The 257,809-nt window shown below is 48.5% G+C and overlaps 3 protein-coding genes, 2 long non-coding RNA genes and 2 pseudogenes across 5 annotated transcripts; 4 read left to right on the forward strand and 3 right to left on the reverse strand.

Annotated features, from left to right (window-relative positions):
- Positions 1-5,044: 5,044 nt before the first annotated feature.
- On the reverse strand, positions 5,045-13,810 carry LOC137142560 (uncharacterized). Its single transcript, XR_010916962.1, has 4 exons — positions 13,407-13,810; positions 12,303-12,424; positions 10,510-10,632; positions 5,045-5,274 (listed from the first exon to the last, which is right to left on the reverse strand). It is a non-coding gene; the product is annotated as an uncharacterized lncRNA (long non-coding RNA).
- A 107-nt stretch (positions 13,811-13,917) lies between these two features.
- Positions 13,918-209,776, forward strand: LOC137142568 (uncharacterized). The gene is given in 15 exon segments (XM_067531974.1): positions 13,918-14,044; positions 15,084-15,196; positions 26,311-26,385; positions 34,504-36,500; positions 64,843-65,350; positions 78,324-79,923; positions 182,076-182,607; positions 182,609-183,776; positions 188,540-188,914; positions 190,584-190,736; positions 192,669-192,785; positions 193,087-194,872; positions 201,958-202,253; positions 207,094-207,207; positions 207,537-209,776. Coding segments are annotated over 14 exon segments (10,305 nt in total). The 5' UTR covers positions 13,918-14,044; positions 15,084-15,162; the 3' UTR covers positions 209,087-209,776.
- On the forward strand, positions 58,233-64,324 carry LOC137142549 (KRAB domain-containing protein 4-like). Its single transcript, XM_067531965.1, has 5 exons — positions 58,233-58,537; positions 60,105-60,187; positions 61,050-61,176; positions 63,980-64,093; positions 64,207-64,324. Exons 2-5 carry the CDS (start codon positions 60,122-60,124, stop codon positions 64,278-64,280), a joined length of 381 nt encoding a protein of 126 aa, XP_067388066.1. The 5' UTR covers positions 58,233-58,537; positions 60,105-60,121; the 3' UTR covers positions 64,281-64,324.
- On the reverse strand, positions 87,529-116,018 carry LOC137142528 (zinc finger protein 850-like; annotated as a pseudogene).
- On the forward strand, positions 112,748-121,508 carry LOC137142561 (uncharacterized). Its single transcript, XR_010916963.1, has 3 exons — positions 112,748-112,855; positions 118,473-118,585; positions 121,379-121,508. It is a non-coding gene; the product is annotated as an uncharacterized lncRNA (long non-coding RNA).
- LOC137142554 (zinc finger protein 850-like) lies at positions 121,264-154,710 on the reverse strand. Its single transcript, XM_067531967.1, has 6 exons — positions 154,621-154,710; positions 152,729-152,930; positions 149,578-149,694; positions 148,010-149,256; positions 124,600-124,603; positions 121,264-124,553 (listed from the first exon to the last, which is right to left on the reverse strand). Exons 2-6 carry the CDS (start codon positions 152,865-152,867, stop codon positions 122,767-122,769), a joined length of 3,294 nt encoding a protein of 1,097 aa, XP_067388068.1. The 5' UTR covers positions 152,868-152,930; positions 154,621-154,710; the 3' UTR covers positions 121,264-122,766.
- Positions 209,777-223,171: 13,395 nt separating the features above from the next.
- On the forward strand, positions 223,172-234,005 carry LOC137142557 (zinc finger protein RFP-like; annotated as a pseudogene).
- Positions 234,006-257,809: the final 23,804 nt, after the last annotated feature.

A 257,809-nucleotide genomic window follows, 5' to 3' on the forward strand; every position in this document is an offset into this window, starting at 1 on the left:
CACAATATCTGGTGTCTTTCTTAAAGCCCCTATTCTTGGAGGCCTCATAATCACAGGAGAACCTCAGCTTTTATTTTTGTAAAGAAATGGAAGGCCTGGTGTACACCCAGTCCATGACCTGGGTAACTATGTCAGTCAGGGGGGTGATTTTATAGTGATATAGTTAAATCAACACAATCTCTGGTGAGGACACAGTTGTATCAGTACAGCCGTACCCTGTGCCAGTATGGATTGTTCCCCTTCCTTTACAGAAATATGCTACACTGGTATAAACATCTTTATAGCTAGGCAACTGCACCCAGACGAGGGAGGGCTGTACCACCGTTGCCTATCCCAGGTGTGACGTGACAGCCTGTCTCCCTCGCTCCCCCTCATGGCGAGACCTGACATTGCGGCACTCAGCCTCAGTTCCCCTCTCCTCAGGCTCTTGACAGGGACTTCACAAACTCAGCAAGACCCTCGTTCGGGCTCCTTTATTAAGACACACACCAGCCTTTCAAGGCCAAAGCTAAAGTCCTCAGAGCCCAGACCTGGCGACGGCCGACAGATTGGAAATTTTACATTGAGGCTCTTCTGCCTCCACCTAGGGTCCTCTCCCCTGCTGACCAATGGTCACACCGTGCCCTTACTAAAGAGAAGAAAACATGGATTCATCCCTCTTCCTGGGCACCCCTCCTGCATGCTCTTCGCTCTATTCTGGGGCGCTGCATTACATTCCAACCAGATACTATTTATTAAACAGCAAGAAACAGTTAAGAAAAATAAGGGAAAAAATGGGAAAGATTAACAGAAACAACCAGCCCCATAGCACATCAGTTAGGGCAGTGAACTGGGAAACCAGGGGTCCCTGGTTTAAATCCCACTGGGGCCCCTGAGAGGGGCCCACCTAGTGGGCATAGGGACACCACAACCGATGTCTCTGGAATGTCAGGGACGCTCACTGTCTGTTCCTCGCACATCCCAGGCTGTGGCTGCACTGTGGTGATACTGCAGGTTGGACGCTGCTCTGGTGGTAACCTCAGGTGCTAGTGGCAGGACCCTTTCCCCAGTGTTGGCCCCTCATGGGGGTCATGATCCCCCTTCCCAGTCTGCTGTGGGAGACCTCATGCCTGGTGATGTCTCCCTCCACTGGGCCCTTTGTCCAGGGTCCACCAGCTACTCAACTCTGTTGTTACTATTGGCAATCCGCTCCCCAGCTCTGGGCCAGCATCAAACAGCTGTAACTTGGCCCTGGGTCTCCATCAACAGGGCTGGTCTGCGTTGCCCTGGCTCCGGCCTGCTCCAGCTCTTCTATCCCCTTAACTCTGCCCTGCTCTGGGCTCAGCCAGCTCCAGCTCACATAGAGGATGGGCCCCAGGTTTCCTCATTGGCCTGCCTGCCCTGTCAATCAGGCTGACCTGGTGTGCTGCCCTCTCCCCATTGGCTCCAGGGTCTGTCAGTCTCATCAGCCCGCCCACTTTCTTTTGGTACCGGGAGAGGGCCAACCAAAAAACCCCACTAAGTTTCAGTGAGGGGCCAACCGTGTCCTGTCCATTTTCATCATCTGCTACCAGAATCTCTCCAGATACAGCCTGGGTTGGTGGAGGGAGCCCAGCGTGTCTGGACTGAGTGCTGCTATAGGGTCCCAAAATTAGCATGCTCCAGATTATACATTTGGCTGAAAAGAATGACTCAGGCCTTAGTTGGTCTCCTCTTAGTGGCTCTAGAAGGCCTTAGAAGGAAACCAGGATTTTATCCTCCATAAACCAGGAGTTGGGCTGCTGTTCCCAGGACTCCATAAATAGGACGGTGCCTATGGGGGTGATGCAAATTGTAGGTGCCTAGGAACCAGCCCTGATATCATGGGGCTGCTATCACTGCTTGGCCATGTCTGCGGGCTGGGCTGACAATGGGCAAAATTTCTACCTCTTTCTGTCCCAGAATTTTAGAACCATTTCCACAGGCTTTGGTCACCTTCTTACCAGACCCACTGGATTTAAAGGCCTCCATTCTCAAAAGTGACTATAGACAATGGGTACCCAATGTTCTGAGCTGGTGAAATCTTGTTGTGGGTTGGGTTAAAACCCCACTGAGATTGGTAGGTGTAAACTCACCCTTCAATTAATGGAACAGTAAACATAAGCCCTGCCTAAGACATGAGGTGTGTGTGAACCCATGGTTGCTTATAGTTTTGTGTGTGTGTGTGTGAGAGAGAGAGCATGCACTGAAAGTGAGGACACAGAAAAGAACACCCGCTCACTGTGGCTTGTCTACACTTAAAACTCTGCTGCTGTAGGACTTCAGCGGATGTACTCCAGTTCCGCAAGAGGCTGTAGCTAGGTTGAGGGAGAATTCTCCCATCAACCTAGCACTGTCCACACCGGGGTTAGGTCCATTTCACTGCGTCGCTCAGCGGTGTGGATTTTTCACATGCCTGAGCAATGTAATTATATCAACCTAATTTCCTTGTGTAGACCTGGCCTGAGAGAGCGGGAGGCAAAGGTAAAAAGCAAGAAAGCCTAAACGTAGCCACTGAGCACAGTTTAACCATGGAAAAAAGATAGAGGTAAAGCTTTTGGATCTTTTAGCTAAAGAGGATAAGGGCTGGAAGCTAAGAAACTGCTCCATTTGTTCTTGGTTCCTTTTGCATTCAGAGAGACAGGAATTTGTACATTCTTTGTAAATAAATAAAACTGCATCTGTGAAATATCAAACCTCATCAGTTTCCATTTCCAACTGGAACATCCCCAGGGACTGAACCATGACAAGCCGCTCAGATCGAAAGGGGCCACAGCCAAGATGAGACACTTTAAAAAGACAGGATTTGCAGAAAGTGTTGCCACCTGCCCTCTGTAAATCAACCCCGTTTAGGGAGATATTTACAAAAGCACCTAAGGGGTTTAGAAGCACCAGTCTAATTGAAATCAATGGGATTGATGCTCCTAAATCTCCAAGCGTCTCTCCTGCTGTGCAACAAAAACTGAGGCATCATTTTTTCTTTTTTTTTTTGCAAATGAAACTATTCAATTTCAAAAAAAAGTATTTTTTGTCATTTGCAAAAATCCAACCAATATAATGAAGCTGACCAATCAAAAAAAATGCAATCAGGGGAAAATTACTGCTCACCCCCCAATGGAAAATAAAATCTGAAAAACAATTTTAAAAAGTAAATGAAAACTGAAAACGCTTAATGCTAAATGAAAATGTTTCTATCGAAATTTTTCAGAAATATGAGTCATTTTGAAAATGTCAAAATACTTCTGAGAAAATTTCTGTTTTTCAAAAATGGACAGATATCACTGGAAGAAAATTGGAAAGAAACATTTCTATTGGTCCTAGTTATGATTCACTTTTCCGGAAACAGAAGAATCTCTAATGTGAAGGGACATTGCTTTTTCATTCAATGTTCTTGAGCTTTCTTGGACCAGTAACTAAAGATCCAATCTCTGTTCCCTGAGAAGCACTGTCTTTGAAAATGGCTTTACCATGAGCTCCCAGTGTGGTGCTGTGGCTAAAAGGGCTAATACAATCTTTGAATGTATGAACAGGAATAGCAAGGAGGTGTAGGGATGTGATATTATCTGACATGAAGCATTAGTGAGATGACTGCTGGGATGCTGTGTCCAGTTCTGGTGTCCACAGTTTGAAAGGGAGGTTGAATGGTCACAGAAGAGTAGAGCAGAGCTACAAAAATGATTCAAGGCCTGGAAAACAGGCCTTACACAGGACGCCAACGGAGCACCATCTGTTTTGCTTATTAAAGAGAAGGTTAAGAGATACAGCTATCATGGTCTATGCCTTCTCAAGGCAAATTGAAATCCAGTGGCTGGAAGCTGAAGTTGGCAAAGTTCAAACTAAAAATGAGATGTGCAGTTTTAACCATGGAGGGAATTAACCACTGGAATCATACCTTGATCTGCAGGTAGACATGCCTTCAAAGACCTGTTCTACAAGTTATGGACTGGATGCAAGAATCACAGGGTGTGATGCAGGTGAAACTACAGGATCAGAACAATCCCCTTCTGGCCTTCAAATCTATGGATATATAAATTAGATCCTCTTTCAGACCCTGATTCAGCAAGATATTTGGCACACCTTTAACTTAATATATGTGAGCAGTCTCTGTGGAGTCTATGGGCTCCCTCCTGCTGAATTAGGGACTTTACTTGAGTTAAGCTGCCCTCTAGTGTCCATGTTTCATGGAGAATGTTGGGCATGCCGAAGCAAGAATGAATTTATCTAACCTGTGAATATTGGGAGTAATTCAGACATCAACATGGCATCGCTGTGCAGCCATGCATGCTGACTGCTACCGTTAACAATACCTGAAAATCACCCTGTTTGCTGAAACAAACCCCATAGGACTTTGATTAATGTTTAGAAATGAGCTGCCTTTACACTGAAATAAGAGCATCCACACAAGGGTTTGCACAGGTTTAACTAAATCAGTTTAAAGGCCCATCTTTAATTAAACTGGTTTAGACCAGCCCTTAGTGTATGTATAAAGTGACTGAGGACTTGTCTACACAAGAGAGCTGCACCAGTGTAAATTAAGGTGGGAATTTAAATTGACTTTGATAAATCATTTGAAACCCTGGCATGGGAGCTCTTATTTTGAAATAAGACTCTCTTATTCTGCTAACTCACCAAGCACAGTGGGGAAATCGGGCTCCTTGTATACATTTGTGTCAGATTCTCCACTGGTGTAAACTGGAACAGTTCCATTGAGTAGCTATGCCAATTACTCCCATTGAAGAGCTCACCCTAACTATTAATATGCATTGTCTGAGCAACTTAAAGACATTCAGTTCTTCTTACAGAGCCCCTGAGAGCCAGGGAAGTATTATTCCCATTGTGCAAGTGGGGAACTTGGGACCAAAGGAGTCAAAGACACACCCAGGGAATCTGTAGCAAAACCAGGATTGAAACCCAGATCTCCTTCGCGTTAAGCCAGCAGTTTAACCACAATGCTGCTGGTCTGTCCTGCAAGGTGCTGTCAGAAGAATTGGAATAATCCCTTCTTCAGAAGAGAAATAACTGAACAGACCCAGGATATTTTCCTCCTAGACTATTTTATTCACAATACACGCACAGTTCCAGCTCCCCTTGACCAGAAATGGATCCAACAGCAAGGACAGCAGTGAAGCGTATATAGAATGAACACCAGTCTCAGGACTCTGGCTAACCAGCTCAGGGTTCAAGCTCCCAAACTAAACTGCTTCTCTGCCTAGACTCCACAGAGTGCTTCTCGCTGTCAGGCTGGGAATCCACGGCTTACAGGACATCTGAAGTGGACTGGAAAACAAAAACGGGGTCTGTGCCTTTTTTTGTTCCCTGGTGACGTAGAGCAAAGGCTGGAAAGTTATTATTTTTGTAACTAACATTCTCTTTTTTGCTGCTCGTTTTTTACCTCTGAAATGTCCAGGCTCTTCTCTGGCTAGGCTGGATGACTTGTTGGGGCCTTAGAAAGATCAACTGTGAGTCTTCATTGCAACATTTTTGAGCTGACCTGCCTAAAGCTGGGCTCCTAAATCCACATTTAGGCTTCTAAAAATTACATAATAAATATATTAAATAATATAATTATTTAGGTGCCTAACTATGGACATAGGAACCCACCGTTAGGTAGCCAAGTTTGAAAAGCTTGCCCATAACCTTTAACATCAATGTGCTTTTCTCACAGGCATTCAATGGACACTAGAATTAAACAGGTATTAATAAAAAAAAAGAAGAAAGGATTTTTAAAAGGCTGATTCAAAAATCCCTTCTTTCAATTGATCCATTTCCACTTTCTTGAGATATCATCACTTCACTAGGCACTGTAGAATCTTCCAGGGTAAACAAGACCAGAATTTCTAACATAAAAAACAAGCATAAAGGAAAGCAAAATAGAGCAAAATTCCTTTGCACCCAGGTCACCTTTAATGCCAGCCCACAGCCTTTTTAAGCTCGGGCCATCACTCAGCAGCACGTTGCTCCGAACCAGCCAGGTGACCAACGTCCAGTCCAAGCCAATGCCCAGCTACGGTCACCCACTCTGGGGCTTCCCAGTCGGCCACACATGAAGGGGCTGCTGTCGCTGTGAGGGACGTAGGTTTTGTTGCCCAATATTTCCCACTATTGTGAATGCCAGTTCAGCTCCACCTGTGGCAGCGGCAGCGTGAGGGTTACTTTAGGCAGGATTCCAGGAATAAACCAGCATTTGAAGCACTGTGTTGACATGCACAGAATGAGCTTACACAGAACAGTGCTTAACACACTGGTAGGCACCAGCACTCTGTCTACATTAAGGCTCCCACTTCTCACACCAATGGAAAAGCAGGACCAGTGGTAGCAGCAGTGGGAAATGGTCCTTGTCTACACACGGTTTTTGTACCAGATTAGCTACATGGGACAGGGCTTTGATTTTCCATCAGAATAGTTCAGGGGGTACAACCTCCAGTGTGGAGCAGTCATATTGATATAAAGATGACTTATGCTGGTACAGCTTGTTTCCTTTCCTTTATGGGAACAGCGATGGCGAGATAGGGTACCTTTGTACCAGTATGACTCAGATGAACTTCCTCAACGGCTTTATGTCAGGTGTTAGGGCAAGATCAGCAATGAGGATATTTGTAGCCAAACCCTGCAACTGCTTCCATCAGCATTGGTTCAGTTTTAGTCACCTTCTTGGTAGTGCTGTATTATTAAGATGGAACACCAATGCGTGGTTACCAAGGAATGCTGCTACACCACCAGTGATTATGCAGTCAAAAACTTTGATAAGGTCACCAGTGACAGACATAGACTGACCAGCCAACCAGACTGCCATGAAGACCTAGCTACAGATAGATCTGTTGTTCAATCTGCAGGGAGGTTACATCTCTTTGGGATTTGCTTTGATCAGTGGTTCTCAACCTGGGGTACGCGTACCCCTGGGGGTAGGCAAAGGTCTTCTGGGGGGTACATCAACTCATCTAGGTATTGGCCTAGTTTTATAACAGTCAGTTGCAAAGTCAGTACAAACTAAAATTTCATACAATGACTTGTTTATATTGCTCTAAATGCTATACACTGAAATGTATGTACAATATTTATATTCCAATCGGTTTATTTTATAATTATATGGTAAAAATGAGAAAGTTACGCCATTTTTCAGTAATCGTGGGCTGACGCTTGTTTGTATTTTTATGTCTGATTTTGTAAGCAAGTAGATTTTCAGTGAGGTGAAACTGGGGGTACTCAAGACAAATCAGCCTCCAGAAAGGGGTACAGTAGTCTAGAAAGGTTGAGAACCCCTAGCTTTGATGATGCTATGGCTGTGTTCATACCAAAGGGGGTGAGCACTGCACTGCTTTAACTATACCCGTAGAGTTAAAGCAAGTCAATTTTGGTGTGTAGACAAGGCCCAAACCTACTGTAGAAAAAGGGCTAAACTATCACCCAGCATAAATGAGCAGAACTCTGTTGATGTCAATTGACACCAACAAAGAATCTGACCTCTGTTAACAACAGATTTCCTTGTAGGTAAATACATCCCAGATCCTTCCAACAAGTGTAGCTGATGAAGCTCAGGACTTTCTGAGCCCCAGCGCGGATAGCTTATTTCAGAAGTAATTAGCTTCCTACCTTTACAGAAACTCACCCCCTCCATATCCCCAACACAGGGGAGAGCAGGTCCTTGTCCCTCATACTCTGAATTAGGATCAGGACCAGAAGGGCTTGTGTCTCTGCCTCTAAGGGGGATTTTCACACACACAGGAAGTCACTTGGTGAGCTGGGAAAGGCCTTTGCTGAGCTGTTTGCCCCAGTCATCTTCTGCAGCTGGGAATCCCACCAGCTAATCGCATGCTGTGCTAAGATTTTCTCCATGCTCTGTCTGTCATTCCTGCTGCAGTCATCAGCCTTACCCACCAAGTTCTCTCCTCCCACACTGCCCTTCCCAGGCTCTCTCCATACTGAGTCCTACCCTACATTTCCCCTCCTGGCTAGGATGGCCTGGGGGCATTCCGTGTGGATCTCATGCAGGGTTTCTTTTCCTCCTGGGTCCTGATCAGGAGGCAGGGGATAGGACATGGAGTCACAGAGGAAAGAAAATAAACATGGCCCGTCCTCAGCCTGGAGTCCCCCTAGAAGTGCTGTGCCCAGTCCACAGACATGCCAGTCCTCTCTCTCACTCCCACCGTAGCCACCCTAATACCCAAACCCTTTATTTCCTCACCACCTCCCTCCCGCCCTGGTTCTGATCACCCATGTGCCCCAGCCTCCAGGTGCTCAGTGTCTGATCCACCTCGCATGCTTGTAACTGCACTGACTCCTGTGCAGTTACTTGTCATTTACACGGGGCTGAGGGAGAGGGGAATCAGCCCGTGACTCCAGTGGGGTTACTCCTGATTTACACTGGGGTGAAGGGAAGGGGAATCAGCCCCTGTGACTCCAGTGGGGTTACTCCTGATTTACACTGCGGTGAGTGAGGGAGAGGGGAATCAGCCCCTGTGACTCCAGTGGGGTTACTCCTGATTTACACTGGGGTGAAGGGAAGGGGAATCAGCCCCCTGTGACTCTGATTTACACTGCGGTGAGTGGGGTGACTCCACTTCTGATTTACACTGGGGTGAAGGGAAGGGGAATCAGCTCCTGACACTCCAGTGGGGTTACTCCTGATTTACACTGCGGTGAGTGAGAGGGGAATCAGCCCTCAATCCCACACCATTTAACGATCTCCTGCTCTGATTTCCACCCCACTTAGTCCCCTAGCACTGTCACTGTCCTGCTCTACCTCCTGTCTGTCTGTCTATCTATCCTACCTACCTAATCTACCATATCTACCTACATCCTCGGGGCCTGATCCGGACCCCGTCGATGCTGAGTCCTCCGGGGGGGCTCCCGATTGGGACCTTACACTGCACCCATCCCAGGTGACCTCCCAGATGACAACAGGGTTGCCCGCTGCTCTCCTAGATGCCTCGGCTATGCCCACAGCCAGGTCCCCGCGAGGTAAGCCCCATTAATGCCTTGGTTGGTATGCATGGGGTTCGCTCCGGAGCGCCTCCCATGCCCAGAGAGGGGCGGCCAGGTCCCGGTGAGCTAAACCTCCAGTGTGGGGGGGGTTCCTCTCCCAGACAAGGTGGTGGGGGGGAGTTGATCTCTAGTAGGACGTGATCTCCTCCTGCAGCTCCTCCAGTGGCTTCTCCTCGGCATGGCCCCTTAGGTGGCGGTACAGGTGGGAGCTGACGCTGAAGCGCCGGCCGCACTGGGGGCAAGGAAAGGGACGCTCTCCGGTGTGGGTGCGCCGGTGCTTAGCCAGGGCCGAGCTGTCGGCGAAGGTCTTGCCGCAGTCGGGGCAGACGTGGCAGGGGGCTTCGCCGGCGTGGGCCCGCTGGTGCTTGTGGAAGTGCAGGGTGCTGTTGAAGCTCTTGCCGCAGTCGGCGCAGACGTGGGGCTGGCCGCCGGCGTGGGTGCGCTGGTGCCGGTAGAGGTGCGAGGTGCGGCCGAAGCACTTGCCGCAGTCTCCGCACTGGTAGGGGCGCTCCCCGGTGTGGATGCGCTGGTGCCGCTCCCAGTGGGAGCTCCAGGAGAAGCTCTTGCCGCAGTCGCCGCACCGGTAGGGCTTCTCGCCGCCGGAAGCGGCCGTGGCGCCGTGGAGGCTGCGCCGGTGCCGGGCGTACTGCGCCCTCGCCCTGAAGCTCTTGCCGCACTCCTCGCAGCGGAAGGGGCCGTCCCCCAGATGCAGGCGCTGGTGCTTGACCAGGGCCAGCCCGTCGCCGAAGCCCTTGCCGCACAGGGTGCACTTGTAGGGGCGCTGGCCGGTGTGGGTGCGCTGGTGCCGGTCGAAGTGCAGGGTGCTGTTGAAGCTGCGCCCGCAGTAGGTGCAGATGTAGGAGCGGCTGCCGGCGTGGGTGCGCTGGTGCCGGTAGAGGTGGGAGCTGCGGCTGAAGCATTTGCCGCACTCGGGGCACTGGTAGGGCTTCTCGCCGGTGTGGATGCGCTGGTGCCGGTCGAAGTGGGAGCTCCAGGAGAAGCTCTTCCCGCAGTGGGCGCACTGGAAGGGCAGCCGCCCCGTGTGCAGCCGCTGGTGGGTCACCAGCTCCGTGTTGCGCCGGAAGCTCTTGCCGCAGTCGTTGCACTTGTAGGGCAGCCCTCGGGGGCGGGGGGGCGGGGCGCCGGCCGCTGGCGGCGGCGGCGGCGGGGGGGAGCCCTTGGGGCGCTCGGCGGCGTGGGTCCGCTGGTGGCGGTAGAGGTTGGAGCTGACGTTGAAGCTCTTCCCGCAGTGCAGGCAGCGGAAGGGCTTCTCGCCCGTGTGGGTCCGCTGGTGCTTGTTGAAGTGCGAGCTGCAGCTGAAGGTCTTGCTGCACTCGCCACACTTGTAGCTCTTCTGCAGCACGATGATGCTCTTGAAGTTCTGGAAGCCGGGGCCGGCCGACTTGCCCCCGCCCCGCCGCCCCACCCGCCTCCCCGGGGAGTCGATCTGCTGCATCACCGTCCAGTGCAGGCTCTTGCAGGCCTGGCTCTGGTCATCCAGGCCTCTGGCCCCGGCCCCCTCATGCCTACCCAGCAACTCCGTGTCCAGTTCCACAATCTCAGGACCTTCCTCCTCAGGATTCTCCTCCTCGTTCTCGTTCGCTATCCTGTCACCGGCTGGGGCAGAGAGGGAATCCAGACAGGAGTCATGCCCTGCACCAGGGAGATGGGGGAAGAGGGGAACAAACCCAAATAACTGCTGGGCACACTGAAAAACCAGAAGCCAAATCCTCCCTGTCCCAACCCAAACCCTTTCCTAGAGCAGAGAGAGGAGGGGACCCTCTCTGTCCCAACAACCCATCTGCATTCAGGGAGAAGCGAACTGGTGTCAGGCTGGACAGATGGGAAACCTGGCATGACCTCGGCCAGGAGGATACACCTGCTAGAGACGATCCTGGGGGAGCTGAAGGGAAATCCCAGCTGTGTCCTTCACTCACTGTGTCACGCTAGCTGGATTGGGGGGGGGGGGGGGTATTTATTATATTATTTAACATCAGTATGTCAAAATCATAATATTTCATAGGAGATATATGGCATATGTCAGCCACTGTTATAAAGGCTATAATGTGCTAAGTAAGATGATGATGTTTATGTTCATGTGTTATATGTGTAATGGAAGTTATGGATATGGTTGATATATCTGTATTTCAAATTGTGCTGTGTCTGGGCGACACCCCAGACGGGATGTCTGCGGCACTAGCGTGCTTAATGGCCCATTAAGAAATTCACAGGTAGAACGGGCCCAGGGGGAGAAGCCAGGAATATACCTGACGAGTCACCAGTCACTCATGTGACCCTGGACTCCATCTTATTCCTGTAAATTTCCACAAGCAGCATGGCAAAGGACATAAAAGGCAGCTGCACCACATCCATTTGGTCTTCAGTTGTCTTCTGTCTCCAGCCTATCTCTGGATCAACTCATCTACAACTGAACTGAAGCTGTGAAACAAAGGACTGAGACCCATCCAGGTACTGGATGTATACCAGAGGGACTATACAAGCCTGCAAATTCCACAATTCTTCTGGAAACCTTATATATATGGACTTTCAAATCATTTGTATATATCTGATTGATTTAATCCTTTAACTTTTCTCTTATAGTTTGTTTCTTTCTTTTTATAATAAACCTTTAGTTTTATTTACTAAAGGATTGGCTGGCAGCGTGGTATTTTGGGTAAGATCTAAACTTCTATTGATCTGGTGATGTGGCTGACCCCTTGGGGTCAGGAGAAACCTTTTTGGTAAAGAGCACAGAATTTTAAATAACTGGTCTCTTTACTGGATCTAGTGGCTGATTGGGAGCCAGAGACTGAAATGCAATAAAGGGGGCTGTGTACATTTTTATTTTGGCTTCTTGATAACCAGTGTGGGGGAATCAGAAGCACTGTTTGTGGCTGGTTGGGGAGTCTGACGTCAGTGTCACCCACCAGTGTTGGGAGAATCTGCTCTCCTTTTACAGCCTGCCCTGACCTTGGCATTTTCAGGTGGCTATCCTAGGCGTGGACTGACCATTTCCAAGTTGATTTAACTCTTTCCTCACCTCGCAGGTTCTCCTTTTCATCGAGCCCTGGGACGCATGGTTCTTCCCCTTGTTCCCCCAGGGAGACGTCAGTCAATACAGGGGCTGGATAGGCATTTGCCCTGTCTCCTCACCGTCACTCTAGCCTGGACCGTTATTTGTGGAAGCCTGGCCCTTTCCTCTGTCCCTTTCACTGCAAAACCATCCTCCTTCCCACTGTCCTGGGCTGAGTATTGTGGAAGGATTCCTGATCACAAGTTGACTGGGAGCTGCCAAGACCTCGCAGCTTCCATGGGATACTTACTCGGAGTCACCCGGGAATTGTAGTTCTCCTGCATGCCACCCCTGTAAAAAGTTTTCTCCTCAGGATCCACAGCAGCCCACTGATCCATGATGAGATACACAGCCCTCAACGGCCACCAGCCCCTGAAACAACAAGCATCCCTCTATCAGTTCCACGATACCACCGGGGCCTGGTGCCTGTGAACCAGTTTCCTGTACATGACAGGCTGCGCCTTTCACCCTGACCAAACCCCACTGAAACACAGGCCCATCAGCAAAAGTCTTTGCAGATGCTGCCTGGTGGAAATTTGCAAATATTTGAAGGTTTCTAAAAAGGTTTAAAACTTTGGCAACCTTTAACAGAGTGAGAGTTTAGGTGTCTATTAAACATTGTGAGCCAGATCCCCACCGGGTGTAAATCGAGTGTAGTTTACGTCAAGGGCATTAAACTGATTTACACCTGCTGAGGATGTAACCCCCGTCTCTCTCTAGAGTCAGGGTCGGGGCAAAGGTAGGGAGAGCTCAGGTATGCACTTTAATGGCAGCTGGCTGGAAAAGGTGAGAGGGTTTGCTAAAGCAAGCACCTGCAATCTCTGCTGCAGGAAGGGGAAGGTGCAGGGGTCGGGGCACATGTGGCTTCAGATTCAAAAGGCTGGCGTTTCCAACGGAGCAGAAGACACACAGGTGCCTAATTCTCCTTGAAAGTCCATGGGAGTCAGGTGCCAACCTCCCTGAAGCCTTCAGAAATCCCTTTAAACTGAGTGCGGGGTTGGTTTTTTTTTTTTTTAGCCCAAAGCCTCAGTAGGAAAGCCCGAGCACGCAGGCAGGAACTTTGCCACCGGTGCCCGATGTTACCCCAGGAACCGCCCCCGCTGGGGGCAAATTTCTGCTCATGCCAGTGGGCGTGGCCAAACTTTTTGGGGCTAACTGCTCCTGTCCTCCCCTTCCCCCGCCGGATCGGCTACCGCAGGTGCTGAGGGCAGCAGCAGCAGCTGCGGGACCCGCAGACCCCCCGGAGCAGGGATCGGGGCGAGGAGGGGCCGGGGGTGCAGAGTCACTTTCCTGCCCGGCCCCAGGACGTCTCCCCCCCCCGCAGGGTCTCTCTCTCTCCCCTCCCCCCCATTACCTGCAGTCTCCGCCTGGGGAGCTGGGGTGGGCGGATCGGGGCCGCCCTCGGCCGCCAGCCCACAGACTTCCAACAAGGAGAAAGTGCTCGGCGCGGCAGATCGCTCCGGCGGGGCACGGCTCACAATGGAGGCGGCTGGCTTCCCCGCCGCTCCGGTGCCCGGAGCCCGCGGCTGGCGATCGCTCTGTTCTGCATTATCCCCCCTTCCTGTCTTCCCCTCCCACCCGGCCCCAGCAAGCACCTAGCTCCAGCCAGCCCCTCGCCGCTGCTCCAGCCCCTTCCTGTGTCTCTCCATACCCAACCCGGCCTGCAACAAGCCGAGCCCGGCCCGGCGCTAGGGCTCTTTTTCTCCCGGCTGGCAGCGAGCTGGGGGTGCCCCGGACTCCGCCGAGCTCGGCTCCTCCTGAACCGGAAGCGCCAGGTAATTGAGAGCGAAGTCGGGGAAAGTGCTGGGCAGGGGATGGGCCGGGGAGTGACTCGGATCCGGGCTGCTTTCTCCCCCCCCCGCCCCGGCGCCCCCCGGCTGCTGCCTTCCCGGACACACCCAGCCTCCCCCTGCCCCGAGCGCCTGCCCCGGCCGCGCGAACACACCCACCCATGCAACAATAACCCGGGGCGCCCCCGCCGGAGGCAGAGCGGTAAGGAGAAGAGGGGAGAGACCCGAAAGGGACGATACGCGGGGAGGGAGGATCCCGGCTCCCAGCCTTGCCCGGCTCCTGCCACTGCAGCCCCCGGGGGCAGATTGACTGTCCCGGGACCAGCGGAGAGAGGAAAAGCCGGTTCCTGGCCCCTGCCTGGTCCCCGCGCTGCTGGGGGGGACGTGCTGCCCTGGGCGGGGGGATCCCTAGGGCTGCCAGCCCTCCAGATTTGCCCTGGAGCCTCCAGCAATGAAAGATTCCTCTTTAAGGAGAGATTGTGTCAGGTGAGCAAAACCTCCGACCCAAATTGGCAGCCCGAGGAATTCCCCCGAAGGGGCACCTTGGATTCTGCTCGTTTTTCTACCATTTGGTTCCGAAACTGGGTTGGGAGAGGAGCTGGATCTGCTCTGGGTTAAAATGACTGAGCATTTTCCTAGGGTCGCAGAGTTTAGAGTGTCTGTCTCCTCTGATGGAGGCCCCCGGGGTGTGAAACTGACGAAAGCCCTTCCCAAACCTCCCCAGTTGCCCTTCTCCCTGTGAAAGGCTGAAGAACAACCTCCACTTTTTTGCTCCAGCTCATCCCCTCCGCCCAGGGGGTTGTGAAGGGCAGGTTGGGCCCATCGCTATGAAGTTGCCACGCAAAACTTCTCAGTCCTGCCAGCGCCCAAACATGGTCCCTACGGGTACCAGGAGAAAGGAGGCCGGGAGAAGTGGAAGTGCAGGGAGCTTACGATGAGCCGGGCTGTGCGCTCCATCAGAAAAAAGAGTCTGTCCTAGTGCTGTGTCCCTGCTGCCAGTGGTTGACTACGTTAACAGAGCCAGAGTAGCTGGGCACGGGGAGATGAGGCTCTGGTTCCTCACCCAAAATGAGGGGTTGGGTTGGCGGGGAGTCTAGAAAGAATCATATGGAAATTTATAAGGGAGAGACATTGAGGAGAGAAAGCAGAGGGACCAGCTTAGAGCTCCTATGGCTGAGCTGGTGGGATTGTGGCTGGGGCAGCAATTTCTGAGCGGGCAGGGGGGTCTCTTGCTGTTTCAGGGACCGGTGACCGTTGAGGAGGCAGCTGTGTGTTCCACCGAGGGCCAGTGAGTGAGCTAATCTGGATCCCAGGGACGAGATGCAGGAGAACTACGAGAATGTGATCTCACTAGGTAAGGATCCCTGCACCGTCTGGTGTTAGCAGCGCAGAGGGGTGGTCTCTAAAGTGCCTGGGTCAGGTTCTCCCCTCATCTGTAGCCTTCAGGGGGATCAGGCCCATAATCCCTAGAAACCATGTGAGGGAATCTGCCCCGCCACGCTTCCCAGATTCAAAAACATACTGGTGGTGCTAATATATGGACTGATCACTGGGTAAGGTTCTCTGGCCCATGTTAAGCAGAATGTCAGATTAGATGGTCATAATGGTCCTTTCTGATCTTTAAATCTATGAATCTCCTCCTTTCCAGGACTCTGTGCGGCAGGACAGGTGTAGCTACTTGTCCATGTTCACACAGACACACACACTGTCACTGTGCCTTCCCTTTCCAGGACTGGTTCCATCCTTTACAGTAAGATGCAACCCAGAGAGGGGTAACAACAGACAGAGTGCGGAGGAGGGCTGCACTAAATAAAGATTCTGAGTGCCATTTAGCTTTCATTGCCTTTGCATCCTTTTAGTGCCAGATTAATTTGTGTTCTTATTCTGGGAGGATCATACAACGTTTTGCTTTAGCTGGTTAGAGAGTTCACACAATGTCCTGGTTTACTAGTATAAGCCCTCGCTCCCTTTAAGCAACAAGACCACCACTGTTAGGAAGAAATGGTTAAGGTTGAAGGTGTATCTCAGATGAGCTTCCCTGATTCCCAGAAAGTGGATTTTAATTAATTTCCACAGGCTAATTCTTCTGCCTCCAGAAGGAGCTCAGAAGAGTGAAGGTCAGATCCTATTTAGATTGGAAATTCATCAGGGCATGGACTATATCTTACTCTGTGTCTGTACAGCGCCTAGCACGGTGGGGTTCTGATCTCGGGTGAGATCCATAGGTGCTACTGCAATGCACTTAATAATAATTAATGAAGTTAGCAAACTCATCCTGCCAGTTGCTAGAAATCAGCTGGAGCTACACCCCTTTACATTAGCTGAGGATGTGGTCTTGTTACAGCTGGCAGCCACTTCACTTCTGACATATGTTTCATCATCATTAGTATCACCCCTGCTACTTGCATCTCTCTAGCCAGCCTTAACTTGAACCACTTTTCATTTGCACAAACAAACGTAAATTAAAGAGCATATTAGTAATGATTGTAATATCCCATCTCCTCACCAAGGAATTTGATAACTCTTTCCTAATGATGCTTTTTGTTCACCAGTCTTCCACTTGCTTTAGTGTTGATTTATCTCTTGCTATGTTTCTTTATATTATTTTATTTTCATTTGATTTAGAATCATAAATGGTGCCCAGGCACTGGCTCTGAACCCCTTGGGAATGATTTAATGTTACAAACCCAAAACTGTAATTTTGCCAAGCGGCAGTTCATAATCACCCCATATGTCCTTCTACCGCTCTTCAAAGCCCAGGAGAAACAAATGCAGCAAGCCTTGAAATTTGGCAAATCTGGGCTATTTTGGCGTTTGTATGTGTATAATTAATGTGTGAAAGTAAAGTCGCCATACAGCCTGCATGTACAGAGACCATCTTGTTTTTCCTTGAAGTCCCTGTGTGCTGGGAACTACTTTTGGAACTCTAGAAATGTGCCCAATTTTAATTTCATCAGATGAAATATTTGGGTTCATATATACAGTATCTACAAAGTATTTGTTCCAGATGTGTTGCTCTAGTGGATAGAACTTGATCTGTGTTTGCCTGGCTGGCGGAACCAGGTTTCAGGTGATGAATGGTGTTTGGAGTGAGGAGAAAAGATGAATGAGCATAGATGGTCTCAGAGCTGTTCTTTTGCTCCGAGTAAATGCTAATGACACCTGATAGTAACTCAGTGTCTACATAAGTTTGAGAGCAATCCTTTACTCCTGCATGGCTGTTGAGTTGGATGCAGTCAGTAGCAAAATCAGCCCTTTTTTTTTTTTTAAGTGCTGTTTTTTGCAATTCCTATTTTGTGACTCTAAAAAATGTCACCATAAAAGTGCGCTGGTTTTTGATTTTTTGAAAATATAATCACCTTATGCAGGAGGTATAGAAAAAGTTGTAAGGTAAAAAAACAGAGAAACTTAAGACTAACAATTACTAATAAAGAAATATAATGTAAAGTAAACATTAACGCCTTGGTCCTCCAAAGACTTATGCATGTGCTTAACTTCATTCACTGTGGATTGGATCCTCAACTTGTATAAATTGTCATAGCTCAGTTGAAGTCTATGGAGATTCAGCAGTTTACTCCAGCTGAGGGTCCCATTGAAGGCAGTAGGGATTTTACCACTCGTTTCCATGGGAGCGGAGTTCGCTCTTTTGAAAATCAAACCTAGTGTATTTTTTTTTTTTTTAAAAAAAGGGGGAGAGATTTGTAAGGAAAAAGTCAAATGCAAATGGAAAATCCTTTTTTGACTCAATGCTGGGAAACACATTCTTAAAGCTAAGGCTCCAAATGAACAGATGTCCACATGTATATTTCATTATGTCTCTGTTTAACTTGAAGCCACCTACATCTACTGACTAGCAGGAAGGTATCACATTGCTCTATTCGAGTAACCCGTAATGAATGACATCCGCAAACAAATGTCCTGTATGCTGGAATGCCAACACCACAGGCGTTTTTGTAAAAATGAGGAAATACCCGTCAATGTTACTGATATATCTGTACGCAAAGATATAGTCACAGTATACAACTGATATGTCCATAATACTATCAGGGGACTACATATATACATCAGTTCATTATGGCCCTGATTAACCAGTGCATTTAAGCACATGCTGCTTTCATAGATTTCATAGCTTATGAAAGCCAGAGGGGATCATGTAGTCTGGCCTCCTGTATAACTATAAATATGTGAGTAATCCCATGCTTATGCAGCAAATCACATAAGCACATGCTTAATTTTAAGCATGTGAATAATTTCAATGGCCTAGATTCACAAATGTGCTTAGGTGCCTAAACCCCAGATTTAGGCTACACCGAGATTCACAAACCTTCAGTGCCCTAGGTACTTATGTTTCTGTCTCTGAGCATGTGCACCATTGCTACCCTCTACATGCCCAGGTGCTAGTCTGTTGCCTTAGCCCCAGAGAGATCCACAAACCAGGGGAAGATAGGTGTTCCACTGCCTAAATCCTGTGCAGGGCCTGATCTGGTCTGAGCCCACTGACTGCATCAGGGTCCTCTAGATGAGTTTACACAGAAGTAGGGAGGAGGTGGGAGAGGAGGAGTTAGGCACCTAATCTGTTTAGGCACTTTTGAAAATCCCGCTAGATGCCTATCTGCATCTTTAGGCACCTAAATATCTTTAAAAATCTGGCCCAAAGTGACTTCTTATGGATGGTGACATGACCTCATAGTTTCTACTAGCTGTGTTCCAGGAGCATTTTGCATCTTTCATATTGCCTGGAAGTCTGCCTTCAGTAGTACAAATTGCATCCTGATAATCGGACCTTTCGTAAGACTTTCATGACGCTGTCGTATAATGTCTCGCAGATGATTTTGATCCTCGCGGAAGGCCATTCCTTCAGTGATGAGTATGCATCTGCCTATGGAAATTCACCTCTCTGCACAAGGCCACTTAAGTGGTGCTTAGGTTTTATGCTGCTGATGGCTGGATTTCTGAAAGGGCCCAATTATTATTTATATTAAGGTAGCGCCCAGAGATCCCAGTCGGAATCAGAGCCCCATCGTGTTGGGTGCTGTACAGACAGAGAAAATTCCAGACCTGAAGGGCATACAGTCAAAAGACACAAGCAGACAAAGGGGACAGGGATACAACATAAAAGTGAATGAGCCCGGCAAAGAATTTGCACCATTTAATTAGTATTTCAATCAGAGCTGTGTGAATAACTGACTTTTTGGTTCACTATCAGTTCCAAAAAAATCAAAACCAATTTTGTTTTTGGTCCAATACAATGTTTTGTTTGACCTGAAATGAAATGGCTTGTTTAGATTTTGAGCATTTTTAAAAATGTTTTTAAGTTTTCTAAAAATTTAAAGGAAATTTCTAAAAGAAAAGTAATTCTGAGTAGAAAAATGGAAATGGTTTGATTTTCCCCCCTTCCCCCTGATTTTTCTTTCCTGATTGAAAGAACGTGGGGTATTTGACGTGAATTCGTGAAATGTTTCAGTCGACCCAAACATGCGTTTTTCACTGAAAAAATGTTTTGGGCAAAAAATTGCATCGAACTCTAACCTCAGTGGCATTTACATGCCAAACATCCTTTGGCTATTTTGAAAAATCCCAGGCTACTTTAAACACCCAAGTTTGAATTCTTTGGACATTGTACTTAACAGTGTGTAAATCGAAGCAGGCACATATGCTGAATATACCTTTTTATCCTCCTTCTCCAGCCCGTGACCTTACTAACATGTTGTCTCCTGTGTGTTGTGTCTATCCTTGGATTGTAAGATCCTCAGGGCCTGGGTTTGTCCCCTACTTGTTTATAAAGTTCCTATCACAGTGTGGGCCTTGAAGACATCATAATAACAAAGTCTAATACAAGAAGCAATAACTTGATCTGACTTGTTAGAGAATTGGCCAAATGAACATGACAGCCGATCTCAGTTGGAGCAGCATGATTCATATGGGATGTTTTCTTCCCTTTCCCTCAGCCCACACAAAATCATTCACCGTTGACAGAAACTGATTAGATGGGCGGGAAGGGGGGCTGGATACAAGAATCATTGGGTGAAATTCTGGCCTGTGTTGTACAGGAGGTCAGACTAGATGGTCATAATGGTCTCTTCTGGCTTTGACATCTCTGAATCAATGAAGAAGCAAAGCAGCTGGAGAAGTGTACCGGCACTATGGATGAGCATGGTATAAAGACAAAGAAAGAGAGGGAAAAGTGTGTATGGGAAAGGACAGATGGATCAAGGGAGAGCTGGCATGGCAGCAGGAGACTGTTCCAGTGGTTATGGCATTCATGTAAGTCTTGGGTTCAATTCCCTGCTTTGCCCCAGACTTCCTATGTGACAACCACATCACTTAGCCTCTCTAGGCCTCGTCTCCGCCCTCTGAAACACAGGAGTGCTTCCCAGGAGTGTGATGTGACTAAAGATTGTGAGGAACCCAGGTACTCTGATGCCATAAGTACCTTATAGCTTTGGGCTGGATGGCTAGAGGCTGTGTATGACTCTGCCTTCCCTTTAGACCCCCCCACCCCCATCCAGGCTGTGTGAGACTCTTGTCACTTTCCCCCTACGTCCAGGCTGTGACCATGTCAGTCTTTCTTTCTCTCCATGCCCATAACCCCTTCCTCTCTGCCCCTCATCAGACACAAAGCCCCTCTCTCTTATTCCCATTGAGGGCAGAGGATGGGTGAGGAGTGCGCTAGGCCCTGTCTCCATGGTTACAGTGCAGGAGGGATGCTCCAAACCATGGAGAGGTCTTGCCATGCAGTGGGGCAGAAGGGAGATGGAAACCAATCCATGGGGGAATTCTGGGCATCAGCCAGAGATGGTGGGGAGCTATGGTGGCAGCCAGAGAGAACAGGGAATGAGGATGCAGGGAAGTTGAGGAGGAGGAGGAGGAGGGAGGGAGGAAGGCAGAGATGTAGGTACTGTGGGGAGAGAGTGAATCTTTGGAAGGGGCTGTTTATGTAAAGGAGATGATGCATATTTATCAATTATGCAAATATGTTATTACCTCGTTTGTGGCTCACCGAGTAGGAGGGTCTATGCAGACAGCCCCTCCGCCGACATCGAAGGAGCTAGGCCAGGGCGGAACATGGGCTCTTCGTTTTCAAGCCAGGTTTGTCACCGTGGGTCCAGACAGCGTCGGAAAAAACTAGGAACCGGCTCTGAGGAGCAGCATGAAATAGGGTCATTTTCTTCAAGTATAAAGACACCCCACAGTATCAGATTGTTACTAGTGTTAGCTGTGAGCGTTATGTTGGCCCATTAAGGCCCCAGGGCTACGCTGTGCCAGGCGCTGCCCAGACCCGTAGTGACTGAGATCAGGGCCCCGTCATGCCAGGCACTGTCCACACACACGGTGACAGCGTTTGGGGACCCATTGTGCCAACCTCTGCACAGACACACGGTGGTAGGCAATTCCTGCCCTAGGAAGCTCACAGTCTAAACAGATAAGACAGACAACGGGTGTGGGGAGGAAGAGAGGCCCACAGAGGGAAAGTGACTTGTCCTAGGTCACACAACAGGCCAGTGGCAGAGCTACAAACAGAACCTATGTTTCCTGATCCTCAGCTGCCTGCTGGGCCGTGATAGCTATTTAATGGCTGAGTTTGCCCAGTGGGAATGTACCATGTGGACTAACTGCACAAGATATCCATCAAACAGGTAAAGGGCACAGGCCGTTCTGGTTCCATGGCGGTGGGCGAAGCTGTCAGTGGAGATACTGTTTATCAATAAGGAAGAGATGCACAGGGGTGAGGATGACCAGTGGAGCCCATACGGCATACATAGGACTAAGTATTTCCACTTTGCCTGATCCAGGGACTTCTCAGCATCAGCAATCATGTTGTACACGGCCCTTTAAGTGTCAGGACAGAATAAGGAAAATCAGTATTTCCCCCAGCCCGGCTTGCTGAATATGTTCCAGGGACAGCCCCTGCTGAGCAATACGAATCAGGGAGTCAATAATTTTATCGTATCAGGAAGCCAACTTCTTGGCGTCTATTAAAAAATCAGAGCTAAGCAAAGAGATGGACCAGAAGTGCCCCAAGCAATGCATCAACTGCGTTGAGGTTGTACTGGGGCGTTGCCACAAGACAGCACTGAGGCCAGAAGTTTATAAAAAGGACTGGATACTGCTGTAGATAACGAAAGGATCCAGAGTTACAACAGTGAGTGAAAATGACCAAGAGTTTTGGAAGGGATCTAAATCTTTGTGCTTCAGAGTATAAGCCGATCCCATCTCCAGGAGTAGGAAGACACAACTCTTGGGGGCAGCTTACCTGGTAGCTGCCCAGTTTCTTGCACCTTCCTTTGAAGCATATGATACTGGCCACTAAACTCCTGCCTCTCTCTCTTTCTCAAATCTCTGCATATTTATATCTTTTTAAAATCATTTGCTTTTTCTTAACTCCCCGGCCTCTTTGTATTTTTAGGTATTTACTTTAAATCTCTGCCTAGCTGCATTAGGGGTTTTTCTATATATATTTTAAATCATGGCCTATATGGATTGAATATTTGTCATAATTTTGTATTTGTTTCGTTCTGCTGTTCTTTTCTGGAGAATCTGAGCTGCTGTTTGCATTCCAGAATTGTTTAGGGTCACTTTCCATCTCCTAGATGCACAATGAGCAGCACCTCAAGCCCCAGGCCTACCCGGCTTTTGTACTGATAGAACTACGTTGTTGTTATAGGTTATTAATAATCATCATCATGTTTCTTGTGGTAGGGCCTAAGGGCCAGCCAATAATGGGGCCCCTGGTGCTAGGTGCTGTACAAACAGAGAATTTGATAGATCCCTGCCCTGATGGGCAGACAATCAAAATAGACGAGACGGATATGGAAAGGGCAGGGGCAGAACACAGCAGCAGAAGAGTGAGCAGTGGGATGGCAGCAAATGACATGTTAGTGTTGGGGGGGGGGGTCGGATTTTTAGGGGGGATCAGCTAAATGGAAAGAAAAGGGAAGGGAGAGGGACATGGAAGGGAAGGGGGATGAAGGGGAAAGGGGGGGGGCAGGACAGGTGTGGAATGAAGCAGGTTAAGAGACAGTGAGGATGGCGGGGGGTTGGAGCAAACAGTCTCTCAACACAAGGCAGAGGAAGTTCAATCAAAGCTGCAGTAAGTTCTCTAAATGTCCAAAGGTCGCTGCTGTGACTGGTGTCTCCGGCTGGCTCCTCTCCACAGTTTTCCCTAAAGGTCACATGACAGGGGAAAGGGAGGCACCATCTGGGTCCTACTGCCCCCGAAGTATGTGTGTATGTGGTGGGGGGGTCTCCTCTGCACAGTTCTGGGTCCAGGGGGGTTCTGGGCCTTGTTTTATCCCCTTCCCCGATAGCACCTCTGCTTTGGCTACTTCAGTCAGGGGCATTATTACTGATATAGTTATACCAGCACAACCCCTCGTGTGTACACAGTTATGTGGCTCTAAAGGTGCTTTATACCAATATAAATTATTCCCCTTCCTGTACATGAATAAACTATACCAGCATAAAGCCCTGTATGCCCATAATACTGCGTCCGTGCTAGTTGGGGTTGTACTGCTTTAACTGCACCGGTAAAGTTACAGGGGTGCAACTTTCTAGCACAGACAAGACCTTACGTTTACTTGCTCCACCAGAAGTCACCCGCTCAGGGTAGGAACTGTTGGGTGAGAGTCCATGGCCTGTGTTATGCAGGAGGTCAGCTGAGATCCTTAAAGCCTCCAGATGGGTATGTCTAGGCGACAGCAGCACAGCTACGGTGCTGCAGCTGTGCCGACGTAATGTAGATGCTTCCCGCATTGACGGAAGGGGGTTCTCCCGTCGATGTGTAGCTAATCCATCTCCCCAGCAGACACGAGGCAGTAGCTAGGTTGACCCAGCTGCATCTGCGCTGAGCGTTAAGTTGACCTAATGACGTCGCACAGGGTGCAAAAAACTTTTCACAGCCCTGAGCAATGTTGATCTAATTTTCAGGTGTAGACCAGGCCTATGTGCTTAATTTTTCTCATGCGTGTAGTGCAGTGGTTCCCAACCCATGACCCGGGGGCCAAAAGTGGCCTGCAGGTCTTTCAAAGTGGCCCGCTGCTCCCCTCCCGCTGGCTGCAGAAGGGAACCGCTGCCTAAGGACCTAGGCAGAACACGTTGCCACGAGGCTGCAAGACCGGTGCAAGTTCCTTGCTGCAGCCAAGGGGATGGGAGATCAGCTCCCCTCCTCCTGGCTGTAGCAGGGAGCACACCAAAGCACTCCTCCTAGGTTCCTGAGCGCTGGAGTCCCTGCTGGAGCCAGAGGGAGGGGAGCACTGATCTCCCGTCCCCTGGCTGCAGAAGGGAGCCGCTGCCTAGGGACCTAGGTGGAGCGCATGGGGCTACAGGATGTGCACAGTTTCCCTGCTGCAGCCAGGGGGACAGAAGATCAGTGAGGACTCCTTCCATCTGGCTGCAGTGGGGGCCGGGGGGCTGTGGCATAGACTTATGGCCCTCCATGGTTGTAAAAATGATATCTGTGGTCCTCAAGCCAAAAAGGTTGAGAACCATTGGTGTAGTGAGTAAAGTTAAACACATGCACAGGTGTGGGCCTAATAGGGGACGCTTCGCTAGCAGGCTCAGTGGATTAGATGATGCCCTGTGCAAAGGAGTGACAGACCCTCTCACTGCCTCGTGGGCTCAGAGGAGTACACGGGGCTACTTGTCCGTTTATTCCCTCTCTTGAGGAGGTGATGGGCGTAGCCTGGGCTCTGCCACCTGGCTACTTGCTGAGCCAGCATGGGGTGGGGCGGGGTAGTAGCTGTTTGCAGCTCTAGGCTAACTGTAAATTTCTCCCCCCTCCAGGAGCAAGCAGGGGAGGAACTGTGACTCAGAAGGGCGTGTCTTAGGGCTTGTCTACACTTACCTCGGAAATTTGGCAGCAGTCGACCAGAGTTACGCAAACTATGCCAAAAACTTGCGTAACTCCCGTCGACTTCTCTGCTTCTGTTCTGCGCGCCGTCTTCACTGCCCTGCGCCGATGGGAACCACATTCCCGCCGACGCAGCGCTACGCCACTTGAGAAGGTGGTCTTAATACATCGATTTCTGGATCGACTGAGCGGGTCTTCACCTTTTAAAATCCTGCCTCTAGCAAGAAGGACACTTTCTGGTGCTTAGCTGGGTGTCAGCTCCCTGATTCCACGCGCCAGTTAGCCAGCCAGACAATCTCCTCCGGACTCTGCCAGCCCTTATTTTGCCTTGCAGGATAACAGTAGGTTAACCCCTGTCCTCGAGTCCCTTTGTAGCATCCCCCTGCAGTGTCCAGTCCCTTATCCACTGACCACTCCCAGAAATACCAGGTCGACTGTCCCCAAAAGACCAGTTTGAATGATTCAACTCTGGATCAGATCCTTGGATAACACCCTGTACTGAGATATATTTATAATGAAAACAACAGAACGTTTATGATCAAACCCAAAGATTCAAGAGATGGTGAGTCAGTATAATGGAAACAGAAGAGTTACATATCAAACAACATCAGTATGCATTTTCTAGAGACTAAACTTAACGGGCTATCCTTCTGTTTAGAGCAGTCTTCTCTCACCCAAAGTCTTTTGCAGGGTTTCCAACCCAGTCGAACCCCCTGTAGTTCATTTTCTGATGTATTGTCTCCTGTTGACTTTGTATGAAAACAGGACTTCCACTGCGTTGGCTTACAATGCTTAATTCACACATGCACAAGAGAGACGGGGTGAATATATGTCCTTGATCTGGCAGAAACCTGTTTGTCGACCCTGCCTTGATACAGACTTTCGCAACATATTTTCTTTACACATCCGTAAGTCTGTATATAGAGACTGTACGTACATTTAACAACTATATTAATGACCAGAGCGATCCTGGCTTTCATTTGAGATCCTACAAGGCATTGTTTGGTGCACCAGAATGTTCAGATCAGGATCAGGATATTAGAGTCATAGAACAGTAGGGTTTGACGGGACCACAAAGATCATCAGGTCTAAGCCCCTGCCAAGATGCAGGATATTCCCTTTACCTCTGGGCATTGAGGAACTCTAAGGATCATGGGGTTTGGGCTCCCAACACTCAGGGTTTCTTGGAAAATCCCAGCCAAGATGAGTGAAAGTGGCACTGCCTGGCCCTTTGTGGAGCTGTGGTTCTGATTTGCCAACTTCTATCTGAGCTCCAATAGTTGCACTGGCTTGAAAGTTGGTTTTGCTGAGGAATGCTGGGTACGTTTTTGTAGCGCTCACAGCCAGAAGTGGCCATTAGAAATAGATCATCCAGCCTGACCTCCCGCATTACATAGGCCATTGTGTTTCGCCCAGTTACCCGTCTCTTGAGACACTGACTGTTGTTAAAACCAAAGCATTTGGGTTTCCGGGAGGCTACACTGTTATGCCACAGGCAGAGACCAGGAGAGACTGAGGTGTTTTGTTGATACTGGGGGCCGTGGGTGGGGCTGCTTTCCAAATGGCACCTGCCTACGCTGCAGCACATCTAACCTGTGTCCAATCCGTGTTTTGCTTAGCGGAGGAGATAGCGATCAGCTGGCCCCGGATAACCGCTTTTGCCGAGTCGCACAGGAGGAGAGGATTGGTCTCCGGTAAGTCGCTATGGGTGAGGCAGTCGGAGATCGCAGCGCTTTGCTCTCCATTTTCTCTCTCCCCACCCCTGAGGCTGAGGCCCTAACTACTCGGGGGCAAGCTGGGGGGCTGGGGTGCACTGCGGGTGAAACGTCCCACTCCGCCGAGGGCCAGCAGCATAAGGAGTGGGATGGGGGAAACGGGTGGACTAGCAGGAGCTCAGATCACAGCTCACTGTGTCCCATTTCTGTCGCGCTAGTCTCACTCCCCGATCCTGCAATCAGGTGGACAGTGGCGTGGGCAAAAGGGTCCAGCAGCATGGATCAGGAGGCAGGATTGGGGCCTAAATGAGGCCTGCTGAGAGCAGAGCATGTGTCGAAAATGCAAACCGCAAAGAACAAGGAAAGGCAGAAGAAAATTGTTTTGAAGTGAATCTTTAACCACACACAGACTAATATGTAAAGGTGGCTAGGCAGTTCTTTTTCCTTTGGAATTCACCTGTAATTGTCTGCAAATTTAGGGCTAGGATTCCCCAGCGGGCTCTGACTGCTTTGTGCTCTTCTGGTGACACCAATCAGCCAGAAACCCAGGTTAGTTGGCTGGTTAATCCAGGTTATGGCTGCATTGCATTGAGCAGAAGCCAGTGGGTACTGGTGAATTTGCCCCTTAATGTTCCAGATACAACCTCTTCAGAGGCAGCCCACTGACATTAATGCAACACTAGATTAGGGCTCTACTTCTTCCTCAATAGCTTTGTTCCTTGTGTGCATCAGTCAGAGCTTCTGACTTCACATAAATAAGTTCCTACGGCTGTTTATCCCTGCCTGAATTCCACTGCGGGATTGAGGCCTTTTACATTCTTTATCCCCCTCGCCCTCCTGAGACATAGCTCACATACCAGCTCACGTATGATGAACAGCATTGTGAATTACATTCTGATTGCGGGAGCTTTATCGCTGGTGAGGTGTGAGGCAATAGAAAAACCAGCCTGGTTTTCAGATGGCAGGATCACTTTTACCCAGCTAGTAGTAGGGAAAAAATACATAATTTGACTAGCAGCAGCAGCAGCATGGTCTAGTGGTTAGGGTACTCGGACGAATTCAGTTCAGTCAAGGCTCTGCCATGGACCTTCTGGGTCATGTTGGGCAAATCTTTTCCCTCTCTGGCTATCTTTCCCCTCACCCCCTTTGTCTTATTCATTGAACCGCTGAGCTCAGTGGGCCAACTCTCCTACTATGTGTATGTGCAGCACCCAGCACCATGGGGCCCTGAACTCATTTTTATTAATCGTAGCTCAGCAATTTTCGTCTGAGAAATCACTGACACCATGAACATGAACCCTCTCAGGTCTGCTTTCGTGGATCACTGTAATGGTGTTGCGTTAAGCCCTTGAAAGTCAGAAATTGCCCATGCAGCCTTGTGCAAACACGCTGCAATCCGGTCTTTAACCACCCGCTCACATGCTATTTCTCATAGAATACAGTCAAACATACCATTTTTCTGACCTCCTTCCATATTTTTGGGTGAGTCGGATATTTTGATTGTCTTTCCTTTTTAATGGATGAGATTGTCACGTATGTGCTAGGCAGGCCGAGTCATTCTGCCACATCACCTGTGTGCTAAATAAAGTGTTTTTCTTTTGAGATAAGTGTGCTTCCATTCAACTGACACATTCTGTCTGAAATTCTCTCTTGTAATTTTTAATTCACTGAACCGCTGTGTGTCTTCCTTACCCAAAATCCTCAGAGGTGCACAGAACTGGAATAGCTCTTAAAATAAGCTTGCATATTAACATGGCTTGGCTGGTGTGCTTCAGCATCACCAACAGTCTGCAGTTTCTGATGCACCTGAACAAACTCCCTCACTGGAAAAGTATGTCTGCAAAGGATGGCGTTGATGTGCCAATACCCCAGCTGGTGCACCTCACTGTAACTCCGCCGAAGCCAAACTTTAATCTGAAGTCAGTGGCACTGCGCCAATTCACACCAGCTGAGGAGCTGGCTGAATGTTGTTTTGCAAGATGCTCTCGCCTCATGTTTTCAGCTAGGTTCTGATTTGCTTTTTCACAAGCATTCACATCTTTTTCCTCGGGGTCTTTGCCTTTCTCTATCATCGCTGCAATGAAATGCGTTAACCCCTCTGCTCAGACCACCTCCTGCTGCAGAGGAGACTCCACATTCCTTGTCCGTGTTCTGAGTCCCGTGTGATTACAGGAGGCAGTTCTGCCTCTGAATTCTTCTTCTAACTCTCACGTTGCCTTTGCGCTGACTTTGTTAACCCTTTGGCTATGCCTGTGTTTTAGGGTGCTTTACCAGTGTAGGAAATATTGCCGTGCTATATTTGCAAAGTGCTCCTTGTGTGGACGGGACTATATGGGCAAAGATGTGCTCTGTCCACCCTTCATGAGCGAAAACAAGCGATGTCAGTAAAACTGCGCTTTTGCCTGTGGAGCTGTGTCCGCGCCACAGACTTCTCCAGCACAGCTCTGCTGGTCGGGGATCACACTTCTTCACGCCCCTGACCATGATAGCCAGGCCAGCGGAAGTCTGTAGTATAGACATAGTCTCTGTTAGGATGCAGTGCAGGACAGTGTAGGGCTCCATTTACAGGATCTCATCCACGGCAGAGCAACGCGCCGTTCTCCTTTTATGGCTCCATCTAGCTTTCTAAGGCCTGCACTATTTCTGTGTGGCTTAGACTATAACTGCCCCAGTTAAAAACCGTTCATATCCCATCATTGCCTAGACATCCCATCCCATATCAGATCCCCAGTGTGCTGGGCACTGCACAGACGTAGTTCACCATCAGCTGGGTTTGCAAGCACCCTGTGATGTGCTGAGTTTCTGCTTTCGCCACACGGCAAATGCCTGCTGGTAACCATGGCAGCTGCAGCCTGTCGTCACTGCCAGAGGCCGCCGCTGGTTCTCTTTCTATATCTGGTTCATCATGCCGCTTTATTGCAGTGCAGATGAGACACCCTGGCAGAGCCTCTGGGGCTGTGCTGGCTTTTTTGCTCCTTTCCCTCCCCACCCACATGTCCATGTGCAGAGGAACTCCGCTTAGATACCTCTGGAGGGTGGCATGGCTGTGGTGTGCTCTTCCTCTGCACAGGGATGGGTTTCGCCTCGTATGGAAAAAATCCATCAGCCACAGGCCTCAAATGGGACACAATTCTGCTAGCTCTTCCCTGAAGCTGAGCATCAGTGTTGTTCTAGCTATATGGGTTCCAGGATGTTAGTTAGACAAGGTGGGTGAGGTGATATCTTTTACTGGACCAACTTCTGTTGGTGAAAGGGACAAACTTTTGGGCTACACAGAGCCCCTCTTCAGGTCCGTGTAAGCTCAAAAGCTTGTCTCTTTCACCAACAGAAGTTGGTCCAATACTAGTGTGATGTTCCCCCTTCAATCCGGACTGGTGGGTAGCTGTGTCACCCCAATTCCTCACTCCTGGGCCCCAACTTACCCCGCTTTACTGTGTGAACCACCCACTCCTGGGTCAGCCCACACCCAGCCTCCTGCAAGTAATCGGTCCCTGACCTGGTGAAGGAGCGCTTTTGGCCAGCCACTCATGGGATAGACCCCCAGCAAACACCCCCAGCAAACACCCCCAGTCCCAGATGCAACCCCGGGAACTGCCGTCTTGCAGGGTTCAGTGCTGCACACTGCATCCTGCAAGCTCATTTACATTTGTCTGTCCGTTTATCAAGGACATTGATACGCACCAGCTCTGTCACCTCTAAGTGAGGTCTCTGCACACACTCAATCCACATGCACTGTTTTAGATGAAACAAACAAACAAATTTATTGACTACAGCAAGATTTTAAGTGAATCTAAGTCAGATTAATATAAATCAGAAGATTAATAATGCGTCAAGGAGTTAGTCACAATCAAACTAAAGAGAACTCGCCTCTAAACTAAGATTCACATTTCAGGCTGTATTCAGCTTACCACGCAGGCTGGTTGAGACTCCCCCCCACTGTGGGTAGATTCTCAGTCTTTGGTGTTGTTTAGAAGATGGATTCTTCCACAGATACTTAGGGCAGTCCATTGTGCCAGTATGCATGCCTCTGCTGGGCATGGAAACACAGCTTTGTGTTCATCCGCATCTATTCAAGCCGTGTGAGACACGCATTTGGGGATATGATACAGCAGAGTTTCCTATCTGTACATATGTGTGACATTGCAGGAAACATGCGACCACTACAATAATGTTCAGTACGTCATGAGCGATCCAAAAACACCTTCCATGGCATGCTTTGCATCAGACAATACACAGTTACCCTGTAAGGGTGAACATGAATGATACACAAATCACACCAGAAGGGTGTACATGGGGTACAGCGTGTCACAACTAGATATTCCTCACCCACCTTGTCTCTCCATTATGATAACAAACATGCCTGAATCTGCTGTGAAATTAGAGCCTGTTAGTGGTACATTTAAACTAACTTCTAGGCTGCTAGTTCTCCATGCCTGGTGGAAAATGGGAACACAATCAGCTTTACCAAGTGAGAAGAGAGTCTCGGTGTGCCAGGTGCTGTACGCACACCCAGAGCATGTCCACATTCCAGTCGGAGATGCAACTGCAGCTCAGGTTTAAATCTAGCTTTAATCCAGTTTTATCTAGCTTTAATCTAGTTAGGCCCGGCTGAAAATAATAGTGATGCCAGATCAGCGCAGACCCCAGTGTACATTAGCAATGCCAGTGCATATCCGGAGCTCCAGGCAGGCTTGCAAAACCCACGCTTCACGGTTATTTTTAGCCATGCTGGTGAGATTAACAGTAGCAAGGGTATGTCCACCTGAGCTGCTGTCGCTCCTTGGACTGCAGTGGAGACGTTCCGTAGTGAGAGACGCTTACCGGTGGTTCCCAACCTTCTTGGCTCGAGGGCCACAAATGCCGTTTTTACAACCCTGAAGGGCCACCCATCTATCAGCTCATAAACAATGTATCGACGCGCACACCATTAAGGACTGCAGATCACTACGTATTGAAAGGAAACGTTTTGATGCTACTGTGCACATTTTTACATTCACTGTTTTGCACCTACAGATCACTCACAGACTGTCACACGCTCGCAGACAAAGCACCAGTGTAGATGAGTGACTTTCACCAAACACTGAAGCCCGTGGCCTGGCAGCTGAGTCACGGTGGGTGACTTAGCAAGCCAGACCTGAAGGCAATGATTTTTTGAGTCCTGCCCCTCCTCAAGCATGGTGGGTCCTGTCTGCTTTGCTAGCCTCTCCCCTCCCAGCCAGACAGCAGCCTTCTCGCTGATCTCCCTTCCCCCTGGCTGCAGCAGGGAAACCACACGTGTCCTGTAGCCCCGGGCGCACCACCTGGGTCCCTAGGCAGTGGCTCCCTTCTGCACCCAGGGGAACAGGCAATCAGTGCTCCCCTCCCCCTGGCTCCAGCAGGGACCCCAGTGCCTATGGACCCAGATGTAGTGCTTTGCCGTGCTCCCTGCTACCGCTATGGGGAGGGGAGATGATCTCCCATCCTCTTGGCTTCAGCAAGGAGCCTGCACTGGTCTTGTAGCCCCGTGACAATGTGCTCCGCCTGGGTCCTTAGGCAGCGACTCCCTTCTGCAGCCAGCGGGAGGGGAGCGTTGGGCCACTTTTGAGTTGGGAACCACTGGTCTAACTAGACAAAGGGTAGGAGGGAAAAGAGAGGTGCAGAGATTCACTGCCAGGTCTCAGAGCTAGGAGTAGGGCCAAGGAGCCCTGCCTCCCTGTCTTGTGCCTTTTTCACCAGATTGTGCTGCCTTTCTAGAATGGATGGTTTCTGTGTCACCCGTCGGAGGCTCAGTCCTGCTCTCATTAACGTCACAGGGAGTTTTTTTGCTGTTGGCTTTGGTGAGAGTGAGCACGGTTGATGGGGCTCGAGTGCTTAAAGTGCATTCATGTTTGGAAGATCAAGCTCTGTATCTGTGTGCCAGAATCCTACCCTCTATTGCCTGGTTTAAGCTTAGAAAGGAAATAAAGGTATTTCTCTAGGTAGCAGGGTTCTTCCTTTATGCCTACAAGTCTCTTTGTAGAACCTCTGGAGCTGGGGTCGTAATCCTGGTTCAGCTGGGCTGTGTTTAACTGTGGAAAAGAGGATAGTCTCTTCCTAGGAAAGATTGCAACCACGGTTCCATTGCTAAGGCTGATTTTGATCCTTCTCGTCAATCAACATTTCTTGTGCTTTCATACGGTTTGGGTTAATTCTCCTTTGCAAGTGGTGCGTTCCTGAAATATTTTCTGTCAGGAAAAAAAAACCTAAAAATGGCTCCTTTGGAAAATTTTGGGAGGTAGCTAAGAATTGTTTGTGCCCAGCAAAATCACACTGCTCCACCAGAACTAGCCAGAAAAGAGCAAAAAGGGGGAGAATTTCAGCAAATTGGAAGTTATTCCTCATCCCATTCTGTTCCACAATAGTTACGTATTTCATTTTCACGATTTCCTTTGGAATTTCCTACATATAGTACAAGGTGCTTGCAAACTTAGCAATGGAGGAACTCCTGCCTCTGTGAAATAAACCTTAATTTAGTTCCACTCTATAACATCACCTGAACTAAACCGATCATTCTGGGATTTCATACACGTGATCTTATGCCCAAATAGAAAAATCTCTGGACAGTCTGAGACTGGGGCAATCCGATTTGGAAAATGAAGTGATCTCAGGGCTTTAACATTTTTCTACCTTTGATTTATCTCATCCTATATGAGCAGCAATCACTGGGTGAAATCCTCCGGCCTGTATTACAGGAGTTTAGATTAGATTATCGTAACGGTCCCTGCTGCTGTTAAGACCTATGAATCCAAAATCACTGGGCATTGAAACTGCAGATGTGCTTTAATCAGTGCATTTGCTGAGGCGTGGGGCCGCTGCCTAGTTAGGTTGGTAGGAATTTGGAGATGGAAGAATTCAGGGCTAGATTCGGATACGCTTACGTTGAACATGAGCGTTCTCAGTGAAATTGTTATTGAATTGGTGCAGGGGTAATTGGGTGGAATCCTCTGGGTTTATACAGGAGGTCAGACTAGATGTTTTAATGGGCCCTTCTGGCCTTAAGATCTATGAATCTATACTCAAACAAACAATATACGTTTAATATGGCTAAATGCAAATGTAGACATTGAGGAACAAAGAACATAGGCCATACTTACGGGATGGGGGACTCTATCCTGGGAAGCAGTGACCTTGAAAAAGATTCAGGGACCACGGTGGATAATCAGCTGAACATGAGCTCCCAGCGCAAAGCTGTGGCCAAAAGAGCTAATGCGATCCTGGGATGCCTAAAGGGGGATCTCGAGGAGGAGCAGAGAAGTCATTTTTTCCTCTGTATTTGGCACGGGTGCGACCGCTGTTGTGTACAGTTCTGGTGCCCACAATTCAAGAAGGATGTTGATAAATTGGAGAGGGTTCAGAGACAAGGCACAAGAATGATTGCATGATCAGAAAACCTGCCTCGTAGTGATAAACTCCAGGAGTTCCATCTATTTAACTTCACAAAAAGAAGGTTAAGGGGTGACTTGATTATGGGAAACATATTTAATAATGGGCTCTTCAGTCTAGCAGAGAAAAGTACAACACAGTCCAGTGTCCGAGAAATAAAGCGAGACAAATTCAGACTGGAAATAAGGCATGCATATTTAACAATGGGAGAAATTAACCGTTGGAAGAATTTCCCAAGTCTTGTGGCGGATTCTCCATCACCGACAAGTTTTCAATGTTTTGACCTGCGCTAGGAATTATCTTGGGGAAGTTTCGTGGCCTGTATTACACACAAGGTCAGACTAGATGATCACCTTCTGGCCTGTGACTTTCGGATTTAAATGGCCATTCTGGCCTTAACATCTATGAAGTCAGTGGGGACTGTTTGTAGCGTAAGCTGCCACTCAGGAAGGCTGTAAGAATCTGGCCCCTGCTTCTCAAAAGCTGCAGCAATGAATGTTACTGGTCCCGTGGCTGTGATGGGGGTGGCTAGGAGAAGGGAAGCAGCGGGTGGGAGCTGGCGGGGAGAGAGGCTCCCAGGGGAGAGAAGGGGAGGGGGCCTGGGGAGCAGGCTGGCAGAGCCAGCGCCCGATTTTTCCGTCGTGTTGATGGGTATTTGAACATGTGACAGATCCTCTCCAATTCCCTTCTCCCAAGTTTCCTTTCCCAGACCCAGGGAGTTACTGGATTCTCTCGTTGTTCCAGCAGATGATGGGATGGTGAGTGAGAATGAGGAGGAGGATGTTCAGCAGGGAGGTCTTGAGAAGGTGGAAGCCCAGGGGACGTTGCCGGGCAAGTCCAAGGGGAGCGCTCCCCAGAGCGCTGACGCGGGGAAGGCAGGCGAGGGCCCGCAGAAGGCAGAAGGGCAGCCGAAGAAGCCCTCGGGCAAGAGGCAGGGCAAATCTGCTCACCGCGGCTTCAAGAAGTTCCACCAGCGGAGCCTGCTGGGGCACAGCCGGTGCCACGACTGCGGCAAGAGCCTGGGCTTCAACTCGGGCTTCAACAAGCGCCCGCGGCTGCGCAGCGCGGAGAAGCCCCACAAGTGCAACGAGTGTGGCAAGTGCTTCCGGCTCAGCTCCACCCTCATCACCCACCAGCGCCGCCACGCCAGCGAGAAGCCCTACAAGTGCGCCGACTGCGGCAAGACCTTCAGCGTGGGCTCGGCCTTCATCCAGCACCAGCGCGTCCACACCGGCGGCGTCAAGCCCTGCCAGTGCAACGTCTGCGGGAAGAGCTTCAGCGCCAGCGCCGGCCTGGTCAAGCACCAGAAGCTGCACCTGGAAGAGAAGCCCTACAAGTGTGACGAGTGCGGCAAGGGCTTCAACTGGAACTCGCACCTGGAGCGCCACCGGCGCATCCACACCGGCGAGAAGCCCTACACCTGCCCCGAGTGCGGGAAGAGCTTCAGCTGGAGCTCCCACCTGGACCGGCACCGCCGCACCCACCTGGGCGGGGAGAAGGCCTGTAAGTGCACGGACTGCGGTCGCTGCATTGGCCCCAACGGCGCCAAGCCCCAGCGCGGAGGGGGCGGAGCCGCCGCCGCCGCCGCCGGCGCCGAGAAGCCCTACCAGTGCCCCGAGTGCGGCAAGGGCTTCAACAAGAGTGCCACGCTGGCCAAGCACCAGCGGTCCCACGCCGGCGACAAGCCCTACAAGTGCGAGGAATGCGGCAAGAGCTTCGGGCTGAACGCCTCCCTGCTGCAGCACCAGCGGAGCCACGCGGCCGGCAAGCCCTACCAGTGCGGCGACTGCGGCAAGAGCTTCGCCTGGAGCTCCCACCTGGACCGGCACCAGCGCATCCACATGGGCGAGAAGCCCTACCGGTGCGGGGACTGCGGCAAGAGCTTCTCGCAGAGCTCCCACCTGGAGCGGCACCAGCGGGTGCACGCCGGCTCGGAGCAGCCCTGCCAGTGCACCGATTGCGGGAAGAGCTTCCTGGCCAGCGCCAAGCGGCGCCGGGTGCTGAGCGGGGAGCGTCCCTGCAAGTGCACCGACTGCGGGAAGAGCTTCCTGTGGGGCTCCCGGGCCAGGCCGGCCCCCGCGGCGGAGAGGACCCACAAGTGCACTGAGTGCGGGAAGAGCTTCACCTACCGGGCAGAGAACGTCAAGCACCAGGGCACCCAGACGGGCGAGAAGCCGTACACCTGCCCCGAGTGCGGCAAGAGCTTTGGGCAGAACTCGGCGCTGGTGAAGCACCGGCGCATGCACACCGGCGAGAAGCCCTACAAATGCGCCGAGTGCGGGAAGAGCTTCAGCGTCCGCTCCAACCTCATCAAGCACCAGCGCACCCACCTGGGCGAGAAGCCCTACAAGTGCCCCGACTGCGGCAAGGGCTTCATCCAGAAGTCGGACCTGACCAAACACCGGCGCATGCACACCGGGGAGAAGCCCTACAAGTGCAACGTCTGCGGGAAGTGCTTCAGCGTCAGCTCCAACCTCATCAAGCACCAGCGCATCCACCTGGGCGAGAAGCCCTACCAGTGCTCCGAGTGCGGCAAGAGCTTCATCCAGCGCTCGGAGCTCACCATCCACCAGCGCGTCCACACCGGCGAGAAGCCCTACAAGTGCCCCGAGTGCGGGAAGTGCTTCAGCCGCAGCTCCCACCTCAACCGGCACCAGCGCACCCACGCCGGCGACAAGCCCTCGCTGCTCTCCGCCGCCAAGGCCCCCGCCGCTGCTGCCGGCAACCCCCTCCAGGCCTCCTCCGCCTTCTCCTCCGCCTCCTTCTCCTCCCCGCTGGGCGCCTCCTCCACCCCCATCCCCACCCTGCCCTCCTTCCCCTCCTCCCCCTCGCCCATCTCCATCCCCTCCCTCTCCAGCAACCCACTGGATCTGCCCTGGGCCCTGTCCTTCCCGTCCCGCGCCTTTCCCCACCCTTCTTTCCCCGCCCCTGCTCCGTCCGGGGCCCCGGCCTCATCACTGATAAACTAACTGCCCCTCACAGCCTCTCTGTTCCCCCTCGCACCCCCTAATTCTCGCCTGTCTCCTTCTTCACTTCCACCATATCTCTGCCCTGCATTTTGCCACCCCTCTCACTCCCCCTGCCCCCAGGGTGGTGCAGTTGGCTTCCTACTCTCCTGGTCTTTCCTCCTCCTCCTCTATTCTTTCTCCTCCTCTGAAATTCACACCATCCGCCTCTTATCTGCCCTCTCCTTCTCCTTCGGGCACCTGGCTCCTTCTACCTCCCCGCCCTTCTCTGATCCTCCAGTCCCAGTTCTGGTGACCCTCCGATACGACGGCTTCTTGCTTCCTCTCCCCAGCATCCTCATCTGACTTGCAGCACTGGGTCAGTTTCCTTGACTCTCTCCTGACCTGCTTCTCGTTGCACCTAGTTCCCTTTCTGGCCTCTCTTGGGCTCTGAGTTCTTATTCCCCAGTGACCAAGTCACCTCTTTCCATACAGCCCCCTTCCTGCGCACAGCCTTCCTCCCATGATCTTCTGTCTGTGCCTTCCCTGAAGTTCTCAGCCCCTTCCTCATCTCACTACAAATTTACACTGAGAAGTGTGTTGTTCGTCATTTACAGTCCATTAGCCATGGAATTCCTGGAGGTGACTGCATGGTCTTCATTTCCACTCGCCCGACACCTCCATCCTTTCTTGTCTGTATCACTATGCCCTGGCTTATGCTTCTATTCCAGCTCCCATGCTGCCGTGGGTCTCTGGAGAATATCCCATGATGATGCATATTTATTAGAACTGCAAGTTAATACTCATTTTGCTGTACCTGGCCTAACTGCCCATCACCCATCCCTTGATTTAGGTACCATCGAGTGCCTACTGTTTCTCCCTGATGATAGCCAAGAGCTAGATAAAAAACAGAGAAAGTGATTTGTGAATATGTTCATATTCAGATGGGCTAAGTTCTGTTTTGCTCCCCTTTGTGGGTTCATATTATTCTATGTAGTTGTTGTTCACAAGTAGAGCTGGTCAATTTTTTTTAAAGAAAATATTTTTTGTCCAAACATCCTTTTTCAAAAACGATCATTTTTGCAAAATCATTTGGGTTTTTGTTTTTTTTTTTCAAATTTTTTCCATTTTATTTTTTACAGAAATGTTGCAAATATTTTAGCCTCTTGTTCTTTGGTGTGGGTTTTTTTTTCACTTTTTCATGTCATTTTTTTGGTTTCCGTTTTGCTCGGATTCCATTGCCAATTTTGATGGGTGGGCTTTGTAAAATGCTAGTAATTCTTCAAAATCAAAACAAATCTTTCATCATCAATTTTTTTTCATTTCAGACTCAAAAATTCCATTTTCTAAAATTATGATTTTCAAAAATGAAGACTAATCTATAAAAATAAGTTCTGAAAATTTAGAAAAAAAATTAAAACCATTTTTTTTTAAAAAAAAAGGAACAAAAATACTTTTGAAATGTTCGCAATTAATAAAAAAAAGTTTCAGCCAGTTTTGTTCAGGAGTAATTGGAGTGCTGCAACTTATTTGTGAAAATGTTCACAAATCTAGAAATTTTCCACACATTTTCATATTCATGTGTGTTAGTTCAAAAATATGCACTGGAAAGTGTGATATCCCTGTTTATAAAATTTTCAGTCATTCAATCAGGAGGCAGAAACGATACCACGTGACTTAGGTGACCAATTGCACAACAGATGCATGCACACGCAGAAGTAATGGATAGTCAAATTATACCACTGTCAAAATACCCATAGAATATAAATTGTTCACGTAGGCTATTCTGCTGATATTTACAAATCCTTGGGCCAAGTGTTCAGCTGGTATAAATCAGCTAGGCTTCATTGAGATCAATAATGGAGCTGTATCAGTTTATGCCAACTAAAGAACTGGCTGTATAAATCTATTGGTAGGAAACAGGATTGGCTTGTGAATGACCCACTCACGGGAGGGAGGGAGGAAAGCTAAAATCAAAATAAATATTATTCACAATGGAAAATTCTACCATCTCTTTTGAAAGCCTCTTGACCAGTCTCTGCTTTCTGTCTTCATCAATAACCAATCCTGCCTTCTCTTCTCTGTCCAGAACTTTGCTAAAATACTTCAGACAAGGAAAGAAATCAGTGCCATTTGGTATAAGTTATCTGCCCCTTGACTCCCTGTCCTCCACCCAGGCTCCCCAACTCTCTTCTGAACCCCAGTTCCATTTGCTTTTCCTGACCTGCCCCTCTCTTGCTTTCCCTTTCTCTAGCTCTCTCTCGGGTCTGGTCTGTACTAAAATGTTAGCTTGACCTAGCTACATCGCTCAGGGGTGTGAAAAAATCCACACTCCGGAGAGACGTAGTTTAGCTGACCAACCCCCGTGCTACGGTGATGGAAGAATTCTTCTATTGGCTTAGCAGCCAACTCTCGGGGAGGCGGATTACCACCGCAGATCAGAGAGCCCTTTCTGTCAGCAGAAGCAGCGTCTACACTGAAATGCTGCAGCTGTGTTGCTTTAGGGTTTCAAATGTAGAGAAGCCCTCTGTGTTCCCTCCTTCAGCTTCCCAGAGTTCACTCCAACACCGCAGGATCCCAGCTCCCTGACTTCCCTCCCGCTCCATCCTGTCTGCCTATTTTCTCTTTTTTTCCCCTCTGTTTTCCACTGTCCTCCTGGTTGCCCAGAGTCACCCCTCTCGGAATTATTGCAGACTCCTCTCTCTCCATTCCCTCCTACCCCATCCTGGCTGTCCCCAGATCCCGACAGCTCTTCCTCTTACGGCACCTCCCTTTCTTTCCCTCTGCTTCCTGGTCCATGCTCTGGCCATGTCTCAGCTTGACCACTGCACCCTGCTGCTCTCCAGCCTCCCTGCTTTCCTGCTCACATCTCTTCAGTCCACACAGACCATCCTCCTCGCTCTCTGCTCCAACTAGACCGCCCCCTCCCAGAACCCCAGCCCTGCTTCTTCCTGCAGCAGTAGGGGACCCGATCCCGTAGTCGGGCCCATTTCAGCATTGATTTCGTTGGGACTCAAGCACATATTCAAGTGCTTTGCTGAGCTCCCCTCCAAGGCTGCATGAGGCTGCTCCAGCCTGCACCTCTGATCTTATCTCCTCCTATGCCCCACTCCCTCCCACCCTCCCTCTGCCTAACCGTGCCAAGTGTGACCTCCGGCTATTGGGCCAGGGCCCCAGCTATACAAATCTGCATCCACGTGGCAAACAGCAGGTTACACTGGCTGAGACCGTGTCCCATTATCTCCATTGTGTCCCTTATGGGAAGGTGTAATAGGGAGGGAAAAGAGGGGGGTATTGGATAAAAGTTAAACAAGAAAGTAGGAAAGGGTTAAAGCCCACATCCTGCAAACACATATGCACCCGCTTAACTGATACAGTCCCACTGAAATCAGAAGAGCGACTCACAGTGCATACAGCTAAGCATGTGCGTCAGTGTTTGCAGTAGCAGGGCCTAAATGAATAAACCCAATAATAGTAATTTAAAAAAAAAAAGTGCTGAAGAGTTAAAAGACATTTCTGGAAAACCAGTGGGAAAGGAAAGGGTTAAACACAATTGTGAAAAATGCTAAAGAGGTCGAGAAAATTAAAAAGAAAAAGAAAACAAAAGGGTTAAAAGCCAAATTTTTTAAGAGAAAAAAACCTAAAAAATAGAAACCAAGAAAGATTAAAACATTTTAAAAAGAAAATAGGGAAGAGCTGAAATATATACATGATTGTAAATGATTACAAATTAAAAGAAATTAGGAAAGGGTGAACTATTAAAGGCAAGGAATTGCAAAGGGTTTACAAATTAGAAGTAAATGAGAGGTTTAAAATAGAAATACAAACCAGAATTGGATCATATTAATCATTCAGTTTGGAATGTTTAAGAGTATAAGAAAATAGATTTAAACATGAAAAAGAAACTGTAAACGGTTAAAAAGTTATATGAAAATAGGAAAAGACTTGTTGGGTTTAGTGCACAGGTGCTGGTGCCGTTGGTGGCCTGTGATATATATATATAGGAGGTCAGACTAGATATCTGGTCACCCCTTCTGGCCTTAAACTCTTCGATTACATACAAGAAGAGGAAAGTGAAAGACAACATGTATTAAAAGAAATAGAAACACAGCAACAGTTAAAGATAAAACCAGAGAAAGCGATAAAAATAATTTTTAAAGCTAATAGAGAATAATTTAGACAATGGTTCAAATCATATGAAAGCAACAGAAACAATAGACAATGTGGAACGGAGGGAAGGAGAAAATAAATAAGAGGAATCAGGCAAAAAGCTGATGATCCAAAAGGCAACCAGGCAGCAGGGTCTATGGCAGCTGCAGATGCTGAGATAGCCCAAACTCTGATTCACGTGGGGTGCAATTCCCCTCCCCGATATGAAGAACCCCCTGTGTGGGGTCACTGAGCAAAGCAGCCTTGCCTGAGGCATGCGGGTCGTAACGTGATGCTCCTGGATGAGACGTCAGCAACTGAAATCCTGGACCTCTGGATCTGAAAGCAGGAGCCTTGCTCTCTGAGCTAAAAGAATTGGCTTTGATAGCTAGGCAGAAGATCTGTAGCAGGCTCTTACATGTCTGTGTGGTCGGTCACTAGAGAGGGAGAGAAAACCACGCTGAACAAGCACGTGTCCCTGAGCTCTTTGTGAGAAAGCGCCCTGGGACTAGGGCAGAGGGGCTGCCTGCCACTCTAATGTAAGTTGGAGGAGCAGCCCCCAGGGACCTGAGTAACAGCCAGGGGCGGGGGTGGGTGGAGCCTGGATATTCAGGCAAAGAATGGTCCCTTTCCTGCCCATGGTCACCGCGTGGGACTGGGCGTGAGTAGAGTTGCTTGCACGTGAGTGTTTGCAGGATCAGGCTGAGACGGCTGACTGCCTTTCTTTGTGCAGATATGGGTGTTAAATATTAGGAATGACCCCACCAGGTGTCCCTGGGGCTGGTTCCCTTCTCTCTCTCCCTGGTGTGAATCAAGGGTAACCCCACTGGAATTACACTGATGTTAAATTGATGCAACAGAGTTGAGGAACAAGCCCAGTGACTCCAGCTACTCACTTGTGTAATTGGTGTTGGCAGAATAAGCCCCTAGGAACTTGATACGCAGGCAGCTGCTCTCACACATCTTTATTTGCCTTCAGAGCCACTGTGGGAGTCGTAAAGTTCTGGGGCCAGATCCTCATCTGTTGGAAACTGGCAGAGCTTCATTGACTTAACTGGAGCCATGCCAATTACACCAGCTGAGGAACTGGCGGAAGTAACAGTTTGCAGCCTCCTATAAGTTCTGGGGGGAAGAGACCTGGCCCCCTAGCACAGTTTCAGGGCGTGTTGGGCCAGATCCAGTGATACCACTGCGATGGGCGCTAGAAAAAAGCCCTACAGCTTCACGGGTGCTTGGCAGCTCCTCCTGGATTTGAGCCAACGTTTAGTCATGATGCTGAGAATGAAGGTGCCTGGAACACCTCCCCGTGCTGGTGGAGCAGGGTCCCACCCTCTCTCCTCCTTCAGATCCCTATTCAGGACTTGTTCCTTCTGCAAAGTCCAGCTGTTTTAGTCTGCCACCCGCAAAAGCTTGACTTATTTACTTATTAATAGCAAACACCGCCCTGCTCTGTGATGCTCCAGCTACTAGTCAACCAGGGAGAAATTTGGCCCAGGGCCCAGAGCATGCCAGACGTCAAAGCACCACTGGTTCTTGGACCTCTGGTGCTCTGGGCTGAGCGCCAAATTTCCCGCTTTCTCTGCTTCGCATGTCTGAGCTGCTGTCTTCTCTTTGTCTCTTAGGTTGTAAGCTCTGTAGAGCAGGGACCGTGTCTTTTTCTGTGTTCTGTAGAGCACGAGCCCATTCTAGCCACTCGACAGATAACAAACTGAGCCTGTAAGTGCCCTGGTAGTGGTGGTGGAGGGGAAGCTTATGGTCCACCAGAGACTCCACACAGGAGGGAAAACCATTATAAATGCCCGGCTGTGGCCGGAGCTCAGATCCCATCAGAGTACCTGCTCTGAAGAGACACCCGTATAAGTGACCTGACTGAGGGGGAAAAGCTTTGGTGAGATCTCACTCCTTGTTATGCACCAGAGACTCCACTCTGGAGAGAGACCCTGGAGATGCCCCGGTGTGGGCTGCTTCCTGTGCATATCAGAGGCATGAGCATCCCGCTGCCTGTCTCTGGATTCGGGGGCAGCAGCGGGTGACCCCAAGCTGAGCAGTGGTCCTCTGGCTCCACCTGGCCTAGCAAACCCCAGGTGGGTGAGAGAGAGAGAACAAGCCGCCCATGGCTTCCTGCCCTGGCTGAAGATTCGCTCTCCATGCCCTGTGATCCATGCTGTCTCCACTGCTGGGGCCAACAGAAGAGGAATGGAGAGCCCCTGCCCTCTGAAGACGTCTCCCTCATCTTGGAGCCTGGGAACAGGCACATCACGCCTTCCCAGGAGACCTGAGACCCAATGGCCTCCTGTCTTTCAACACGTCCGTTGCCTGGATCCGCTTCTGGAGCGGTGGTGAGGAGGGGGAGGGTGGCTGGTGTCCTCATGACCCCTTTTCTCCCAAATGCTTCCAAGACACCTGGTGGGTCGCCGCCTGGCGTTCTCCACTGAGCTAAAGGGAATCCCCTCTTCCCATGAGAGTGTTTGAGGATGGGGGAGTTGAGAGCCAGAGTGGGAGGGAACTGTGTGGCGGGGAGAAATGGGATCGGTGATGCGGGGATGGGCACTAGAGAGGGAGGGTGCACAGGTTGTGGAGGATCAAATGTTGGGAGGTTATAGGATGAGGGGGATGGGATAGGGTTGGAGAGATGCAGCCCCTACATCATTCTCCCACTCTGCGCCCATCCCTGCCTCCCTCCACTTCCCCACTCTTCCCCTGCTCAGACTGGAGTTCGGGAGTTTCCCTTTAGCAGGGACTCAGAAAGGATAAAGGGAGAAACTCTGAAATCAGAGGTTCATGGGACCTGCTGGGCCCAACCCATCCAGCAGGGGAAATGTGGGGAGTGACGGGAGAGAGCATGGGGAGGAAGGAGGAGATATAGGTGGGTAACACCCATGAGGGTGGGATGAGAGAAAGAGCAGCTCTATTCATGGTAAAAGCCTTAGTGCAGCATGTGGTTAACCTGTGGAACCCACAGCTGCAGGAGATTACTGGGGCAAACAGGTTAGCAAAGGCATCTCCCAGCTCCAGAGTGCAGGCTGGGATGCTGCATTGTAATAACTCCATGACAGGGCGCTCAGTGCCTCCTCCAAGAGGGACCTGCCTTGAGCCTGAACATCCAGTGAAAGGGCTGAGTGTATGACCGTCTCCTGGAGGGACAGAGACACAAATGTATCTGGTCCTGCTCCTAAACCAGGTGGTGATCCCACCTCTCCCAGGCAAAGGGAGCTGGATTATTCAAGATGGAAGCTGGGGAAACAACTCCCCTAGTCATGCCTGAACCCTGCCTGACCCACATCAGTGAGACCAGAGGGAGAAGATCTTGACATTCAGCTGGGCATCTTCCACCCCATCTGCCACAGAGTCCTGGGTGGGGATGACAGAGACTTAACCAGAGACTCTTTCTTTGTGCTGCACTCATCCCCAGAGGGGATAGAAACCTCAGCTGGGATCAGAGATGCTGGAACCTGCCCCCCTGCCTGTGAAAGTGGCAGCCAGCTGACGAGAGATTCATGCTACAATATTAGATGGTAATTACTTAACTACAGTTTAACTGAGATTTATATATTTTCTAGTATCTGCTCGTTTGCTTTTGTAACTGGCTCCCACTGTCTCACTGTACTTTCTGATCAGCTTGGAAAATGTTTTACTGCTTGTGACCAGCCCATTTGTTTTTTTGAAACGCAATGTACCGGATTGAACTTTTTGTGCATTTTGAGCTATGATGGCTCCATTTTTTTATTTTATTTTATTTCATTCTCTTTCTTTCAATGAGTAGTAATAAATTAGAACCTAGTTATCCCGACAGCCTAGCATCTTGAGTCCTTTCGCGGGAAAACAGCAAGATAAACAGACCTTGGCCGCAGCGCCTCGGAGGCTTCCCGAAAGTCCCTTGAAGATGATCATTCCATTTGAGTTCGGGGAGAAGAGACGTTAATGGCTGGGATTTAGGAGCCTGGGATTTAGGCACTGAAATCCCAGCCAAAATTGGGAACGCTCAGTACTGCTAACTGAGCTTGAAGAGTTCGAAAACCAGCAGTTGGGCTTCAAAAAAATCAAAATGTTTTTACAAAATAATAAATCCTATCACTCTTTTGTTTGTGTTACGGTAGTGCCTGGGAGCCCTAGTTTTGGACCAGGACCCCTTTTGCCAGGTATCGTACACATTTATTGCCATTTATTAGGTATATTGTGGTAGCTCCTATAAGCCCCAATCATGGACTGGGGCCATATTGTACAAATCTTGGATTCTTTCTCTTTGTAGCCTGGTTTCTGAGCTTTTTGGGTGCACTGGGTTCACAGTTCAAGCTTTTCTCTGCAACCATGAGGGCTAGAAACTTGGGGGAGGGGGGGAGGTTAAATGAAAGCTGAAATTCTCACATAATCATGTGATGATCATGTGATTCCAGCCGATGAAAATCTCCAAATATCACAAGACTCCTAAAATCACAGGAGTTGCCAGCCCTATAAATAGGTCTTGTCCTGTTTTAAATAGGTTCTATTCACCCATCCCCTTCCACCAATAGAAGATGGGCTCCTAAACAGTTTGTCCAGTCCCATTATTCATGTCTCCAAGTGATGCAACTTGCACCACTTTTGCTTAGTGTGGACTCCATCACCTAAGCAATTGCATGGTCAGGAAGACGTGGTTTTTTTATTGATAGTCTGAGACATGCTGCAACAAATACGCCAACATGCGAACCGAGACAGATAGACTAGATAGAAATGTGTCAGTGATAGAAATGGGGCAGCAACAGGATCATGGGAATTTATATTGTTATCAATTATTATATGAAGATCTGAGACACTTGCAGAGTGTTATCAAAGGGGTCCTGGATCATCGAACCCTAGCGGTAAGGCTGCTGAGCCCTGGAAAACAGAGGGGGGGGTTGGTGAAACGCTGGAGCATTATTATATTTTCAGGAATTTGCTGTGGTGGGGACTTGAGTAAAAGTATGTTGAAGATCTTATTCAGCTGACGGCTCTGGAGTGCAGCAGCCCTCCCCAGCGGCTCGTGGCCTGAAGCCTCCCGAGAAGCTGGATTTTGCAGACAAGCCCCCAGCCCAGGAGCGGACCGGGCAGGAGCTGGAGTTTGAGCTCTGTGCAGGACAAGAACAACTCTGCCAATGTTCTAGGCCCTGTGCTCCAACGTGTGATGAAATGGGGATCGGACCAAAGTCCATCCTTAGGAAGGGGGGAGGGGAATGGGACAGAAGATCCGTTACGTGACGGCCTCAGGAACACTGGGGCTGAAATGTACTGCCAGCATTTCCACAGGGGGCTCCTTCAAAACCTGCCTGCCTTAGCCAGCGACATTCCTGGAGTAAAATGTTCCACCGGACTATTACCCCCTGTCCTGCAAAAATACCTTCTCAGTCCCATACCATTCCCAAATCCACCACTATTCCTTCAATCCCCACTGCATCCCTGACTATGTCCCATGCTTCTCCCCATGAAACTCCTTTTGGTGGCTTACCCATTTGGCAGGGTCCTCACAGCAGTGACAGCTGCTTGCCCTGTGGCCTCTGGAGTGGGGGGGGGGGGTGGGAAAGGGGTCGTCTCTGGTGGCTGTCTCCGGACCACCGATGGTCTCCCATACCTGGCTGTGGTGGGTGGGTGAGTAGGGGAAGGGGTCTCCACTGGATACATTTAGGGCTCCAGGTCCTCCATCCAGAGCTAAGTCTCCATGCTGGGCCCAGGCAGGAAATCCCCCGAACCCCCTGCTGCAGAATTAGAGCCCAGGCATATATTCCTCTAAAACTTTGCAGTCTGTTTGCCTCTGTTATGTTTTCAATGCCCCTTTCAGGGCAACAGACTTATTCTCCCTTACGGAGTCCAAAGACCAAAGTTTTGATAAGGGGCACCTCTCACCATCACTCCCAGTTCATCAGTGAATTGCTGGCAACATGCAGTTTGGGAAATCTGGCGGGGCCGCAAGGGATCAAAATCTGCATGAGCGGATGCTCAGAAGGAGATCATCCCTAGATGTCAGTCAGGCAGCAATGGCTTTACACCCAGGGTGAAAACCCGGGGAGGTTCAACCCCTGCAACGCTGCATGTTGTGAGACAGCAGCTCTGCACTGACTGCAGTGCCCCATTGGAAACTGCATCTAAAGAAAAAAGAGCTCTTGGCCGTGCAGTAGAGGGGTTCCACCAACGTCCTGATGGCCATCCTGGAGTTGTGAATTCAGACCACAAGCCATTAGAGACAGTGACAGCTACGATCCTCCCTAGCATCCCACAGAGACTGCACCCTAGCCCTACCAGGAAGAGATCAGATCCTTGCCAAGATGATTACTAGCGACAGAGGCTATGCCGAGCTGCTCATATGTGCTAGGCACTGGTGAGCCAGTGCAAAGTAAGCAGAAAGTGGAGTCAATTCACATGATTCAGTGTCTCCCAGTTGCAACAGCAAAGCTGCAGGAAATCAAAGAGGCTAAAGAACAAGACGTGATTATATGCAGGCGAGAAGATGGGCCTAGAAAGATGGTCCATTATCGGGATGGCCAGGAGCACATTTCCCATTTAAAAGGAGATGGATGCAGAATGGCACCGTATTTCGAGGACAGGTAGCCTCTTTCACAAAGCAACAATGCAAAGGATGCATGCTTTGCGCTTGGGCAAAGACAGCTGTCTGTGCTGGGCTTTGCAGTTTAGTGCACGCTGAATGAGAAAGAGAGCATGGGCTTGTAGATAAGGCACTTAGCTAGAACTCAGGAGATTAGGATCAGTTCCCTACTCTACCACAGTGTCCTTGTGTGACTCAGACAAGTCACTTAGGGCTTGGTTTCAGTGGGTCTACTTCTTCGCTCAAAAGTTTAAGCACGCCTCTGAGGGCTTTCTGAACTGAAGCCGTAGGATCAGCAACCTCACAGGCCTATGCCCTGAGGCTGAGATTTTTCATAAGTGAGGTTTTCTCCGCTCTTCACAGCTGCCTCCGCTTCCCCATTGCTCTGCAGGGCTGGCTGGGAGGAGGTGAGGTGGTCACATAATCCCCTGGCAGAGTTCTCAACTTTGTGTTCTTCAAAAATAAACTGAGATCAGTTGTCAGTGAATAGTGTCCATAAGGCTGTATTTCATTAAATGTGTTTTTAACTTGCAAATTGCAGCTCTGACTCTCAGATGGGGTGTAGGTCAACTGGGGGAGGGTCACAAAAGACAATTGGGGAGTGGGGAAGTTGGTGGAGCCTAAATCTAGCTCCCCCACTTCCTGTACCCCCTTACCCTTCGAGGTCAGGTATGCTCCATCTACTTCATAAAAGACAGCAGTTGTGCAATCATCTATCCAGGGGATGTGGTGGATTCTCCATCACTTACACCAGTGGTCCAATCAGCGCACAACTGCGGCCCATGTGATGTCTTCAAGGCCATACAGGTAGTCTATAGTATGGCTGCGGCCTAGCTAACACAGAGAGCTGCATATGCGGCCCACAGTGGTAAATAGGTTGAGAACCTAGAGTCTTTAAGTCAAGACTGGCTGTCCCTTTCTAATAGATACACTCTAACTCAACCAGACATCATGGGCTTGATGCAGAAACATCTGGGGGAGATTTTGTGGCCTGTGTTATGGCCTTAAATTCTGAGAGTCACTGTAGTACCTGAGCGTCTCCCAAATATTCATGGAGTTTATGCTCACAGCATCCCTGTCAGGCAGGGCATCATTGTCTTCATTTCACACAGACCCAGAGAGAGTACAGTCAAGACTTTCAAAAGGGATCTAGCGAACAGGAGCAGTTATCAGGGGCGTTTGGTGAGGGAGTTCTCCAGGTGCAGGAGGAGCAACTAAGTGACCTTTGGGCTGAGTTTGTCGTCTGTTACTTTGGTTGTTGTGTGTTTACGTGCTAGCCGTGTGCTTGCTCGATTGTGGTGTGTAGTGAGGCCTGTTTGGAAGGTCGTGTGCTGAGCTAAGCAGCCTGGTGAGACTAGAATGAGAATTTACTCCTGGCGATCTAGTGTGAGATCCCTAATCCCTTTGGGATCCCTTGACAAGGGGGCAGGGTTAACTCAGGGAGAAAGCGGTTTAAAAAGCCAGCTGCTAAATCACAAGAGGAGCTAGCAAGTGGGAATTTTGTGAGGGATATTAGAGAGGAAGTGGGAGAGGCGGGTACACCTAAGAAACTTACTCTAAACTTAGACCAATAACACCCCTCCTCAACAAACCAAAACCAAACCAAAAAAACCTGCAAGAATAGAAATGAGGCAGGCAGAAGCCCAGCAGCTGAGTGGGGACTAGCTAGTTTATTGCACTAAATTCAGCATGTACAGTCACCTGCCTTGTGAGCAGGTGGCGTGTGTGCATTCAGTGCAAACAACTCACAGCCCTCAGAGACAGACGGGCTCATGAGGCCAGGTTGAACTGGAGGAGCTGAGGGGAACAGATAAGTACATAGAAGAGAATTTCAGGGACACAGTACAGCGGTCCCACCCCCAGTCTGAGAGCCTCTGTGCTGCTAAGAAGGATGAAGATCTGGGAAGGAGAACATCAAACTGGAGCCCAGGGAAACAATCCCATTGTTGGGTCCCTCCTTCCAGATGATGTCAGGGTATTCTCTTGCACTGAAGATACCCCTCCAGGGGAGGGGACCCCAGTTATTAGGAAGAGATAGGTAAGAATAATGGGGGATTTGGTTATTAGAAATATAAGATAGCTGGGTTTGTGATGACCAGGAGAACTGCATGGTGAATTGCCTGCCGGGTGCAAAGGTTGCAGACCTCTTGAGACATCTAGCAGTGCAGGGGAGGAGCCGGTGGTCGTGGTACATGTAGGTGCCAGTGACATAGGGAAGGATCGGGGAGAGGTCCTGGAAGCCAAATGTAGGCTGCTAGGTAAGAGATTAAAGTCCAGGAGCTCCATGGTAGCTTTCTCAGAAACGCCTCCAGTTCTATGAGCAGGGCCAGTTTGACAGCAGAACTGCAGAGTCTCAATGCAAGGATGAGACAATGGTATTGAGAAGAGGGGTTTAGGTTTATTAGGAACTGGGGAACCTTTTGGGAAAGGAGGAGCCTATACAGGAAGTGTGGGCTTCACCTAAACTAAACGGAACCAGATTGCTGGTGCAGGTGGTGGTCTCATTGACCCTTCCAGTCAAGGGTAGGGCCCAGGCAGAGACAAACAAATACTGGAGGTGAATACGTGGCCACATGGATGATGTTGCCAGGAGGGCTTCGGCTTCCTCAACCAGAGGTGGTTGTTCCGAGAAGAAGGACTGCTGAGCAGTGACGGGTTCTCCTTTCAAGGAAGGAGAAGAGTATCTTCAGATACAGACTGGCTAACCTAGCTTTCAACTGGGTTTGAGGGGCACAGGAGACAAAAGCCTACAGGTAAGTCCAGAACATGGGAGCCTGAGTTGAGGGTTAGAATCTGGGGGGAACATGGGCACAAAGGAGAGACAGGGAGGCAATACAGAGGAGAAAACTAATGAACATGTTAGATGTCTGCATACTAATGCAAGAGGTCTGGTGAATGAAGAGGAAGAGCTAGAAATATTAGTGAATAATCACGACGACGACATAACTGGCATCACTTGGTGGGATAATTCACGTGACTGGAATATTGATATAGAAGGGCACAGCATGTTCAGGAAGGACAGGCAGGGATAAAAGGGAGGAGGTGTTGTGTTGTATATCACAGTGAGGTCCAGCTAGAAGTGGGAGATAGACCTGCTGAAAGTCTCTGGGTAAGGATAAAGAGTAAAAAACAAGGGTCAATCATGTTAGGGGTCTACTATAGATCACATAACCAGGAAGAAGAGATGGATGAGGCTTTTTTTAAACTAGCAAAATCATCTAAAGCACTTGGTGGTGATGGGAGACTTCAGCTACCCAGACATCTGTTGGGAAAATAATGCAGCCGAGCGCAAATTATCCAACAAGTTCTTGGAATGCATTGGAGACAACTTTTTACTACAGAGGGTGGAGAAAGTAACTAAGGGAGAAGCTGTTCTAGATTTGATTCTGACTAATAGGGAGGAAATGATTGAGAATTTGAAGGAGGGAGGCAGCTTACGTTTAAGTGATTGTGAAATGACAGACTTCATGATTCTAATGAATGGTGGGAGGGGAAACTGCAGAATAAAGAGAAGGGACTTCAAGACTTTAGCAAACACAGAGAATTGGCAGGTAAGATCCCATGGGAAGCAAGTCTAAGGGAAAAGAGACTTCAGGAGAGTTGGTAGATTTTAAAAGAATCATTATTACGGTCACAAGAGCAAACAATCCCAATGGGTAGGACAGATAGGAAGTATGGTAAAAGACCACCCTGGCTTACGCAGTAGATCTTCAGTGACCTGAAACTCAAAAAAAAAAAAAAAAAAAAAGTTCTACAAAAAGTGGAAACCAAGTCAAATTATGAAAGATGAATATATAAAAAAACAATACAGAAGAATGTAGGGAGAAAATTAGAAAGACCAAGGCACAAAACAATTAAACTAGCTAGGGACATAAGGGTAACAAGAAAACATTTCACAATTACATTAGAAGCAAGAGGAAGACCAATGACAGAGGGAAAGACAAAGACAGAAAATGCAGCATTGGCCAAAGCGTTAAATGCCATTTTTGTTTCAGTTTTCACCAAAAAGGTTAGCAGTGATTGGACAACTAACATAGCGAACATCCGTATAAATGGGATAGAATCTGAGGCTAAAATAGAGAAAGAACAAAAATTACTTAGACAAGTTAGATGTCCTCATGTCAGCATGGCCTGGCTAAATATGTGCTAGAATACTTAAGGAACAGCTGAAGAGATCTCTGAGCCATTAGCAATTCTCTTTGAGAACTCATGCAGGATGGAAGAGACCCGAAAGGACTGGAAAAGGGCAAATATAGTACCTATCTATAAAAAGAGGAATAAGAACAACCCTGGGAATTATAGGTAAGCTTAACTTCGATACCTGGAAAGATAATCGAGCAAAGAATCAATTTGTAAGCATCTAGAAGAAAATAAGGTGATAAGTAACAGTCAACAGGGATTTGTCAAGAATAAATCATGTCAAACCAACCCAATATCCTTCTTTGACAGTGTAACAAGCCTTGTGGATGGGGGGAAGCCGTAGATGTGATTTATCTCAACTTTGTAAAACTTTTGATTCTATCTCACATGACCTTCTCATAAGCAAACTAAATGAACCTACTATAGGGTGGGTGGGTGCACAACTGGTTGGAAAACTGTACTCAATGAGTAGTTATCAATGGTTCACTGTCAAGCTGGAAAAGCAGATTGAGTGGGATCTTGCAGAGATCAGTCCTGGGTCCAGTTCTGTTCAATATCTTCATAAATTATTTGAAAATGGCATAGAGAGTATACTTATAAAGTTTATGGATGATACCAAGCTGGGAGGGGTAGCCAGTGTTTTGAAGGACAGGATTAGAATTCAAAATGATGTTGACAAATTGGAGAAATGGTCTGAAATAAATAGGATGAAATTAAATAAACACAAATGCAAAGTACTCTGCTTAGGAAGGAATAATCAATTGCACAAAATGGGAAGTGACTGCCTAGGAAGGAGTATTGCAGAAAAGGATCTGGGGGTTAGAGTTAATCACAAACTAAATATGAGTCACGATGTAATACTGTTACAAAAAGCATCATTCTGGGAGGTATTAGCAGCAGTGTGGTAAGCAAGACACAAGACGTAATTCTTCCACTCTACTCAGTACTGATAAGGCCTCAACTGGAGTACTGTGTCCAGTTCTGGGCACCACACTTTGGGAAAGATGTGGACAAATTGGAGAAAGTCCAGAGGAGAGCAATAAAAATGATTTAAGGTCCAGGAAACATGACCTATGAGGAAAGATCGAAAAAACTGGGTTTGTTTAGTCTGGATCAGAGAAGACCAGGGGCGCAGAACATGATAACTGTCTTCAAATATGTGAAAGGTTACTATAAAGAGGAGGATGGTAAATTATTCTCCTATCCTATTATTATCTATCCAATAAAGGACAGGGCGAGAAGCAATGGGCTTAAATTGAAGCAAGGGAAATTTAGGTTTGATATTAGGAAGAACTCCCGAACTGTCAGGGTAAATAAGCACCGGAGCAAATTACCTACATAAGTTGTGGAATCTCCATCACTGGAAGTTTTTAAGAACAGGTTAGGCAAACACCAGTCAGGGATGGTTTAAATAATACTGAGTCCTACCTCAGTGCAGGGGGCTGGACCAGCTGACCTATTGAAGTGCTTTCCAGTTTCTACATTTCTATGCAAAAATTGAAAAAAGTCATAGAGGAGTTTTTAAAATACGGACCTTCGGGAAAGCCAACAGGTGTGGAGGAACACACGGTTCAGACAGAGACACCATTTAGGGGGATATTCTATATCCTAGTAGAGAGGAGAAGACAGAAATTGACAAAGTAAAGGTAGGAACTGAAGAGAAACAGTCAAATGAAAAAGAGTCCCATTCAGTCACATCACATGATGGCAGACAATTAAATATTGACAAATTTTATAAGTGCTTCTATACAAATGCAAAAAGACTAATATGCTAAGATGGGTCAACTTGAGTGCCTAGTATTAGAGGTTATTGAAATAATACGCATCAAGAATCTTAATGGAATTATGATAATCAATGGGGTATGGTAATACCAAGATACAGAATATATAGGAAAGACAGAGTAGGTTGAGCTGGTGGGGCAGTGGTACAATATGTGAAAGAAAGTTTGGAGTCACATATAGTAAAAATCTTAAATGAATCAAACTGTGCCATAGAATCTCTATGGGTAGGAATTCCAGGCTTCAGTAATAAAGAGTATAGCAGTATAAATATAATACTGACCACCAGACTAGGATGGTGATGGTGACTGTGAAATATTCAGGGAGATAGAGAGGCTACAAGAACGGAAACCCCAATAATAATGGGGGATTTCAACTATCCCCATATTGACTGGGTATATGTCGCCTCAGGACAGGATGCAGAGGTAGAATTTCTGGACACCATTCATGACTGCTTCTCGGAACAGCTAGTCCTGGAATCCACAAGGCAATTCTTGATTTAGTCCTACGTGGAGTACAGTATCTGGTCCAAGAGCTGAATATCACTGAATCACTTGATAAGAGCAACCATAAGGTAATTAAATTTAATATCCTTAAAGGGATGGGAAATACCAAAGAAACCCACCACAGTAGCATTTAATTTAAAAAAGTGAACTACACAATAATTAGGAAGCTAGTTAAGTGGAAATTAAAAGGAACAGTCACAACAGTGAAATGCCTGCAAACGACATGGAAATTATGTAAAAAGACCATAGCTGGAGCTCAAACTAAAAGAAAGCAACAAATAAAAATAAAGAAATACATACATAAAACCAGTAAGAGGACCAAAAAAATGCCATCATGGCTAAACAGCGGAGTAAAGGAAGCTGTTAGAGGCAAAACGGCATCCTTTAAAAATTGAAAATCAAATCCTGCTGAGGAAAAGAGAAAGGAGCATAAACTCTGGGAAGTGAAGTACAATTAGACAGGCTGAAAATGAATGTGAAGAGCAACTAGCAAAAGACACAAAAACTAAATGCAAACGCTTTTTTAAGAAGCATGAAATCCGCCAGACAATCAGCAGGACCACTGGATGACCAAGGTTCTAAAGGAGCACTCAAGGAAGACAAGGCTGTTGCAGAGAAAAAGCTGAATGAATTCTTTGCATCCGTCTTCACTGCAGAGGATGTGAGGGAGAGTGCCACATCTGAGCCATTCTTTTTAGGTGACAAATCTGAGAAACTGTGTTAACTACTGATGCTGAACAATCTTTTCTCCCTCGTATTTAGCTGTGACACTCTGAGTACATTTCCTAGAGCTGAAAAAGAGCTCTGTGTAAGCCTGAAAGCTTCTCTCTCACAACCAGAGGTTGGTCTAATAAAATGTATTACCTCATCCACCTTGTCTCGCTAATATCCTGGGACCAACAGGGCTACAACAACACTGCACACATCTTAGAGTCTCAGCCATGGCTCCTCTGGTGGAATTTGGATCTACAAACTAAAACAAAGACTAACAAAGTGCTACAGAACTCTGGTTGTTTTTGCTGTATGCAGACTAACACGGCTACCCCTCGGGAACTGATCTACAAATTGTTTGCAATGTATCATCACCATCTAGTGGACACTGTAAGAGAAGCCGTTCTGAAATTTCAGCTGGAGATTAGTACCTGCTCACCAAACTGTTTGGCTGGTGAGACCTGAAATCTGGTTGGATGCCAAGTCTCAGTCACTTGGAATTTGGGCAGCTGCACCATCTCCATCCTGCCTTCATTCCTGCTCTGGATCAACTACTCTGCATCCGAAGCTGTGAAGCAAAGGACTGAGACCCATCCAGGTACTGGATGTACAGCAGAGGAACTGTACAAGCCTGCAAACTTCACAGTTTTGCTGAGAATCTGATTTATATGGACTTTGAAGTCATTTTTATGTATCTGATTACTTTGACCACTTAACATCTCTCTTCTTATTTGTTTCTTTCCTTTATAATAAACCTTTAGTTCAGTTATTGAAAGATTGACTGGCAGGGTGGTATTTTGGTTAAGATCCAAACTTATATTGGTCTGGTAATGTGGCCAACCCTTTGGGGATTAGTAGAACATTTTTGGTAAAGGGAAGAGAATTTTAATAACTTGTCTCTTTACTGGTCCCAGTTGCTGATTGGGAGCCAGAGACTGAGATGCAGTAAAGGGAGCTGTGTATTTCTTATAGCTTCTTGATATCCAGTGTGGGAAATCAGGAGCACTGTTCATGACTGATCAGGGGACCTCACTTCAGTGTTACCCACCAGTTCTGGGTGAATCTGCTCTCCTTTTGCAGCCTGCCCTGCCCTTGGCATTTTCAGGTGGGCTACCCTGGGCACAGACAGGTCACATACTCCTATTGGACACAGAATGGGATGAGATGGCCCAGTTATTTCAGTTTAAATGGGACTTGTGGGGTGAGGTCAAGGATGAACTGGTCTGAGTCAAAACTCCAATCCAAGGGGTCTGGATGTTTTCGTAGATCTGGTTATCTATGCTGACAATCTTCTGCATGAGTGACAGGAAGAAAGAAAAGTTGTGTCACAACCGTGTCCCTTGCTATCAGATTCTGCACCACCAGTTAAGCCCAAGCAGATAGACCTGACCCTCCGGCAACTCGCTCCTGAAGAGAGAGATTTCCAACAATGCCTTACTACTGTGGGGAGCGGGGCCATACTATCTCTAGTTGCCCCATGAGGATGGCAGGAAAATGAGCCATCCCAGACTCAGTGAAAGGGGCTAGGCTTGGGGTCCTGACAGAGTGTCCTTCTGGAACCTGAAATGAGGTCCTGACTGGAATGCACACTGGCTCTCATCACCGTACCTGCAAGCACCAGCTAAGTTATGAATCTTGGGGCATCCCCAACTTCTTCCTCATTGCACTCATTGACTGGGGTATAGCAGACAACTTTATCAACACTGAAGCAGCTTGTTGGAGGTCCAGTGCAATTTGAGTTGCCTGACCACGGTCCTACAGGCCTCGCGTAGCGTTAGTTGCTTGCTTGGCTGTTCTGACCCCTGTAGCTTGACATCTTCCAGTTGGCAGAAATAAATAGCACTACTACGTAACCTTGCAGATGTCTCAGTTTCTGCACACCCCAGCACATAACAAGACAAAATACACAACATGTATGCTTCCAGCTGCATATAGATAACGGTGATGGGAACAAGTTATCCTTGAACGTCTGGGGGGTACACTTTTTCATTGCCAAGGGGCATATTTTTACACCGCCCCGCCTATCACCAGATGTTTTAACGACCCCAATTATCATGGTAAAAATAAAATGTGGTCAAGAGTAAAAAAAAGAGTAAAAAAAAAAAAAAGGTAATTAGCATATATAATAATAAGTACAAAGGTAATTAGATAAAAGCTGTTTCTAAAAGAATATAAAAAGTTACCACTTAGACAAAGGGGCGTGCTCCATCAACACCTTACTCCCAAAAGATGCTGCTGGTCAAACCAAAAAATCCACTAACTCCCTGACGGGGCCCCTAAAAAAAGTCGTTCCTGTATACAGCCTTCTAAGTAACTGCTTAGCTCTCCAAGCGTAGTAAGTATAATATATTGTAGTTAATTTTAGGCTCTGTATTCAGCTAGTATATCTATAAAAAACCTTGCACATTAAACCTTATTAATCTGCAAATCGGGCGTACCGTGTCTCACTGGTATCCACACTAATCACTAAGCGTCCAGTGTGAACACAGCTCAGCCACTATAGATTCGTTTGTGGCTCAAGCCTGTTCCCGACTGGCAGAGACAACCAAGAGAACCCTCTTATCCACCGGGCCAGTGGCCTCGGAAATTGTTCCTCTTGAGATTAGTATCCAAGGGTATCAAGAGACCCTTCGGTTCTGTACCCATCCATTCCCCACACTTCCCTGTGGTGCTGGGTATCTCATGGCTGTCCTCCATAACTCCCTTCTCTGCTGGCATGAACTAAGAGATGAATTTTTCCAGGAATTCTGCCGACAGCATTTCTTGACTCCAAGAAATGGATGCTGTGCACTAGTTCCTCAGTGGTGACATGCCGGCATAGCTGGCCAAACAGAGCTATCCACTGACCCTGGTCCTCGACTTTCATCAGATCCAGTGACTACAAAGATGTCTTTGAGAACAAACAACACAGACACCTGCCCAATCACGTTACAGCCACAGGCAAACATTCCGTTCAAGCCTAAATATGCGATGTCTCAGCCTGAAATAGCTGTGCTGCGCACCTATCTTCTGGTGTCCTCATGCGTAGGGTGGCTTATGCACCACTCCAAGGAGCCCCACAATAAACCCGTCAGACTCCTGCAACCCCTTGAGACTTCACCTGGCTCTTGGACAGTCACTGCCTTAGATTTTGCTGTAGAACTACTTGAGTCCAATGGGCTCACAGAAGATGGATGTTCTGCTGGCTTCCAAATGAATTAAATATGAATGTCCCTTTGTAAAATGGGAAAGATGTTGTATGATGTTCCTTGAAACTCAGCCTGCTTGGTTATGCCTAGACTTGAAAGAATGAGATTTTTCTTGATAAATGTCAATAAACTTCAATTTCACTGTACAGTCGCAAACCAACGACACACAACATTTTCCATTGTGAATCATTTCACTTTACAGGTAGGCAAAGTAAGTAAAATGCTGCTTGGGAACTTATGAGAATTTGATTTAAGGCCATTTACTTGGTATATTTTGACACGTGAGGTTGCAAAGTTGTGTTTATACACATTTAATTTTTTGCATCACAACATCTGTCGTCCTTCAAAACCTATTGGCTGCCCCGCCAGTGACGTCCCACAACTCTGACCATTTAAATAGATAAAAATTAGCAATGAAAAGCAGTGTGAGCCGTTCAGATGATAAGAGAAACAAGAAGTGAGCTCTCTCAGGCCTCGTTATATTGATCACTGCTAATGTAAGGGGAGGGGACTTTCTCTCGCTACTGAGCATGCCGGGGTTGGGCTTCCTGGGTTAGAGTTAGAGCCTGCAGCTGATGCATCTATAGTGAGCCGGAAGGCGGCTCGGATCGGATCAGCTGCTGCCCCCCACCGGATCTGTCACTAGCGAGAGAGACCTGCATTAACCCCTCTGTGCCCAGCCCGGGCGGGGCTTTCTGCGGCGTCTGGAACCAGCCCCTGGGGCAGCCCCGACCCCAGCTCCCGAGCCGGAGGCTGCAGGTGAGGGGAGCCCCGGGGAACGTGCCGGGGCCGGGCAGGAAAGTGACTCTGCCCCCACGGCCCCTCCTCGCCCCAGCTCTGCTCCCGGGGCTCTGCGGGTCCCGGAGCTGCTGCCCCCCCGGACACAGCCGGGCTCTGCTGCCCTTAGCGCCTGCAGGGGCCGAGCCAGCCCCGGGAAGGGGCCAGGGAGCGAGTCTCCCGGCCGGAGGGGAGGAGGAGGCAGGGGGAGGCTGGCAGGGGCGATGAGCGGGGAGGGAGGTTCCCGGCTCCCAGCCCTGCCCAGCCCCAGTCACTGCAGCCCCGGGCAGATTGACTGTCCGGGCCCAGGTGAGGAGCGGAGGGAGGAGAAGCCGGTTCCTGCCCCTGCCTGGTCCCGGCGCTGCTGGGAACGTGCTGCCCTGGGGGGAGATGTCAGGAGGAATCTTCCCATGTGAATTGGTAGCTACAGTGGAAAAGGGTGTTGGGAACAGGCAGGGCCCCAAGCATAATTTTTCCTGCCCAGTACAAACTGTAACACGGCCCCTCCCAACCACCATCCCTCATCCCAGACATACAATCTCATGAGCCATGAAAATTTGTTTCCCCATGAATGGGGGTTGCAGGTTGGGACAAGCCTCCCAGGGCCTCTGGGCCCCTGTAAAGTGTACCCCACCCCCCCATGTGGGGACTCTGGGAACAGGACACAGTCTGCTGTGGTAACAGCCTGGGAAAATCCCAGACAGCTGTTTGAAAAAAAAAAACCCCAAACCATGTGATATAAACAAACCAGGCTAAAAGTTCTCCCAGGGTTGGGGTAAACTAGGAGCATTTCAGCAAATGGCTGTCGTGATGTTGCTGATGGTGTATGACAGTAACACCTGGCGGTCCTGAGAGCAGGGCCTCATTTGGCTACGTGTTTGCTGAACACATGGTAAGAGGCGCTGACGTGTTTATAATCTAATGCACAAGACAGACAAAGAGTGGGAGGGGAAATGGAGAAGGAAAGGGATTTATGCAAGGTTACAGGGTGCTGAGGAGCAAAGCAGAGAAAAGAACCTAGTGATTCCTAGTCACTCAAAGTGTTTGTCTACATGGGGACACTCCGGAAATTCAATCCAAATGAACTAAAAGTCATGAATTTAAAACAGATTAAGTAAATGACACTAAACCTCTGTCTGGACACTTGCATTTAGATTAAAGTGGCCTTAATTCAGTTTAGTTTAATTCACTTTGGGCAATTTAAATTGTAAATAAAGATGTCCATATGGGATTTAATGCATTTTAAATAATCTGCTTTAAATTCACACCCTGAGTTAATTCAGATTATTTTTCCCGAATTTCTGTGTGTAGACAAAGCCTAATTGTACAGTCTTATGTGTGAAGGCTGTATTTTTGTTCCCTTTCTTTAATTTGTCTCCTTCAGTAACCACTAAGGAGCATGGTTTAGGGCTTATCTGCTGTAATAAAGTGAGCAAGTGTTTTCTCAGCCATGCAGAGTCTCTAAAGCATATGCAAGGAGAGAGTTTCGGGGAAGTAAAGCCCTTTCTGAAAACCCCTCCCCCTCCAATCGCCCTTCTCACCCTGACAGGCTGCAGAATAACATCCATGCTTTGCTCCACATCACCTCATCCTGCCAGGGGAAGGGAAATGGCTACGGTGGAGCTGCAACAGGTAGGAGATTTTCAGGCATTCCTCTGATAGATGGAGGGGATACTAAACACACAGGTGTGATTGGGTCAAAAACTGCTAGGCCCGTTTAATATGGGTTTGATTTTAAGAATAGGTCCATTGGGATGGGAAGGAAATTTCCCCATCTGTGGGACAGGAGCTTACGCACAAAATGCCCTGGAGCCACTGCCCAAGAAGCAGCATCTTGGTCTCTGTGCAGGGCAGGGGCTGCTGTGCTGGTTTCCAGCCATGGGTGAGTTTCTGGCTGAACCTCTCTGCTGTGGTGAGATCTAAAGGTGGGCTCTGTAGCTCACAGGGGGAAGGAGGCGAGCTGGTTGGAATTTTCCCATCAAAATACATAGTTCAGTCAAAAAAGACGTTTTTTTTTTTAATGAGAAAATGCTGATTTCAACTTTTTTTCCCTCTTGGGAAAATCAACATGAAAAATTCCAAATAGCAATTTTTCTGAGCTTTTAATCCCCCCCCCCCCCTTTGGCTGTTTCAATGCTTGGCCCCAATGAAAAGAAATGTTTGAATTATTGGCATCTCCTGCAGGATGGAAGTTCTGTTTTGTGAGGCACTCTAGCAGGGAGGTGAGAGGATGGGACGCAAGGAGCAGTATTGCTCTGGTGACAGTTTCATGGCCTCCTTCCTGCTAAAGGTTACTTACAGGAAAGAGCAGCGGGTCTGTGAACGGGAGAATGTGGTCTGTGATAACTGGCACCACTGGTTTGGAGGTGGAACTACAATTGTCGTTGTAGGGCACAACGTGAGGGAGACTGGGGCAGAGGGGACAATCTGGGGCCCCTGTGACTGCACGGTTGGGGTTATCACTGGAGCAGAGTACTAACCGCTGTTGTTGCAGGGGGTGGTGATCTTCAAAGAAGTGACTGTGTATTTCTCCACGGAGGAGTGGGCCCTGCTGGACGCAGGGCAGAAAGCCCTCTACAGGGACGTCCTGCAGGAGAATTACGAGACTCTGATCTCACTGGGTGAGGAGCCAGTTCTCTAGATCGTGGCTAGTCGGATTAGACAAGTGTAAGAAAGATACAGACTTGCTGGGGATGTGCCAGTCTGGGTGCTGTGAGCACACTTTTCAGCCGACTCATTGGTGTGCTGGTGTAACCCCTTGGAAAACCAGTGCTACAGCTCCGCCTCTATGCCCATGCCCCAGAGGAGATCAGTCTGCCATGCCCCCAGATAAAGACGCTTAGCTCGTGCTTTTAGCTCCGGAGATCACCCTTTCAATCCCTGCTGCGTCAGCCAAGACGGTGGCTGTGAAACTAGCACCAGCAGGCAAGGTCCCTGGAATATGTCACGGGCACAACCATGGCTATTCATTTGTGGGAACAGGTTCTGGGGCTGCTTCCTCCCTGCTGCTGGTACAAAACCGGGAAGGACGGACACATCCTTGAACCACCTCCTGAGGCAGGGCTGGGAGGAGCCACACTCTGTACTTGCTGTTTGCATGGGCACCAAAAAACACCTCTTCACTCAGCCAACACAATAACCCTGTTCCACTATGATTCACCCGGGATGGGACCGCACGCTGTGTCTGGGGTTTCATACCCAGGCTTCGTTGGTCCTTACACACACAATCACTATACTGCTCCATCCTCAGAGATGTAGCTGTGTGTGCTTAGCAAGGGGAAGCGGTTGAACATGTCTGCTGTCGCGGAATCATTAAGTCCTGTGTTGCATGGAGATCTCTGAAATCTTACAAAGGGCCCACCCCACCTCCCAAGAGACATTCTATTGTCCCCAAAGGCCTCTGCAAACATTTTCCCAGCCATTCCCAAGAAAAGTCACCTCTGCTCCAGGAAGGTTACCTGGTAGCCATGCCTTCACTCTGATCCTTCTCCCAGATCTCTGACACCCAGAGCTGCGAGTCACCCTGTTACCACCTGTCTCCAGCACAAAGGAGTCTTGCCTGTACTAGCTGGGTGTTAGCTCCCTCGTGCAACCGGACTCTCTGTCACTCAAGCACTCTGCTCTGGGCTATGCCAGCCCTGCCTTTGCCCTGCAGGTTGACAACAGATTCACCCCAGCCCCAGAGTCCCTTCAACGTGTCCAGGCCCTGCTCACTAGATACCCATAGAAATGCCAAAGAAACACTGTACTCCGGATTACCTGTTAAACCTTAGCTCGTAGCTCCTGTATCGCACACAACACTTGGGTTCAGTGATTGTAAAACAAAAGGAAACGTGTTTAACAAAGAACAGAGTCAGCTAGAAACAAGTGGGAGTGATGGACGCAAATGGTTACATATAAAACAGAATCCTAAAATGCAAACTAGGGACTACACTTCTCAGTAGCTACCTTTCCTAGCGAATGAAGAAGATTCTCACTCCACAGTTCAGTCCTTTCCAGTGGATGCTAGCCCCAAGATGCTCTGACCCAATCTTTCATGAAGCAATCTCCTCAGTAAATGGATACAGAACGGCTATCTCCACCCTGTGATACAGTGAACCAATTTGTGTCTTTACTCCCAGACAGGGTGATCCCCTTCCTGTCATATTGTTCCTTTTGTTATACTTATAAAAGAAAGACTTGCAAAATCTTGTTCAGGGGACAAGGCAATACGCTGCGTTTATTATAAATACAGAAAATCTTAAAAAGCTATTGCATTCATTCATTCACACCCACTCACGCCCAAGAGTTCTGCAGCTGACAAAATATAGTTACCAGTCTATGCATCGCTCGAGCCAGCGTAATGGCCAACTAGGCTAATCCTGATTGGGGGAGGCGTTCTCTCTCGGTCACAATCTGATGCTCCTTGATGATTGCAGAACAAAACCCAAAGTTTCCATGTTCTCACCCCATCTTTTATAGTCGCTGACTGTCATATAAGTCTATGGGCCTCCAGGTTCAGTATGGTTGTTAATCACCAGCTAATTGCAAGCATGACTAGTCTCTTATTTCTGTACTTTGTTCGTTCCTAGGGTGGATCCTGCTGTACTTTAGGGTCATTTATCTGCACTTTAGGGTCGTTGATATGCATTCTTCGGCCTTCAGGGTCAGGATGACAGCTGGTGTCTTCACTCCTCTTTCTGTTGTCAGAGCAGTTTTAGGCTGGTGTCTTTTTACTCCCTGCACATACATTCCTCACTCACACACAGAGAAGTCATCAAGATGTTTTTGGTTCAATAGTACAAGTTTCAGGAAAGAGCTTTCTTCAAGCAACTGACAAGATGGAGTTCACTTATGCCAAACAATACAGACATTTATTACTAAACAGTACTATACCATTATCATAACAGTAAAGGAAAAATCGATATCTACCTCTCTTTCACTTCTATAATAAACCAAGCAGTCTACATCTGATTCATTTGCACAGCTCGTGGGGATGGCTCATACTTTTCAATTACCACGTGATTTTGATGTTTATAGTTTTTCCGTTGATTTTTCCGGGTTGGTGCAAAGGTAGACAATTGTGCTTTGCATTTCATCGCAAGCTGTCCAGGGATGGGCACAACTCTATCCCGCTTGAATGGGGGCATCACAGAGATTTATTATTGCCTTTTGTGTAACTCCATCACCATATGGGCATAATTTTCAATATATTTACTTTATTCCCTTAAATATTACATCTTGCATTGGTTATGGGTATCAATGATACAAGTTTTCAGTAGAAACCTCACAGGCTACCCTTTATGGATACATACCCTTACAGCAGTGTATCAGGTGCAGGGAGTTTCTCAGTTCCGAGGCAGAAGTTGCTTGTAAAAAACCGTGAATCTTTTGCCAGTTGGCACCAATGTGGACAAACTCGCCCTATTTTTTTTTCCTGGGTAGGTTTTGTGATGCCTACGCCTGATGTGATCTCAGAGCTGGAAGAAGGGGTGGTATCGTGGGTCCTAGGACTCCAGGGCTCTGAAAAAAGGGGCATCCCGACTGGCACCTGCAAAGGTGAGGAATCAGATACACCAACTCAGAAACCATTGGGGGGGGGGGGGGACAAAACCACTGGGATTCCCACCAAGGCCTTGGAAGCTCCCCCAGTTCTGTCTCATGTCACCCAGGACACGACTGTTCCCCAGCCCGTGCATATCCTCTTGGCAGATGTCACTCATGGCTTCCCACCCACCTCGACTGACATGTGGCACAAGCTCCCTCCCCATGAGTGTTTGGATGGGATGTCCCCTCCTCTTTGTCCCCTGGGAAAGGCTTTGGGGGATTCAGCTCCTGGTTTTCGATCTCTCCAGCAGTTATTTGGGTTTGTTTTCCACATTCCCATTCCCCTTTTGGAGGTTCCCTTTCCCCTGGCACAGGGAATGACTCCATTCTGGATTCTCTCTATCCCAGCAGGTGATGGGATGGTGAGAGAGAACAAGGAAGAGAATTCTCAGCAGGAAGGTCCTGAGCGAGTGGAATCTCAGGGCATGGTATCAGCAAGATCTGAAGGGGATGTTTCCCAGAAGCCTGAGTGGGGAGAAGCCTGTCAGTCACAACGCAGACCAGAATGGCAGCAGAGAAACCCCTCCGGGGAGAGAACGGGGAAATCCAGTCACCGTGGGGGAAGTCTCAAAGACATCCTGATCCATCAAGCAACCCACTGGGGAGAGGGATCAGAGACAGGTGGTGACTTGGGGGAAAGCTACAATAACATCTCACCCCTTATTAGAGAGCAGAGAATCTGCACTGCAGGAAAATCCAAGAAATGTACTGACTGTGGAAAAAGTTTTGCTTATAAATCAGAACTTGAGAGACACAATAGGATTCACACTGGAGATAAACCCTATAAATGCCTCAGCTGTGGGAAAAGCTTCAGTCTGAGCTCCACCCTTATAAAACATCAGAAAACTCACACGGGAGAGAGACCCTATAAGTGTCCCAACTGCGAGAAAAGTTTCCGTCAGAGCTCACATCTTACTAGGCATGAGGGAACCCACCGGGAAGAAAAGCCCTTTAAATGCCCTGACTGTGCAAAGCATTTCAGTTGCAGTGCAAACCTTCTTACCCATCAGAGAATCCACTCAGGAGAGAAACCCTACAGGTGTCGGCACTGTGGGAAAAGCTTCACACAGAGCTCATACCTTCTTGGTCATCAGAGAATCCACACAGGAGAGAAACCCTATGTGTGTCGTCACTGTGGGAAAAGCTTCACACACCGCTCAAACCTTTGTACCCATCAGAAAATCCACACAGGAGAGCAACTTTGCAAATGTAGACTGCAGGAAAAGCTTCAGTGTGAACTCAAAAATGATCGGCCAGTAAAAGCTGGGAGGGAGGCTGTTGGTGAGAGAAACGGTCTTTAACAAAGATTGTATCTTGCTAGATTGAGTTTTAGTCTTTTAGATGTTTTTTCACTTTTATTTGCTTGTAACTGTTTCCAGCTTTATCCCTTTTACTTGTGTAACCCCTTTGGGGTTTAGAGAGCATAGAATCATAGAATATTAGGGTTGGAAGGGATCTCAGGAGGTCATCTAGTCCAACCCCCAGCTCAAAGCAGGACCAACCCCACCTAAATCATCCCAGCCAGGGCTATGTCAAGCCGGGCCTTTAAAGCCTCTACGGATGGAGATTCCACCACCTCCCTAGGTAACCCATTCCAGTGCTTCACCACCCTCCTAGTGAAACAGTTTTTCCTAATATCTAACCTAGACTTCTCCCACTTCAACTTGAGACCATTGCTCCTTGTTCTGTCATCTGCCACCACCGAGAACAGCCTAGCTCCATCCTCTTTGGAATCTCCTTTCAGGTAGTTAAAGGCTGCTTTCAAATCCCCCCTCACTCTTCTCTTCTGCAGACTAAATAAGCCCAGTTCCCTCAGCCTCTCCTCATAAGTCCTGTGCTCCAGCCCCTTAACCATTTTTGTTGCCTTCTGCTCTCTCCAATTTGTTCACATCCTTTCTGTAGTCTGACACAATACTACAGAGACTAAATAAGGGGAATAATCACTTTCCACGATCTGCTGGCAATGCTCCTACTAATGCAGTCCAATATGTTATTAGCCTCTTGGCAACAAAGGCACACCTCATAAGCTTCTTGTCCTCTGTAACCCCCAGGTCCTTTTCTGCAGAACTGCTGCTTAGCCAGTTGGTTCCTAATCTGTAGCCGTGCATGGGATTTTTCTGTCCTAAGTGCAGGACTCTGCATTTGTCCTTGATGAACCTCATCAGATTTCTTTTGGCCCAATCATCTGATTTTTCTAGGTCACTCTGTATCCTATCCCTGCCCTCCAACATATCTACCGCTCCCCCCAGTTTAGTGTCATTGAACTTGCTGAGGATGCAATCCACCCCATCCTCCAGATCATTAGTGAAGATATTGAATAAAACCGGCCCCAGGACTGACCCCTGGGGTACTCTACTTGATACTGGCTGCCAACTAGACATGGAGCCATTGATCACTACCCATTGAGCCTGATGATCTTATAGTCCATTCTTCCAACCCCTTTAACTTGCTGATAAGAATACTGTTTTTCCATATCAAAAGGGATATATCACGTCCACCACCTTCCCTACATCCACAGAGCCAGTCATCTCATCATAGAAATCAATCAAGTTGGTCAGACATGACTTGCACTTGGTGAATCCAGGCTGACTGTTCCTGATCACCTTCCTCTCCTCCAAGTGTTTCAAAATAGATTCTCTGAGGACCTGCTCCATGATTTTTCCGGGGACTAAGATGAGGCTGATCAGTCTGTAGTTCCCTGGATCCTCCTCCTTCCCTATTTTAAAGATGGGCACTATATTTGTCTTTTTCCAATTGTCCAGGACCTCCTCCAATCGCCACGAGTTTTCAAAAATAATGGCCAATGGCTCTGCAATCACATCAGCCAACCCCCTCAGCACCCTTGGATTCACTGCATCCGGCCCTTGGACTTGTGCATGTCCAGCCTTTCTAAATAGTCCTGAACCTGTTCTTTCAGCATTGAGGGTGGCTCACCTCCTCCCCATTCTGTGCTGCCCAGTGCAGAAGTCTGGGGGCTGACCTTGTCTGTGAAGACAGAGGCCAAAAAAGCATTGAGTACTTCACCCTTTTCCACATCCTCTCTCACTAGGTTGCCTCCCCCATTCTGTAAGGGCCCCACACTTTCCCTGACCTTCTTGTTTCTAACATACCTGTAGAAACCCTTCTTGTTACCCTTCATGTCCCTTGCTAGCTGCAACTCCAATTGTGCTTTGGCCTTCCTGATTTCACCCCTGCATGTTCAAGCAGTATTTTTATACTCCTCCCTCGTCATCTGTCCAAGATTCCACTTCTTGTAAGCCTCCTTTCTGTCTGAAGCAAAGCCCCTTAAAATCTTTGCCCTGAGTGGGGAAGTGCTGATTGTTCCAGGAAGAGGGACTGCTGTTTTTCAGAAGGGGAGAGGGATAGAACCACATGAGTGTGTGTCTGGAGCTCCAGGCAGAAGGGCTACAGCCAGAAGCCCTGAGAACCTGTCTGAAGCCTGGGAGGGACAGAATGGCCGACCAGGGGACCCCCAGGACAGGAGCCAGGAGGGGCACCGTGTCAGGGGGGAATCAGCCGAGAAGACAAACAGGAGCCGAATCCAGTATCACCGTCGCCCAAAGCTCTATGGGCCTGTGAATACTGGGGTGTGTGACCTTGCTCTGGGAATAAGGGGGGAGGCAGTAGATAGCTAAGTGGGGAGGGTGTCGCTCTGTGTGGGTTTGCAGAGGAGGGCACCGGAGGGGTTTGTTGAGGAAAGTTCACTGGCACTGAAGACGACCAGGAGCACCCATGACTCCCCACTGGACTGGACCTTTGCCCAGGACCCCTGAATTCTGTGTGCAGATGCATTGCTCGGTGGTTGCCCTTTCAGTCTGTGGTACCACAGGGCCTGGTGTTAAATGTAACCTGGTTTTACTGCTCCCCCATCTTTCCCCTTGTTGTTTTCCTCCATTCATCCCTCTGTAAATAAATATTTCCGTTTCCACTATTCATTGTACACTTCTGGGGGGTTTGGAACAGGTGCTCCTGGGGCGGAAGGGACTTTCTCTGCTGCGTTCCTGAGTGTGCCGTTTCCTGGCCAGAGCGGCCTGCAGAGCAGCCTCCATCTTGGCCACGAGGGTACTAAAGTTACACCTGGTGCCCCTTAATCCACATTCTTTTGTCAATAAGTTTGTTTTGCTTTCATTCGAAATCATCAGCGCTGTGTAAAGTGTGCGCGTCTAGAAAGCTGACAGGTTCTCTGCCTTTACCTCCAACCTGCCTCTTTCTTTCTTTCTCAGGGTTCAGTGAGGGGAACTGGTCCCTGCCATGAGATGGTTTTGGGGTGAATTCGGGGCTGGCAGGGTAGGCAGGTCAGTCTGCAAGGAGGAACCAGGTTGGCCAAAGCCAGGGTGCAGCTTGGGGGCTGCTGACAGGCTGTGGGGCGTCAAAGTGCTGGACCAAAGCTGCACAGCCGCGATACACCCAGGCGTATAAGGCAAAGAGTGACCGAGTCCCTTACTGCCTTGGTGAACCCCAAAATGTCACACTTGGCAGCCCACTATCTGTCCTCAAAAACATCTCCATTTCCCATGAATGAGATCCTAAACGCTCACGCTGGGAAAATTGGGAGGAGCTCATTTCAGGATTTGATGGTCAGTAAAGGTGGACTCCTTATAAGACCAAGGCAGAAGCACATGGCAAGGCTTAAGGACCCGTGCTGAGAATGCTCACACAGACCTAGACGTATATGTGGTGCCAAACACCCAGCCCCCAAGAATCACACAATATCATCAATATCATCATACTTAGCAAATTATAACCTTTCTAATGGTACCTGACATGGCCTATCTCATATGAATTATTGTCATTTTGAAACATTGATTTTAAATAGTATCAGAAATGGGCCCCCTAATCCAGACAGCGTCACAGCTACCAGACCTGTAATGGTAGAGAAGCAACTCCAGCTTGGCTAAGGACTGGTACCTATCTGCCCAATGGGTGGATGTTCTGCTGGCATCCACACTAATTAAATATGAATGCATTTGTAAAATGGGAGAGATACTGTATCATGTTCCTTGTAGCCATGCCTGTGTGGTTATACTTAGGCTTGAAAGAATTAGATTTTTATCAATAAATGTTGCTGTAAAGCATGAAGGATTCTTTCTCCAAGAATCAGACAGCACAGACAATACTGGAAAGGTTTATTCACGATACCGGGAAGTCTGATAAATCAGCTTCAACTTCATGGTGTTACAGTGGTCAATTATATACCCTTCCTTATCGATTACATATTACATTTTAAATTCTTTATCTATTCACTTACAAATACAGACATTGTCCCATCCAGAGAGAACATCAATGATAATGGTCGTTACATATATGCAGAGACACTTTTAATCACTTTACTTACATCAGGGATGCTAGGGCTACACTTGGGGTGAGGGTAGGGTGGAGGAAGAAGTTGGGGGGGCAGACAGGTAGGTGGCAGACAGACAGAAATTCTAAAATCAAATGTGCTGTTCTCATTGGAATTAGAATCACTAAGAAGACATCTGGCTTCCTGAGTCATCGGATGTTTCCACTAGCCATCGTCCTTGAGGATCAGGTATGCTCGTTAGCCATTTACATGAGTTTCGATGTACAACTTGTTAGCTGAAAACAATCTCAAGCCTTACATTGCTAAATATTAATTTCACTGTACTGACACAAACTGATGGGAAAATATTTTCATCAATAATCATCTAAATTTACATATAGGCAAAGTAAGAAAAATGCTGCTTGAGAACTGAGTTTGAGTTAAGGCTCTTTACTTTGCGTATTTTGACATGTGATATTACAAAGTTGTGTTTTAATGTGTATAAAAATTTAAATTTTTGAATTTCACCACCTATTGTCATTAAGTAATAATTGTCTGAGCTTGCCATAATTTCCCACAACTCTGAAACTTTAAAAAGATAAAAATAAAAAAGATGTTTAACAATAGAAATCAATATTATCCATTAAAATTATTTAAAAAAAATAAAAATTGAGTTCTGCCAGATCTAGTTATATTGGTTACTGATAAAAAAACAGGGAAGTGGCTTTCTCGCTCTATTCAGCATACCTGGGGTTGAGCTTCCTGGGTCAGACACTGCAGCTGATGCATCTAAGCCTGGCCTACACTAGAGAGCTTTTGGTCAACAAAACATTAGGTGGTGCACATACTGCAATCACACACACACCCCGTTGACAAAATTGCCCTGTTTTTTCGACAAAATAAAACCACTTTGATGAGAGGTGTAGAGCTTTTTTCACCCAACGTAATTTGACAAAGTGTCAATTTAGACACCGCGGTTGGTTATGTCATGGTAAACGGCCTCTGGAAGTGTCCCACAATGCCCATCCTTACCGCTTCGGAGAGGTGCTGAGACACAACAGGGGCATGTGGCTGATAGAAGCAGATAGACACACGGTGCCTAAATCGATGCATACCATTAACTCTTTGAGCCCTCGAGTCCCCCAAATGCCTACTCTAATTACCCACAAACCTGCCAGAAAGATATCTGCCTGGTGTAAAGCTTATGAAGTTTCAGGGGGTTGCTTTACTTTTGCTGAGTGCAGGGTTAGGTACGTGGCTTATGGTGGAAGGCTGAAGCTTCAGCTACAGCTGCGGAGAGACCAGCATTGCTCTGAATACACATTTGTCAGCCTGATGCCTTCCTGGGCCGCATTTCTGTCTCCATTGGGGAGCCTGGGGAAGGACGTTTGGTTAGCGACGGCCACCAGAGGGCTCTGGTTATTGCTAAGCGACAGAGGCTGCTGCCTCTATTGCTTTTTCTGTCCAAAAAGGATCAGAGGCTGAACTTCCTGGGTCACGGATGCTCCTGTCCTGCATCCATTGGGCTACCAGACTTAGCAGCAGCTGCTCCCCACGGGGGTCTGTGCCAGGGAGAAGCCCCCTCCGAGCCCAGCCCGGGGGACTTTCTCCGACGCCTGGAACCAGCCCCTGGGGCAGCCCCGGCTCTGCCGACCCCAGCTCCCGAGCCGGAGGCTGCAGGTGAGGGGAGCCCCGGGGAACGTGCCGGGGCCGGGCAGGAAAGTGACTCTGCCCCCACGGCCCCTCCTCGCCCCATCTCTGCTCCCGGGGCTCTGCGGGTCCCGGAGCTGCTGCCCCCCGGACACAGCCGGGCTCTGCTGCCCGTAGCGCCGGCAGGGGCCGAGCCAGCCCCGGGAAGGGGCCAGGGAGCGAGTCTCCCGGCCGGAGGGGAGGAGGGGGGAGGAGGAGGCAGGGGGAGGCTGGCAGGGGCGATGAGCGGGGAGGGAGGTTCCCGGCTCCCAGCCCTGCCCAGCCCCAGTCACTGCAGCCCCGGGGCAGATTGACTGTCCGGGCCCAGGTGAGGAGCGGAGCGAGGAGAAGCCGGTTCCTGCCCCTGCCTGGTCCCCGCGCTGCTGGGAACGAGCTGCCCTGAAGCTGCTTATGACTTGCTATTGCCTCAAATTCCCCCTATGTAGACTGGGGTTTCTGGAGCAGGACCGCCGGTGTTATCCAAATAACGAATATCACAGGATCTTTTTCAGGGGAGAAGGCAACAAGCCTGGTTTATTGTGAATACAGAAATTTGGTAAATAGTATCAATAATGCAAATACCAGGGAAACAGGATCAACACTGTAACAATATCAATATTGTGCTTTACAAATACAGAGACTTTTGTTAATAAACTATACTTCATTGACACGTTTTAATTGGTACTTTCATTCACACTCACACACACTGACCGGCATACACAGACAGGGAGACAGACAAACATACATGGGGTCTCACAAATGTTATAGTTACCAGCCTCTTGGTCTTGTGGTAGTCGCTGGCCAGGTGATTGTAGCATGAGGGTGAGGAGCAAGGTTCTGCCGATGCGCATTGGTACTCCTGGATGGTGTGGTGATGTAGACCTGAACCTCCAGCCTTCATTTTTGTATCCCATTTTATAGGGAAAAGATCCCATGTAAGTCTATGGTTTTTGCTCTGTCATGCGGCATTTGCATTTGGTGTGATCCTTAATCACCCACATTGTTTCAAGCCTGATCAGATTTTGTTCTTTGAAGTGGGCTGACTCCAAAGTGATCAGGGTGGACTCCTCTTTGGCCAGTTGAGTGGGAAAAGTTATTATCTTCGCTCCTTTCTTCTTCCCTCAAATGTTTGAGGTGAGGCTGGTGTTTTCTTCATCGTGTTTTGACATCCCATACTCAGACCAATTGTTCAATCACTCCCCTGTCTACACCCACCTCAATTGCTCAGCCATTCACACTCCAATCATTCAGGGCCAACTCCTAGCTGAAGAATTCACATATTATTTTTAAAGCAAACATTATTTCATTTTTGCCATGTCTTTCACAATGAGGTAGGTATATGACATTTCACAGTGTGGCTTCTTATACTTAAAATAGAGTGTTTCCAAATATATTGAAGGTGGGGAAAATTAACAGATAAAATGGTCAGTGGAGTGGTTTTACAATCTTAAACCAAATAGAATTATAGAAAGTACAGACAGACTTGAATTATTCTGCAGTAAATGGATATTTTAAAAAGGCTGAAGTGAACATTTCAAAGGGTAGAACAATAAAAATCAGTTGAGGTTTTAGCTTTTGATTAAAGTTACAATGTGTCAGGCTGAAGTGCCTCTTGGTAGAAAGAGGGGTGGGGGGGATGGCGGGAGGGGGTATTTGTGGCTCTGTTCTTTCATGTATTTTCTGAAAACAAGATTGGGCCAACACCAGCACAGACTGGTGGGGTCACATTGTCTTGCAGACATGGGAAGACCAGGAGTGGCTCCTGAAGAAGCAGACGTTCCTGGAGCTGTGTGATCAGCTTGCCCCAATCCTCCGGAGTCAGGAAACATGCACGAGGGAGGCTGTGCTGATCCAGAAGCAGGTTGCTGTTGTCATTGGGATGGAAACTGGCTACTCCTGGCTGCTGCAGGTCCCTGGCTAACCAGTTTGGTGTTGGTAAGTCAACTGTGGGAATTGTGGGGGTGGAGGTGTGTGAGGCAGTCAGGACTGTGACTTACCCAAAGGTGGTGGGCATAGACAGTGTCTGCAATAACTGTCGATTTTGAGAGAATGGGCTTTCCAAATTGCACTGGGGCCATCAACGGGCCATCGTTTGCCCTCACCAAAGAGAACATGAATACATAAACTGAAAAGGGGCCCACTCCATCCTTACACAGGCCCTTGTCGACCACAGAGACCTACTGATGGACAGTAATGTTGGCTTCACTGGCAAAGGGCAGGGTGCAGGGTTTTCCGCAGATCGGGACTTTTCCTACATGGACAGGCTGGGACGCTATTCCCCCCAATAACGTTGTTAATGGAGTAACTGTCCCCACTGTTATTCTAGGGGACCCCATGTACCCCCTTCTGCCCTGGCTTATAAAATCGACCCTGATCTCAGAGGGCCTGACCAAAGAATGTTTAATTACACCTTCAGTTTACTACCTATGGGTTTACAATCCTTTTAGGTAGCCCGCTTTCTGGAGGATATAACTGTGGAGATTCCTGAACGGCAAAAGGATCTTCTGTTCAAAGATACTAGGAGCAAGTCAGCCGTGCTTGCCAAAGAGCTTTTCAGGCTTATAGTGACTGACTAGCACACGTACGAATGGAGGGGGCTAGCAACCTTCAGAGGAGGCCCAAGAAAGTATGCCCTGCTACAAAATGTGACCACCCATGTGGAGTTCCTGTACCAGGAAAAGTTTGCAATCATCAGGATCCGGGATTGGTTGAAAATTCCTGGGGAAATCAGTAGGATGCTGTGTTTGCCTCCAGATGTATTGTGGCCTCCCTGAACACTCCTTGAAATAATGCAGTGACCCCAGGTCAGCTTGGGCTCCTGATACAGGCCCTGATCAGACTTCTGGAACAGAGGGCAACCAAGCCTGCCCTCCCCGGAACATTTATGGACTCACAGGCGGCACTCATAGATTCCGTACAACCTCCTTGTGTATTTCACCCGTGGACTACATACTCCCCTTTCCCTCCCGGTACAGTCTAGAGTAATCAGTCAGGCGGCTCAGGACAGTCTGGTATGGGCAAGCTGTATGGTGCAGCATACTAACAGGGAGGGCAAGGTAAGATTTTTAATTTTAACAGCCCAGCACATCTTTGTAACAATGTGTGCACACCTAGTACAAATTTCACCGCAGCTGCTTGTTTAACTTTTCTTTTCCCTTCTCAGTCTCCTTTTTAATTTCACTGGGTGGTAGTGGTGCATTCTGCCATTAGCAGAGACACGCTGCTGCCCCCTGCTTGTAATAATAATTTCATGGGGTCATAAGCTGGAAATCCCTCCTATCTCTGTATTAATAACAACAAACACGGAGGCAGAAACGTAACAAGTTCAGGGGGCTGCTTCTACCGCTTCTTCCGGTTCCACTGCAGGCTGCTCCCCAGGGCATCCTCAGACAGCTCCTCTGAGTAAGGACCCAGGATGTGCTGCAGCTGTTCCGGCAGCAAAGCATCTTCAGGGACCAGCATGAGCATCAGAGACACTTCCCGAGCTGGATGCAGAGGTTGCTGGCTCTCTTGTGGCGCTGCCTGTGACTCAGGAGTTCTAAGGGTGCCGTCTCCACCCAGCAGACTGAGTCCGCAGTGGTGCATGATCGTGCTTGCCACAGTTCCCAGCACCAGCTTGAATTACTTGTAGAAGAGGCAGCTAGACAGAAGCGTGGTTGTTGTCCATGACTCCCAATAGCCAGTCTCGAGCCACTTGATTCATTCTCTGCATTGATCAGTGGGCCAGTCCGTCTCCAACACTGCAAGCTTCTATGATATTTCCTGGTACACGAGATCATTTCTGGTACTCTTGCTGAAGTCAAACATCTTACTTGCCTCACGCCAGAGAGTAGCCAGGATCTGGCTCTGTTCCTGTGACCAGCGAGCAGTGCGCTTGATGTAGGACTTGGCATAGGATATCTTCTTACCCGTCATAGCTAATGCAGGAGATGGTGAACTGTGTTTATGGAATAAAATGGAAGGGTTAAATGCTGAGCAGCTGTATGTGAACCAACAGAGGTTGCTTCTGGTTCCTGAGAGTTGAGTGGGTCATCTTGGGCTAGAAGGGCTGAGAAATGCTGGCCCATGAGATTGCAGGGTAGGATTGGTTGACTCTCTGGATACGAGTCCTAGGACCCAGGCCTGAGCTGTGTCCAGACTACAACATGATTGAGCATGGATCTGAGTCCCAGTGGGACTTTGGCTCGGACCCAATCCCCCTGGTGGGTCTTAGGACCAGGTCCTGAGAACTTACTGACCCAAATCAGAAAGATTTGTGTGTAGACAGGAGGAGGGGTTGAATCTGTTTGCGTTTATATACCTAAAGTGGCTCCTTTGATGCTGCTCTTTTCCTGCATTTGGCCCTGTTACTGGGGAGTGCTGGAAAATGTTTTGATGGGTTTAGTCTTGTTGGGAGAAGCCGGATCTGCTCTATAATAAAGTGACCAAGCATTTTCCCAGCATGGCAGAGTCTACAGCATTTGTCTGCAGGGAAAGAGCCTTGAGGGAATTGGAGTGTGAAATGGACTAAAGACCCTTCTGGAACCTCCTCCATCACCCTTCCCACCCTGCCAGGCTGCAGAATAGCATCCATGTTTCACCCCAGATGGTCCCATCATCCAAGGGGACGGGGAAAGGAAATGGCTTCAGTGGAGCCAGTTCAGGTAGGGGATTGTCAGGTAGTTGTTGGGGCGGATGAAGGAATGGTATGTTCATAGGGGGAGACAGTAGTAAAGACGTGTTGTGAATTACTTAAAATGGGGCCTGTTCTTTTTAGGAGCAAACTGTTTGGGATGGGGTGGGAATTCCCTGATCTCTGCATCCAGAAGTTTCATGCCCATCTCCCCTGCATGGATAGGCAAGGGCCTCTGGGAATAGTTTCCAGTTCCAGGGGGATGAAAATACAGAGCCTAAAAATACAGCGATGGGTGTATCAGAAATAGCTAGATAGGACAACTGTCTGAGTAACTCCAGGGATGTTCTCACAAACTCCAGGCCTGGACAAGGCTCCCCAACTCCCAAGATAGACCAGGCCAGAGAAACAGAAGTGTCAAGACCTGAGGACAAAGTTGGGTTCATTTGTTATTGTAAAGAGCATAAGGCGCAGGTGCAGTTTCCTGAATCAGTGTTGAATCAGCAATTTGTTTATTATTGTTTCGGTTGATGGGCGCAGAAAACTTGCCTTTGAGACAAATTAAATTAATGCCACTCAAAGCCAGCACCCATCAAGTGCCCATCCTCCATAAAGACCAGCCCCTTCCTCAAAACCAGATAAACACCTCAACCCTGCAGTCTCCTCTGAATAGACCAGTGCTGTTTTGGACCCTGGTAAGATGAGGAGTGGATTCCAAAGTATGCGGGAAATCCAGCTGCCATGTTTTTTGGCATGGAAGGACATGGGTCCAAAGGACAGGTACTGGAATGGAGGCTTCCCAGCGCATCTTTTTCTGTCACTACCATAAAAGAAGGAAAGTTTCTATTTATGGAATGCAGAAAGTCTGTTTGCAAAGTCTGTTCTTCCCAAATCCCCAAATTGCTGCTTATTGCTCAAGGAGCTGTCACCTTTCTGGATATTTGGTGACGTTATTTCCTTTGCTGTAGGTCTAGGCAGTGATTGAGTCATGTCTGGAAATGTCCGAACCAAAGGGTCTCTATTATTGCTGAGTGGGTAATGATGCAGTAGCTTAGTGACGCTGTGAAACTCGTAGTTGGTGTGCCAGCAGCTGCAGGTTTGAAGAGGTGAATTTTCTCTGGAGAGGAAATGTGATCTAGGGAACTAGCCTGAGACTCTTGAGATCCAGTTTCAATTTCCTGCTCTGCTACAGACTCTATTTGTGGTCCTGGGCAAAGTGTATCTTCAGCCTCAGTTGACCACCTGTACAATGAGAATATTATTTTTTTTATTTGCATTATGGCAGTGCCTAGGAGCTGCCGTCGTGGAGCAGGTGCCACTGTGCTAGGTGCTGTACAAACGGAACAAAAAGACAGAGCTAAATAAAAATAATAGATCTTCTCTACCTCACATGGGTGCTGTGAGGATAAATAGATTACAGATTGTGTGGTCCTGAGATGCTACAGTGATGTTGGCTAGGGAAGAGACTAAAATGCCTAGAAAATAGTGATTAATATCAGATTATCTATTCTTTGCAGTTGTTTTTCCTCGAAGTGAAATGCCTGCAAACTGATAGCAGGATCCTCAGCTGGATTCAGAAGGAGTCCAGGTTTCCTTCTTTCATCTTGGTCTGCAGGTCATTCAAATTGTGAATCTTACAGCTGCATTTACCCTAAACTCCTTTTATAACTCAGCCGTGCAGCTAATGTGAGAGGCCCCATTCACCAAGAAAGAAGCTGGGTGTAAAATCCTGGCCCGTTATTTGTTAGAAGACACAAAGAATGTGTAACAAACCCTGATTTTGCATGTTTTCCTTCCCTCTGCAGGATTTCTGATTCACAGTCTGTGCTCTCCTGGGTAGAACAAGGGGAGAAGATGTGAGTCCTGGATCTCCAGGGATTTTAGGGGAAGGAGATCCTCGGAGGCACATGCACCGGTGAGGAATTAAGTCAAGCAAATCAGAAGCCCTCAGATGTGTGAATTAAAAATCTAGGATTCCCTAGTTCTGCCTGATCTCACCCAGGTCAGTCAGGATTCAGGAGTGTTTCCTGCAGGAGACAGTATCCTTCTGGCAGTTGGCACTCATGGCTTCCCACCCATCCACATCAGTAAGTTCCCTCCCTTCTCCTATCCTTTCTCTGGGAGTTCAGATAGGCTGAATGGCTCTTCTCTCTCCTCTGGGGTGGGTTTGGAGGATTTGACTCCTGATTTTTAACCCTCACAATTTTTTCACTCTCTTTGCAGTTCCCGGTCCAGAGACTCCTTTTCTCCTTGGCAGAGGCAATGACTCGTGTCTGGATTCTCTGCATTTATTGCAGCTGCTGGGGGGATGGCGAATGAGGATGTGGAGGACGGATCCCAGCAGGACATCCCTAAGGAGCTGGGGCTGCAGAGGCCTGGTCAGCGAGAAGCTTGTGTGACTGACAGCAGCTCAGAAAGGCAGCAGAGAAACTGCTCAGGGAAGAGAAAGGTTCAGCCCCCTCCTTGTGACAGAGACTACAAGGGTGAGAATGCGCCCCAGAGCCACTCCGCTGGAGAGAAAAAACACTTGGATACAGAGTGTGGGGAAGGCTCTGGCCTGCACGCAGGCCTCGGACAATGTCAGATAACTCAGCGGGGAGACAAACCCCATAAATGTGCTGAGTGTGGGAAAAGCTTTCGGGTGAGCTCAAACCTTATTACACATCAGAGAATCCACACAGGAGAAAAACCCTATAACTGCCCCGACTGCGGGAAAAGCTTCAGCGTGAGCTCAAACCTCACAACCCATCAGAGAACCCACACTGGAGAGAAACCCTATACGTGCCCCCACTGTGCTAAAAGGTTCAGCCAGAGCTCAGACCTCACTAAACACCGGCGAATCCACACGGGGGAGAGACCCTACAGATGTGATGCGTGCGGGAAAAGCTTCAGTCGGAGCACGCGGCTCCTGACGCACCAGAGAGTCCACACGGGAGTGAAACCATATACGTGCCCCGAGTGCGGGAAAAGCTTCCGCGTGAGCTCCCACCTCACGAAGCACCGACGAACCCACACGGGAGAGCGGCCTTATCCGTGCTCTGAGTGCGGGAAGTGCTTCAGCCAGAGCTCGGACCTCGCTGCCCATCGGAGAACCCACACGGGGCAAAGACCCTACAGATGCCCCGACTGCGGGAAAAGCTTCCGCCAGAGCTCGCACCTCGTGAGACACCAGAGAACCCACACGGGCGAGAGACCCTTCAAATGCACTGAGTGCGGGAAAAGCTTCAGCGTGAGCTCAGAGCTGCTCGCCCATCAGCGAACCCACACAGGCGAGAGGCCCTTCACCTGCCCCAGCTGCGGGGAGAGTTTTGGCCGGAGCTCCACCCTGGTTCTGCACCAGAGAATCCACAGCCAGGAAAAGCCTTACAAATGCCCCGACTGTGGTAAAGGCTTCGGCCGTAGGTCACTCCTCATCCTGCACCAGCGGATCCACCTGGGAGACAGACCCTACAGCTGTGCAGACTGCGGGGAGAGATTCATTGACAGCTCCAACTTTGTGAAGCACCAGAAAGCCCACGCGGGAGAGAAACCCTACAAATGCCCTGAGTGCAGGAAAGGCTTTGTGCGGAGCTCGGATCTCATTAAACATCAGAGGATCCACGCCGGGCACAAACCTTTCACGTGCCCTGAGTGTGGGAAGAGTTTCAGCGAGAGTTCCAACCTGCACAGGCACCGGAGGGCCCACATGGGTGATCGGCCCTACAAGTGCGCTGGCTGTGGGAAAAGCTTCGGCCAGAGCTCGGACCTCATCAAACACCAGCGCACGCACGTGGGTGACCGGCCCTACAAATGCACCGACTGTGGGAAAAGCTTCAGGCAGAGCTCGGACCTGGGCAAACACCAGCGGATCCACAATGGAGAGAAGCCCTACAAATGCCTGGACTGCGGGAAAAGCTTCAGCGTGAGCTCAAGTCTCGTCTCACACCAGAGGATCCACATCCCAGCAAAGCCCTACGTGTGCCCTGAGTGCGGGCAAAGCTTCAGCGTGAGATCCACGCTGGCTGCACACCAGAGGATCCACAGCGGAGAAAAGCCCTTTAAGTGCTCAGACTGTGGGAAAGGCTTTGGCCGCAGCTCCAACCTCGTTAGGCACCAGCGGATCCATACCGGAGAGAGACCCTACCGGTGCTGGGACTGTGGGAAAAGCTTCACTCAGAGCTCGACCCTTAATAGACACCGGAAAGTCCACACAGGAGAGCGGCCTCTCCAACCTGCTGCAGCGGAGTGACAGACAGAGAGAGAAAAGGATATCTTGCTCAGCTGGCCTGAGGGTTATTGGCACTCGGTGTCTGGCCATATACCCCTCGTGGCAAGAGACAGCAGTGCCCCTGCGCTGGGGTGACTGCGAATGATGATTTTATTACCCGTATAAATGGCTAGCCTTTTCCTGAATCCTAATACATTCCTCCCCTCAGTACTTCCGTGGGTCTTTTCATGGATGCCTGAGTTCCCCCATGCCAACCGAGGCCTTGTCTACACAGGAAAGTTATACTGGTACAAGCTAAGGTGTGAATTTAACACCCCCAACAGTGGCGGACCGATGGGGGTTGGTTGGAGGGGGCCATGGCTTGCAGGCACCGTCTTGGGGGGGGCCCGGTGCCAGCCAGGCCCTTCAGATGAGGGGTTTAATGCAGCAGGTAATGAGAGACGTGTAGGGGGTGGGGGGGGGGGAGCAGGAGGCTCTGAGGGGCAGCTGGACGGACCCCAGGGGCAGGTGGGGGGTAAGGGTTGTGGGCGACCAGGAGGAGGAACTCCCTGTTGCTACCCTCTGGTTGGCGGGTGAGGCCGCCCTGGCTGGTAGGGGGAGCCTCCAGCACCAGATCTGATTGGGATGTGGGGCTGGAGAGGCTGGCACCACCGTGTGGTGGGTAAGTGTGAGGGGGGTGGTGGCAGAGCCCAGCCAGAGCTGGGGGGAGCCACCACCATGAGCACCAGAAAGTCCCCGGGGCGTAGGAGGAAAATGGCGTGTCCCCCCCACAGGTACAGACCCACCTCCACAGGGCAGCTGGGGGATGGTGCCATCTGGTGGGAGCCAGGGATCCCTCCTGCCCTGTGTGGGCAGTGCATGAGGCCTGGGGTGGGGGGGGGGGGAGGTTCATATGCAAGCATTGGGCCCCGGGCGTCGGAGACCCACAGTACACCACTGCACCCCCCCCTCCCCTAGCCTCACCTGGACACTCTTATTCCAGTATAAGAGTGGCCTTTTTCCAGTTTAGTTTATATCATTTGGTAACAGGAATTAAGCTGAACTGAAAATGGCACTTTTATGCTGGTATAAGAGGTGAAACATTCCCACACAGAGACGTGCTGGGGGGTCTCTGGTACTTTGTGGGGCTCCTGTGTTCAAGCCAGCCGTAGAAATGCTCGGATGTCTTCTCAGTGATCCCACGCAGTTCTTCACCTTCGTTCAAATCTTAACCCCTCCCGGGCTGCTTTCCCATAGGCCAGCCTCAGCCAGTGGTGGAAATGACTCCGACACGGCTGAGTCAACCACTGTACAGCAGCATCAACTGCTTTCTGTGGTGGAAATGGACCTGGGGACTGTTCAGTGGTATATGTTTGTTTGAGGTTTTTTTGGCTGGAAAGTGAGCGGAAAGGGGCTGTTGAGACAAAACATCCACAACACACTGCAGAAAAGACGCTAGATTCTGCTGTCAGTGATGCTGACTGACCCCACCAGGCTCAACGGAGTCACGCTGGATAAACAGTGGGGTAGGGGAGAAGGGAATCTGGCTACATGTGAGACATCTACAAAGTGGGAGAATAAAAAACCCCGCGGCTGAGAGTTTCAGAGCCTGAGTCTATAGCCTCAGGCTTGCAGGGCTCACGCCATGAAGCTAAAAATAGCCGCGTAGATGTTCTGGCTTGGGCTGGACCTCAAGGTCCGAAACACACCCTGAGCCCCAGCCTCAGAGCCCCCGACTCTGAGACTCGCTGCCATGGGGATTTTTTTGCTGTGTAGACGAACCCAGGGTATTTAATGGTTTATTGGAGAGAGTCCAGCGGAGGGCAACAAAAATGATTAGGGGGCTGGAGCACAGGACTTATGAGGAGAGGCTGAGGGAACTGTGCTTGTTTAATCTGCAAAAGAGAAGAATGAGGGGGGATTTGATAGTGGCCTTTAACTACCTGACAGGGGGTTCCAGGGAGGATGGGGCTAGGCTGTTCTCTGTGGTGGCAGATGACAGAACAAGGAGCAACGGTCTCAAGTTGCAGTTGGGGAGGTCTAGGTTGGACATTAGGAAAAAGTTTTTCACTAGGAGGGTGGTGAAGCACTGGAATGGGTTACCTAGGGAGGTGGTGGAATCTTAGAGGTTTTTAAGCTGAGGCTTGACAAAGCCCTGGCTGGGATGATATAGCTGAGGTTAGTCCTGCTTTGAGCAGGGGGTTGGACTAGATGACCTCCTGAGGTCCCTTCCAACTCTAATATTCTATGATTCTATGATTATCTTTTCCTCCTCCTCCTACCCTTTGCTAAGGACTATGTTATTACAGTGGGAGGATGTGTACTCCACAAGTGTGTGTTTCCCCATTGGTTCCCATAAGGATTCATATATTAATGGTGTTGTTTTCTGGGCAGATTCAGTGAGCCGGGAAATGCGGCAGCATTTTACCAGGGGAATTATTATTTTTTTCAATGGCAAATTAAAATCTATTGCTGTGCTGGATGTTTCCCCCCAATCAAGCTACTGGGGGAGACATCAGCACAGAAGCTGGAAAGGTATTTGCCGTAATCCCCGATATCCGCTAGTTCATCTCACTGCTGCTCTGACTCGTGTCGTTTTGTTAAATGTCCTTTTTCCTTTGAGTGCATTTGTCAGATGCTCTGTTTGGCTGCCGGTTTTGTTCACTAGTAACGTAGAGGGAAAGCCTGGAGACCTAAGTCCTCAGCTGCTACATAGCAGCATACAGCTGTGCTGATTTATACCAGCTGAGATTCTGACCCAAAGAAAGTACAGCCGGGATATTTTAAAGGATAAAACAATATAAAAAAGTTCTATGACGTCTCATCCAGTCCACGTCCAAGGTACCAATGCAGCATTGTTCTCTGCTGCACAGTTATAAGACGAGATGTTCTCCATGTATCATGGATCCCAGGGTCCGATCTATGCCCCAGCCGTTAACTAATCCCTTGGGAGTGACCCTGTTAGAGTGCCAGGCCCCAAGGAACCCACACAGTTCCACTGGGGCAGGCCCATGGCCTCCAAGTCTCTGAGACGGGGGCTGTCTCGCTCCATGGTGTCCTGCAGCAAGACCAGCAGAGCCAGTCTCCTGTGGGAGGCTTGTACCACACTCCTCCAGCATGCAATGCTCCCTGTAAGTATCTGCAGCGACACCAGGAAGCCTTTTCAAAACAAGTTAACAATGTATTAGTCACCTGGTTTGTTGCCCTTAACCTCCGCTTCTCTATGCTAATCTAAGGTCAGGGCGCTTCACAGCAAAGCTGCTGTAAAACCATCTCTGTCCCTGTGTCTCTGGTTCCAGGTGTGTGTGTGTCTCTGTGAGCTCAGCTCTTAACACAGCCACCTGACACCTTTTCCCTCGAAAGCTTGTCTCTTTCACCAACAGAAGTCGTCCAATAAAAAGATATTACCTCACCCACCTTGTGTCTCTACTGCCCTTTCCTCTTCAGCTGGTTGTGGGGGAAGAGGGGCTTTGTTCCATTTCCCTGCAGAGAGGTGGGGGAGATCTCCTTCCTCTTGGCTGTTGGTTGCTGGGTGTGAATGTCCCGGCCACTGGGTTTTTCCATTGTCTCTTTGGAATTCACGTGCTGACTTTATTTAGTTTGTTAATGATTCTGGTTTCCAGCCAGGCTGCTGAGTTAATAACTCATCCCTTCATGTTACACTCAGGGCTTGTTTGCACTTTGTAGCAGTGGCTCTAGTGCTTCAGTGAAGATGCTACTTATGTGGACTGGAGGGGTTCTCCCTCAGTAGAAGCACTGCCAGCAAATGGAGGGAAGTGATTATTCCCCTCTATTAGACGCTGGTGAGGCCGCATTTGGAGTATTGTGTCCAGTTTTGGGCCCCCCACTGCAGAAAGGATGTGGACAAATTGGAAAGAGTCCAGCGGAGGGCAACAAAAATGATGAGGGGGCTGGAGCACAGGACTTGTGAGGAGAGGCTGAGGGAACTAGGCTTGTTTAGTCTGCAGAAGAGAAGAATGAGGGGGGATTTGTTAGCAGCCTTTAACTACCTGAAAGGGGGTTCCAGGGAGGATGGAGCTAGGCTGTTCTCTGTGGTGGCAGATGACAGAACAAGGAGCAATGGTCTCAAGTTGCAGTGGGGGAGGTCTAGGTTGGACATCAGGAAATCCTTTTTCACTAGGAGGGTGGTGAAGCACTGGAATGGGTTACCTAGGGAGGTGGTGGAATCTCCATCCTTAGAGATATTTAAGGCCCAGTTTGACAAAGCCCTGGCTGGGATGGTTTAGTTGGGGTTGGTCCTGCTTTGAACAGGGGGTGGGACCAGATGACCTCCTGAGGTCCCTTCCAACCCTCATCATCTAGGATTGTATGATCAGCGTAGCTGCTCCTCCTCCTCGAGAGGCAATAGCTAGGTCTATGGCTACCTCTACAGTTGAAGCACTAAAGCGCTTTTTTGCACTAATGCAGCTGCGCCGCTGTAGCGCTTCTGGTGAAGACACTCTAAGCCGATGGGAGAGAGCTCTCCATCAGCTTAATCACTCTACCTCCTATGAGGTGGTAGCTCTGTCAGCAGGAGAAGCTCTACCGCTGACAGCGCTGTCTGCACCAGTTCTTAGGTCAGTATAATGTAGTCGCCGAGGGGTGTGGATTATGCCCTAGACATACAGGGGGTGGGTGCTATGAAAGTTAGTAAACGACACCTGAACGGGAGCGGAGAAGTTGCTTAAAAAGCCAAAGGCCAACATAGAACCACAGAAGTGTAGGACTGGAAGGGACCTCGAGAAGTCATCTAGTCCAGTCCTCTGCATTGGACACAGGACTACGTAATAAATGGCTCATTCCTGACAGGAGTTTGTCTAACCTGTTCTTTAAAATTTCCAATGACGGAGATTCCACAACCTCTATAGGGAATTTGTTCCAGTGCTTAGCTACCCCTGAAAACATTTTCAAACTTAGGGCAGATCTACACTACTGCTTATGTCGATGTAACTTATGTCACTTAGGGAATGTGGAGAAAAGCACCCCCCCTGCTATTTCCCACCCTGGATATACCCCACCCTGCTATTTCCCACCCTGGATATATCCCACCCTGCTGAGTCCTGAAAGGACTTGGCCAAGCAGATGGAGATGGTGCAGTGAATGACCAGCATGTGAGGACACCACACCAGACAGACAGATGGTGCCTACATCAAGGCGAAGGAGAGCCCAGTGTCAGTGGTCAGCACAATAGTGTGGGACTTGGGAGAGCTTTAAATGCAGCGAGTCACTCAGAGACTGTGGTAATGGGGCCATAGAAGTAATGTAGCTAGATACAGCTCCAACCATGGGTGAGAGGCCCTGATTGGCACCAGATGGAACCACAATGTCTGCCTGGACTTTGGCCCTGGGAAGGTCCTGGAGTTTCAACACCCTCCTAGTGAAAAGCCTTTTCCTAATATCCAACCTAGACCTCCCCCACTGCAACTTGAGACCGTTGCTCCTTGTTCTGTCATTTACTACCATTGAGAACAGCCTAGCTCCATCCTCCCTGGAACCCCCTTTCAGGTAGTTAAAGGCTGCTATCAAATCCCCCCTCACTCTTCTCTTTTGCAGACTAAACAACCTAGATCCCTCAGCCTCTCCCCATAAGTCCTGGGCTAGGAAAGTACTGGTTTATTTTTAAATGAAAGCTGAAATTCTCATGTAAACACAAGAGTCCTGGAGCTGGGGCCTTAAAAGCAAACACCAAATACTGTGAGTATTGTAATAAAATCATGACACTTGGCAACAGTACAGTACAGTGATGAAAGCCCTGGGATAGACGCAGGTTTCATTTGCTATGCTTCTGGGAGGTTATAAACTTTTTAGCTCCCCAGTTATGCAGAGAGTATTTTTGAATCCATAAGCCTAGATTCTGTAATGTTAAAAAGGTGATAAAATAAAATACTCTTCAGACCTTTTTCTCAGAATCAAAAACAAAAATGTTCACAAAACCAAGAATATATTTATTTTTCCTTTGTAGGTTATCTTTGAAAATTCTGGATACAGTGACCTGTCTAAAAATTTTGAAAGGCTTTGTTTTAATTTTTCATTTCAAAATAGTGTTTCATTTTAAAATGTGGCCAATTTAAACACACACATAGACACACACCTGGGTAAAAACACTTGAAAATTGCCAAATGGAAACAAAGAACTTGAAAAAAAAGTTTCAACTTGACTCAGAACTAAATGAAAAATCAAACCAAACCAAACAAAGATTTCTAGTAGGCCAAAATGTTTTGGAAGATTTGAAACAAAAAGTGTTCTTACAAATATACACAGTCCAAGTCTTTTTAAACCTGCCATGTCTGATGGAGCAAACACACCTCTGTCCTTGGGGAGATCAAATCATTGTTGTGGAGTTTGAGGGGAGCACAAGGCTTATCTCCAGAGGGGAGCAGAAATGAGATTTGATTTTAAAATGAAGAGGTGATGGCCTATTATTACTCACCCCTGCTTTTCACCTCTTCCTGTTATGTCCTTATCTGCAGACAGAGAACCATGGTCTGGTCTACACTACAAAGTTAGGTCGACATAACCCCTCTTCCCTCCATCTCATTATGATTCACTCCTTCCCTTCATTGCAATGCCACCTCCAGAGAGACAAAGGGGAACCCCAAACTGTGACCATTTCATGGTTCCCCTGAAACTGCTCTTTCCTGGGCATTTAAAACAAGGGATCTGATTCTCAAAGACTGTGAGACCTCACGATCCCAGGACAGAGTCCCTTTTCTGCCGGTTCCCAGCATTTATCTCTCAATCACCCTGGAGGCTGTGGCTCAGGACTTGATATCAGCTGAGCCTGGGCCTGCTCTACAGAGCTAGTTCCAGACACCAGGGAAAGTTCCTCACTCAGGTAGGCACAGAGCGGGGTTTAAATAAAGGTCTGTCCCTAGCCCAGACCCCACTTGGGGAGCAGTGGATCCAACTTCTGGATGTTGTTGTTGCTGCTATTGTCTGCATGTGACCCAGGAAGCACAGCCAGTGGTACACTGAGTGGAGGAAACGGGCACCCCTCTCCCGCATTAGCAATTACCAGAGCCCGCTGGTGCTTGGAGCTAATTAACCCCCCTCCCTACTCCACTGTATTCAGATACAGAGTTGAATGATGGACAAACTGGGTAAAAAAAATATTGGTTACTTTCAGACTGAAACTGACTTTTTTTCTTGCAAAAACAAAACAAAACCAAAAAAAACCCAAAACACATTGAAATAAAATATCGATTCAAAACATTTTGACATTGCTGACATTTTTGTTTGGTTGGTTTTCAGCTGAACTATTACCCAAATCAACTTGAATTCTTAGGTCTTTTCAATGCCTCCAAAATGCATTTTTGGTGAATTTACTATTCACAGCAAAAATAAATAAATAAATAATTCACCAACTACCCAGAAAGTGGGAACGCCACTTTTTGAAAACTTATTTGCACATCAAACATAAAGAGGTACAGGCATCTCCTAAACCTGAGGTGTGACCAACTCCCAGATGGAATTTCTGTGGGCAGCAGAACGAAGAGACGTCAGCTTGGAATTGCTGAAGGCCAAATTCTGAGATCAAAGGACCTTTGCTGAGACGAGAACTCAAAATTTACATCCGCAATAGGCCACGTCAGACTTGAATGGCATCTCCCCACCCCCATGCTTAGTAGTTTTTAAATCGCATATCAGGGCCGGGGACATGCTCTGGGGCAATGAGAGATGGGAAACAGTCTCCCCAGGGGAAAGACAGGGAAGCCGTTTGGGTTTTAACAGGGACAGTCAGTTGAAGGATTTGGAACTCGTGTGTAGTCACAACTGAGAGAGTGAGGATGGTGTTTGAAGTCATAGTTCCCACACCCAGCAACACTAATACAAGCCAGTTGCCCCACAGCCCTCTTATTCCTCACACACAATATCCACAGAGGTGCATAAGCACATTTTAAATCTTCTCTTTGCAGTCATAAGGCCTTTTTGTCTTTAAAAAAATGGAAGATTATTTATTTGTATTGCCCTACGACCCCTGCGTTTAGGTTCTAGAGCACAATTCAACAGCAAGGGGTGGGAATGGGGTGGAGTCTGCTGCGAACGCCACAGTCACAAAATCACAGACAACCCGTGGAACATGCCCGCTTTGCTGAGGGAGACAGACGGGATGAGACCAAATGGAGATTTTCCATTTCTAACTTCAATTATTCTATTATACTCGAATTCAAATTAAGTAATCTGGGAATCTATAATCCAGGAACTGCAATTTCACTGTGGATACCCTGTTAGTACTGCAAACTCATACAAACAGCAGACTCATTTCATGACTGAATCGCTTGTTGTGTAGTTTCACTGAATCCAGATAGGTTAGTCTCCACCTAAATTAAAATAATACATTTACAGTTGCCTAAAGTGCATGTGATACTCAGATTCTAAAAGCATCAGGGTTAATTATCAAACTGGGGCAGGCACAAGGAATTCAGCCGCGGAGTCGGCTCGCTCATAGCATTTTGTAATAGGTATATGTATCAAAAAGCAGATTGTCAGCGCTGTTTAGTGAACTGCATCAAGAATGAAATTAAAAGTGCAATAGCAATGTTGTCATGGTTCTGGGAGGGTGACTATATAAGAAAGCATAACCCTGATGTAACTACAGTCACTATATCATACATTGTTACCGACAGACTTTCCCACAAGCCCCAATCTCAACCATTTTCACTTGTGTTGTAAGACTCAGTTTGGGAAACTCAGCTGCCCTTTATTCCTCCACATTTAAAGTAAGAAAACCACAAAGAAATCATCACCCCAACTCTGTCGCCAGAGTCCAGTCCAGAGCATTGCAAATCCAAACAAATCAATTGCTGCTCAGAATGTATCAGTTTTCTTAACCAGAATAATGTTTGGAATCAGTCAGAAATTGCAGAAAACAAAATAAAGATGGTTCTAGGGAAAAAAGAAAAGGGAAAAAAAAAGATGAATGTAGGAGCTTAACAGAAAATATTCCATTTGCTGAAAGTAATCATCAAATCCAGTTAATTCACTATAATAATCAGCCTGATCACTATGAGGGACTCTTCCGTTCAGAGAAGTTGAGTCAGTTACCAGTTATAATACTTCCCCTTGTTGCCTAGGACTGGTAGTCAGACTTCAGAAGTTAGAAAGACATCTACAGGTTTGGGATTTTTGCATTCATCACCCCCTGCGGATTTGAGGAACACATGAAAACACATGCCTGGACTGATACAAAGGACTATGAACATTCAGCGAATTCATGTGCCTGGCCTATATCAGTATAATGGTCTCTGAAGATGTGTCTGTGTTCGTCATATCTGTCACAATCCCCAGACAACCATCAGCACTGGTTCCCATCCACCCTCCTTGCTCCTACCTCCTGACCCCAGATGTACGCTGGACCCAAAGAAGCCCAGATTCTCAAAAGCTAATTAGGCTCCTAACTTCTATTGATTTCAGTAGAAATTAGGAGCCCCAATACCTTTGAGGAACAGGGCCCAAATGCCACCAACATTAATGAGAAACGGCCAGTGTATTATTCACTATGGGCAAACTGGATCCAGGCTTTTTTGTACAGAGTTTTCCTCCGGTGTGAGTTCTCTGGTGTCGAACAAGGTTTGAGCTCCGTGTCATGCTCTTCCCACAATGGCAGCACTGATAGAGTTTCTCTCCTGTGTGGGTTCTCTGGTGGGCAATCAGGTTGGAGCTCCGACTGAATCCTTTCCCGCACTCGGGGCATTTATAGGGCTTCTCTCCCGTGTGGATTCTCTGATGTGTAATAAGGTCGGAGCTCTGACAGAAGCTTTTCCCACAGTCCAGACACGTATAGGGTTTCTCTCCCTTGTGGAACCTCTGATGTCTAATGAGGTGTGACATCTGACTGAAGCTTTTCTCGCAGTCGGGGCACTGGTAAGGAGTCTCTCCGGTGTGGGATCGGTGATGTGCAATAAGGTGTGAAATCCTACTGAGGCTTTTCCCACATTCAGAGCATTTGTAGGTCTTCTCCCCTGTGTGGGTTCTCTGATGAGTAATAAGGTCAGAGCTCTGACAGAAGCTCTTCCCACAGTCTAGACACTTATAGGGCTTCTCTCCAGTGTGAAACCTTTGATGTCGAATGAGGTGTGACATCTGACTGAAGCTTTTCTCGCAGTCTGGGCATTCATAAGGTGTCTCTCCGCTGTGTGCAGTAAGGTGTGAAACTCTCCTGAGGCTTTTCCCAGAGTCAGGACACTTATATGGTTTCTGTCCCGTGTGGGATTTCAGATGATTAATAAGCTGTGAGTTGCGACGGAAATTTTTCTCACAGTCAGGGCATTTATAGGGCTTCTCACCAGTGTGGATCCTCTCATGCGTAGTAAGGTGTGATCTCTGACTAAAACTTTTCCCACAGTCCAGACATTTATAAGGTTTCTCTCCGGTATGGATCCTCTCATGTGCAGTAAGGTGTGATCTCCAGTTAAAGCCTTTCCCACATTCAGCGCACTTGTAGGATCTCTCCCCCATGTGGTCACTCGACTGAATTGTGGTTTCATTAAGAACATTGAAACCTCTCTCCTGGTCAGTGGATTTTTCCTCTCTCCCCCCTTCGTGGTTTCCCTGCTCCCTCTCTGGTGCGTGCTCACTGTGACAGGATTTCCCCTGGGAAACATTCCCTTTGGCTCTTTCCAAAAATGTCCCTTTTGGGTCCATTTGCTCAGGACCATTCTGAGGTGCACCTGGAAAATAACAGGATAATAAGTAGTAGCCGACATGGATTTATCAAAGCCAAATCATGCCAAAACAACCTAATTTCCTTCTTGGACAGGGTTACTGATCTAGAGAATAGGGGGAAACAGGAGACTTGATACACCTTGACACAGTTCCACATGATATTTTCAGAAGCAAACTAAGGAAAGGTGGTCTAGATGAAATTACTATATGGTGGCCGCATAACTGATTGAAAGACCATATTCAAAGAGTAGTTATCAATGGTTCGCTGTCTAACTGGGAGGGTGTATCTAGTGGGGTCCCAACAGGGTCTGTCTGGGTCCGGTACTATTCAACATTTTCATTAATGACTTGGATAACAGATGGAGAGTAGCACGCTTATAACAGTTAGGGATGACACCAAGCTGGATGGGGGTTGCATGCACTTTGGAGGACAGGGCTAGAATTCAAAACGACCTAACTGAATTGGTCTGAAATTAACTAGATGAAATTTAATAAAGACAAGGGTGAAAAAAATCAAATGCACAAAATGGGGAATAACCAAGGAGGCAGCAGCACTGCTGATAAGGATCTGGGGGTTATAGAAGATCACCAATTTAACATGACCCAACAAAGTGATGCAGTTGCAAAAAAGGCTAAAATCGTTTTGGGGTCTATTAACAGCAATGTCTTAAGATAGACACCTGAAGTAATTATGTTACTTTATTCAGCACGGATGTGGCCTCAGCTGGAGCATTATTTCCAGTTATTAGGTGCCCCGCTTTAAGAAAGATGGCCTGGATGGAAAAAAGTAGATAATCTTTGAATCGCAGTAATTTTCTAGGCGCCCAGTGAAGTGCTCTGACACTGAACATCACAGTGCCTGACTTCGGCACCTAAGCTCCTAACCAATGAATGGGGAGAGATGGGCGCCTTAAACTGCAATTCACAAAACCCAGCATGGTAGGCAGGGAGCCGGTTAAGCTAGCCAATGGGAGATGCCGACCAGAGGGGTGCGTGCTAAGCCTCAGCCCTCTCACAGAGATATTGCTGGGAGGTGCCTGTCTGTGCTAGCGATTCACAGCCAGGAACCCTCTTTGGAGTTGAGCGCCTGTGACATTTTTGCAGGAGGACAGATGGGGGGTGGGGAGCGGAGGAGCGCCTCATAACTTTCAGCCCAGCAGTTAGAGCGCTCACCCAGGCTTTGGGAGACCCATAGGATCCAAATTATGTGAATTTGCCTGGGGGGATGATCTGGTAGGCGGGCTCTGAACACAACTACTGGAGCGGGACCTGTATGTAATTTAGGCAGCTAAATGCCTGTCTTCCCCTGGTTTCTGAATCACCCGGGGGCTTCGCAGGAGATAAGCATCTGGACTCTTAGAGGGAGGCAGCAGTGTGCACGCCCAGAGGAAGAAACATAGGTGCCTAGGGAAAACTGACTGCCAAATTTACACCCTGAGTTTGGTTCACGGCAGTGGACACTAAGACAAGGATGTAGGTGCCTAACTCCTGTGTTGTATCCAGGCAGACATGGGCAAATTGGAGATGGTCCAGAAGAGAGCGAGAAAAATGATAAAAGGTTTTAAAAACCCTGAGCTGTGAGGAAAGGTTAAAGAGAACTTGGGATGTTTAATGTTGAGTAAAGACTTTGGGAGGGGGCCTCTTCAGACATGTTAAGGGCTGTTATAAAGAGGACTGTGATCAATTGTTCTCCCTGTCCAATGAGGGCAGGACAAGAAGTCATTGGCTTAATCTGCAGCAAGGGTGATTAGCTTTTAGGGGAAACGCGCTAACTATAAGGAATAGCTTTCCAAGGGAGGCTGTGGAATCCCCATCACTGGAGGTTTTTAAGGACAGTTTAGACAAACACCTGTCAGAGATGGCGTAGGTATACTTGGTCCTGCCTCAGTGCAAGGGGCTGGATTGGAGGATTTCTTGAGGTCCCTTCCAGCCCTGTTTTTCTATGAATTCTCATTCTCCTTCTCACTCACCGTCCCACCTCCTGCTGGGATAGAGAGAATCCAGACAGGAGTCATTCCCTGTGCTGGGGGAAAGGGAATGCAGAAAGGCAAAGGGGGTAACAAACCCAAATGACTACAGGGGAGATAAAAAAAATAAACCAGGTGCTGGTTCCACCTCCTGCCAATCCCCCCAAAACCGTCCCCAGAGAAGAGGGAACACATTCTGGCTTCACCACATCCCATCCAAACATTCAGGGGAACAGGAGTTACTACCAGGTGTCCACCAGGTGTGCTGGGAAGCCATGAATGACAACTGCCCTAAGGATACTTCACCTCCTGGGCCCAATCCTAACCGAGATGGGATGAGGCAGAACCGGGGGAGCTCTCAGGCCCTTTGTGGGAATCCCAGCATTTTTTTTCCCCACCAATCTTTTCTGGCTCAGTTTATCTCATTCCATACCTGTGCAGTTGTGTTTCAGGATCATTCTTTCCTCAGAGCCCGGGAGATCTGGGGCCTTCAGCTCTTCCTTTTGTTCCATCTGAGAGATCACATTAGGTTTGGGAACTGGAAATGCTGGGAAAGAAAGCAGATGAAATCGGCATTTGTAGGATCTTCATTACAGTCAGCGTTCCATGACTATTAACTCAGCCCATTTTAACACAGTAAAATCTCCAGGGCCAGCTCTCCACGTGCTCAGAGCTGCAGGTCATTCTTCTAATGGAAGAACGTAACCATCCACATCTCTTCTGGAGACAAATCCTGCCACACATTCATTGTCAACATGTTTTCCCTGTCCATTTTAACACCCAGAAGGGGGATGAATTTGGATTCAGAGTCAGGCATTGTGGAGTCTGCTAAGAGGGAGGAAGGACTCGCCCACCTACACAGTCAAAGGGGCTAAAGGGAGAGATTTTACAAAGCTACAATGGGAAAAAAAAGTGTCCTCGAGGGAAGACAGGCCCATTAATAAATTACAAGGAAAGGACAATTCATAAATGGCCAAAACACTGACCAGCTTTATGAAGTCCATCTGCAACAAGGGAAATATAGAAGAGGAGTTTGAACAGTGAACAGTTAGTGAGGAAGGAAGGAAAGACCTGGAGAAATCTCCGAGGGAAGTCCCTGGCAGTGCAACGGGGATACTGTCTCCCCAGCAGATGAGGTGGGAGCCCCATCACTAGAGACATTTGCAACTACAACCAGGCAGAGCACTGGGAAATGCACCAGGAACAAATCCTGTCTTGGCTGAAGGAGATGGATGAACCCAAACAGTATCAGACTTTTCTATTCCTAACCCATCATCCCATGGGAGGCAGTGTAGTGGAGACAGCCTCCGACACTCACATTCTGGTGATGTTCTCCCTGATATCTAATGTAACAGGGAGAAACCCTGCACAGAAACCAACCAGGTGCTTCACAGCCCCCACAGTGTTTAATATTCTAGGGTGCAGCAGACCTTACCCAGCGAGGTCACATTCCCATAATTCTCCTATGTGATGTCCCTGTGGAGGGCTCTCTGACCCGTGTCCAGCAGAGCCCCGTGTCTCTCAATGAAATACACAGCCATTTCTTCAAAGGTCACTAGATCCCGGAGAATCCCCCACTGAGGAACTGCTTCCCCAGTGACAATCCCGTTAGCTCAGATACAGGCAGAGCCAGAAAAATCCTCCTTGCCCACTGGCTGAGGTTCAAGGAGGGATAGATTAATAGAAATTACAATCCCTCCAGCCTTCTCCTAGCTGAGATAGGAACTGGCTTTTCTCCTCTCTGTCCCTCGACTTGTTCACAGGAAAGTTAACCTGTCCTGGGATGCTGCAGGAAATGGATTGGGACAAGGTTTGGGAACCTGAAACCTCCCTTCCCCTCAATTTGCCGGCTGCCCTTTTCAGCCCCTCTCTTGTTTTCTTTTTCCTTCTTCTCTTCAGTCTGGTTCAGAAGGGAGCAGTTTGACATATGCAACAGTTAATGCTCCTTATGTCCAATAAATGAATTTAGAATGAAACCTCTACCTATAAAAGTGATAAGAATCTCATTTATCATTGTTTAGTAACCATTCTGTCTCATTTAGACCATGTCAGCAATTCCAGTTATAGTCCACCTGCAGATAGTTCTAAACCCTGATACACGAACAAAGGATTTTTTATCCAGAATCTGTTTGGGAAGGACATTCTAGCGACAAGTAGCCTGTTCTCTAGGCTTATGTTCATTGCTGAATCATCCCAGAGATGCTGAATTCCTCTTGAAGGAAAAAGAAATATTTTAAAAAATAGTTTCAAACACCAGTTAAAATTGCCAGGTGTGATGCTGTATATAAAAAAGACGATCACTTGTATCATTGAGGCTACTACCACTGTTATACAAGTGCAACAAACCTTGTACATCTTTGTTGAGGGGAGAAACTGGCCCCACATCCAGAAACACCCCTTCCTTATAGCATTGTGTTTTCCTCTTTGCTTGAATTGCACCAGTTTCCCCATGTTTTGGAGTAAAATTTAGTCCTGGGTGTTTACCGCAGATTGGGGTATGGCAGATACAGGGTGAGTTTAAACTTCACAGTGATTTAACTTTCCTCCTCCACGTTTAAGAATCAAATGGTTTCTCCTGTTATGTAAGTGAAAATTGATGTGTTTGCTGATTGAGGTGACTTGCTCCATAGTTAATAAAAATCAAAGACAGGATCCTCCCCCTACTTGAGGAATAGTGTCTCCCAGGTGCTAAAGGGGCATTTTGGGTTAAACCCTCCCCCGTGATCAATAGTCCCCTCACGTATGGAAATCAGCACTTTCCCCCTTTACGACAATAATATTGGACATTATTTGCTGACTATCATTTATTAAGTGGCCAGTGTAGGATTCAGGACTTTCTCAGCTTTTCATGACCTTGCTGGGATTTTGTAAATGGTGGGATTAGTCAGGAAAATGTTGTCACTTGGTGTGACCAGGAGATATAAAGAGGGAAATGATTTGAGTCTCAAGTGGGAAGGAACAAGTTGATAATTTGGTAGTTTATCCCTACACACCCACTACTTTCCAGACGATGACTTTGGGCAACAGTTTCTCTGCAAAACCAGGAGAATCAGGTGCAGTTCAAAAGGGCGTGGAGGGACAATCCAAAACCTGAAGGGATTTTATCTCAATTTGAGAGAAAAAGGGAAAGTCAAGATAAAATTAGCCAGCAGGTTCTGTGGCTGTTGCAGGATGGAGGTAGGTGATCGGCAGCTAACGGTTGGGGGGAGCAGAGGTAAAGACTCAGGGCAATGGATGGTTTCCCACCAAAACAAGAGCAATTTGCTTCAAATTAAAGAGGGTTGGAGCCCCCAGATCCGAGTGTGCTTCGATACTAATATCAGTATTTGACAATGAAACAGAATGTGGCAAACTCTGAAGAGACTTGGTATTAATATTTGATACACAGCACGAAAGGGTGAAATCTGAGGGGATTTTACATCAATTTCAATAGTCAAAAATTAGAGAGAGAAAGGGGGAAATCCAAGGGATATGATCAATGGTTGGTAACTGAAGGCAAGGACAATAGCTGTGCGGATTTTCTGTTGATATGCAAGAATTAAACGCAAATGGCAAAATCTGAAGAGAAAATTAAGGGTTTTTCTAATTGATTTTGGATAATTGGAGGGAAAGAGATTGTAGCGGGGTGGCCGTAGTGGAATGGTCACTCGGCAGGCACCCTGCCCCTTTTAGCCCCCATCTTATGGGCTTCTTAAGAACTTCCCACAGGCTTTTATGTGCATAACACCATCCTCCTGCCTGGGGCTGGTTTAACAACAAAAAACAGCTCTTAACGATACGTAGGGTCCCAAAATTAAATCCAGCACCACACAAAAAGTCTGTGCTTAGCTCTCATGTTTTCTCCCATAGCCAGCACTCTACTTCTATGCCAGTCTGTTCTCACAGCCCAACCTCTGCTCTTCCTAGCTAGATCTCAGCTGTTAGGGTGTAAGTACATCACTGGGTCCCAGCCGGCGCAGAAGCCTCCTCTGCCCCAGCTGGGATTGGGTGGTAGTCGCCCACCTCCCAGGCTGACAGCCAGGTGCCAGAAAACGTGTCAATTTCCTGGCTGTAGCTGAGCCGTGAAATTGACAACTATGACAGCCCCAGATTTCACCAGTTACCCTCTTTTCCTGTCATTCTCTCACCCCTTCCTCCTCTCAAATCTATGGCACAAAATCTGGCGCGGCGCTTTATATTCCCCAGCATTGGCATGCCGCTCAAAGCCTCCTAGCTTTGGCCAACATCATCTCTAGCCCAGGTACATACTTGAGTTGTGCACCCCCGATGTAAAGGTGGTAACCCTACCCACACTAGATCTGACAACTGTCATATCATGGCCTTATATACTCAGCCCTTCTTCCAACATATGCCTCACATTAGTCAGTAAATATAAAATCCTGTGGAAAATTGAGTGTTGGGGTACTTATTAAAATTTTCAGAAGTTAGGGGGTTCTTGCTACTTAAAAAGTTGAGAAACACTGTGCTGACATATGCAGGCTATATCTGCCTCTTCCTACACTGACTGAAAAGCTTCCCACTCCTCAGTGTATTTGCTTGTACCAGGGACTTGATATTTTTTCTGGTCTCTTATTCTGTACTGGAGGTTACAGGGGAGCAGTTTTAACAATTGTTGGAGAGTACTAGACTGAATAGTAAGAAAAAGCAGGTTTGTAATTGATGGCATGTGGATCAATTAAAACTTAAGGTAGTATAAGGTTTCAAAGGGCTATTTAGGTGTGTTAAGTTCCATATCCCTCATTTTTTCTGGAGAATTGATTGGGTGACTCTCATGCATTTTGAGTGCTTTGTGAGATACTCACTGTAGAGAGGGGTGTTGTACTTTTACAAACAGATCTGTTCTTCCAAGTGTTGTATCTAAATGGGCATTAGTAAACAACCCAAACCAACAAAACAGTCTGAATAAAATGACCTTCACTCCCAGGCAAGCACTGAAAAACCAACTCTATGAGTCTCACCCTAAAAATTATGGGATTGGCTTAAAAACTGAATTTTTTTATATATGTATTTATTTATTACTTTCTGTTTTTTTGAGGAGTTATGGTTCACATACTCAGGGTCCCCACACCTCCAGCCAAACACAAAAGCTAGATATATATTGTTTTCTTTTTATATGAGATTCTCACTTAATCACAGGACTCCAGGAGTTGGAGTCTTTAGGAAAACACCAACTATTGCAAGACTTGCAATAAAAGTATGAGGGTTGGCACCACTAGACAGTGAGGAAAACCCTGGGATAGAATCAGGTTTCATTTGCTGTGATTTTTTAAAGTTATAAGTTTCATCTATTCAGAGAGTCTTTTAGAATAAATAAGATCAGAGTTTCTAATGTTAAAAAGAAAGGAAAGGAAATAAAATAGTCTTCAGACCTTTCTCATCATAAAGCAGCAAAAATGTTCATAAAGCCAATTTATTTAATAGATCATCTTTGAAAATTCTGGATATGCTCAATCACTGACTTATCTAAAGTAATTCTCAGCGGCCATCAGAATTCGTCTGAAAGCAGCAGAATTTGGCCGATGGTAAGTGTTTGATGAAGTTCTAATCACAGCTTCTGTCACTATTTAATTCAACCAATACATGAAACACTGCTGGGAAGGGAAACATGCTAACAAGACAATCTGAAATGTATCCCTTTTTGGATGAAATCTGACAGGACTTTTCTCACTAGCTGAACATAATTTTTTTAAGATGCCATTACGTTATGGGAGTGTTAAAACAGATTATTATTTTAAAGAAAGTTTTGGAAACCAAGGATCCCCCCCCCCCCCTCACTGTGCCTAGAGTCCTCCATAAGGAGTTCAGCTTGCTAAGATTAACAAAGACTCTGAGGGCACCGATCCCCAAAGAACCCATTTCAGGAGGTTACACAATAGAAAGGAGGGGGGAGGTTGGGTGAAAGAGTTCTTACAAATATACACAGACTAAGTCCTTTTAAACCTGCCATGCTCCATGGAGCAAAACTCGGTGACAGATGGCAAGTAGCAGAGGGGGGGTAGTAGGCACCTATATAGGAAAAAGCTCCAAATATCGGGACTGGCCCTATAAAATCGGGACATCTGGTCACCCTAGATCTAATCATCACTGCAGATTATCTCCCGGGGGAGGGAGAACAGTAATGAGTTTAGATTTTTAAATGAAGAAATAACACACACACACATCTCTTCCCTGTATTTCCCTAGCTGTGCAGAGATGGTTAAATCGACCACCTTTTGCGCTACTCCCCTCATTTCTCGTAAGACTGGAAGGGACCTCGAGAGGTCATCTAGTCCGGTCCCCTGCACTCATGGCAGGAGTAAGTATTAGCTAGATCATCCCTGACAGGTGTTTGTCTAACAGGCTCTTAACAGATCCCACAACCTCCCTAGGCAATTTATTCCACTGCTGAACCAGGCCTGCCCACCATGGTCACTCTATCCCCCCAGAGACAAAAGGGGAACCCCTACTGCCATCATGCCCGGTCACCCTGAAACTTCTCCCCTCTCCCCAGCTGCCTGTCACTCCCTGAACCCTCCGGGCCGGGGGTTGTTAGCTCTTGGAGCCAATCTTGGCCCCCAGCGGATGGCGAAGGCGGTGACTTCATCGCTGTGAGCTCAGCTCAGCCCTGCACATGCACCAACAAGAGGCGGCGAGATCTGAGGCTCTGCCCCGGGGCCGTGGGGGCAGAGTCACTTTCCTGCCCGGCCCCGGCACGTTCCCCGGGTCTCTCCCCTCACCTGCAGCCTCCGGCTGGGGAGCTGGGGTCGGCAGAGCCCGGGGCTGGTTCCAGGCGCCGCAGACGGTCCCCCCCCTGGGCTGGGCACAGCGGGGGCTTTAAGGAAGGTCTGTCCCCGGCCCGGATCCCATGGGGAGCGGCAGCAGCTCGAGTCCTGTGGCCGAGCTGCCTGCACCGTGCATGACACAGGAAGCTTTACCCATGCACCGAGCAGACAGAGAGCGAGCCAGCAGCGCCCTTCCCTTAGCAATACTCAGCCCCCTGGTGGCAGGAACTAGCCCGTCCGCGCAGCTACCCAGACACTGGAAAACACCTCCCCTGAAACCTTGTCTGGGCACCAGAGGGCAACAGGTTGCAGGCCCCCCCGAAACCGGACCTGCGACCTACTTCCAGTTGGAATGTCTATGGGGCAGCAGAATGGGGAGAGAGGCTTCGGCTGGGAAACAGGAAAGCCCAGAGCCTGAGATCAAGGGATTTTCTGCCTAGCGGGAAACTGAGGCTACAGCATCACCCGGCTTCCCTGGACACTGCTATGTTAAATCCTTGGAAAGTACTTGTATTCAGAGAGAAATCTGCAGGGAACACAGAGATGCAAACCCATGAGAAGTCTTTATTGAACTACACTAAAACAGCCAGGACGGGCCGAGCTATCCCCTAATAGCCTAACTCTATTGCTATGGCAACAACTAAACTCTGAGGGGTTTTTTTTCCCCCTCCCACCACCCCAGGGTCCTAGCAGATTTTAATCACACATCAGGGAAGGGGAAATGTTCAGCAATGAGATCCGGGGAACGGTCTCCCCAGGGAAAAGGTCGGGAAGCAATTAGGGTTTTAGCATGGACAGTCAGCTGATGGTTTTGGAACTTGTGGGGAGTTCCTAGGGGTTTGATTTTGCAAGGGGGAGGAGAATGACAGCTGTTTAAAGTCATAGTTCCCTAACCGAGCAACACTGACAGGAACCAGTTGCCCCACTGACTTTTCTTTATTCCCCAGGCACAATATCCGCAGACCTGGGTAAGCCCATTTTAAACGTTCTCTTTGCAGCCATAAGGGATGGACACTTCCTTTATTATTTTTTTTAACAGTAGTTTGGGTTCTGGACCACAGTTCTGCTGCAAGGGGTGAGATCGGGATGGATTCTGCTGCTGAGTCCATAGCCTCCAGCCTGCAGCCAACCCATGGCACTGATAAAATGGAATAAACCTACTTTTCTGAGGGAGACAGACAGGATGGAACTGAATGGAGATTTTCCATCTCTAACATCAAATATTCCTAGGTTGGATATTAGGAACAACTTTTACCCTAGGAGGGTGGTGAAGCACTGGAATGGGTTACCTAGGAAGGTGGTGGAATCTTCATTTTTAGAGGTTTTTAAGGTGTGGCTTGACTGGCTGGGATGGTTTAGTTGGGGTTCCTGCTTTGAGCAGGGGGTTGGAATAGATGACCTCCAGAGGTCCCTTCCAACCCTAATTTTCTATGATTCTATGTCCACAACCTCCCTCTCAGCTCCTTCTCACCACCCTTGGAGGGAGTTGGAGCTCCCTCTATCTTTGCTAATGGCAGGCCAGCTTTTTAATCTTAATTCTGTAAATAGTTCTATAGCAGTGTTAGTTCAATTAGTTCTTAGCATTAGTATAGTTTAGTTATAGACTTTAGTGTAAGTCCTGGGGATTCTTTATGAAAAATTTCCCAGGTTTCAAACACGTGCAGGACTTGGTTTTCTGTCACAGGACAAGAGATGTTTGATCTGCCTAGGGGACTGGTATGTGGGATTTGTACCTCCTTCCCATTGGAACAAAAAAACAGAGAGACAACCGTTAAAAAGTCCACTTAATGAAGGAGGCCAAGCATCCATTGCATCCAGTGTTGGATCAGAGTATGGATCAGAGTATGAACCAACGGATGCTGAATCCAGGAGTAGTGGGCCCCCTGCTTGCCCAAGACCTCGCTTAGAGATTTTTAAGGCCTGGCTTGACAAAGCCCTGGCTGGGATGATTTAGTTGAGGTTGGTCCTGCTTCAAGCAGGGGGTTGGGCTAGATAACGTCCTGAGGTCCCTTCCAACCCTAATCTTCTAGGATTCTATGATGAGACTCTAAACACAAGTTGGGTAAGCAACATCATTCTTCCCCCTCTCCCCCGGCCTCCCCTAAAGCTATGTCTTCACTGACGGTGGTGAATTTGCCACCGTCAGATCAATTTCTCTGGATCGACTGAGCGGTCAGTGAAGACCCGCTCAGTCGATCCAGAGATCGACGAATTAAGACCACCTTCTCAAGTGGCGCAGTGCAGTGAAGACGGTGCACAGAACAGAAGCAGAGAAGTCGATGGGAGTTACGCACGTTTTTTGTGTAGCTTGCGTAACTCCGGTCGACTGCCGCCGAATCTCGGAGGTAAGTATAGACAGGGCCTAAGTGCTCAAATTAATTTCTTTAATTAAAACACTCTCAGGAATAAATCAGAAGTCAAAACTTATAAGACGAAGAATATTCATGGACAGTGACAGGAGAGTGCATGCACTGAAGTGAGGATGCTCTAGGATTCTCGAGAAGTAATATCAAATCCCATCAAAACATCGGAAACTTATCTCAGCTTCCTGCTTTGCTCTGTCCCAGGAAATTCTTTAATTGTCTGCTTAAATAAAGCAGTTCTATGTCCTCCTGAGATGGCCACTCCAGTCTTGCCTGACTGTCTGAGATCTGTGGGAAATGGCAATGGTTTTATTCATTTTGCCAAACCCCTTGGCAGGACAAGGCCCTCTCACGTGTGGATTCTCTGGTGCCGAATAAAGGCTGAGTTGTCACTGAAGCTTTTTCCACACTCAGGGCACTTATATGGTTTCTCTCCCGTATGGATTCTGTGATGTTTAATAAAGGTTGATCGATCAGTGAAGCTTTTCTCACAGTCAGTGCATTTATAGGGTCGCTCTCCTGTATGGATTCTTTGGTGAATAATGAGGTCTGAGCTCCGACCAAAGCTTTTCATGCAGTCGGGGCAATTGTAGGGCCTCTCTCCCGTGTGGATTCTCCTGTGTTTAGTAAGGGTTGAGCTATCGCAGAAGCTTTTCCTGCATTCAGGGCATTTATAGGGCTTCTGTCCTGTGTGGGTTCTCTGGTGTTTAATAAGGTGTGAGCTGTCACTGAAGCTTTTCCCACAGTCAATACAATTGTAGGGTTTCTCGCCCGTGTGGATTCTCTGATGTTGCATGAGGTGTGAGCTCTGAATGAAGCTTTTCCCACAGTCCGTACATTTATACCGTTTCTCTCCTGTGTGGAGTCTCCAATGTTTAGTAAAGGATGAGCTTGACCTGTAGATTTTTCCGCAGACCTGGCATTTATGAGGTTTTGCTGCCATATGGCTTCTCTGCTGAATTGTGGTATCAATGAATTCCTTGAAATCTCCACTAATAGGAGTGGATTCACATTTCACTTTCCTTGGCTGGTTTCTCTGCTGTCTGTCTGGCCTACTGTGACTCTCACAGGCGTCTCCCCTCCCAGATCTCTGGGAAATGTTCCCTTTCAAAATTCTCTGTGGTTCCACTTGCTCAGGACCTGCCTGCTGTGGATTCTCCTCCTCGTTCTCAGTCACCACCCCACCACCTGCTGGGACAGAGAGAGAATCCAGACAGAAGTCATTCCCTGTGGGGAGGGGAATGGGAACCTCAGAAAGGGGGATGAGAAAGAGAGGACCAAACCCAAATAACTGCTGGAGTTATTGAAAAATTAGGAGCTGAATCCCCCAAATCCTTCCCCAGAGGACAGAGAAAAGGAGGCTAGTTCTGCCTCTGGGTGCCATCCAAACACCCAGGGGGAAAGAGCAACAGACAGGTGTCGCTCAAGGTGGACCAATGGGAAGCAATGAATGACATCTGCCAAGAGGCTATGACACCTGCTGGGGACCATATTGTCTTGGGCAAGATGACTTAGAAGCAGGGGAACTCAGAAGCCCTCTGCAGGAATCCCAGCTCTTCCTTTCACTCATCAATGGTTTCTTAGTCTGTTTCACAAGATCCTTACCTGTGTGGGTGCCTCTCTGGCTGTCTCTTTCCTCAGAGCCCTGAAGAGCTGCGACCCACACTTGCTCCATCAGAAAGATCACATCAGATTTGGGAATGAAAAATCCTGTGCTGGGGGGAAAAGATCTCACTATTGTACTCGGAATACTTGCTACAAAAATATTCCATCTTTTTAAACCCACACCATTTTTAAATCACAGTTTCTGGACACTCTCCTACTGGGGAAACTGAACTATTAACATCTCGGTTGGGAAAATAATACAGCCAACTATTCATCATTAAAGAGTTATACACAGTGATAAACTATCATACTAAATAGATCCAGAGGGGTAGCCGTGTTAGTCTGTATACAGCAAAGACAACAAGAGTTCTGTGGCACTTTAAAGACTAACAAATTTAATATTTGAAGACATTAGCTTTCGAGAGACTTAGCTCTCTTCTTCAGATGCAGTAATACAGAAAATAGGAAACACAGAGGTATCTTATATGTTTTCAGGTGCATTGAGAACAATGGGGGAGGTGGAGTCGGGGGGAGGTGGAGTCCGGTACTTAAGACCTAATGACGACCATTGAGTAGGAGGTGAGAATGGGTGAGCAAAGTAATTTACCTTCCGTAGTGAGATAGCCATTCCAAGTCTCTGTTTAAACCCAGTTTGAATGTGTCAAATTGAATGGAAGACTTTTTTTGAAGCACAAAATATACTAAAAGAAGCTGAATGTTACCTTTGACGTGGCTAAAGTCTTCACTAACAAATAATCAAATTACTAAAATTAGCTAAATAAATAATAGTGGCAACAATCGTGCAAAGAGGTCAGAGTGGGTCATTAATTATATACCTAGCTTTTAGCACCCTTTTCATCAGTAGATCTCAAAGGACTTTACAAAAGAAGTCAGTATCATTATACCCATTTTGTGGGGGAAACTGAGGCACAGAGAGGGGAAATGATTTACCTATGGGCACTCAGCAAGCCAGTACCAGAGCCAGGAATAGAACCCAGGTGTCCTGAGTCTCAGTCTAATGCCCCATAGGAGGGGAAGAGAGGTGTTATGTTATCTACAAGTAGGTTAAGAAGGATTAGATTTTTGTCGCTAAATGTCGAGTTCGCCCCACACACAAACTGATGAAAAAATATTTCCATCGATAATCAAAATATGCAGATAGGAAAACTAAGGAAAAACACTGCTTGAGAACTTTTAGAGTTTGATTTACAGACATTTACTTTGTCTATTTTGAAATGTGATGCTGACTATTTTTATTTTAACAGTTGTGCTTTAACTTTTTGAATTTCAGTGCCTACTGTCGTTAAATAATTGTCTGATTCCCCCTATTGCCTGACCCCCCTAAATTCCTGTAACTGTGACAATTTAAATCAATAAAATTAAACATAGATACTATCTGTCCAAACTATTAAAAAATAAAAATGGAATTCTGCCTAGCCTATTTACAAGTCAGTGTGAAAGTGCTTATATAAGGACACAGGGTCCAAAGCCTTTTAGAGTTGATGTGTCTGATGAAACAAGCACATCCCTAGCAGCACTTTAATACTGGGGAGACTTACTCCTCACTCTGGAATCTGAGGGAGCCCCATGGCTTGTCTCTGTGGTTTTGGGGGGTTGGTAATGGGGTCAGATTTTTAAATGATGAATTAACCCCCCTTCCTAACTGTGCAGAGATTAAGGTGACCAGATAGCAAGTGTGAAAAAAATCAGGACAGGGGATGGTGGGTAATAGGCACCTATACAAGAAAAAGCCCCAAATATCAGGACTGTCCTAATAAAATCGGGACATCTGGTCACCCTAACAGAGATGGTTAAATCTGCCACATCTCCCGCTGCCTCTCCCCTCCCCCATTCTTCTCCATCTCTTATTTTTCTCCTTCGCCTGACACCCCACTCCCAGAGAGACAAAGGGGACCCGCACTGAGGCCTGATCATGCTTCTCCTGAATGCTCCTTTCCCCCAGTCTGTGCAGCCCACCACGGTTTCCCCCTGAGCAGTTCCCAGCAGAAAGCAATGCAGCTCAGCTCAGCTCAGCTCCCTCCCTAGATGCATTTTCTAAGGGCTGCAAGCTGGGTGACCAGATGTCCCGATTTTATAGGGACAGTCCCAATATTTGGGGCTTTTTCTTATATAGGCACCTATTACCCCCCACTCTCGCTGTCTGGTCACCCTACCTGCAAGATCTGAGGTTCCCGGGGCCGTTCATGCAGAGTCTCTTTCCTCCCTGTCCCCAGCACTTTCTCAATTGTCTCTTAATTACCAGACGTGCCCAGCAGAGGTATCAATGTCGGCCTGGCGGATGCATCACACCAGCTCGGGCAGAGTCCCGGGTTACCTTCAATAACTGCTTCCCTTTCCTGTTAGTGAGAGCAGCGGGCTCTGGTGATCTGGGAATGCTCTGCTGAAGCCTCCGCCCTCGCTCTGCCAGTACTACCCTCACAGGCTGCTTCCCGCTGCAAACAAGGGCTAAAGTGGTTCTCAAACTTTTTGTATTGGTGACCCCTTTCACATAGCAAACCTCTGTGTGCAAGCCCCTCGCCCACATGGATGCCTGCCCCTAACCCCTGCACCCTCTCCTGCGCTCCCCTGGGGAAACAGACCTGCAGGCAGGAGGGGCTGGTATTGCTGGTTGCTCCCACCTGGAAGCTGCATGCACCCCTAGGTAGCTGTGAGGGGGGGAGTGAGGAGCAACGTCAGGGCGCCCTGCATCCAGGTCACTTTCCCCAATTGGGCTGTATAAGAGGAGGGCAGAGGGCAGCAGCTCCTAATGCTCGCCTCACAGCACTGCCCAGGTGGGGAAAGTGACCTGGGTGCAGGGAACCCTGGTATTGCTTCTCACTTTCCACCCCAATAATCGCTAAGGGAGGCACCGAGAAACATTAGGGGGGGGAAGCAGTATCTGTGTATCACCGCTCGCCCCCGAGAGGCTCACAGCCCCATGCCTGGCTAGGGTTGGGACTCACTGCTTGCAATCCCCCACATAGGCATGTGAGGGTCGTGACCCCCAGTTTGCGAACCAATGAGCTAAAGGGAGCAGAGGGCAGATTATAGGGTTGCCAAGCCTCTAGGATTCTCCTGGAGTCCCCAGCAATTAAAGATGAATCTGTCCTGTGACAAAACCTCCAGGAATCCAACCGGTCACTCTACAGACAGGAGGGGCAGGGAGGGTTGGTGGCATTTGTGCAGCCGGGGGCAAAATGCGTCCAGAGGAGTGTGAAATGGGGGGAGGCGGGGGAAGGAGAGGGGCAGATGGGCTTAACTGGAGACAGAGTGCAGGAGGCAGAGTTCAGACAGTGGGAGATGCGCTGCCAGAGACCAGCAGAGGGTGAAACCCAGCATAGAGAGGAGCAGAGGGGGTCAAAGTCAGGCCCACCAACGGGGGACGAGGGGGGAATTGCCCAGGGGCCCAGTGATTTAAAAGGGCCCAGGCCATAGGTGGCAGGTGAAGCTTCCCCATGGAGAGGCTAGCTCCCCACCCCACCTCTTCCACCCATGGCCCCACCCACACTCCACCCCTGCTCCGCCCCAGGCCCCACCCAACCCAGCCGCTCCCCCCGCACCGCGTCTCTCCTCCCCCCTCACCACATCCGTCCTCTCCCCTGGGGGACAGGGGTCAGGGCCTGAGTGTGGGTGGGGCTGCAGGTGGAAGAGGCGCGGGGCAGGGAGCTGGCCTCCAGAGAGGAAGCTTCACCTGCCGCCCATGGTCGTAAACCTCAGCCATCCCTTTCTAAGGAGGCCACTGACTGTTCTGCCCTGGGGCCCGGGTCTGGTGTAGGTGGAGGTGGTGGATGGTCCATCTCAGCCCTGTCCCCGTGCCCCCAGAGCTGTGGTGTAAAGCAATGTAACCTAGACAAGGCAGCGTTTCTCTATGTGTGACGATGTCTTTGTTGGCAAAGGCGATCTGATTCAGTGAAATATTTGACACACAGACACCATCCTAAATTTGTTCAGATGCTTTTGGAGTTTAAAATTCCTTGCCAGTTTGCACAGGTGTAACATGTCTGAACCTGGCCTCATAACAGCTCACAAATGGGTCTTATACTGCTATTCTGACTGCTTGAATCGCACACCATTTCCTGCAATCCACAGTGAATGTAGTTTCACTCCATGTATTTATTTACTCTTATTTTCCTTGTCACACCACCACTTACCTTGGCTAGCATTGTGCCAGCTATGTATGGTTTTAATAGTAAATAATCACAGAACACAATAACTGAGGCTAGTAGCTAAGCAATAACATTTCATAATGTTTTCTAGGATAACATTTCCTATGTTTCTATTATAATATTTTTAATTTACTATTTTGATTTCAAAATATTTATTTTTGCAACAGCAAGGTTTTATTTCTTTGCTACCACATGACCTCAAGGCTGCCATCCGAAACTTCTTCCATTTCTTTTGATCCACCAATTATCAAACTTTCTCAATTATTACTTTGCCCTCCTCTCCAGTGCATTAGGATTTGTCTACACTAGAAAGTTTTACCAGTTATACAGGTGTACTTACACCAGTATAACTCCCCATGTGGGCCCTCTTATGACAGTATAAGGGTGGCTTTCTTTGGATTTGTTTAATCCCCTTTTAAAGTGATATAAAGTAAACCAAAGAAAGGCACTCTTATATTAGAATAATACACAGCAAATTATATTGGCATAAAGTACTTTGGTTTCAACTCACAGTTCAGCTTATTCCAGTATAACTTTCCTTCATAGACTAGTCTGTAGGAGCTTTTTCATGTCACCACCTGTGTGTAGAATTTACTTCCCAAATATTCACCAAGGACACCATATGATCTTGTTTGAAATTCCTCCCAAAGACAAATTTCTACTGGAATTTTTACTACACACATACATACACCTACAATATACCTACACACACACAACACTGATATCAATGGGAATGCCTGCACTATAAAGCAGGTTTCCCAGACCTTGAATCATTATTGTAGCTCTTTTCTGTACAACATCTTTTGGAAGTGTGAACAGAACTGGATGCAATATTCTTGGACTGGTTTCACCAATGCCATATACACCTGCTCCTTACTCCTATTCACCATTCCCTTTATACATTCAAGGATCACATTAGACCTTTTGGCCACAGCATCACATGGTGATCTCATGTTGAGTTGCTTGACCATGACCTTTTCAGAGACTCCAGCATACAGCCCCCATTCTAGATGCATGTCCTGTGTTCTCTGGGCCAGATTTGGGATTTTCAAAAGCACCTAAGATTGTGAAATCAGAGTTAGGTAAATAACCTGCTTAGGTACTTTTGAAAACCATAGAAATGTACAGCTGGATGGGACATCAAGAGGCCATCTTGTCCATCCCCCATGCTGAGGCAGGACCAAGTAAACCTAGACCATCCCTGACAGATGTTTGTCTAACCTGTTTTTGAAAACCTCCCATGATAGGGATTCCACAACCTCTTTTAGAAGCTCTTCCAGAACTTAACTACCCTTTCTAACTAAAAGTTTTTCCTAATATCTAACCTAAATTTCCTGTGTATCAGATTAAGCCAGTGGCTTCTTGTCCTGCTTTCAATGGATATGAGGAACAATTGATCACCATCCTCTGTACAACACCCTTTAACATATTTGAAGATTATCAGGCACCCCCCTCAGTTTTCTGCTCTCAAGACTAAACACTGAATTTTTTAACTTTGCCTCATAGGTCACATTTTTCTAAACCTTTTATGTTTCGTTTCTGTTTTCTGAACTCGCTCTAATTTGTTCAGGTTTCTTACAGTGCTACAACCAGAACTGGATAGAGTGATGTGGCCTCAGCAGTACCAAGTAGGGTGGGACGATCGTCTCCCATGTCTTACCTACGACACTTCTGTTTAATACACCCCAGAGTGGTATTAGCCTTTTTTGCAACTGCGTCACACTGTTGGCTCATATTCAATTTTTGATCCGCTATCCCACCCAGACCCTTTTTAGCAGTACTCCCACCATCTTAGCCAGTTATTCCTCATTTTGTATTTGTGCATTTGATTGTTTTTCTTAAGTGTAGAACTTTGCATTTGTCTTTATTGAATTTCATCTTGTTGATTTCAGACCAATTCTCTAATTTGTCAAGGTCATTTTGAATTCTAATCCTGTCCTCCAAAGTGCTAGCAACCCCTCCCAGTTTTGCACCACCTGCAAATTTTACACGACTAATCTCCACCCCATTATCCAAGTCGTTAAATTCCACTAGGCACCCGTCTGCATCTTTAGGCACCTGAATAGATATTTGAAAATCTGGCCCTTTGTTCCTATACGTATGACCTTGTATTTGACTGTATTAAAAGACATTTCGGTTTGACTGAACCCAGTCTAGGAAGCAACCCAGATCACTCAGCAGGACTACTGTAACCTCATCATTATTCAGCGCTCCTCCAGCCTTTCTGTCATCCACAGATTGTATAATGTTGTATTTGCTTCCAGATCATTGATAAAAATATTATATAGCATCAGGCCCAGTACCAACCTCTGTGGAACTCCACTAGAAATACCCCCATCTGATGATGATTCCCCATTAACTACCAGATTTCAAAAAGTAATTGTCAGCCAGTTCTCCATCTAATGTATGGGTTTTTTAGTGTTGAATTTTAGCTAGAATGTCATATGTTGCTAAGTGAAACACCTTACAAAAGTCAAAGTATATTACATCTGCACCGATACCTATCAAACATACCTGTAATCACATCAAAGGATGAAATAGATTTGTCTGACAAGACCGATTTTCTTCCCCGACCATAAAAATCTGTGTATAAATATGGAACTGAGAATTTCTCATTGCCCGTTTTCTGGTAAACTTTAGGGATGGTTTCTTTGTCCTTGGCATAAACTGAATTGTATCCAATATGCATTTTTTTTTAATCTTATCCCAGTTTCTCCACTTCTGAAGCAAGATTACTCTATCCTGGTAGAACTCATTCAGGAATAATGTACAAGGTTTTTGTGGATACAGCCCTATTTTGGATTAACTACTCTGCGTCTGGAAGTTCTCCCACACTGCATTGCTTCACACCCGGACTTGCCTGACTGTTTGCCTGTGTGCCCTCTGCAGCTCTAAGGTCATCTTGACTAGACGTCACCTCCCACTTTGAATGAGGGGATGCAGGCAGAAGCGATTCCAGCTCATGACACACACATGGCGTCACATCCAGGGACTACCCCACTTCTGAATTATTCAAAGTCTCAGCTGGTCCGTGTTTTGCCCCCCTTACTTCTCTCTGCTGGGCCAGCAGTGGGGCCAGCAGCTGTAGAGACAGCAGCAGAAGAAGGTGCCATCACCCTATGGGGCAGTCAAGCCGGAGAGGAGGAGTGGTTAGGTACCCCCCTGGTGCCTCTTCATAGATGGGGGGGGGGGTCCCCGACCACAGCAGGTCCCACTTCCCGGGCTTGGGGCTTCACTGGCAGATCCCAGGCTCTGACACCCAACTCTGGAGAAGTCCCTTCATCCTGGCAGGAAGCGACAGGCGCTACCCAGAGTCCTGGTCAGCTGTTTGCCAGTGATTAGCTCAAGCCTGCAGTGTTGCCTCCTGCCCACTTTTCCTGTAGCAATGGGCTGGGGAGAGAGACGGGAAAGGGGGCTGGAGGAATCAGAGACCAGGGAAGTCAGGGACCTGGAGAGCCAGGGGAGTGAGGGGGTTGGACACTGAAGGAGACTGGGGGAGGAGGTTGAAGACTGGGTTTGGGGGAGCTAAGGGGATAGGGGAGTTGGAGAATAGGGGAAAGCCAGGGGATTGGGGTTGGGGGAGCCAAGGTAAGAAGGAAGCTAGAGACCAAGAGAGCTAGAGGCAAGGATACCAAGGACTGGGGGAAACTACAAGGGGAAAAGAGGGCAGAGAATGGTAGCTCTCATCACAGGGGATGGGGCAGGGGCGGGGGGAAGGATTGAGCCCTGTCCCTGCTAGGTGCCTCTGCATTGGGGAGAGGGTTGCAGAGCGTAGAAGGGGGGACAGATGGGGAGCAGGACTAAGGCAGGCAGAGGGGGTGTTAGATGCAGGGGGAGGCAGGAGTGGAGCAGAGGAGTGAGGGGGTGGGTGGACGGAGGAAGTCTGTGGTGGGGCAGGTAGGCAAGTTAGAGGCGCAGGGGCAGTGGCAAAAGGCAGAGGCAGGTATAAGGGGTGGTGGCAGGTAGAAGGGAGGCTGTGGTGAGTGCAGAAGAGGGAGTTATGAATGGAGGAGGGGCGGAAGGTGGAGGGTTAGGGGTGGGGGAGGAGGCAGGGCAGAAGGGGGGGATAAAGGCAGAGGGGAGAAGTAGTCTTTGGGCAGCAGTACAGAGGATACCAGCAGATTCCTAGGTCCACTCTGCCTCCAGGACCATCCACATTCATCAAAGGCCCCTCCCTTCCCTCTCCCACTCCCTATAATTCAAGGCCTGGTCGCATCCCTCCCCCTGTGCCTCTCCGTGGTCTCACCTGTTGCCCCCTTGGGAGTGGAGCACGTCCAGTCCATATGAACAATGCCAGGATCTCTGAGTGATCGGCAGAGCACACGCCGGAGAAGGGTCACCCGCAGACAATGGCCCATGTCACACCAAAGCAAAGGAGCGGTGGCAGCGCTACAAGCACACAGGACTTTGTAGTGGATACTTGTATCAGAAAGGACAACTGCAGACTCATGACAGTAGAAGCATGTAAGTCTGCTGGTAACAATCAGTAATGCTGTCATCTAGTTAAATATTCTAGAACCATGAATTCACAGTGAGTACAGGGAATAAAAAGCAGAACTCCAGACTCTCTCCCCAGAGGCCCATTTTCACATTTTTGACCTCTCTCCAAATAAAGGTCTCTGAGAGTTTGAGAAACTGGGATCTACTTTACTCCTCTTCATTCAAAGCAAGAAAGTCACAGATAAGCCATCATTCCAACTCAATGCCCAGAGCCCAGATAGCACTTCATTTCTAACCTACCTGAGGTCCCCATCATTGCTCCTGAATGTATCAACTAATTAAAACACTATCAAGAATAAATCAGAAGTCACAGCACATAAGATAAAGATGTGTGTATCAGCAAACTTCAATGCAGGGACCGATCAGAGGGCATTCAGAGCTTCTCGAGAAGAAATAATCAAATTCCATCACAACCTGGGAATCTTATCTCAGCCTCTTGCTCTGCCTGACTCTGTTCTAGGGACTTGATTTTGTTATCTACTTTAATTGTTCTTGCATATCCTCATTAGATGGCCATTCCTGCCTTATATGATCCTCTGATATTTGTAGAAATCAGCAATATTGTCGTTCACGTCACCCATCCCTTGTGTAACAGAAAGGTGTGGCCTTCCTCAGATTGACAGTGAGGGAGGGCCATCAATCCTCTGGTGGGCAGAACCAGGAAGTCCATGCCCGCCAGACTGGAAGTAAAGGGGCAGGACAGGAACCAGAAGTATAAAAGGCAGGCCCTGCACCTCAGTTGGGCTGGAGGTGCTGAGGGAGACAGACACTTCCTGCCTGCTGTTGGAAACTTCTGCTGTCCCAGGAATGAGCCCAAGCTACCAGTACTGCCAGATATGCCCCATGCCAAGGAGTTGCTGGGGTCACTACTGGCTGTGTATCCTGGCGAGATGGAGGACAAGACAACCCTGGGACTCAGGTACACCTTGGGGGAGGGCTGGGAAGTAGTGCAGGGATAGCTGACCACAGTCTGGCTGTGCTTGTCCCTGAGCACTCGTTGGCATGTTTCGGCTGGAGCCCCGCCGACCCAGTGGTGGGACACTTCACCACTTCCAGAGCTCTGGGCTGTGACCAGGTGGAGTAGGGTGAGGACAGGTCCCCCACCACCCCAGGGGTGGCTGGCTCACATCCTACCTGTGAGCCCCTAGACTGTGTTGGTGCTCACCTCCTGCCTGAGAGCTCCTAGACTGGACTGGAGATCCCCCTACCTGGGGCTTGGAGCCCTAGACTGCTTACTGTCCCATCCTTCCCGAGGGCCGGGACCTTCAAAACATGCACGGCTTCGAACCTTGGATTTAAGCCTCAGATACTGCTACTCTTCCCCTTGATTTAAGCTGTTACTCCAGGGGCATCATGGCAGAGAGGTGTGGCCTCCCACCTACCCCTGCTTGCCTACACTAGTCAGGACACTTCTAGGGTTGCTCTTCTGTGTGGATTCTTTGATGCCTAATAAGGGATGAGCTGTCACGAAAACTATTCCCACAGTCCAGGCATTTAAAGGGTCTCTCTCCTGTGTGGATTGTCTGATGTCTATTAAGATGCGAGGCACGACCGAAGCTTTTCCCGCATTCAGTGCATTTGTAGGGCTTCTCTCCTGTGTGGATCCTTTGATGTGTAATAAGGTTTGAGCTGTCATTGAAGCTTTTACCGCAGTCGGGGCATTTATATGGTTTCTCTCCCTTATGGGTTTTTTTATGTGAAATAAGGTGGGAGCTCAGACTAAAGCTTTTCCCACACTCATTGCACTTGTAGGGTCTCTCTCCTGTGTGGATTCTCTGGTGTTTAGTGAGGTCTGAGCTCTGGCTAAAGATTTTCTTGCAGTCAGGACACTTATAGGGCTTCTCTCCAGTGTGCATTTTCTGATGTGTAATAAGGACTGAGTTGTAACTGAAGCTTTTCCCACATTCGGGGCATTTATAGGGCCGCTCTCCTGTGTGGGTTCGCTGGTGTATAATAAGATTGAACTGCTGATTGAAGCTTTTTCCACACTCAGAGCATCTGTAAGGTTTCTCCTTCGTGTGCGTTCTCTGATGTGAAATAAGGTGTGAGCTGCGGCTGAAGCTCTTCTCGCAGTCTTGACACTTATAGGGTTTTTCTCCTGTGTGGATTCTCTGGTGAGTAATAAGGGCTGATCTCCAAAGGAAGATTCTCCCACAATCACTGCATAAGTTCAGCTTCTCTCCAGAAGTGATTTTCTGTAGAACAGTCTCTTTGAACCCTCTGCTCCTGTGAGTGGATTTACGCTGTATCTCTCCTGCTTGGTTTCCCAGCTGCCTCTCTGGCCTGCGCTGAGTGTGACGGGCTTTCCCCTGCTCAGTGCTTTGGGCATCTTTCCCGGTAGCTCTGCCTGAAAACATCACCTGTGGTTCCAGTCGCTCAGAACCTTCCTGCTGAGGATTTTCCTTCTTTTTCTCACTCACCGTCTCATCACCTGCTGGAATAGAAAGAGAATCCGCACAGGAATCATTCGCTGTGCTGAGAGGAAAAAAGGGAAAGGCAAAGGGAGGAAAAAACAAAATAACTACTGGGGACATAAAAGAAATCGGGAGGTAAATTTCCCCACTCCAAACACTGCTCCAAAGGAGGGAGAGGATGGGACCAATTCTGCCTCCTATGCCATCTGCATATAGCCGAGGATTGGTGACAACTCATGGGTGATGTCTGCCAAGGGGATATAACAACATTGTTTGAGTCAGTTTCACCAATTCTTTGCCTGTGTGGGTGTCTCTTGAGATCTTGCTTTCCTTGTAGCCCTAGAGACTGGTAACCTACGGCTCCTACCTTTGTTCCAGCTGGATGATCATGTCAGGTTTGAAAAATGGAAATATTGCAAAGGGGGGAAAGGGGGGTCAAGGAAACAAGCATTGATTTTGTTAATTAAGCTCAATGCTGTTACTACTTCCAAACCCAGAACCGGAGTAGCCTACCCAGAAAGGCTCCTTCCTCTTCCCAACCCCAGCCTCCAGGGACTGAGCTATAAATTGTACAAGATCCCATGATGCAGTGGTCTGGAGCCAGGGTTCATCCACTCTGCTTAGGGAATGGTCCTAACTTATTCCCCTGGGAAGAAGAGCAGAGTTGCTCCACTCTCTACGTATCTGAGATACAACTAAGTCTCCATCAGTGCCAATTAGAATCATAGAATATTAGAGTTGGAAGGGACCTCAGGAGGTATCTAGTCCAACCCCCTGCTCAAAGCAGGACTAACCTCAGCTTACTAGAGCTCAGACAGGGAGTTCAAGATAGAAGCAGAAATTGAGCACAGGACTCACTCAGCCCAGTGCAGTGCCTGAATCACAAGACCAGCCTTCCCCACTTTTTTCCCTACTATATTAATACACCCCAAAGAATTCCTTCAGTCCATACATTATTTCATAACCCCTCATTCAACCCCAGAACCCAGCCCCTCTCAGTGTGAGGAGCCCTTTCACAGAGCTAAACCCCAGCCAGGAAAGGACACCAGAAACTTCCTTCCAAGAATTCAGCATGGATGCAGAAGAGGTAGCCCTGGAGGATCTAACGGCAACCAGTCCCAGACCTGTGGCTCTGGTCAGTGCCCTTCGTGCCCAGTGGAAGAGAGTTGAAAACAGCTGGGGACCTCCTGCTAACACAGCTGGCAGAACTGACCACAGACAAGGTGAAGAACATCTGAAAATCTGGCCCCTGGAGACTTAGACAGAGCTGAGTCATGAGACATTTGTCCATCTCTGAGACAGAAGAGAGGTAGAGACCCCAGAGGATGGAACCTGCATTGGGAAGTGGTTTTTTTGGGGGAAGAGAATGCTGAGCTTTTCCCATGTCAAAGCCTTTGTCATCAGGAAAAGTAGCACCCTTATTTATACACTGTCCTATGGGGACAGGTTGCACACAAGATCTGGGGACTATAGGGGCTGATCCCCCTGATATGAGGGATGAATGAAGAACCCTGCACAGAAGCTGACCCAGCTGCTTCAGAGATGCCCCCCACCCCCAGCTTGTAATGCCTGAGAGGATGGGAATCCTTACCCAGAATCTCATAATTCTCCTGCATAAGGATCCTGTAGAGGTCTCAGCTGACTAGGGTCCCTCAAACCTCACTCCTTCTTGGTGAAATACAGATGCCTGTTCAAAGGTCACTAGCTCCAGTGTAGCCATTTCCCTTCCCCATCATGCAGAATGACAGGATGAGCTGGGGTCAGGCTGCAGAATAACATCCACCTTTATCATCCAGAGAGTAGCGTGATAAAGAAAGTAGCAGAAGGGGCTTTGAATTCATTTCACACTCTGATTCCCAATAGGTTCTTTCTCAAGAGACAGATTTTAGACTCTGCCATGCCAAATACTTGAGCCAAGATACTAAAAAGGAGCAACCTAAAGTTAAGCTCTTAAATAATCCATATTCATTCGGTTTAGTAAATTGCCTGAATTTTAAAAATGCTGAGCACGTAGCATTGGGGCTCAGTTCTGAGTGCCCAGCGATTTTGAAAACAGGTGCCTGAATATTAAAAACTTCATTTTAGACTCCCATATTTAAAGATCTTAGCATTGGTCTCTTTACGACAGTGCAGAGTCAGCCTTTCCCCCAAGGATTAAGTCTACTGAGACATTGTTAAACCATCCCACTAACAGAAGTCAGGGAGACCACTCCCATGTTCAAAGGCAAACAGGTGTGTAAATGCTTGTAGAAGTGAATCCTGAGTGAGTAAAAAGAAATCTTATTGAATGGGGAAAAAAAGGTGAGCATGCACAATGGAGAGTTATTCAACCCTCTTAACACACCTATACCAAAACAGATTTTTAGCACACCAGAGTCTGTCTCTGACATTACAGTCTGACCCTGGGACTTCTCTCCCTCAAACATAAAACTTCTAGAATTGTTTTAATGGGCTAGAGCTTTTAAAAAAACTAATAACAAAAGTTTTAATTTCCTCCCACCCCATCCCCTTCTAGCAAAATCAGGGTAAGTGGTTCTTAAAGTTCATCAAATAAATTCCCCTCGGGATAGAGAATTTCAGGCCCAAAGGTGAACATAATTGCCAACATGGATCAGACGCAAGTGTCCATCTAGTAACTGAGCATTTAATAAGCAATAGAAAAGGTTCCTTTCGAATGAAATTGTGCAGCCAACACGGCCGGTGTCACGGGGTGCTCCAGCTCTACGGAAAGAGCAGAATCCTGGGGGGATCCCAGCAGCAGGCAGGGGCAGGAACCGGCTTCTCCTCGCTCCGCTCCTCACCTGGGCCCGGACAGTCCATCTGCCCCGGGGCTGCAGTGACTGGGGCTGGGCAGGGCCGGGAGCCGGGAACCTCCCTCCCCGCTCATCGCCCCTCTGCCCCTGCCAGCCTCCCCCTGCCCCCTCCTCCCCTCCGGCCGGGAGACTCGCTCCCTGGCCCCTTCCCGGGGCTGGCTCGGCCCCTGCAGGCGCTAAGGGCAGCAGAGCCCGGCTGTGTCCGGGGGGGCAGCAGCTCCGGGACCCGCAGAGCCCCGGGAGCAGAGATGGGGCGAGGAGGGGTCGTGGGGGCAGAGTCACTTTCCTGCCCGGCCCCGGCACGTTCCCCGGGGCTCCCCTCACCTGCAGCCTCCGGCTCGGGAGCTGGGGTCGGCAGAGCCCGGGGCTGGTTCCAGGCGCCGCAGAAAGTCCCCGCGGGCTGGGCACAGAGCGGTTCAAGGCAGGTCTCTGCCCGGTGTAAACGCTACAATCTGAGTCCAACTCGATTTGCTGCTTTGCCGTTACTGAGCATGCTCCGGATGGGAGCCAAGCTTGCTCAGTAACGTGCAGTGAAGCCGCGACCCTGCCCTGCCTTGTGATGACGCTGCGCTGCGCTCCCGGCTTGTGCGGTTGTGGTGTTCACACGGGCTGAAGGGGTGTAGGCAAATCAGAAGCGGGGGAGACGGGCAGAGAGTGCAGGGGCCAGTCTGACTGGGCAGGAGGGTCAAACAACTGGTAGGGGAAGGAGACCGGCGAGGAAGAGGAGCAAATTACAAAACCCGGGGGAGGGGGTGATTGCAGAAGCCAGGATGGAGAAGCGGAGTTGGAGCAGAGGCGCTGCCAGACAGTGGGAGAGGGAAAAACCCCTGATTGGAGGCCTAACAGTTCCCCCAGATGGGCCGAGTGATCTGCAGTGGTTGCAAAAATAGTTGGCCTGCCATTACCTTTGAATCCGTCCCTGTAACTTCATGGCTTTAAACTATTTTTTTAAAATATTACTTAAAGCACTTTGTTTATCTCCACCAGGGACGCAGAGGGCGGTCATGGGGCCACTGCATTTATATTTTTAATAGCAAATAATCATGGACAATATTAATAGTTCCTAGCAGCTTCAGGAACAACATCTCACAATGTTTCCAAGTTAGCACCTCCTGTTTGGATTGGGATATTTTCCATTCTAAATCTTTGGGGGGTCTTTTTTGCTTTGTTTTCACACACAAGTTTATTCTTCGGGTTCATATCACTGTAAGGCTGACTGATTTCGTGGTTTGCTGTCAAAACTTCTACAGTTTCCTTTGATCCGCTCATGGGAATTGCCTTTGTCAACTGTTGTTTTGCCTCTATTCAGCATCCTAGAGCATGATAAAACTTGAGGCAGAGACCCAGGCACTGAAGATGCCTCCCAAAACGCAGATGGAGACCAAGCCTAAAGACTGCTGTGGAAGAGAGCACTACCAGTCGGTACTCTGTGCTGTATGACAATACAACTGTGTAGGGGATTTAACCTAGGGATGTAAAAAGTCCCTTAATGAGCAATCCCTTTAAACATTCTAAATATGAAACATTTAAACAGGTCAATGATGCGAGCTCCTTCCACTGTGAAGTTCAGTTGGCAGGAAGGGAAACTAAGCAGAATCATGTGGGCTTTTGGAGGTCAGCCTCTTTAGTATTTGCTGATTTACTGCAATGACCTGCTACCTTTGTAAGCTTAAATAATGACACACATTGCATTCCAGCTTTATACATAGTTTTTATTGTTTAAAAGTGAAAATGAAGTGTGTAGTACCGGCTCCTGCCCGGCCTGGTCGTTACGGCCCTTCCTCGGGCCCAGGCTCTGAGGAAGGCCACTGCACCGTCCAAAAAGGGGAATGTTAGCATCCGGATAAGTCGCAGTCCAGGCCCTCAGGCAGGGCGGACTGCCAGGTAGTCTATCGCCCCGGCCCTTGGCAGGGCGGGCAAGCAAGCAGTGTCCTCTGGTCAGGAGAGCAAGGGACGGTAGTCACTCCCTGGGTGGTGAGGACAAGGGGGAGGGGAGTAGGACGCAGGCCCACCTGACTCCACTGCATCCCAGCCCAGAGTCCTGGCAGTGGCAAAGGCGTTGCCACTAAGTCGGCGGCGCTCCCGGCGCAACATGCCGACAGAGTCTTGCCCCTGTCTCAGCCACAGCTATGGCTGTCCCTGGGTCACTTCCTCCCTGTATCCCCAGGTACCTGTATCGGTGGGATCCTCGGTGTCACTGGAGTACACGGCCCGCGGCAGGCTCGCCGGTCCCTCTGCGCCCACTGGCGGCAAGACGGGGAGTTCCTCAGCGGAGGGCAGCTCCTCCAGGTCACAGGGCTCCAGGGTTTCAGCGGCAGGCAGCTCCTCCAGGTCCAGACCGGCCTCTGTGGGTCTCCCCCAGCCCTCAGGCTCAGGGGGCTCAGCCCAGTCGCTCGGGCCCAGAGTTCTTGTCCAGTCCTGAGGGCCTGGTGGTCCAGGCCAGTCTAGGGGGCGTGGATGCCCTATCCAACCCTTAGGGCTTGGTCGTTGGGCTGTTCCCGGGTCCTATGCTTCAAGAGGCGCTCGCTTGGGGTAGCGGCCCAGCTGGGTTCAGGCCTTGGCTTCATCTGCCTCCAGCGGCAGCCTGTCCCTCACTGAGCTGTGGGGCCTGCTCTTTATACTCCCAGCCCCGGATGAGGCTCCGCCCCTCTGTTGCCAGATTGGTCAGCCGGCAGGGCCTATCACTAGCCAGCTCCCTGGTTGCCGGGCAGACTGAGCTGCCGGCCCTTTCAGTGTCTGCTCTAGGCATTGCGGCCCTTCCTCGGGCCCAGGCTCTGAGGAAGGCCACTGCACCTTCCTACAAACGGTTCAGAATGGGGGAGTTAAAGCGTTAATGTGTGGATACTGGAGGAGTTAGTGACTTGACTGGTGATTTATGTGTTCATGATTGAGTTGCTCAGTTAATGAATGAGTAACTCAGTTAATAGCTGAGCCCAGCAGCTCCTCCCCACACACAGGATCTCTGAGCTGCTGCAGCTGGGCTGCTTGTACTCTGGGGAGGAGCCAGCCCAGTGGTCCCCTGTTGCACACTCTGGCTAAGCAGCTGGGGCTCTCCGGGTCGAGCCTTCCCACTGCCCTCTTGTTTAAACAGTTGATTACATTGCTAAATGTGACACTGCTTCTTCCCATTGAAACGTTTATCCTGTTACATCCATAATTTAAACAATTTTGTTCCAGGTAGTAGCTGGGCTCTGCCACGTTGGGTGGATGAGAACTATGAACTTGCTCAACTTCCCCCACCCCCAGTGTGCTCCAAATGGCATCTGCTACATCCGAGACACGTTAAGATCCAAAGGGTTTATTTCCCTCAGTATCAAGTCTCTCAACCATCAGCCAAACATCCTGTCCCTACCCTTCTTATGTTACATAATACTCCCTTCCCCCCCTTGTCTGACGCCTCCCTTGCCCCTGCTCAGGAGGAAGACACTGAAGTCCAGCACGTTGCAGGGCAGGGATGTTTATTGCACCGGGGCGGATACAAAAAGAGGAAAAGCAATAGAAAAAGTCTGTTGGCTCACAGTGTGATTGGCGCCCTGAGCTTTTAGTTCCCTTTACATTTCTCAACACTCACAGGCATAGGCGATAAACCGCCCCCATGAGGGAATGGCGACATTTCATGTTACATACAGATAATAAGGCAATTGTAGCTACAGTGTTAACCGCTTGGGTTCAGACCAATTGCTGCAAAAGTCTATTCATTTTGCATGGCTCTTGTTGCTGATCTTCCAGTATTAGGAAAGAGAATGTAAGGCACTGAGAGTGCTTTTATTTGGCATGCACTTTACAAGGCTATACAGTCTCCTTGGGGTCACAAATAAGGGTGGTGTTTCCCTTCCACTCCTACAGCAGGTGTGCGAACCCCATCCTGGTAAACTGCAGCACTGCCTATCTTCTTCCCAGTTTGTTCACCGTCTTTTTGCCCAAGTCCCTTTCTCTACCACTTGGGGACACACCTCAGGGTAACGTCCTCCAACATAAGGACAGCCTGCAGAGGCACACATGCAATTAATCCTTGCCCTCTGCTGCCTCCCACCCAGCCAGTATTTGTAGGGGGAGGAAAGGTGGAAAACACAGTAACGCCAAGCTCAGCCCAGACTGGGAAGAGTGGATGGGTTTGGCCTTCCAAATTTAAGAAAAAAGCAAGATTTGATCATTGTTGGCATGAAGTTTATTATTGAGATGATAACTATTTGTGCTGGTTTTTTTTCCCCATAGCACCTGCAACACCACCAAGGCCTGACTTCAGTGATTCTATCAGACTCCAATTTGAGTTACACAAACTGGATTCTCTCTTTAGCCTAGTAACTGTAGTTACACTGTGATCTTGTTACCTGTCCTACCACTAGTACATACAAGCAGCAGATTAACTTTTAATAAAATGTCTTGTTAATGTCGCTTTTGTTCTGTACTCAGTTGATCGGGTATATTTACATTCCAGGGAATTAGCTTCAATGTATGTACATAGCTAATTAATTACAACCCTATGCAGCTCATTGATGCAATGTAATATTGCATCACTCAAGGGAATTTTTGATAGCAATATCCCCATCTGCTGAAAAAGCCTTCAGCAGGGTTGCCTGGGATTATATCTTTATGGTCCTTGAAAGAATGGGATTCGATGACAACTTTGTCGGTTGAATTAAACCATTCTATACTAATTCCTCCTCCCGGGTGATCATCAATAAGTATATTTCAAAACCGTTCTCATTACAGAGAGGAACAAGTCAAGGTTTCTTGCTATCCCTGCTGCAACATAGTCAAATTATTCACTTCCTCACCTCAGAATTTGGTCTGGATGCACTTGGTCTGTCAAAAGCTCCAGAACGTCTTAAATTTTGTAGAGAGTTGTACCATTTCACCAGCTTGACAGTGGTGATGTTTGAGTTCCTAATGTCCCACCTGTTGGAAAAAGATTCCAAGTGTGGTTTGTTACTTTGCACCAATAAGAGACCCACACAGGATTTCAGACTGGACAGTCTCTAAAAGAGTTTATTCTGCAGAAAGTCAATTCCCAAGCCCACAAGTGGACAGTGGAAAAAGACCCCGAACAAAGGATTACAGACAGTTTTATACCTTAATGCTACTTAAACATTTATGACAAAACCATACATATCCCCCTTACAAGAGCACAAACCTATTTTTTTTTTATAACTATTGGTCTATATTATTATTCATAAGATAGCTGCAAAACATTTGTAAAAGTAACTACAACTTATCTATCAAGGTTGCAGAGCTTGCTGAATTCAGCTAAAGCTTATCTCTTCTGCATTCCTAAGAACTTTCCATGATCTGTGCACAGAGTGAAATGGCCTTGCCTTATAAACAAAGAAGCTGCAAAAATGGAGTAACTATAGTCAAGCAACTAAAAATCAGCTTACACACCAAAGAGTTAATATAGATGCAACGAGGCAAAAATGGACCAAAAAATTGCCAATATCATCACAATGTGAGAATCTTATCTCAGCCTCTTGCTCTGCACAACTCTTTCAGGAAGATGATTTCATTCTCTGCTTTAGTAACTATTGCATGTCCTCATTACAGGGTCGCTCCAACCCTCTGAGATTCGAGGGAACTGGCGAAGGTGTTATTCACTTAGTGCATTCCTAGACACGGACACTTCTAGCATTTTCTTCTGTGTGGATTCTCTGATGCCTAATAAAGGCTGAGTTGTACCTGAAACTTCTCCCGCACTCTGGGCATTTGTAGGGCTTCTCTCCTGTGTGGATCCTCTGGTGTATAGTGAGGTCAGAATTCTGACTGAAGCTTTTCCCACAGTCCAGGCAATTATAGGGTTTCTCGCCTGTGTGAATTCTGTGATGTTTAATAAGGGTTGAGAGCCGATCAAAACTTTTCTCACACTCAAAGCATTTGTAGGGCTTTTCTTCTGTGTGTTTTTTCTGATGTTTAGTGAGGTCTGATCTTTCACTGAAGCTTTTTCCACACTCGAGGCATATATAGGGTCTCTCCCCTGTGTGGATTCTCTGGTGTATAAGAAGGTTGGCTCTCCAACTGAAGCTTTTCCCGCATTTGGGGCATTTGAAGGGCTTCTCTCCTGTGTGGATTCTCTGGTGTATAACAAGTTGCGATTGCTGAACAAAACTTTTCCCACACTCGGGGCATTTATAGGGTCGCTCTCCGGTGTGGATTCTCTGATGGCAAATGAGGGTTGAGCTGACAGAGAAGCATTTCCCACAGTAGGGACACTGATAGGGTCTCTCTCCTGTGTGCATTCTCTTATGTTCATTAAGGCGGTAGCGCTGACTGAAGCTTTTACCACAATCAGGGCAGTTATAAGACCTCTCTCTTGTGTGGATTCTCTGATGGCTAATGAGGGTTGAACTGTCACAGAAGCATTTCCCACAGGCATTGCATTTGTAGGGTCTCTCCCCCGGGTGGATTTTCTGGTGCCTAGTGAGGGCTGAGCGGTCACTGAAGCTTTTCCCACAGGCATTGCATTTGTAGGGCTTCTCTCCTGTGTGGATCCTCTGGTGTGTAGTGAGGGTAAAATTGCGATTGAAGCTTTTCCCACAGTCCAGGCAATTATAGGGTTTCTCGCCTGTGTGGATTCTCTGATGTGTAATAAGGTTTGAGCGCTGATCAAAACTTTTCTCACACTCAAAGCATTTGTAGGGCTTTTCTTCTGTGTGTTGTTTCTGATGTTTAGTGAGGTCTGATCTTTCACTGAAGCTTTTTCCACATTCGAGGCATATATAGGGTCTCTCTGTGTGGATTCTCTGGTGCATAACACGTTGCGATTGCCGAACAAAACTTTTCCCACACTCATGGCATTTATAGGGTCGCTCTCCTGTGTGCATTCTCTTATGTTCATTAAGGCAGAAGCTCTGACTGAAGCTTTTCCCACAGACGGTGCATTGATATAACTTCTCTCCCGTGTGTATTCTATAATGTTTATTAAAGTCTGAACGCTGTCTGAAGCTTTTCTCACAGTCAGGGCAACTGTAAGGTTTTTCTCCCGTGTGGAATCTCTGGTGAGTGATATAGACTGATCTCCAGCGGAAGCTTTTCCCACAGTCATCACATGTGTACGGTCTCTCTCCTGTGTGCATTCTGTGGTGAGTAATAAGGGCTGAGTTGTCACTGAAGCTGATCCCACACTTATTGCATTTGTAGGGTCTCTCCCCCGGGTGGATTCTCAGGTGCCTAGTGAGGGCTGAGCGGTGACTGAAGCTTTTCCCACAGGCATTGCATTTGTTGGGCTTCTCTCCTGTGTGGATTCTCTGGTGCCTAGTGAGGGCTGAGCGGTCACTGAAGCTTTTCCCACACTCATTGCATTCGTAGGGCTTCTCTCCTGTGTGGATCCTCTGGTGTGTAGTGAGGGCAGAATTCCAACGGAAGCTTTTCCCACAGACACTGCACTTGTAAGGTCTGTCTCCAGTGGTGATCCTTGCCGGAACAGTTTCTTTGATTTTCTTGACCCCTCTGCTCTGTTGAGTGGATTTATCGTGTCTCTTTGCTGGCTGGATTTCCTGCTGCCTTTCTGGCCTGTGCTGCCTCTCACGGGCTTCTCTTTGCTCTGGACTCTGGGAAACATCTCCTTCGGCTCTTCCCGATACTGTCCCATGTAATTCCACTTGCTCAGGACCTTCCTGCTGAGGATTTTCCTCCTCATGCTCACTCACCGTCCTGTCACCTGTTGGGATAGAGACAGAATCCAGACAGGATTTATTCCCTGTGCTGGGGGAAAGGGTAAGCAAGGAACAAACTCTAATAACTGCTCGGGAGATCAAAAAAGGATGAGACGATTCCCCCTCAAATCCCTTCTCCACTGGAAAGAAAGGAAGGGACCAATTCTGCCTCCACACCCCATCCTGATCCTTAGATAAAAAGGGAGCTACTGCCAGGTGTCAGTCATGGTGAGTGGGAAACCATGAGCGACGTCTCATCGACTTTAAGGTCAGAAGGGACCATTATGATCATCTAGTCTGACCTCCTGTACAACACAGGCCACAGAAACTCACCCACCCGCTCCTGTAATAATAGACCCCTAACCTATGACTGAGTTACCGAAGTCCTCAAATCATGGTTAAAAGACTTCAAAGTACAGAGAAGCCACCAGAGAAGCCACCAACAAGTGACCTGTGCCCCAAGATGCAGAGGAAGGCGAAAAAACCTCAAGTTATCTGCCAATCTGCCCTGGGGGAAAATTCCTTCCCATGAGGATATGTCATCTACGGGGGCAATCCTGACCAGGGTGAGACAAGGCAGAACAAACCAAAGTAACTGCTGGGAAGATAAATAAATGCACATATAAATCAGGGATAAATTCACTCCAAATCTTCCCCGGAGGAGAGAGAGGAGGGGACAACTTTTGCCTCCTCCTTTCATTCGTATGTGAGCAGAGGTTTTTACGGTCAGACAAGTTAGATGAAAGCCCATGAAGGATGTCTGCCATGAGAATATAAAAAGTGAGTCAGTTTAGCTGATTCCTTACCTACATGGATGTCTCTTGGGATCTCACTTTCCTCATAGCCCTGCAGATTAAGAACCCACAGCTCCTCCCCGCGTTCCAGCCGGGAGATCACATCTGGTTTGGAAACTGGAAATCCTGCTTGGAGGGGGGGGCAAGGAAACATGTGTTGACCTTGTTCATTACGGTCAGTGCTGTTAGTACTTCCAAACTCAATATTTGAACAGCCCACCCCGAGAGGCTTCTTCCTCCCCCCAACCCCAGTCTACAGGGACTGGGCTATAAATCATACAAGATCCCATGAAACACTGGTCTGGAGCAAGGGTTCATCCACTCTGCTTAGGGAATGGCTCTAACTTATTCCCCTGGGGATCAGAGCATTGTTGCTACACTCTCTAGGTAGCTCCCGTACAACTAAGCCTCCATCACTGCCAATGAGAAGCTTGGCTTAGTGTGTAGTGTAGACAAACCCCAAGAAGTCAACTACTCCCCCCAGGCTGAGGCAAAATTAAGTATCCCTAACCCATCCTTGGCAGGTGTTTGGCCAACCTCTTCTTACAAACCTCCAGTGGTGGGGCTTCCACAACCTCCCTACTAACCATGCCCAGGGCTTAATGATTCTTAGAACGTTCTTCCTGTTATCTAACTGAAATCTCCCTTGTAACAGACTAAGCTGATTCCTTCCTATCCGAACCTTGATGGACATGGAGAACAACTGATCACCATCCTCTTTACAACAGCCTTTTCAATGTGTAAAGACTGGTATTATATGTCCCGGAGCCTTCTCTTCTCTAGACTAAACATGCCCAGTTCCTTCAATGCTCAAAGATTAGCCTAATGTAAAGATATAACTTGCACTCAGAGAAAAGAAATGCAAGCCCTCCCCTCCCCCCAGTGTTTCTGGATCATGATTTCATTTATGTCCTCTGTTTTGGATTTATTATGAGGCAAATTGCCCCAGTGGTGCTACACAGACATTTCAGAAAAGACAGACTCATAGATCCATAGATTCCAAAGCCACAAGGGACCATTGTGATCAACTAGTCTGACCTCCTGCATAGCACAGGCCATTAGCATTTCCCTCACATAACTCCCAGAGCAGATGTTTTAGAAAAACATCCAATCTCGATTTTAAAATTGTCAGTGATGAAGAATCCACCCCAACCCTTGATAAATTGTTCCAACAGTTAATTACTCACAGTTAAAATTTTACGCCTTGTTTCCAGTCTAAATCTTTCTAGCTTCAACTTCCAGGCATTGAATTGTGTTATTCATTTCTCTGCTAGACTGAAGAGCCCATTACTAAATATTTGTTCCCATGTAGGTACTTATTAGACTGTGATCAAGCCACCCCTTAACCTTCTCTTCGTTAAACTAAATAGCTTGTGTTCATTGAGTCGATCGCTATAGGCATGTTTTCTAGTCCTTTAATCATTCTTATGGCTTTTCCCTGAACCCTTTGCAATTTATAAGCTTCCTTCTTGAATGGTGGACACCAGAACTGGACACAGTATTCCAGCAGAAGTCACACCAGCATCAAATCCAGAGGGTAAAATAACTTCTTTACTACTACATGAGATTCCCCTGTTTATGAATCCAAGGATTGTATTAGCCCTTTCGGACACAAAATCACACTGGGAGCTCATGTTCATCTGATTATCCACAACAATCCCCCAATTTTTACAGGCAGACAGAGAAAAGTCTTCCAGTTGAGTGTAAGGCCTTCATAGTCGTAGCAGGCTATTTCACGAACCCTCACTCAGCACCTGAACCCAGCCCCACTCACTGCAAGGAACCATTTCACATAGATTGATCATGCCCAGGAAGGGACGCCAGGAACAACACCCTCCTTCCAATAATTCAGCGCATGGGCACAAGAAGTGACCCTGGAGGCACTAACAGTAACTGGACCCAGCCCCGTGACTCTGCTCCATGCCCGTCTTTGCTGGTGAAAGAAAGCCAAGAACATATGGGGTCTCCTACTAGCACAGCTGGCAGAAACAGCACATGTGCAAGATGCAGCTGAAGCACATTTGAAAATCTGGCCAGTGGGGAGTTGGGCAGAGCTGAGTCACGAGACATTTGTCCATCGTTGAGATGGCTGAGGGGTTCCACAGAATGGAACCAGCCTCTGTTGAGTTTGTCCTACTTGAAAGTTCTAGTTATGGGGAGAGTAGCACCATTTTTATGTCCCTGAATCTCCTGTCCCATGGGAGGGGATGTGGAGGGGACAGTCTCCTGCACACGACATCTGTGGATTATTGGAAGTGATCCCCCTGAAATCTGGGGGACCGGTTAAGAAAACTGCTCAGAATCAGACCCAGATGCTTCAGAGACTTCTCAGCTTCTAATACCCACGGGGACAGGAATCCTTACCCAGCAAGGTCACAGAGTCATAATTCTCCTGCATGACATCCCTGTAGAGGGCTCTCTGATGGGGGTCCAGCAGAGTCCATTCTCCCTTGGTGAAATACACAGCCACTTCCTCAAACGTCACAGGCTCCGCTGCAGCCATTTCCCTCCCCTGTCCCTTGGAAGGATGTGGATGTCGTTCTGTAGCCTGTCAGGATGAGAAGACTATTGGGGGATTTTTCAGAAGGGGCTTTAGTCCATTTTATATCCCAGTTCTTCCCAGACTCATCTGCTGCAGACAGGACGTTCTAGACTCTGGTATACTGGTGAACTGTTTCAGCCAAGGTTTTCAAAAAGAGCAACCTAAGTTTTGGGGCTCTTTAAATCCATACTCAGATCTCTCAATAAGTGGCCTGAGTTTAAAAAATGCTGAGCCTGAAACATGAGCATTAAATTCAGGGTGCCCAGCACTGCAGAGATCCGACCACTGATTCAGCTACCTAAATATGGATTAAGAAAATCAGCTGTAGGCTCCAGTATCATGTAATACAGCTCAGTTATAACCCCTCCCAGTGAGACTAAATCCACTAAAACAATTTTAAACCCCGACAGTAATAAGCTCTGAGTGAACGCAAAGGGGCCACTCAGGCTCACAGACAGCATGTGTGTGAATATTTGCAAGACTGGCTCTTAAATCAGTGAACCCATGTTACTGAATGGAAAAAATCCCTCTGTGCACCCTGTGAAACAGATATGTACCAGACCCTCAAGAGGCGATTGTCTGCCCTAGGGATTCTCCAGCACATTTGGTAGCCCAAAGGTACTGGAATGGGTCAAAATTGATTTTCTAAATATTAAAGTGTAATTTCTTTCCCTTCCTCCCACTGAGGTGTTTTCAAAAATGGGCGAAGTGGCTTTTCCTCACACTTCTAAAATAGTCACCCCGGAAACAGGCTTTCAGCCTTAAAGGTGAGCAAAGGAATTGCCGAACCGGGTCAGACCTGAGGTCCAGCTAGTGACTTCAGCTGGGTCATAAGCAACGGGAAAGGTCCCTTCACACTAAACTGGGGCAGACAACTTGAACTGTCCGCCCCAGCGGTCACGGAAGGGCAGAATCCCGGGGCGGCTCTGCGGGATCCCCCGGCACTGCCCCGGGGCAGCTCGTTCCCAGCAGCGCGGGGACCAGGCAGGGGCAGGAACCGGCTTCTCCTCGCTCCGCTCCTCACCTGGGCCCGGACAGTCCATCTGCCCCGGGGCTGCAGTGACTGGGGCTGGGCAGGGCTGGGAGCCGGGAACCTCCCTCCCCGCTCATCGCCCCTCTGCCCCTGCCAGCCTCCCCCTGCCTCCTCCTGCCCCCTCCTCCCCTCCGGCCGGGAGACTCGCTCCCTGGCCCCTTCCCGGGGCTGGCTCGGCCCTTGCCGGCGCGAAGGACAGCAGAGCCCGGCTGTGTCAGCAGCTCCGGGACCCGCAGAGCCCCGGGAGCAGAGATGGGGCGAGGAGGGGCCGTGGGGGCAGAGTCACTTTCCTGCCCGGCCCCGGCACGTTCCTCGGGGCTCCCCTCACCTGCAGCCTCCGGCTCGGGAGCTGGGGTCGGCGGAGCCGGGGCTGGCTCCAGGTCGCAGCTCGGCTGGGCACAGAGGGCTCAAGGCAGGTCTCTGCCCGGCCCAGACCACGTTGCCCGCCCGGCCTCCCCGCTCACAATGGAAGCAGCCAGCGGCCTCTACTGCAGGAAGTTCAGCCCCCGGCCCGGATTCGCTGGGCAGAGAGAGGCGGAGCCTCCTCCCCGCCCTTTGCGATCGCCGAGCCCCCTAGCGACTCCAGCTCACGGACCCGGGGCCCTGCGCTCCCGCCCGTGCCACCAACCTGACCAGCACTGAAGGGGCTGGAACAATTCGTTCGGTGGGGGGCGCTGAGAGCCATTGACCCTGTCTATGATGGGAACCACTGAAAGCCGGGGGGGCAGCTCAGCACCTCTGCCAGAATGGACTCAGAAATAGCAGAGGGGGGAGAGAAGGGAAACCCCCCCTTAGCAACCTCCACCCGGCCAGCCCTTCTCCATGCATGCCCCAACCTCTCCTGCACCCTGCAGAGCTGGTTACTGAGCTGTTGACATGGTCAGAGCCCCCCTAACCCCTCCAGATCTCTGCACTGCCGGACAGTGACAGGCGTGAGGCAGGCACAGAGCTGGCCGCCGCCCCGAGTCGCTCCAGGATCGGGGCCCCATTCTGCTGAGCACTTCAGCTCAGGGGCGGCTGGGCTGAGCAGGGGCCAAGGCAGACGCTGCTGGAGGGTGGTTTTGGTTGGTTTGGCCAGAGGGCGTCTCGCTGGCTGGGTGCTCAGCAGGGATTGAGCCAGGATCCCAGGCCTGCATTTTAAAACAGCCTCTTCTACTGCTCAGGCTAAGCAGGGCCTCTCACGCGATTGCAGGTGGGACACGGAAGAGGCTTAGGGTGCGCCGAGGGGGTGATAATGTCATGAGCATCTAAAGCAAAGAAAATCTCCCTCCCCCACTCCGCACACACCCCGCCGCTTCATGGTCAAATCTCCTCTGTCAGCGTCTCCCTGCACACTCACAAACACGCCGCACACGTGTATCACTAGTGTTAGCACGGACACGCGGCTCTGAATGTAGCACATATAAGGGGGGAGGAGGGTTGCAACTGTTCCTGACTTTGAAGGAGAGGTCACCAGCCCGAAAAGGTGGTGAAATTCTGGGCGAAAGGATCCAGGCCTGGTTCCACAAAGGGTCTGAGGCGGTGTGATGCTCTACAATGAATGGGGAGAGGAAGGTACCTCAGAACGGATCCACAACCGCCCTACGCAGGGAGCCATTTGTGATCAAGAGCCAGGAACCCTTCTCCTGGAGCCAGGCAGCTCTGGTGCCTCAGCTGTTCCTTGTGAGAATGAGTTCGGCACCTCCCCGCTAGATGCAATGTGGCCAGCAGAGAAGGAGGAGGCAAGGGTGATGCCCACCTTGTAACTTTTCTACCAGTGGTTAGACCATGCAGCTGGGACAGGGTGACCCAGGTTCAATTCCCCCTCTGCTGAGGGGTGGGGCAGAGAAAGGATTTGAGCAGAGGTCTCCCCACCTCCAAGGAAAGCCCCAGAGTCCAGTCCCCAGCTCCAGTGACTACTTAATTATTTATCCACAGTGGAGAAGCTTTGACAGGAGATATTGAAGCCCCCCCTTTCCCCCCACACACCTGAATATCCCATAGTTCAATGGCTAACACTCTCCTGAGATGTGTGGTAGACCCTCGCTCAAATCCTTTGTGTCCTGCAGCCGAGGGTGATATTCAACTTGGATCTCCCACAGCTCAGGGGTGTGTTCTAGCCACTGGGCAGAGGCACCTACTCTTCCTCGGGCTGGATGTTGAATGGGACCTGAGCTGGCGCTAAGCTCTGGTTGCAGGATGTCCCTGTAGAGGGCATCCCAGCGTCAGCGCAGCCCGTGCCTCCTTGGTGACATACACAGCTCCCCCCTTCCCCCTGCAGTGTAATTAATCCAGTTTGGAAGGGACGTTACTTCATTCCAGAATTAGTTCTACCGCTATCAGGTCCCCATTTTGGATGAACTATTCCACTGCTGCCAGTCCTCCCATTGCTATCCCACACTGCATTGCTTCACACCCAGATCAGTCTCGGGTTTTACCTCAGCACTGCTCCAGCGTCATCATGACCAGTTGTCATCTCCCCATTTACATGCTGCTCACAGCCAGATGCACCAGTTTGTGAGTCCTACTTGTGGGGGGTTTGCACAGCCAAAGTCACATGCCCATTCTAGCAGCCACAGGCCCCTGCTGCCTGGCCCCTGGGGTGGTCCCGGACTGCCTTGCCCCTGGGGAAAGAGCACATCCGGTTCATCTGCACAAGAGTCACCAGGATGTATGAGCGACTGACAGGACAAATGAAGGAGAAAAATCACTCCTGGGACATTGGCTGGTGCAGCACCAAAGCAAAGGCGCTCCAGCAGAGCAACCAGCACTCAAGGGATGAGAACAGGACCTCCCGCTGTGCTCCCAGGGCCTGCCCTACGACAAGGAGCTGAACTGGGGCCAGCACCAAACCCCAGCATGGGGCTCTGGGCAGTGACCCACGTACTGGTCAGGAGAAGGTTTTCCCAAAGAGCCAGTGTGTCTTTGGCACATTTGAGCTGGACCGGTGGGTGGTGATAAACCGGGAGCAGCCCCAGCCTGAGACTGCTGCAGAGGGGAGCTCTGCCACTCCGTGTTCTGCGCTGTATTGCAATACAGCTGTAAAGGGGGATTTAATCAACTTTCTCCTGGATACTGGCAGGTGCTGCCATGGTGGGTGGATGAGAGCTAGGAGCCTCTCTCTGCCTGCTCCGCTTCCCACTCTCCATCCAACAGCATTCTCAAAATGCCATTGGCACCGGAGACTTTAAGATCGAAACGGTTTATTTCCCTGAAATATGAAATCCCCAAACCCTTGGCCAACCTGGCCTTCACATGCTGCTTGGTGCACCTTCTTCCTCCCTCTGCCCCTGCTCAAGATGACGGAACCAAGTTGGTTAAAAAAATGCAACACGTTGCAGTACAGCCAGGTTTATTGCTGTGGCCGATACAAAAAGAGCACAAGCAATCGAGAAATGCTTTGGCTCCCAGTGTGATCACAGCACTGAGCTTTTAGCTGCCTTTACACTGTCAAGGGCACACTGCCTTACGAGGTTAATTCTCCAAATAAGGCTCCAGAGATATTTTATAATGTGTAGAAAATAAAGCAGTCATTACTATAGTGTAAACACTTTGGGTTCAGATCAGTTACTGCAACAGTCTATTTATTTTGCAGTTCTCATCTTTAGATATTAAAGATATCTTATAAAAAAGAATTGAAGACACAAGGGGTGCGGTTCCTTTGGTTGCAGTATAATTGATATTTCTTTTCCACTCTTGCACCAGCCAGGAGCATTGGGGGTGGGGGTGATGGCACCATCCTGGTGAAGAGCAGTGCTGCATCTCTCACTAGTTTCCCACCCCTGTTTGGAATAAGACTTCTCTCTGTCTCTTGCGGTCTCACTTCAGAGTAACATGCTCCAGTGCAAGACAGCCCATAGAGGTGCACATGCAGTTACTGTCCTGTGTTACCTGATCCATAGATTGTGTATTAATTAGATTGATGACTTAAGAATTCCTGATTAGCATTCGGGTGTTGGGTAGGTTCTAGTCCCGAGATCAGGCCCAGTGTTATTAGAACGACTGTTCAGCTGCAACACTCACCCTCAGGAAAAGCCTATGGAATTTGCACTAGTTTTATTAATAGTTAGCAAAGTTACAAACACTCCAACCCAGCAAGATAGGTAGTGCGAATACAGAATGTGCATCTGAGCATCCGTATACTCACACCGTCCCTTTCAGAACAACCCCAAGCACTAGTCATTATTTTTCTCAACAGCTTCTTCCTTGTCACCATCATCAGTGGTCGTCATCCTGGCATCTCCCAAGGGCTACATCTCTCAGATCACACAGGCCAGGATACAATTTTTATAACGTGTTATGCTGCTGCAAATATGCCTAATGCATATTCAGTAGGGAGTGTAGTCCATTTTCCTGGTCTGTATTTTCACACCCTAGTAAGGTAAGGGTGCCCTTCTCCCATAGGTCACTAACCCTGTCACCTCAAGTTCATTAGCATATACACCCGTTAGGTACCATGGTAGTCTCGTGGTCAGACATCTGCTTCTGTTACTAACTTAAAATATCCCAGACTGGTATAAACTAGAGTCTTGTGTCACCTGTCAGGAGTTTGGGCACCCAGCATTCGATCCTGTGCTATCTTATGTTCTAAGGTTACTCCTGGTTATGCGAAGGCTTTTTGAGCCTAATGCCTTGATTAGTTTACTAAGCTATTGTCTTACAGGCCTTGTGGCTTTTTAGGCTCCTTCATTATTGCCTTAACTTATATCTGTGCCTGACCTATAGACTACACCTGCCCCCTGCTCTCAAGGGAGTTTGTGGACAAAGGAAAGGAGATGCAGGAAAGGATCCTGGACATCCTGCAGAAGCAAACAGCTCTGCTGGAGCACACTGTTGATCTACCAACAGCCAGCACATCAATCCAGCCATCTCCTGCAGCCTGTGGAGAACACGGGGAGCCCCTGTCACTCCCCCAAATAGCAGGCCCTGCCTGCATCATCCAACACATCCCTGATTCAGTGTCCCTGACCACATGGGACACCCTTATAGATAGCCTTTCTGGCTGCTCATAACACGGAAATTCTCTCCCACTCTGACTCCCAGCCATCCATGAAGATCTCCCCCTTTCTCTGACAGAAGTTCAGCAAAAGCCAGCAAGCACCTATTACAAGAGGTAGATACTTTTCAGCGGCATCCAGCCTTCATAGTCCCTCCTCCTTCCCTTCAGGCTTCCAAATGCCCATTTCAGTGCAAATCTGCAGCTACTCAGTGTGTAGTCAAACAACTCCTTTAATCTGCCCAACTACCCAGGACAAAGATTCATAAACCAGGGATGCAGATGGTTTCCCAGAAGGACAAGAGTGTGGGGTAAAAAGGGGTTGAATGCCTAGTAATATTCAAAGTAAAATTACCAAACAGAATTAAACAATTATCAAAACTGATAATTAGGAGAAACAATAATTAGATGGAATTATTAAGTAATTACTTCTCCTCTGACTGGTTCACACAAAGCAAATGAAAACACTGAATTACTGATTATGGTTATTAATGCATTTAGGAAGCAACCACATAAAAAAACACCAGGGATTCTTTTTCTTGTACACTAAGGGATGTCCCATAACAAACAATTGAACTTGGATTTGAAATAGAGAAATGTTTATTTAAATAATTAATTGCTTAATCAGTTAGGAAGAAACCCATAAACAATTAAATCAGCAAAGTGTATGCAAATGAGAGACACCCAATAAAAAGGTAAATAAAAAGAATACAAAGTAACAAATCTTAAAACAACCTCTTAACTAAACATGACATTCTAAAATATAAAGTAAATTAAAACAAAGTTGGTTAACTACATTGAATGGACTAGTAGTATAAAATGGGTTACAATATTCTAAAAACTGGAAGCAATATCCACAATGGTATTCACTAGCAGAATCAACCGGTTGTTTATCCTAATTAAGATGAACTCCTAGCTACGGGTTCTGGCTATGTTTGAGGCATACTTTATACCTCGAGAAATGTTGTCTATGAAAGAGCCTGTTTTCACCAGAGAATTCAAGGACCAGGAGAGAATGTTGAATGGTTTGTAAGAGCTCTGCATACATTGTCTGAAAACTGTAATTTGGGGAATGCAAAACATGAAAATATCAGAGACAGGCTGGTTATTGGGTTAACAAATAAAAACCTTTCACAGCAGGTACAATTGAAGAGAGATTTAACCCTAACCACAGCTGTTCAAATAGCAAAGGAACCTGAACTGGTGAAACAGCAAAACCTAGAGCAACTTGACAAACCTGAAAAACCTGAAACTAACTTAGAAACTGTAAACAGCTGGTTGTGGTTTAAAAGTCATTATAATAAAAATCCCTAAGGCAAGGAGAGAAAAAAGCCCAAGCTAAAAAGGACAAATTCCCACCTACATACACCAGGTGCGGAAAAAGTTATATCCCAAGAAATGATGAGTTCAGCCAGAGGCTCACGGTGTAATACATGCACGAAATATAGACATGCCACATCAAAGCAATCACAGAGTTGACTCGTATTACAGACAATCAAGAGTCCTTGTTTCTGGGATCTATCATGGGTGAAGACACAGAATCTGCCTAGAGAGTGAAAATGAATATTCATAGCAAGACTCCGGACTTTCAAATTGGCTTAGAAGCTGACATCACAGTCATCTCAGAAAGGGCCTACGATCACCTTCCCTGGCTAGCATGGGAAGTATTGTGAACTGCATGTCCCTGTTCACTACAAAAACAACTTACAAAGGCTTTGCATTCAGAGTGCATGTGACCAAAGACGTACAACCTTCTCAGCCACGATATGGCAGACATGATGGGCCTACTAAGACCTGAGGACGAACTTGATGGAGAATTTGATGATATTGGACTTTTGAAGGGAGAGCCAATAAAAAAATCAATTGAATAGACAATGCTAAACCATATAATGTACAAGCACCCCTACTAGAGACACCTTGGAAGAGATTAGTTGCAGATTCATGTGACTTCAGAGGACATTCTTGCCTGGTTGTCATGGACTATTTTTCCAGGAATATAGAAAAAAAAATGTACTTGAAAGACATGATATGTCACAGTGTTATCAAGAAACTGAAGTGCACTTTTGCTGACTTTGGTGTTCCAGAACAACTGGGGATGGACAATGTACCACATTCACTGAAGCAGAATTCAAGTCATTCCAAATGAAATAGGATTTTGATCCTATTACTAGCAACCCACGTTACCCACAAGTGAATGGAGAGGCTGACTGAGCTGTACAGACAGTCAAGAGAATCCTACAGCAGGAAGATCCATTCCTTGCTGATTTGAGGGATAGATCAACACCAATAGCAGCTACTGGATATCGTCTAGCACAACTCCTGATTGGAAGACAGTTCAGAGCCACTGTTCCAGCTCTGGAAAGGAATCAGAGTGGTCAGACATGAAGAGAATAGCTAACTCAAATAAAAAGGCAAACGAGCCTATGAACAGGTTTTACAGCAGATGACATTCAGTTAGAGAACTTTCAAGTCTAGAACCCGGTGACCATGGTCATGTCAAGCTGGATGGAGAAAAAGGAGGCACAGTTCCAGCTGTTGTAAAGAAAAAGAAATCAACAGCCAGATCATGTGTGATCAAGACCAACAGTGGAGAGTTCAGCAGAAACTGTCAACATCTGAGTTTGTTCCTCAGCAAGAATGATCCAGATGGCATTCTGATGATCTACCGATGGCAGACAGAACAAGACGACGACTCAAGGATTTTAGACCCACCACAGCCATTCGTTGCAATTTATGGACCACTAGATGGCCGAGTTGTTACACATTCGAGTTGTGTAATTAGTGTGAGTCAGAGACACTTACCAGAGTGATCTGTACTGAACTCCCAAGATAGCGTGTTAGTGTAAATACAGTAGAATCTCAAAGATACGAACACCTCGGGAACAGAGGTTGTTCGTAACTCTGAAATGTTCGTAACTCTGAACAAAACATGATGGTACAGTCCCCTGCACTCAGCGTCTTCCAGCTGAGGCCTGGGAGAGATCTCTGCAGCACTGCCTGGTTTGCGAGCAGCTCCCTGCCCTATTCCTGTTTCTTGTCTTTGGGCTGCACTGGGGGGGCCTGCCCACACCCTTGGCACTACAAGCCTCAGCCGCCTCTCCCCAGGGCTCACCCTGTTCAGTGCACTGCTTGCCACGCTCCAGAGGCAGCACCTGGCTGGGGGTTGGTGCCAGCCTGCTGCCAGTGCCCCTCCCTCTCCTGCCCCTTGCACTCCCAGAGGCACTGGCAGGGTCCAAGAGTGCAGCCACAGGCAAAGCTTGGGCCGCATCGGCGCACAGACTGTGGCCCTTTTAAAACTCCTCCAGAGTGCAGCTGACTCCCAGCTCCAGGCCAGGCGTCGACTGCAACTTTCAGTTTCTTGCAACAGCAGCAGGTGGGAGCTTTCTTTCACTGGCTCTGGAGCTGGGATGGTGGTGAAAACAGCTTCCCCGGCCCAGTGGAGTGGGGTGGAGGGGGTGAAACAGAGCCCTTGGCTTACAGGAACAGCGCAGACCTGGGCTGTTTCTGTTCTGCATGCCGACCTTGCAATAGAGCAGGGCGGGGAACCTTTTTTCTGCCAAGGGCCTGATGGTGGTACGCGGAAGACGGCTGAGTGTCCGCCGCCAAATTCCCCTCCGCATGTTACAATGTTTACCCATTGGTATATGGAATTACCTTTAATATGTTCTCTCTTTTTTTCTGCCAATTAATCCAAATACCAGGATCCCCCTGCAGTATACTGCCTATCAACTTTCTAAGAAAACACTCTCAGCCTGCTTAATTAATTTTAGTTTGAATATTTGGTTAATCAAACTGCTTTCTGAACTTTCACACTTGTAAAATTGCCTATTAATGCCACCAAATCAAAGCTAATCCTCTCTGATCTGCATTGTTGTATAATAATCAAATTGGGTGATTCTCGCCGTGAAACTTCGCTGCCGCCGAATTCCCCCCACTGCCAGGGCCGGACCAAATGATTTCGCGGGCCTTATATGGCCCACGGGCCGGACGTTCCCCACCCCTGCAATAGAGGCACAGTATTTGCTTTCTCCGTTGCTGCCTGATTGCTTACGTCCAGTTTCACAGGGTGTTCGGTTGACCAGTCAGTTCCGAACTCTGGTGTTCGCATCTTTGAGGTCCGACTGTATCGTAAATGGTAGGAAGGTAGAACGAAAAGGGGGAGATGTAATGGAATGCTAAACTGTATTGTGCTATGAGACCACTAGGTGGCATTGTTTGAAAAAAATCCCTTATTTAAAGGAACCTCCACCAAAGTTGGAGGAGCATTAAAGAATCTTTGGCTGAACACCCCTGGGGTGCATGGTGCTAAGAAGGAAGCTCTGTGACCAGTCCATATCTGGTACTGAAGCTCTTTCTGAGCCAGGGGATCAGCACAGCACTCTTCACACACACTGAGACACAACCTCACAATGTCTTAATTCAGTGGGATTTAAACAATTTTATTCTGGATACTGACTGGGTGCCGACAGGTTGGGCAGATGTGAGCTATGACTCTCTCTCCACAGGCTCTGCTTCCCCCTACTTGGACCCCCAGGGTAATCTAAATGGCATCCCCTGACAGAGATACTAATCTCTCAAGGATTTATTTCTGTGAAATATCAAATCCTAAATGGACAAACGTGCCTCCCCTCCCCCCACTGGCCCTTCAGTACTGATTGGGGATCCCACTCTGTTCCAGTCCAGAGCAGCCCTTCCTCATGCCCCACTAAAGACATGGCACTGTAGTGGTTAAAAAATGCAACACCCTGCAGGTATGCATGTTTATTGTAGCAGCAGGTACAGAAGGAGAAAAAGGAGAAGAGAAAGTCTTTTGGCTCCTGTGATCTGTGCCTGAGCTTTTAGCTACCTTCATATTTCCAAACACTCACTACGATGAGGCTAATGGCACAAATGAGGTTACGGTGATATTTTATAATGCATAGAAAATAAGAAATCTGTGGCTACAGTGTGTAGTAGAAAGGGAGAGCCTGAAGCATGCGGCCCAGTATAACAGGCTGGATGTGAGACCTGAGGCGGGAGCCGAAGTAATGGTCAAGTGTGTTATAAAGCAAAGTTAGCAGAAGTCAGGCTGTGAATGCTGGCAGGCTCACAGTAACTGGGAAGAAGAGAGCTGAAACACACATTCCTAAAGGAGAACTAGGTGCAGAACTCTCGCACAAGCACACTCCAGAAAAGTATCAGAACATCCCAATACACCAAAGATAAGGAAGGCATACTGACCCCTCGGAATGACAATATGATGGATAGAGACGTTTTGGTCGGACGATTTGGTACAAGGTGAAAGGTGGTATCTGACCACATCAGAGGCACAACACGCAACTTGTTTGTATCAGTGTATAAAGGAGGATCTCAAAGGGAGTGTCTATATCTGGCTGAGTGAAGAATGGAAAGACCCACCGTTTATTGAGTTCATCCATTGTCAGGGGCACACATGTATTAAGCGTACTTGTAGCACATGTAGGGTGCTTTTTACCATGCTTGTTTGACAATAAACCTGGCCTGATGTCTTTGTTGCTGAAAGGAATCTATGGTCTTTTTGGATAATCCGATCATGGTTTGGTGTCTCGGTTATCTGCAGAGCTGGGACAGGATACACACTGGGAGAACACACAAGCAGCCAACTGACAACACAGTGTAAACACTCTGGGTTCACAGAGTCATAGAAGATTAGGGTTGGAAGGGACCTCAGGAGGTCATCTAGTCCAACCTCCTGCTCAAAGCAGGACCAACGCTGACTATGCTTTATTTTAGCATTTGTGCGGCAATGCAATGCAGCCATCCCCGGGTTTCAATATAGGTCGTGTTTCCCTGGCAAGGGGCAGTGCTACATATCTTCCCATTGTGCCAATTGACTTTTTGAACAAGATCCTTTGCTATCTCTTGGCCTCTCACTTCAGGGTAGCATCATCCAAAGTAAGGACAATCTTTGGAGGTGCACATGCAGTTAGTATCCTGACCCCTTCTCTTAAGGAAGCATGTGAACAATTGAAAAGGAGATGCAAGAAAGGATGCTGGACACGATGCAGAGACAAAGTGCTGTGTTCAAGAACACCGTGACGCTCGGTTCAAGGCCACCACCCCAACCTAGCCATCTCCTGCAGCCCATGGAGGACACATGCTACTGGAGCCCCCTTTCTCTCCCACAAATGGCAGGCCCTGCCTACCCCATCGCACCCACCAAGACAAGGAGAAGAGTTTCCACCTACACATTTTTGCGACTCCCTTCAGCACAGCCACGTGGACACTCAGCATTTTGGGCATGTTCTGCTACAGGCCCACTGGTATTACATTCACATTATGTTACGTTCAATCAATAGCATTTTATCATGTACAACTCAACTGAAAAATTGTACTGAGCTACGGCCTCCTACCCCATAACCTTAACTATTAATAGAATCCATAAACCAACACACTGCGCTCATTTAACTGGTTACAGGGCATTCATTTTCCACCACTCCACTCTTGACATCAAAGGAGGAACACAACACATGCCTGACCCTGTGTCCCTGACCACTTGGGGCACCTTGTAATGGTCCCCTCTTTGGCTTTTCATAATATACAGGAAAACCCTCCACCTCCCAGCCACCAGTGAGGATCTCCCCCTCGTTCTCACAGATGTTGTGCAAAACACAGCACCTACCTATCACAAGAAGCAGATATTGCTCAGCGGCTTCTAGCCTTGTCAGGAGGCTCCTCCTTCTCTTCAATCTTTCAAATGCCTCTTCCACTGCAAATCTGTAACTATTCAGGGTATAGTAAAAAGGGCTCCTTTCTCCTGTCCAGGAAAATGGTTCATAAGCCAGGAATGCAGTGGATAAGCTGTCTCTGAAAATGACAGGCATGAGAGCAGAAAGGGGATAGATGTCTGGTAATTTTCAAAGTAAAATTACCAAAAGAACCAAATAAGTACCAAATTCATAATTGGGAGAAACCATTCATGAAGACGGAATTATTAATTAATTGCTTCTCGTAGGACTATTTCAGGAAAACCAAACCAAGAAATAGAATGATTGATTTTGGTTATTAATGAGACTGCAATCTGAGAGTAACCACTTAAACATGAACAAAGGATTCTATTTCCTTTACATTAAGGGACATCCCAAACCAAACAACTGAACCCAAATTTAAAATAAAGAAACATTCATTTATGTTATCAGACTCGACTGAAGAAACCAATAAAAAATTAGATCCACAAGGATTACCTAAATGAGATGCACTGAAAAAAAGTAGGTAAAACAAATAATACAATGTATGAAGTCTTAAAGCATCCTCTTAAGTAACATGAAATTCTAACATAGAAAGTAACTTAGGATACTAACAGCATCAACAGACTGTTTCCCCTAAGTAAAATTCACTTGTAGCTAAGTTTCATCAACAGAATTCAACAGCTAATCTTAAAGAAAAAATACCAGATAACCAAGTATAAACTCCGTAAAGTGACTGGATTACAAACACTATCATTCAATTTGATATTAAAACTTTAAAGCTCAAAACAAGTTTGGATGAAACTAGATAGTTTGGATAATACAACACTGAAAGTTGCATTGACTTCACAAAAGCTACCAAAACCCATTACTACTTCTTTTACTTCTGTCTTAACAAGGTAGCAGTGTAAGGTTAAACATGATTTAAGGCAAATTTGCAAGTCATATGATTGCTATGTACAGCTCGAAATTCAGCAGTGTTTAGGCACACATACCTAGTTGGAAATGGTTACAATGACACACACAATAAATAAGGTACAAGAATCACCCAATTTGATTATTATACAACAATGCAGATCAGAGAGGATTAGCTTTGATTTGGTGGCATTAATAGGCAATTTTACAAGTGTGAAAGTAGAGAAAGCAGTTTGATTAAACAAGTATTCAAATTAAAGTTAATTAAGCAGACTGAGAGTGTTTTCTTAGAAAGTTGATAGGCAGTATACTGTAGGGAGATCCTGGTATTTGGATTAATTGGCAGAAAAAAAAGAGAGAGCATATTAAAGGTAATTCCATATACCAATGGGTAAACATTTTAACATTCAAATATAGAAAGAGAATGATCACAAAGCACCCTGTTTTTGGTATATAAAATTGACAAACATAAAATGGGAATTAGTTAAATTCCTACAGAAAGATTGGGATAAGGCTTGTGTAGAGTGTAAGGTATAAATATGTTAGATAATTCTGTAGTTAGAAACAGACAATACAACTGAAGTTAGTATATAATTATTCTAAAGTTTAAAATACACACAAATAAATATTGAAGTGAGATTTTGAAGTTAGAAGGTAGCTTTTCTCTTTCACACAAAGTGCAATGTTAAAAGGGAGAGAGATCTAAGGCTGCTTCTCTCACCAGCAGGTAATTCTCCACACAAACCAAGACAGCACAACTGCATGGGCTGAGAACAAAATTCAGGGTAGAGCAGAACAGTAACGAAGTTGCTAGTTCTTAGTAACGCTTCAGAATAGGACTTGAGCTGAAAAATGTCAACCAAACAAAATTATGAATTTCCACAAAGATACAATAACACAATAAACACACCTGAGATTTAGTTATGTCCTCCTCAAACCCCAAAGATTTGAAGTAATAAACCAGATAATTTAATAAGCCACATTAAGTGCGCCTAGCACCACATACCCAAGAGGCGAACAATAAGTCCGGCAGTTACAGATTGCAGAATGTAGTTTAAAGCAGCCAAAATCTGTTTTTTTTGTTTTTGTTTTTGTTTTTAAATGTCATCAGATTCAAACCTTGTATCTTACTCTAGTTCTGTTCTTTAAGGCTCTGTTTCTTTGAAGCACAGAAAATCCCTATAGAATTGCAGCAGCAAATCTTGATTTCCTAAACATTTCTGCACTTTCAAGCAGGTGCAATTTCTCACCCTTCCTTTTGCTGTTTAGTGTACAGTCTTCTTCTTTGTGGTGGGACTTAGGATCATGGGAGAAAGGCGACTGAATCCAGAGTCACCCACCTTATACGTGGATGCCTTGACCATCAGGGCTGTAGAGTCATTCTGTCTGTTGGCCCAATCCTGTTTTTATGAAATACATGAAAGAACAGAGCCACAAACATTCCCCTCCTCCCCCGCTTCCTCCCAAGAGGCGCTTCAGCCTGATACACTGTACCTTAAATCAAAAGCTGAAACCTCAACTGACTCTTATTGTTCTATCCTTTGAAATGTTCACTTCAGTCTTGTTAAAATATCCATTTACTGCAGATTGTTTGTAAAACCATCCACTGACCATTTTATCTGTTAATTTTACCCACTTTCAATATATTTGTAAAAACCCTATTTTAAGTATAAGAAGCCACACTGTGAAATGTCATATACCTACCTCATTGTGAAGGACACTGGTAAAAATGAAATAATGCTTGCTTTGAAAAAATAGCATATGAATTCTTCAGCTAGGAGTTGGCACTGAGTGATTGAAGTGTGAATGACTGAGCAGCTGAGGTGGGTGTAGACAGGGAGAGTGATTGACAATTGGTCTAAGTTAGGGATATCAAAACACGATGAAGAAAACACCAGCCTAACCCCAAATGTTTGAGGGAGGAAGAAAGATAATATCTTTTCCCACTCAACTGGCCGAACAGGAGTCCACTCTGATAACTTTGGATCAGCCCACTTGAAAGGACAAAATCTGATCAGGCTTGCAACAATGTGGGTGATTAAGGATCACACCAAATGCAGATGCAGCATGACAGAGCAAAAACCATAGATAAACATGGGGTCTTTTTCCTGTAAAATGGGACAGAAAGATGAAGGCTGGAGGTTCGGGTCTATATCACCACACCAGCCAGGAGTACCGATGCTCATCGGCAGAACTTTGCTCCTCACCCTCGTGCTACAGTCACCTGGCCAGTGACTACCACCAGCACCAAGAGGCTGGTAACTATAACGTCTGTGAGACCCCTAGGTATGTGTGTCTGTCTCCCTGTCTGTGTATGCCTGTCCATGTGTATGAGTGTGAATGAAAGTACCAATTGAAACATGTGTCAATGAAGTATAATTTATTAACAAGAGTCTCTGTATCTGTAATCACTTTGTAAAGCACAATATTAATATTGATACAATGTTGATCCTGTTTTCCTGCTATTTACATTATTGATACTATTTCATTAAGTAAATCACAATATTTATATTGTTACGGTGTTGATCCTGTTTCCCTGGTATTTGATACTATTTACCAAATTTTGTATTCACAATAAACGTGGCTTGTGGCCTTATCCCCTGAAAAAGATCCTGTGATATTTGTTATTTGGATAACATGTAGAGTCATTCTCACTCTGGCCCAATGACTTTTCAAGTATTTATATACAGTGGAACTGCTTCGCTGGGAGAGACAGAGACACTCCCACAACAGAACATGCCATACTTTAGTAGTTCAGGCACTCTCCTGAGAAGTGGAAGATCCCTGTTCTAATCCCTTTGCCTCGTCAGGTGGTGGTGGTGGGGGGGGGGGGGGTGTCTCCCACATCCTGTGAATACAACAACCACTGGACTAAAGGTTATGAGGGAACTCTCCATCTGCCACTCCCCCCACCCCAGCTATGTTGTGTGGAGATAAGCAACCTCTGAACAGGACTACTGTATTGAACCCCATTGGCAGAGAAACATCTAATTTCCCCAGTTCCTGACTCAAAAAAAGAAGTAGGCGCCTCTCTCTGTGAGAGGAACGGGGCTTAGAAGATTCCTCTCTTCGTGGCATCCTCCGCTGGGCATCTTAGGTAGCTTCCCACCCAGAATGCTGGGTTTCACCGAGCAAAGGTTGATTTAAAAAAAGCAAAGTTGCTCTGATGTTTTAGGTTTTCTTTTAAGATTTTTTTTTTTTTTAAAAGCAAGTTGCAGCCTGCAGGTTTTTTGTTTAATTCTAAATGACCTGAAAATCAAAAAGGAATCCTTCAGAACGTGGAAACATTCTCAAATTAATAAGGAAGAGTACAAAAGAAAAGGACAAGAACGTAGGGATGAAAGCAGAAAGGTCAAGGCACAAAATGAGTTACACCTGGCAAGGGAAATCAGACAGTAAGAAGAGGTTTTTTAAATACATTAGGAGCAAGAGAAAAACAAAAACAAATGAGGGTACTCTATTTAGCAGGAAAGAGAGCTAATAACTGATGGCATCTAGAAAACTGAGGTGCTTAATGTCTAATTTCCTTCAATCTTCACTAAAAAAGGTTAATCATGACCTGATACTCAAATACAATCAATATGGATAAGCAGGGGGAAGGAAAACAAGCCAAAATAGGGAAAGACCAGGTTAAAGAATATTTAGATAAGTTAGATGTATTCAAGTCAGTAGGGCCCGATGAAATTCATCCTTAGGTACTTAAGGAATTAGCTGAAGCAATCTCAGAGCCATTAGCAATTATCTTTGAGAACTCCTGGAAGGAAGACAGGTGAGGTCCCAGAAGACTGGAAAAGGGCAAATATGGTAAATATCTTTAAAAATGGGAAGAAGAAGGACCTGGGGAATTATAGACCAGTCAGCCTAACTTTAATAACTAGAAAGATCCTGGAATAAAACATTAAACAATCAATTTGTAATCACTGGGGGATAACAGGGTTATAAGGAATAGTCACAATAGATTTGTCAAGAACAAATCATGCCAAACCACTTCAATTTCCTGCTTTGATAAGATTACTGAGTTAGTGAATGGGAGGAAGAAGTTATATACCCTGACTTTAGTAAAGCTTTTTGACACAGTTCCACATGACATTCTCATATGCAAACCAGGGAAATGTGGTCTAGATGAAATTACTATAAGATGAGTGCACCAACTGGTTGAAAGCCAGTACTCAAAGAGTAGTTACCAATGATTTGCTGTCAAATTGGGAGATTGTATCTAGCAGGGTCTCACAGGGGTCAGTCTTCGGTCTGGTACTATTTAATATTTTCATTAATGACTTGGATATCGGAGTGGACAGTATCCTTACAAAATTTGCAGATGATGCCAAGTAGGGGGGAGGGGTTGCAAGCACTTTGGCGGACAGGTTTACAATTCAAAATGACCTTGACAAATTGGGGAGTTGGTCTGAATTCAGCAAGATGAAATTCAATAAAGACAAATGCAAAGTCCTTCACCGAGGAAGGAAAACTCAAATGCAGAACAACAAAATGGGGAACAACTGTGTAGGTGGTAGTACCGCTGAAAAGGATCTAGGGGGTATAGTGGACCACAAACTGAATATGAGTCTTCAATGTGACAACTGCAAAAAAAGGTTAATATGATACTGGGATGTATTAACAGGAATATTATATGTGGAACACAGGAGGTAACTGTCTTGCTTTATTCAGCACTGGTGAGGCCCTAGCTGGAGTCCTGTGTCCAATTCTGGGCACCACAATTTAGGAAAGATGTGGACAAATTGGTGAGAGTCCAGAGAAGAGCAATAAAAATGATAAAAGATTTAGAAAAACAGAACTATGAGGAAATGTTTTAAAAAAATGGGCATGTTTAGTCTTGAGAACAGAAGACTGAGGAGGAACCAGATAACAGTCTTTCAATATGTTAAGGGCTGTTATAAAGAGGACAGTGATTAATTGTTCTCCAGGTCTGAAGGTAGGAGAAGAAGTATGGGACTTAATCTGCAGCAAGGGTCTTATATTTAGAAAGCTTTTCCTAATATCTAATCTAAGGGTTGTTAAACTCTTGAATAGGCTTCCAAGGGAGGTCATGGAATCCCCATCATTGGAAGCTTTAAAAAACAAGTTGGACCAACACCTGTCAGGGATGGTCTAGGTTTACTTGGTCCTGCCACAGAGCAGGGGGCTGGACTTGATGAGCCCTGAATTTCTATGATTCGGCGAGAAAGGGCTGCTTTTTCTCCAGGTTTTTTTTTTTTTGTTGGGCTTTGACCATGCCCCTCCTGCTGCTCAGTGTGATTGACAAACACCACCTCTGCTCAGGTGGGCTGGAACAATTTGTATAGTGGGTGAGCCACTGACCTAAACTGTAAACCCTATATGTAATGGAAACCACTGCAAGCCAGGGGGTGCAGCATGGCACCTGCCACCCCCCTAGTTCCAGCATCTAGGCCTCTGCTGCTCTCTAACCCCTACCTCAGTTCTGCCTGGCAGAATTATTTCTTCTGAACGTGAGCATAGGCTCTCGATTAGCCGTTCCATTTTCTTTTTCGTATCATGAATGTCACTGATTGATTCATCATGGCTATTTGAAGAGCAAGATTTTTCTCCCTATTTCAGAGTCGGTAACGATTCGTAGTGGACTTCAGGACAGGTTAGGTTTCAGCTGGGCTTAGTTTCCCTTCCTGCAGCTGTGCTACTACTATGCCTTCTTGTCTATAATTGAAAATCCTTCTTATTAGCTATTGGCTCTGGTAAGAGGGAGGGAGCTTTAAAGTACAGGAGGAAAATTTCTTGTCCGGAGACATGGAGAAAGTTTCACTTTCGTTGGGGAGTATGTTGCCACTTTGATCAAACAGCATCCGCACTCAGCTGGGAATCATAGCCCTAGGGGTGTGAGTCAGATGTACATGGGTGGTGGTACATGAATGTAGGGGATACACAGGGATGGGGGCGGGGAGCGGGTGTGTGTCTGGTGGCATGTGTGTAATGAACAAATCTCATCACAATGTGAGAATCTTCTCTCAGCCTCATTGACTCCACAGCTCTATTCCAGGAAGGTGATTTCATTCTCTGCTTTAATTACTGTTCCATGTCCCCATTACATGGCCACGCCAGCCTGGCCTGACCCGCTGAGATTCATGGGGCTCGACAGAGTTCTTATTTACATGGCCCATTCCCAGACGTGGGGTCCCATGTGGATTCTCTGATGTGCAATGATGTTTGAGTTTTCACCGTAGCCTTTCCCACATTCAGTACACTTATAGGGTCTCTCTCCACCGCGTGGGTTCTCCGATGCTTAATAAGGGTTGATTTCCGACTGAAGCTTTTCCCGCAGTCGGAGCAGTTATAGGGTCTCTCTCCTGTGTGGATTCTCTGGTGTTGAATAAGGTTGGAGCTTTGACTGAAGCTTTTCCTGCACTCATTGCATTTGTAGGGTCTCTCCTCAATGTGGGTTCTCTGGTGATTACAAAGGGCTGAGCTGCTACAGAAACTTTTCCCACAGTCAAGGCACTTATAGGGTCTCTCTCCACTGTGGATTCTCTGATGTTTCTTAAGGGCTGAACTCACATTGAAGCTTTTCCCACACTCGGGGCATTTAAAGGGTTTCTCCGCCAAGTGGATTCTCTTGTGCGTAATAAGGGTTGACTTCAGTCTGAAGCTTTCCCCGCAGTCAGGGCACTTATAGAGTCTCTCTCCCATGTGAATTCTCTGATGTGTATATAGGTTTGAGCTCTGACTAAAGCTTTTCCCACACTCACTGCATTTGTAGGGTTTCTCCCCTGTGTGCGTTCTCTGATGACTAATGAGATGTGCACTGTGACCAAAGCTTTTCCCACATTCAGGGCAGATATAGGGTTTGTCCTCTGTGTGGATTCTCTGATGTGATAGAAGGGTTGATCTCCGACTGAAGCTTTTCCTGCACTCGAGGCACTCATAAGGTTTCTCACCCGTGTGGGTTCTCTGATGTGACAGAAGGTTTGAACTCTGATTGAAGGTTTTCCCACAGTCGGGGCATTTATAGGGTTTCTCTCCTGTATGGATTCTCTGATGTTGAATAAGGTTGGAGCTCACGCTGAAGCTTTTCCCACACACAGGGCAGTCATACGGTCTCTCTCCAGTGTGGGTTCTCTGATGTAATAGAAACTTTGAGCTCACACTGAAGCTTTTCCCGCACTCATTACATTTGTAGGGTTTCTCTCCCGTGTGGATTTTCTGATGCTGAATAAGGGCTGAGCGCCGACTGAAGCTTTTCCCACAGTCAGCACATGTGTACAGTCTCTCTCCAGTGGGGATTCTCTTTTGAACAGTTTCTTTGATTTTCTTGTTGCCCCTGGTCCGGTGAGTGGATTTACCCCATCTCTCCTCTGAGTGGTTTCCCTCCTTCCTCTCTGGCCTGTGCTGAATTTTATGGGCTTCTCCCTGCTCAGGACTCTGGGAAATATCCCCTGCAGCTCTTCCTGACTCCGTACCATGTGGTTCCACTCGCTCAGGACCTTCAAGCGGAGGATTCTCCTCATTCTCACCTGCTGGGACAGAGAGAGAATCCAAACAAGAGTCATTCCCTGTGCTGAGGGGTGGGGAAGGAAGGAAACCTCAGAAAGGGGAACAGGAAAGGGGGGAACAAGCCCAAATAACTGCTGGGGAGGTTGAGGTATCAGGTTCTGAATCCCACACCCCAAACACTTCTCCAGAGGAGAGGAGAGGGGGCCCATCCGTCCTCCACATACTCTGAATATAGATGAAGACGGGCTGAAGGGTCAGATAGTATTGATGAAAATGTATAAGTCACATCTCCCAAGAGGGTACAATAACTGATTTCTGAGTAAGTTTAACTGATCCCTCACCTGCGTGGGGGTCTCTCAGAATCTCTTTTCCCTCATAGCCCTGGAGATCGGAGATCCACAGCCTCTCTCCTCGTTCCAGCCGGGAGATCACTTCAGGTTTGGAAATTGGAAATCCTGCTTGAGGGAGGGCAAGGAAACAAGTGTTGATCGTGTTTATTAAGCTATGTGATATTACTGCTTCCAGATCCAGCATCTGAGCAGCCCACCCAGAGAGGCTCCTTCCTCTCCCCACCCCTGACCATACAGGCACTGGGGATATAAATCAATCATGAAAGATCCCATGATGCACTGGTCTGGAGCAAGGGTTCATCCACTCTGCCATGGGAATGATCCTAATTTGTTCCTCTGGGGAGCTGAGCAGAGTTGCCACACTCGGAAGATATCTGGGGTATGACTAAGTGCCAGTCACATTTCCCCCCTCCCCAACACACACACACACGTCCCTTCCCAACACAAGGCAGAACAGGAGGATATTATTCAGCCTGTCAACTCTTTGGTGTAGGGACTCTCTCTAGCATGTGTCCCTGCAGCACCGGACTCAACAGGGCCGTGTCACCTCACTGGGGCCTCTAGGTGCGCCCCCAACACAAGCTGTTCAGCGATAAACAGAGGATACAGCACCCAGGGCATGGAAATAGATCACTAGACACCTGCTTCAATCCAGTACAGAGAGCAAAGAAGCTCCTCTCATGAGTCAGAGGGACCAGCACTCGGGCCCCCATACCCATGCTGATCAATTGCCATTCAGCCCTTCCCCATTATGCATGAGACCTGCTCTGCCTCCGCTGGGGCCTGGCTCCCTTCACCCCCTCAGCCTGGTCCACACCCCTCAGTCGCAGAGACAACTGCTCTGGAGGTGCAGTAGACATTCTCCTCCTACCTTGGCTGCAATAATAAAACCACAGAAACTGATTGCTGAAAAGTAACGCAAGTGGTCATCTATTCCAGCCCCCTGCATGGGGGTAGAACCAGGTATTCCTGGACCAACCCTGACAGGTGTTGGTTTAACCTGCTCTTAGAAACAACCAGTAACTGGGATTTCACAACTTCCCTTGGTCACCTGTTCCACTACTTAACTGTCCTTATAGGTAGAAAGATTTTCCTAGCATCTAACCTAAATCTCCCTTCCTGCAGATTAAGCCCATCACTTCTTGTCCTACCTTCTGTTGACATGGAGAACAAATCGATCACCCTTCTCTTTATAATACCCCCACCACATTTGAAGACTGGTGTCAGGTCTCCTACTCAGTCTTCTTTTCTCAAGACTAAACAAGTCCACTTCTTTTTGCCCTTTCTCATAGGTCAGGTTTTCTAAAGCTTTCCATCATTTTTGTTGCTCTCCTCTGGACTGTAAGCTGATTTTTAGTTGCTTGACCACAGTTACTCCATTTTAGCTAGCCCCTTTGTTTTTAGAGGCAGGCCAGGCCATTCCATTCTGTGCAAGGATCATGGAAAGTTTGCTGGAATGCAGAAGGAGAGGAATGCAGAAGGAGATAAGCCTCGGCCGGATTAAGCAAGCTATGTAAAACCTTGATAGATAAGATGTAGCTAACTGTAAAGCATCAGCAAAAACATCTTATGAATAATGTATACCTTTGTAAGTAGAAATAGAGATAATATAGGCCAATAGTGAATGAGGGAATAGGTTTAGGCCCTTGTAAGGGGGATATGTATGGTCTTGTCATGAATGTTTAAGTAGCAATAAGGTATAAAACTGTCTGTAATCCTTTGTTCGGGGTCTTTTTCCACTGTCCACTTGTGGGCTTGGGAATTGACCTTCTGCAGAATAAACTCTTTTGGAGACTGTCCAGCCTGAAATCCTGTGTGGGTCTCTTATCGGTGCAGGGTAACGAACCACACTTGGGATCTTTGTCCAACAGGACTCTCTCCAATTTGTCCACATCTTTCCTAAAGCAAGGTGCACAGAAGCGACCACAGTAATCCAAATGAGACATCACCAGTGCAGAATAGAGAGAAACAATTATCTACCATGTCTTCCATATAACACTCCTGTTAATACAGTCTAGAATACTATTCTTTTTTGCAACTACATCACATTGTTGGTTCACATTCAATTTGTGATCCACTATAACTCCCACATGCTTTTCTACAATACTACTGCCTAGCCACTTATTGTCCATTGCGCATTTGATTTTTCCTTCCTAAGTGTAGCACTTTGGACGTGACTTGATTTATTCTTGACAAATCCAGGTTGGCTATTACTTATCACCATATCATCTTCTAGGTGCTTACAAACCGATTGTTTAACAATTTGTTTCAGAGTCTATGCAGGTATCAAAAGTTAGGGTGATTGGCCTATCATTCCCTGGGTCATCATTAAAAAGGGGAACAAAGATAAGTACCATGTTCACCCTTTTCCAGTCTGCTTAAGTACTATGTTTGGCCTTTTCTGGACCAGAGAAATGAAAACTGGGAGTTCCTATGGGGTTCAGAGACCCAGAAATTGGATGTTTAACTCTCTTGGGCTGCTTTGAAAGCCACATCCTCAGTGACTTGCAAGAGCTTCAGATAAGGAGCTTGTGGTAATGCTGGGAAGTGACCCCAGGTCTGCTGAGTCCCCAGGCAATGGCTGAAACACAAGAAGAGCCCTCCTCGGTTTTTTCTACTATAGCGATCGACCCCACAGAATACTCCCAGATCACAAATTCCTCCATACGCCCTCCCTCAGCCCCAGAACACAGCCCCTCTCACTGCAAGGAATCATCACAGCCAGGAAGAGACACCCGGACCAACATTCACCTTCCAAGAACTCAGCAGCTTGGCACAAGAGGTAGCTCTGGAAGCTCTAGTGGCAGCTGGACTCAGCCCTGTGACTCTAGTCCGTGCCCTTCCTGACTGGGTCAAGAACATCTGGGGCCTCCTGCTAACATGACTGGTTCATGCAGAATGTAGTCAAGATGGAGGTAAAGTGCATTTAAAAATCTTGGTTATAGGAAGGGTAGCACCATCAATATGTCCCTTAGTCTTCAGTCGTGGGGGAGGGAACAGTCTTACAGACACAGGATCTAAGGACTAACAGGGTTGATCCCCTCTGAAATATGGGGGACTAATAAGATTCCTGAAGAGAAGTCGACGCAGATGCTTCTGAAACCACACCGTTTCTGACCCCTGAGGGGGCAGGAATTCTTACCCAGCGAGGTCACAGTCTCATAATTCTCCTGCATGACATCCCCGTAAAGGGCTCTCTGTCCCGGGTCCAGCAGAGCCCATTCCCCCTTGGTGAAATACACAGCCACATCCTCGAAGGTCACCAACTCCGCTGCAGCCATTTCCCTTCCCTGCGTCTCCACAGATGGGATGAACTGGAGCAAATGTGTTCTTTATTCTGCAGCCTGTTAGGGTGAGAAGGGCAATTGGGGAGGTTTCAGAAGGGGTTTAATTCATTTCACACCCAGATTCCCTCCAGATTCTTTCCCTGCCAACAGACACTTTCAACTTTGTCATTCTGGAAGATGCTTGAGCCAAGACACAAAAAAAAGACAGCTTAAAGTTAGGTCCCAAGTCCATAGTCAGTTTTCTCAGTAAGTGGCCTGAGTTTCAAAAATGCTTAGCCTGCAACACTGGGTGTCAGTTCTGAGTGTCCAACGTTGCTGATAATCCGGCCAATGATTGACCTGCCTGAACACAGATGTAGGTGTCTATGTCAGGCTCCTGTCTTTAAAGACCCTGGCCCTCATCACTTTATTTATAGCACAGACCCAGCCCCTCCCACAAGAGCCAAACCCAGAGAGACTTTTAAACCCTATCAGTGACACGGAGTAGGTGAAGTCAATGGGACCACTGAGATGCTTTATATTAAATATGTTTGAGTGGTTGCAGGATGAGTTCCTAAAATTCATACAGTTTAAGGCCATAGAGGATGATGAGACTATCTAGTGTGACCTTCTGTATATCACAGTCCCTTACATTTTACCCCATTATCCCGTTCTGACCCCAATCACCTGCATTTGTCTAAAGCATATTTGTTAGAAAATCATCCAGTGATTATTTGAAGACATCAAGAGATGGAAAATCCACCCTTTCCTTTGGCACTTTGTCCTAGCGCTTAATCACTTCTGGGGTGGGAAGGTTTGGCCAAGCCCGGAAGCCTACACAGCAATGAAATAGCCCTTCAGTCGGCTAGCACGGGCCAGCACGGAGTTTTTCTTTGGCTGTATAGACAGACCCTCTGTGTGTCAAAAGCCTGGCTCTCTCACCAAGAGAAGTTAGTCCAGTAAAAGATATTACTGCACCCAGCTTGTCTCTCTAACAGGAATTCTTTCCCAGTCAAATGGGAAATTTCTACCCAATATCTTAAGACATCACAATGAGCTTTTCAACAAAGAAGTAAATGGCAACATTGTCCTTTGCTCTTTTCCCAGGCCCCGTCTCCAAAACAAGGTATGTTTTTTCATCAAGCTTTCAAATAAATTCACCCAGGACAAAAACTGTTTGCCTTAAAATGCACATAGGGACTGTCAGACCAGGCCCAACTAGTAACTCTGAACATGTTATAAGGAATGAAAAGATCCTTTAAACTGAAATTGTGCAGCTGACCTGTCACTGGCCGCCCCAGCGCTCACGGAAGGGCAGAATCCCAGGGGCGGCTCTGCGGGATCCCCCGGCACTGCCCCGGGGCAGCTCGTTCCCAGCAGCGCGGGGACCAGGCAGGGGCAGGAACCGGCTTCTCCTCGCTCCGCTCCTCACCTGGGCCCGGACAGTCAATCTGCCCCGGGGCTGCAGTGACTGGGGCTGGGCAGGGCCTGGGAGCCGGGAACCTCCCTCCCCGCTCATCGCCCCTCTGCCCCTGCCAGCCTCCCCCTGCCTCCTCCTCCCCTCCGGCCGGGAGACTCGCTCCCTGGCCCCTTCCCGGGGCTGGCTCGGCCCCTGCCGGCGCTAAGGGCAGCAGAGCCCGGCTGTGTCCGGGGGGCAGCAGCTCCGGGACCTGCAGAGCCCCGGGAGCAGAGATGGGGCGAGGAGGGGCGGTGGGGGCAGAGTCACTTTCCTGCCCGGCCCCGGCACGTTCCCCGGGGCTCCCCTCACCTGCAGCCTCCGGCTCGGGAGCTGGGGTCGGCAGTGCCCGGGGCTGCCCCAGGGGCTGGTTCCAGGGGCCGCAGAAAGTCCCCCCGGGCTGGGCACAGAGGGGTTCAGTGCAGGTCTCTGCCCGGCACAGACAGACCCCGCTGGGGGGAAGCAGCGGCAGCCGAGCTCCCAGATCACAGGGAGGCAGCAGCAGCAGCTACTGACCCAGGAAGTTCAATCCCCGCCCCTCCCCACCTGTGCAGCAGCGGAGACGCTTCCCCTTCCTTAGCACCAAGCAGACAGACAGAGCCGTCCGCCTTTACAGTGTTAACCCCTCCGCTGCTGCACGCCACCAGAATCTTTCTCTTTCCTGAACCGAGATAAACCCCAGTGTGTAGACAGAGCCCTGGAGCACTGTGCGCCCTGATGCCATCCAGGCTCGGAGTAGCCCCCTCTGGCTGTGATATTTGTTTTGTTGTCCCAGCAGGAATTGCCCCTTCTGCCTCGCCCCAGCCAGGGCTACTAGGTTTGGCTGATGACAGAGGAGGAATCAGGTGAGAAACTGTTTCCTGCAGCATTTGCTGGGATCTGGGGATGCTCAGTGGCATCTGCTGAAGCCGCTGCCCTCACTCTGCCCTCACTCCCATTCAGTCTGCTTCCTGCAGCCAAGAAATGGTGCTGCTAAAAGTGGGGCAGACAGAGAAAATGAAGGGGGAGGGATGGGGAGAATGTATGGAGCCGGTAAAAAATGTGTCCCAGAGGAGGGGAGAACTGGTGAAGGCAAAGAAGGAGAGGGGCAGATGAAGAAAAGTCTCATTTTATCATGGAATCCTAAAATTAACTCCACTGTTTCCATCCAAGCCTGCCTCACCTAAGGAGAAAGGATCCAACTAGATGACATCCGTGACTTCGAGTCAAAGTCTAAACACCTGGTGTTGCAGTCCACTTACCCACTAAAGCATCCCCTGGTAAATGACCAGAGGTCCAAACATCAACAAAAGCCAGATTTCACCCACCTTTCCTTTGCTGTCTCCCCTCCGCCTTTGTGTCTTCCTGCTTGTTAAAAACAGGAAAGGTCAATGCCCTTCACACATCAGGACTGAGAGTAAAACTAACCCTTTCCTTTTCAGGCCAAAAAGCTTATTAATGAAAAGAAGAGACTCTGGTAGCAAAGGAGAGGGACTGAGGGAGGGCCTGACTAAGTTTGTTTCCCATAATCACTCAGCCACAATTTCAGTTTAAAGGCTTGTTTTAATTCCTTACTGTGTGTGTGTGAAAACAATAAACTTTCAACTTGAATGAATGCTCTTGGGTGTTTGCCAAGTTAGCGAGTACATCCAAGGTCTCTGGTGAAATATAATCCTGAAGCGATGTGTCACAGTTCAGTGTTGGACAGGGAAAGCGTTTACAAACACCTTTAACTCCTTTGGCCTTTGAGATGAATATTAATATAACAGGTCACTGACCCCTAAGCCCACCAGAAAGTTACAGACCAAGTGCCTATGGGATTGCTATGGGGTAGGCCAGGATCCTAATCACTGGGTTATCAGTGCCCCCTCCCTCTTCCTGCCTACCAGACAGGTAGCAGCCTGGACTGGAGCTGAGCCTGGAGTCAGGTGGGCCTTGAACCCCAGCCTGGGCAGACCTCTGTTGAGAAATCACCTCTGCCACCCTTTCCAACTTCTGGGACAGGACCTGGTGCCACCTCTCTGCCCCTGTCTCTGGGGTGGGACCAGGCCGTTAGCAGGCCAAGAAGAGAGACAGACTCAGTGGGGTTGTAGATGCAACTTTGATCCCCCACCCCAAAAGGACACCCCTGCTTCCAAAATCAAGACCCATATTTTAAGTGAATACCCTCCTGCGCCTTTCCATTGGTCTCAGAAAATTCATTCCACTGCTATGTCCCAGCGTTTAAACCCCGGGCACCACATCGCTTCCAGCCATTAGCACATCCCCACACCCTGGAACACGGCTCCAGACATTCTGTCCAAGCCTGTTATTAATACTCTTAATAATGGATCACTGCCCTGCGGTCCAACCGCGCCAAGTCACCCCCTCTCCTCTGCAGAAAAGTCCATCTTGTTCTTACCCAGCTGTTCCTTCCCGGGGCTGGCTCGGCCCCTGCAGGCGCGAAGGGGAGCAGAGCCCAGCTGTGTCCAGGGGGGCAGCAGCTCCGGGACCCGCAGACCCCCGGGAACGCAGAGGGGTTCAGTGCAGGTCTCCGCCCGGCACAGACCCCGCTGGGGAGCAGCCGTTGCTCAGCCCGGGCTCCCCGATCACAATGGAGCCAGCAGCAGCGGCTAACCCAGGAAGTTCAACCCCTGATCGGAGCAGTAACATCAGCAGTAACTGAAGCTGCTTCCCTCACTCCCACCAGAACCGGCTTCTGCCAAACAAACACATGTGTGAGTGGGAAATCGGAGGGGAGAAATAGGCACCATGTGGACAAGGAGCAGGGTCAGACAAGTAAAATCAGGCACGGTGCAGGAGCTGGGGTTAGCTAAGGGGGAGATGCTCTCAGCACCCCCTCCCTATGGCGTGTTGCCAAAGCCTCAGAGTACCCCAAAGCCCAGACCAGGCAGCTCTGATCCAACGTCTTGAACTGCCAGAGGAGATTGGATTCAGTGAAATATTGGGTACACACACACAGACACACATACTGTGACCAATTCATGAGTGTCGCATATTTCCGCTGTCAGCTAATAGAGATGGACCATGCAGACACATATAACCTTAGAGCAGTTCACTCATTTGATTTATATGCTGTTCTGGGTGCCTGAACCAGACTCCTTTTCCTGTAATCCACTGAAATGTATTCTCAGTTCTTGTAATAATAATTTGTTTTAAAACAGTTATTTTTATAGGTCTGATTGTTCTTAGCATTCTGTCATTTACATTGGCTAACATTGTGCAGATGGGGGGTCATTTTGCTACCTTGCTTTTAAGAGTAAATCATCAAACAATTATTCATGTTAATATTAGTATGAATAGTTCTAATATTAATTGATGCTAGTAAATTAAACATCTCATGGTGTTTTTACTATAACACTACCTGTATTGTATTATTTTGTAATATACCCTTTTTCTATTTATTAGTATTATTACCACACAGCAGGTTAGTCCACACACAATTGGATCATCCTTTCTCTCTTGCGGACCAATACTACCAGAGAGGCCCCTGGACTGATGGATGACTGGATCACCTCTAAAATCAGCATGTCTTGGGCCTCCTACTCCAGGTCCTGGACTATTTTCCAAGTAACTCTGAAAGGGAAACACCTGATGGGACGATTTGCTCCTGTCTCCACAGGTAGATAGCCAGGTTAGTGAGCCCTGGCCTGCTGGGCGGCTGATACCTTTCTCATCTATCCAGTAATTTAGCGCTTTGGGTTTTGGTATTTTTCACCATTTACAATTGTGTGTAGAACTTACTTCCTAAATATTCTCTAAGGACACTATATTACCTTATATGATACTCATCTCAAAGGAAAATTTATACTGTAAATTTTACCAAATATAGATATACAGAATTGAAAACTCTAATAATTTTGAAAATGATTCATGCAGCAATACATTTTGAAATTTAAAAAAATATATTTTGAGTTGTTTATATTTGACTTTTTGTTTCTGAGTCTTTGGGCTGCACTAGCTTAATATTTTTAAGGCTCCCCCCCCCCCCAATCAGGAAGGCTAGAATCCCCCCGCCCCCTTTAATGGAACCAATCTCTTGCTTCCAACAACTTGTGCTTTCAGATAAACAACAAATATTGCTAGCTGTAATAAAATCCCGAGAGTTGGCAAGAAATACACAATATGTATTTGGTTACAGACACATGTATTACAGTGGTATGAATGGGAATACTCATACTCTGTAAAATTATGGAATTGTTTTTGGTGGGTTGTTTTTGTTTTTCTGGACAGAAGTTTTCATTTGCAAGCTGATATTGCAATCATTGATTAGCGGTTACCTATCCCATGGAATCTGTATACCTAAAATGGTAGATAATTCCTATAATATTTAATATGCTTTTGGGACTTCCATTAGTATGTAATCGTTTTCCCTTTTTAATGTAAAAATATTCTTCTTTTTGTAGCTAATTCTCCCATGCTGCAAGCATCAAAGCACATGTTTTACTCTTCTATTACTTCATTAGGTGCATTGATGTTATATTTTTCTCCAGAAGTATCTATATTTCTAATTAACATTTTACTTTTATAGAGTTTTCTCTATATGGCATACTTCTGTTACATTTCAAGCATTCCGTGTCACATTTCAGGGCAACCCCACCTGTATCTCCCGGCAGTGGCCCAGCAGAGGAACCAATTCTCAAGCTCCCAGCCATTGCCTCACGTAGCTGGAGATCTGCATCTCTCTCCCTCCTGTCTGAGGTATTTCCAGGCTGCAGTTCCCTGCCTCCAGTGTGTTATCCAGCACAGACAGGTTGCACAAAGAAACCTGCTTGCTTTCCCTTCAGAGATTAACAGATATAATTGCTACAATTATAAGGTACCATGCAGCACTTCCTAAGCAAGCCTGCTTTATTCTTAAGTTAAAAAGCATTACAAAGAAAACATATTGAAAATAATAAAAGAACCTACATGCCATGCTAATGAGCTTAGCAGAGTTATCCCCAATTCTAAGATAGATTCTGGCTTCAGCAGTCCTTCAACCTCTCTTTCACATTACCTACGGTACTATCTGGCTTCATGGACAGATGTGTCCCCTCAATTCTCCAACCTGGGTGCCTTTTATACTGCTTTGCTGGTCTGCCCACACACAGCCTCCTGCATGTAAATCATGCCCAGCACTACTGTATGAGTGCTCTTAGCCAGCTACTCCTGAATTATATTACTGAGTGACATCAGCAAATTACCAGTCTCAGACTTGTACAGAGTAATATGCATCTTCTACTGCCCAGCCCTCCTGGACAATACAAGCCTACAGAAAGGCCATCATTTTATTAACAGAAAATGCTAGGCACCAATCTATTATTTCAAATGGAAGTTCCCAAACACTTCAACCAAACACTGGCTTAGATAAAACAAGTGTATTAACTGCAGAAAGAAAGATTTTAAGTGATTACAAGTAATGAGCCATAAAAGTCAGAATTTGGCTACAAGAAAATAAAAGGTAAAACACAACTCATATCTATCATCATAAACTACATGAATTCTAAGCAATTTGTTTCTCTCACCACGGGAGTTTTGCAGTCTTACTGGCTGGATGCCTTTCAGCCAGGACTCTTTCCCCAGTCCAATGCTCCTTTCCTTGTTCTTCAGGCATTTTGGATGTCATGGGCAGGAGAGATCAGCTGGGGAATTTGCTCCCCTTTCTTATAGCAAGTCTCTTCTTTGAGAATCATCTCCAGCTGGGGTTCAGGTGAGTCTGTGTGCACAGGAACCTCCAGCTGTTCCATTGCCAAGATGTAAATTTCTCACTTACACCTGGCGTTTCAGGTTTTGCAAATGTTTTTTGTAGGTCACCCAAGTCTCGCAGCGGTAGGGGAGCGCTGGAATTACTTCTGCTTTGTAAACGAAGAGTCGGTGTGTGTTCTAATATCATGGTTATTGAACACTCGGTGAGACAGTCTGCCGAAGGCAAGGCTGGCACCGCAGATTCTGTGTTGAATTTCGACATCTATATTTGCCCTTGTGAGATATGGCTACCAAGGTAGGCAAAGTGTTCTACATTTTCCAGCTCGTCTCTGTCAGTGTAGATCTTCCTTGCTTGGTCTGATGATTGACCAAGAGCAGGCTGGTGGAGGACTTTTGTTTTGCCAATGTTCCGAGTTAGTCCTAGGTTTTTATACACTTCAGAGAAGCTGTTTGTGAATCCTCCAATGAGTGCGCCACTAAAGCACAACCATTTACGTACTGGAGTTCAGTTATTACTGCTGATTTTACTTTAGTTCTGGCACGGGAGCGAGAGAGGTTGAAAAGGTTGCCATCGGCCCAATATTGGATGCCAATGCCCGGCGGCAGATGGTCTTGGATTAGCGTTTTCATAGCTGCTAGGAAAATGGAGAAGAGAATGGGTGCGACTTGCTTTACGCCACTTTGGTTGGCAAAGGGCTAAGAGGTAGACCCACTGCAAGGATGGAAGCAGTCAATTGGCCATGATCATTGAACTTGACTTTGAAATAAATAAACGTTTATTGAAGTAATCAAAACTGATAGAAGAAAGCAGTAAAAAATAAAATCAGCGAGGATTGAACTAATGATATCACACCAGATATAGAAAGGTAAATAAAATGAGTGTTACAATATTTCGATGCCTAAACAGCCTCTAAACTAACTTGGTATTCTAAAATAGAAAGTAAATTAAAACTAGACTAGTGGTACAAAACTGAGTATAAAATTAAAAAAACAAAAACAAAAACCCGATGAGTATTAACCAAAATGGTATGACTTAGGATGCTAACATCAGCAGGTTGTTCCCTCTAAATAAAATGCACTCCTAGCTAAGCATTAGTAACAGAATTCAACAGCTACATTTAAAAAAATATTATCAGATAACAAAGTATAAACTCAATGAAGTAACGAGACTACAACAATTTTTATTCAATTTGATATTAAAATTTTTAAACTCAAAATGAATTTAAATGAAACAAAGCAGGTTGGATAAGACAACAGAACTGAAAGAAGCATCAAATTCACAAAAACTACAAAACCATTACTTTACTACTTCTTTTACTCTTAGTTGAAAACACACAACACAACTGAAGTTATGTAAAATATTCTAAATTTAAAGCGCGCACACACAAAAACTGAAGTGAGATTTTGAAGTTGAAAGATAGCTTCTCTCACTCTCACGCACAACATAATGTCCCAAGGGAGAGAAATCTAAGGATGCTTCTCTCTCTGGCAGGTAATTCTCACTCACACATGCAAAGAGTGAAAGGGTGAGTGTAAGATACAGGGCAGAGCAGAACAGTGATTGACAAAGTTGCTTTTGTTTAGTAATACTTCAAATTAGGACTTGAGCTGAAACAAGATGACAAAATTATGAATGTCCCCAAACTGACAGTAACACAATAAGCACAGCTGAGATTTAGTTTTGTCCTCATCAAACTGAAGATTTGAAGGGTAGCCCTTTTAAAGCAGTAAGTCAGATAATTTAGTAAGCCAAGTTCAGTATGGCTGGCACCACACACACCCAAGGTGCGAACAATAAATCTGGCAGTTACCGGTGACAACAAACAGTTTAAAGCAACACAAAATCTGGTTTCGTTACAAAGCTATGTTTAAGCCAGTTATATTTTTAGGAGAATCTTAAACTTCTTTAAGTTCTAGTTCTCTGAAGCACAGAAATTCCCTATGGAATTTTAGCATTAAGCCTTGATTTCCTAAATCCTTCTGCACTTTTAAGCAGGTGCAATTTCTCACCCTTCCTTCTGTTGTTCAATGTAGTGTCTTCTTCGTGGCGGGACTGAGGACCTTAGAGTCATTACAGAAAGGGGACGGGACCCGATGTCAACCGTATTATAGGTAGATACCATGACCAGCAGGCTGTAGAGTCATTCTTACTCCCTCTGGCCCAATGACTCTTTAAATATTTATACACCGTGGAATTTGTTTGCTAGGAGAGATTGAGATCATCCCACAGCTCGGGCACTCTCCTGAGAAGTGGAAGATACATGTACAGATACTTTTGCTTCATTAGGAGGAGGGCAGGCTTGAACTGAGTATCTCCCACATTGTGGGTGAGCTCCCTACCCACTGGACTAAAGTTATGAAGCAAACCCTCCCACCCCCGCCATTCTGCCCCACCCCCACCAGCTGTTTTGTACAGCCTTAGGAAGTCTCTGAACATGCCTACTATGTCTGGCCCCAACAGCAGAGAAGAGACTAACTTCCCTGGTTCGTAAATTGCAAGCAGAGGCTGGCGAAGGTTTCCACCAGAGTGACGGGACTTAGAAGATGCCTCACTTATCAGCCTCTTCCCTGGCTAGTTTTGAATCGCATTCTAAGCCATCTATCCAAGGTTGCTTTAACAAAGCAAAGTTGTACTGATTAATTTATTTATTTTAAGATGCATGGGTTGTTTTTTTTTAAGGAGTTGTGGCCTCCTGTATTTTTTTGCTTAATTCTACAGAGTCGATATTTTTCCGTTTTTTTTGGGGGGGGGGAGGGGGAGTTGTCCTTTGACCACGCCCCTCTTCCTACCCAGAATGACTGATCAACACCACCTGTCTGCTGCTCTCTAACCCCTCTGTCAATTCTACCTGACAGCCCCAGGCTGTAATGACTTTTTTTAAAAAGTGAATATACGGTCATGATTAGCCATCCCGCTAACTCCTAAAAAGAAGATAAGATCATGAATTTGGCAGATAGATTTGTTGTGGCTATTTAAAGAGCAATTTTTTTCTCTCTTTTTCAAATTCAGGAATGGTTTGTAGAGGACTTTAGTATGGGTTAGGTTTCAGATGGGTTTAGTTTCTCTTCCTGGAACTGTGCTACTACAATTCCTTCTTGTATAGCCATCAGCTCAGATACGAGAGGGCAGGGGTCCAAAATACGGGGGGCACTTCTTGTCCCACAGCATGGAAGAAGACAGTTTCACTTCTGTCTGGGAGTCAATGATGTTCCTCCCCTGAGCAAACAGCATCTACACTCTGCTGGGAACATTAGTCCTAGTGGTGTGAGTCAGATATAAGTGGCTGGTGGTGTGGGGGGTGGGTGGGCACAGAGAGTGGATGGGTTGGTGTATGAGGGAGGTGTGTGTCTGGGGGGAGAGCTATGGAAGTATTGCTATGTAACAAACAAATCTCATCACAAGGTGGGAATCTTATCACAGCTTCTTGGTGTACATGACTCTTAAAGGAAAATTATTTCATTCTTAGCTTTAATAACAATGGCACGTCCCTGTTACATGGCCACTCCAGCCCGGTCTGACCCTCTGAGATGTGTAAGACTCGACAAGGGTGTTATTCACTTGGCCCTTTCCTAGCCAGAACATTTCTAGGAGTGGTGTCCTGGGTGGTTTCTGTGACGTGCAATGAGATTTGAGCTTGCACTGAAGCCTTTCCCACATTCAACACACTTATACCATCTCTTTTCCTTGTGTGGGTTCTCTGATGCTTAATAAGGGTTGATTTCCGACTGAAGCTTTTCCTGCAGTCAGAGCAATTATAGGGTCTCTCTCCTGTGTGGATTCTCTGGTGTTGAATAAGGTTGGAGCTTTGACTGAAGCTTTTCCTGCACTCATTGCATTTGTAGGGTCTCTCCTCAATGTGGGTTCTCTGGTGATTACAAAGGGCTGAGCTGCTACAAAATTTTTTCCCACAGTCAAGGCACTTATAGGGTCTCTCTCCACTGTGGATTCTCTGATGTTTCTTAAGGGCTGAGCTCACACTGAAGCTTTTCCCACATTCGGGGCATTTAAAGGGTTTCTCCGCCAAGTGGATTCTCTTGTGCGTAATAAGAGTTGACTTCAGTCTGAAGCTTTCCCCGCAGTCAGGGCACTTATAGAGTCTCTCTCCCATGTGAATTCTCTGATGTGTATATAGGTTTGAGCTCTGACTAAAGCTTTTCCCACACTCACTGCATTTGTAGGGTTTCTCCCCCGTGTGAGTTCTCTGGTGATTAGTGAGCTGTGCACTGTGACTGAAGCTTTTCCCACACTCAGGGCAGATATAGGGTCTCTCTTGTGTGTGGATTCTCTGATGTGATAGAAGGGTTGATCTCTGACTGAAGCTTTTCCCGCACTTGAGACATTCATAGGGTCTCTCTCCTGTGTGGGTTCTCTGATGTGACAGAAGATTTGAACTCTGATTGAAGGTTTTCCCACACTCATGGCATTTGTAGGGTTTCTCTCCTGTGTGGATTCTCTGATGCTGAATAAGGTTGGAGCTCACACTGAAGCTTTTCCCACACTCGGGGCACTCATAGGGTCTCTCTCCTGTGTGGGTTCTCTGATGTAATAGAAACTTTGAGCTCACATTGAAGCTTTTCCCACACACACGGCATTTGTAAGGTTTCTCTCCCGGGTGGACTTTCTGATGCTGAATAAGGATTAAGCTCTGACTGAAGCTTTTCCCACAGTCACCACCTATGTAAGGTGCTTCTCCAGTGGGGATTCTCTGTTGGATCGTTTCTTTGATTTTCTTGACTCCTCTGCTCCTGTGAGTGGATTTACCCCGTCTCTCCTCTGAGTGGTCTCCCTGCTGATTCTCTGGCCGGCGCTGACTGTCATGGGCTTCTCCCTCCTCAGGACTCTGGAAAACATCCGCTTTGGCTCTTCCTGATTCTGTCCTATGTGGTTCTATTCGCTCCGGACCTTCCCGTTTAGACTTCTCGTTCTCATTTACTGTCCCATCACCTGCCGGGACAGAGAGAGAATCCAGACATGAGTCATTCTTTGTGTTGGGGGGAAATGTACCTCAGAAAGGGGAACAAGAAAGAGGGGAACAAACCAAAATAACTGCTGGGGAGATTGAAGCATCCTGAGCTGATCCTACCCACCTCCTCACACCCCACCCCAGAGGAGAGAGGAGGGGACCCATCCTTCCTCCACATCTTCTGAGTATAGAGGAAGGCAGGGGCTGAAGAGGCTGGGTGAAAATGCATAAATGACATCTGCCAGGAGGATACAATAATTGATTTCTGAATCATTTTAGCTGATCCCTTACCCATGCGGGGATCTTTCGAGGTCTCCCTTTCTTTGCAGCCCTGGAGATCGGGAACCCACGGCTCCTCCCCTTGCTCGAGCCGGAAGATCATTTCAGGCTTAGAAATTGGGAATCCTACTTGGGAGGGCAAGGAAACAAGTGTTGATCATGTTCATTAAGCTCAGTGATGTCACTCCTTCCAGACCCAGGGTCTGAGTAGCCCACCCAGAGTGGGTCCTTCCTCTCCCCCCTCCGCCCCCAACCCCATGGGGACTGAGCTATAAATCTTACAAAATCCCATGATGCACTGTTCTGGAGCAAGGCTTCATGCACTTTGCCTGGGGAATGGTGCTAATGTATTCCTCAGGGGAGCTGAGCTCAGTGACTACACTCTGGAGGTATCTGGGGTCATCATCACTGCCAGTCACACCTCCCCCTTTCACACACCCATGTCCCTTCCCAAATAAAGCCAGGACAGGAAGATATTACTTGGACTGTGAACATTTTGGGATGGGGATTCTCCTAGTGTGTATCTGTGCAGCACCTGGCTCGACAGGGCTGAGATCCTTGATTCCAGTGCTTCTCCAATTCAAATTGTTCAGAAATAAACAGAGGGAATAGCACCCTGGGCCTGGAAAAAAAGATCACTAGACACCTGCCCCCTGTCCAGTGCAGAGAGCAAAGATCCTCCTTTCATGAGTCATGATAGACTAGGCACTAGGGCCTTCAGGTTGATCAATGGTCATTCAGCCCTTCCCCGTCGTGCATGAGACACCCTTTGCCTCTGCAAGTGTCTGGCTGTCTCACACCTCAGGCCTGGCGCTGGCTCTCCTCACCCCCTCAATCTGCTCCATATAGCGCAGACCCGGAGAGGATGCTCTGGAGATGGAGTAAACATTCTCCTACTGCCTTGGCTCAGATCAGGGAATCATAGAAATGTACTGCAGGAAAGTACCACATGAGATTATCTATCCCAGATCCTCACACAGAGACAGAACCAAGTATCCCTAGATCAACCCTGACAAGTGTTTGTCCAACCTGTTCTTAAAGACCTCCACTGACTGGGGCCTGGTCTACACTACACATTTTGGGTGACAAATGGCAGCTCACATAGTAGACCTAATTATGTCAGTGTTCACACTACAGCGTTCCTCCCACCGTTGTAAGTGCCCCACTACACTGACATAACAACTCCATCTCCATGAGAGGCGTAGGCCTTATGTCAGTGTAGTTAAGGTGATGCAGTGTTGGTGTAGACGCTGTGTTATTTACATGGGCTGTTACCTCTCTTGTAAATTTCATGGCTCCAGCTGTGAAATTGACAAGAAAGCCTTTTGCTTCCTTGGAGAGCTGGACAGCTCCCCTGGGCTCCCAGCTGGAAGCTGTGGGCTAGACCCTGCTCTTGGCTGAGAGCCAGGGAGAGAAGCCCAGATGTCTGGACTCTGCTCCAGGCAGGGAGTCGGGGCAAGAATGGATTCCGCTCAGTTTTTAGTGTAGACATACCCTGGGATTTCACAACTTCCCTTGGAAACCTGTTCCACTACTTAACTGTCTTTATAGGTGGACAGGTTTTCCTAATATCTAACCTAAATCTCCCTTGCTGTGGGTAAGCCCATCACTTCTTGTCCTGCCTTCTGTGGACACAGAGAACAATTGATCACTGTCCTCTTTATAACATCCCTTAACATATTTGAAGACTGGCGACAGGTCTTCCACTTACTCTTCTTTTCTCAAGACTAAACATGGCCACTGCTTCCTGCATTTTCTCATAGGATAGTGCGTGTTTCTATAACTTTCATCATTTTGTTGCTCTCCTCTGGATTTTCTCCAATTGTCTACATCTTTCCTAAAGCATGGCACCCAGAAACAGCCACAATATTCCAACTGAGGCCTCACCAGCGCTACGCAGAGAGGAACAATTACCTTCTGTGTCTTACCTATGACACTCCTGTTAATACATCCTAGAATGGTATTAGCCTGCTTTACAATTACACACATTGTTGGCTCACATTCAATTTGTGATCCACTATAATCCGCAGATTCTTTTCTGCATTACTACTGCCCAGCCAGTTATTCTCCGTTGTGGATTTGTGCATTTGATTTGTCCTTCCTCAGTGTAGCCATCCCTCTGCAGGTTAGCTACAGGAACATGTCAACCTTCGAGCCCTCCGATTATGTCCCTGGAGTGCCCAGCCATGGTCTGCGGGACACTCTCAGTATTCACTGATCCGTTGCTTCCAAAGAAACAGGGCTCCCCGGCTTTCCAGTCACACCTCAGCTCACCAATCCACTAAACTCACAGCACTTATATTTAATTATATTGAAATCAAGCATAAGTTTATTGAACAAAGAATAGAAATTCCAGTGAAAGCAACTGGATGTATAGAAACGAATGGTCACGTCAAACCCTAATTCCAACCTTAATTTTCTATAATTCTATGACACCCAGTGGGTTCCTGGCCCTTGCTAGAGACCTCACATGTCACCCTTCAGTGAACTGTTACGTAGATCTCTGACCCAAAGGATTCCTGTCAAACTTTATGCACCCTGTGTCCTTTGCCAGTTGGTACCATGGGGTCCCTGGGTCACACCCTTCTCACCCTCCATGGTCCTGGGGTACCTGCAGGAGCTAAAGCAGGAACAGAGAAAGCTGGTGATGGGTTACTCATGAGCAGAGAGAGAGACTTCAGGAAAGGGATTCTTGCAACTCTGACATCACAGTTGCTGCTGCGGGAGACCAAGATTATTAATTACGGCAGCACCTGGAATCTCCCGTGGAAATCAGGACCCCATTGTGCTATCATGGTATTTATATGGGCCTCCATTACCATAGTAACTGAGCTCCGCACGGTAATAAACATAATTATCCCTTCACCCCTGTGAAATAGGAAGGTGCATTGATAGCTATTATTCAGGTAGGGGACTGAAGCACAGACGGTCTATGTGACTTGCAAAAGGCCACAGGGGAAGTCTGTGGCAGAATAGAGAACTGAGCCCGGGTCTCTGACAACTGAGTCCAGATCCAGATTGTCTGGGCCACCCTCCAGACAATCACACAGGGACAGACAGCCCCTGCTCCAAGGACATTTCAATGTAAAAAGGCAAGACAAGAGAGTGGGTTATTTTCTCCATTTCACAGAGGGGGAAATGGGGACCAGAGAGGCTAAAACTGGGAGTTTCTAAAGGGCCCAGAATCAACAAGGGTTGGATGTTTAACTCTACTAGGGCCACACTCTCACTGACTTACAAGAGGTCAGCACCACAAATGAGCCCAGTGCAGAGTCTGAAACACAAAAGAGCCCTCCTCATTTTTTTCTGCTACAGTGACACAGTGCACCCTCAGCCCCAGAAACCAGAGCTTCTGCCTGTGACAAACCAACATTTCCCAGAGATCAACCATGGCCAGGAAGAGACACCGGGACCAACACCCTCCTGCCTAGAATTCAGTACGCTGGCACAAGAGGCAGCCCGGAAGGTGCTAAAGCAGCTGGACCTAGCCGCATAACACTGGCCTGTGCCCCTTCTGGCTGGTAGAAGAGTTGAGAACATCTAGCTGAGGCAGAACATGGGCAAGCTGGAGGTGAAGCACATCTGAAAATCTAGCCCTTATGGGGACATAGGCAAAGCTGAGTCATGAGACGCTTGTCCATCTTTGAGAACCCAGAAGATGGAACTCAACTTGGGAAGGAGGAATAGAGAGTTCAGGAAAGGGGAGCACCATCATTATGTCCCTGGATCTCCTGTCCTATGGGAGGGGATGCGGAGGGAATGGTCTCAGTATCTGGGGATAATTGGGACTGATCCCTCTGAAATCTGGGGTACCAATGAAGAATCTTGGATGCTTCAGAGAACCCCCAGCTTCTAATACCCTAGGAGACAGGAATACTTACCCAGCGAGGTCACAGTCTCATAATTCTCCTGCATGACGTCCCTGTACAGGGCTCTCTGACCTGGGTCCAGCAGAGCCCATTCCCCCTTGGTGAAATACACAGCCACCTCCTCAAAGGTCACCAGCTCCTCTGAAGGCATTTTTCTCCTTTGGGAACAAACTGGATCAAATGTGGATTTTATTCTGCAGCCTGTCAGGGTGAGAAGGGCAATTGGGGAGGATTTAGAAGGGGTTAAGTACATTTCACACCCCGATTAATTCCCTGTTGACAGACATTCTAGACTCTGCCATGCTGGGAAAATGCTTGAGCCCAGATATTTAAAAAAATCACCTAAAGTTAGGTCCCAAAACCATATTCAATTCTCTCAATAAATGGCCTGAGTTTCAAAAACAGTGAGCCTGCAACAACGGGGTGTGGTTCTGAGTGTCCAGCTTTGCTGATAATCTGGCCAATTAATCAGCTGCCTGACCACAGATGTACATTACGCTCCTACTTCTAGAAATCCTGGACTTCATCACTTTATTTATAACACAGACCCAGTCCCGCATACAAGGACTAAACCCACAGAGACTTTGTAAAACCCTGTGAGTGACAGAGATTAAATGAAATCAATGAGACCATGAATATGCTAAATATTAAACATATATATGAGTTTTTGTGGGATGAGCTCCTAAGATTCATAGAGTTTTTAACCTAGAAGGTACCAGTAGATCATCTACTCTGATCTCCTCTAGGCTACAGCCCATTACATTTTACCCCATTACCCCATACTGATCCCAATAACCTATATTTGCCTAAAGCATATTTTCCAGAAAGTCATCCAGTGTTGATCTAAAGACATCAAGAGCCGGAGAATCCACCACTTCCTTTGTTCCAATCATAAATCAGCTTCATTATTGAAAATGTATGCTTAATTTCTAATCTGAATCTAGCTTCAGTTTCCAGCTATGGGTTCATTTTAGGCCTTTAGCCACTAGATTAAAGAGTGCTTTAGTAATTATTACAAAATTATTCCCTCTCTGAGGAGACCTATACCACCTCTTAGTTTTCAACATATTTATTCTTTTATGATAAACTACACATATTGAGCTTTTCAGTCTCTCAGTGTAACAATTTGTCTCCCTTCCTTGAACTATATTTATGGCTCTTTTCTGCACTCTCCCCAAACCTGCATCAAAACAGTTTTACCAGACTAGAGAGAGACAAGCGTGTCTGAGGTAGGACATGTAAGATATTTAGCCCAAATTCTTAAAGCGCTAGAATTGTGTGTGTGTGTGTGTGTTTTTTTAAAATGTTTTTAAAATGATAAAATCATCATTTGCTTTTTATTCTGGCCCCTTCTCAAAAACAAGCTAAGGTTTTTCATTAAACTTTCAAAACAAATTCACCCGGGAGAGAGACTCTGCTGGAAAGATGAGCACAGGAGCTGTCAGACTAGCAGACGTCAGATCTGTCTGGTATGAGCATGTTCTAAACACCTGAAAAGGTCCCTTTAGACTGAAATTGTGCAGCTGATACTGTCAGTGTCACCACGTGGACTTTGGACTGAAAGAGCAGCCTAAAGGGAACCGCTTCAGGGGATTCCCCCAACATTGTCCCAGAGGTCAGCACATTCCCGCATCAGCAGAGGGACTAGGCCAGCGCTTTTCAATCTTTTTTCACTTGCCGACCCATGAAAAATTCCAAATGGAGGTGCAGATCCCCTTGGAAATCTTAGATGTAGTTGGCAGATGGCCCAGGCTTTCATGGACCAGATGTTGAAAACCACTGTTCTATGGGAATGACAACCTTTCGTGGTCCTCTTAGACATAGTCAGCAGAGCCCCAGGGTTCTGCAGACCACAGATAGAAAACCACTGGACCAGGAACCGGCTTCTCCTCTCTCGGCTCCTCACCTGGGCCCGGACAGTCAATCTGCCCCGGGGCTGCAGTGACTGGGGCTGGGCAAGGCCGGGAGCCGGGAACCTCCCTCCCCGCTCATCGCCCCTCTGCCTCTGCCAGCCTCTCCCTGCCTCCTCCTGCCCCCTCCTCCCCTCCGGCCGGGAGACTCGCTCCCTGGCCCCTTCCCGGGGCTGGCTCGGCCCCTGCAGGCGCTAAGGGCAGCAGAGCCCGGCTGTGTCCGGGGAGGGGGGGGGGCAGCAGCTCCGGGACCCGCAGAGCCCCGGGAGCAGAGCTGGGGCGAGGAGGGGCCGTGGGGGCAGAGTCACTTTCCTGCCCGGCCCCGGCACGTTCCCCGGGGCTCCCCTCACCTGCAGCCTCCGGCTCGGGAGCTGGGGTCGGCAGAGCCGGGGCTGGTTCCAGGTCTCAGCTCGGCTGGGCACAGAGAGGTTAATGCAGGTCTCTGCCCGGCCCAGACCCCGCCGGGGAGCAGCAGCTGCTCAGCCCGGGCTGCCCCGGATCACGGACTCCGGCAGCTGAGCTGGTACCGCAGCAGCAGCAGCGTCTGACCCAGGAAGTTCAAACAATCCCCCCGCCCCGTCTGGCAGCTTCCCGTCCCTTAGCACTCAGGCCGCAGAGCCGTCTCTGGCGCTCCCGTGTTAACCCCTCAGCTGCTGGACGCCAGCCAGAATCCTTCTCTGCTCCCTGAACGAGAGAAACAAAGCCCCAACAGGTCTAAACAGAAACGCAGTCCCGAAGAAAGGTGCCCCCCGGTGCCATCCAGGGCAGCGAGCATGTCCACACAGCTGTTCCCCCCCCCCCCAACTTTTTAGGTATATAATTTAGGTTTGTATAAGTATTGAAGCCTGTGTATCTGCCTGAGATAATATTCTGGGGCCTGTTTGCCTGCCTGGGAGCTAAGGCCTTTAAGATCTACACATGTAAGCAAAGAACAAAGGCACAGTGTGTTCCTTTTGCCTGCCCGCAATTAGATGGGTTTTTCTTTATTACAGTGGAAAAGATAAGGGGGGGTAGTGAAAATGTTTCAAGGCACAGTGAAGGTGGGACATCTGAGTGCACAAATGAGGGAAAGCTCTGACTCCTCTTCAAAACAGATGTCAGAGCAAGGCCAGGCAAGCGGCTGGGAAAGCAAGGGAGGTGTTAAACAGAAACAGAAGCATAGGGCCATAAACTGATCAGGGCCAGGATCCAACACTGCTCGCTGCTCCTCCCATGGGGTATAAAATGGGTTGTACTAAAGCCCCCAGACCTCCCCAAAATGGAATATGACCATATATTGAAAGGGGTGGTACGGCGGTGGAGGGGGGCAGGCCAACAGGTATAATTAAGGCTATCAAGAAGGCGTCGGGGGAGAAGGGTTTCATCAGCGTAGAGAACCATGGTCAGGGAAAGAGGGAATTCTGTGGGTGTATGGAATTAGTATTGCCAGGGGGAGGAAACTTGATCGGTTTCTGGAGAAATAAGCCTGACCGGTGTGAAGAGCTTGGATATGGTTATGGTTTTAAGCTTGTCAGTGTAACCCTCAATAAACCCTTCACAGAGTGCCTGCAGATTGGACTGTGGGCTGTTACTTTCCAGCAAACTGAGTCTGGGAACTGAGAGGCGACAGGGCGGGGGAGCCCTAACAACAGCTAAAAAAATCCCACACAGCACAGGGCAGTCTTGTTTATTGCAGGAGCAGACACAGAAAGAGGAAAACCCATAGACTGACATGGGGTCTTTTCCCTATTAAATGGGACAGAAAGATGAAGACTGAGGGTTCGGGTCTACATCACCACATCAGCCAGGAGTACCGATGCGCATCGGCAGAACCTTGCTCCTCATCCTCGTGCTATGGTCACCTGGGCAGTGACTACCAGCACCAAGAGGCTGGTAACTATAATGTCTGTGAGACCCCTATGTATGTTTGTCTGTCTCCCTGTCTGTGTATGCCTGTCAGTGTGTGTGAGTGTGAATGAAAGTACCAATTGAAACATGTGTCCCTGCAATTGTAGTATTGATACAATGTTGATACTGTTTTCCTAGTGTTTACATTATTGATACTATTTCACTAAAGTAAAGAACAATATTGATGTTATTACAGTTTTGATACTTTTCTTTTTATTGATACTATTTATCACATTTCTTTATTCACAATAAACATGGCTTGTTGCCTTGTCCCCTAAAAAAGATCCTGTGACATTTGTTATTTGGAAAGCACTTTTTCATATTGTTTGGAAAATAAAACCAGATCAGATGAATTACTGCAAAAGACCATTTATTTTGTTGCGCACTTTGTGCTTCGCTGTGCTCGAAAACAGAAGTTAAGGTACAGGGGGTGCTATATTTTAACATGCACATTGCAAAGCAATGTCGTCTTCACAGGATTGAAGTATATGCAGGGTTTCCCTTCCACTTCTGGACCGGTTGTGTGGGGAGGCACCGTCCGGGTGAAGAGCACCAGTGCATATCTTCCTGGTTTGCCCACTGACATTTTGACAAGACTCTTCTCTGGTACTAGGAAGGCTGAGCGCTCAGTATACCAAACCCTGAACCTTGTTTGAAACCGTTTCATGTTGGAGAGTGGCAGGGTCTTGTTAATACCTCTGACCTCTTGGGACCATTTATTGCATCAAAATTAACACCCCAGTGTGTTTAACCAGAAGGGCAGGGTCTTTATTCTAATGAAATGCCAATCCAGAATCTTTAAATATAGGAGATTAAATCCCTAGTCAAGCACATGTCTAAGTGATTTAGCTACCAATAGTCTCGGGCATCAGAACTGAACCCCCGTGTTGCAGGCTCAGCATTTTTGTAACTTAGTCCACATATTGAGAGAACTGAATCTGGATCCGGAGCCTAACTTTAAGCTATTCATTTGGAAAATAATCATTCAACCATTTCCCAGCATCACAGAATCTAGAGTTTCTGTCTGCAGGGAGAGAAGCTGGGGGAACGGGGTTGTGAAATGAACCGAAGCGCCTCCTGAACTCTCCTTAATTCCTCCAGACAGGCTAAAGAATAAATGTCCAAGTTTCAGTCCAGATCATCCCATCCTGCCGGGGAAAGGGGAAGAGAAATGGCTGCAGCAGAGCCAGTGACCTACCAGGAGCTCTGTGGAACTCTGTCTCGGGTTGATTTACTCTGGGGTTTGTGACTGTTCAGACAGGAAGAAGGATTCTCGCCGGATCCGTCGTCTGCCAGATTTGGAGGGGCGGGGTGCAAGAGCCTCGGGACGGGAGCGGGTCCGTTGGCTGCAGTCGCTAGAGGGCGCTGGTGCTGCTGGGGAGCGGAGGCTGGTCTGTGTCTCGGCCCGGCGGGCGGGGGCTGGAACTTCCTGTGTCAGCTGCTGCTGCTGCCTCCATGCAGTGACTGATCTGGGCACCGTTCTGGGGACTCGGAGCCGGGCACATCGGCTGCTGCTCCCCAGCGGGGTCTGTCTGCGCCGGGCAGAGACCTGCACTGAACCCCTCTGTGCCCAGCCCGGGCGGGACTTTCTGCGGGGAATCAGCCCCTGGGGCAGCCCCGACCCCAGCTCCCGAGCCGGAGGCTGCAGGTGAGGGGAGCCCCGGGGAACGTGCCGGGGCCGGGCAGGAAAGTGACTCTGCCCCCACGGCCCCTCCTCGCCCCATCTCTGCTCCCGGGGCTCTGCGGGTCCCGGAGCTGCTGCCCCCCGGACACAGCCGGGCTCTGCTGCCCTTAGCGCCTGCAGGGGCCGAGCCAGCCCCGGGAAGGGGCCAGGGAGCGAGTCTCCCGGCCGGAGGGGAGGAGGGGGCAGGAGGAGGCTGGCAGGGGCAGAGGGGCGATGAGCGGGGAGGGAGGTTCCCGGCTCCCGGCCCTGCCCAGCCCCAGTCACTGCAGCCCCGGGGCAGATTGACTGTCCGGGCCCAGGTGAGGAGCGGAGCGAGGAGAAGCCGGTTCCTGCCCCTGCCTGGTCCCCGCGCTGCTGGGAACGTGCTGCCCTGGGGCAGTGTCGGGGGATCCCGCAGAGCCGCCCCGGGATTCTGCCCTTCCCTGACCGCTGGGGCGGACAGTGACCGTTTCAACTGCCCAGTTTTAGTCTAAAAAGCCCTTTTCTGGTGCTTACAACATGCTCCGTGTTGTTAGATGAACCTGGCTTCTATCCACCCTGGCAATTCCTATGTGCATGGTCGCAGTGGACAGTCTCTGTCTGGTAAATTAATTTCTGGAAGTTTGATGAAGAACCAGCTTCTCAGCTGTTCACTTCGCTTCACCCACAATTTACCAGGCCTAGTTATTGCCAAGCCTACATTTAGCCCCCCAACCCCATATTCTAGTTTTGTTTTAGCACTTTCTATTGAACATAAACAAACACACACCGCTTTCAGAAGCTACAAGCCCAACATTTTGAAACCCTGGCCTGTATTGAGAGACTGAATATGGATTTGGGATCTAATTTAGATTTCTATTTTTTAATATCTTGGCTCAAATATCTCCCCAGGATGATGAGTCTGGAACGTCTGTCAAGAGGGAAAGAAGTGGGGGGAACTGAAACTTCCCCAGTCGCCCTCCTCATGCTGACAGGCTGCAGAATAACATCGCTGTTTTGCTCTAGGTTGTCCCATCTCCTCAAGAGACAGGGCAGTGAAATGGCTGCAGCGGAGCTAGTGACCTTCGAGGAGGTGGCTGTGTACTTCACCAAGGGGGAATGGGCTCTGCTGGATGCCTATCAGAGAGCCCTCTACAGGGACGTCATGCAGGAGAATTATGAGACGGTGACTTCGCTGGGTAAGGATTCCTGTCCCCTTGGGAAGAAGAAGCTGTGGGGGTCTGTAAAGCACCTGCGTTGGTTTCTGTGCAGGAGTCTTCATTGGCCCCCCAGATTTCAGGAGGATCAGCCAGTAGCTCCTGTGCGTGAGAGACTTTCCTCTCCACTATCTCAGCCTCCTCCTGTAGCAGCGCTGGTGTAAGGGACACAAAAATTCCATGTTCTGAAGTCTCTGCTCATGTGTAATCCAGCGCCCGCTTTCTCCACCTGGCTGTAGCTAATACATCTTTGTGCTTCTTGGCCTCTTGGTTGAGTAGAGTCTTCATGAGTTGCCAGGGATGGAGCACGATGGTAACTGCTGCTGGTGCATCATATGTTAGCAGAACTGTGTCAGCCTTTGCGGGAAAAGAGTGGCTCCTCCGCCTCTCTGGGCCTGTGTCGCACAGGGGAACTAGAGTGGATGAGCTGAGCAATCCTTGCTAAAGGAAGAGTTCTGGTTCATGACTGAAGTGTTCAGTGCCCCGGCGGGATGGGGGCAGGCCTGGTGTTTCTGACATCCGTGTCCAATCCAGGGTGTGGCTGGCTGTGTGTGAGAATGGACATTGCCTGGGAGAAACGCAGGCTGTATCTTGAACTTTAGCCTATTAACCCCAATGAGCCAGCCAGCCTGGCCTCACTTGGGTTTGAGGGATTAGGAGACTATTACTGGATACTCCTGTCCAGTTCTGGTGTCCAGACTTGAAGAAGAAAGTTGACAAATAGGAAATTGGGCTTATAAAAGTGCCACAGGAATGATCTGAGGTCTGGGAAACCTGCCTTAGAGTGAGTGACTAAAGGAGCTCAGTCATTTAGTTTATTCAGGGGAAGGTCATGAGGTGTTTTGAACAGAGGCCACAGGGACGTACATGGAGAGAATATTTCTGACAGCAGAGGGCTCCTTCATTTACCAGACAAAGTCAGAATGAAATCCTGTGGTGGGAAGCTGAAGCTGGATACATTCAGGCCCGTCAAAAGGTGCAAATGCGGAGGTTAGTGAACCGTTGGAGAATTTACCTAGGGTTGTGGTGGATTCTCCATCACTTGGCCCCTTTAAATCAAGCCTGGCTATCTCTCCCTAATAAGCAGTGTCTAGCTTAACGACAAGATGTGGGCTTGATGTAGGAATATTGGGGTGAGGTTCTCTAGGTTTCATACAGGAGGTCACCCGTGAGCATAATACTCGCTTCTGGCTTCAACATCTGTGAATCTATCCTTTGCGAGTCTGTACGTTAGTTGGAGAACTGGCCAGTCTTCTCAAGCCCCAATGAAACAAACCATCCTGTTGCAGGGTAGGTACACCCTGTCATGGGTGTCGGGCTTCATGTGGTCAACAAGGGATTATGTCACAGCTGGCTAGAGTCTGTGCGGCCATCTGTTCGCCCTCGTGGCCGAAGTCTTTGCAGCCTCCCTTGCTCTCAGGGCAGCTCAGCTTAGTGGCCAGAGTCAATATGGCTGCCTCTTGAGTGGGGATTGTGCGGCCTGGTGGTCAGAGTCAATATGGCTGTCTTCTTCAGCGGGAGTCGCATGGTCTAGTGGCCAAGGGGGAGTGGGCTGCCACTCAGGGGTTGCCCAGTTCTACAATCAGACCAATGCCCGGTTCCCCTGGGCTACTTCCTATCGTGGCTTCCAGTGCAACCATCCATGGGTTCTCTGAGTCACTGGAATCTTGTGCTGATAAAGTTCCCAAGGGCTCCATCCTCTCTGGGTCTCCAGCAGCAGCTCTTAGGATGGAGCCTGCAGCATGTATCTTTCCCCCTTGGCACTCCGCCCCAATTGAGGAGGGTTGCTTCCTTTTATATCCTGTCTCCAGGCTGAGCATGCCCAGCAAGGGTGGAGGGGTATGGCCTCCTTAGCCTTCAGTGCACAGTTAACCCCTGCTGGGCTGGAGCAGGGTAGGTACATCCCATCACACATCCCTGTTCATCAAGTACATAAGAACATGTTTAACTTAATTCAAGTAAATGGGATTGAAGCAGTGAGTTTAGGTGGTGTGCTCAGCTGAGCACCTGGGAGATTATGGGTGGGATTTGTTTGGACAGAGCCACTCATGAATCTAAGTAAAGGAAGAAGGGAAAGCATCAGAATAAGTACAACTGACTTCAGAAAAGTATTAGGCATGGTCCCATAGGAAGAATATCTAAGGGGAAAAAAGAGTTCAGAAGAGCTGGCAGGATCTGAGAGAGAATATTTAAGGCACAACAAGAAAGACTTGGAGCTTTTTTAATTACCTGAAAATCAAAAAGGAATCTAACAAAAAATGGGAAAATGGACAAATTACAAAGGATGAATGTGAAAGAACAGCACAAGAATGTAGGGACAAAATGAGAAAGGCTGAGGCACAAAATGAGTTGCACACAGAAAGGGACATAAAAAGAAATAAGAAGAGGTCCTACAACTACATTAAGAACAAGAAAAAGACGAAGGAAAGTGTGGGCTACTACTTAGCAGGGAAGGAGAGCTAATAACAGATACCAACAAGAAGGCTGAGTTTTCTAATGCTTATTTTGCTTCAGTCTCACTAAAGTGAATTGTGATCAGAGGCTTAACAACTACTAATATTAACAACAAAGAGGAAGAAACACAAGCCAGAAGAGGGAAAGAACAAGCTAAAGTATATTTAGTAAAGTTAGAGGTATTCAAGTTGGTGGAGCTTGACCATAAATACCCTAGGAAACTTAATGAACTAGCTGAAGCATTCTCAGACCCATTAGCAATTACCTTTGAGAACTCATGGAGGACAGGTTAGGTGCCAATGGACTGGAGAAAGGCGAACTTAGTATCTATTTTTAAAAGGGGAACAAAGAGGACCCAGAGAATTATTGGCAAGTCAGCTGAACTTTGATATCTGGAAAGATACTGAAACAATTTTTTAAACAAGCACTTTTTAAACATCTGGAGGATAGTAAGGTTATAAGGAATAGCCAGCACAGATTTGTCAAGTACAAATCATGCTAAAACAAACTATTTTCTTTCTTTGACAAGGTTACTGTCCTAGTGCATAGGGATGTAGCACTAGACATGATTTAGCTAGACTTTACTAAAGATTTGACACAATCCTACATGGCATTATTATATGCAATCTCTGGAATGCAGTGTGGATGAAAGTACTATAAAGTGGGCACACAAGTGGTTGAAAAATTGTACTGAAGGAGTAGTTATCAATGGCTCATTGTCAGATTGGGTGGATGTATCTCATGGGGTCCCAAAGGGGTCTGTCCTGGGTCTGGTACTATTCAATATTTTCATTAATGACTTGGATAATAAAGTGGAGAGAATGCTTATAAAATTTGCATCACACTAATCTGGGAGGGATTGCAAACACTTTGGGGGTTATGATTTGAATTCAAAATTACCTTAATAGATTGGAAAATCCATCTGAGATCAACAGAATGAAAGTCAGTGAAATCAAGTGCATAGTACTACACTTAGGAAGGAAAAATCAAATGCACAGATATACAGTGGGGAATAACTGGCTAGGCAGTAGAGCTGCAGGAAAGAATTGGGGAGTCAGAGGATTACAAAATGTATTTGAGCCAACGATGTGATGCAGTTGTGAAACAAGTTAATATAATTCTGGGGTGTATTAATAGAGACGTTGTCTGTATTACACAGGAAGTTGTTGTCTTTCTCTACTTGACATTGGTGAGGCCTTAGGTGGAGTCCTGTGTCCAGTTTTGAGCATCACGCTTTAAGAAAGATGTGGACAAATTGGAGAGAGTTCAGAGGGGAGTGACAAAAGTGATGAAAGATTTAGAAAACACACGCTATGAGAAAAGGTTAAAACAGCTGGGGATGTTTAACCTTGAGAAAAAAGGACTGAAGGAGACCTTATAAAAGCATTCAAACATGTTGCAGGCTGTTGTGAAAAGGATGGTGATCAGTTGTTGTTCTTCATGATAGCAGAAGAAGTAATTGTCTTAATGTGCAGCAAATGAGATTTAGATCAGATATTAGGAAAACGTTTCTAACTATGAGGATATTTAAGAACTGGAACTGATTATCAAGCAGGCTCTGGAATCCCTGTCACTGAAGGTTTTCAAGAACAGGGTGGACAGACACCTGCTAGAGATGGCCTAGGTTTATTTGGTCGCACTCAGAACAGGGGATTGGACTAGTCAGAGATCACTGCCCCATTGTGCAAGGTGCTGCATGGACACCTAGTGAAACACAGTTTCCAGGTGAAAGAGCTCTAAGTCTAACTAATAAAGAATCATAGAAATGCAGGGCTGGAAGGGACCTCAGGAAGTGATCAAGACCAACCCCCTGAGCTGAGGCAGGACCAAGTAAACCTAGATCATCCCTGACGTGTTTATCCAACCAGTTTTTTAAAGCCTCCAGTGATCAGGATTCCACATCCTCCCTTGGAAGCCTATTCAACAACTAAACTGCCCTGATAGTTAGGAAGTTTCTCTCCAATATCTGACCTAAATCTCCCTTGCTGCACATTAAATTTATTACTTCTTGTCCTACCTTCAGCAGACATGGAGAACAATTGATCACCATCCTCTTTATATCAGCTCTTAATATATTTTAAGACTGTTAACAGGTCCCCCCCTCTGTCTTCTTTTCTCGAGACTAAACATCTACAATTTTTTTAACCTTTCCTCAGAAGTCAGGTTTTCTAAAACTTTTATTATTTTTGTTGCTCTCCTCTGGACTCTCTCCAGTTTGTCCACATCTTTCCTAGAGTGTGGTGCTCAGAATGGGACTCAGTACTCAAGCTGAGGTCGCATCAGTGCTGATTGGAGTGGGACAATTACCTCTTATGTCTTACATACAACACTCCTGTTATTACAACCCAGAATATCATCCTTTTCACCACTGCCCTCATACTGTTGACTCTCATTTAATGTTTGATCCACTCTACCTCCCAGATCATTTTCAGCAGTATAAATACCAAGCCAGTTATTCCCCATTTTGTAACTAGCGTTTGATTTTTCCTTCTTAAATGAAATACTTTGCACTTCACTTTATAGAATTTCATCTTGTTAAATTCAGACCCATACTCTTTGCATTTGTGTACAGACATATAAGATGTTGAGCCCTCACTGATTTCCCTCTAGTTCCTGCTCTGACCCTATTGTAATTTTCCATGTCGCCCTCCAAACATCTAACCCTCTCATAAGGTCACTGTTTTATAGTTTCTGTGGGTTTTACTCACCTGCCCACTTTGAAACTAGTTGAAAGCCCTCCTCATTAGGTTGGCGCATTAATGCACAAACATCTTTGTGTTCTGTCTTGCGTTGGGAGGGATACGTGTGGCAGGGGACGAGTTGTAATTGTCAGTGATGGGAAAGTGTCCATACATCAGATAGCTAGAGAGGTTAGCAGCTCTGCTCAGCTCCCCAGGGGAATAACCTAGGCCAGTTTCCTAGGCAGAAGTAAACCCTTACTCCACATGAGTTCACCATGGGATCTTGTATGATGTATAGCCCAGTCCTGGTAGAGTCAGGGAGGGGAGAGCAGGGAGCCTCTCTGCACTTTTCTACTCAGATCCTGGGGCTGGAAGGAGTTTCCTTGTTTCCTTGCCCTCCCTCAAGCAGTCATTCTGATTTTCAAACTGACATCATCTCCCAGCTGAAAGGATGGGAGGAGCTGTGGGTCCCCGATCTCCATAGATATGAGGAAAGAGAAAGTCCGAGAGACAGCCACACAGGTGAGGAATGTGCAAAACTGACTCAGAAACCAATTATTATGCCCATGTGGCAGATGTCATGTACACATTTTCATGAAGCCCGTCTGACCCTTCAGCTCCTGCCTTCATCGATATTCAGAGGATGTGGAGGAAGGATGGGTCCCCTCCTCTCTCCTCTGGGGAAGGGTTTGGGGGGAGAGTGTGTAGGATTAAACTCCTGATATTTCAGTCTCCCCAGCAACAGTTATCTTGGGTTGTTCCCCCCCTTTCCTGTCTCCCTTTCTGAGGTTCCCTTCCTTCCTGCATAAGGAATGACTCTTGTCCGGATACTGTCTTTGTCCCAGCAGGTGATGGGATGGTGAGCGAGAACAAGAAGGAGAATCCTCAGCTGGAAGGTCCTGAGCAAATGGAACCACACGGGATGGTATCGAGAAGTTCTGAAGTGGATGTTTCCCAGAGTCCTGAGGAAGGAGAAGCCCGTGAGAGTCAGGCCGGACCAGAGGGACAGCAGGGAATTCAGCCAGCAGAGAGACGAGGTAAATCCACTCACAGAGGCAGACGTGTTAAGATGATCAAAGAGACAATGCGACAGAGAATCTCCACTGGAGAGACACCCTACATTTCTGGTGACTGCGCGAAAAGCTTCCACAGCAAATCAGTCCTTATTAAACACCAGCGAATTCACACCAGAGAGAGACCATACAAGTGTCCAGACTGTGGGGAAAGCTTTACACAGAGCTCAGCCCTTAGTACACATTGTTCACTCCACACAGGAGAGAAGCCCTATAACTGCCCTGACTGTGGGAAAAGCCTCAGGCAGAGGTCAGTCCTTGTTACTCACCAGACATTCCACACAGGGGAGAAACCCTTTCAGTGCCCAGAATGTGGGAAAAGCTTCACTGTGAGCTCAGCCCTTACTACACATAGGAGAATCCACAGTCGAGGAAGACAATATGAGTGCATGGACTGTGGGAATAGCTTCAGTCAGAGCTCACACCTTCTATCACATCACAGAACCCACATGGGAGAGAGACCCTACAAATGCAATGAGAGTGGGAAATCCTTTGGTGCGTGCTCAGTCTTTACTGCACATCAAAGAACACACACGAGAAAAAGACTCTATAAATGCCCCGACTGCTGGAAAAGATTCAGCTGGAAGTCAAACCTTATTACTCATCAGAAACTCCACATGGGAGAGAAACCCATCTATCAACAGAGAAAATGCATGTGTGTGTGGAAAAAGCTTTAGAAACAGCCCAAACCTTATAAGACATCGGCGAATACACACAGGAGAGCGACCCTATGAATGCGTCAAGTGTGGGAAAAGCTTCCGTGAGAAATCACAACTTCTGTCACATCAGGGAACCCACACAGGAGAGAAACCCTATAACTGCTCCATCTGTGGGAAAAGCTTCAGACAGAAATCGGCCCTTATTGAACATCAGAGAATCCACACGGGAGAGAAACCCTACAAATGCAGTGAGTGTGGGAAAAGCTTTAGAAACAGCTCAAGTGTTATTAAACATCAGAGAACCCACACAGGAGTGCGACCCTATGAATGCATCAAGTGTGGGAAAAGCTTCCGTGAGAAATCACAACTTCTATCACATCAGGGAACCCACACAGGAGAGAAACCCTATAACTGCCCCATCTGCGGGAAGAGCTTCCGTCAGAAATCAGTCCTTATTCGACATCAGAGAATCCACACAGGAGAGAAACCCTACAAGTGCAATGAGTGTGGGAAAAGCTACAGTCGGAACACAAACCTCCTATTACATAAGAGAATCCACACAGGCGAGAAATCATATAACTGCCCTGACTGTGGGGAAAGCTTCAGCCAGAGCTCATCCCTTATTCAACATCAGAGAATCCACATGGCAAAGAAACCTTACAAATGCAGTGAGTGTGGGAAAAGCTACAGTCAGAGATCACACCTTCTATTACATCAGAGGACCCACACAGGCGAGAAACCCTATAACTGCCCTGACTGTGGGAAAAGCTTCAGTCAGAACTCAGTCCTTATTCGACATCAGAGAATCCACACGGGAGAGAAACCTTACAGATGCTATGAATGCGGGAAAAGCTACAGTCGGAACTCAAACCTCAGATTACATCAGAGAATCCACATAGGTGATAAACCATATAATGGCCCTGATTGCGGAAAAAGCTTCAGTCAGAACTCAGCCCTTATTCAACAACAGAGTATCCACATGGAAAAGAAATCCTAGAAATGCAAGGTGTGTGGGAAAATATTCAGTCAAAACTCAAACCTCCTATCAGATCAGAGAATCTACACAGGAGAGAAACCCTATAACTGCCCTGACAGGGAAAAGTTTCAGTCACAGGTCAGTCCTTGTTACTCACCAGAGAATCTAGACAGGGGAAAAACCCTTTTAATACCCAGAATATGAGGAAAGCTTCACTGTTAGCTCAACACTTACTACACATAAGAGAATCAACAGTGGTGGAAGACCCTATGAGTGTATTGACCGTCCCTGGGAAAAGCTTGTCAGATCTCACACTTTCAATCACATCAGAGAACCCACATGGGAGAGAAACCCTATAAGCACCCTGACTGTGGGAGAGGCTTGGGTGACAGCTGAAACCTCATAACATATAAGAGAATCCACAAACAATATAAACCCGAGAAATGTCCTGACTTGGAATGGACCAAGTGAACAACTACTTTGCCAATTCCCACAAATCTCAAAGGGCCAGGCGAGGCCTGTCTGGATGGCTATGTAACGAGGACATGGCATAGTTATTAAAGCAGAAAATGAAATCGCCTTCCTGGAACAGAGCTGTGGAGAACAAGAGTCTGAGATAAGACTTCCACATTGTGATGGGATTTAATTATAATTTTCAACATGCTTCCATTGAGGTTTTACATTGAAGTTTGATGTTATTTACCTAGAATCATCCTTAAGTTCTATGCTGTGACTACTCATTAACCCTGGATTATTATTTTAGCTGGGATCCACCAAGGGTCTTAGGTGCTTTGACACAGAGCATTGCAAAGACAAAATGTTTAGGCACCTAGAAAATCACAGGAACAACACTGGGATCAATAAAGCCTGAATTAGGAGCACCAGCTCCCTCTATAATAAATGGGAAGAGGTAGGTACCTTAGAATGTGATTCACAAAAGCCAGCAGGCTAGGCAGGAAACTGACTTAGCTAGCCAATGGGAGATTGATGACCAGAGGGGTGTGGGCTAAACCTCACCCCTCTCAAGGACATAGGAACTTATTTGTGTTTGCAATTGACAAACCAAAGAAGGTAGATGCTCCTCTGCTGTGGGACCTGGTCCCATAGGGGTGATGAGAAGATGCCTAAGTTCACATAAAACAGTGAGGAAAATTCCCCTAAGAACATAACCAGACAAAGTTCTAGGATTTGAATCTGACAACACTGTAACTAAAACTAATCTGGTACTGATCTGAACTGCATGCTTGCACCTGCAATTGCCAGAATTATGGTTCACACCTGGTCTGCGTAGTGCTAAGCTCACTTCAGTTGGCTAACTAAATTATCAGCCTTACTGCCTAACAGAGCTACCCTTCAAATCTTTGGTTTGGTGAGGACATAACTAAATCTCAGCTGTACTTGTTGTGTTATCACAGGCTTGTGGAAATCCATAGTTGGATGGTTAATTTTCTTTTATTGTCTTGGCTCAACTCAATTCTTAACTTTAAGTGCTTTTGAGAACTAGTAACGCTGTCAATCACTGTTCTGCTCTTACCTGTATCTTACACTGACCCCTTCCAGCTGTGCTGCCTTTGCATGTGTGAGTGAGAATTACCTGTGGGTGAGAGAAACATCCCTAGATCTCTCTCCCTTGGGACATTACACTGTGGGCTAGTCTACACTACAGAGTTTTGTTGATAAAAGTCAGCTCTTGTCGAAAAAACAGTGAAGGTGTATGCACTGAAATGTTCCGCCCACCGATGTAACTCCCCTGCTACAGTGACATAATAAAACCACCTCAACAAGAGGTGTAGGGCTTATGGCAGTGTAGTTAGGGTGATGCAGTGTCAGGGTAGACACTATGTTCCTTACATTGGCTGTTGGTTGTCATTCTTGTCAATTTCCCCTGGAGGGCTAAGTGGCTGTATCCCGCTCCCACCTGGGAGTAGCCAGACAGCTTCCGCCCTGGTTCCCAGCAGGGAAGCAGCAGCCCTGGGTGGTTTCCTCCTGGCTCCCGGCAGGGAGCCCACCAAGAGCCTGGAGGGCATCTGGGCTCCTGACTGGGCTCTCAGCTCCCCACACTGCCCCTCTTAGGGGGTGGAAGTGCTCCTGGTGAGGATGCATTCTACAGACCCCAGGAAGGTTGTGTGTGGACATCAGCCACTGCAGTAATTAATGTGGTGGCTGTGAGTCGACCTAACATAGGTCAACTTAGCTTTTCTCACGCGCACACATACAGGTCTTGTCTATACTACAAAGCGATCTCCTAACTTCAGATTCTCACTCCAATCTTTATTTGTGTGGACTCTAAACTTTAGAATACTTTTACATGGATGTTAACTATGTTGTGCGTTTCTAACTACAGAGCTGTCTGTGTTCCTACTTTACACTCCAGACTAGCCTCATTTTAGCCTTCAGGTAGGAACTTCATTAGTTCCTATTTTACCTTTGCCTATTTTAAATCACAAAAGCAGGGTACTTTATGTTAGTTCTCTTTCTCTATTTGAACACTACAGTGTTGATCCATAGATATCAGGTATTACCTTTAATACAAAATAAAAGATGTAGTAACAGCATTGTTTGCTTTTGTGTAGTTGACCCTCCTTTCAGTTCTATTGCCAACCTACCTAGTTTCATCCAAATTTGTTTTTAGTTCAAAAGATTTAATATCAAGTCTAATCTAATTACTTCACTGAGTTTATTCTTGGGTATCTGATACTATTTATAAAGTTCAGCTGTTGAACTATTTTAATAATGCTTAGTTGCTAGTTCTTCTTAATTAAGATAAACAACCTGTTGATTCTTCTAGTAAATACTTAAGAGAATACCATTGTGGATAATGCTCACAGGTTTTTGAATGTTATACCCTGTTTTATACCACTAGTTCACTTGGTATAGTTAACCAACCTTGTTTTAATTTACTTTATATTTTAGAATGTCATGTTAATTGAGAGTTTAAAGAGTTGCTACTTTGTATCACTCATTTTATATATCTTTTTTATCTGGTGTATCTCATTTGCATACACTTTGTTGATTTAATTGTTTATTGGTTTCTTCCTAGTTGATTAAGCAATTGATTACTTAAATAAACATTTCTCTATTTCAAATCCAAGTTCAATTGTTCTATACAATAAGTTCCTTTTCTGTAAGACAAGTTTAGCTAAACCAAAAAGCCTTCACATAAATAGTTGAGAGCAGGGGGCAGGTGTAGTCTATAGGTCAGGCACAGGTATATGTAAATAGATGTCTGACCACAAGAATAATGAAGGAGCCTAAAAAGTTGCACGGCCTGTAAGACAATAGTTTAGCTAAACTCATGGAGGCATTAGCCTGCCTGAAAAAAGCCTTCACATAAATAGTTAACAGAATGCCTTAGAACATAAGATAAAGATGATAGAATGCTGTGGTCTCTGCCCAAACTCCTGACAGGTGACACAAGACTTCACCTGTTTTTACCAATCTGGGATATTTACAAATTAGCATTTGAACATAAATAGATGTCTGACTCATTGGGCGTTCCTGTGAGGGCGTCTGGTGTGCCCCACTGTGCATTGTGATTGTCTTTCCTGTTAAGTATAAATTGTTAATCTCCACTGATCAACATGGTGCAACCCCTATATAAGTCTTTTGCTAGCCAGTGAACTTGATGCTGGTAACAGGGTTAATGACCTAGCTATGGAGAATTGTGTGTGTCACAATTAAAGCTGCACCTGACATCTAAAATGTAGCTGTGTGATTCTTTTCCAGACACTATACAGATCAGGAAAATAGGTTAAAACCCCTTCAGAATATGCATTAGGCATATTGGCAGCAGCATAACACATTATAAAAATTGTATCCTGGCCTGTGTGATCTGAGAGATGTAGCCCTTGGGAGACACCAGGGTGATGACCACTGATGATGGTGACAAGGAAGATGATGAGAAAAATAAAGACCAATATTTAGGGTTGTTCTGAAAGGGACGGTGTGAGTATACGGATGCTCAGATGCACGTTCTGTATTCGCACTACCTACCTTGCTGGGTTGGAGTGTTTGTAATTTTACTAACTATTAATAAAACTATTGCAAATTCCACAGGCTTTTCTTGAGTGTGAATGTTGCAACTGAACAGTTGTTCTAATAACACTGGGCCTGATCTCGGGACTAGAACCTACCAAACACCCGAGTGCTAATCAGGAATTCTTAAGCCATCAATCTAATTAATACACAATCTATAGATCAGGCAACACAGGACAGTAACTGCATGTGCACCTTTACGGGCTGTCCTTGCATCCAGTGCTGGGAGAATCTGCTCTCCTTTTACAGTCTGCCCTGCTCTTGGCATTATCAGGTGGCTGCCCTAGGCACAGAAGGGTCACAGCCATGGTAATAGGAAGGCTGAGCGCTTCATATAACAAATCCCAAACCTTGTTTGAAACTGTTTAATGTTGGAGAGGGGCAGGGTCGCGTTAACACCTTTGATTCTTTCCACCCATTTATTGCATAAAAATGAACATACCAGTGGTTTTACTCTGACGAGAGGGGCTGGGTCTTTATTCTAATGAAATGCCAAGCCAGGGTATTTAAACAGAGGAGATTAAATGCCTAGACAGGCGCTTGTCTACACTGCACAGCTCTGTTGATGCAAGGAACGCAAGTTAGTGATTTCGATGTACCTTTGCCCTGAGAAACAGCATCTTCACTACTGCAGCCCCATTTCTCCTTGAGGGGGAGTCGAGGGGACTCAGGCATCAGCCCTGGCCTCCCTCCTCCTTGCATATAGCATCTAGGGATGGGAATGAGGAGGCACCTGGAGACCCTGGGCGGGTCTGGTGAGGGTGTTACAAGGAGCAGGGTCAGTTCTGTCAGGACTGAAAAATAAAGACCTCCAGGATGATACACACCTGGTGGCTGGGGCTCTGAGTGGGAGGTAGGGACACGTATCTCGGGGACTCTGTCTCTGGTTGATTTGCTTTGGGGTTTGTCTCTGTTCAGACAGGAAGAAGGATTCTCGCCGGATCCCTCATGTACCATTTTTCCGTCGCCGGGGAGCATCGGGACTGGAGCGGGTCCGTCGGCTGCAGTCGCTAGAGGCCGCTGGTGCTGCTGGGGAGCGGAGGCTGGTCTGTGTCTCGGCCCGGCGGGCGGGGACTAGAACTTCCTGTGTCAGCTGCTGCTGCCGCCTCCATTCAGTGACTGATCTGGGCACCGTTCTGGGGACTCGGAGCCGGGCACATCGGCTGCTGCTCCCCAGCGGGGTCTGTCTGCGCCGGGCAGAGACCTGCACTGAACCGCTCTGTGCCCAGCCGAGCTGCGACCTGGAACCAGCCCCGGCTCCGCCGACCCCAGCTCCCGAGCCGGAGGCTGCAGGTGAGGGGAGCCCCGGGGAACGTGCCGGGGCCGGGCAGGAAAGTGACTCTGCCCCCACGGCCCCTCCTCGCCCCAGCTCTGCTCCCGGGGCTCTGCGGGTCCCGGAGCTGCTGCCCCCCGGACACAGCCGGGCTCTGCTGCTCTTAGCGCCGGCAGGGGCCGAGCCAGCCCCGGGAAGGGGCCAGGGAGCGAGTCTCCCGGCCGGAGGGGAGGAGGGGGCAGGAGGAGGCTGGCAGGGGCAGAGGGGCGATGAGCGGGGAGGGAGGTTCCCGGCTCCCGGCCCTGCCCAGCCCCAGTCACTGCAGCCCCGGGGCAGATTGACGGTCCGGGCCCAGGTGAGGAGCGGAGCGAGGAGAAGCCGGTTCCTGCCCCTGCCTGGTCCCCGCGCTGCTGGGAACGAGCTGCCCCGGGGCAGTGCCGGGGGATCCCGCAGAGCCGCCCCGGGATTCTGCCCTTCCGTGACCGCTGGAGCAGCAAACAGCGACCCCCTCAATAATCCTCGGCGGCACAGAACTCCTCCGGCCGGGGGGGAGGAGAGAACTGCGGGGCCCGGCTGGCAGGGCCAGGGACGGAAGAGCGAGGCGAGCCCCGCCCGCGGACAGCGGCAGCTGGGGGGAGGAGGGGACTGGAGGGAGGAGACGGACGGACGGACGGGGGTGGGGATGAAAGGGTTAAATTTAAATGTCTGCGCATGCCCAGGCCTGAAAGTTAGCGTGGATTACATTGTGTTAGTCTGCTGTGAAGGGACCTTTTCAATTACCTGTAGCACACTCCAAGTTACCAGCTGTATCTTGTGTCTCCTGCAGTCTGGCAATTCCTGTGTTATTCTTAGGGTTGAAATTCACTGTCGGGGGGAATATTTTAGAAAGTTTGGGGGGAATATTAATAGTCGGCTTTGGAGAAGGGGGTCAGGAGAAAGATCGAGTTGGTTGGGGGGAGAAGAAATTATTTTTCAGATTTAAAAAATATATTCTTTTTAAAGCAATGTTGGTGCCTTTTGGCTATAAATTTGACAGAGAATTCCTAGGCCAGACAAGCTGCTGTCTGTGGTTTGGTGAATATCTCTGTCAAAATACCTGTCCACACAGACTGATTTTTTTTTTCCAGTCAATAAAATGTTGTTCCCAGTTTAAGATCCAGTCCCACAGATAGTTACAAACCTTCTTCTGTCTGACAATCTGATTGTTCCCATTAATTTATTTAATGACTATTATTGTGAGGCTTTAAAATTGTCTCTGTATTTTGCCCTTGTAGGAGCTACTGGGTCTGTGCTATAATTAGGTGACTATGGCCAGGATATTTTCATACTGAGCCTGAAGTTAATATTCTCAATCCGTGTACAGGCAGCTGAATAAGAGGGCTGATAATCAGCGGTGCTGGGCTCCCAGAATTCCATTGTGGCAGGCTCAGCACTTGTAAACCTCGGGTCACTTATGGAGAGAACTGGACATGCTTTAAGAGTCTCAGTGCAGGCTGCTGTTTCCAAAATCTTGACTCAACCATTTCCCTGGTACAGCAGAGTCTAGAAAGTCCATCTGCAGATGTAGGATGAATAGGAGGTTTGAATAAACTAAACCCCCTTCTGAAACCTCTCCAATTTCCCTTCTCACCCTGTCACATTGCAGAATCACATCCAAGTTTCACTCAAAATCATCCCATCCTCCCATGTGACGGGCAAGGGAAATGGCTGCAGCAGAGCTGGTGACCTTTGAGGAGGTGACTGTGTATTTCACTGAGGAAGAATGGGCTCAGCTGGACCCAGGTCAGAGAGCCCTCTACAGGGATGTTATGCAGGAGAATTATGAGATCCTGACCTCGATGGGTAAGGATTCCTGTCCCCTCGGGTACTGGAAACTGGATGAGGAGAGAGGACTAATACATCTGGGTCAGATTCTGTGCAGGGTTCTTCACTGGTCCCCCAGGTTTCAGGGGGATCAGTTCATGTAATCTGCAGCTCCTGTGTGTAAGAGATTGTCCCCCCTGTACACCCATCCCATAGGACAGGAGATTGAGTCGTAACCATGGTGCTGTTCGCCTCATAATAAAAGTTCTCAGGTGGGAGAAACTCACTATCTTTCTGCTTTCCCAGGATTACTGCCATCCTATGAGGCCTCTGACCCCACTCTGCCTTCTCATGGACACATGTCTCATAAACTCATGTGAGGATAAACTGACATGTAGTTTATCCTCATGTAAGTCTCAAGGTTTGCTGTGTCATGCCTTGGTCATTGACTACATGCACGATCACTCATCTTCTTATCCCATACTCTTCTGTTCTTGTTTTAGAGCAGATTCTTCTGTGCTTTAGAGTACACTTTTCTGCATTCTTCAGCCATCAGGCCTGCAGGAGGCCTGATGTCTTCATTCCCCCTCTTGTTGTTAGAACAATTTAGTGCTGGCGTCTCTTATCTGCTTGCATACCACACACAGCTCATTCAACCAAGAAAAGAGCAGAATAAAGTACACTTAGGCTAAGCGATACAAACTATAACAAAATAGTTAAAGAAAAATTCAGGTTTAGCTCTCGTCGTTCTACCCTGGGGATTAGAGCACTCATGTGAGAGGTGGGAGATCCAGGATCCAGCCCCGCACTCCACTCACTTTTAAAAAAAAATATTTCTGCACAGGTTCAACAGGAGAGGGCCCCACACCGAATATTCCATAGACCTGGGGTTAGGGCTCTGAGCTGAGAGGTAGCAGAGCCCTCTGAATTGGAGGAGGATTTGAACAAGGCATCTTCCACAGCCCACTGAGCGCCTCCTTGTCTCTAGGTCAGGGAATGTAGCTTTCGTGGCATCAGGTGCTTCCTTATTGCTAGCTTCACTCTCAAATATTCCCGGCCTACCCAGTCTCAGGTGATGCCAGGTAACCAAATTGGCCTCTCAGGCTCTTGTTATCTCTGTCAGGGCAGGGGCGGGGTGCGCACCCCATGACAGTCATTTGGAAACTTCGTCACTAATGACTTTATCTTTTCTTCCAGGTCATTGATAAAAATGTTACATGGAGTAGGACCAAAAACTGATCCCTGCGGGGCCCAGCTGAAACACCCTCCCCGTCTTGTTCATATTTACATTTTTAGACCTATCAGTCAGTCCATTTTTAACCCCTTTAATGTGCGCCACATTAATTTTGTATCGTTCTAGTTTTGTTAATCAAAGTGTCTTGAGATACAAAATCAAATGTCTTAGTGATGTCCAAGGGCCCGATTTTAAACTTATTTAACTGTCTAACTCCAGTTGGAGCAAAGCACAGGAACACTAACTATATTACAGTAACATACTGTATTTATCAATCGAACCTGTCATCTCATCAAAAAGAGATACCAAGTTACTTTAGTATTTTTTGAACCCTTAGCTTTTTCTGTATTATCATTCTACTGTTCCTATCTAGTAATGGACCAGTACCATTTTTAATATTCCCTTTGTTCATAATATACTTCAAATAGTTCCTTCATGTGGTCCTTAAGTCTGCTGTCTATAGAGCGTTCCTTGTGTCCTTTTGCTTCCCTTATCAATTTTCTAAAATTCTCAGTTTTTAATTTATATTTTTTGCTATCAATTTCCCCTTTTATCATTTGTCCTATATTTGAAAACATTATATAGCTTCCTTTTATATATATCTACTTTTGGTTCCAGTTTTGTTAGGTTGCTCTTGTTTGTTTGTAAGCAGTATGTCCTCCCTTCTTGTTTGTGGAAAGTAGTAACAGCACTAACCTTAATGAACAAGATCAACACTTGTTTTCTTGTCCCCCAAGCAGGATTGCTGATTTCCAAACCCGACATCATCTCCCAGCTGGAACGAGGGGAGGAGCTGTGGGTTCCCAATCTCCAAGCCTATGAGGAAAGGGAGATCCCAAGTGATGCCCACATAGGTGAGGAAACACCTGACTTAGAAACCAGTTGTTGTATCCCCATGGCAGACGTCACTTCTGCATTTCAATCAAGCCTGTCTGAGCCTTCAGCCCTGTGTTCATTTATACTCAGAGGATGTGGAAGAAAGATGGGTCCCCTCCTCTTCCGGGCAAGAGTATGGGGGAGCGAGATTCAGCTCCTGACCTTTCAATCACCCCAGCAGTTATTTGAATTTATTCCCTCCTTTCCTGTTCCCCTTTGTGAGGTTTCCTATTGCCAGCACTAGGAATGATTCCTGTCTGGATTCTCTCTTTGTCCCAGCAGGTGGTGGGGTGGTGAGTGAGAACAAGGAGGAGAATCCACAGCAGGAAGGTCCTGAGCAACTGGAATCACAGGGGAATGTATTGGGAAGAGGTAAAGGGGATGTTTCCCAGAGTCCTGAGAAGGGAGAAACTGGTCAGAGTCAGAGCAAACCAGAGAGACAGCAAGGAAACCACTCAGTGGAGAGACAGCATGAATCCACACCGAGAAGCAGAGGAGTCAAGAAAGTCAAAGAAACAGTTCAACAAAGAATCCTCACCAGAAAGAGACCTTATGTGTGTGGTGACTGTGAGAAAAGCTTCCAGTACAGATCAGCACTTATTGAACATCAGAGAATCCATAAAAGAGAAAATCTCTATGAGTGTCCAGACAGTGGGAAAAACTTTAGACAGATTTCAACCCTGATCACACACAAAAAAGATCACACCAGAGAGAAGTCCCATACCTGCCCTGAGTGCGAGAAAAGCTTCAGTCGGAGCTCATCCCTCATTCAACATCAGAGAATCCACACAGGAGAGAAGCCCTATAAATGTAATGAGTGTGAGAAAAGCTTCCGTCAGAGATCACTCCTTATTCAACATCGGAGAATCCACACAGGAGAGAAACCCTACAAATGTAATGAATGTGGGAAAAGTTTCCGTTTGGGCTCACACCTTCTAATACATCAGAGAATACACACAGGAGAGAAACCCTATGAATGTCCTAACTGTGGAAAAAGCTTTCGACAGACCTCAGCCCTTCTTTGCCATCAGAGAACCCACACGGGAGACAAACCCTTTAAATGCCACCAATGTGAGAAAAGATTCTCTACAAAGTCACAGCTTCATAAACATCAGAGAACCCACACGGGAGAGAAGCCTTATGAATGCCCAAACTGCAGGAAAAGCTTCGGTCACAGCTCAACCCTTATTCAACACCAGAGAATCCACACAGGAGAGAAACCCTACAAATGCAGTGAGTGTGGGAAATGCTTCAGAGCAAATTCAAATCTTCTGTCACATCAGAGAGTGCACATGGAAGAGAGACCCTATAAGTGCCCTGACTGTGGGAAAAGCTTCAGAAAGAAATCACACCTTCTAGTACATGAGAGAACCCACACCGGAGAGAAACCCTATGAATGCCCTGAGTGTGGGAAAAGCTTCAGTCGGAACTCAAGCCTTATTCAACATGAGAGAATCCACACGGGAGAGAAACCCTATAACTGCCCCATGTGTGGGCATGGATTCAGTAACAGTTCAGACCTCACTAAACATCAGAGAACCCACACAGGAGAGAAACCCTTCAAATGCAATGAGTGCAGGAAAAGCTTTAGTCAGTGCTCACAACTTCTATCACATCAGAGAATCCACACAGGAGAGAAACCTCATGAATGCTCCGAGTGTGGGAAAAGCTACAGTGCGAGATATACCCTTATTAATCACCAGAGAATCCACACAGGGGAGAAACCCTATCAGTGCCTTGAATGTGGGAAAAGCTTCACTATGAGGTCAGTCCTTGTAGCACATGAGAGAATCCACAGTGGTGAAAGACCCTATAGGTGTCTTGACTGTGGGAAAAACTTCCGTCAGAGCTCACACTTTCAATCACATCTGAGAACCCACACAGGAGAGAAACCCTATGAGTGCCCTGACTGCAGGAAACGTTTCAGTAAGAGCTCACATCTTCGAACACATCAGGCCACCCACATGATAGACAAACCCTATAAGTGCCATGACTGTGGGAAAGGCTATCGTGAAAGCTCAAGCCTCATTAGACACCAGAGAACCCACAGAAGACACAAACCCTAGAAGCGTCCCAGCTTAGGATGGGCTAAGTTAAAAAAGGCTTTGCCGATTCCCACAAATGTCAGAGTATCAGGCCAGGCTGAAATGGCCCTAGTATGAGGATATGCCATTGTTATTAAAGCAGAGGATGGAATCCTTTTTCTGGGACAGAGCTGTGGACAGGAAGAGGCTGGACCTGAGATAAGATTCCCATGTTGTCCTTGGATTTGATTATTACTTCTTGAGAATCTCTGCACACCCTCCATGAAGCTTCTTCGTTTCGATATGGTGTTATACACCTACAACCATATTTTTCTCATTTGCTGAGACTTTTCATTTATTCTTGACTGTGTTTTAGGCTGAGATTCACTAGGGGACTTAGGCGCTGGGACACTGAGTGTTTCATCACATAACTTTCAGGCACCTAGAAGATCATAGGAATCACACTGAGGTCCATAAACCCATAGTAGGTGACTAGGCTCTCAATACAATCAGTTGCGTGAGATGGGCATCTTAGAACCAGATTCACAATAGCCAGCCCGCTAGGTTGGGAACCTCTTTATCTAGTCAACAGGAGATGCCAAGGGGGGTATGTCCTGAACCCTGCCCCTCTCCCGGAGATTGGCACCTATCTCTGTTTGTGGTTTATGGACTAGTGAAGTTAGACACACCCCTGCCAATGGGACCCATTCCAATATGGGTGTTCTGAGGCCACCTAACTTCTCATCAACAGTTGGGGGTGGGGGAAACTCACTCGTAACCTTTAGCCCAGTGGCTGGGGTACTCACCCACAATGTGGGACATTCCTAGTTTGAGTCCCACCTCCACTTGATTAGCAAAGTGATGTGAACTGGGATTTGCTACCTCTCAGGAGAGTGCCCCAGTCACTAAGGGTAGATCCACACAGGAAGTAGACACTTGCAGTTGGCTTCTGCTAGCTGACTCGGGCTCTCAGGGCTTGGGCTGTGACCCTCCCACCTCACAGAGTCCTACAGTCTGGGCTCCAACCAGAGCCCAAAAATCTACACCGTAATGAAATTCCCGTGAGCATGAATCAGGTGGAATAGGCCAGCAGCAGGGTGTTTTTGTTTTTTTCTGGACAGCCATGCCTTGAGCTATGGAATGTTCTGATGTAGCAATGTGTCAGTCTGTCCTAGTGAAGCAGTTCCCCTGTGTGTAAATATTTAACTAGTAACTGGGCCAGAGAAAAAGAGAAGGTGACTGACTCTGCAGCCTGGGGGATTAGGGCATTCATTGGAAAAATGGTTGACCCCGGGTGCAGTCCTCATTCTTCTATGACTCTCTTAGGTTCCCTGAAGACTGTGGCCAGTATAGGTACATAGGTGTGAAGTAAGGCACTAATGCAATAGACAAGAGGCCTTCAGCTTGTAACACAGTAGCTTAGCCAAGCCCTAAGGCCAATGTCTTAGCGTAAGCAGCTAACCCATAAATGACTTTATCTTACAAGATGTGACCGGCTGCAGTGATGTTATAAGTTAGCATTGCTAAATTGCTGATCAGTGACCTCAAGCTGCCTGTTTATACCATCTTCAGATATTTTTATATTAGAAACATCAGATGTTCAACCACCAGAATCCCCTTGTAACTAACAAACATATATGCTAATAAGTTTCAGGTAATGATTTTGTGACCTTTGGAAGAAGCGCACCTCCACATTGATAGGGTGAGAAAACACAAATCAGGAAAAGAGATGGAAACCACCACTGAAAATGCTTTGGTATGATGGGCATTAGCTAACATATGAGAAAAGGTGGCACTAGGCCTGTCCACTTGAGGGAGATTTTCCTGGGTCATGCCATGCCAAAGGGCTACTGTTCAAACTTAGTAGGGGGCTTTCCAGTAAAAGATGGTGTGTCTGTCGGTATGCAAATGTTCTCATGTCAGCCATTGTGACATCTTATATAACTTCTATAACTACTCTGGGTTGTAGTATTTGTGACAGTACTAATTGCACTAAGAAAACTGTTACACACACCTGGGAAAGACCACCTGAATTTGTATGTGTGTCTGCCGTATCTTCAGAGGTCCTCACCATCAAAAGGACTTTGATGCTGATTCCGAAACGCAATGCAGTCAGAGCATGGATTGTTAACCTGGAAAATCAGGCAACAAGACAGACTGCTAAGTCTCACCACCAAGAAGAGGAAGGCACACCAAACAACAGAAGGGAGAGCGAGAACTTCCACCTGCTTAAAAGTTCACTGAGGTTTAGGAAATCAACGCTTATTGCTGAAATTCCATAGGTAATTTCTGTGCTTTGAAGGAAATCAGAATTTGGCCTTCAGAAGCTTAAGTATTGTTGTCCTACAACATTGAACCCATTGTAGTTCAGATCTGTTCCATACCACTAGACTCGTGGGCTGGTAGGAACTCTGAAGTGGAAAATACCGAAGACATAAAAATGGTCCATCAAGCTCTGAAAAATATCCTGATTTCAAATGATGCAAAAGAAAGGAATTGCATTAGAAATGGTTTTTAAAAATAGAGTCTTTAAGCAGTTTAACACTGGGGAACATTCTCCTCAGAACAAAAGTGATGTAAATTCTAGGATTTGAATCTGACACCTCTTTAACTAACACTTATTTTGTGCTGATTTAAATTTGTGCTGATTTAAATGGTTTACTACATTGGCTGCCTTACTGATTAAAATTCAATTTACTGATTCAAATCTTTGGTTGGATGAGTCCATTGCTATTACTTATTGTGTTATCACTGCTTTGTGGAAATTGGTTTTTTGATGCTTAATTTTGTTTTGTTGTCACCTTTCAGTTGAATTCCTAACTTGAAGTGCTGCTGAGAATTAGCTACTTTGTTCATAACTGTTCTGCCCTGCTCTGTATTTTGCATTCCATCCCCTGAAGCTGTGCGGTCTTTCTTTGCATGTGTGAGTGACAATTACCTGCAGTGAGAGAAGCATCCTTAGATTGCTCCCTCTGTAATATTACCCTGTGTGTGTGAGTGAGAGACGTTATCTTCTAACTTCAAAATCTCACTTCAGTCTTTATTTTTGTGGTCTAAACTCGAGAACACTTTCATGCTAACGTCAGTTGTGTTGTGTATTTCTGACTGCAGTTGTCTAATGTGTTTATACCTTATGCTCCACAGTAATCTCATTCCAGTCTTTGTGTGGGAATTTGACTAGTTCCTATTTATCTTTGTCTATTTTATATGCCAAAAGCAGGGCTCTTTGTGCTAGTTCACTTTCTATATTGCCCTTTGGTGTATGGAATTATCTTTTAATAATCTCTCTTTCTTCTGCTCATCAACTAAAGTAACAGGATCTGCCTGCAATACATTGTCAACTTCAAAATTATGCTTAGCGTTAAACTACTGCTTTCTTAAGACAGAAATAAAAGAAGCAGTCATGATTTTGCTTGCTTTTATGAAGCTAACACTCCTTTCAGTTCTATTATCCTATGCAAGTTATTCATTTTCATCAATGGTCATGTTTAGTTTAGAAGTTTTTAAATCAAATCAAATTATAGTTGTTCTAATCTAGTTACTTTTAAAGATTTATTCTTGGTTATCTGAGATTATCTCATTTTAAAGATTAGTTGTTTAATTATGATGGTAATGTTTAGATACTAATTCATCTTAATTAGGTAAAGAGCCTGTTAGTGAATATTTATGTGCATACCACTGTGGTTAATGCTCAGAGCTTTTTGAATTTTCTACTCAGTTTTATATCCCTGGTCCATTCAATATAGTTAATCAAACTTGTTTTAATTTACTTTATATTTTAGGATGTCATGTTTAGTTAAAAGAATCTTTTAAGTGTTGTTACATTGTTTCACTCATATTTAACTTTTTAAATCTGTGGTATCTCATTTGCATAATCCTTGTCAATTGCTTAAATTGGTTTCTTCCCTAGTTCTTCAAGTAGTTGATTAATTAAACATTTATTTATTTAAAATCTAGTTCAGTTGCTTATTGTGGACATCCCTTGGTGTATAGGAAAAAGTATAGTTGGTAACGTATGCGGTTACTCCCTGATTGCAGTTTCACTAATAACCAGAGTCATTAATTCCATTTTATCATTTGCTTTTTCTGAACTAGTAAGACGAGGAGTTAATAATTGAGGAATCATTGTCAGAAAAGGGGATTGTGGGCAGCAGGGAACACAGTACTGGGTACATGGAATCTGGGGGACGAGTGGGTAACCAAACAATTGATAAGCCAAAATGTGATCAACAGATCAATGAATTAATGGCACAGCAACTATCGGCAATTGCCACAGGATGGGGGAAGGCAGCAGAGGTGAACCGACGTTTAACTCATTGGGCAGGAAATCTTGTAACATGGGTCGGGGGTGGCTTTAGAAGGCTAACATGGGAAGAGGTGTGTGTAGGTATACAAAGTGCTCGGTTAACAATGTTAATGAATGTCATGAGGGATGCTTGGTCAGGACAATGGTCTTCTATATTAAATTGCAAGGTTAGTCCATATTTATCCACATTTGCAAAAACATACCCATCCACCTGTAAAATAACATCCCCAACCTGTGGGGCCAGCACTTGTGTAATAGTTACCATGATAGCATGGGAAGGGAATGCAACTAAGGTGGTCTCCCTGAGCCCTCTGGGAGTAATAATAAATGGAGGAGTGCATTGGGAACCACTGGGAGATAGGTGGGTCACACATGAGTCATGGGGGACTAGCACTAGGACCCCATCCCCAAGCGGATCAATGGTCATTCACAGCCCTTCCCCATCACCCATGAGACCCTGGCTGACACCACCAGCCTGGTGCGGGTTCTCCTCTTCCCACTCCATACAGCACAGACCCAGAGAGGTGAATTCTGGAGAAGTAGCCATCCTCCTTTATCCTTCTTCCCAGAACCACAGAGTCTGTCAAGGTCATTCTTGGCACTTTCATTGGTGCACACGTGGAGAAGTAGGAAGGGGTAGCGGTCCAAGGGCTTGATGCGTCTCAGCAGACTTTCCGTCATATTCTGAATTCTAGCTCCAAGCAAGCAGCACACTTCTCAAATTTCCCGATCCCCCTTATGGGGGAGTCCACGACCACCACCACCCGTCTCCTCCTCTTGGGAGTGGTGGTCATGGAACCCCCATTCCCAGGACAATGCATCCTATGCCTTCTGATCGATGGGATCTCTTTCTCATCCCTTCCCTGGCCTCAGATAACTCTTCCAAAGCATTCTTCACCATATCACCTGTGCAGAGAGCCTGAAAAGGATTGCTTACTTCTATTTGTATTGGGGGTATATGTGTTCTCCTCATTTTTCTTCTGGAGGTCACACACTGCCAGTTTTCTTTCCTGTTCTTCAGCCCCTCTGCGCTGCCCTTTCTGATTCTCAGCATGCTGTGCCTGCAGCACCAAATCCTGACTGTCTATCCAGCAATGAAATGCCAAGCCAGGATCTTTAAATGCAGGAGATTAAGTCCCTAGTCAGGCACTTATCTAAGGGCTTGTCTAAACTTCAGGGCTCTGTCCACGCAAGGAATGCAAGATAGTGATGTTGACATACTTTGCATGGAGAAATGGAGTTGCCTTCACTACGTTATGTCGATGAAAGACGCCTCTCCCGGCCTGCAGCCTCTCTTCTCCTTAAGGGGAAGTCTAGGGGTCCTGGCTGCATCAGCGCTGGTCCCCTCCCTCCTTGCATATAGCAGCTAGGGATGGGAATGCGGAGGCACTGGGAGACCCCGAACGGTCGGGTGGGGTGTTACAAGAACTGGGGACAGTTTTGTCAGGACTGAAAAATAAAGACCTCCAGGATGATGCATATCTGGTGCCAGGGGCTGCCTGGGGCTCTGAGTGGGAAGTGGGGACACGTCTCTGGAACTCTGTCTCTGGTTGATTTGCTCTGGGGTTTGTCTCTGTTCAGGCAGGAAGAAGGATTCTGGCCGGATCCCTCCTGTGTGAGATTTGGAGGGGCGGCGAGTGGCGGGAAGGAGAGGGGAAGAGGGCAGGAGCCTCGGGACAGGAGCGGGTCCGTTGGCTGCAGTCGCTAGAGGGCGCTGGTGCTGCTGGGGAGCGGAGGCTGGTCTGTGTCTCGGCCTGGCGGGCGGGGGCTGGAACTTCCTGTGTCAGCTGCTGCTGCCTCCATTGGGATGAGCCGGACTCATCAGCTGCTGCTCCCCAGCTGGGTCTGTCTGCGCCGGGTAGAGACCTGCATTAACCCCTCGGTGTCCAGCCCGGGCGGGACTTTCTCCGGCGTCTGGAACCAGCCCCCGGGGCAGCCCCGACCCCAGCTCCCGAGCCGGAGGCTGCAGGTGAGGGGAGCCCCGGGGAACGTGCCGGGGCCGGGCAGGAAAGTGACTCTGCCCCCACGGCCCCTCCTCGCCCCATCTCTGCTCCCGGGGCTCTGCGGGTCCCGGAGCTGCTGCCCCCCCTGCAGGGGCCGAGCCAGCCCCGGGAAGGGGCCAGGGAGCGAGTCTCCCGGCCGGAGGGGAGGAGGGGGCAGGAGGGAGCAGGGGGAGGCTGGCAGGGGCAGAGGGGCGATGAGCGGGGAGGGAGGTTCCCGGCTCCCAGCCCTGCCCAGCCCCAGTCACTGCAGCCCCGGGGCAGATTGACTGTCCGGGCCCAGGTGAGGAGCGGAGCGAGGAGAAGCCGGTTCCTGCCCCTGCCTGGTCTCGGCGCTCCCGGGAACGTGCGCGGTTTCTTTGTTTCTGCTCTTTCATGACCCCAGGGCCACACACTGACAGTGTCCGCTGCACAATTTTAGTCTAAAGAGCCCTTTTCTGATGCTCACGACATGCTCCGTGTTGTTAGATGAACCTGGCTTCTATCCACCCTGGACATTTCTGTGTTTGTCTTTAAGGTGGACCGTCTCTGTCTTGGGTACGTTTATATCTGAAAGTTCGATGGAGAACCAGCTTCTGAGCGGTCTCACTTCGCTTCACCCACAATTTACCAGGCCTCATTAGCGTCAAGCTCAAATTTTGGCCCCCAAACCTATATTCTAGATACTTTTTATCACCTCTCTAGTGAACTTAAACAAACATCACTTTCAGAAGCTATCATTTGCAGACACAGTGTTTTGAATCCCGGCTACATATTGAGAGACTGAATATGGATTTGGGATCTAATTTTAGGTTTTTATTTTTTAATATTTTGGCTCAAGTATCTCCCCATGGTGGTGGAGTCTGGAACGTCTGTCAAGAGGGAAAGAAGTGGGAGGGACTGAAACCTCCCCAGTTGCCTTCCTCACGCTGACAGGCTGCAGAATAACATCCCCCTTTTGCTCCAGGTTGTCCCATCTCAAGAGACAGGGCAGGGAAATGGCTGCAGCGGAGCTAGTGACCTTCGAGGAGGTGGCTGTGTACTTCACCAAGGGGGAATGGGCTCTGCTGGACGCCTATCAGAGAGCCCTCTACAGGGACGTCATGCAGGAGAATTATGAGACGGTGACTTCGCTGGGTAAGGATTCCCGTCCCCTTGGGAAGAAGAAGCTGCGGGGGGTTCCAAAGCACCTGGGTTGGTTTCTGTGAGGATTTTTAATTGGTCTCCCAGATTTCAGGAGGATCAGCCCGTAGCTCTTATGTGTGAGAGACCGTCCCCTCCACATCCTCTCCTTCAGGTCAGAAGATTCAGGGACGTCATGATGATGCTACTCTTCCCCTAACCAAGGTTTTCAAGCGAGACCAGCTCATTGTCTAGTTCCCTTTCCCAAGGCAAATTCCAACTTCTGGGCCCCATGTGACCCCTTTGCCATCTCACAGATGGACAGGAGTCTCGTGGCTCAGCTCTGACTAAATCCCCAGTGGCCAGATTTTCAAATACACTTAATTTCCGTCTTCCCTGTGTTCTGCCACAGCCAGCTGTGATAGCAGGAGGCCCCAGATGTTCTCGATTCTTCTGACGGTCAGGAAGGGCATGGACCAGTGTCGTGGGGCTGGGTCGGGCAGCTGTTAGTGCCTTCAGGGCTATCTCTTGTGCCAGTGTGCTGAATTCTTGGAAAGAGGGTGCTGTTCCTGCTGTCTGTTTCTGGCTGGAGTTGGTCCCTGTGAAGTGATGGATCCTCGTAGTGAGAGGGGCTGATTTCTGGGACTCAGTGAAGGTTTATGAAGTAATGTTGGATCTGGGAATATTCTGTGTTTCAGGACTCTGGAGAACTGCATTCAATTCCAGGCTTTTCCATGTCTTCCTGTCTCACCTCTTGTAATTCACTGAGCGTGTGGATTTCAAAGGGGCCCCAAGAGAGTTAGGTATCCAACCTCTTTTTACTTGGGTGTTTGGGCACATTTAAAAGTCCCAGATTTATTTTCCTGGTCCTTTTTTTCCCTTCTATGAAATGGAGAAAAATATATCCACTTCCCATCTATCTTGCCTTTTCACATTGAAAGCTGTTTGGCATTGGGCCTGTCTCTCACTACATAAATGTTTGGTGCCTGTTTTGAGTGAGACGATGGCCCAATGGTTAGGGCTCTGTCAGCAAACTCCAGAGACCTGGGTCTGATTCCTGCTCTGCCACAGACATCCCGTGTGACTTGTGCAAGTCACTTAGACTGTCTGCATGTCAATCACCTATCAATATTTATTATAGCCTATCCCTGTGTCACAGGAGTCTGAGAATAATTACTTTAAATACTGTGAGGTGCTCAGATACTAGTGGTTGCGGGGGACACATAAGCATACTGATAACACAGTAGACCATGATTTCAATTTGAGAATCACTGGGCTTCTGTAATTAATAATCTCAGCCTCCTGCAGCAGCAGCACTGGCCTAAGGGGTACAAAAATGCCTTGTTCTGAAATCTTTCTCTCTGCTCGTGTGTGACCCACCACCAGCTTTCTCCACCCGGCTGTAGCTAATACATCTTTGTGCTCCTTGTCTCTTGGTGGTTCCCGGGCCTGGAGCACGAAGGTAACTGCTGCTGATGCTTCGTAGGTGAGCAGGACTCTGTGTCTGCGTTTGAGGCCAGGTGGGAATAGAGTGGCTCCTCCGCCTCTCTGGGCCTGTGTCACATGGGGGAACTGGAGTGGATGAGCTGAGCGACCCTTGCTAAAGGAAGTGTTCAGGTTTGTGTCTGACGCACGGAGCGGCCTGATGGGGGGACAGGTCTGGTGTTTGTGGCATCCGTGTCCAGGCCAGGGTGTGGCTGGCTACGTGCGTAGGAATGGACATTGCCTAAGAGACGCTCAGGATTTATCTTCACTGAAGATTTAACCTGCATGATCGACACCTGGGTCTGAGCGCTGGGGTTAGCCTGCCTGGGGTGAGAGCAACAAAGCCCTGCTCGAGTTACTGTGTCCTCACTGGTGTTGCACTCACCTGGTGTGTGTCCCTATAACTTCTGGGGGCCCATCCCAATGTTGTTAACATTGCAGGGAGCTGAGTTGCACTATGAATCTTCCCCAGTGAATTATGGGAGAACTTGTCTGTCCTTCTGGGCACATGGGTGAATTGCTGGAAAGCTTTAAAGGACTATTAGCACTTGAGTGATATAGCTGGCATCCTCGCTGCGATGTGAACGGGTTCCCAGCCTCAGTGAAAGCAGCAGCTGGACTTTAGTCTACGCCCCCCAATGAGCCAGCCAGCCTGGCCTCACTTGGGTTTGAGGGATTAGGAGACCATTACCGGATACTCCTGTCCAGTTCTGGTGTCCAGACTTGAAGAAGAAAGTTGACAAATAGGAAATTGGGCTTATGAAAGTGCCACAGGAATGATCTGAGGTCTGGGAAACCTGCCTTAGAGTGAGCGACTAAAGGAGCTCAGTCATTTAGTTTATCCAGGGGAAGGTCACGAGGTGTTTTGAACAGAGGCCATAGGGACGTACGTGGGGAGAATATTTCTGACAGCAGAGGGCTCCTTCATTTACCAGACAAAGTCAGAATGAAATCCTGTGGTGGGAAGCTGAAGCTGGATACGTTCAGGCCCATCACAAGGCGCAAATGCGGAGGTTAGTGAACCGTTGGAGAATTTACCCCGAGTTGTGGTGGATTCTCCATCACTTGGCCCCTTTAAATCAAGCCTGGCTATCTCTCCCTAATAAACAGAGTCTAGCTTAACGACAAGATATGGGCTTGATGTAGGAATATCGGGGTGAGGTTCTCTAGTCTAGGTTTTATAGGGAGGTCACACCTGAGAATAATACTCGCTTCTGGCTTCAACATCCATGAATCTATCTTTGCAAGTCTGTAGATTAGTTCCAGTTTTGCAGGATTCCTTTTTTTTTTTTCTAGACCTTAAAGCAGCCCTGATGGAGTCATATCGGCTTCTTACTATTCTGCTTATCCTTCCTTCGCATTGAGATCATTTGTAGTTGTGCTTTTCTATTGTCTCTTTGAGAAATGGCCAGCTCTCCTGAACTCCTTCAGCCCTTCCCTTGGGACCATACCTGCCATTCTCTAAGTCTGTTAAAGTCTGCCTTTTTGAAGTCAGTGACCCTTATACTGCTGATCTCACGCCTTCCTTTCCTGAGAACCGTGAAATCTATCATTTTATATGGTTACTGTGGCCTTTTCTCAACTGCCCCCTTTAAACCTAGTTGAAAGCCCTCCTCATTAGGTTGGTGAGTCGGTGCACAAACATCTGTGCACTCAGTCTTGTGTTGGGGAGGGATACGTGTGGCAGGGGAGGGGATGTAATTGTCAGTGATGGGAAAGTGGCCGTACCTCAGATAGCTAGAGAGGGTAACAATGCTGCTCAGCTCCCCAGGGGAATGGGTTAGCCCAGTTTCCTAGGGCAGAAGTGGTGAACCCCTTGCTTCAGACCAGTGCACCATGGGATCTTGTATGATTTATAGCTAGGGCCCTACCAAATTCACAGCTGTAAAAAACTAGTCAGACCGTGAAATCTGGCTATTGTAGGAGGGTGTGACGGATTCCCCCAGGAGCAGGGCTTTGGAAGTTCTCTGGCTCTAGTGCTTGGAGTCTGCTCTCAGATCCCATTCGCACCAGTGCAGCCACCTCCTGAATCTGTCCTCAGAGTGCTCAGCACCCCTGCTCTGCCTGAGCTCCCCACAGTGAGTCCCCCTGGATGGGAGCTCTTCCACGCTCCAAAGGGGCCATGCACCCCATCTCGCAGTCAGAAGCGATTCACAGCCAGCGTGGAAGTCAGCAGGGTTTATTAGTTCTCAGGATCACAGCGCAGAAAGACTTGGTTAGCAGATGAATCAAAAGTTACAGCAGCAACCAAATGGGGAGCCCCAGAGCCCATTCCAGCCAGCCCCCCCAGCTAGCCCCCTTGCATCTCCCCAGTCTTTCATCTTTTTCCTGGGCAAGGTGTCCAACTCTCCTTGTCTCCGCCTGTCACAACCTGTTACAACCGGTTGACCTAGGGCAGAGGGGTCCTCATTTGTCTGGGTATGGGTGGTTTGGGAAGGCCCATCCGCCCTCTAGTGGTCTCTGCAATTAGATCACACACCCTGGTCCCATCACTGAAATACATGAGTAACACATAGGGGAAACTGAGGCACACACCCAGCACTCAGAGAAAACCCCAAGAATATCTCCTCTTCATCACAGGGGGTCGCAGTATTGCCACCCTTACTTCTGCACGGCCATTAGAGCTGGATGGCTGGAGAGTGGCATCTCCTGGGTGGAGACCCAGCTCTGAAGGCAGCGCCACAGCCAGCAGCAGGGCAGAAGTGAGGGTGGCATGGTGTGGAGGGAGTTGTCACTTTTGGGGGGCTGGAGGGCTGAGGTGGCCTTACAAGTGGGAGATGTGGGCAACTGCCCAGGATGCCATGGTCAGGAGGGGCACCGTGATCACCCCCCAAAGACATACACACAGCCAGCCCAAGGCCCCTTTAATCCCAAGTGCTGGGCCCAGAGCCAGGGCTGGGGGCGCCCCAGCCAGGAGCTTCTACTGTGCAATGGCTTCCAGATGCTGGTCCCAGCTGGGGCAGGACAGGACTTCCTCTTCCCCAGCATGGGCTGCTCCTGTGGCCAGGTCAGACCTGCCTCCGCGAACCTCTCCCAGCTGAAGGCTGCTGGCTGGTGTTGGTGCAAAGGCCTTGTCACCCCCCCACCCCCAAACTCCCTTTTGGGTCGGGTCTCCCATGGTTACAACACTGTAAAATTTCAGATTTATGTATCTGAAACCATGAAATTTAAGATTTTTAAAGTCCTATGACCATGAAATTTCGTAAAACAGACCCTGAATTTGGTAGGGCCCTGTTTATAGCCCCGTCCCTGTAGGCTGGGGGAGGGGAGAGCAAAGAAACTCTGCACTTTTCTACTCAGATCATGGATCTGGAAGGTGTAAAAGCACTTATTTCCTCCCCCCCTCCCCCCCCGCCTTCCCGTCCAGCAGGATCTCTGATTTTCAAACCTGACATTATCTCCCGGCTGGAACAAGGGGATGAGCTGTGGGTCCCCGACCTCCACGGATATGAGGAAAGAGAGATCCCAAGAGAAACCCACACAGGTGAGGAATGTGCAAAGCTGACTCTGAAACCAAGTATTTTATCCTCGTGACAGACGTCATTTATGCATTTTTATCAAGCCTGTCTGACCCTTCAGCCCCTTCATTTATTTTCAGAGGATGTGGAGGACGGATGGGTCCCTCCTCTCTTTTCTACAGAAAGATTTGTAGGGAGAGTGGGTGGGATTCAGCTCCTGATTTTTTTTGATTTTTTTTTTTATCTCCTCACCAGTTACTTTGGTTTGTTCTCCCCTTTCCTATTCCAATTTCTGTGGATCCCTTTCTCCCTGGCACAGAGAATGATTCCTCTCTGGATTCTCTCTCTGGCCCAGCAGGTGGTGGGGCGGTGAGTCAGAACGAGGAGGAGAATCCTCATCAGGAAGGTCTTGAGCGAGAGGAACCACGTGGGACGGTATTGGGAAGTTCTGAAGTGGATGTTTCCCAGAGTCCTGAGGAGGGAGAAGCCTGTGAGAGTCAGATCAGGCCAAAGAGACAGCAGGGAATCCAGCCAGCAGAGAGACGTGGTAAATCCATTCACAGGAGCAGAAGAGTTGAGAAAATCAAAGAAACAATACGACAGAGAATCCACACTGGAGAGAGACCCTACACGTGCGATGGCTGTGGGAAAAGTTTTCAGGGCCGATCAGACCTTATTAGACACCACAGAATCCACACAGGAGAGAGACCCTACATGTGTCCAGACTGTGGGAAAAGTTTCAGACAGAGCTCAGCCCTTAGTACACATCGTACACTCCACACAGGAGAGAAGCCCCACAACTGCCCTGACTGTGGGAAAAGCTTCAGTAAGAGATCAGCCCTTATTCAACATCAGAGCATCCACACGGGAGAGAAACCTTACAAATGCAATGACTGTGGGAAAACCTTCGGTGCACGCTCAGTCCTTACTACGCATCAGAAAACCCACACGGGAGAGAGACCCTATGAATGCCCCGACTGCAGGAAAAGCTTCAATCGGAGGTCAAACCTTGTTACTCACCAGAGACTCCACATGGGCGAGAAACCCTATGAATGCAGTGACTGCGGGAAAAGCTTCTGTCAGAAGAAAACTCTTCTGTCACATCAGAGAACCCACACAGGAGAGAGGCCCTATGAATGTCTGGAGTGTGGGAAAAGCTTTAGTAAGAGTCCACACCTTATTAGACATCAGAGAACCCATACGGGAGAGCGACCCTATGAGTGCCTCAAGTGTAGGAAAAGTTTCAGTCAAAACTCACACCTCCTATCACATCAGAGAACCCACACAGGAGAGCGACCCTATAACTGCCCTGACTGTGGGAAAAGCTTCAGTAACAGTGCAGGCCTCACTAAACACCAGAGAACCCACACGGGAGAAAAACCCTACAAATGCATTGAGTGTGGGAAAAGCTTCAGTCAGAACTCACACCTTCTATCACATCAGAGAATCCACACAGGAGAGAAGCCCTATAACTGCCCTGACTGTGGGAAAAGCTTCAGTCAGAGGTCAGTCCTTGTTACCCACCAGAGAATCCACACAGGGGAGAAACCCTTTCAGTGCCCAGAATGTGGGAAAAGCTTCAATGTGAGCTCAGCCCTTAATACACATAGAAGAACCCACAGTGGAGAAAGACCCTATGTGTGTATTGACTGTGGGAAAAGCTTCAGTCAGAGCTCACACTTTCAATCACATCAGAGAACCCACACAGGAGACAGACCCTATGAATGCCCTGACTGTGGGAAAAGCTTCAGTAAGAGGTCCCATGTTCTCTCACATCAAAGAACCCACAGGGCAGAGAAACCCTATAAGTGCCCTGACTGTGGGAAAGGCTTCCGGCACAGCTCAAACCTCATAACACATAAGAGAGTCCACAAAGAACACAAACCCGAGAAGTGTCCTGACTAGCGATGGGCCAAGTGAATAACAGGTTCGCCAATTCCCACAAATCTCAGAGGGTCAGACCAGGTCTGGCTGGAGTGGCTATGTGAAAAGGACATGACATAGTTATTAAAGCAGAAAATGAAATCACCTTCCTGCAGCAGAGCTGTGTAGAACAAGAGTCTGACATAAGACTTCCACATTGTGATGGGATTTGATTATATACCTAGAATCATCCGTATCTTCTATGCTGTGACTTCTCATTGACTCTTGATAGTATTTTAGGCTGGGATCCACCAATGGTCTTAGGTGCTGTGACACAGAGTATTGCAAAGACTACATTTTAGGCACCTAGAAAATCACAGGAACAGCACAGGGATCAAGGAAGCCTGAGTTAGGAGCACCGGCTCCCTGTACGATAAAGGGGAAGAGGTAAGTGCCTTAGAATGTGATTCACAAAAGCCAGCAGGCTAGGCAGCAAACTGACTATGCTAGCCAATGGGAGATTGATGACCAGAGGGGTTAAATCTCACCCCTCTCACAGACATAGGAACCTACTTGTGTTGTCAGCTGACAAACCAGGGAAGATAGATAGATAGATGCTCCTCTGCTGTGGGGCCTGGTCCAGTAGTTGTGCTGAGAAGCCGTCTAAGCTCACACACAACAGTGAGGAAAATTCTCCTAAGAACATAACCGGACTAAGTTCTAGGATTTGAATCTGACAACATTATAACTGGTGTGGTGCTGATTTAAACTGCATGCTTGCACCTGTAATTGCCAGAGTTACTGTTCACACCTTGTCTGTGTAGTGCTGAGCTCACTTCAGCTGGCTAACTAAATTATCTGCCTTACTGCCTAACAGAGCTACCCTTCAAATCTTTGGTTTGGTGAGGACATAACTAAATCTCAGCTGTACTTGTTGTGTTATCACAGGCTTGTGGAAATCCATTGTTTGATGGTTTTCTTTTGTTATCTTGTTTCAACTCAATTCTTAACTTTAAGTGCTACTGAGAACTAGTAACGCCGTCAATCACTGTTCTGCTCTCGCCTGTATCTTACACTCACCTCTTGTGCTGTCTTTGCATATGTGAGTTAGGATGAGGGAAACATCCTTAGATCTCTTTCCCTTGGGACATTACACTGTGTGAATCCATGAGAAAAGCTACCTTTTAACTTCAGAGTCTCACGTCAATCTTGATTTGTGTGGGTTTAAACTTTAGAAGACTTTTTTACATTAATTTTAACTCTGTTGTGTGTTTATGACTACAGAGCTGTCTGAGGTGTTCCCACTTCACACTCCAGATTAGCCTCATTCCAGTCTTGGGGTGGGAACTTCATTAGTTCCTATTAACCTTTGTCTATTTAAAATAACAAAAGCAGGGTACTTTGTGATAGTTCTTTCTCCATATTTGAACAGTACAGTACTCATCCATAGTTGTATGGTATTACCTTTAATAAGAAATAAAAGAGGTAAGAATGGCTTTGCTGGCTTTTATTAAGTCCTTTCAATTCTATTGCCATAGCCAATCTATCTAGTTTCATCCAAATTTGTTTTTAGTTTAAATATTTTAATATTAAGTTCATAGAATGATAGAAGATTAGGGTTGGAAGGGGCCTCAGGAGGTCATCTAGTCCAACCCCCTGCTCAAAGCAGGACCAACCCCAGTTAAATCATCCCAGCCAGGGCTTTGTCAAACCACAATTTAAAAACTTCTAAGGATGGAGATTCCACAGGTAACCCATTCCAGGGCTTCCCCACCCTCCTAGTGAAAAAGTTTTTCCTAATATCCAACCTAGGCTTGAGACCATTGCTGCTAGTTCTGTCATCTGCCTCCCTGGAACCCCCTTTCAGATGGTTAAAGGCTGCTTTCAAATCCCCCCTCATTCTTCTCTTCTGCAGACTTAAACAAGCCTAGTTCCCTCAGCTACTCCTCATAAGTCATGTGCTCCAGTCCTCTAATCATTTTTGTTGCCCTCCTCTGGATTCTCTCCAGTTTGTCCACATCCTTTCTGCAGTGGGGGCCCCAAAACTGGACACACTACTCCGAATGTGGCCTCACTAATGCCAAATAGAGGGGAATAATCACTTCTCTCGATTTGCTGGCAATGCTCCTACTAATTCAGCCCAATATGCTATTAGCCTTCTTAGTTGAATTATAGTTGTTCTAATCTAGTTACTTCACTGAGTTTATTCTTGGTTATCTGATACTATTTCTCTATAAAGTTCTCTATAAAGTTCAGCTGTTGAACTAATTTAATAATGCTTAATGCTACTAGTTCATCTTAATTAGGATAAACAACCTGTTGATGATGCTAGTGAAGAATATCATTGTGGATAATGCCCAAAATTTTTTGAATGTAATTCATGGTTTTATATCACTAGTCCATTCAGTATAGTTAACCAACTTTGTTTTTATTTACTTTATATTTTAGAACGTCCTGTTTAATTAAGAGGATGTTTAAGAGTTGCTACTTTGTATCACTCATTTTATTTACCTTTTTTATCTGGTGTATCTCATTTGCATAAAACTTGTTGATTTAATTGTTTATTGGTTTCTTCCTAATTGGTTAAGCAACTGTTTACTTAAATAACTATTTCTCTTTTTCAAATCCAAGTTTAATTGTTAATTTTGGACATCCCGTAGTGTAAAAGAAAAATAAGCTTTGGTAAATTTATGTGATTACTTCTTGAATGCATTAATAACCATAATCAATAATTATATGTTTTCATTTGCTTTTCCTGCATCAGTCAGATGAGAAGCAATTGCTTAATAATTATATCTAATTATTTTTCTCCTAATTATCAGTTTTGATAATTGTTTTATTCTTTTGGTAATTTTACTTTCAATATTTCTTGAAATCCAACCCCTTTTTCCCCCATACTCTGGGAAACCGTCTGCATCCCTGGCTTATGAATCATTGTCCTGGTTACCTGGACAGGATAAAGGAGCTGTTTAACTATACTCTAAGTAGCTACAGGTTTGCTGTGAAATGGGCATTTGGAAAACTTCAGGGAAGGAGGAGGAGACTCTTAAAAAGGCTGAATGTTGCTGAGCAGTATCTGCCTCTTGTCATAAGTGCTTGCTGGGTTTTTCTGAACTTCTGTCAGAGCAAGGGGAAGATCCTCACCAATGGCTGGAAGGCAGAGCCAGAGAGAATTTGCATGTTATGAACAGCCAGAGAGGGATATCTATAAGGTGCCCCATATGGTCAGGGATACTGAGTCAAGGATATGATGTGCTCCTAAATTGATATCAGAGTGAAGTTGTAAGCTTGATTTACACTACAAACTTAGGTCCATGGAAGTCGCCTTATGTCAACCTAATAATGTATGCATCTATACTACCAGGTCCCTTCCGCCGACCTAACTCAGCTGTTACATTGACTTAATTACTTCACTTCCGCAAGAGGCGTAGTCTGAAAAACGGCTGCCAATGCCATGTTGCACCCGGCAGGCTCAAAAACACCTCCCCCTTCTTTCACCCCCCTCAGCTCCCTTGCCACATGTGCAGCACCCCCTCCCCGCTCGGCCCCCTTCTTCTCCACGCACATCCTTCCCCCAAGGCTCCGCCACTCTCCCCCGCCGAGCTAAGAGCTCCCCCCCCCCCCCACTTGAGCAATTAAAAAAACTTGGGGGGAGCAGGATTTTTACAAATATTCTGAAAGTAGGTAAAATCAACAGATAAGATGGTCAGTGGAATGGTTTTACAAATAATCTTAAAAGAAATAGAAGTATTCAAAGTAAAGACAGGCTTGAATTATTACTAAATCATAGGATTTGGAACCACGTCAAACTGGAATGTAGGACTTACAGAGAATAGCTTAGACAAAAATCTGGGATCTCTTGTTCCAATGAGATGCAGTAAATGGATATTTTAAAAAGACTGAAGAGAACATTTCAAAGGGTAGAACAATAAGAGTCAGTTGAGGTTGTAGCTTTTGAATAAAGGTACAGTGTATCAGGCTGAAGTGCCTTTTGGTAGGAGGAGGGTGGGGGTGTTTATGGCTCTGTTCTTTCATGTATTTCATCAAAACTGGATTGGGCCAACACAGGTACCTCTAATTGCCGCCAGCCTGCTGCTTATCTCGTGGGAACGCTCTGAAGGGCTCTGGGCCAGGTGGAGGGGATCTGTTCTTCCCGGCCATTTGTTGCCCAGCTATCCGGCATAGCTGGCCCTGGCCCTGAGGACTGGATAGCATAGGAGTGCCTGCCCCTGCCACACACTAATGATCCAATTCCAGGGCTCCAGGCCAAACCTGCAGTGACTTGGAAGGGAGAGAAGGGAATGGCCCACCCCCTGCACAGAGCGGAAGGCTGGCCAGGTGACATCTTGTCTAGCTCTCCTACCTCCCACTTTGAAAAGTGATGATGGGAGCGGGCCCTGCTGGCTTCCCCTCACACACTCCTGTTCTGGCCCTTTGCTGCATCAGCAGCAGAAGGAGTGGTCCCATAAAATCCCAATTTCCTTTGATCCAGGAGGCGTGCATCTGAATGAAAGGTTAATTGTGAAAACACTTAGCACTTCTAAAGCACTTCCCATCTGATGGCCTCACAGCACCTAACCAAAAACAATGCATTAAGTGACACACTACTCCTCTGAGGCAGGCAAGTGTTATCCCTGCTTTTTGGATGGAGAAACTGAGGCACAGGCTGATTAAGTCTCCTATATCCACTGCCTTTTTAAATCAATGAAAAGACTCCCCTTGAGATCAAGCTTTAAATGACTGGTGGTCCAATGTCACATTGCAAGTTTGTGATGGGGGGCCATTGTAAAACCCCAAATCTTCACATTCCCAGCTCTGCTTTCGACACCAAGCCGTGCTGCTGCTTCTCTTACATTTTACTGTCCATTTCCCTTATCTGGAAAACGAATGAGTGTCTTTGAAGGGACCCCTAATTGATTACTGAACAGGTGGGGGGGCGGGCAGGGAGGAGAGGAGGAACCGGTCTGGTAAGCAGGAAAGTCGACTCAGATGAGGGGCGGGCAGGCTGAGAGCAGATTCAGACTGTAGCAGGGCCCGAGCCGAGCCCGGTAGGAAGCGACAGGCAGAGAGTGAAATGGAAGCTGAGCCTGGAGAAGAGCAGTTAGAATGCTGGAGGCAGGGTCACGCTGCCTGCGGTGCTGAGCTTTATGTGCTGCATGCAGGCAAGTTCCCGGGTGGCTGAAGGGAACCTGCATGGAGCGTAAAAACTTCTGCCTTTAATACCAACCGCCCATGATGCTGTGGTGCCCAAACTCCTGACAGGTGACACAAGACACTAGTTTTTAACCAGTCGGGGATATTTTAAGTTAGGAACATAAGCAGATGTCTGACCACGAGAATGCCATGGTAACTAATGGGTGTATATGCTAATGAACTTGAAGTAACAGTATTAGTGACCTATGGGAGAAGGGCACCCTTACATTACTAGGGTGAGGAAATACAGATCAGGAAAACGGGCTAAAACCCCCTTCAGAATATGCATTAAGTATATTGGCAGCAGCATAACACATTATAAAAATTGTATCCTGGCCTGTGTGATCTGAGAGCTGTAGCCCTTGAGAGACGCCAGGAGGGCGACCACTGATGATGGTGACAAGGAAGAAGCTGTTGAGAAAAATAATGACTAGTGCTCGGGGTTGTTCTGAAAGGGACGGTGTGAGTATACGGATGCTCAGATGCACATTCTGTATTCGCACTACCTATCTTGCTGGGTTGGAGTGTTTGTAACTTTGCTAACTATTAATAAAACTAGTGCAAATTCCACAGGCTTTTCCTGAGTGTGAATGTTGCAACTAAAGTCATTCTAATAACACTGGGCCTGATCTCCAGACTAGAACCTACCCAACACCTGAGTGTTAATCAGGAATTCTTAAGTCATCAATCTAATTAATACACAATCTATAGCTCAGGTAACACAGGATAGTAACTGCATGTACACCTCTACGGGCTATCCTTGCATTGGAGCATGTTACTCTGAAGTGAGACCCCAAGACACAGAGATAAGTCTTATTCCAAACAGAAAGGGGAAACCAGGCAGATACACAGCGCTGCACTTCACGAGGATGGTGCCTTCACCCCACCCCCAATTCTCCCGGCTGGTGCAAGAGTGAACAGAAAACACCTATTATCCTGCCTCCCAGGGAAGGTTGCATTGCCTTGCAATGTGAATGTCAAAGAACAGCACCCCCCGTGTCTTAAATTCTTTTTCATAACACCTAAAAATGAGCACTGCTGAATAAATAGACTGTTGCAGTAACTGGTCTGACCCCAAAATGTTTACACTATAGTAATGACTGTCTTATTTTCTACACATTATAAAATATCTCTGGAGCTCTATTGGGGGAAATAACCTCACAATGCAGCGTGTGTTTGACAATGTCACTGTGAGGCAAAGCATTTCTCGATTGCTTTTGCTCTTTTTGTATCGGCCACTGCAATAAACCTGGCTGCATTGCGACGTGTTGCATTTTTTTAACCAACTTGGTTCCGTCATCTTGAGCAGGGGCGGAGGGAGGAAGAAGGTGCACCAAGCAGCACGCGAAGGCCAGGTTGGCCAAGGGTTCGGGGATTTCGTATTTCAGGGAAATAAACCGTTTAGATCTTAAAGTCTCCGGTGCCAATGGCATTTTGAGAATGCTGTTGGATGGAGAGTGGGAAGTGGAGCAGGCACAGAGAGGCTCCTAGCTCTCATCCACCCATCATGGCAGCACCTGCCAGTACCCAGGAGAAAGTTGATTAAATCCCCTTTACAGTTGTATTGCAATACAAAGCAGAACACGGAGTGGCAGAGCTCCCCTCTGCAGCACTCTCAGGCTGGGGCTGCTCCCGGGTTTATCACCACCCACCGGTCCAGCTCAAATGTGCCAAAGACGCACTGGCTCTTTGGGAAAACCTTCTCCTGACCAGTACGCGGGTCACTGCCTAGAGCCCCATGCTGGGGTTTGGTGCTGGCCCCAGTTCAGCTCCTTGTCGTAGGGCAGGCCCTGGGAGCACAGCGGGAGGTCCTGTTCTCATCCCTTGAGTGCTGGTTGCTCTGCTGGAGCGCCTTTGCTTTGGTGCCGCACCAGCCAATGTCCCAGGAGTGATTTTTCTCCTTCATTTGTCCTGTCAGTCGCTCATAGATCCTGGTGACTCTTGTGCAGATGAACCGCGTGTGCTCCTTTCCCCAGGGGCAAGGCAGTCCGGGACCACCCCAGGGGCCAGGCAGCAGGGGCCTGTGGCTGCTAGAATGGGCATGTGACTTTGGCTGTGCAAACCCCCCACAAGTAGGACTCTCAAACTGGTGCATCTGGCTGTGAGCAGCATGTAAATGGGGAGATGACAACTGGTCATGATGACCCTGGAGCAGTGCAGAGATAACACCCGAGACTGATCTGGGTGTGAAGCAATGCAGTGTGGGATAGCAATGGGAGGACTGGCAGCAGTGGAATAGTTCATCCAAAATAGGGACCTGATAGCAGTAGAACTAATTCCGGAATGAAGTAACGTCCCTTCCAAACTGGATTAATTACATTGTGGGGGGGGGGGGGGGGTTGTGTATGTCACCAAGGAGGCACGGGCTGCGCTGATGCTGGGACGCCCTCTACAGGGACATCCTGCAACCAGAGCTCAGCGCCAGCTCAGGTCCCATTCAACATCCAGCCCGAGGAAGAGGAGGTGCCTCTGCCCAGTGGCTAGAACACACCCCTGGGCTGTGGGAGATCGAAATTGAATATCACCCTCGGCTGGAGCTGAGCTGGAGCTGGGGACTGGACCCTGGGTCTCCCATGTAGGGCCACTGCACTGTACTCCACTGCACTGTAGGGCCCCATATCAGAATAGCCCCAAACCCATTGGTTAGAGCACTTTCCCTGGAGGTGTGGAGACCTCTGCTCAAATCCTTCCCCCTGCACCCGCAGCAGAGGGGGAATTGAACCTGGGTCACCCTGTCCCAGCTGCATGCTCTAACCACTGGCAGAAAAGTTACCAGGAGGGCATCACTCTTGTCTCCTCCTTCTCTGCTGGCCACGTTGTGTCTAGTGAGGAGGTACTGAACTCATTCTCACAAGGAACAGCTGAGGCACCAGAGCTGCCTGGCTCCAGGAGAAGGGTTCCTGGCTCTTGATCACAAATGGCTCCCTGCGTAGGGCGGTTGTGGATCCATTCTGAGGTACCTTCCTCTCCTCATTCATTGTAGAGCCTCACACCGCCTCAGACCCTTTGTGGAACCAGGCCTGGATCCTTTCGCCCAGAATTTCACCACCTTTTCGGACTGGTGACCTCTCCTTCAAAGTCAGAAATAGGTACAACCCTCCTCGCTCCTTATATGTGCTACATTCAGAGCCGCGTGTCCGTGATAACACTAGTGATACACGTGTGCGGCGTGTTTGTGAGTGTGCAGGGAGAGGCTGACAGAGGAGATTTGGCCATGAAGCGTGGGGGTGTGTGCGGAGTGGGGGAGGGAGATTTTCTTTGCTTTAGATGCTCATGACATTATCACCCCCTCGGCGCACCCTGAGCCTCTTCCGTGTCCCACCTGCAATCGCATGAGAGGCCCTGCTTGGCCTGAGCAGTAGAAGAGGCTGTTTTAAAATGCAGGCCTGGGATCCTGGCTCAATCCCAGCTGAGCACCCAGCCAGCGAGACGCCCTCTGGCCAGACCAACCAAAACCACCCTCCAGCAGCGTCTGCCTTGGCCCCTGCTCAGCCCAGCCGCCCCTGAGCCTGAAGTGATCAGCAGAATGGGGCCCTGATCCTGGAGTGACTCGGGGCGGCGGCCAGGGCTGTCCCTGCCTCACGCCTGTCGCTGTCCGGCAGTGCAGAGATCTGGAGGGGTTAGGGGGGCTCTGTCCATGGCAACAGCTCAGTAACCAGCCCTGCAGGGTGCAGGAGAGGTTGGGGCATGGGGAAGGGCTGGCCGGATGGAGGCTTTACTAGGGGACATGGAGGGCGGGTTTCCCGTCTCCCTCCCCACCAGTCCCGCTCTGTGCTGCTCCAGGAGGCGCGGGCACGTTGGTGTCACAGCCGGGTTCATCAGCTGCGGTCCCTAAGGGCCCCGGTTATTGCAAAGGGAGGGGAGGAGGCTCCGTCTCTCTGTACCCAGGGAATCCGGCTCTGACTTCCTGGGTCACACGCTGCTGCTGCCTCCATCGTGATCGGTTCGGGGAGCCCGGGCTGAGCAGCGGCTGCTCCCCAGCGGGGTCTGAGCCGGGCAGAGACCTGCATTAACCCCTCTGTGCCCAGCCCGGGGGGGCTTTCTGCGGCGCCTGGAACCAGCCCCCGGGGCAGCCCCGGCTCCGCCGACCCCAGCTCCCGAGCCGTAGGCTGCAGGTGAGGGGAGCCCCGGGGAACGGGCCGGGGCCGGGCAGGAAAGTGACTCTGCCCCCACGGCCCCTCCTCGCCCCATCTCTGCTCCCGGGGCTCTGCGGGTCCCGGAGCTGCTGCACCCCCAGACACAGCCGGGATCTGCTGCCCTTAGCGCCGGCAGGGGCCGAGCCAGCCCCGGGAAGGGGCCAGGGAGCGAGTCTCCCGGCCGGAGGGGAGGAGGGGGCAGGAGGAGGCAGGGGGAGGCTGGCAGGGGCAGAGGGGCGATGAGCGGGGAGGGAGGTTCCCGGCTCCCAGCCCCTGCCCAGCCCCAGTCACTGCAGCCCTGGGGCAGATTGACTGTCCGGGCCCAGGTGAGGAGCGGAGCGAGGAGAAGCCGGTTCCTGCCCCGGCCTGGTCCCCGCGCTGCTGGGAACGAGCTGCCCCGGGGCAGTGCCGGGGGATCCCGCAGAGCCGCCCCGGGATTCTGCCCTTCCGTGACCGCTGGGGCGGACAAAGACAGTGTCAGCTGCACAATTTCAGTCTAAAGGATCCTTTTCAGATTCAAAGTTCCTAGATCCAGTCTGGCAATTCCTAGCTTCATCTTTAAGGTTGAAATTCTATGTCCAGGGGTGAATATTTCAGAAAGTCCGAGGGAAATACTAATACTCTGCTTTTGAGAACGGGCCACAGAAAACAGATGTATTTGCTGGGTATTGGTTGGGGGGGACGAAAATATTTTTCTAATTAAAAATAATCTTTTTTTTTTCTTTTTAAAGCAATTTTGGTACCTTTTGGCTATAAATTCGACAGAGAATTTCTAGCCTGGACAAGCTCCTCTCTGTGGTCTGGTGAAATGTCTAAATGAATGTGTCCACACAGACTGCATTTTTTTGGAACCAAAATATGGTTCCTAATTTTAGATCCAGTCCCACAGATACTTACAAACCTTCTTGTCTTTGACAATCTGATTGTTCCCGTTGGCTCATTAAGTGACTATTATCGTGAGGCTTTAAAACTGTCTCAGTGGATTTACCCTTTCTAGGAGCTGCTGGGTCTGTGCTGTAATTATGTGGCTATGGCCAGGATCTTTACATCCTGAAGCTAATGTTAATATTCTCAATCTGTGAACAGGCAGCCGAATAAGAGGGCTGATAATCAGCGGTGCTGGGCTCTCAGAACTGAACCCCAATGCGGCAGGCTCAGCACTTGTAAACCTCGGGTCACTTATGGAAAGAACTGGACATGGCTTTAAGAGCCTCAATGCCGGCTGCTGTTTCAAAAATCTTGACTCAACGTTTCCCATGTACAGCAGTGTCCAAAATCTCCATCTGCAGCTCTGGGATGAATGGGGAGAGTTGAATAAACTAAACCCCCTTCTGAAACCTCTCCAATTTCCCTTCTCGCCCTGTCAGACAGCAGAATCACATCCAACTTTCACTTAAGATCGTCTCATCCTCCCAGGTGACGAGGAAGAGAAATGGCTGCAGCGGAGCCAGTGACCTTCGAGGAGGTGGCTGTGTATTTCACGGAGGATGAATGGGCTCTGCTGGACCCAGGTCAGAGAGCCCTCTACAGGGATGTTATGCAAGAGAATTATGAGACCGTGACCTCTCTGGGTAAGGATTTCCGTCCACTTTTGTATTAGAAGTCAGGGGCAGAGGGAGGTCTCCGAAGCATCTGGGTCAGATTCTGTGCAGGGTTCTTCACTGGTCCCCCAGGATTCAGGGGAATCAGACCATGTAATCTGCGCTCCTGTGTGTAAGACGCTGTCCCCCTGTGCACCACATCCTATAACAGGAACTTGAGGACCATAACCATGGTGCTGTTCGCCTTAGAATCAAAGTTCTCAAGTGGGAGAATCTCACTGTCTTTCCCCTTTCCCAGGCTACTTCCATTCTATGAGGCCTCTGACCCCTCTGTTGTCCTCATGGACACGTCTCATGATCTGGTTCTCCCTTTGTGCCCAGTGGCCAGATTTTCAAATGCACTTTGCCTCCATCTTGCCAATGTTCTGCCTTAGTCAGTTGCATTAGCTAGAGGCCCCAGATGTTCTGAACCCTCCTATCAGTCAGAAAAGACATGGAAACACTCTCCCACCGACATAGCTACTGCTGCTCATTGAGCTGGTTTTATTATGTCAATGGGAGAGCTCTTTCCTGTTGGCATAACACAACTACATGGGCACTCTTACAGATGCACAGCTGTATCAGTACAGATGTGCCTCTGTACACTAGTAAGTATAGACATGGCCTAACTCCAACGGGGAGTACAGCACATGAACACTAACTATATCATGTTAACATACTGTATTTAATAAACAAACCTGTAATCTAATTTTAAAAAAGATATCAAGTTAATTTTATATTTATTAAAACCTCCTGCTTTTTCTTCATTATCATTCTATCCTTTCCATCTTGTAATGGACCAACACCATTGTTAGGAATCCAGTTGTTCCTAATGCACTTTAAACAGTTCTTTCATATGCTCCTTAATTCAGCTGTCAATAGAGTTTTCTTTGAGTCCTTTAGCTTCTCTTATCAATTTTCTACAATTCCCAGTTTCTAATTTATATTTATTGCTATCCATTTCCTTTTGTATAATTTGTTATAAATTTGAAAACAATATATAGCTTCTTTTATATATACTTGCTTTTGTTTCCCGTATAGCAAGGTTGTTGTTGGGGTTTTTTTTTGTTTTGTTTTGTAAATAGTATGGTCTTCCTTCTTGTTTGTGCAATTGTGGCTTTTTTGGAAATCTAGTGAAGTGTTATTGAACAGTTCTAAATTAGCATTCCATTAGTCTGTTTAAATTGTTTCTGCCAGCTGATTTGCAGGTAATTATTTGTAGCTTTGTGAAACTGACCTTTCTAAAGTGTCTATGTATGTATATATATACATTAAAGTTCTGCCTTTCTGTCTGTCTGTCTTTCTGTTAAAGATATATATATATACTTTCCACTCGTTTCCACATATCAAATGCTATCTGGACAGTGCTGCGTAAGTCTTCTCTGTAATACCAAAAGACCTTCATAAACTGCTCTGAAATATAAAATAGAATTCTGCAGTATCACCAAAGGAGGAGTGAACTCTTTCATATTCTTTAACAACTTTCTTTTTCAAAATATATATATGTGATTTGGGCTATATGCCTCCTAATAACTCCAAAACAGAGGACTTTAATGAAACCATGATCCATTAAAGGTTTTTTCTTTGTCTTTATGTGATGTGTAAAATTCTTACATTGTAGTAATTTTTTTTGCAGAAGGCATATTTAGTCTGTAAAAGAAGGTTTCAGCGACACATAACAGACCTCCAATATGTAAAAGGCTGTTAAAAAAGAGAACGGTGATCAATTGTATTCCATGTCCACCAAGGGTAGGAGTACCAGGAACAACTTTCTAATCCTAAAGGATACATTGTCACTGGTGAAGGTTATGTAGGGAGAATGTTTAATCCCCATCCCTGGAGGTTTGAAAGAAGAGTTGACAAACACCTATCATTAATGGGCAAACTCTCTTAATCCTGTTTAAGCACAGGGGGCTGGACTGAGATGATCTCGTGAGGCCACTGCCAGCCCTCCATTTCCGTGATTCTGTTTCTATGATTTTTTGACTTGCATCTCAGCAACCTCCACATTTTTAATTTTCTAATCAGTTCTCTTTCTCTAGCGAGATGAGGTCTACCATAGAATTCCCTGGTGTTGGATGTAACACCTTTGAGTTAGGACATCTTCATCTTGATTTTTTGTTTGTTTTTTAGAAATTCCGAGGACATTTTAGAGTGAGAGATTTAATGAGCTCAATCTATTTGCCTAAACAAAGAGAAGGCTGAATGCTGACTTTATCCTGGTACACAAATATTTACACGGGAAAGAGGAGAGGGGTCTTCAATCTAACAAATAACAGCAAACCAGGATGTTATGGTGGGAAGCTGAAGCTAAGGATGAAGTGTAAATGTATAACAGTGATGTGACTTAAACATTGAAATAACTTACCCAAGGACATGGTAGATTTTCTGTCACTTGAGAAATTTAAATTAGAACTGGAAATCTCTTTGTAAAAATGTGGTCTAGGTGAACCAAAACATACGGAGTTGAGGCAGGAATAGCTGGCCTGAGTTATGCAGGGGGTCAGACTAGATGAACATAATGGTCTTTTTGGCCTTCAAACATCTGGTTCCATGTCTGCTGGATATCTGTTATTCTTCTCTCTGGATTCAGGCCCCAGGTCCAAAACATCTTTCCTATTCAGCCAAACACCTACGCACATGCTTAACTCCAGATATAGCCAATGGGACTCAAGCTCTGAGATAAAGTGCTTTGCTCAAAGGGGCGCCTGGGAGACTAGACAGATGGACTTGGAAAGGTTTGTTAGGAGCGAGCGTCTCCCATCTTCCAGGCCATGTGGAAGGAGGATAGCTACTTCTCCAGAATTCACCTCTCTGGGTCTGTGCTGTATGGAGTGGGAGGAGGAGAGCCCGCACCAAGCTGGTGGTGTCAGCCAGGGTCTCATGAGTGATGGGGAAGAGCTTGGCCATGGGTGCAAATAGTTGATACATTTGAGCTGTTATGTCTGTTTGGTCTGTTTGTGGATGTAGCTATATAAAAATGTAATAAAAATATAATATGAAAAACCAAACCACACCCAACAACTGCCCTGGACCTGGCTCTGTCTCCCCTGCCCCGGGGCTGTGACACTGGCGGTGACTCGCTGCAGCTCGGCCCTGGGCCGCTGGGAACAGCAGGAAGGGAAACGCCCCAGCCAGCGCCAGCCAACCCGGCTTCTCTGAGCTCAGGAAAGGGAAAGTGAAACTAACCCGCAGCGGCTGTTCCTGGCCAGGGCGGAGGAGCCATGGCTGCTGCCGGGGAGCTGGCCGGGAGCTTCCAGGACGAAGTGACTTGCTCCGTCTGCCTGGAGTATTTCACAGAGCCGGTGACTATCGAGTGTGGGCACAACTTCTGCCGAGCCTGCATCAGCCAGTGCTGGGGGGAGTCGGAGCCAAACTTCCCCTGCCCCCAGTGCCGAGAACCCGCCCAGCAGAGACACCTGCGGCCCAACAGGCAGCTGGGCAACGTGGTGCAGTTAGTGAAACGCCTGAGGCTGCAGGCGGTGCCGGAGCCCGAGGGGGCAGAGTGTGTGAGAGACACCAGGAGGCTCTGAAACTCTTCTGTCAGGAGGATCAAACCCCCATCTGCCTGATCTGCAGAGAGTCCCGGGCTCACCGCGCTCACACCGCGCTGCCCATCGAGGAGGCTGCCCAGGAGTACAGGGTAGGGCGCAGTTATCGCCATGGCTGGGAGTTACAGGCCCAGCCTCTGCACTCACAGAGCCCCTGGCCTGGGTCTGAGCAGCCCTGGATTGGAACCTGGGAAGTGCCCGATCCCGGGACCAAAGAAGGTTCCTGGGGCTGATGGTGCTGGGGAGGAGCCGGGCCGGGCCCAGCAGCTCTGCCCGGGGAGTTCCCTTGGAGCTGGGGTCAGTCACTTTTCAGTGGGTTGGAGAAGGGGACGTGGTTCCCCAGCCTCTGCTCAGTGACGATCACAGGGCACAAAGCAAGGACCCGAACCAGCCCCCAGAGCCCTTGTCTGTGTTCGCAGGAGCAAATCCTGAGCCGCCTGCAGCGTCTGAGGGAGGAGAGAGAAGAGCTGCAGGGCCTGAAATCCGACTGGGACAAGGAGAGCGAGAGGCTCCTGGTAGGTGCCCTGCCCCGCCCAGCAGGTTTGCCCAGGGGCGCCAGCGACAGCAGCAGGGGGAGTCTCTGCCCTGTTTGGTGTCTGTAATTCAGGAGGGTGAAGGATTTCCAGGGTCGATGCAGTGAGGGAGTTTAGGGCATTTTAAACAGCGCGGGGCAGACTCTGCTCTCAGGTACCTGGTGTAAATCAGGAGTGACCCACTGAAGTCAGTGGGGTTAGGGTCAGATGCTCTGTGACCCTGGTGTTAATTCCCGCTGAAGTCAGGGGGTCACACAGGGTAGCTGGGAGCAGCCTCTGGCTCTGCCTCTGTAGCACTGGGGGTGAGAGGAGACTAGAACTGCTGAATGTGCACAGGTGTCGCAGGGGGTCAGGGGGAAGCTGGGGAGACATTTGCTGCTCCCAGGGTTTGAGTGTCAGACATTTCCAGTGATGCCATCGGGTGTTTGGGCAGCAGCGTTTGCCAAGGCCTGGTCTACACTGAAATCTGTTGCTGGTACCGTGATGGGGTTTGGGGGGATGATTTTTGGTGACATTTTTTACTCCTGGCCAGAGCCCTGGTGTAGACACAGTTCTACTGGCAGAGAAGTGACATGAAACGCTCTGTGCAGCCTGGACAAGGCTTTGTGCCATTTCCCATGATGCCCCGCTCTCCCCGTGTCCCTGCCCTGCCCTGCCCTGCCCCTCTCTGTGCCCCCCAGAGGCAGACGGAAGTGGAGAGGCAGCTGGTGGTGTCCGAGGTTGAGCAGCTGCGCCAGTTCCTGGCTGAACAAGAGCGCCTCCTGCTGGCCCGGCTGGGGGAGCTGGACGAGGAGATTGGGAGGAGGAGGGAGGAAAACAGCACCCAGCTGTGCGAGGAGATTTCCCGGCTCAGCGCCCTGATCACGGAGCTGGAGGGGAAGTGTCAGCAGCCGGCGCCTGAACTGCTGCAGGTGAGACCGTGTCAGACGCGCCCAGAGCCCAGCGCAGGGAGGGGACGGCCCCTGAGTCACTTGGGGCTCACAGGGTAACTCAGTGCAGAGAGCGCGGCCTGGGGTGTCTGCAGGGCCAGGGGCCCCGAGTCTGCAGAGAGACAGGAGTTTGGGCCGTCAGGGAGGGAAGGAGAGGGAGGCTGGTGAAAGGCTGTTCCAGCCCCAGGGCTCAGCTCAGGGGCCCGGCCGTCCCTGCAGAGCAGCTGGTGGGAAAGGGGCTCTGCTCGCACTAGCACAGCCCTTTAGTGCCTCCACCCCACTGGGGAGCAGCCTGTGGGGCTGGGGCTGTGGGAGCAGAGTGACCCGTCTGGGGCAGTGGCTGGGCTGGGCCGTGGGCACTGACTCTCTGCTCTGTCTCTCGTTCCCCTCTAGGGTGTCAGAAGCGCCGTGAGCAGGTACGTCCGGGCTCGTCTGCCCCTCATGCCCCGTCGTGCTGGGAAGAGGCTCAGAGACCCGGCTACAGACCCAGCCCCCAGATCCCCGACCGTGGGACGGTCTCACCCTCTGGATCCAGCCCCCCTCCCTCCCCATAGCCCTGGGGCGGCTGGAGCTGTGGCTCTGTGACCCATCCTGGGGAGGGGATCGCCCCACAGCTCTGGGCTGGAGAACCCTCCCTGGAGCCGGGCTGGCTCAGGGGATCATTACTGGGGCTGGGGCCTGTCACCCCGAGGGCCCAGCTGGGACCTGGCCCCAGCTCTGTCATGGCCCAAAGCCTGTCCCATGTGAGGGGGGCCCAGGGGCCTGTGGGGAAAGAGCCGAGTGTCCCAGCTCACACCTCAGAGGGGCCGTTTGCATGTCCCAGAACCCCCCACCCCGTGGGGAGCGACCAGGCCCCTTGGAGGCTTAGAGGAGACGCTGAGGAGTGGCTGGGCCTGGAGAATGGGCCCCTCTCTCAGCCCTGGCCCCTCCAGGTCCTGGTGGGGAACATGGGCCGGGCCGGGTGTGAGGGGAGCTGGGGCTGGCGCTGCCCAGGCTGTGTTTTCTCTCTGGACGGAGAGAGGCTGCCAGTCCCCAGGCTGGGCCCCGGCAGATTGTGCAGGCACTAAATTCCCTGGGCAGCAGAGGTCACGGCCCTGTTAGCTCTGCCTGTGGCCCCAGCTCCCACCCGCTCCCCTTTCTGGCTTTGGGTGCTGGGACTTAGGGCTGAGGAGGGAGAGGAATAAACACACTCGTGTCTCTGCAGGGGAGAGAAGGCGACGTCTCCACATCCGGTGCCCAAATCCTCTGAGCTGGAAAAGAGAATCCGGGATTTCCTCGAGAGAACAATCTCCAGGGGGCTGTGACGGGATTCCTGGGTAAGGGACGCTCCGAGGGTTTCTCTCTTACAGTGTCCGGGCAGGGACAGGTGGGGGACTCCCACGGGGAAGCTGCGGAGCTGAGACTGCAGGAGGGAGGCCCCCGTTGGTTGGGTTGTTGTCAGTCCCTGAGTGTTCATACCGAGCGGGGCAGATCATTCGCAGTCACTGCCGCTCTGGCCTGGCCAGCTGAGCTCAGGGGCTGACTCTCCTGCAGCTGCTGCTGTTCAGAATTTCTGGGTGTTTCTCTCCGGCTCCGATTTGCTGCTCACTGCTCTAGATCTGCAGTTCAGCCAGCTGAGGTTGAACATGGAGCTGCCACGAGGATCCACAGGGCGAGAATCTGGTCTGTGGGTCCGTGGGCAATTGCTGCATCCACAGCCGCAGCCAGCACTGCTGGTGGGGCAGCCATTGATGGGCTGTGAGCTTGTGGGGCCAAGCACCCCTGGATGTCCTGGGTCCTGCCCAGAGGCCCTGGCTGGCAGGGCTCACCACACTTGGCCCAGGCAAGCTGTTTAAGGCCTAGGGGAAACTCCTGGAGGCTGCCTTGGTACAAATGTAATTCCCTGACCTGCTGCTGGGTTAGACCCTCCCTTGTTCTTGCTTCTTTGCCTTGTCCCAGCCCTGTCCCAGCCTTGCTTCTGCCTTGGACCCAGCCCTGCTCCTGCCTTCCTTGACCCAGATAACCTAGTTCTAACTCTCAGCTCCCATTCCTGGCTCTGGCTCTGGTTTGACCCTCTGCTCGGGCGTTCGGCTTCTGGCTCTGGCTCTGGTTCTGGCCCTTGGTTCCATTTCTCAGCACCTGACGCCTGCTCTGATCGCTGTGCTTGGCTGCCCGTGTCCTGGCTCCTGACAGCCACGCTGCTGGGCTGTGATTGTCTCTGTTTGGAGGAGGGGAGCAGGGGGTTGGTGGATTTCTGAGCTCCAGGGAAGCTGTTCTGAGCAGAAAGGCAGATTTCCCATAAAGACATGGATGGCTGAGAACAGGAGCTTGGCGTGAAAGTGCCTTCCCCGCTGCAACTATCCCTGCGGCAGCGCCCTCCTGCTGGGAAACGAGAGAGTCTCCCTCCAATGTGCCCTACGTGGGCAGAGGGACAAGCGGGATATTTCTTGGGAACGTTGGTAGCTGGTCAGCGTGAGACACGTTATCACAGACAGACTCAGGCCAGGTTGTCAGCTCCCTGGTGTCAGTGGAGCTTTGCTGATTTACACCAGCTGAGCATCTGGCCCTAGTGTTTTGAGCACCTTAGGGCAGATTTTCAGAGGTATTTAGGTGTGTGGTGGGATTTTCAAACACCCTAGAGCAGGCTAAGCACCTACCTCCCATTGATTTCAATAGGAGTAAGTGTCTGAGCTGCTTCAGCACTTGGACAAATCTCCCGAGGTGTCTGTCTGCATCTTTAGGTGCCTAAATCCCAGTGAAAAGCTGCTTCTTGGGCCTTAGGCCTGGTCAGCACCAGAAAATCAGATCGGCAGAACTGTCTGTCAGAGGCATGAAAAATGCACACCCCTAAGTGGTGTAGTTAAGCCGACCTGTGTCCCTGCCTCTCAGGGACGTGGGGTAACTGCACCGATGGGAGAACCCCTCCGTCGGCATAGGGAGCGTTTACACTGAAGTGCTACAGTGGGGCAGCTGCAGCAGTGCCACTGTAGCGGTTTAAGTGTGGACAAGCCCTTAGTGCCTCTTCTCTCACTGACATCGTATCATCTGGAAGCTGTGATGGAATGATTGTTAGCACTGGTGATACAGGGACTGGGACTCATTATTGATTTTTCTTTTTCTCTTTCCTTGCAGAGGGGCTGGCTGCAGAGAGAGGTGAGAATCCTGAGTAGCTGTTCTAGGGCAGTGTTACCCACACACTAGGGCACCCCACCCCCACCACTTTACCCCAGCAGCCCCCCCTTTCCCAGTCCGTAGGGCTCCAGGGAAAGGCACCTACCTTTACCCAATTCACACTCTAGGGCTCAGGGTCACCCTCATTCCCAATCCATAGGGCTCCGGGCATAATTCTCTGCACCTGGGTTTGCAGGATCTTTTACCTGTGAAGGAGCCTTACACAGTAATATCCCTATTTTCTATTTATTAATAATTACCAAACATAGTACCCATGCTAAGCATACAGGGCTGTGCTCACCAGTCCTCATCAGGCAGGTGGACTTTCCCTGGTAGCCAGGCAAGGTCAATCTCATCTGGATTCTGGTTGCTGCATGTCAGGGTCGTGCAGAGGATTCTAGCAGCTCTAATCTTGGGCGGTGTCTTGGAGGTGGATTCTTCCTCTTCCTTCAGGTCTTTTCTTATTATTTTTCTTGTTCCTCTTTTCTTCTTCTAGCTGGTCTGCCTCTTGGACCCCAGTTTTTATAGTGAAACATGAGTCCTGCTTAGCTACACCTTAACCAATCATATTACAAAATAAATCTTTGACCAATCTTAACATATTGCAAAATAATTCTTTAAGCAATCATACCCGACCACCTTAATTAACCACACTTAGTTCTCTTAGTTATGCAACAGCAGAAACAATCAAAGAACCAAACAGAAATCATTCAATACACAATAGAGAAGTGGGTCCCATACAGACAAAACAATAAGAAGTGTAGAGTTTACAACCACAACTGTTGATAAGTGATTCCTTGCCAGACAGATGCTATCAAACAACGTTTTCTTTAAGCATCTTAAGATCTGTTTCTTTATCTGGTGGTGGTCGGTACTATTAGGACAGTAGCACCTTCTTAACAGCCCGATACTCCATTGTCTGGATGTAATGTCAGGAGGGTGAAGATGTGACTGCATGCTGCTTAGCTTATGGCTGCTGTCTCTCCTGCTATGGCTGTTACTGCTTAGCCAAAAAACAAGGCCTCAGACCTTACAGCAGGGCACAGCAGCTGCTGGGAGCCTGTTCCCCTGTATGGAGCAGCCCCTGGGCTGGGCGGGTGTGCAGTGATCTGCACAGGAGAGAAACCCAGCAGGTGAACGTGGGACAAGAACATGGGTCAGAAAAGACAAAACAGAGTCAGAACCTGTCCAGCCCTGGGCTGTTGTGAGACGGTGCAGAGCTGGGTGCGGTGGGAACAGGCCCATGTACCTGGCTAGAGCGGCTGCTGCACCGTCAGGGCTGTTTGCGTCGGGACAGCAGGGTCTGCCCCCACCCCCCTGCACTGGACCCCGCTCCGGGTGCCCCTGCAGTGTGAATTCTCACCTCTCTCTCTCTGCTGGTTTGTTCCAGGACTCAGAAGAGCCCGAGGATTTGCAGGTAACCGAGGCCAAACCTGTGTCAGTGACTCCAGCCCCTCCCCTGGCAGAGATTCACTCCCTGCAGCTGCTCCTGGCACCAGCGCCCCGTAGTGCCCGAAACCTGGGCTCCCTCCCTGTGACCGGCCAGAGTCAGCACATCCCGGCTCCCCTCCCACCGGCCCCGGCACGGCTGGGCTCCGGCCAGTTCTGACCCCGGCCCATGAGCCTGTTGGGATCCTGAGCTCGTCTTCCCGGTGCCTCATCCTAGGGAATCACTGACCCCTGGGGAGCATCCTGTCCCCTCCCCCTGTCACCCTGTCCTGGGCAGGGCACCCCAACCTGTCACCCCTCCCGGGCAGAGTCCCAGGCCCTGAGAGACTCGCTGGCTGCCCCAGGCTGGCCAGGCCCAGGGTGTCCAGCAGGGCCGTTGGTGCTGGCGCCGCGCTCGCTGCCAGAGCTCCCAGCCCCTGACCCAGCCCGGCCTGTTGCCCAGCGCTGACCCCTCCCTGCAGGTGGGGACGCTGCTGCTCTGATGGCTGAGCCCCCCCCCCCCCCTCCCCTCTGCCGCTGCCTCTGCTGCTGCGCTCGCTGGCTCAGCACGTGCTGGGACCAGTGCGGCGCTGCTGGGGCGGCTCCTTCCCTTGGCACCTGGATTATCCGTGTCTGGGGCGAGTGGGCAGGGACCTGCTCAGAGACACACGCCCTGTGCTGCACCCAGAGGGCAGAGACCAGCCCGGGCCGGGCAGCAAAGTGCCACCGCGCTGGGATTAACCCTTTCCTTCCAGCCACCCCACCAGCCCCCGACCGGTCAGTGCCACTCGACTCCCCCTGCTCTGATCCCAGGGACCCACGTCCGGTGCTCGGGGAGTGGCTGGGTGACCGTGTGGGGCAGAGTAACTAGGACACTCTGCAGTGGGGAAGGCCCCGCGCTGTCACGCAGCCCCTAGGGGCTGGGCAGGGAGCGTTATTACTGACATAGCGCCCACCAGTGAGCCAGGCGCTGCAGAGACAGAACAAGGGGCTGCCGGCCCCGCACGGCTCCTGGTCTGAGAGCAGACAAGGCCCAGCAGGGGGAGCAGCAAACTCTGGGGAGGGGGAGTGAGGGTCCGAGTGTGGGAGCAGCGACACCCTGGGCCTGTCTGGCTGGGTCGGGCAGAGGGTTTTGTAGAGACCCGGCTGGCTCCGTGCTGGGCCCTGGGTCACCCCCAGTTCAGCATCCAGCCAGCAGGGGGCTCCGTACCCCCAGGGCAGGGCAGGGCAGGGGGCAGGTCGGGGGGGGGGGGGGCTCAGGGGGAGCCGGAGGGTGGGGCAGCGGGAGCAGCCAGGGAGCTGGGCCGGGGGGGGGCGGGAGCTGGGCAGGAGGCACAAACACCCTGTGCTCAGCGCTCACTCCAGGTTCTCACTCTGGCGCCGGCTCCGCTGGGGTCAGACACCGCGGTGAGGGGCCCACACAGCCAGACTGGAGAGAGCCAGGCTCTGTCCGTGGGGGGAGGGGCAGCAGCTCTGTTACATGGTGCCAGTTTCACAGAATTGTCATGGGGAGGCGCCCTGGGGCACCCCCTCAGCTGCCTCAGGGTGGCCTGCAAGCTCCCTGCCTCAGTTTCCCCTCTTGAGCACTCCCTTTGCCCCCAGACATGGGGTTTACTTGGACTCTGCCCCTGGCATCCTGGCACCTGCCCCTCCCCCCAACCACCCTCTGCACCCTGGAGCCCCCCCATCACTTCACCCCCACACACAGTGTCAGCCACTTCTCCCCTTTCCCCTTCTGCTCCTATGTCTCCTATCCCTCCCCTCACGCCCTCTATGCCTCTCCCGATCCCTTCTTCCACCCTGGGGTCCATCCCCTCTCTCGACTCCCCCTGGCCCCTGACACTGTCCTCCCTGGTGCCATCCCCTCCCCCCCCGCTCCTTGTGTCTGCCCCTCTGCTCAACCCCCTCTGTCCCCCCCGCCGCCTGCCCTTTCCCTGGCCCCCTGGCTCCTGCCCCCCTCCCTTCCCCATTGGAGGTTATTGTACATCTGTGCACATCCCTATTTTTGCACCTGGCACCCACTTCTCCCCTCTCCCCTTTTCCTCCTTCTGTCCTGCTGGCACCGGTCCTCATCCCCTGCCCCCGGCACCCGCCCCTTCCCTTCACCCTCTACCCTCTCATGCCTGCTCCTCCCTTTGGCCCTTGTTGAACCTGGGGTGCCTGCCCCATCCCACGCCCCACCACTGTCCCCCCAGCACCTGCCTCTCCCAAATCTGCCCCCGGTGCACCTGCCTCTTTCTTCTCCCCCCTGGCCCCCAACCCTTCCCCATCCCCAGCACAAGCCTTCCTTCTCCCCCGCAACCCCTGCCCCTCCCCTCACCCCCCTCTGCCTCCTTGGGTCCTGCACCCCTCACTCCCTCTAGTCCCCTGGGGCCAGCCCCTCCCTTTGCTCCTCCTCTGGGGCCCTTCTCTACCCTCACCCCCATCTCCTGCCCTCCTGCAAGCCCCTTCCCTTGCCCCTATTTGGGCCCCCTGGGCCCACTCCCCCCCCTTTACCCTCTGGGTCCCCCCTCCCCTTATCTTCCCTCTGCCCTCCTGGTGCCCACCCCTCCCTTTGCTCCCCACTGCCCCCTAGGGCCTGTCCTTCCCACCCGTCTTCTGAGCCCCCTGTGCTTATCTGGTTCCTCACCCCCATTTTTCCTCTGGTTCCTGCCCCTCCCCCGGTGCCCGCCTTGCATCCACCCTCCACTAGCCCCCTCAGCCCTCCTGGTGCCTGCCCCTTCCTCACTCCCCCTGCCCTGGCACCCACCCTCTCTCCTCCCCCTCTGCCTCTTGACGTCTGCCCCTTTTCTAACTCCCCTGTTGCCCCCTGGGGTCTGCCCCTTCCCTCCCCCATCTCCCTGTTAGTGCCCACCACACCCCTCCTGCCCCCCATGCCCTGTGGTGCCTGCCCCACCCCTCACCCCCTTTGTCCCCTTGTCACCTGCACCATCCCCTGCCCCATCCTTGGCCCACCTGGTGCCCCCCGTCCCCTGGTGACCCCTCTGCCACTGGGGGCTGCCCCTTCCCCCGCTCCCTCTAGTCCTCTGGGGCCAGCCCCCCTTTCACTCCCCCTCTGCCTCCCTGGGGCTCCTCTTCCCCCTTAGCCCCCCTGACACCCGCCCCTCCCATCACCCCACTCTGATCCCTGGCACCTGCCCCAGCCCTGCTCTGCCCTCGGTGATCACCCCTGCCCTAGACACCCCAACTGCCCCTGGCTCGTGCCTCACTCTGTGCCCCTGGTGCCTGCCCGTTCCCTCCCCCTGTTCCTGGTGCCTGCCCCACTCCTCCCCCCCACCCCTGGCACCTGACCCTCCTCTTCACTCCCCTCTGCCCCCTAGAACCCCCTCTCCTCCTTCCCCTGCCCCTTGGAGCCCCCCCCCATTGCCTCACACCCCTCTGCCACCTGGTGCCCCCTCTTCCCTTCTGCCCCCTGGAACCTGCCCCTCCCTCCACCCCCTCTGTCCTCCTGGTGCCTGCTCCTTCCCTTCCCCCCACTGCCCTTGTGCCTGCCCCTCCCCCTGCCCCTCCTCTGCCCCTCCTCTGCCTCTCCCAGCATCAGCCTGTCCCCTCCCCTGTCCCTGGGCTCCCCTGCCCTGCCCCCGCTGACACCTTCCCACCCCACCCCTCCCCCGCTCCTGCTCTCCTTCCCCTCAAGTTCGCTCCCAGGGGCAGAGGGGCCCTGACTCCCCTTAACGGGCAACAACCCCCCCCCCCCCAGCGATTAACGGGGACGCAGGTTAATTTCCCTTTGATCCCCGTGACCAGCCCCTGCCCCGGCCCTGACTCTGTGACTCTCTCCCCAGTGGACGTGACTCTGGATCCAGACACGGCAAATCCCGAACTCGTCCTGTCTGAGGATCGGAAACGTGTGAGAGACGGAGACACACGCCAGGATCTGCCCGACAATCCCGAGAGATTTGATCCTGTGTCCCTGTGTGCTGGGCGCTGAGGGGTTCCCGGGCGGGAGGCATTACTGGGAGGTGGAGGTGGGAGACAAGACTAGCTGGGACCTGGGGGTTTGTAGGGAATCTGTGAGCAGGAAGGGGAAGGTCACACTCACACCTGCGAATGGATACTGGGCCGTGTGGCTGAGGGATGGGGAATACAAGGCCCTCACCTCCCCCTCAATCCACCTCCCAGTAAGCGTCAGGCCCAGCCGGGTGGGGATTTTCCTGGACTATGAGGCAGGCGAGGTCTCATTTTACAATGTCACTGACAGGTCCCAGCTCTTCACTTTCACTGACACCTTCTCCGGGACGCTTCGCCCTTATTTCTGTCCTGGTGTCAGTGCTGGGGGTAAAAACGCGGCTCCCCTGATCATCTGCCCGGTCCCAGCCCAGGCCGGAGGGAATCTCTGTCCCTGACAGCGACACCCGCGGCAGAGACTGTCCCCTCCCAGCGCTGAGCAGCCCCCAGGCCTGTTCCCAGGGGAGGGTCTAAAAGGCATCACCCGCCTGCCCCCGCCAACCGCCCCTCAGTTCCCAGCACCAGGCCTGCGAGCTGGGGGAGGGGAGAGAGACAGAGAAGGGGGTGGGGGGAGCCGGCTGCTGGGCTGGAGGCCAGTGCAGAGGGTGTGTGGGTTGGGTGGGTGTGGATTGGATGGGGACAGTGGCTGAAGGTTGAGGGGGGTGGGGGGCTGCAGTGGCAGGAAGGGAAGAGCCCAGCTGTCATGAGGAAGACTCTGGGGGATGTAATGAGGGGGGAGGCCCCCCAAGGAGGAAAATCCCCTGGCAGAAATGATGGGGGGAGCCCAGTGAGTGCGATGGGGCCAGTGAGCGAGGGGAAGGTCCCGGCATTTCCTGCCCTGGGGGAGTCTCTGCCCATGGCGGGGAGTGAAACGGCCACAGGGGGCAGCGCGGGGGCAGGGGTGAGAGCGCCGGGGCCCTGCTGTACGGGCCGCTCTGTGCTGCAGCCTCAGCCTGTGGGGGGAGCTGGTCCCAGCACGATGGGGGGGAGGGGAGTGGGGGAGCTTTGTGTGGGGGAGCTGGGGGAGGGGATTTGATAGCTGGGCCAGGGGAAAGGGGGTGAGAGCCCAGCCCCAGGGCTGTGTGAGTGAGGGGCCCAGGCTGGGCAAATAGGATCCGCTCACGGGAAGGAGCCCAGGCAGCATTTCCCACCTCCCCATGTGTTTGCCCCACCCCGGTGCAGTGCTCCAGGCACAGGGTGATACTGGTAGGAATATGGACAGACAGCTCATGTCTTCTGCTGCCCCATCACATGTTGCTGCCCGTGTCACCTTTCCCCGTCCCCTGGCCCAGGCGTAGCAGATGATGACGGATGGGGATCAGTCATTCCTGTCAGAATTTCTGTGAAGTCTCAATGTAAAATGGAGATGAAGAAAAAAAGAGAGATTGTTCTAATTTAGAAAGTTGTCAATTTACTGTAATGAATGTGTTGTGTCCCAAATGTACTATGCTTAATTTACATTTCAACAACATGCCTTCTAAACATATGAAAAGTTTAGAAATGGAATTATTTACATTGCAATGATCCTCAATTTTTTCAGATGATCTTGCCCACAAATGTACATTGATATTTAACTTCTCTAAACAGCTTTGTTCATTCAGGTATTTCAGGATGATGTGAATCATTTGAAGAAATGCGCTATCAAATCCCCCCTCATTCTTCTCTTTTGCAGACTAAACAAGCCCAGTTCCCTTAGCCTCTCCTCATAAGTCCTGTGCTCCAGCCCCTAATCATTTTTGTTGCCCTCCGCTGTACTTTCTCCAACTTGTCTACATCCTTTTTGTAGTGGGGGGCCCAAAACTGGACACAATACTCTAAATGCGGCCTCACCAATGCCGAATAGAGGGGAATAATCACTTCCCGTGACCTGCTGGCAATGCCCCTCCTAATGCAGCCCAATATGCCATTAGCCTTCTTGGCAACCAGGGCACACTGCTGACTCATATCCAGCTTTTTATCCACTGTTACCCCCAGGTCCTTTTCTGCAGAACTGCTGCCTAGCTCCTCAGTCCCCAGTCTATAGCTGTGCATGGGATTCTTCCTTCCTAAGTGGAGGACTCTGCACTTTTCTTCGTTGAACCTCATTAGATTTCTTTTGGCCCAATCCTCCAGTTTGTTTAGGTCCTTCTGTATCCTATCCCTACCTTCCAGGGTATCTACCACTCCCCCCAGCTTAGTGTCATCTGCAAACTTGCTGAGGGTGCAATCTACCCCATCCTCCAGATCATTAATGAAGATGTTGAACAAAACCGGCCCCAGGACCGACCCCTGGGGCACTCCGCTTGTGACCGGTTGCCAGCTAGACATGGAGCCATTGATCACTACTCATTGAGCCCTATGCTCTAGCCAGTTCTCTATCCATTTTATAGTCCATTCATCCAACCCATACTTCTTTAACTTGCTGATAAGAATACTGTGAGAGACAGTATCAAAAGCTTTGCTAAAGTCAAGGTATATCACATCCACCGCCTTCCCTACATCCACAGAGCCAGTCACCTCATCATAGAAAGCAATCAGGTTGGTCAGACATGACTTTCCCTTGGTGAATCCGTGTTGACTGTTCCTGATCACCTTCCTCTCTTCCAAGTGCCTTAAAATGGATTTCTTAAGGACCTGCTCCATGATTTTTCCAAGGATTGAAGTGAGGCTGACCGGTCTGTAGTTCCCTGGATCCTCTTTCCTCCCTTTTTTGAAGATGGGCACTACATTTGCTTTTTTCCAGTCCTCAGGGACCTCCCCCTGTTGCCACGAGCTTTCAAAGATAATAGCCAATGGCTCTGAAATCACCTCAGCCAATTCCCTCAGCACCGTTTGGTGCATTGCATCCAGCCCCATGGACTTGTGTATGTCCAATCCTTCTAAATAGTCTTGGACTTGTTCCTTCAGCACTGCGGGATGTTTGCCTCCTTCCCATTCTGTGCCACCCGGTACAGTAGTCTGGGAGCTGATCTTGTCTGTGAAGACAGAGGCAAAAAAAGGCATTGAGTACCTTAGCTTTCTCCACATCCTCTGTCACTAGGTTGCCTCCCTCATTCTCTAAGGGGCCCACACTTTCCCTAATCTTCCTCTTGTAGGCAACATGCCTGTAGAAACCCTTCTTGTTCCCTTTCATGTCCTTTGCTAGCTGCAACTCCAATTGTGCTTTGGCCTTCCTGATTTCACTCCTGCATGTTCGAGCAGTATTTTTATAATCCTCCCTAGTCGTCTGACCAAGCTTCCACTTCTTGTAAGCTTCTTTTTTGTGTTTAAGTTCACCAAAGACTTCTTTGTTAAGCCAAGCTGGACACCTACCATATTTGCTATTCTTTCTGCACATCGGGATGGTTTGCTCCTGTGCCCTCAATAAGGTCTCTTTAAAATACAGCCAGCTCTCTTGGATTCCTTTCACCCTCATATTAGCCTCCCAGGGAATCCTGCCCATCAGTTCCCTGAGGGAGTCAAAGTCCGCTTTTCTGAAGTCCATGGTCCGTATCCTGCTGTTCTCCTTTCTTCCTTTTGTCAGGATCCTGAACTCGACCATCTCATGGTCACTACTGCCTAGGTTTCCACCCACTTCTACTTCCCCTACCAAATCTTCCCTATATGTGAGCAGCAGGTCAAGAGAAGCATGGCCCCTAGTTGGTTGCTCCAGCACTTGCACCAGGAAATTGTCTGCGACACTCTCCAAAAACTTCCTGGATTGTTTGTGCTCTGCTGTATTGCTCTTCCAGCAGATGTCAGGGTGATTGAAGTCCCCCATCAGGCTTGGTGGGTCATCAGATGACTGAGGAGCCCGATTCTGGATATACACATTCTTTAGCAGTGGGGACATGTTGTTGCTTGGGGGAGTGGGATTCGCAGCCCCGGGTTGGTCTCCTTCTCCTTCCTCCACTACCGCCGTTCCATCTCGGTATCAAGTCATTGAGCCTCGAAGTGGTGTGCGCCTTGATGGACCAGTTGGCACTGTGCCAAGCAGTCAGCAGCTTGCTCCTCCCAGCTGTTGCTGTCGATGCCTCCATGCTTCAGGGTGACCTTGAGCGTGTCTTTGTACCATTTCCTTTGGCTGCCCTTTGAGCGTTGGCCAACAGAGCTGGGAGAAGAGAACTTGGCAAAGGAGGCGGTTTTGGGGCATCCAAATGCAGTGGCCCATCCATCAGAGTTGATTTCTCAAGAGCAAGGCTTCAATGCTGGTGGATGTAGCTTCATGGAGGATGCTTGCGCTGGTCCGACAGTCCTCCCATTTGATACCCAGGATTCAACGCAAGCACCGTTGGTGGAAGCTCTCAACAGTCTTAATGTGGTATCAGTAGATGGTCCAGGTTTCCATGAAGTAGAGAAGGGTGGTCAGCACGACAGCCTTATAAACCAAGACCTTCATCAACTTCCAAAGGTCTCTGTTTTCAACGACACCTTGTCATGGCTTGAAGAAGGCAGCACTGGTGCAGTTGACCAAGTGCTGGACTTCTTCATCGATGGTAGCCCATTGGGAAAGATGATTGCTGAGATACGGGAAGTGCTCCGCGTACTCCAAAACCTCCCCATCTACATGGATGGCACAAGGGATGTTCAGCTGGCCTGGGAGAGGTTGGTGGAGGACCTTCGCCTTGGCAACGTTCAAGGACAGGCCAAGTCTCTTATACGAAGTGTTGAAAAGATCTAGTGTCACTTGCATGTCCCGTGCAGAGTGAGCCATCACACAGCAGTCATCCGCAAACTGAAGGTCGTGGATGTCCTTGGTGGTGAGTTTTGTTTTTGCCCAGAAGTGACCTAGATTGAAGAGCTTCCCCTCCAGTCGATACTGGATACTGACGCCGAATGGTAAATCGTCTTGGATGAGGTGGATGATGACAGTCAGGTAGATGGCGAACAAGGTGGGGGCAATCACGCAACCTTGTTTGACCCCAGTCTGGATATGGAAGGCATCGGTTTCAGATCTTCTACTCTGGACGGTGGTGGTCATATCGTTGTGCAGGAGTCTCAGCATGGTGACAAACTTCATTGGGCAACCAAGGTGTTGGAGGATGATCCACAGAGCTTCACAATTTAAGGAATCGTACACCTTGATCAGGTCAGTGAAGGTGAGGAACAGTTCTTGATTTTGCTCCCAACATTTTTCTTGGATCTGCCTAGCAACAAAGACCATGAGCGCAGTGCCCCAGGATGGTCAGAAGCTGCTCTGGGTTTGTGGGAGGATCTCCTCAGCGATGGGACAAAGGTGGTCCAGGAGGATACAGGCTAGGATCTTATCCGCAATGGACAGGAGGGAAATCCCCCATATAGTTCCCACAGTGAGATTTCTCCCCCTTCTTGTATATGGTCACGATGGTCGTGTTCTTGAAATCACCTGGGATGTCCTCTTCTTCCCAGAGGTGGAGAATGAACTGGTGTAATCGTGATGTGAGTCGGAAGCTGCCGGCATGGTCAAACTTTGCGGGTATAACATCTGGCCTGCAGGGAAGTTCAGGGAGCGCATTAGTGATCTTGTTTCTGATGGCAAAGCCGACTCCGTGGATGTGGGGGTCATGGTCTGATTCCCCTTTCCGGAAGAAGGTGTACCCTCCACTGACTTCCCTCAGCTGTCCCTTCCTGGTGAGCCGAGTTTCGCTGAGAGCAGCTATGACCCATCCATGCCTTGGATAGCCACCTGAAAATGCTGGATGGGTCTCAGTCCTTTGTTTCACACAGCTTCAGTTGCAGATGAATTTATCCAGAGATAGGTGAAGACTGAAGACTAAAAACAAAATGGATGTGGTGCAGCTGCCTTTTATGTCCTTTGGCCTTTGCCATGCTGCTTGTGGAAATTTCCAGAAATAAGATGGAGTCCAGGGTCACATGAGTAAGTCCTGGTGATTCATCAGGTGTAGCCCCTGGCTTCTTTTCCTGGGCTTATTGTATCTTTGAGTTCCCTTAATGGGCCATTGAGGAGCTAGTGCCTCAGCCATCCTGTCTAGGGTGTCGCTCAGAAATACAGCACAAGCTGAAATACAGATACATCAAACATGTCCATAACTTCCAATACAACTATGACACATACACCTAAACAATATCATCATCTTAGCAAATTATAACCTTTCTAACGGTACCTGACATGGCCTATTTCTTATTAATTATTGTAATTTTGACATATGGATGTTAAATAATATCATAAATGGTCCCCCTAATTCAGCCAGCATCACAGCAGCGATGTTGATGTTGTGCCCGGCTAGCTCCCGGGCCACAGTGGCAGTTTATCTTTCCGGGTGATCGCTCTTTGGGTTGTCGATGAGCGTTCTCACCTTCCAGGTTCCGAAGTTTAGCTTTTCCTTGTTTCGACCGCAGGAATGGTGATCCCGCTGGGTGCGGTTTCCCAGCCAGGAGAGATGGGCCAGCCTATTTTCAGGGCACCTTGTCTAGCCCCATCCCCATTTGGGGTAACCAGAGGGTGTCCTGAAGAGGGATGCTCAGTCATGGATATAGCTGCCGAAGGGCCCCCCCACCCAGCACAGGTGCCCGATGACCATCAGGCATCTGCCACCCATGTGCAGATTCTTGTCTGGGAGCCTCCAGATGTCACAGCCCTGCCCCCGTCGCCAATCCCCCATCACCACAGTACTGTTGGGCCTGGCAGAAGCCTACCCCTGGCATGTTCAGTGTGGGGTCTCTGGTGTGCAGTCGGGTCCACATGATCTTGGTGGTTGGTGGCCAGGCTCAGTGGCATGGCAGCCCATGATGACTGGAGCCCCTTCCCCATTGCAGCCTTCTCCCGCCTTCACGGCCATTGGTGCCACAGCCTTCCTCTGCCTACTCCGCCACTGAGGACTTCTTGGATCGTTCTTTGTCTGGAACCTCACCCTTGACCTTGCCACCATGGGTGACCTGACCAGGAGCGTGAGCTGCAGACGGCATCATGCTTGGGGTCATTAGAACACCCAAGCCTCTCCACCGCGACAAGGTGACAATCCTCCAGAGAAGACCCACACGCGCACATGCACACACACATACTGCACTATGATTATAACTATAATTGACGCGCTTATTCTGTCCACTGGCTTCACGTCACTGCCTCTGCCTCTCCTCCACTGCCAACGGCAGGGCTTCCTCTGTCTTCTCGGCAGCTCTTTGTCTGTCAGCTCTTCAGCCTTGTCTACACTACTGTAGGCCGGGGTCTGGGAAGGCCTGGTCGTCGTGGCCCTTCCTCGGGCCCAGGCTCTGAGGAAGGCCACTGCACCTTCCAAAAAGGGGAACATTAGCGTCTCTGTACACGTCTTAGTCCTGGCCCTCCGGCAGGGCAAACTGCCAAGTAGTCGGCCGCCTCGAGCCCTGAGGTCGGGCGAGGCAGGTGAGCAAGTAGTCTAGGGGTCTCCAACCCCTCAAGCAGGGTGAGACCAACAAGCAACCATGGTCTGGTGCCTCCGGCCTTTAGGCCTGGTGAGGCACATAGCAGTCGATCACCCCGGCCTTTAGGCAGGGCGGGCAAGCAAGCAGTCTATGGCCACAGCCCTTAGACAGGGCAGGCAAGCTGTGTCCTCTGGTCTGTAGAACAGGGGATGGTAAACACTCCCTGGGTGGCGAGGAAAGGGTGGGGGAGGAGGACGCAGGCCCACCCAACTCCACTGCGTCCCAGCCCAGGGCCCTATCAGTGGCAAAGGCATTGCTCCCGCCGCAACACGCTGATGGGGGTTTCGCCCCGACTCAGCCACTGTCTATGGCTGTCCCTGGGCCACTTCCTCCCCGTATCCCCAGGTACCTGTATCCTCAGGGTCCTCGGGATCACTGGGGTAGTCGGCCCACGGCAGGCTCACCGGTCCCTCCTTGTCGACTGGCAGCAAGGTGGGGAGCTCCTATATGGAGGGCAGCTCCTCTAGGTCACTGGGTTCCTGGGGTTCCTCAGCAGAGGGCAACTCCTCCAGGTCACAGGGCTTCGGGGGTTCAGTGTCAGGCAGCTCTTCCAGGTCAGGGCCGGCCTCCAAGGGTAGCTCCCATCCCTGAGTCTCAGGGGGCTCAGTCCAGTCACTGGGGCCCAAAGGCCCTCTCCAGTCCTTAGGGCCTGGTAGATTGGGCCGTTCCCGGCACCTCTGCTCCAGGAGGCACTCGCTGGGGGTGGCTGCCTGGCTGGGATCAGGCCTACGCTGCAGCTGGCGGGACGGCATGTCTGCCTCCGGTGGCAGTCTGTCTCTCACTGCGCTGTGGGGCCTGCCTTTTATCCTTCCTGCCCCAGCGGAAGCTCCGCCCCTTGGTTGCCGGATTGGCTGGTCAGCTGGACCTATCACCGTCCGGCCCCCCGGTTGCTGGGCAGACTGGCCTGTCGGTCCTTTCACTGTCCGCTCTGGTTGTCATGGCCCTTCCTCGGGCCCAGGCTCTGAGGAAGGCCACTGCATCTTCCTACAACTACAAAGATAAGTCGATCTATGTGATGTCGACTTACAGCCACTGCATTAGTTATTGCGGTGGCTGATGTCCGCACTACCCTGCATGGGTCCGTGGTGTGCGTCCTCTCCAGGAGAACTTCCACCAACCTAAGAAGTAGTGTGGGGAGCTGAGAGCCTGGTCTCTCTGCTCCCACAGGCTCCTGGGCTCCCGGTGGGCTGCCCCCTTACCTTCACTTCCCATTCCCTGCTGGGAGCCAGCCCCGGGCTTCCTCCCTCCCTGTTCTCCTCTGGAAGCCAGGGGAAGCCACCCGGGGCTTCTTGCTCCCAGGGATCAGGGTCCAGATGCCCCTGCTTCTCACCCCCATCCCGCCTGCTCTCCGCCAGAAGCCGGGCAGCCTTGTCAATTTACCGGGGTTTGTCCCCTCCCCACTGCCAGCTGGGGGAAGCTGTCTGGGGCTTGTCCCCTCTCCGGGTGGGTATGGGGACAGCTGGGCTCTGGCTGCCAACAGCCTATGTCAGGAACACAGGGTCTGCAGTGACACAGCATCACCCTATCGATGCCGACATAAGCCCTGCACCTCTCGCCGAGGTGTCTTTACGATGTCGGCCTAGCAAGGGAGTTACATGGGCGGGAGGAGCATTTCAGTGTGTGCACCTCTCCTCCAAGCTGCCCCTTGGATCCTGCCCCTCCCTCCCCCTTCCCTCACTCCCCTGGCACCTGCCTCTCCCCTTGAGCCTTCCTCCCTGGTGCCCATCACCATCTGTCCCACTGGCCACCTCCCATCACCTCCCTCTGCCTACATTCACAAATGACTTCCCCTACCCCCTGGCTCTCTGCTAACCTGCCTACCCCCCTCTGCCCCACTGTTGCAGGCCCCTTCCCTTGCCTCCCTCTGATCTCTGGCTCCCACCCCCTGATGACCATCCCCCTCACTCCCCATTGACCCATGGAACCTGCCCCTCCCTTCATCCCCCTCTGTCCTCCTGGTGCGCACTTCTCTGGCTTCCCCATTGCCCTTGTTATTCCTGCCCTTCCCCTCACGCCCCTCCACACCCCTCTACTCCCGTCACTTGTCCCTGCCCTCCACCCCTCCCCAGCATCAGTCTATTGGTGCCCTTCCCTCCCCTGCCCCCATTGACACCTTCCCACTCCCTCCTGTTGGTCCCCTCAAGTTCGCTCCCATGGGCAGACGGGCCCTGACTTCCCTTAATGGGCAACAGCCCCCCCCCCCCAAGCGATTAACGGGGACACAGGTTAATTTCCCTTTGCTCCCCGTGACCAGTCCCGGCCCTGGCCCTGACTCTGTGACTCTCTCCCCAGTGGACGTGACTCTGGATCCAGACACGGCAAATCCCGACCTTGTCCTGTCTGAGGATCGGAAACGTGTGAGACACAGAGACACACGCCAGCATTTGCCCCACAGTCCTGAGAGATTTGATGCTTGTGTCTTTTTATTTTAATAAAATAAAATAATTAAATTAAATTAATAAAATAAAATTAATACAATAAAATGAACAAGATCCACACTTGTTTCCTTGCCCCCTCTCCCCCCAGCAGGATTTCCAGTGTCCAAACCTGACGTCATCTCCCGGCTGGAACAAGGGGAGGAGCCGTGGGTCTCTGATCTCCAAGGCTATGAAGAAAGGGAGATCTCAAGAGATGCCCACACAGGTGAGGAAACACTTGACAGAGAAACCAATTGTCGTACCCCCATGGCTGACATCACTTATGCATTTTCATCACATCTTTCTGACCCTTCCGCTGTTACCCAAATAACAAATATTACAGGATCTTATTAGGGGATAAGGCAACAAGCCGCATTTATTGTGAACACAGAAACTTCTGTAGATAGTATCCAAGAAAAGAAAAGTATCAACACTGTAATAACATTAATATTGTGCTCTCCTTAGTGAAATAGCATTAATAATAATGTAAACACTAGGAAAACAGTATTAACATTATATCAATACTACAAATTACAGAGACACATGTTTCAATTGATGCTTTCATTCACATTCACACACACTGACAGGCACACACAGATAGAGACAGATATACATACATAGGGATCTTCCAGATGTCATAGTTACCAGCTTCTTGGTGCTCATGATAGTCACTGGCCAGGTGACTAGAGCATGAGGATGAGGAGCAAGGTTCTGCCGATGCGCATCGGTACTCCTGGCTGGTGTGATGTTGTAGACCCGAACCTCCAGCCTTCATCTTCTTGTCCCATTTTATAGGGAAAAGACCCCATGTAAGTCTATGGGTTTTGCATTGTCATGCTGCAACTGCATTCTTGGTGTGATCCTCAATCACCCACATTGTTGCAAGCCTGATCAGATTTTGTCCTTTGAAATGGGCTGGCTCCAAAGTTATCAGGGTGGCTCCTCTTCGGCCATTTGATCATCTTTGCTTCTTTCTTCTTCCCTCAAGCGTTTTAGGTGAGGCTGGTGTTTTCTTCATGTCTGTTTCGATATCCCTTACTCAGACCAATTGTTCAATCACTCTTTTTGTCTACACCCAACTCAATTGCTCAGCCATTCATACTTCAATCACTCAGGGCCAACTCCTAGCTGAAGAACTTACATATTATTTTTAGAGCAAACCTTATTTCATTTTTGACAGTGTCTTTCACAATTAGATAGACACATTACATTGCACAGTGTGGCTTTTGTACTTAGAATAGGATTTTTACAAATATATTGGAAGCAGATAAAATTAACAGATAAACTGGCCAGTGGACATAGTACAGACATTTACAAACAATCTTAAAATTATACAAAGTGCAGACAGACTTGAATTAACATTTAAAAAGGGTAGAACAGTAAGAGTCAGTTTGAGGTTTTAGCTTTTGATTCAGACTGATGTGCCTTTTGGTAGGAAGGGGGGGGTGTTTGTGGCTCTGTTCTTACATATATTTCAAAAACAAGATTTTGGCCAACACCGCCCCACCTCTATCATTAGTCAGGGTATGTGGAGTAAGGATGGTTCCCCTCCTCTAGGGAGGCTATGGGGGGAGCAGGATTCAGCTCCTGATATTTCAATCACCCCATCAGTTATTTGGGTTTGTTCCCCCCCTTCTGTTCCCCTTTCTGAGGTTCCCTGTTCCCCAGCACAAGGAATGAATGACTCCTGTCTGGATACTTTCTCTGTCCCAGCAGCTGAATGGACGGTGAGTGAGACTGAGGCAGAGAATCCTCAGCAGGACGGTCATGAACAAGTGGCACCACAGGGGAAGGTATCGGGAGGAGGCGAAGGGGATGTTTCCCAGGGTCCTGAGCAGAGAGAAGTCTGTGACAGTCAAAGCAGCCCAGAGAGGCAGCCAGGAAACTGCTCAGAGGAGAGATGGGGTAAATCCACTCACAGGAGCAGAGGAGTCAAGAAAGTGAAAGAAACTATTCAACAAAGAATCAAGCTATAGAGAGGCCCTATGTGTGCGGTGACTGCGGGAAAAACGTCCAGTACAGACCAACGATTCTTGGACATCAGAGAATCTATGTAGGAGAGAATCTCTATGAGGGTCTGGACTGTGGGAAAAGCTTCAGACAGATCTCAACCCTTATTAAGTGTCCTGAGTCAGGATGGGCTAAGTTAATAAAAGCTTTGCCAATTACCACAAATGTCAGAGGCTGAGGCCAGGCTGAAATGGCCCTCGAATGAGGACATGCCATTGTTATTAAAGCAGAGAATGAAATCCCTTTTCCTGGAACAGAGCTGTGCACAGCAAAAGGCTGGGCCTGAGATAAGATTCCCATGCTGTGATGGGATTTGATTATTACCTCTTGAGAAGCTCTGAACATCCTCCATGCAGCTCTTTCATTTAAATTTGATGTTATACATCTAGGACCATATTTTTCTCATATGCTAAGACTTCTCATTTATTCTTGACAGTGTTTTAGGCTGGGATCCACCTGGGGACTTAGGATCTGTGAAGCTGAGTGTTCCATCACATAACTTTTAGACACCTAAAAGATCACAGGAACAACACTGAGATCCATAAACCTGAACTAGGTGACTAGGCTCTCAATGTAATCAATTGAGAGATATGGGCATCTTAGAACTGGATTCACAATAGCCAGCCCGCTAGGTGGGGAGCCACTTTATCTAGTCAACAGGAGACACCAAGAAGAGGGGTATTTCCTAAACCCTGCCCCTCTCACGGAGATTGGCATCTATCTTTGTTTATGGTTTATGAACTAGTAAAGTTAGACGCTGCCCCACCAGTTTGACCCATTTCTCATATGCCTGGTCAGAGGCCACTTAACTTCACACAAAATAGTTGGGGGGAGAAGGGAAGGCACACATTAATAAACTTTCATCCAATGGCGGGGTACTCACCCACAATGTGGGACAGCCCCAGTTTGAGTCCCCCCTCCACTTTATGAAGCAAAGTGATATGAAAAAGGATTTGCTACCTCTCAGAACAGTGCCCTAGCCACTAAGTATGTATACACAGTAACTAGACACCCGCAGCTGGCCTATGCTGGCCAACTCGGGCTTGTGGGACTATGATCAAAGTTGGCACTTAGCTTGGCACTTTTCCTGGAATCTGCCTGGCCAAAGGACCACATTTGGGTCCTGTAACCTACTAGAAGGCTTCTCAGCCAAAAATGGTTTGAATATCAAATGATCTCATGCGGTCGTTGTGACATTTTATATAATCTCTATTTATTGTGCTGACTCATAGTGCTTGTGACAATACTAATGCATTAACAGAATGGTTACAAATTCAGAAGGTCTTTCCCAGGTGTGTGTGTTTCTGCCATGCCTGCAGGGGTTCTCACTATCAAAAAACCTGTGATATTGTTGCTGATTCAGAGGCGAAACTCAGTCATACCCGGATTGTTAAACTGGGAAATCTAAATAATACCTAACTGTAGGCCAGTGGCACGGTCCGGCCTGGGTGGTGCAACCCTTCCTTGGGCCCAGGCTCTGAGGAAGGTCACTGCGCCCCCTACAGGGGGAATAATTAGTTTCTATTCACGAGTCTTAGCCCGGCAGGTGGGCAGGGCAGGAAAGCAGTTTATTGCCCCTGGCCCTCAGGCAGGGCGGGGCAGGGAAGCAATCTAAGGCAGCGGAGGAGAGCACTTCCTCCTGAGGTGGTTAGGGAAGGGGGGAAGGGGGACGCAGGCGCACCTGTTTCCACTGCGTCCCTGCCCAGGGCCCTATCAGTGGCAATGGCATTTGCCACTGTATCAGCAGGACTCCACGCAACACGCTGACGGGGGTTTCTTCCCTGACTCAGCCACTTACTAAGACTGTCCCTGGGCCACTTCCTCTCCGTGGTCCCCGGGTACCTGGGTCCTCCGTTTCCTCAAGGTCACTGGGGTACTCAGCCCGCGGCAGGCCCGCCAGCCCTTCCTCATCCAGGAACTCCTCAGTGGATGGCAGTTCTTCCAGGTCACAGGGCTCCCAGGTTTTCCCGGCATCAGGCAGCTCCTCCAGGTCCGCGCCAGCCTCAGGGGGTAGTTCGTCCCCCGGAGCCTCGGGGGGCTTGGTCCAGGTGCTAGGGCTTGGCGGCCCGGTCCAGTCACTGGGGCTTGGCGGCCCGGCCCAGTCGCTGGGGCCCGGTGGCCTGGTCCAGTCACCAGGGCCTGGCAAGCCGGGCAGGTTCTGAGGCCTCCGCTCCGGGTGGCGGTTTGTAGGCCTAGGCCGCAGCCTGCGGGAAGACACGTCTGCCTCCAACGGCAGCTTCCCTCCTAGTGAGCTCCTGGGCTGGCCTTTTATACCTCCCTTTCCTGTGTTAGCTCCGCTCCTCTGTTGCCGGGCAGAGTGGCCTGGCGGGCCTGGAACTGTCCGGCTGGGGCGGTGCGACCCTTCCTCGGGCCCAGGCTCCGAGGAAGGCCACAGCGCCTCCCTACACTAACCAATAAATCAGGCAACATAACAAACTGCTAAGTCTCAACGCAAAGAAGAGGACTGCACACCAAACAAGAAGGAAAGGTGAGAACTTCCACTTGCTTAGAAGTTCACAAAGGTTTAGGAAATCAATTCCATAGGTAATTACTGTGCTTGGAAGGAAGTCAGAATTTGGCCTTCAGATGCATAATTATTGTTGTCCTAGAACACTGAACTCATTGGAGTGCAGATCTATTCCATACCTCCAGACTTTTGGGCTGGTAGAAACCGTTAATGGAAAATATCAAAGACGTATACACCTAGCAACTACCATCAAGCTATAAAAAATACCCATTTTTTAAATAATGCAAAAGAATTGCATTAGAAAGCCTTTTTAAAAACAGAGTCTACAAAGAGTTTAAAATTAGGGAAAATTCTCCTCAGAATATAACTGAAACACGGTCTAGGATTTGAATCTGACACCATTGTAACAACAGCTGATTTGGTGCTGATTTTAACAGCCTGCTTTCACCTGTAATTCACCGTTATTGTTCCCAGCATGTGTGCAGTAATGCTGAGATCACTTCACTTGTCTTACTAAATTTTCTGGTTTATTACTTAAAAGAATAACCCTTCAAATCTTTGCTTTGATGATTGCCATAACTAAATTTCAGTTGTACTCAGTGTTTTACCACTGCTTTGTGGAAATTCATTTTTGGTTAATTTTGTTTTGTTGTCTTTCAACTGAATTCCTATCTCCAAGTGATGATGAAAATTAACCATTTATTTCCTCACTGTTCTGCGCTGCCCTGTATTTTTAACTCATCACCTGAATTATTGCTATCTTGGCATGTGGGACTGAGAATTACCTGCAATGAGGGAAGCATCCTTAAATCTCTCTGCCTTGTAATATTGCACTGTGTATGTGTGTGAGAGAAGTTATCTTCTCATTTCAAAATCTCACTTCAGTCTTTCTTTGTGTGTTCTAAACTTTAGAACACTTTTACGCTAACATCAGTTGTGTCAATTGTGTTGTGTTGCCTAACGTGTTTATACCTTACACTCCACAGTAGCCTCATTGCAGTCTTTGTGTGGGAACTTAACTAGTTTCTATTGATCTTTGTCTATTTTATATGCCAAAAGCAGGGCACTTTGTGCTAGTTCTCTTTCTATATTGCCCATTGGTGTATGGAATTCTCTTTAATACTCTCTCATTTTCTTCTGCCTGTCTACTCAAGTAACAGGATCTGCCTGCAGTACACTGTCAACTTCAAAATCATGCTTAGTCTGAGACTACTGTCTTCTTAAGACAGAAATAAAAGAAGCCGTCATAATTTTGCTTGCTTTTCTTAACTTGACAGTCCTTTCAGTTCTATTGTCCTGTGCAAGCTATCTAGTTTCCTCCAAGTTCATTTTTAGTTTTCACGGTTTAATGTCAAATCAAATAATTGTTGTAATCGAGTTACTTTGTTTAATTTCTTTTTTGTTACCTGATACTCTTTCATTTTAAAGTTTAGTTGTTGAATTATGATGATAATGCTTAGATACTAGTTCAGCTTCATTAGGCAGAAGATCCTGTTAGTGAATATTTACACGCATACCACTATAGTTAATGCTCAGAGCTTTTTGAATTTTAAACTCAGTTTTATACCACTGGTTCATTCAATATAGAAAACCACACTTGTTTTAATTTATATTTTAGGATGTCATGTTTAGTTAAGAGCTCGTTTTAAGAGTTGCTACTTTGTATCACTCGTATTTAGCATTTTTAATCTGTTCTATCTCATTTGCATAATTCTTGTTGATTGCTTAAATTGGTTTCTTTCCTAATTGCTTCAGTAGTTGATCACTTGAACATTTCTTTATTTAAAGTCTAGTTCAGTTGCTTATTGTGGGACATCCCTTAGTACATAGGGAAAAAAATCCTTGGTTTCAGTGTATGTGGTTACTCCCTGATTGCAGTTTCATTAATAACCATAACCATTAATTCTGTCTTTTCATTTGCTGTTTCTGAACTAGTCAGCTGAGAAGGAGTTAATAACTGAGGTAATTAATGTTTCTCCAATTATTAATTTTTATACTCTTTTGGTAAATTTACTTCGAAAACTAGCTAGCTGCCAGTTCCTTTTTATCCCCCACTTCAGACATTCTGGGAGAACCTCTATATCCCTGGCCTGTGAACCATTTTCCCGGATAAGTGAGTAGGAGAAAGATGCTGTTGAACTAACTTCAGTGTAGCTGAGGAGTATGTGCCTCTTGTCCTAGACATAGGGGCTTGCGGTGTTTTGCTGAAGATCTGTGAGAGCAAGGGGGAGATCCTCACCGACGGCTGGGGGGGCAGAGGCAAAGGGACTTTCTGTATGTTTTGAACAGCCAGAGAGGGGCCTTTACAAGGTACCCTGGTCGTCAGGACATCATGCTCTCTTGGAGCTGGATTGGCCCCTGCAGGCTCTAAGTGGAGCAGACCCTGGGTGTGTCTGTGAGGCCAGCAGCTCTGGGACCCACAGACAGTGGGGTAGCTACGGGTGGGCCACGGCCTCCCCACTTTGAAAGCAGGCCCACCCAATCAGATATAGCCATCTTTGTAGTAGCGTAGCTAGCACGGCTGTTGCTGTTGTGACACAAGGCTTGTGCCCACACGTGTCAACCACAGGCCCTGCCAAAAAATCAGTTTAAATATGACCCCTTTTACCCCCCTCCTCCGCACTGGATCTCATTCTTTCTTCCATCTCCCCTTCCCACTCCCCAGCTCTTCCCTCCCCACCTCGGCCCCCCAGGAGCTCGCTCTTCCCCCACCGGCCAGAGGAGTTCTGTGCCCCTGGCAATTGTTGGTGGGGCCCTGCCCCTGCTTTCTCCTCCCTTCTGCACGCCCCTCTGTTGGGGTCACTGTTTGCTCCTCCAACAGTCATGAAAGAGCAGAATCCAAGCAGCCGCTCTGGGGGATCCCCACCTCCCTCCCCTGGCACTGCCCCGGGGCAGCACGTTCCCAGCAGCGCAGGGACCAGGCAGGGGCAGGAACCGGCTTTTCCTCTCTCCGCTCCTCACATGGTCCCGGACAGTCAATCTGCCCCGGGGCTGCAGTGACTGGGGCTGGGCAGGGCTGGGAGCCGGGAACCTCCCTCCCCACTCATTGCCCCTCTGCCCCTGCCAGCCTCTCCCTGTCTCCTCCTTCCCCCTCCTCCCCTCTGGCCAGTAGACTCGGTCCTTGGCCACTTGCCGGGGCTGGCTCAGCCCCTGCAGGCGCTAAGGGGAGCAGAGCCCGGCTGTGTCCGTGGGGGCAGCAGCGCCGGGACCTGCAGACCCCCGGGAGCAGAGATGGGGGCGAGGAGGGGCTGTGAATGCAAAGTCACTTTCCTGCCCGGCCCTGGCATGTTCCCTCAGGTCTCTCTCCTCACCTGCAGCCTCCAGTTTGGGAGCTGGTGTCGGCAGAGCCCACGGCTGACCCAAGGGCTGGTTCCAGTCACTGAAGAAAGTCCCGCCTGGGCTGGGCACAGAGGGGGGTTAAAATGTAGGTCTCTGCTCAGCTACTGGGGCACTTCTGCTTTTGTCAACAAACCTGCTCTCTGTGGAAGCATCTGGGGAAGCAGCTTCCCCCTCCCCAACTATTACCAGATTTGCCTGTCACCTTGGGATGCATTCATTTATTAGGGTTACGTTCAGGGAGGTGAGGGGGTTCTGTAATTCTATCAATGTACTGCTTGTATCACTTGTGTGTGCATACGGAGCTCTGCTCCTCCCTGCTTTAAATCTCCCAATGGAGCTACCCTGAAGAACTTAGGTTTCTCATGGCTGGGTTCCTCCAGCCCCAAAATCAGATGAACACCCACATACACACACAGATGAACAGATTGCATTTGAGCAGGCTGGGTCAAACAGCACATTCAGGCTGACACCCCTATATGCCCCTGGACTCATCAGCCTGGGTCAAGCAGCACTTCCAAGCTGCCATCCTCATATGCCACAGGTTCAGCATGTCCCTATCCCTACTTTCATGTTACAATTGTTCTGGTAGTAACCCCCTTGATGAGCAAACCCCACAGGACTTTGGGCATTACAGGGCTCTTTGGCTTAGGTAAGAGAAGCGTTACTGCAGAGCAAAATAGGGAAGGCAAGATCACGCAAGAGTAAACAAAGTTCAGAGAGAATCTGGCAAGCAGCTTGATTATAAAAGTTATTTTATTGCCAGGTACATAAAACTTATGATAGTAATAGCCATGTGAGGAGAGAAAAACAACGTTAGAATGTGACACGATTTCAGTTGGGGTCTTGGGGAAATCTAGTTCAAGTTTGATTACAAAAGTCAGGTTTAGAAAGGATACCTGGAGTAAAAGAGAGAGAGAAAGAGTTGGGGGTCACACCATAGCTTCACCCAATTGAAGGTTCCCAGGAGACAGGCTGTTCAGCTTAGGGTCAGAAGCGCTTGAGACTGGCAGCGCCCCTAACATGATCAGTCAGGAAAAGGTGAAGTCCCAGTGGAACTGATGCAGCTGTTGGATCCAGGCATCAGAACTGAGGTTTGAACTTGGGTAGGGATTTTTGAAGGGAAGAAAGGATGGTTCAAGGGAGAACACTAGATTTGTTTATGGGTAAACGATGACTCAGAGGAGTATACCAGAGTTGTTTTGTTTAGGCTGGACAATAGGAACTGATCATTCCTGGCTATGGGCCGTGTTCCTTCAAGGGAGCTCACAATGCAATCAGGCAGATTCAGTGTTTTGGATACCAATAAGGATCTATGACTAGAACTGGTCTGATAACTGCTGAGCTGGGTGTGTGCAGGCGTGGGCTCATTAACATCGGGAGCAGAGATCTCCCATCATGCTGTGCTCCCCTGCTTCTCTGGTCCCAGAGTTCAGTGCGGTCCCTGCCTTAGAATTTCTGTTCTCCATTCTGTATGCTAATGAAGTGCCTCCTTTTCACATCTTCAATGTAAATGAGGCTAGGGGAGTTGCCTTAATCCTGTCACCCTTATCCAGTAGGGTTTAGGTGTGTCTCCCACTGCATTTTCATTGCTTTTTGTAAGTCTTGGTTCTGGTTCAACCAGAGGCTGGGCCGGGGACACGGGGAAGAGGGGGAAGTCCTTCCTGAGTCAGACAGGCTGGGTACTGCACTTTGGTTCCCCAAGAACACAGAGCTGATAGGTAACACAATTTACTTGCAGGCTGCAGATGGTTCCTCTAATGCCCCCATCAGCAGCTGGCCTAGGAACTTGCCCTTATCCCTGCATGTGCAGCAACAAAAAGCAGAACCCAAAATAATAGGGGGAGAGGCTGAAGCCCCTCCCACCCCCCAAACAGCCTCACTTCATCCCCCCTTCCCTCTCCAGCAATTGCCAGAGCCCTGCAGTGGCCACAACTAGTGGCCCCCCCTCATTGAGCTTCTCCTGGGGCCAGGAACGTGGCGCAGGGATGACCTGCCCAGAGTCCTCCTCTCCATCCTGGCCAGGGAGTAACCTCACGAGTGAAGGAACCAGAGACAGAACCCCAGAGACATGTCCCCCTGCTGCCAGCCTGGGCTCCAGGCAGCCCCCTGGGACCAGGTGCCCACCCGCCCTGGAGGTCTTTACTTTTCCCTATTGCCAAAAACAGTCCCCAGAACTTCTCAAATTACCCCCACCGGCTGTGCCTGAGGAGGGGGAGGCCAGCCCTGATGCATCTGGCAGGGTGGGGATGGGCAGGCACCATCCTGGGGCAGAGCAGAATTGCACATCTCCCTGGTTTCTCAGCTGCAGCTTTGAACAAGGCCCTTCTCTGTCTCGCAAAGACTTACTCGGAGTAACATGCTCCAATGTAAGGCCAGGCTGGAGAGTTGCGCACACAATTGCTATCCTACCCCTTGCACTCACAGGAGCTTGTGGACATGCAGAAAAGGATGCTGGACATGATGCAGAAGCAAACAGCTCTGCTGGAGAACACGGCGGTGCTATAGTCTCTACCAACACCCTAAACTTGAGGAGTCCTGGAGCCTATAGCCATCACAGGAAAGTGGGAGCACCCTTTGGCCAGGGGTGCCATTTAGAGAAGGCAAGGGGGGGCTTTTGCCTCCATCCCCCTATCCCCGAGTTTCCCACCACAGCAGTGTGCAAACATGCAAGTGAACCCCTGTTCTGCGCTCTCATCGAAGGAGCACGAGGGCCTGAGCTGTGATCTGAGCAGTTGCTGTTTTCTGACAGAGCCATCCCCAGCAGCTGGATCAACAGCACCCCCTGGCCTCTGGGCTCTGTAAATTCCCCAGTTGTGTTGGCTGTGGCTGTTCCATGCCCGGAATGGGAGACTGACTGTATTGCTGTGTCCACCCCACCCCTTTGTTTAGAGGGCAAATTGTCTGAATAATATTTAGACCATATGGTGTCATTATATTTTTATTAAAGCATGGTTAAGAATCATCAACTTGTGTCACTGTAGATACATCAAAAGAGAGGACGATGATCAGGAACAGTCAGCATGGATTCACCAAAGGCAAGTCATGCCTGACCAATCTGATTGCCTTCTATGATGCGATAACTGGCTCTGTGGATGTGAGGAAAGTGGTGGATATGATATACCTTAACTTTAGCAAAGGTTTTGATATGGTCTCCCACAATATTCTTATCAGCATGTTAAAAAAGTATAGATTGAATGAATGGACTATAAGATGGATAGAAAGCTGGCTAGCTCATCAGGCTCAACAGGTAGTGATCAACAGCTCGATGTTTAGTTAGCAGCCAGTAACAAACATAGTGCCCCAGGTGTCGGTGCTGGGCCAGTGTTGTTCAACATCTTAATTAATGATCTGGAGGATGCGTGGATTGCACCTTCAGCAAGATTGCAGATGACACTAAGCTGCGGGGAGTGGTAGATACCCTGGGGGGTAGCGATAGGATACAGAGTGATCTATACAAATTGGAAGATTAGGCCAAAAAAAAAAATCTGAGGAGATTCAACAAGCACATGGGCAGAGTCCTGCACTTAGGCTGGAAGAATCCCATGCACAGCTACAGACTGGGAACCGACTGGCTAGGCAGCAGTTCTGCAGAAAAGGACCTGAGGATTACAATGGACAAGAAGCTGGATATGAGTCAACAGTGTGCCCTTATGGCCAAAAGGCTAACGGCATATTGGGCTGCATTAGTAGGAGTATTCCCAGCAGAACAAGGGAAGTGATTATTGCCCTCTATTCGACTCCGGTGAGGCCTCATTTGGAGTATTGTGTCCAGTTTTGGGCCCCCCACTACAGAAAGGATGTGGACAAATTTGAGAGAGTTCAGAGGAGGGCAACAAAAAGGATTAGGGGGATGGAGCACATGACTTATGAGGAGAGGATGAGGGAACTGGGCTTGTTTAGTCTGCAGAAATGAAGAATGAGAAGGGATTTGATAGCAGCCTTTAACTACCTGAAAGGCGGTACCACGGAGAATGGAGCTAGGCTGTTCTCAATGGCAGTAGATGACAGAAGTAGGCACAATGGTCTCAAGTTGCAGTGGGGAAAGTTGAGGTTGGATATTAGGAAGAACTTTTTCACTAGGAGGGTGGTGAAGCACTGGAATGGGTTAGGGAGGTGGTGGAGTCTCCATCTTTAGAGGCTTTTATGGTGCAGCATGACAAAGCCCTGGCTGGGATGATATAACGGGTTAGTCCTGCTTACATAAAAGAGAAAATATAATAATGCCTCTATATAAATCCACGGTACACCCACATCTTGAACACTGTGTGCAAATTTGGTCGCCCCATGTCAAAAAGGATATATTGGAATTGGAAAAGATACAGAGAAGGGCAACAAAAACGATTAGGGGTATGGAACAGCTTCTGCTTGAGGAGAGATTAAAGAGACTTTTCAGCTTGGAAAAGAGATGACAAAGAAGGATAGGATAGAGGTCTATAAAAACATGACTGGTATGGAGAAGGTGAAATGTTATTTACTCCTTTACATAACACAAGAATTAGGGGTCACCTAATGAAATTAATCTTAATTAACGAAGTACTTCTTCACACAATGCACAAGTCAACCTGTGGAAATCTTTGCCAGGGGATGTTTTAAAGTCCAAAACTATAACAGGATTAAAAGAAGAACTAGATAAGTTCATGGAGGATAGGTCCATCGATGGCTATTAGTCAGGATAGGCAGGGATGCAACCCCAAGCTCTGAGTGTGACAGTGTCCCTAGCTCTGTTTGTCAGAAGCTTGGAGTGTATGACAGGTTGTCACGGGGTAGGTACACTCCATCATGGATTCAGGGTCATGTATACCACTCTTCTGTGGCAATGACCCACAATTCCTTGGGGTCTCCAGAGTCCTCACCCAGTGCAGCTCCTGGCAGCTTGGTCCCTTCCCTGGGTTCGTCTGACAGCCTGGAATCTGTCTGGGGCTCTGCATGCCTTATCTCCGGGTTCAGAGACTGCAGCAGCTGTCTGTATCCTCCCTCTTCAGCAGCCAGCCCAGACTGAACTGGGTTGTTGATTCCTTTCATACCTTGCCTCCAGGCTGAGAATGCCCAGTAGCGGCGGAGGGGTGTGGCCTTCACAGCCTGCACTGGGCAGTTAACCCTCTCTGGGCCAGGGTGGGGTAGGTACACCCCATCACACATGGGATGAATCACTCAGCAATTGCCTGTTCTCTTCATTCTCTCTGAAGCATCTGGCTGTTGTCGGAAGACAGGATACTGGGCTAGGTGGATCATTGGTCTGACCAAGTATGACCATTTGTATGTTCTTATGATACCTCAAGGTTTGGGATTGGGAATATTTTGCTGTATTATCTCCTGATCATTCCAAATTTACCTGTAAACTTAAAATATGGCTTTGAGTGGTGTTTGAATATATGTATACTTTCTTTCTTTATATAGGACTTACATACGGTGCTTCTGTCAGAGAATTTCTAAGTTACTATCTGCCAAAGAATAATAAAGTTTTCAGGTGCCTAAGTAACTCCTGGAATCAGGTGCCTAAGTAGCTCCTGCTAAAAGACGGCCCCTCCTCCCCCCCATCTGAAATGTCGCCCCTGCCTTTGGGTCCCCCAAAAGTCAGGCCCTCCCTAACCCATTCCAGCCACAAAAACAGGGCTAACAGTTTCCACCACACAGTTTTGTGAGCCCATCAGCACTGCCATGTGCACGCTCAGCACTCCAGGCATGTCCTGCCATAGGTTATTTGGTTTGAAGTTTTCACTGTTCTGTTCAATTAATAAAGGTTTACCCATGTCCAAGTCAGCTTCAAAAAATGAACTCAGGTTCAGCTCCCCGCACAGCCAGACCAATTCTTAACAACATCTTTACCCAAACAGACTGCATTCATTTCCTTGGTTACAGGACATTCATTTTCTACAACTACCCTCTGATATCAATATAGGAGAATGTCACCTCCCTGATCCCGTCTCTCTGAGCACTGGTCCATTTTGTAAAGGCCCATCTCTGGCTGTTCAAAACATACAGGAAATCCCTTCACCTCTGCCTGCCAGCCGTCAGTGCGGATCTCCTTCTTGCTTTCATAGACCTTCAACAAAAAACAGCAAGTCCCTGTGACAAGAGGCAGATACTCCTCGGAAGCCTCCAGTCTTGTCAGGAGACTCCTCTTCCTTCCCTTCAGTCTTACAAACACCCACTCCACCGTCATCCCTCAGCTACTCAGGCGTTAGCTAAACAGCTTCTTCCTCCTGTCCAAGTGTCTGGGAAAATGGTTCAAAGGCCAGGCCTGTAGAGGTTCTCTCGGAGTGCCAGAAGTGGGGGGTAAAAAGGAATCCGAAGCTAGCTAAGTTTCAGAGTGAATTTTTCAAAACAACCAAGATATTATCAAAATTAATAATCGGGAGAAACACTAATTACCTCATTTACTAATTCCTTCTTGTCTTACTAGTTCAGAAAAAGCAAATGAAAAGATGGAATGAATGATTATGGTTATTAATGAAACTATAATCAGGGAGTAAACACATAATGTTCTAAGCAATTGAAACTTGACTTTAATTTGTAAAGCAAGAAGGATTTTTTCTCCAAGAATCAGGCAGCACAGATAAGAATGGAGAGGTTTATTTACGAAGTCTGATCAATCAGTTTCAGCTTCATGGTGTTACAAAGATCACTTATATATAGTTTTTTATCACTTAAACAATTCATCTACATTTCTTTTATCTATTTACTTACAAATACAGACCTTGTTCTTCGCGGAGAAAACAGGGGTGGAT

This window comes from Emydura macquarii, unplaced genomic scaffold (assembly GCF_026122565.2).
Source record: "Emydura macquarii macquarii isolate MOO-44397 ecotype Brisbane River unplaced genomic scaffold, CSIRO-AGI_Emac_v2 contig_3231, whole genome shotgun sequence".
NCBI lineage: Eukaryota > Metazoa > Chordata > Testudines > Chelidae > Emydura > Emydura macquarii.

Coding starts and splice junctions, on each gene's coding strand:
- LOC137142554 (XM_067531967.1), bottom strand. CDS start 152,867: ATGGCTGCAGCGGAGTTGGTGACCTTCGAGGATGTGGCTGTGTATTTC. Junction 149,695..152,728: donor TGAGACTGTGACCTCGCTGG/GTAAGAATTCCT, acceptor CCCTCCCTCAAG/CAGGATTTCCAATTTCCAAA. Junction 149,257..149,577: donor TCTGAGAGACCCCCACGCAG/GTGAGGGATCAG, acceptor CTGTCCCAGCAG/GTGAGAATGAGGAGAATCCT.
- LOC137142549 (XM_067531965.1), top strand. CDS start 60,122: ATGCTTTGCTCCACATCACCTCATCCTGCCAGGGGAAGGGAAATGGCT. Junction 60,188..61,049: donor CTACGGTGGAGCTGCAACAG/GTAGGAGATTTT, acceptor CTGTTGTTGCAG/GGGGTGGTGATCTTCAAAGA. Junction 61,177..63,979: donor CGAGACTCTGATCTCACTGG/GTGAGGAGCCAG, acceptor TTTCCTGGGTAG/GTTTTGTGATGCCTACGCCT.